Source organism: Eleutherodactylus coqui, chromosome 1 (assembly GCF_035609145.1).
Source record: "Eleutherodactylus coqui strain aEleCoq1 chromosome 1, aEleCoq1.hap1, whole genome shotgun sequence".
Lineage (NCBI taxonomy): Eukaryota > Metazoa > Chordata > Amphibia > Anura > Eleutherodactylidae > Eleutherodactylus > Eleutherodactylus coqui.
The window spans coordinates 434,415,192-434,703,549 of record NC_089837.1 but is presented as its reverse complement, the minus strand read 5'-3'; the positions used below and the strand labels follow the sequence as shown (position 1 = coordinate 434,703,549).

The 288,358-nt window shown below is 44.2% G+C and overlaps 1 protein-coding gene across 1 annotated transcript; it reads left to right on the top strand.

Moving 5' to 3' along the window:
- The first annotated feature begins 88,980 nt into the window (after positions 1 to 88,980).
- On the top strand, positions 88,981 to 216,185 carry ARHGAP20 (Rho GTPase activating protein 20). Its single transcript, XM_066582139.1, has 15 exons — positions 88,981 to 89,308; positions 122,152 to 122,237; positions 145,960 to 146,130; positions 161,292 to 161,441; positions 172,654 to 172,695; positions 177,349 to 177,433; positions 183,279 to 183,356; positions 185,170 to 185,236; positions 188,107 to 188,286; positions 203,094 to 203,272; positions 205,316 to 205,477; positions 207,390 to 207,499; positions 209,256 to 209,445; positions 210,238 to 210,352; positions 212,487 to 216,185. Exons 1-15 carry the CDS (start codon positions 89,207 to 89,209, stop codon positions 214,328 to 214,330), a joined length of 3,561 nt encoding a protein of 1,186 aa, XP_066438236.1. The 5' UTR covers positions 88,981 to 89,206; the 3' UTR covers positions 214,331 to 216,185.
- Positions 216,186 to 288,358: the final 72,173 nt, after the last annotated feature.

The following is a 288,358-nucleotide window of genomic DNA, read 5'->3' as shown; positions in this document are numbered from 1 at the left end:
ATAAAGGAAAAGTGGGCTGTGTGGTCCTCTCAACTGAAGCCTATGGTGACAACTAAGCTAGCAAATACTTTATATTTCAACGAAAAAAGGGGAGCTTTCGACCCCTGGATGGCATGACCATACAGCTATTAGTGGACCCTGATTTTCTTGAGAGGTGGGGGTTCCAGTGATAAGCAGTGTATACTCTACCCATTTATAGGGGCTTTTAGTTTTGTGTGGCTGGGTTGCTTTTAAAAAAAGAGCATGCATGATGGGATGTAAGCTAGAATTGCCAAGTGGACTACCAGGTATATGGTGAGGCGGGAGTTATCTTTCCCTCCTATGCAGTGACTGGGCAACCAGTTCTCCTGATCCAGCTGTGATTTAAACAACTAACTTGGAAGAACAAGCTTTGATGGAGGACCTCTAGGTCCTTAAAGTGGTAAGTGCCCCGGGACATCTGCCCACTCTATAATAATGATGTTTCAACAGACATAATGAAGTAACTAACTGAAAGCCTATCTTGGTTTGCTACCTTATGGAAAATGTACTAAAACTGGTGTGCCCATTCTAATATAATCCAGTAAAATCGTTCAGTACTCGCCCTATCTGTCAGGAAATAAGGAACAGACTACTTGTGTTGATCGCCTCTGGATTTTGATGCAGAGATATTAGATTTAATAGATCTGGTATTGCAGCTCATTCCAGTGAAAGTGAATTGGGCTATTTGTAATACTGGACGCAGCCCATGGATAAGAGTGGCACTGCTTCTGGAAAAAAGCCAATCCTACTGTTTTAAATAAAACCCATTTAATTAAAATGCTGTAAAAATATATTTCCCAATTCACAGTTATGTCTTCAATTTAAATTGCAGACAGGTGCCTGTGCCAGAAAGTAACTAGGTAAATGTAATTACCACTGAACTTGGCATAAACCACGAATATTCGCTGTAGTATTTTATAACCGTGCTGCTCCAAATATGTACTGATCTACAGTCAATCTACATTATGGTGCTCCCCCGACCATAATCATGCCCGCTGTAAAAGCCCACATTGCGAAAATGGCACAATTCTCTTCATAACTGCACATGGTCCTCTTTATACTGGGATTTGTACCTCTCTGGCCTCATGTTCTGTACTTTAGCTTCTTTTATGAGGTTTTCCCCTTATTTTTATTCCGATTGTTCCTTTATATTGAGTTTCAGCTTCCCCATAGCTTATCTTAAGTAACATTTAATCTGAAATACTTCCCCTTCTGATTGAATACCGTTTTGTGACTGGTGAAATATAAACGCAGATGTATTAAAGCTGAGATTGCTGTATGTAGTTTAGAACCGTGATTTATATCACATTGCACATTCATATTGCAATGTGATTTTAAATATGAAAGGTCTTACTGTGTACCGATAGAGCAGAGCTACCTAGTTAAATGATAAATTCTGCACTGCTATATTTCTGTTTATAGTATAAGCATTTACAAAGAAAATGTTTCCAAGGAACCAGCCATGTAACTTACTTTGGCCTCTTCACACAAGGGTTTCTTGCACAGATTCTGCACCCAAATCTGTATCAGAATTCACGTCCTTTCTACATCCAATTCAGTCCAATGGCGCAAATTTGAAATTCATGCTATGAAATGATAACAATTCACATGTCCATCCTTGATGTTGAATCTACACAAAGACTAGCACCATTAAATGGATTATTCTACATGAAGATCTGTGGCATCTTCAAATGCACAGCTTCTATGCACATAATATAAGCCGCCATCCTATTACAGTGCAGTGGTAGCCCGTATAATCACATGTGAGTGACAGCTATATTGTACAGCTTGCAGCCTGTATTAACGCCTGGGATCAAAGAATGCCAATTCAGACCATTTAACCTCTTAGATGCTGCAGTCAATGATGACTGCAGCATCTAAGTGGTTAACAGAGGGAGCTCCCACACTCATTTCATCTTCTTTTTCACACTGCTTCTCGATCAAGGGGTGCTTAGGGATTCCCATGGTAGCCAGAATACTAGCAATGACCTTAAGGCCTGCCATGCCGGTCATATCAACAGTATACTGCAATACAGAAAGGTTGTAGTATATTTTCTGAATGCTCAGAGCATCACATGTTCAAATTCCCTTGCAGGAAAGTGATGTTGAAAAAAATAAAAATCGCCTTTTTTATTTTACAAGTCTAATATTCTTGAAAAAAAAATGTAGACATAATAGGTGTAGCCTAATACTTTGATGTATAGAGGTCATTGCAGAACTGAATTATCCTGCACTGGCCGCTGGGTAGCAATGGTTACAGGTCACTTATCAACCACTAAAGTTAAAATGAACCTGATCTTAGTTAACTCAATGACTGGTCAGCATTCATTTCACATGATTGATTGCTTTTATCAATTCCTTTTTTTTCCTTAAAAGGGCAACTCTAGTGATTTTTTCCAGTCTTTCGTTATGTAGCTAGCCCTCCAGTTTATAGAAGTAAGCTAGTATTACCTTGGTTAGTTGTTTCTTTCTGTCTGAAACTCCTTGCCTCTCTTTCCGCAGATGGTCATGTGATTTCAATTCTGACCAGTTCAGATCTGCTTGGGGTTAAGTATTTATTTTCTAGTCAAATTCTCACTGTGTGTGATTCATACTACAGAAACTGCCTAGATAAGGGACACAGGCACTCCTATTACAGTTACTGAAGATGATCACACAGGTCCTGTCACACAGTTATAATGGAGGAGATCACAGCTTTTCCTCCTGATAGTATAATTATGGTCTGTAGCTTATGTAGAAGAATATAAAAGGTAATGATAATTAAACTGTCCACCCAGCAAACAGAATGGTATAGCCTCAGCTTATGCTGTGCTGATGCATCATGGGATAGATGTAAAACTGAAAGTAAAAAATCTCAGCCTCAAGATGGTGCCTGATAAGCATCAGTCAAAGGGCTGCACTGCAGGGAAGTGGCTGAAATACATAGGGTCGACCTCCAGAGTATGACAGACAATCAGGTGAGGGGGAAAAAGGATGAAAAAAATGTGTTTATGACGGAGTGGCCCTTTAAACCCTGCACGTAATCTGTAATACAAGTTGTTGGGTCTATAAGCTCCTTTTAACCATGGGTGTGTGGAAATGATTAGGAGCATGGAAAGGTCAATTATGAAGTGTTAGGCCACGCAAGTTCACATAGTGAAACCACATGCTTCCATTAAAAAATGGATTGCTGACCTCAACCTCAACAGACTTGGACTGAAAGCCAAACCTCAGTGCCTAACAGCAGTAAAGCCCTTGTAGCTGCATCAAGTCCCTATAGGAGAACATAGGTCCTTTATACAAGTCCTTATTTAAACCATTTGTTTTTTGAAGAGGTGACCGATTCCCTGAACAAATATCTGGGATCCAAACATGGAATTGTCTATATTAGACATCCTCATCGTAAAAAAAAAAGCTTGCTCATGAAAATAGTAGAGAAGTATTAAGATATAATCCAAAGATTTACAATAGATTTATCAAATTCCAAAACCTTTTGTGTTCATTGTTTCCTTATGAACTATGGGTAAAACATGTTTGGTAGTGTAAGATGTAGCGGTTTCAGGCACTAGGGAGCAGCCCCAGGTGTAATAGCTGCAGGTCTGGAGAGTAGTCAGGGAAGAGCCAGGAGTCAGCAATGGTACGTCTCAGTTCACAGTATAGATGGAGGAGGTGGGTAGCATAGTCAGAAGGGAAGCCAGGGATCAGCAATGGGAGGTCCTAGTTGAATAGCAGAGGAGCAGGCTTGATCAAGGCTTGAAGCACAATAATCATGTGCTGGATCTTAGGCAGGGTCAGGTATTTATAGGAAGTCCCAATTAGTGGCAGGGCAGGGCCAGGACAAGGAGGCAGGAACTAGACTAGCAGGAAACATAGAACAAGGCTAGAGCCATGCAAAGGAATTGTCTAAGGCTGGATGGCTCAATAGGGAGACCCACTGACTAGAGTGCAGGAGGTCCCAGGTTTGATCCCCAACACAAGATCTGTCTCATCCCAGTCTCATCACCCCCGATGACTGTGGTCTAGGTGATGGCTCTTTACACCCTTATTAGGTACTTGTAATGGAGAGCTTAATTTATAAATCTTGCCCAAAAGTCCCTAAAGATGCACTACAATTCTAAATGTTCCAGTAAGTGGTTTGATGTTTTTACAAGATATCCCTATTTTTGTTCTTTTTGTTCTCCATTGACTTTTGTTTTTTTCTTAAATTCTTGTATTAGACCTAATCTTATCCATATCTATTGGTTAACTCAATGAACCTTAATTTAATTTACCACCTAAGTATTATTCTAATTTATCATATCAGAAAATCTGACATCTCGTCATACCACAGATGTTTTCTATAATTACAGCAACAATGTCGAGCACACTCAACTCATTGTCTGAGATTTCATTTTGTGAGTCCTCGGGCAAATAGTTGTCAGTATAATTCACAGTGAGCGACCACATATTAAAAAAGAAACATAAGTATTAAAGATTCTCATTGCACAAGTTATCACTGAGAAAGATGCTTTAGAGGAATGTAAAACTTAACACTTGTAACGCTTGTCTTAGAATTTTTTAAGATTTGCTGAAAATGCACTGGAGAACTGTGGTCGACGGCTTGGGTATAGGGTTCAACCATGACAGATCTTCAAATTATGTTTCAAATGTATTTATTGAGTTTTAAAAGGGCAAAAATTTTCCAGGCAGGCCTTCCAGGGAAAAATGATTTGGGATCCCTGGCTGATCACCTGTAGTATCAGTACAGTGGGGCTGGATGTTATCATAGGGGGCAGCAGCAGAATTGTCATAGCTGGCTTCACTTCCATTAAAATCAATGGGAGATGAAGCTGATTATTACACTTCTGGCACTTCCCCCTTCAACATTGGGGTTGGACAAGGAAGCATAACAGCTCCTTCAGCTACCATGGAGTGAAGGTAGCTATGGCACTTTCACTGCCGTTCCATATGCCGATGCCCAACCCCACTGCATTGACAGCAGATTGGTTGATCAGCTCATTGCTGGGGGTAGGTAGATAAGTCCGATTTTATTGCGCTGCGTGGACTTCAGCAGCGGGCACCGAGGAAACCAGGAAGCAGGTGAGTGTGAAAAATACATCACCCAGCTGCCTGTTACATTGTCTAACGGCACGATAAGTTAGTTTATGGTGCTTTAGGTAGGTGACAGGTTCCCTTTAAAGGAAGCACTAGAATCTTTACCGGGTTTGTCAAAGAGCAAAACAGAGGGGTCTAGTCCAGAGAAGTGAAATACCATTCTTGGGCAACTGGACAAGTCCACCAGATGTGAAGATGTGTGCTTTCTTCACTGTAGCTTCTGAAATATAAATAAAAGACCTCTGGATATATACACGTCTCATCATTGAAATTGCAACAACAAGAAGGACAGTCCATAAGGTTAGGTAAGTCAAGAAAGTTGAGCGTATTAACTTTCAAGATCTACAAATTTTAAAATTTTCAAGCACCTAGCTTCAATATGTGGCACGTGAGAGGGGCTTTAGTGGTATAAAAGCCAGATCAAAAGCAATTTTTTCAGGTATGTGAAACCTCAAAAATCAGATAAAGTCCTGTGGTATGACTGTTCACTGCATTCTGTTTGTCGATGTGCCAGTTATTATGAGAGGGAGGGGAATCCTTGAAATGAGAGATCTTGGTTTATTACTCCAGCAGATCCCTATGTGCATTGGCTGAAATGCCAGCAGTGTTCAGTGTTGCAAGTCCCAGTGGTTGGGAGAACAACAACGAACTCGAAGGACAGCAAGAGGTGCACAGTGGCAAACCTCTGCAATATGTAGAAGAGAGGCCTTATGGGCCCCCTAAGGCTCCTGGGCCCGGGTGCAACCGCACCCCCTATAGTAACGCCCTTGATGTAGGCCCTATAGAGCACTTTCAATGAAGTTTCGGTCAAAGAGAGTTGCCAGCTGTTCTAACTCAAGGATTCACAGCAATGGCACCAGCGTTCTAGGGATAATTATGAATCCAGGTCTAAGTTCCACTGGAGCATGTAAGGAGGTTTAGTGTGTCCTAAGGTGCAATTCAAAATACCATATAAATGATAAATTTGCATATAGATTCCATGGGACTCGGCTGTATTTTAATAGATGGGTCTGTGAGAGAAGGCAAGAAATGGAAGGCTTTAAACCCCTTCCAGAGGAATGGTGGAGAAACATCATAGTGATTATTGAGGTAAGATAAAATAAAATTGCCATGAAGTAGGAAATCATCTAAGGTCATGAGTTTATTAACGTGCCACCATGTTAATTGTGCAGTATCTTCTCCTGGAGGAAATGCTGGTTTGGAAAACAATTGAGTAGGTGGTGATAGGTTTGATTGTAGGGCACACTTAAACCACACTCTTTGCCATAGTCGGAGTGAAAAAAACATGCATGGCGCATATTGTTTGAGGTTAGCTTGGAAGGGCAGCTTTGTCCATATGAATGTGGGCCAAGTGAGTGGGTGAAACAGGAAATATTTCATAGAGATCCACGGCGGAGCTTGGGATCCTGCCTGGATGGGGCAATCTGTGCCAAGCAAGCTGCCTTATAATACCTCCGAAAGGTTGAGCACTGATAAACATCCTTGTTAGAGATGAGCGAACGCGTTCGTCCGAGCTTGATATTCGTGCGAATATTAGGGTGTTTGGGATGTTCGTTATTCGTAACGAACACCATGCGGTGTTCTGGTAAATTAAACTTTCTTCCCTGAGACGTTAGCGCTTTTTTTTGGCCAATATAAAGACAGGGAAGGCATTACAACTTCCCCCTGCAACGTTTAAGCCCTATACCACCCCCCTGCTGTGAGTGGCTGGGGAGATAAGGTGTCACCCGAACATAAAAATCCCCGCCTCCAGAAACACAGCCAATCACAGCCATTCAATGACATCATTGTCATTGGCTGTGATTGGCTGAAGGCACGTGTCTTTCTGGAGGCAGGGATTTAAAGTCTTTCGTGGAGAAAGCTTGTCTGCCGTGGACCAGGAGGGAGTGACAGCCTGCAGGAGCGCCGCAGATCATCTAAAAACGTAAGTAATGCTTTTTATTCTTTGCTCCACTGTATTACCGGCGTATAAGGTGACAGTTGGGGGGTCGTCTTATACGCCCCGTCGCCTTATACGCCGGTATATATTTTTAGTGTATCACATTTCTGGATGAATTGCAGGAAAGGGGTTATATATTTAACCCCTTTCCGACCATTCATCCTGCGATCGCCGGCAGCCCATTGCATTCAGTGGAGTCGGCTGTATTGCCGGTTCCATTGAATTCAATGGGCAAACATCGTTCTTCTCTGCTACAGCTGTTACAGCTGTGCCAGAGGAGGACGATCTTTATGCTGACAGTGGGGGGGGGGGGGGGGGCACTCTTGCCGCTATTGTAGCTTAATAGTGGGACCTGGGAACTTGAGATGCAGCCCACCATGTAGCCCCTCGCCTGCCCTATCCGTCACTGTGTCATTCCCATCACTTTCTTGAATTGCCCAGATTTTCACACATGAAAACCTTAGCGAGCATCGGCGAAATACAAAAATGTTCTGGTCGCCCATTGACTTCAATGGGGTTCGTTGTTCGAAACGAACCCTCGAGCATCACGGGAAGTTCGTTCCGAATAACGAACACCCGAACATTTTGGTGTTCGCTCATCTCTAATCCTTGTGTTTTATGTAAGAACATGATGTTTCTATTAATATAGGGGCGTTTATGTGACCAAATAGACAGATCTCCAAATTAATTAGATTTAGTAAAAGTGACCATAATTCTTCTGCATCCCAGTAAATAACAGAAGGGACCTAAAATGACCTACAGTAATTTACTATAATCAGCTGTTCACCAGCAGAATTGTATATATAGCCCTGTCATGTGGAAAAAGCAGACTCTAATAAATTAGTTGAAAATAGCAATTTAATTGGATGCTACGGTATTTATAGATTACAGAAATGTAAAATCTAAGCATAACAGGTTACGTATGTAAGCTACAACCCATCTGCTGATTTATCATTTGATGATTTATAGTTTTATGGTTACTTTTCCTTGGTCTGGTAATAGCTTGTCCCCATTTACATTACAGCATTAAAGCATTTATATGATATGCCTTGTAAATCAAAACTATGTGTGCACCATGCAGTATCTGACTGTAAGAGACCTGTATGGGCAGGCTGAGAAACGCTGTGTTAGTTAAGTTTATTAGGGATATTGCTTCAAATCCATGTTCTTAATGTTGTTTTAGGAGTAGTATGAGAGCCAGATAGTACAGAGTAGCCGTCATGGGATATTGAAATCCAAAGTGTACTATAAGGGTGAATGCACACGGGCGGATTTGAATTGCAGAATCCAGAGTGGACATCCGCCTCCGGATTCTACAGAAAATACCGCCCATAGCATACAATGCAAAAGTGATTCTTCATGCACACGAACGGAAACCAATTGCAGTTTTTGCTCGCAGATGAAAAATCGCAGCATGCCCCATTTTCATGCAAATTCTGCATACACGGCTTCAATGGAAGCCGGACGGGCCACGGATTCCGCTGGAAAAGCAGGAGTTAAAAAAAAATCTGTACTGCGCATGTCCGACAGCTCACCATCCACAGTACAGAAAAGAAGAAGAAAATACAGGTACGCGCAGATGCCGGCTGGACAAAGGGTCGGATTCCACTGCAGGCTCCCGCATGCGGAATCCGACCCGCCCATGTGTATGCGGCCTAAGCGTGAGTCAGTGGCATCTTGAGGAAGAGTAGTGAGGATGTGAGAGTTAAGTTATGTGAACTTCTGTCCATGTACAGAGAAGTTTATGCTGGCCAAAAGAAAGCCAAGGAGTGAGTTGACTTCTATTGTTCAAGGAACTGAGAATTCATGCTCTTTGCTAATGAGTATCCAACTTACTAGGGGGGGGGTAAAAGATAACTGGGGAAGGCAATGGCAAACCACCCTGCAAAAACAGTCTGCCAATAAAACGTCACGATGTGATGTCAGCCTAGTGGTCAGTCACGTCTCGGTGCTTGCATCAGAGGACTTTCCCTTTACCTACAAGGAGCGCTCAGCTGACTGCTCTGTCTCTTTAAGGCTTTCAAAGATGGTGAGCTGCAATCACTGAAACTGTGACTGTTTCATTTACAATGAGCTCAAGATTCACCAAATTGTTTAACGCTAATAAAACTAAGCAAAATTGAAATGAGGCTCTGTGGTACCTCTATGTCTATTGGACATTACAATCCCTGTCATACTTTGGACTGACAGGCTTTCTGTAACTACATAGACCTGTCTCAGTAACTGTTATATGTAGGGGACCACTGGATACAGGCTCCAATGCCGGCTGGTCCATCCAAAGAACCGAAATACGTCATTTGATGTCCATGTTGAAAACGAGCTTTTCCTGTTTCTAAGGCCTGAGTGTCAAATCAGGAACATACTTGCTTGAAGTTGCACATGCATGAATTAGATCATCATGTCAGACCACTGGAACTTCTGGAAGCAAGTGAGTTAGTGCCAATGAGCCAGGTCCAGTTTACACTGGTGAGTTCCCACCAACATTGGAGTCCTTAAAGTATTTTGTTCACTGGGGTGATAATGTGACTGCTACTAATGCTGGAGGTTGGTGGTTGCACTCATACTTGAGACTGTCACTGTATTGTGGCTGTCATTATTATTGGTGGTCTTATGGTTGTCACTGTTATTGGGGTCAGCTATTTCTTGATTCTTACTCCTCATCAGTGCAGAGCAGGGTTGGCGTAATCCAAAAAGAGAAACATTATGTTCCAGAGCCCCTCACCTAGCCAAGTAGAATCCTGCTCTGCACTGATGAGAGATAAGAACCTTGAAATGGCTGTCTCTAATGGATTATGGGTCTGGTAAACTGTCTGCCAAGAGTATGGATTGCTGTAAGCTCTATATTTTACTTTACAAATGTATGTTAGCAAGAAGTTGAGGTTACCGATGCAAGGGAGTAAAACCAGAAGATCAGACAACACAGGGTTTGTTTGTAGTCTGTTACCATGAAGACCCATGCTTTTGCTCAGCAGTCTTAGGCACAAAACTATTTGTAAAGTTTCTGCATTTTTTATTTTAGATGCATTGAGTCAATAAAAAATGGCAGCAAAGCTGGACACAATCTTCAAGGAGGTTAGCCAGGAATTTGGGGATTCTTTCTATTGGTCATCAATGGATAATTGTGGCAGGATCCACTTAGGATCCCCTGATTCCCGACACTGTTGTGAATATAGCCAGAGCAGGAAGTAGATTGCATAGTCCGTACTGTAGCAGCCCAGTTTGGCAGTGCAGACACACCGGTGCTGGGAATCAGCTGATTGATGGAGATCCCAAGTAACGGATCATCCCTAATCATCTATTGATGACTTATTCTAAGGACAGTTCATTTAATAGAAAAAAAACAATGTTCTGGACATCCCCTTTAACAGTCTTGCTAATATATTGTATCGGAAGATGTGTTGTGTGAATAATATTGCTTACGTTAGGCTGAGAATTACTGATATATTTATGTGACTTACAAAGGGTAAAATGAAAGCAATGCAATCCGGAACAATTACTTCATGCTGAGATTTGCCAGATCACATCGTTTGGCTGCAATAACTTTCTCCATCTGTACTGGCAGAGATTAGAACAATAATAACAATAATGGAAAAACATCTCAGTATGGAGCACATTCCCTCGGAATTATTATTAGCATCCTCATTATAACTGGACCTCATAAATAACAATTTGGCTGTGAAATGTCTTTTAACTGAGACCACAAATTTAAAAATGACATTATGTCTACGAGAAACATGGCATCCCAAATGGTGTGGTAAAGAGATTGGGAGCCCTCTGATCCTGACAGTTAACATGAGTTTCTTGTCATTAGTAGCACTGACCTTTGGCAGCCCTGTGTGTTGTGGGAGTCCTATCACCCATTATCTATAAAGTCAGCACTGCTCCAGGAATGGAAATCCCATTAAAGAAATCATATTCCCATGTATATTTTATTAAATTTAGTCTGTAGCCAACACATACTGTATGAAAGGAAAACATTCCTCTAAACAGCCAGGATAGGAGGGATTTACTCAGCTAAATTGCAAGTGATTGCTCCAGGGAAGAGGGGTTAGGGACGTGGAGTGGAAGTAGATGCGTTGTGATTCGGTTGTCTACAGGATGAATATTATAACTGCATTATCATCATTAAAGAGAATCGGCAAATACAAGTAATGAACATGTTGGTTTACCTTTACTTAGATGGCAAAAAGTTTTCATTCATTTGTAACTAGTGGAAAAACTGGTATTTTAAATAATTATAGTTAATGGAGATGGGAGAGGAGAAAGTTACTTAGTTTGTTAGAGCATGCCCATAACTTTACTACAATGACTAAAAGCATAAGCATAGAGGATGCAGAGGTAGCAGTCACACCAGGACCTCAGAACAAGGCATTTTGGTGCCCTAGGAAGCTAAGACAAATGGTGCTGAACCAATTCAAATAAAGTCTCTCCTGTATTCCCCTATTCTTAACCCCTTCTGTCAGCACTTGCCCTCTACCCCTGGGTCCACTGTGCTGTTCTCCCTCTGTGTCACCACTTGTCCGCCCTCTGCCCTTCGTTCTTCCTTTGCTGACCCTTTCTTTCACCCCTGTGCTCTTCTCTACCTCACCTCAGCCAGTCAGATAAATCTAAAATTGCAACCAGGACTCTTGGGAGGGCAAATGTCATGCGACAGGGTATGATGGCTCAAAATACGATGCAGCAGATGGAGTAGCAAAAGTATGCAATATTTACTGTATATATTTAAGAATAAGCCTAGTTTTTCAGCACATTTTTTTGTGCTGAAAAAGCCCCCCTCGGCTTATACTCAAGTCAGTGAAGGCTTAAAAAAAAACAAAACTACATACTCACCTCCCAGCCAGCGTCTGTGTCTCCGGCGGCGGTGTGTCAGGCTGCTTGAATTCTCTCCACTGTCATCCCCTGCCGTCCTCATTGCTCGACTCATCCCCCGCCGTCAGCGCTGTGTAAGTAAGAGCTGTGATTGGATCGAGCGTCAGCCAATCACAGCCGATGCTCGATCATTCACATCCAATCAAGCTGCTTTAGAATTCTCCCCACTGTCATCTCCCTGCTCAGTTTTCAAATCCCCTGCCGTCAGTGCTGTGTAAGTAAGCGCTGTGATTGTATGGAGCAGCAGCTGTGATTGGCTGGCGCTCAATCCAATCAAGTGCTTACTTACACAGCACTGACAGAGCCAAGAAGAGAGGATGGCGGGGGATGTCGAATCTCAAAAGATTCGAGTGCCGGCGGGGGTGAGCGGTGAGTTGGGGGAGTGAGCAGGGGGGAGGGGGGGATAGAGAGGAATGAGAGCTCTCCCCCCCCCGCTTTCCCCCGCAGGCACCCGAATCTTTCGAGATGAGCGGGCAGGTACTCACAAAAGGCAATACTCGCTTGAGTATTTGCCCTTAGCGAGTACGCTTGTTCATCTCTACTCATGTACCTCTACAGTAGTGATTCTACTTTCTTCCTGTGAAATATCTAATATCAGTCCGAGTTAATAGGAATATAGAGTTCAGAACGTAACACACAGTATATTTTTCGGTCAAGGCTCATGTACCTCTACAGCAGTCCTTCTACTTTCTTCCTGTGAACTATCTCAGTCCTGAAATATGTAGCTTTCCACGCTCACCAACACGCAGACTATGCTTGGCAAATTATCTTCAACAGTCCTATTTTTTGATACAATAAGTGTTTGCTGCAGCAGGCCTGCTTGCTAACAATTCCTATCACTAATGGTGTGTAGACCTAGAGTCTCTGCTGAAGCCAGCCTCACTTACAGTTTGATGCATGGGATTTGCAGCTTCTGCTGACCCAAGTGATCCCACACCATTGTCTGGGCTTGGCAGTGCTACTATCCATTCCTTCATCCCTCTCCCTCTGGTTGATCCTCGCACTCAGACCATTGCAATCCTGTTTTTTCTTTATCTCCTCGAAGCAGCTCAACCAGCAGCTTCTTAATCTCCAGTCTGGCATCTACTCAGGTCACTTTGCCATGAAATTTTGGTATAACTTTTGGTGCATCTCTCCCATTACATCTCAACATTACACATTGGGGTAAATCCCTTATAGAAGGGACCCATGTAAAGGCATGGGAGACGATTCCCTCCCCCGTCAAACGTTTGCAGGAGTAAAGCCCTGCCCTCTCCTCAGCGCTAAGAGATTATTGTGCCCTACAGGGGGCTTAAAAAAGGGCTGAAACTGTGTCACAGCTCGAGACCCAGAGAGCAGCAGCAGTATCGTGGAGCTGCCCACACTAAGCGAGACGATTTGGGGAGTGAAGACGCACTGATAGTAGACCAATTTGGATCTTTAAGGTCAAGACACCTTACAGCACATGGGAGGAGAGGAAGTCCCACTCCCGCATTTGTCTGACACTATGGTGGACGTGCTGAGGAGGTTGTGGCAGCACAGGTGGGTTAGGATGTTGCACATTATATTTACATGTGATGTAAAGTGTTCTACTTATGTGCAATGTATCTAATATGGCTATGAGTACCTAACACGTCTATGACACAGTAGAAAGATGCATGTTAGCGTTCTGCATAGAGACCGCTGCTCCTACAGAACATGTGAGGTTGGGACCTATGGCTGATTAAGATGTCTTCAGCGGTTGTGCCGCAGTAGAGATGCTACTTCTGATTGGCTGCAGCACTAAGGTGACTTCAGATGACATCATTTTGGTGACATCATATGCCACAACAAACACTGGGACTATAGCGGAGCTGCAGTGCTGAATTGTGATAGCAGAAAAAGGGTATGTACTGCTTCTTTTGTTATTTTAGCACAGTTGGCCCTATAGGGGAATATTGTCCAATAACTGGACAACCCCTTTAATATTGTAAAATCAGCAACATTTTTGACCTGTGTGAACATACCCTAACTTTTTTCCTTAAAAAAAAAAAAAATCACAATTTTTTGTGAAGCTTATTTTTTTAAGCTAAAGTCAGAAGCAGATTTAAAAAAAAATGGAAATATATAGGGACGACTTATCCTTCTCCCTCCTGCTGGATCCACTTCTAGTTTTGGCTCCAAAAACAAGCATGAAAAACTGAAATGGCATTTCTAAAAAAAATGGTGTGTGTGAAACCATCCTTAAAGGCGTATTCCGAAGATTGACATTTATTGGGGGAATGGGCGAGAGATAAATGCGCATGGGGCCTCAACACCAAGAAGAAGCAGGTAGGAGCCAGCCAACCATACATACATGTGATTAATTCATATTTTCAAATACTCTTAACTACAATTACTCATTATTTTTTTAGAGTTCATTTGTTTAGGTGTATATCCTATTTTAAACCATGCCTCTTATCAACAAGATGTATGATCCCAGCTACTGAATCATGAAAGCACTGTCTAATAGTGTTATGTAAAAGCAGTTACATAACTAATGAGCATTATCTGATGGGCTGCTGCATGTAAATAAGACAAGGCACCACTTCTGTCATCTTATCAGATGTAGTGCTGGACCAAGGCTTTACAAAATATTACTCTTATCCCATAGAAAGTTTCCACTGCAGTCACAAACAATATACTGCATTCCTGCCTCATTATAACTAATGCCAAAAACAATTACAGCAAATATTATTCATATGCAGATTAAAAAATACACTCGTTGTCAAAAAAAATCAAGCCCCTAGAAGGAGTTGTCGTTTTGCTGCAAAACTCAGCATGCAGATACATCTCGGATATGCAAATGATTAGAGTTGTGGTGTGATTAGATTAACAGTCCTGTCACCTGAGGCCCTAAAAGTGGTTCCACCCTTGGACTATAAAAGGCTGTCAGAGGCTCCTTGTATGTAGTGACTAGAGATGAGCGAGCACCAAAATGCTCGGGTGCTCGTTACTCGGGACGAAATTTTCGCAATGTTCGAGGGTTCGTTTCGAGTAACGAACCCCATTGAAGTCAATGGGCGACCCGAGCATTTTTGTATATCGCCGATGCTCGCTAAGGTTTTCGTTTGTGAAAATCGGGGCAATTCAAGAAAGTGATGGGAACGACACAGCAACGGATAGGGCAGGCGAGGGGCTACATGTTGGGCTGCATCTCAAGTTCCCAGGTCCCACTATTAAGCCACAATAGCGGCAAGAGTGGGCCCCCCCCCGCACTGTCAGCGTAAAGATCGTTCTCCTCTGCCATAGCTGTAACCGCTGTGGCAGAGAAGAACGATGTTTGCCCATTGAATTTAATGGAGCCAGCAATACAGCCGCCTCCATTGAAAGCAATGGGCTGCCGGCGATCGCAGGATGAATTGTCGGGAAGGGCTTAAATATATAAGCCCTTCCCTGCAATTCATCCAGAAATGTGTTACAATAAAAATATATACCGGCGTATAAGGCGATGGGGCGTATAAGACGACCCCCCAACTGTTATCTTATACGCCGGCAATACAGTGGAGCAAAGAATAAAAATCATTACTCACTTCTTCTGACGTTCTGCGGTGCTCCTGCAGGCTGTCGCTCCCTCCTGGTTCCCGGCAGAGCATTGCTTTCTGGACGCAGGGCTTGAAATCCCTGCCTCCAGAAACACAGCCAATCACAGCCATTCAATGACATCATTGTCATTGGCTGTGATTGGCTGAAGGCACGTGTGTTTCTGGAGGCGGGGAGAATGATTTGTCTTCTATATGTTCTCAATGGGGTCGGCGCTGCTGCCGCCGGCCCCATTGAGCGCATATAGAGAAGAGAACAGAAATCGCAGATCGCACATAGGTGCAATCTGCGATTTCTATGGCCTAAGGCCTTAGGGTGCCTACCCACTAGCGTTTTTTTTCCCTGAGAAATTCGCAGCATTTTTTTCTCTGCAGGGGTCTATGGGACTTGTAATGTTAAAATCGCGATCGCGCAAAATTTTAACATTACAAGTCCCATAGACCACTGCAGAGAAAAAAATGCTGCGAATTTCGCAGAGAAAAAAACGCTAGTGGGTAGGCACCCTTAGTCAGACGGGCGTTTTTTCGTGCGATTTGCGGATCACATGACGGATGCGCATCCGCAAATCGCGTGACCGGTGCCCGAAAATCGCCCGAAAATCTGCTCCTAGCCGTGTTTCATTAGAAACGGGCTGGAGCTGTCTGAAACCAATGCGCTGCGGGCGAGTGTGGGATGAATTGTCGGGAAGGGCTTAAATATATAAGCCCTTCCCTGCAATTCATCCAGAAAAGTGTTAAAATAAAAAAATATACATACATACTCACCTGCTCCCGGCAGCCGGCCTGCAGTGGGTGTGAAGGGGGTGTGAGTCAGACCTGCCCCCTGATTGGCTCAGCGCTGAGCCAATCAGGGGGCAGGTCTGACTCACACCCCCTTCACACCCACTGCAGGCCGGCTGCGCGGAACTCCGGCTGCCGGGAGCAGGTGAGCATATATATATATTATTTTAACACTTTTCTGGATGAATTGCAGGGAAGGGCTTATATATTTAAGCCCTTCCCGACAATTCATAGCAGCTCCGGCATCAACAGCACTTTCCCTCCTCTATGTCAGCATGCATCTGTGGCGAGCCGCGGGAGGGGCAGATTTTAATACTCGGGTGACACCTAATCTCGCCAGCCACTCACTGCAGGGGGGTGGTATAGGGCTTGAACGTTGCAGGGGGAAGTTGTAATGCCTTCCCTGTCTTTCTGTTGGCCAGAAAAGCGCGCAAATTTCTCAGGGAAGAAAATGAAAGTGACTCGAACATCGCGTGGTACTCGTCACGAGTAACGAGCATCTCGAACACCCTAATACTCGAACGAGTATCAAGCTCGGACGAGTATGCTCGCTCATCTCTAGTAGTGACCTCTTTTTCCCACTTGTGTAGAGCTTCTTGACCTTTAAACGCCTCTACGACGCAGAGAAGACATTTCACCCACTTAACAGTCTCAGAGGGGCACATTATTGGAATGTGAGAAGCTGCTGGATGGTGGTATTAACAAATTACTCACCACCTGGGCCGTTCTTACCTTACTGTTAGGAGGTGTTGGGACCAGTGGATGTGTGAGGGCACACACACAAGATAACCGGGCTCAGGACACCCTCAACTGACCAAAAATACAGCGGATTGCCTGATTCTCAAGCACAAGCAGCTCCAACTGTTTCGCTGTCTGCCATCCAGAGACAGGTGGCACCATCATTACAGGCCTCTGTGTCTGTTGGAACCATTTCCAGAAGCTTGGATGGAGGATATTTGGTCTCATGAGACCCATTAGGTGTACCTCCTTTGACACCCATTACGTGTACTGCCTTTGACACCTAGCAGTGTGCAGTGGTGTCGGGAATGACAAAACTGGTCTGCTTTGAAGTAGAACTACGTAGTCTTCAGCAACAAATACAGGTTTAATTTGGGAACTGACGATTACTTTGTTTGTGTCTGGAGACCTAGGGGTGAGCGCCTCAATCCTACCTTTGATTTGGAGTGGCACACTGCCCCGACTGCTGGTGTGATTGTCTATGGGGCCATCACATATGACAGTCAGTCAACCCTAGTAGTGATATGAGGGCCAAAAACATCCTATAGCCACATGTGTTGCCATGGCAGGGCTTCCAAGAGGCATTTTTCAACAGGATAATGCTCGGCTGTACAAAGCAAGAGTGTAACAATATGCCTCCACAACATTGTCAGACTTCTGTGGCCTGCTCAGACACCAGCTTTATCTCCAATAGAACATGTATGGGATGATCAGGGACACCAACTTCGACAGCCTACGAGTTTACACAATCTAGAGGTTCATTTACAGCAAATGTGGACTGATATGCCACAGGATACCATACAAAACCATGCCCTCCCATATCACATCTTGTATCCAAGGTAGCGGCAGTACAACAGGGTACTAGAGCCTCCATGCCTGCCCATATCACATCTTGTATCCAAGCTAGAGGCAGTACAACAGGGTACTAGAGCCTCCATGCCCGTCTGTATCACATCTTGCATCCAAGCTAGAGGCAGGAACAACAGGGTACTAGCGCCTCCGTGCCCATCCGTATCACATGTTGCATCCAAGCTAGAGGCGGTACAACAGGGTACTAGAGGCTCCATGCCCATCGGTATCACATCTTGCGTCCAAGCCAGAGGCTCTACAACAGTGTACTAGAGCCTTCCTTCAAGTGTTCAGCTTTCCATAATAAATTATCCTTTTGTTCTTATATTGTGATCATTTATATCAACAGTACAATCTCACTGAGAAAGTTTTAGCTGATTCTGACAACTCCTACTAGGTGCTTGATTTTTTTTTTTACAATGGGTTTATGTATTGTCTTAGCAGATAGTGTAGAATCAACACTTGGGTTGAGGACACATCCTGCGGTACTAGCTGTGGCTATTAGGTTGCACAAAGTTTAGTGCTTCAGAAGTAACCTTTTACTTTAAGGGTTGTTAACTAAATCATATTTGCAAATAATAATTATTATATGGGTTGAAGCTACTAGTTTTTATATCCTTCTAATGGATTTTGTCTTTTATCTATCTTAGACAAGGTAAACAAAGTGATATCCAAGAGAACAGAACATATTATGGAAACATACTAGACTGCTTACTTGGATTTTCAAAGAAATCCTCAATATTTTAGGAACATTTTGTTTCCATAGATTTGGCAATGCCAATTACACTTTGACTTGAATATTCATTTACTTTATTACTCTTTAGACATAAAATACGCAGTTTTATATTTTTCTGGATATACAGTAGATGACAGGACAACTGCTCTGTAAGCCTTATGTGTTTCCTAAATTTCAGATTGTCAAGAAGAGACATTTAAAGTGAGCAGTCCTGAGCTCCATTTTTGTAATACAGAACTCCAAATGCACTGCACAGAGTTTAATAGGTGCTGCACTTTGAATAAACTTGTGCTTATGTGATAGCTAGTGTGATAATTAGTAAAAGTGCAAGTCACTTTATTTACCTAAAGTGACTTTATTATGCTGAAAAATCTATCTAAAGTCCTGGCTTCTAGGAGTTATACTTCCTTCTAACTTACTGTCCACTGCCTGTTTTCATGTGAAATCCATCTATAGGAGCAAAGACACCAAGATGGATTATAGGAAGTAGTAGTGGTGGTCTTTGCTTGCTATTTATCAAGAGAAGGAGGAGGAAGCTGCTGGAGGGACATAGAGGCAGAGAGATTCATATATATGTGCTGCTGTAGTTAATAGTACAGCTACACTTCTCTATACTGCTATACTATGACCTTGTGTTGCTTTTCTGTGTATGAGAGATACAGATGTATTCTGCATTAAACAAATGTTCAATGTGCTGAACATTCATTTGGTACTTTATGCTATTTGTGTAAGTAAGCCCATTGTAGTCTAATGACTGTTGGGCTACACAAATAGCATGCCACCGCAGTCAAGATAAAGAATACATATGTAGTGATATTAGAGCATGATTTTCTCTTCTCTGTGTGCAGTGTATGGAAGACATCATAGCAGCTAGTCTCGATCCACCAGCTTAGGGAAAACTGAATATTAGAGATGGAGCCTGTAGAGGAACAAAATTGTGATAAATACTAGTGCTGCTTTTCCTCAGCCATCTGAGAGTGTAAGTGCATTTTAACTCCTTAGTGATGGCCCCATTGCCTTTTTACGTCCTATCTAAGTGGGATTTACTCCTCAGGGAAGTAAAAACATGCATCCCCTGAGGATTAAAGCCAAGTCAATAAAAAGTTTAAAAAAGTTAAAGATTCAGCTGCCCTGATGGATCAGATCCATCAGGGCAGCTGAGAGTACTCATCCTCGTCCTCCATGATGTCCCGTGGTGATCTGGTCCTCTGGGACCTGACAGCAATCCACTTCTAATTACCTACAGCACACTTCTGGATATTTAAACCTGACAGCAAAAAAAGACTACCAAGTCTATGGAATGCACGCCAAATAGAGGGGTCAGAGCCGTCAGAACCCCATGCAGTATATTTCAATGTCACAGCAATAGAGCGGCAGCATCCCAGGCGTATTTGCAAAATAGTGATTTATTCCTCCATATGACTGCTACGTTTCGACCCTCTTGGGGTCTTTATCATGCTTGATAAAGACCCCAAGAGGGTCGAAACGAAGCAGTCATATGGAGGAATAAATCACTACTTTGCAAATACGCCTGGGATGCTGCCGCTCTATTGCTGTGACATTGAAATATACCTCTGGGACCTGACACCACTCTTCTGTGCATGCGCGCCTGATGTATGACGTCACGTGCACATGGGAGCTCCGGCAAATCTGAAATCTCCTGGCTCCCAGCTCCTGAAGGTAGCCGGGAGGCAGGAGATGTCACCGGGGACCGCGGAAAAGTAAAAAAAAAGTTTTAAAAGGTTAACGTTTCAGCAGCCCTTATGGATTGGATCCATGAGGGCAGCTGAAAATACTCAATCTGGTCCTCTGTGATGTCCCACGGTGATCGAGAGCTGCCACAGGCTTCTGCACATGCACTGATGTGGTGCATATGCACAGAAGGCCGGAGAGCTCGGTAAATTTAAAATCTGCCTGCACCTGGCTGTCAAAGATAGCTGAGTGCAGGGAGATGTGACCAGGGACTGTTGTATGCAGTTCCCGGTGACATGATTACTGTTATCAATTGGATAACAGTGATCGTGAAAAGTTAAAAAATTTAAAAATTTAAAGTATCATCTCTCCTTACGGATCGTATCCATGAGGGGAGATAAAATTACATAACTATGGTTCCCAGATTTGCCCCACGATGGGATCTTTATCCGCGGACCTCACCCTGGCTTCTGCGCATGCGCCCGTCATGCTGTAAAAAAGAATGATTTTAAACTGACACAATTGCCAAAAAATGACAATTTAAATTTTTTCCTATTGCTTTGCTTAGATTCATTCAAATGCACTGCACAGAGTTTAATAGGTGCTGCACTTTTAATAAAAGTACACAGTACAACTCCTAGATGAATTTTTTAAGGGCTCTAGTTTTCAAAATGGGGTTATTTGTGGGGGTTCTCTGTCGTTTTGGCCGCTCAAGGGCTCAACATGTGGGCAATGGGGCCTACAATTCATTTAGTTGTACCCTGAAATCCAATGGGTGTTCACTCCATTATAGGCCTAACCATGTGGCCTTTAAGTAGATCAGGGTTGCATTGTGCATGTTTCTGAACACGGGACAAACAGGGATATTCATTTTGGGGCGAAAGTCTTCATTCATGTGTGTGTTGTACAAAAAAAAACTTTTTAAATTGATACAATTGCCAAAAAAATGAAAATCGCAATTTTTCCTACTGCTTTGCTTAGATTCATTCAAAAACTGTGGGGTCAAAATACGCAGTATACCTCCTACATTAATTCGTTAAGGGGTCTACTTTTCAAAATAGGGTCATTTGTGGGGGTTCTCTATTGCTTTGGCCACTCAAGGGCTTTACAAGTGTGCTATGGGGCATAAAATGCCTTCAAGCAAAATTTCTGTTCTGAAAGGCACCGACTGCTCCTTTCATTTTGGGCTCTGTTGTGCATACAGACATAATATTAGGGCCACAATGGGTATTTTTCTGAACACAGGACAAACCGGACTATCTATTTTGGGATGTAAATCCTCATTTTCATGTACACTGTAGAAAAAAACCTGCCTTTAAAATGATGTATTTGCGAAAATATGAAATTTTATTTTTTCTCCTCTAAGTTGCATTAATTCCTGAAAAAAAACTGTGGGTTCAAAATACTCCTGACCCCCCTCAGTGAATACATTAAGGGGTGTAGTTTTTAAAATGGGGTCATTTGTGGAGGTATCCATCATTCTGACACCTATGAGCCTTTGCAATCTTCGTTTGATGCAGGAAAACAAAGTGTTCCTCAAAATGTTGACAATCAATGTTAAATTTGTACGTCTCTTAAATGGTTAAAAAAAATGAAAGTTTTGCAAATGTGCACCTAGAATAAAGAAAACAGATGGAAATATATATCTCATCAAAAATTTTTACAGTATGTTTGCACATATTTGAGATATTGCAATGAAAAATGTGAAAAAATGATAATTTTTTCAAAATTTTCCCAATTTTGGCGCCTTTAATAATTATGCATCAATTCTATCGGTCTGTTTTTACCACCTAAATGAAGTACAATATGTGGCGAAAAAACAATGTCGGAATTACTTGGATATGCAAAACCCTTACGGAGTTATTCTATGTCAAAGTGACATATGAGACTTCCAAAATTTGGCTCCATCACTAAGGAGCAAATAGACTTCGTCAGTAAAGCGTTAAAGGGATTTGTCATTTGGTTCATCCTGCGACAGGGATTCATTTTGCCCCATGCGTGTTTTATTCTGAAATGCTGCAGCACTTCAGAATAAATACACCTTGAGCTTTGACTTGGAGCTGATCTCTGAGTCACAGAGGTGGGCCGTTTCCACCTCTGCCTGCCTAATGCTTGTGTATAGAGAGAGAGAGCTGTCAGTCGGAGGAGGTGGTGGTGTCTGTGGTGTCCCTGGATCTTGAAGAGCAAACCACAAGGTTTGGCACCTGCTGGCTTGCCTAAAGACAAACTTTTTGTTCCACTACATTTGAGGTTTCGGGTACTTTCGACAATGCATAGCTCTGTTCTGGCAGGTCATCCTGGCATCAATAATACTCATAAGTTGATAAGTGGAGTTTTTGGTGGCCGTCTTTAAGACGTGATGTTTTTTGTTTTGTGTCTGCATGCGAGGTCTGTGCTAGCGCCAAATCGCCTCGGCATTTCCCTGTCGGGAAGTTGTTGCCTCTACCGCTACCGGAGAGACCCTGGACTGATCTGTCCATGGATTTTATCACAGACTTGCCTTCCTCCGAGGAAAACACAGTTATCTAGTGTGGTGGTTGATCGTTTCAGCAAGATGTGTCATTTTGTGAATCTGCCCGGCCTACCTAACACTAAGAAAGTTGCTAAGCTGTTCATAGCTCATATTATTAGGCTACACGGGGTGCCATCTAACATTGTCTCTGATCAAGGGGTGCAGTTTGTATCTGGGTTCTGGCGTTTTGTGTGTCGCCAGTTAGGCATACAACTGTCTTTTTCGTCCACTTACCATACCGAGACAAATGGCAAGACGGAGAGGTGTAACCAAAGTCTCGAGCAGTATCTGCAATGTTTCGTTTCAGAGAATCAGGATCGCTGGTCTGGGTACTTACCTCTGGCAGAATTTGCTCTGAACAACAGATCTTTAGAGTCTACAGGCACATCCATTTTTTTTTTTGCAATTATGGGTCTCATCCGTTTTTTTTTTTTCTTACTAAATTCACGTCGGAGGCACCGCAAGAGAGTGAATTTTCGTCCAGCCTCGAAGCAGTTTGGTAGGAGGTGCAGAGAAATATCAAGAGATCGGTCAGAAGCTATAAGAGGGTGGTGGATAACAATCGGTCAGAGGGGGTAAGCTTTCAGGTGGGTGACTTAGTCTCGTTGTCCACAAGGAACACCAAACTTAAACAACCATCTTTTAAGCTGGGTCCATGGTTTATTGGTCCTTTTAAGATCACTGAGAGCATTAACCCGGTGTCCTTCAGATTGGAGATTCCCAGATCACTAAAAATCAGCAATGTGTTCCACAAGTCATTACTTAAGAAGATGGTGAATCCCAGACTTGGGTCGTCACCTCCTCCACCAGTGTTGGTTGACGGAAATCTGCAGTTTGAAGATAGCCGCATCATTGACTCTCGTTGAGTCAGGAACTCGCTGCAGCATCTGGTGCATTGGCGGGGGTACAGCCCTGAGGAGAGAACATGGGTTCCAGCGGCTGAGGTCAATGCAGACCGTCTAGTCAAAAATTTTCATAAGTGGAATCCTAGTAAACCAAGATCTAGGGGCACCAGAGGCCCCTGCTCAGAGGGAAGGTTCTGTCACGGCTTGTCGGTCGCGACAGTGTCATGGCATTTTGGCCTTGATGCAGGCCAAGACCTGTCGATTTGTTATGCAGGACAAGGGTTAATGCTCCATGTGCAGAGACTGCTGGCGCTGTCTCTCTTTGCTGCATGATGTATGCTGGATTAGTCATGCCTGGGAGAAAGTTGGAGGTGTGCTTCTCTAATTGCTTTGCTAGTCCCCAGGTGTGGAGTAGCTTTATATTCTCACCCCTCCTTGTGCTCAGTGCTGCTTATTCAGCTCCATAGAGAAGTAATGGAGTTTAGAGCTCCTCTGTGCTGGGTGTACTGCTATGTCCAGATAAGTTGCTACAGTTTACTTTTCAGTTGTATTTCTATTTTACTTTGCTGTTCAGTTGGTCTCTCCAGGGGTCTCTCTATGGACAGTCAAGGCCTAGGAAGAAGACAGTGGGGCTGCCTCTATCGAGGCAATTACTCCGCTTCTAGGCAGGGACCCTTCAGCCCCCTGCTAGGTTAGGGCCAGGCTTCCTTCTCCCTGGAGTGGTGCTACTGTTCAACATAGCGTGGTGAGCACTGTTCTACAGTGCATGGTATGTTCAACTGCAGTGGTTGTGAACGTCACCCTGCGTCCGTGCTGAGCGTGGTGCTTGTGTGCCGCATGGACATGATACACGCTGTCCTTTCATATAGTAACATTGTATACCCTCATTGAATGCCCCCGAGAAAAAAGAAACATTTTACTCACCTAATACTAGATCAGCGCAGTCTCATTTTCCTTGTTGCAGTCACTGCCTCGGCATAGGAGGCGGGATGACATCACTACAGCACCTCCTGTGCTGGGCAGGCAACAGTGCATAGAGGAAAGAAGACACTGATCAGGGGAAAAGGTGAGTATAATTTTTTTTTTACTTATGCTCTGTGCTGTTCTGCATCTGGAGAAAAGTAGTGCAGGTAGCTTCTGATTCCCTGCTCTACCATAGTTATCAACTGTATTGGCATCCTGTGAGCGCCAATGCAGTTGAGTGTGGCACTCAGCCGGGAATTTAGGGCACTGGACTAGAGGTCCGGAGCTTGTGCTCCAGATCTCCAGTGCTAGTTACACACCTGCTTTAACATGTTACGGTAGCCTCTCTGCTGAAGCCCCCCTTAGGTCTATGCTCAACACCTGCAAATTATTATCCTTTTACTCGGGTCACCTGTACATAAATATAAATGGAAATACAGACAGAAGATAGAAATCTGTAACCTTATTTGGAATATCCCATATAACCAAGTTCTTGGCTTTATTTAAGGAGCCCTAAAAAGAGCTAATTTAAATCCCCAGCTATTATAACAGCACATCGCGTGCAGAGTGCTTTTAAAGGTTTTATTATAATACCCCCTGGGCCTGGATTTATACAGCTGATGTTTCCTGCAGCAGAATTGGTTCTTTGCTGCCAATGATGACTCTTTCATCACATCTGATTCTGTAGAACATTTTTGAAATGGTTTGATTACGATGTTGCTTAATCATCTTGGCTTGTATCAGTATATACAGTATTTCCATTATTAAAAACATTTTCTTTGTAAATGTATGATAGGTTCTCATCTAGATGCCACCATACATCTAAGATGCGGCCAAAAACCTTACGTTAGTGTGGCTTGCAAATAACCGTGCAGTTTGCCTAAAAATTCATGGTCACAACATTTAACAGTCAATTATAACTCAATTCATTTGCAAGTATTGCTGATTTGCATGACTGTGGGGACATCTGATTGTGTTTCGACCACCTGGCACGCCCTACATGAGATCCTACCCTGAAATTTACCATGTAGATGTTGGTCAGGACCTATCTTGTTTAATCCATTGCCTTCATTTTTGTAACATGAGCCATTGTCTGTATGGTTATCAATACAGGAAGTTCATAGGTGATAAACATAGTACAATATTACAGTTCCCAATGTGGTTGTCACCTGTGGAAAACAACTTAAATCCTGTAAAAGAATTCTGTTAATCTACAAAGGCTTCACGGTCGATCTATCTCAGTCTAGAACCTCCTCCTACTTATGGGTCAGCATCTTTCGTTACAGGCTCTCAGGTCTGTCTACAAGACTTCTCCCATGCTGCACTCAGCTCAGATCACGCTGTGAATAGTTAAAACTCCACCTAACATTCCCTATTTTAAGTGACACTTAAAAAACTCATTCCCTTAAAAAGGTTTGTGTGACATTACTATAGTCGATAGTTAGTATGCAACAACCTCATTGCAGTTTATTTAAACTACCTTATCCCTATCAAGATGATGTCTCTTATCCAGAAGAGTGCTGCGCACGCAAGGCATCCCAGAAATGTTGATGAACTGGAACACATTTGCAGGGAGGAATGGTTCAAAATTCCTCCTCACCATTTTATTTGTAGCTACAGGAATGTGGAGGTGATTGCTGCTAAAGGGGAATCTATAGGTTATTAAAGTCAAGTGTTCAGTTAATCTTTCTCCCTGAACTCTGGAGGTTTATTCACTGTGATAAATAAAATACATGAACGCTACAACTGTTTGTGTGTTTGATAATGATCAGACTACGTTATATTATACCAGATAATTCCAACAGGATCCCTTACTTTTCTTGCAAATCTATCTATCTATCTATTATCCCTGCAGCAATGATCATCATCAGATGTTACATGCACAAAATATGCAAAATGCCAGACTCATCCTCAGAAGATTCCCCATTAGATATCATTAGTCATCAAACCAACTTCTAAATTTACACATGATCAAATTAATACAAGGAAACTTTTTGGCTAAAATCAAAGTCAGTAAACCGTACTATAAATATGATTGGCTTGCTTGTGGCTTCACAGCACAAACCACAGCTATGTAACTGGCTGACAGCATAGATGGTTTATTGCTTAGTGCTAGTTCATTGTAATTTTCTAAAATTGCACAGTCTTTGTTTCCATTGGCTCTACACTTATGCCCATATAAACATAATCATACAAGCTGAGGCATTTACCACTGCTCATGTATATGCTGTAAAAGCTTTCTTGGTCATTAGTGGTATACACTACAATTGTACAGTTTACTATATAATAGCACCCAAGATAAATACATGTGGTATATTGTGAACAATATTCATAAAAGCCCCTTTCCAAACATGGTAGATATTTAAGAAAAACTTGTAAGATCAAGACCAAACTCACCTCTTAACATCATACTATTTGTAGGTCCAAAATTTTAATCATATTCCCAACTCTATTTTTCTAATGGACATGACATTCTTATGCATTGACAGGGTTCTCTGAGAGTAAAATAAAAATTTGTAGGGGGGATGTCATGGAACATAAAGTGTTAAGTTTCAGAATGCAATAAGTGTATGTTTCTTACCTTGTATTGGACTATTGACCCTTAAATAGAAGACTAAAACCTATGCTTTGTAGTGCAGGGAACTAGGATTTTAAGATAAGAAGTCAACAGACAAATTAAATAAGGCTGAGCTATGTTAACAGAGAAGACATACAACTATAGCAGAACTATTGTCTAATGCAACAGCAATATCCTGACGTAGGTAATTTCTATGTCTGAGACGGGCCTTAAGAGCTTTGAGAATATTTAGTAGATGTCAATAAGTCTTGTGATCAATAAGTATTTTCACCTTTGTAACAGTAAGCTACGTAACACTAATCTTTGTACCAAGCAACATTTGGATACGCCCTCTTCTTCCTGTATAAGAGTTGGCAATGTTCATAATAAAGTAGAATTTCCTCGAGATTCTCACTAGAGAAATGTCTTGACATAACATGGAGTGATTTCATGCTATTGATAGATAATTGCTAGCAAATCTCCTCATCACGGGCTTCCATATCTACCAATTTGGCACCTGGCAACGAGGTCATCAGATCGGTACCGGTGTGGTCCGATAACAGGGACAAAACTGTTTAATCCCAGGAGCTCCTGCAGCAATCAAATGCCATTCATTGCTCATGTGACTGCTGCAGGTACTTCCAGGACTGGACTGGAGGGACATTTAAAAGCTGTGTGCATTTTTTTCCTGTATTAAAAACAGTTTTATCCCCTCTGCAATTTTATTTTACTTTTGGAAAACCATTTTAAATACAAAAATACAGAGTGCAGTAGAGCTCCCTCTAGTGGTGGCTGCAGTATTACCACGAGCTGGAAATCTGCTGCATCATTATCTCCTGCTTTCTCAGATTGTTAGGGCAGTGGATTTGCAACTGCTCCCACAGCTGACCGGTTGGAGGGGATCAGCTGACAACATTGTTCAGCTTACCTCATTAAGGGTGGAGTTTCTGTTGGCTAGCATGTTTTAGTACCTGTGGTTTGTGCAGCGTGGAGCAGCTGATGGCTGTGACAATGTGTTGTTGTAAATTATGTTTTTATTATATTTACAATACTTTAACATAGATCAATGTATGTTCAAAAGATTAACCATAACCTTTGCATATTATTTGTATATTATTAAATAAATGCTAGATTGCTCTTAGTGAGGGTGGGAGAGGAAATAGAAAGGGTTCAAGCGTGAAAACTGAAAGGATTAGAATTTTTAGGAAGGAATCCTACTACGGGGTACACCTTGATGAATCAATGCGTATAATTGACACAGGACTTCATGTATACCAACTGAGTCTAAGAAACAAAGTCTAAGAAAGCATGTTTCTATTACTTCTACAAGATTATACATGATTAGATCAGTTTAGAAGAGGGGTCCCAGGTAACTGAATTTATCGTGGGTTCTATTAGCCCAACTTGTTAGTTCCTCAAGTCTCCTAATTTCATTTACCTTAGTCACCCATTAGTTATATGGAGGTGCTTCTGTCTGCTTCCACATGGTAGGGATCAAGGATTTTGCAGCAGAGATTAAGTGGGTTATGAGGTTGGATTTTGAGGGTCTATAATTTGAAGAGGGTTTAGATAATAACACATATCCTGGAGAGAGTCTGAAGGTATCATTTGATATGTTACGTATGTTTTTTTCAATCTGGTCCCAGAATGGACATACAGTAGAACCTCAACTAAAGTCATTAATCCGTCCAGAAGCAATGGACTTTAGTAGGAATCAATGTTAGTCGAGGACATTATTTCCATAGGAATTAATGTAAATCCAATTAATTGGTTCTAGACGTTCCAAAAAAACACACCAAACCCCATTTAATAGAGAATAACTCTGGTCTTTAATACCAAAAACAATACTGAATGAATATAAAACACAACTGTAAAGAACAAATTAACATTGCTGGGACATCATTATAGCAGTACGTATCACTGTGTTATCTGTGCTTTGACATAGGACTGCAGTACTGTATTTACTTGCAAACGTTTCTTTACTGTACTGTACTCATCTGTACAGTACTTACATTTTGCAGTACAGTGGGGATTCAGGAGGCAGGCAGCGTTCAGCCGGCACTTTGGGGATTCAGCTGCTGTACTGTGTCAGGAGGCAGGCAGACACCGCAACGTTCAGCCGGCACTGTGCACTCTGGAGAGGGGAGGAGGAGGAGGAGTAGGCACGCTCTGATGCAGAAGAAGCAGGAAGTGATCGACATCAGCTGCGCGTCAGCTCACTGAGCAGCGCCCGGGGTCATGTAGCGGTCGGTGCCCTTATCTGAGGAATGCAAGTTTATTTGAGGGACCGCCGCTGCCCTGACACATCGACTTAAGTTGAAAACAGCTTTATTTAAGAGCAATACTACTCAAGGGTTTACTGTATATCTGGACAGTGCCACCAAATATGTATTAATGAACCTATTTGTGTCAGAACCGGCAACTCTCGGGGCCGCCGTGCCCGCACCACCGGTCCGGCCACCCGGGGTACAGGAGCGCGGCGCAGAGGTACCCCGGTTCTTGTGATCTCCCCGGGCCGCTGTAAGACTGGTCGCCGCCGGGTTGCTAGGGAGGCAGCTGGTGCTTCTAGTCACTTGACTACCAGGCTGGCTTCCCTAGTAACTGTCTGTGCAGCTAGACTGGGGGCGTGCCCCCAGCACCGCCCTGATTAGCCCTGCTGCTGTCAGGCTCCCCGCCCCAATCAGCTTCTGGGGCGGGAGCGCTGACAGCATTTAAATAGGTGTGTTTTCCTCTCAGGCCTTGCCAGTGTTAGTTTGGTCTTCCAGCTGCACCCGCGTATTCTTTGACTCCTGTTTGTGACCCCGGCTTCCCTGACCTCTGCTTTTGGACCTTGACTACGTTTTTGCCTGACCCCCCTGTACTGCGCACCCTCCTGTTGCCGACCCGGATTGTCTGACCATTCTACCGTTGTTTGTCTTCAGTGTCTGTTTGTCTTCCCGTGTCCCGCTTCCCTAGTGAGGGTAGGGACCGCCGCCCAGTTGTCGCCCTGGGGGTTAGCCCAGGGGGGCAAGTAGGCAGGGACAGGGGTTGCGGGATATCTCAGGGACCCCCATATCCCGGACACTGTCCTGACAGTAACACTGGCCGAACGAAGGTCAGACCCTTGCATCCGCCCGGCAACTCTGAACCCCTCGATGGAGGCCATGGCAGCTGTAGCGAACCAGGTCCAGTTCCTTACGAACCTTGCCCAGGACCTAACAGCCCGCTTGCAGCGACAGGAACAAGCGGCAGCTGCAGGTCCCATGCAACCCGCTTCCGCTCCAGGAACAATGACAGAACCTCGAGCCACGCTTCCGGATTGTTTCTCCGGAGAGAGAGGTCAGTTTTTCGCATTTAGAGAGAGCTGCAAGCTCTACTTTGATCTCCGCCCCCACTCCTCTGGTACTGAATACCAGAAAGTGGGAATTATAATTACCCGCCTGAGGGGAGAGCCCCAAAATTGGGCTTTCTCATTACCTGCTGGCTCTCCCGCCCGACTATCCCCTGACGCTTTTTTTTCCGCCTTGGGTCAAATTTATGACGAACCCGACCGTGCCGGCTACGCAGTCTCCAAGCTTCTGGCCCTGCGCCAGGGTTGCAAGATGGCGGAGGACTACTGTTCCCAATTCCGCCAGCACTGTACAGAATCCGGGTGGAATGATGCCGCCCTAAAAGACCTATTTTTGACCGGTCTGTCTGAGGGTCTGAAGGACCTACTCGTGGCCCACCCGGAGCCAAGAACCCTGGAGCAAGCCATGTCGCTGGCTATTCGGGCTGACCGACGTTTGAGGGCCAGACACGCCGCTTGGACCACTCCACTCCCCACGCCCACTTCTTCTACTGACCCGACTTTTCCACCTCCCACCACCGAGGCCATGGAGCTGGGAGCCCTGAACCCTAAGCAACGACGGGAAAATCGCCTGAAGAAGAACCTCTGCTTCTACTGTGGGGAGCCGGGTCACCGCATTGCAACCTGCGCCAAGAAGCCATGGCAGGGAAAACGTCCGCTCCTAGGCAGTTGTCCGGAGGACTGTCTAGGAGCCAAGGTACTCCCTGTGTTATCCAAAATGTTATTGCCTTGCACCCTAGAATTTCATGCTTTCCACCGTACTGGGCAAGCCTTTGTTGATTCTGGGGCTGCGGCGAATTTCGTTAACTTTAATTTCGTTGCTCAACTGTCCGGGGTTTTTTTACGTTTAGAGACCCCGATTCTGGTTTCAGGAGTGGACTCCACCCCATTGCAAGCAGGGGTGGTTAATCTGGTTACCCCTGAAGTAAGGTTTACTATAGGAGCCTTACACGTGGAAACCTGCACCTTTCTAGTGATGAGAGATTTGTCTGTGGACGTCGTCCTAGGCCTCCCCTGGCTCCGGGAGCACAACCCGGTAGTAAATTGGGACACGTTGGAACTGGTAAAGTGGGGTCCCCGCTGTGCCAACCACCTTTGTGCGGTGAAGATGGGAATCTCCACCTGCGAGGGGACCCCCCTACCAGAATACCTCTCCGAGTTTTCTGACGTGTTCTCCAAACAATTATCTGAAGCTCTGCCCCCTCATAGGGAATGGGACTGTAAAATAGACTTGATTCCTGGGGCCAAACTTCCTAAGGGCCGCATTTATAACGTTACGGTTCCTGAGAGAGAATCCATGAGGGACTATATCCAGGACAGCCTGGCCAAGGGGCACATCCGGCCCTCAGAATCCCCGGTGGGTGCCGGGTTTTTCTTCGTTGAGAAGAAGGATGGGGGTCTTCGGCCCTGTATTGACTATAGAGAGCTAAACAAAATCACAGTCCGAAACCAGTATGCTCTTCCACTCATTCCTGACCTCCTCAACCAGGTCGCTGGTGCCCGATGGTTTTCCAAACTTGATCTCAGGGGAGCATACAACCTCATCCGCATTCGGGAGGGGGATGAGTGGAAAACCGCCTTCAATACGCCCCTCGGGCATTTTGAATACCTAGTTATGCCTTTTGGATTGTGTAACGCCCCCGCCATTTTTCAGGGGTACATGAACTCAGTGTTTCAGGATATCATGGGGGTGTTCGTGGTTGTATATCTAGACGACATTTTGATTTTTTCCTCCGACTTGCCGAGTCACCATACTCACGTTCAGACTGTACTAGCTCGACTCAGACATAACAAGCTGTTTGCTAAACTCGAGAAATGTGTCTTCGGGGTACAAAAGATATCATTTTTGGGGTATATCATCACGCCATGCGACTTCCAGATGGATCCTGAAAAGGTGAAAGCCATCACGGAGTGGGCCCAGCCAGGGTCGTTGAAAGCCCTTCAACGCTTCCTCGGCTTCGCCAACTACTATCGCAAATTCATCAAAGACTTCTCCGTGGTGGCCAAACCTCTAACGGACCTCACCAGAAAGGGGGCAGATGTGAGGACCTGGTCTTCTGAGGCTCTGAGGGCCTTCGATACCCTAAAGGCGGCGTTCTCTTCTGCACCTGTCCTAGTACAACCGGATCTGTCCAGCCCTTTTTTGGTGGAGGTAGATGCCTCTGAGTTTGGTGTGGGAGCGGTACTGTCCCAAGGTCCCTCCACTCTCACCAACCTTAGACCGTGTGCCTATTTTTCTAGGAAGTTTTCTTCCACCGAACGGAACTATGATATAGGCAACCGGGAATTGCTGGCGATTAAGTGGGCGTTCGAAGAGTGGAGGCATTTTTTGGAAGGAGCCCATCACCAGATCACGGTACTCACAGACCATAAAAACCTCACCTATCTAGATTCCGCTAAGAGGTTAAATGCTCGGCAAGCCCGCTGGGCCTTGTTCTTCTCTCGGTTCAATTTTGTTGTTACCTATAGACCCGGTTCTAAGAATGTCAAGGCTGATGCCCTGTCTAGGAGCTTTGGTTCTCCGGAACCTGCCGAGCCGGAGCCTGAGAGCATTCTCTCCCCTGGGGTGGTCCTCGCTGCTGTCTCCTCCGACCTTTCACCTCTCATTCACGCCGCTCAACAATCTGCTCCTGAAGCCCTTCCGGAAGGCAAATTATTTGTCCCGTTGTCACTGAGATTGAAAGTGTTAGAGGAGACACATGCTTCAGTCCTAGCTGGACACCCCGGCATCAGGGGTACGCTGGAGTTAGTGTCCAGACTCTATTGGTGGCCGCACATGGCCAAGGAGGTACGGGGATTTGTGTCCGCGTGCCCGGTTTGCGCAAGGGGGAAGAATCTCAGGAGACGTCCTGAGGGTCCTCTTCTTCCCTTGCCCATTCCGTCCAGGCCATGGTCCCATTTGTCCATGGATTTTATTACTGATCTGCCATCCTCGCTGGGGAATACGGTCATCTGGGTAATAGTAGACCGTTTCTCTAAAATGTCACATTTTGTTCCGCTGTGCAAGTTGCCTAACGCCAAACGTCTGTCGGAAATGCTCATCAAGGAGATTGTTCGGTTACATGGGATCCCCGAGGACATTGTGTCAGATAGAGGGGTTCAGTTCGTCGCTCGCTTCTGGCGAGCCTTCTGTAAAAATCTAGACGTAAATTTGTCCTTCTCCTCCGCTTTCCATCCCGAGAGTAACGGACAAACGGAACGAATGAACCAAGAACTTATCCAGTATCTGCGACTGTTTGTCTCTGATAACCAGTATCAGTGGGTCAACTACTTACCTCTCGCCGAATTTGCTATCAACAACCATGTTAACTCGTCGACCCAATTGTCACCTTTTTTTTGTAACTATGGGTTTCATCCCCGGTTCTCGCTTTCCACTCCTGTGGTCTCGAACAATCCGGCCGCCGACATATCCTCTGAGGAACTGTGCACAGTTTGGGCCCAGGTTCGTAAGAACCTTCAGGGTTCCCAAGAGAAACTGCGTAAATACGCTAATAAAAGATGTACCATCTCTGCACCTTTTGTAGTCGGGGAGCAAGTTTTGTTGTCATCCAAGAATCTGAGACTCAAGGTTCCCTCCCTGAAACTTGCTCCTCGGTTCATTGGCCCATTTACTGTTTCTCAGGTTATCAACCCGGTGTCATATAAGTTGGCACTTCCTGACCCCTGGAAGGTCCACAAGGTTTTTCACAAAAGCTTACTTAAGAAGTATGTGACTCCAGTTCTACCCACCCAGAACCCGCCTCCTCCTTCTCTGGTACAGGGGGAACTGGAGTATGAAGTAGAAAGGCTGGTGGATGCCCGACGGGTTAGAGGTGTGCTGCAGTACCTGGTCCACTGGAGAGGATTTGGCCCTGAGGATAGGACGTGGGTCCCTGCCAGGGACGTTCATGCGCCACGCCTAGTCCAGGCATTCCACAGGGCTTTCCCGCTTAAGCCCGCACCTGGCCATGGGGGTCCGGTGTCCCCCCGTAGAAGGGGGGGTACTGTCAGAACCGGCAACTCTCGGGGCCGCCGTGCCCGCACCACCGGTCCGGCCACCCGGGGTACAGGAGCGCGGCGCAGAGGTACCCCGGTTCTTGTGATCTCCCCGGGCCGCTGTAAGACTGGTCGCCGCCGGGTTGCTAGGGAGGCAGCTGGTGCTTCTAGTCACTTGACTACCAGGCTGGCTTCCCTAGTAACTGTCTGTGCAGCTAGACTGGGGGCGTGCCCCCAGCACCGCCCTGATTAGCCCTGCTGCTGTCAGGCTCCCCGCCCCAATCAGCTTCTGGGGCGGGAGCGCTGACAGCATTTAAATAGGTGTGTTTTCCTCTCAGGCCTTGCCAGTGTTAGTTTGGTCTTCCAGCTGCACCCGCGTATTCTTTGACTCCTGTTTGTGACCCCGGCTTCCCTGACCTCTGCTTTTGGACCTTGACTACGTTTTTGCCTGACCCCCCTGTACTGCGCACCCTCCTGTTGCCGACCCGGATTGTCTGACCATTCTACCGTTGTTTGTCTTCAGTGTCTGTTTGTCTTCCCGTGTCCCGCTTCCCTAGTGAGGGTAGGGACCGCCGCCCAGTTGTCGCCCTGGGGGTTAGCCCAGGGGGGCAAGTAGGCAGGGACAGGGGTTGCGGGATATCTCAGGGACCCCCATATCCCGGACACTGTCCTGACAATTTGACTGCTGCATCTCTAGTATAAATTGGAATCAGCTAATTTGTAAGCGTAAAGCTATTCTGGTGATTCATACCATCCGGTCAAAAGTTTATAATGGTTTTCTTGCAATCTAATATATTTAGAAAAAGATGTTTGGGAAAGTAACCATTCTGTTAATTGTGTTTTCCCCTTCCTTAAGGTATGTCCTGATTAATTTTGTGTGTATATCTAGTTTGATACCTAGATTGTCAGGGACTAGATTCAGAGGGGTTGTAAGCAATGGGTGTGGCACTAACTCTTCCTACAGGGAATCCCAAGTCTCACGCACCCCTCTTTGGAGAGAATCATAGGAGTCTTCTGTAGACTTCATGTCATGGATACCAAAGATCTCTCCAGAAGTTAGTTCCATAAGTAACTTTGGCTAGGGAACTTATAATTCGTTTTTTAGAAGGTTTTATTAGTAGAAACCATCTATTAAGTTGGATTGTCTTGTTATATGGGAACATGTCTGGTAAATCAATGTCTGTGACAATGGGTGACCTTGTTCTAATCCAGTATAGTTTGTCCAGACAGTGTGAGAGAGTATTCTTGTTCCCTACTTCATTTTCTAACTTACTTGACACGTATTCATATGAACAAAACAATCAGAAGATTACAAGGCCTAAAAGAAGAAAGTTGTGATTGACCTTCGCTCACACAAATGTATGGCCAGACAGCAGACTTTGTTTTAAAAATGTTAGCAAATAGAACTTTTTATCTGTTTTATTTGATCTTCTGTACATATATTTAACTATGCAAATCTTAACTAAGCTCAGAAATGCTTATAGATTACCACTTAAGGGGCTAAGGACTTAAACAATGCGTGACCAAGAGACCCAGAGACCAATGTCACCCGACGTGCTAAGTGTAATAATTAATACTAAAGAGGCGTTAAGTCAGGTGACCTTTAGGGCTCATGTCTACAGGCATATGCATAAAAAGGCACGGGTCTTCCACGCCGTTTTAAACATACGGAGCCCTTTTGCTCTGCGGACAGAGACCGCGTATCGGCCAGGTATGCACTTTGCTTGTCCGGGAATCTGATGTCACTGTGTGATTTTTTTTTTTTTAGTTTACAGCGGGGATGCATTTTGAAACACTGCCGTCTCACAATATCCGCATAGGGGCAGCGATTCAATACAGAGCCAATAGGAGGGCTTCGTTTCAAACGCAGAGCAATAGTGCATGCTACGATTTATTTAGCTGCTGTATGTAAACATTCGTGTCACGCATGTTTTGTACGCGGGGAAAAAACGCCCGTGAAAATTAGCCCTTAGTCTTGCTGTCAATGTATTTATCTTAAAGGACTATAAATTCTTTGGATGGTTAACAAATAAACAGAATCATTTGTGATTTACACAAAGCAGTGTGTGCAACCTCTGATTCTCCGAGCAGCTTGTACTAACCCTGATTTGGCCCTCTAGATTATACCTGTAGCCTCCATTTTGCTGATGTCAGTATATTTTGTTCCTTGGTTATTTCTAATCCAGTCAGTGTTTCACAGTCTGTGGTTGTCTCACCATTCTGTCACTGTGTTGTCCAATGTTTCTGAATAAACACATATTACTTATTTATTAACATAAGCTTCTATTGCCAACTTAATCTCCAAGTTTATTTGTTAAAATAAAAAGAAATATATTTTTGCAAGCCTGCTGTCCGCATCGAACCCTGATTCCTGTATCGCCTGTGCCTACTGTGAAAGCCCCACGATGAAGCCGCCCATATTCCTTATCACTGCTTGACCTCAAAGCAAAACTCTTAACTTCTACACACAGTAGTGTTCATCTGGATCAGTATACATCTAGCAATTACATTGTACTCTATAGTTTTCTTCACTTTAGGATCCACTCATGATTTAAGCTGAAACGAAGTGTCATGGGTAGAGGGATCGAGACACAGATCCAGGGTATGATACAGCAGAAGGAGTTACAAAAATGTGCAATATTTATTTATGAACAAAGAAATGTAGAAAGATAATAGTATATTCAAAAGTAAACTGTTATCTTCTACTGTCGATTCACCTGTCCCTAGCTACAGCTAACTGAATCCTAGGAACAATAATACTTCATGCACAATGCATAATAATAGCAACACTTTGTGGAAAATGTCAACTTCACTCAATAATTAATGAGGCCATATGGCCAAACATAACACACAACTTCATGACGGTAATAACTACCTCAATGCAGTCCTCTAGGAAAGCTGGTTTGCATATTCAAGTACTATGTCTCTTTGAATAACACAGTCCATAACCTGAATTCAAGCACCCGGAATTTGCACAATGTCGGTTTACGCAATAATAACCCCTCCTATAGCAGGTCTGCTAACATATTGTCCCTAACAGTGTGCACATCTAGTGATTTTACTGAGGCTAGCCTCACTTACGAGTCATTGCTAACAAATCCACGACCTTCCTGGTCTCTACACAGCTTCTCTCTGGGTTGGTATCCTCTTGTCTCTGGGTCCTAATGTTTTCTGCACCAGTCCAGAAGCAGCTCCTTTAATGCCCTCACTTCCAATTCTTGAGCATTCTGCAGACTCTGGCCTTCTGGGTTAGCAGCACTCTTGCAGCATCTTTGGCTTCTCTACATACAGTTTGCACTCTCTTTGAGGCACAGCAAGAATTCTTCTTTTAATAAGGAGAGTCTCAGTCCTACTATGCCTGGAATTTGGCACAATTCCTGGTGCATGCCGTATTTTGGCACAATTTGTGGTGCATCTTAGAATTCAGTACCATAGCAATATGTTTACTCTTTAGGATACCTCCTTACAAATGCACCAAAAACTGCACTAAACTGCCTTGTGTGAACTTGACCTTAGAAGAATCATCTCAATATGTACTAACGTCCTGATGAGCTGGTTCTGGGCTTGTGCTTAGACACAGCAGCCAGTCAGAACAGCCAGAGCTGTAGTGCAGAAAACAAAGATGGAGAAAACATCAGCCTCAATCAAAACATGAGTTGTGCTACATGCTACCTCAGACCTGCTGTGCAAATTCAACTGCCATGCAACTAAGCCTGGTCACTGGTCAGAGCCATAGCCCTAATGGAGTAGAACTTAACTGGACTGAACTTAACTTAATACTTAGCTGAAGCAGCCAACCTGGCTAGCATTCAACATGTAGAAGGAGTGATGACCTTGCTAGACGATGTCTCCAAGATGCTTTGAAGAAATCAACTCATCTGTATTTATTGATGTCATTCCATAAAATGTCACTGTTGTTTGCCTGAACTTTTATATTTCTTCTCACTCCTTTGCTTGAGGTGAAAACTAATGGTAGATACTACCATATAAATGTTCATCAGCAGGGAACAGACTCATTATGATTGCAGTACATACCTTTAGTCGCATTTGTGTTTGTCACTTGGAGACCCATGGAAAGTGTGAGATTGGACAGTTTGTATTTTAAATATCTGAGGGCTTCAAAAACGAGTCTGTGTGTTTTTGGGGTCCATATCTTCTGGATGTTATGCCTTCCTAATAAACCTTTGGCTATAGTCCATGGAGCTGGATCATTTTCCTCAATGTTTCTAGAGCCACATATTGTTCAGGCGGGATCCATGCGCAGAACGTCATTGAAACCACAGGCAGTGAGCTGCTTACCTTCTCTCTTGCTGTCATCAGCAGGGAAGCAGTGCCAAGTGGGATGGTGTAATACAGGTTATTCCAAGAGCATGTTAGCAACTGACTTGGAAAGAAGAAAAAATATTTAGCAGATGTGAATACAACACACAGTAAAGTAATAGAATTACTATTAAGAATCATATGAGAGGGGTCGAAATCTACAATTATTCCTAACGTGTTTTTGTTTTTCTTTGAGTCCCAGGAGTTCTATAGTTAATCGTATCAATGTGTCACTCGTGATGGTCATTAGGATTTCCTGAACAGCCAGCCTGAGTTATATGGGCAGCTATAGAAAATTAATAAAAAATATAACGGTGCTTTCTAAATACTTTTAACCTGTCATAGGGACAGGTCAAAAGTTTGGATCACTAGGACGAACCAGCTGAAGCACACGTCCGAGTGCTGTCAATGCCTGGTAGCTCAGTAGAAAGTCTATAGGCTTATCTTCATCTAGTGAGCAGTAACAGTGTTCATACGAGTGCTTCAGTTTCAAAAGTTTTTAGAGAGTGCAGTTACACTTCTACAGTTTGGTTCACACAGGAATTTTAGCCAGAACTTTGGAAAATTAGAGCAAAAGCCACACTGTGGTCCCAACAAATTAACCCAGTTAAGTGGTGGAAGAGTTTAAAATATGACATTCATTTATTGCATTGAAGTCTAAGGGTGCCTGTAAATGAAGCACTTGTGTGTCATACGGCTGATAACCATATTGCAATTATTGCACACAGTTTTAGGATGCAGTTTTTGTTTCAATTTAGTTTTTATACACACTATTGATCCTTGAATGTTACTTCACCTGAAATAATCGGCGTTCCTGGCCACTCTGGATTTTTGACAGTGCTGCATACCTGGTTCTGTCTGACCTGTGTTGCCTGACCTCTGGCTGATCCAGCTGCAGTCCCACTTGCTCCATGGTGCCAAATACACAGTTTTGTCTGACCCCTGTTATGTCATCTTTAACTTTTTTCACTAGGCTCAATATACCATCCTCACTGGTATGTTGGTATATTGACTTTATGCTGTGGAAGCCCCAATTAACCATACCCCCAAATTATTTTTCTATAATCCGGTTTCATCTCCCTTAAACACTGGGCTAGGACCAAAGTACTTGGGCCAGCTGAATGTCTTGATCCAAACAATAATTTTAGAAGGGGGCATCTGATAAGTGCATTGTGCTATGCGGTCAGTTTTTTGCCTAAGTATTACAAGAACCAAACTATTACACAAGAAGATTTTTTTTTCCCTCATCAACCTAGACACAATGCCCAGGCTTGTGCAGCATTCCGTAGGGTGACCCCGGACACTGGGCGTACGTTGACGATCTGGGAGGGCAAGATGCTGGCTTGTCACGGTGGCACTTACCACGCTTCCTTCCGGAGGTACGCACGTAGCCTCGGCCAGGGCAGCGCTGGGCCTCTTCCAGACACCCCTATGATAGGGATGCCTAATAAACTGGAGAACAGGGATAGTGGATGTCACGGGTGATGCCACCGTTCCATTACCCACCGCTTTGACCCTAGGTGGTGACACAAGTAATGTACCTCAGGTTCCTGGGAATGGTCAGGGCCTGGCAAAGCTTTACTGGAACAACTTCTTGCATACAAGGCACAAATGACAATGATTTGCAGTGCAGCTATTAGACAGACTTTGAGAGTACCTCCACCCAGTGTTTCCCAGACTTCAGGACGGCCGGATGCAACAATTAAATGGGTGTATCTCTATGCGGGGATCCTAGGCTTCAGGACGGCCGCATACGAAGGAAAGGAATATGGAGTACCTCTGCACTAGGACTTGGAAGTGGCACCTGCTTCTTGCTCACGCTCTCTCTCTCTTCAATTGGGGCTCACTCCTCTCTCATCTCTGGAACATACACTCTCAGGGAACCTCTCTTCTTCCTCCATTCTTCACCACACGAGGTTTGAAGGTACTCCCATGTGGCTGGCGCTCTGAAGTCTCAGGAACCCAGAAGAATCTCAGACTCTGAAGAATGGACCCTTTCCTGCTCTCACACACTTACATTTATAGCCTCACTCATACGACGTGACAGGACATAAATTGATGCATTTACAGGCAATCCCCAGGCTTTTGCAAACACTTAACCCATCACATGCTGCAGCTGTGCAATACATATAACAGAATGAATAGACAGTTTTGCACAGCTCACCAATATAAGACATGACATGTATGACATTTATGGAGGGGGCCAGGAATATATATGCTCTGGGCCACTCTACTTATACTGGCCCACAGAGGAACATGGGAATCCTAGGTGGGTTCTGAGAAAGTAGTGAGCCAGGATTGGGCTCCAGCCATCCACCCACCACATGAATGGTGTCCAGTGTAGGACCCCCCACTGTGCTGCATAAAGATAGGGAGTGCACAGCATCTTAAACAAGTAATATTTGCACATTCAGTGGGCCCCCAAAATTAATTTTACCAGTGGGCCCTAGGCACCCTAGTCCAACGCTTAAAATGCCGCACAATAACAGCAAGATTTGTCAAATTTAGTGCATAATTATGAACAAAAATGCGGAAATTTCACATAGACATAAGTATTCAGACCCTTGCTCAGTATTTTCTTGAGACACCTCTTTTGTTCCAATAGTTAAACTTATACTCTATCCATAGGCTATGTGATGAGCATCTGATTAATAGAGATACGACTGCTTGGATGCTCAACAATTATGAGAATTGGGCTCCCATGTTCTCCTATGTGAATGCAGTGGTGAGTGCAACTACTGGAGATAGCCAAGTGCTTGAACATGTGGAAAGAGCATACTTTACCACTGCTCCATTCATTTGGGGACCTTTGGGGCCCCCATTATCATGATTGACAAGGGTCCCAGCTGTTGGACTTCCAAAATCACATAGGAATCTCCTACCCTGTGGACATCCACAAACTTGTACTAAAACCAGTCTCGCATAGTCTTGGCTTAGGAAAATTGCTGTTTTACTGTAGAAGGTGAACTTTCCCCCCACTCTGGGGAAGATTTTCATCAAGCAACTTTCTGTACTTTGCTCCTTCAGCTTTCTCTCGATCCTGACTAGTGTGCTAGCTAGGAAAACATCCGACGGCATGATGCTGCCACCACCGCCCACAACCATAGGGGCGATATTAGCCAGTTCCTGGTGTCTTCCAGACATTATAATTGGCATTCTTTCCATATCCATCTGCCTCCTACTTCTTACTAACCTACTATACCAAATGTCTGTCTTCCACTGACACTTGGGTCAGGCTACATAGAATTCGTAGTCTGTTACTGTGGAAAAATATAGCTGTAGATGCAAAACGAGCATTTTATTTGCAAAGTTGCTTTACTTTTAATTTCAGAAGCAATGGAACATTAAAAAGGACTTAATGGAAATAATGTGCTCCCTATTTTCCCATTTTCACTCCATGGAATTTCACATAGCATACAGTCTCTCCATGTCCTTATCATTGTTAGACGGGAGAAGTATAATTAAATGATAAATCAGGAGCAGAAATCTTGTGATCTGCAAAGTGTGCTCCAAGAATAAACACATTTTTCCCTTCCAAACAGCCAAATATAACAAACTTGATGGAAGACCATACGGCATCTATCAGCGATCACAGCACAGCCAATGTTATAAAAGCCTATTCTGTAGAGTAGGACTTCACTAGCTACCGGCCTGATATAATAAAGTCAAATAAATGGACTGCAGAAGTGGAAAAATTCCTAATGAAAAGCAATTTTCTAATAAATTGCCTTTATCCATTTGTGATGATTTTCAGGATCACTGCTTGCAATCATGTAATAGGAATCTTCACTATTGACTTCTAGAGGATGATAATCTGTCCTGGTAACAGTGGTGAACACTCTGATAAAACAGAGTTTTAGGCTGCCTTCACACTGGCGACTAAATCGTGCGATTTTCTCGTGATGTGACAGTGCTATAAATCACATGTATATGAAGCTCATGCTTTCCAATGGTTTCCTTCACATTAGCGATCTTTTCACTGATGCGATTTTTTTTGTAGTCCATGTATCCCTGCATTGATTGGCTGAGCAGAGTTTGAACAGCCAAACACATTGTGGAGGTGGGATTTATGAATTGGCCAATCAATGCCGCGGTTCAGCAAATTCATAAATCCCACCTCTACAACATCATTTATTCTTCAATCTCTGCTCAGCCAATCAATGCAGAGCTGGATGAACCAATCACTGCGCTCACATTGGTTCATCGAGCGCTGCATTGTTTGGCTGAGTAGCGTTGGATGAACCAATCAGAGCCATCGCTTCCTGAAGGATCTATGAATGCCACGACCAGAAAGTGATCCTCCGTGGGTGAATGAGGACTGCAGGATGCACGGCGGAGCTCCGGAAAGCAGCAAGAGGACCCAGACCGAGCCTGCTAGGTAAGTATGCCTTTGTTTTCTGGGAATGCAGCTAGGACCTACTTTAGGGGTAGGGCTGAACTTTCTTGCGATAAAATCGTGCGAGATTATCACTCGATTTTATTGCTGGCAGCAGCTTAGTGATGCACGATTTTTCCCAAGAAATCACTAACGCTACAAAATCAGGGGAACACAGCTGCAATATTCCCGCAATTTTGTAGCAGCGACATCGCTGTAGTCCGTGTGTAAGAGGCCTTAGGGCTCAGTTCAGAGTTTCCATCTCTCTGCTCCGTTTTTGGTGGAGAGAAACTGAAATAGAATTTTTAAAAAATGGTCAGTTTTTTTCCCTCCATTGATTGCAAAGGAGTTTTAAAAAAAATAAAAAATAGAAAGCCTCCCATTTGCTTCAATCCCATCAAGCTTCCATTGTCTTCGACAGAAAAATAATGCAGCCTGCAGCTTTATTTTTCCATCCATTATATAGTACATTAAATAGTATCATTGAAAAATACAACTTATCCTGCAAAAAACAAGCCCTCACACAGCGACGTCTACAAAAATATAAAGGGTAAGATTTTTGGAAAATGGGGAGGGGGGGGGGGAGAAAAAAAAGATAGATAGATACCATTGATCAGATTAATTAACCCTTAGATTTAAAGAGTTCAATTTACATTGAACTAATTGGAGCTGCGTCCAGATCAAACACTGTGACAGTTCTGATCTATATGGAGGATATCCCTGCCGTCCTGTGTAAAGCCATCAGAAAAGACAGTGCTATCACACTTCCGTCAAATGACAAACCCAGCACTGCTACATCTTATATCAGGGCATTGAAGCCGATGGCATTTGTGCTAAATTCAATAACACCATTTCCTTCTTTCAGTGCGGCCTATGTGTTCTCCTGTCACCCCCACACATCTCATCAGCTGCAATAAATCCCCCCTAACCATCTGCTGCTGCTTCCTCATCCATAGTGTTGCTGATTTGTTTCCCAGCCTGTGGCAATGTTGTGTTCCGTTCCCGTCATGTCCCTTCGTAACGGGGAATGTTACATACGTACACACATTCCCCCTCTAGCAGATCTACTTACTGTACCTTTGAAAGTCACAGAAAAGGCCACAGACATCACTTTTTCTAAAGACATATAGGTCACAACATTTTTCTGTCTCTAGAGATAAAGCTCTGAAGTTTGATCTACACGCTCAGTCATTTGGATTTCTGCTATTTTACAGATTAAGAACATATAATCTACAGTATTCCTCTTGTGTTTTACGAAAAGTACCGTATATACTCGAGTATAAGCTGAGTTTTTTAGCACAAAAAAATGTGCTGACAAAGCCCCCCTCGGCTTATACTCAAGTGAGGTAAAAAAAAAAACGCCGCAATACTCACCTCCCAGATGGCGTCTGAGTACCCGGTTCGATGCTCTCCCCGGCGGTGTGGCAAACTGCTTCAGACTTCTCCCTGCTCCCTGGCTCAGTTTTTCAATTCCTCCGCCGTCAGCGCTGTGTAACGAAGCACTGTGATTGGATCGAGCGCCGGCAAATTACAGCCGGCGCTCAATCATTCACAGCTGTTCAATGAATGACATCACTGAATGGCTGTGATTGGTTTACCAAGTGCTGGCTGTGATTGGCTGGCGCTCGATCCAATCACAGCGCTTCTTACATAGCGCTGACGACAGGGGAATTGAAAACGGAGAGGGAGATGACAGCGGGGAGAAGCCTGAAGCAGCCTTCGGGGGACAGCATCTCACCGGGGACACAGACTCAGGTTGAGAGGTGAGTATTGCGAGTTTTTTTTTACCTAGTATACACTCAAGTATAACTAGGCTTATACTCGAGTCAATAAGTTTTACCAGTTTTTTGTGGTAAAACTTATTGACTCGGCTTATACTCAGGTCAGCTAATACTCGAGTATACATGGTAATTTAAAAAAGTTAAAGTCCATTTTGTAGCACCACTTAATTTCTAGGCCCAAAATTCAGTGCTGATTAATTTCTTAATTTATCTTTATAATAGTCAACGCTCTATTTTCCTATTAAAGAGTTCCAAATCAATCACATAACCATAGAAATAGATTTTACATTTCTGTCTCTAGCTGCCACTAGTGGGAGTTTAGGAGCTTACTAAATAGTCTGAAATCACAGCGGTAGGGAACGTCTATATATCAAATTAGCAAGCCCTTCACAGGTAAAGACTGAAGCAACAAAATTTTATAAGAAGTAATTAAAATTCTGGGCTGACCACTAAACACACAAACAAAATATCGACAAGACACAAAAACTAAAGCTGTATGCGATTAACAGTCTCTCATGATGCGTGGGTTTATACTGGATGGACTGTCCCCACTTAGCTATTATAAATATACTCGGGCGGGTAGTAGCCGCCTAGATGGAGTATCAGGACAAACAGGTAATGCCTCTACGGATAAATTAAACCTTTGGAGAGTACGTTTACATACGTGTCAGAAGTGTACAGAAGTGTACACATATAACCCGAGATGGGGCCAGAAGGGACTACAACTGGAGAAATAATCCTGAGGGTGTCAAAAAATAGATCACCTCACTGGCCTACGTGTGGGGTAACAGTGAACCCTTAGAAATAGAGAGTGTTTTCATAAATGTAAGCACGATACTAATCTTTCGATCTCAGGATAGACATAGAAGATATACCTGATATAGTTATTATTCATAGCTGAGAGATTTGCTTAGGAAAATATTTCAAGCTGATTTAGTTGTACACAGATGAATTTCTCAACGCGTTTCCCTGTTCCTATGGTGAACAGTTCATCAGGAGCTGATTGCCGGATCGGCCAAAGCTTTATCGTATATGAATCTCAGAGCTTAAAAGATCACTACATTGTAATTCTTGTTGTATTTAAACTGAGATGAAGGATCGGCACTGAAAAAAGCGTATGTAAAGTGCCACTAGAATTTGGTCACCTGAGCTTGGCTACAGATAGACTGAAGCATCATATAGGAATGGATTGCTCCTGCTGCTGTGGATGGTCAGCAAATGAAAGAGCAAGGCTGCCTCATATATAAGAGAGTAACCGGACATGGAGCGAATACAGAGGTGCTCAACAAGAGACTAGCCAGTGTTCAATTGAGAATAGAGATGATAAAGAAAACACTGATAGTGCTGCCTAAACTAGAGCTTAATGATGGGTCAACTCTACAACAAAGGCAGAGTGCCCCTAACTATCTCACTTCGTCTGGAGACAAGGTAGCCAAGCTATAGGAATATACATAACAAAAATAATAAATGCTAGCGCCTGCGTATGTAGTGGTAGCTTCGGGCAAATGTAATTTTATAATTTAGCAATGTGGTTATAGAAGATTAACAGACTTTATAAAGATATATTATCAAATTAATAGGTCATTGATAGTTGATCAGTGAGGGATCTGCATCTTGGGATCCCCACTGACCAATTGGTTGAGTGAGCACTGCAGCTTCTTCTCAGACACGTGACGTCATGTTCATCGTTAACAAGGCCAGTTAGCTGCTCAGGCCCATACAAGTGAATAGGACTGAGCTGTAATACCAGGCACAGCCACTGTACAATGTATGGCGCTGTGCCTGGTATGCCTGAAGTGGTTCCTGAGCAGTGAACCACTACTGATTGACCACTGATGACATAGCCTGAAGATAATAGTTCCATCCAAGAAAACCCCTTTAACTTGCTTATAGCCATGTAAAATACAGTATATATATGTCACTTGGCCCTGACTTTTAAACCTGCTCCATTGCAAATGTACATCTTGGGGTAAAGCTGCTGCAATCTACCAGGGCTGGTTGGGTGCTTGGTTGTCAGACACTCCGTAACCTTCAGGAGAAGACATAAGGGGTTTATAATCACTTCTGCCTTTCCTTTTTCAGCATGCATAGCACTTAGCACTTAATGAGTGTTAGGGCTCTTTCACACAAGCGTAGGTTTCATTTTCAAGTCCATGCCGTTTATTGGCATGAATGGATGTTTTTCCGCGTCCATTCACATGACTGTGAGAGGAGGTTTTAACAAAAAATATCTTGCACCCCAGAAAGCCCTCGCTCTACAAAAATCCTCAGCATGCCTTCCAATGCCTATATAGAAACAATTGTAAGGTTTTCGCAGTGTTGCACGCTGCTAAACTGCCTCCCACTCCCTTTCTTTGTCCAGGTCCCATAGAAGTCTATGGGAGCTGCAGCCGTATATAGGGCAAAAGATCATTCCAGAACTATCTTTTTGCCCAGCGTATATGTGTTGGTGCATATTTCAGTCACATATGTTTGTTTTTTGACGGTTTGACGTTTTTATGCATTGTATATTTGCCCATGTGAACGGATGCATTGGAAACCAATAGGTCAGATGGTCGCGTATATACGGCCGGGCGTAAAAACGTGGTGTTTATGCGCTCGTGTGAAAGAAGCCTTATGTAGTAAATAGAGGAAGTGGAAATACTGCTGCCTCTCACAATAACATGGCCCGCCCGCATGGCTGGGTCTTAGCTGATCCAGATGTCACTGTCAGGGGCTCCCATAGATGCCGCCATTCCAAATATAAATCTGCAAGAGGAAAATCAAAAATTGACCGTGTGACTGTCCGCCAGAGGTCATTTATAATGACATGGGGACATATTATATTATACAAATAGGTAAAAAAATAAATTTTATAAATAAAAAAAAAACACTTTTCATACCAAACTATGATTTCATTTTTTGTACACTTAAGCCCTAATAGTACTGTGAATTTAAGTAGGTGGGGGAAGAAAGCAGCGCTGCGAATGATGCCAGCAATACTTGTTCCTTTGAACAGTGTAGCAGTGAGCTAGTCAAACTACTAACCACGACCTGTCCATCTGTGTTTGAGTGGGTTGGTGAGTGACTTACATGCTCCGCCCCTGATCACATGATGGTGATATCATCAAAGGTCCTTCATCCCCAGTGAGGGAGTTACATGCTCCGCCCCTGATCACATGATGGTTACATCATCACAGTTCCTGTACGCACATGGCTGCTGTCCGCCTCAGTGTTCGTTAGAATTCCACAGCAACTGAGGCTGCAAGGGGTTTGTAGTCCACCCCTAATCTGCACAAGAATGCAGGACCAGTGATGATGTCAACGTCATGTAGAAAGGGGCAGAGCATGTAACTCCCTCACTGGGGATGGAGGACCTTTGATGACGTCACCATCATGTGAGAAGGGGTGGAGCATGACAGTGACATCATCACAGGTTCTTCATCTCCAATGCTGTACTGCTTCTGATTCCTGTTGTAAGGGGTGAACAATGTATGTAGCAGAGCTGTGTATGTGACGTGCATGTAGCACAGTTATGTGGTGCCACCAGAAACGCTGATACTATAATTTCCTAATACTTAGTCCCATGTAAAAGGACCACAAACGACACAATCAGCTGATGAACGAGGATTCGCTCCTTCATTGGCCAATCGTTTTACACGGCACAGCTGTCAGGTTAACAAGTGTTCATAAGAATGTTCAGGCCTTATAATCAGCCCACATCTAAAAATGACCTTAAAGATGTACTTTACAATGAATATAGGTTTTATTTACTGTTTTTTACCTTCAATTGCCTTCATTTTTGGAATTTGGCCTTGTGCTCAGTGCAGGCAGAAACCTCACACAATGGTGCATAGTAACATTTCCCTGCCTTCAGGAGTTTGATATTCTTCTATTGAGGCGGCTTGTTTGTTACATGGAGGTGACACTGTCATCCCCCGAGGGTTCCGGGCTGGAAGAGAATTGGACGACTTATGAAACAGTAAACAAATGAAAGTAAATAAAGAAAAAGTCAAAGAAAAACAAGTTCCTGCACGCTCCAGAACTTTTATCTGCTGCCAACAAGAGATGTCATCGTTGGGCACTTCCTCTTGATTGCATGGAGAGAAATGGTGTGTATCAAATTGCACTGTACCTAATATGAATATGACATGCTGCCCTCTACACTCGGGAAGTGTGTGCATGCCGTGCAAAGAGTGTCAGCGTGTGCAAAACCTTTTCTAGTCATGAAAGATTTTTGGATTGAGGAGGAACAGCATTATAGTGAACTACTGGGCTTCAGGACAGAGCGGGCCTCCTCACGTCCCGGAGCTTAAAAAATGTGATTTCTATGGATGGCCAGGATAGCCGTCTTCAACGTAGTGGTCAAGATCTGCCTAGCCAAGAACAGTTTGGATGTGTCTAATGTACCATAAAAAACACAATCTCCTCCAAAGCAATATTATTACAACATGCATGAATATGACATCTATATTTAAATATTCCTGGAAAACATACTAATTAAAAGGGAAACTTAAAGGAGTTGTCCATTCTAATTGAGGACCCACTGATGATCAGCGAATTGCTGCAGGTCTTGCAGTTAAAATTCCCAGCGATCAGATGTTAAAACTGGGGCAGTTTATTTCATGTGTAGCTATATTCTAAAAACAAATTCACTTTGTTCCGTTAAAGGGGTTGTCCCGCCACGCAGGGTGACATTTTTTTATAAAAATGATGCTTCCCTTTTACTAAGCATCGTAACACACAGCATACAGGGGCTCAAACCGGCAGGCATATCAGCTGTAATGTCTGCTTTCAAAGATGGCGCCGTTCTGCTGCCTTCCCACAATACCCTGCGCTATCCCTCCTCTGTGTGCCTATTCTTTAGGCAACTATGATAGCTGATATATTGGTATAATCCAACTCCATGAGCAGTTACAAACATTTTTTAGCCAATGCATAAGAGATTATTAACTTAGCAGTCTTGCAGTAGTGTACTGTAATACAGGATTCAGGGTGTCTGCAAGGTGTTCTGTCAAGTGGATTTCATTGTTCTTAAGTAGCAGTTCCTTAGACTCAGAACACCCAGCAATGTCTCTGAGAGAGGACAAGTAGACCATTCAAAAGCAGCACATTTATTTTTTGTAACTGTACATAATAAAGATGTGTTCCCAGAAAAAACAACATGATTCTAGCTTGGCGTGCCTTCTACCACTCGGTTCACTGTGTTCCTGCCTCTGAAATAAATTATTTCTGTTTTCAACAGCTTTTCTTCCATCTGGATCAAAATCTGCTCTGTGTGTCTTATGGCAAAGATCAGAAAACATGAAATTTGTCTTCTCCGCTGTCATTTCACTGGGATAAATAATCAATGTAATGCAGAAAAACTTCACATTCAGTCCAGTGATAGCGCAAAAACATTTCCAAATATGCTGCACATGGATAACAACATATACAGATGCATCATTTGAGAACTTGAATTTCGCAGCAAACTACGTCATGAACTCCTATGCCCATTGTGAAGCCCAGCAGTCATTAATTATTAATGCTTACACAAGAAGCGTAATATGCTGAGCAATAGTTAGGCACATTAAATGAACAGATGTGGAGTAGAGATGAGCGAGCACCAAAAAGCTCGGCACGTTATTCGAGCTGAGCTGTTTGTAATGCTCGAGTGCTCTGTTCGAGTAAGGAACCCCATTGAAGTCAATGGGAGACTCTAGCATTTCTATCTTTCTTTGTCTCTCTCACTCTCTCTCTCTCTCTCTCTCTTTCTCTCTAGAAGAGAGACAGGTTCCTGGCTAAAGAGAGAGATAGGTTGTGCAGAAAGGCCTATGGGAGCTGTATGGCAGTGGCTGTGGTGCACAACAGGGTAAGGGGTGCAACCTGTGCAGTTCTATGGTTGTGAAGTTCTAGCTACTAGGCCCACAATGAGAGACAATAATTGCTTTAGCGAGTGGCTAGATGGCCAGGGTATATCTTTGTTGCACTGTATTGTGTAAAGTGCTTTGTATTATGAAGTGAATAAATATTGGCACAGATCTGTGTTGAACCTGAATTAGGTGTCTCAGAGTGTATTTCCATGTGTATGCCACTCATCTTGCTGAGGACAATAGCACTTTCAGCGAGTTGACACCCCCCAAGTGTCACAATGGTATTGCAACTCAGCTCCATGTACTTCAATTGAGTTGAGCTGCGATACCAAACACAGTCCATGGATAGGTGCAACACTTGAGCTGGTATAGAGTTCTGCCATTTTATGCGCCACTTTCTGGCATAAAACATAATAAATATGTCAGCTCAATACGTGCTTAACCCTGTACTTTCCTCTAACTACTTTTCAAGAGTAGGGAAAGTAGAGAAAAGTTGAAATAAGTTGCAAACTTGCTTGATAAATTCCCCCTATAGTGTGAACATATTTTTTTTTATCTAAAGGACTGCCAAAATAAGGGAATATGATGCTTAAATAAATAAATGGAACCATTATCTACTACAGCTGGACTATGGTTACTAGTAACTGCTGTTATTTGATTATAATTAGAGATTAGCGAACGTGCTCCTTTAGAGCAATTACTCGATCGAGCATCGCTTTTTTTCGAGTAACTGCCTAATCAAGTGAAAAGATTCGGCGGGCGCCGGGGGTGAGCGGGGGGTTGTGGGGGTGAGAGGGGGGGGGACAGAGATAGCTCCCCCCTGTTCCCCCCTGCTACTCCCCGCTCCACCCCGCCGCCTCTCGCCCCCCAGCGCCCCCCGAATCTTTTCGTCCGAGTAGGCAGTTACTCGAAAAAAGCGATGCTTGATCGAGTAATTGTCCTAAACGAGCACGTTCGCTCATCTCTAATTATAACTTATATTTCATTTTAGTTTTCAATAAAGGAGGATTAAGCCCAATATGTCTTTCCTGGTCTTTTGGGTTTGTGTGGTGAGAGGCCTTTTCTACTGTATTATTCGGCGTATTTCACCCTTTAAGGCATTCTGTAAGGTCCATCGGTGTACGTCTCTTCTTCAGTCTTCCAAGATGGCAACACCAGTTCTGATACATTGATAGAGTCTTCTGAGCATTGATAGAGTCTAAGACTACTACTGCACTACACGTTGTCAGTGATTGACCAGCCTTGCTCACACAAGCAGAGCTGGCCAATCCAAAGCCAGCGGGAAGTGCCTCAGATCATTGATGCACAGTGTGCAATGGGTAGTGAGAGAGGTGCCACCATCTTGAAACACTGAAGAGGGGCTCAGAATTAGTGATTCCACTGGAAAACACCACAACGAGAGTGGGAGGTAATATTACACACCTGTCTGGTCCCGAGACTTGACATACGATTTAAGTCCAAATTTGTGTTTTCATTAATTTCTTAATATTGTATATTTATAGGAGTTTGAGCTTTGATTTTCTGATACTGAACTTCACATACCAGGAGCATTATTTATCTTTGGAGAAACAATAGAAATGAACAGAAAAATAGGTAACCTGTATGGTTGTCTTCAAGAGCTGGATTTCCATCTCCAAAAGCCTTTTAGTTGTTGGAGGTTCCCAATGAAATTGGCTTTGCAAGTATTGGTGATACTTTTAGTTTGCTGCGTACCAATGCCACATCCCTATTATTTTAGTTTCTTTTAGCACATATTTATTTTACTTTACTCATTTTATTTTACTCATTTCCAGCCTACCTTCAAGGCTGCTGATGCTGCTGAATTTTTTATTTTTTGGTACTGGGAGGATGTGGGATAGATTGAGACTGGACTAAACCATTTTGTATCTGATAGTTCCTGAACCAAACCCAGTTACCCATTTAGCTCTATTGATCCTATGGAAAACTGGATACAAGGCTCTTCTTTATAGAAGTTATCTAATTTATTACTTTGGTTCCTGATGAAACTGTGTAATTACAGTGGAAACGCGTTGAACCATTAGACAGACTATTCTTAGTTAGAATGATCGTACTAGCGGTAGAGCATTAGATATTTAGCACAAAATCAGTGCTTAGATCTAGTATTTATACAGAAAAAGGGATTCATTATAACATCAGGGGTTATTGTCAGAGGAGCTATCTAACGCCCAATCATTATCTGCATGGTGTCTGGTTTCGCCCTTCAGTCCCACCCTTGCAAGGCCCTCCTCTTCTGCTTCTTTCCTTTTGTTGCAGATTTGCATCCCAGACATCAGGGATCACTGCATGTCTGTAGGCTATTTGGGGATTATTCTCCAATAGCCATCTACTTATTGCACACCCAGATTTGCTATGGTACAATTTATGTTTGTTAGTTCTAGTCCAAACAATTTTTTGGTTTTAATATTGCCCCCAATAAAAGTTATATTTTATTAACAGAAAGAGAATCATTACAGTGAAAATTCTACATATGAAGTAAAGTTTAACTTAACTCTAGAGGCCATTTACACCTAACAATTATTGCTCAAAATTTGTTCAAACGAACTAATTTTAGCTATAATCGTTCAGTGAATGCGAAAAATATCGCTCACTTGTCTTTTGTAGCTGTTTAAGCTGATCTTTCAGTCAGCTTTAAAAAAAAACTCATTGGCCCGCTGGCTTTTCATCCTGTGTAAATGCTCCCCGATTAGCACTTCCTATAGGAGGTGAGGCACTGAACGAGAAGCGGATGAGAAGCCCGCGATCCAGCGACCAGTCTTTCAGTTTAAATGCTCTGCTCGAGCGCTGATGACATTAGCGGTGACGTCAGCACTTGTGCAGTCGTTTAAAAGACTGTCAACCCTTGTAAAAGAGCCATAAGCTAAGATAACTTTCTGCACCAGTTTATTTATCCATTCAGTTGCTTTTCAATGGTGTTTGTTATGTTAAGATAAAAGAACAATAGCTTTTGAATAGCTTTAGATAAGGAAACTTGTTGCAGAAAGTTAAGGCCCATTTAGACACAACGATTATTGCTCAAAAGATGTCACTCAAGCGACTTTTGAGCTATAATCGTTGTGTCATTTGCAGCCCAAGATGATCGCTCAAGATGAGCGATCACCTTGCGCTGCCAGCGGAGGATGCAGAAGACAAGCAGAGTTTTCCCGCTTGTCTTCTGCATCCAGCTCTTCCCAGCTCCAAGCGCCCGGCTGTTATACAGACGAGCGCTCGGAGCAGAGGATGCAGAAGACAAGTGGGGTGTCCCCGTTGTCTTCTGCATCTAGATGTTTTCTGCACAGAGCTCCAAGCTGTTATACAGCCAAACGCTCCGTGCCGGCAATGCAGAACAGAGCTGGAACGCTGAAACAATAGTACCAGCTGTATCCCGCTGTGAATCCCTGATAAGGCTCATCGTTGTCTTTCAGCACGCTGAAAGACAATGATGAGCGACAGCATAACGAAAACTGCATGATGTAAGTGCAGTTAGACACAACGATTATCGCTCAAAAGACTGCTTTTGAGCCAATTTTAAGCGACAATCGTTGTGTCTAAATGGGCCTTTACAGTTAAGTTAAACTTTGCTAGATCTGCATGCACATGCAATTCGACAGCACTGTACACAGATTGTCATTACTTACATTGAGCGCTGTCCCCAATGGGGGATTCATTGTCTATATTTGTATGCTCTCCTCGTGTTTTGTGGGTATTCAGGTTTCCTCCTACAATACAACAACATACTAACTCCATACAGATGTTGCCCTTAGTTAGATTTGAACCAAGAACCCCACCAAGGCAACTATGCCAACCAGTGAGCCTCCATGCTGCCAATAATAAGTAAAAACCGGAAAAAAAATGTAATCCATACCTAAATTAATAACAAACTGGATGCCCACCCTGGACTAGCACTAATTATTTCTTGTGTGAGGGAAAATGATTGGACACATTGTTTGCTTCCTTGTAGCACTGTCTGATATTGCTAATACAATTCATGAAAAGCCTATTATGGGACCATTCAACGAAGGAATAAATGCATGGTTTGTTCAGAATATGCAAATACTTTGGTTCAGCTAATATGAGGATCCTATTGATAAAATAATGGCTCTTTTTGTTCCTGGTTTCTAACACATAAGAACAAACAAAGCCAGATTTTTAGATAGAAGTAATGATCATGGTAGGCATGTGGCAACCAGGCATCCATCTAACAATAATCCCACACCTCTGTCTGTACCAAATAATAGATTTCAAAAATAGTGAAAATGTTGTAAGAACTGTTTCTGCCAGCTAACCAGTTAAATGGAGCATCACAATATTAATGCCCCAGCCTAGTATAAGAGTCATTCCCCACTGTATGAGATTAGACTATTAGCAGTAATGAAGAATGCATAAAATCCTACATTAAAGCTGATTGTTGCAATACTTGGTGCCAATACATGATGGGGTAAAAGGGTTTCCCACTGCAAACATTTATGGTGTTGTGATTGTTTGACTGGAACCTAGATAGGGTTTAAGGCTAATTTCACAAGGTGCAATATTGGGCCGTGAAGCTTGGCTCAATATCATGCTTGCCAAAATGCGATGTCCCCGAAGATGGGAGGCATTTTTGTGTTAATGCCTCATATCACTTCAGAGAAATAGCGATCCTCAACTGTGGCTACAATCAGGATCATGGAAACATCGTACCACACTCGCGTACATGCTGTTCTGGCTCCATTGAAAACAATGGGCAATGCAAGGTGTTCTGAGGGCCCAAAGATAGGACATACCACGATTTTTCCCACGCCACGATGCTGGAATAAGACTCCCTCATGTGTATAACCACATTCAAAAGAATGGGGTTCACATTCATGTGAGATTTTCACGGCCATGTGAAAGCAGCCTTAATGTCAAATTGGTGGTTTCAAACCAGCCACAATGGTTTCTGTCAGTGCCATACACTTTAACCCCTTAATGACATGGCCTATTTTGAGCTTAAGGACCAAGCCTTATTTTTCAAATCTGACATCTGTCACTTTCTGTGCTAATAACTTTTGAATGCTTTTACTTATCAAGGTGATTCTGAGATTGTTTTTTCGTGACATATTGTACTTTATGTTAGTGTAAAAATTTCATCAATAAATTTTGTCCTTATTTGGAAAAAAAATCCAAATTTACTGAAAATTTGGAAAAATTCACAATTTTCAAACTTTGAATTGTTTTCTTTGTAAGATAGAAAGTCAAACACCACAACATAGTTATTAATTAACATTTCCCATAGGCCTACTTTACACAGCAATCATTTTTTAAGTGTTATTTTACTTTTTGCAGACTCCACAAAGTATATAAATTTAGCAGTAATTTTTCACATTTACTAGCAAATTTCAAAATCTAAATTTTTTAAGGACCAATGCAGTTCAGACATAGTTTTGCCGAGCCTGTATATCAGAATCCCCCATGAATTGCCCCATTTTAAAATCAGCACCCTTCAAAGTATTCAAAATGGCATTTAGAAAGTTTATTAACCCTTTAGATGTTTTACAGGAATTAAAGGAAAGTGCATCAAAAATTAGAACAGTTCCTTTTTTCTACTGATTTTCAATATAAAACCTTTTTTTTAATATAAAACAGTAGGAGTTAGCAAAGAAACAAAACTTGGAATGTATGACCCAGATTCCGCAGTTTTTAGAAATGCCCCATATGTGGACGTAGCCTGTTGTATGGGCACATGGTAGGTCTCAGAAGGAAAGGAGCGCTTCTTGTCTTTTTGAATGCAGATTTGGCAGGAATAATTTTCAGACCCCATGTAGTGTTTGCAGTGCCCCTGAGGTAGCAGTACATTTGAAACCCCCAATAACTGACCCCATTTTGGAAACTACACCCCTCAGGGAATTTATTAAGGGGTGTAGTGAGCGGTTTGAACCCACAGATGTTTGAGGAATTTTTTTTAACAGTTTGAGTTCAATACGAAAAAATCCAATTTTTCACATAATGTTTAGCTTTAGGCCCAGATTTTCATTTTTCACCAGTGGCAGAAGGAAAAACGTACCCCATGATGCGTTACCCAGTTGCTCTCGAACACGGAAATGCCCCATATGTGGACGTAGCCTGTTGTATGGGCACATGGCAGGACTCAGAAGGATAGGAGCGCTTCTTGGCTTTTTGAATGCAGGTTTTGCTAGAATAATTTTCAGACCCCATGTAGTGTTTACAGTGCCCCTGAGGTACCAGTGCATTTGAAACCCCCAACAACTGACCCCATTTTGGAAACTACACCCCTCAGGGAATTTTTTAAGGGGTGTAGTGAGCGGTTTGAACCCACAGGTATTTGAGGAATTTTTTTAACAGTTTGAGTTCAATACAAAAAAATCACATTTTTCACATAATGTTCAGCTTTAGGCCCAGATTTATATTTTTTACCAGTGGCAGAAGGAAAAAACGTACCGCATGATGCGTTACCCAGTTGCTCTCGAACACGGAAATGCCCCATATGTGGACGTAGCCTGTTGTATGGGCACATGGCAGGACTCAGAAGGATAGGAGCGCTTCTTGGCTTTTTGAATGCAGATTTTGCTGGAATAATTTTCAGAGCCCATGTAGTGTTTGCAGTGCCCCTGAGGTACCAGTGCATTTGAAACCCCCAACAACTGACCCCATTTTGGAAACTACACCCCTCAGGGAATTTTTTAAGGGGTGTAGTGAGTGGTTTGAACCCACAGGTATTTGAGGAATTTTTTTAACAGTTTGAGTTCAATACAAAAAAAACACATTTTTCACATAATGTTCAGCTTTAGGCCCAGATTTATATTTTTTACCAGTGGCAGAAGGAAAAAACGTACCCCATGATGCGTTACCCAGTTGCTCTCGAACACGGAAATGCCCCATATGTGGACGTAGCCTGTTGTATGGGCACATGGCAGGACTCAGAAGGATAGGAGCGCTTCTTGGCTTTTTGAATGCAGGTTTTGCTAGAATAATTTTCAGACCCCATGTAGTGTTTACAGTGCCCCTGAGGTACCAGTGCATTTGAAACCCCCAACAACTGACCCCATTTTGGAAACTACACCCCTCAGGGAATTTTTTAAGGGGTGTAGTGAGCGGTTTGAACCCACAGGTATTTGAGGAATTTTTTTAACAGTTTGAGTTCAATACAAAAAAATCACATTTTTCACATAATGTTCAGCTTTAGGCCCAGATTTATATTTTTTACCAGTGACAGAAGGAAAAAACGTACCCCATGATGCGTTACCCAGTTGCTCTCGAACACGGAAATGCCCTATATGTGGACGTAGCCTGTTGTGTGGGCACATGGCAGGACTCAGAAGGATAGGAGCGCTTCTTGGCTTTTTGAATGCAGATTTTGCTGGAATAATTTTCAGAGCCCATGTAGTGTTTGCAGTGCCCCTGAGGTACCAGTGCATTTGAAACCCCCAACAACTGACCCCATTTTGGAAACTACACCCCTCAGGGAATTTTTTAAGGGGTGTAGTGAGTGGTTTGAACCCACAGGTATTTGAGGAATTTTTTTAACAGTTTGAGTTCAATACAAAAAAACCACATTTTTCACATAATGTTCAGCTTTAGGCCCAGATTTATATTTTTTACCAGTGGCAGAAGGAAAAAACGTACCCCATGATGCGTTACCCAGTTGCTCTCGAACACGGAAATGCCCCATATGTGGACGTAGCCTGTTGTATGGGCACATGGCAGGACTCAGAAGGATAGGAGCGCTTCTTGGCTTTTTGAATGCAGATTTTGCTGGAATAATTTTCAGAGCCCATGTAGTGTTTGCAGTGCCCCTGAGGTACCAGTGCATTTGAAACCCCCAACAACTGACCCCATTTTGGAAACTACACCCCTCAGGGAATTTTTTAAGGGGTGTAGTGAGCGGTTTGAACCCACAGGTATTTGAGGAATTTTTTTAACAGTTTGAGTTGAGAACGAAAAATTCACATTTTTCCAATAATGTTCAGCTTTAGGCCCAGATTTTCATTTTTCACCAGGGGCAGAAGGAGAAAACATAGTCCATAATGCATTACCCAATTACTCTCGAGCACGGAAATGCCCCATATGTGGATGTAAACTGTTGTTTGGGCACATGGCAGGGCTCAGAAAGAAAGGAGCGCTTTTTTTGAATGCAGATTTTGCTGGAATAATTTTCAGACACCGTGTAGTGTTTGCAGTGCCCCTGAGGTACCAGTGCATTTGAGACCCCCAACAACTGACCCCATTTTGGAAACTACACCCCTCAGGGAATTTTTTAAGGGGTGTAGTGAGCGGTTTGAACCCACAGGTATTTGAGGAATTTTTTTAACAGTTTGAGTTGAGAACGAAAAATTCACATTTTTCCAATAATGTTCAGCTTTAGGCCCAGATTTTCATTTTTCACCAGGGGCAGAAGGAGAAAACATAGTCCATAATGCATTACCCAATTACTCTCGAGCACGGAAATGCCCCATATGTGGATGTAAACTGTTGTTTGGGCACATGGCAGGGCTCAGAAAGAAAGGAGCGCTTTTTTTGAATGCAGATTTTGCTGGAATAATTTTCAGACACCGTGTAGTGTTTGCAGTGCCCCTGAGGTACCAGTGCATTTGAGACCCCCAACAACTGACCCCATTTTGGAAACTACACCCCTCAGGGAATTTTTTAAGGGGTGTAGTGAGCGGTTTGAACCCACAGGTATTTGAGGAATTTTTTTAACAGTTTGAGTTGAGAACGAAAAATTCACATTTTTCCAATAATGTTCAGCTTTAGGCCCAGATTTTCATTTTTCACCAGGGGCAGAAGGAGAAAACATAGTCCATAATGCATTACCCAATTACTCTCGAGCACGGAAATGCCCCATATGTGGATGTAAACTGTTGTTTGGGCACATGGCAGGGCTCAGAAAGAAAGGAGCGCTTTTTTTGAATGCAGATTTTGCTGGAATAATTTTCAGACACCGTGTAGTGTTTGCAGTGCCCCTGAGGTACCAGTGCATTTGAGACCCCCAACAACTGACCCCATTTTGGAAACTACACCCCTCAGGGAATTTTTTAAGGGGTGTAGTGAGCGGTTTGAACCCACAGGTATTTGAGGAATTTTTTTTAACAATTTGAGTTGAGAACGAAAAATTCACATTTTTCCAATAATGCTCCGTTTAGGCCCAGATTTTTATTTTTTACCAGGGGCAGAAGGAGAAAACGTACCCCATGATGTTACCCAACAGGGAAATGCCCCATATGTGAATCTAAACTGTTTTTAGGGCGCAGGGCTCAGAAGGGAAGGACTTAGCATGTGGCTTTATGTACAAGCTGTGCGAAGTACATCAGGGTAAAACGTCAGGGCAATAAAAAAATTAAAATTTCAGGGACGTGTGGTAGATCTTAAAACACTCATTTATACAGAGGCCGGGTTGTGTGGGGCACGTTTCACACTGGTATCTGGTGTCTTTTCTTATCCCCTGTTTATAGCAGACTCTGCACCTCTTTTGGGGCCTTCCCTTCGTCGCAGTGGAGGGAATTTCACTGAGAAAATGCTGCCCTGGTACAATTCTTGTGGCCTCGCTTCCAGAAGTACTGGGCCTCTCCCCCACCTCCTGGTCCCCAAATATTAGGTCCTTGATAACTTCCTCTTGAAATTCAAGGAATGTCCCCCTGTGGCCTGCACCTCGGAACAGCACGTAGGCATTATACAGTGCCATCTGTACGAGGTGCACGGCCAGTTTTTTGTACCACACCCGTGTTTTCCGCATGGCTCTATAGGGCTCCAGTACCTGGTCTGATAGATCGACCCCTCCCATGTACTTATTATAGTCGAGGACGCAGTCTGGTTTGGGGGTCTCTGCACTGGTACCTCGTACTGGGCAGGGGGTACTGCTGTGGCCGTGTATTGTCGTCAACATAAGGACATCCCTCTTGTCCTTATATTTAACGCACAATACATTGTCGCTGCATTGGGCCCGGCTCTCACCCCTTCTGAGCAGTTGCCCAAGCAGCGTCTTAGGGAGGCTTTTTTGATTTTTCCGAACAGTGCCACATGCCACTGTTCCTCTGGAAGCGAGGCACTGAAACAGGGGGACACTGGTATAAAAGTTATCCAGGTACAGATGGTAACCCTGGTCTAATAGTGGGTGCACCAGTTCCCACACTATTTTCCCTGTTATTCCCAGCACGGGGGGGCATTCTGGGGGCTCAATTTTAGTGTCCTTCCCCTCGTAAATACGGAACTTGTGGGTGTACCCTGATGTACTTTCGCACAGCTTGTACAACTTCACACCATACCGTGCCCGCTTACTGGGCAGGTACTGGCGGAATTTTAGCCTCCCCTTGAAGTGTACCAGGGACTCGTCTACTGCAATGTTTATCTGTGGGGCATACGCCTGGGCAAACTTGGCGTTAAAATGGTCTATTACGGGCCTGATCTTATACAACCGATCGTAATTGGGGTGATCGCTGGGGGGGCACAGCTGGTTGTCATTGTAGTGCAGAAATTTTAAAATACACTCAAAGCGCGTCCTCGACATCGCCATGCGGAACATTGGGGTGTGGTACAAAATATCGGTAGACCAGTACGCCCTGATTGTTGGCTTCTTTATTAGCCCCATGGTTAGTATAAGCCCCCAAAATTTTTGTATCTCTGGTGCATCCACAGGGGTCCACTTATCGGGTCTGGCATAGCTGGAGGTGGGATTTTGTTGAATAAAATTCTGGGCGTACAAATTAGTCTGGGTAACAATGTGGGCAATGAACTCTTCTGAAAAAAAAAACTTGAAGAAGTCCTTCCCTCTGAGCCCTTCCGTGTCAAATTGAATCCCTGGGTTCCCAATAAAATCAGGGATCTGGGGTCTGTAATCTTCCGGGGTACTCCAGTGAGCATCTGATGCATTGGGGTCAGTGGCGGTCCTTGGACGCCTTCTCGGGGGTGCAGGGAGCTCAGACTCGCTGGATGAGGATGAGGATGAGGAGTCGGAGAATGCCAAAAAAGTGGGGTCGTCATCACCACTACCTGAGTCCGAGTCTGATGCAATGATTGCATACAGTTCCTCTGAAGTGTACCTCCTGCGGGCCATATTTATATAAAATGGGGCACACGGGGAAAAAGTTTTATTGAACGCGGAAACTTATGTGGTGTATTCACGTAAGTGTTTTTTTTTTTTTCTTTTTTTTTTTTTTTACACAGACGAATACACTGACACAACACGGACTAACGACACACTACACACTAGACGGACTAACTAAACGCTACACTAACTAATAACGGGTGACGGGACAGGTAACGAAATGGGAACAACAGGAACTTTTTTTGTTTTTTTGGTTTTTTTTTTACACAGACGAATACACTGACACAACACGGACTAACGACACGCTACACACTAGACGGACTAACTAAACGCTACACTAACTAATAACGGGTGACGGGACAGGTAACGAAATGGGAACAACAGGAACTTTTTTTGTTTTTTTGGTTTTTTTTTTACACAGACGAATACACTGACACAACACGGACTAACGACACACTACACACTAGACGGACTAACTAAACGCTACACTAACTAATAACGGGTGACGGGACAGGTAACGAAATGGGAACAACAGGAACTTTTTTTTTTTTTTTTTTTTACACAGACGAATACACTGACAGTACACGGACTAACGACACGCTACACACTAGACGGACTAACTAAACGCTACACTAACTAATAACGGGTGACGGGACAGGTAACAAAATGGGAACAGGAACTTTTTTTTTTTTTTTTTTTTTACACCAAGGGATACACTGACTACACGCTGCGCTACACTACACTGCTGATCGCACGCTACAGCTCACTCACTACACTTCTGATCACACACTACAGATCCCTCACTCACTACACTACACTGCACTTCTGATCACTCACTCCACTCTGCTACACTACACTGCCTGATCAATCACTCACTACACTCACTACACTACACTGCCTGATCAATCACTCACTACACTCACTACACTACACCACACTGATCACTAACACTCACTCCACTACACCACACTGATGACTAACTCCTCTCCACTACACTGATCACTAACTCCACTCTGCTACACTACACTCCACTACACTACACTCCACTCCACTCCACTACACTACACTACACTCACTCCCTGCCTAATCTACACTCTAATCGCACTTTATATTCACAGATATGACAGTAGGTGCTCTCTGTACAAGCACCGGAAACACACTGCGGTGCTTGCACATGGAGCCCCTACTGTAAACAGCGCGAAGTCCGCTGCTGCGCTGTGATTGGTCAGGGAGTTTTTCCCTGACCAATCACAGCGATCGTGGGGGAGGGACCGCTCTGATTGGTCCCCAGCCCGGATGCCTCACTTGTCTGCCGACGATATCAGCCAGGATCGCTGCTGTGTCGCCGCGATTGTCACCGCGGCGACACTTTAATGGCATGACGTACCAGGTACGTCATGTTGCGGGAAGTATCCCGCTACCATGACGTACCAGGTACGTCCAGGAGCGGGAAGGGGTTAAAGGGGTTGTCCCGCGGCAGCAAGTGGGTCTATACACTTCTGTATGGCCATAATAATGCACTTTGTAATATACATCGTGCATTAATTATGAGCCATACAGAAGTTATAAAAAGTTTTTCACTTACCTGCTCCGTTGCTGGCGTCCTCGTCTCCATGGTTGCCGTCTAATTTTCGCCGTCTAAAATGGTCGAATGGCCAAATTAGACGCGCTTGCGCAGTCCGGGTCTTCTGCTTTCTTCAATGGGGCTCCGTGTAGCTCCGCCCCGTCACGTGCCGATTCCAGCCAATCAGGAGGCTGGAATCGGCAATGGACCGCACAGAAGAGCTGCGGTCCACGGAGGAAGAGGATCCCGGCGGCCATCTTCAGCCGGTAAGTATAGAAGTCACTGGAGCGCGGGGATTAAGGTAAGCGCTGAGCGGTTTTTTTTTTTTTAAGTCCCTGCATCGGGTTTGTCTCGCGCCGAACGGGGGGGGGGGGGGGTTGAAAAAAAAAAACCCGTTTCGGCGCGGGACAACCCCTTTAACTAAGCAAGTGCTCAACTGCAGCTCCATTCACACTACTTCCAGCCAAGTATCCAGTCCCTTTGCTCTCGAGAAATAAGCCACTGCCAGTGATGTCTGGCAACAATTTTCTTTGCTGAGCATTCATATGTATGGGGGTTTGGGGTGTGATAGCTTTCGGTTAAACAAGCGTTCAGCTGAATGACATCTAAAATGCACTGTATAGGCAGCATATGATTCAAGAAAAAGTCGAAGCCCAGCTGTCCTCTTGCTTCCTTGCAGCGACATAGAAACATATGTATGTAGGTGTTATGCCTTATGCATTTGGTCATATTGGAATTAAGCCATAGTAGGGCTCCTATTCAAGTGCTGTATAAAATTGGAGACATATATATTAGTTATATGAAGGAATTCTTATAGCTCTATATATACAGTACCTATAGAGCCTGTAGAGTAGAACATGGTGGTCATGCAGGAAGTCATTTAGCCTCTGTGCATGGCTGCATATTCTCTTACAGCTCCTTACATTGCAGGGATAAGTTCTTTTTTGTTTGTCAGAGGGCAATGCACTCCTGATTATAACGTTCCTCAAATTTGGGGGTTGCCTGTAACATAGGAGGGGAGGGTCCGGGAATAAGGTTTTCAGACGGTCATCCTTATGTAGGGTATGATGGAGTTTCTTTGCAGTTTTCTTAGTAGTTTTACTTAGAATTGTAGGTCACTACTAGAAGTACAAAACTGTTTCGTTCCTTCTCTCTGTATTAGGCCGGCTGCACACGGCCGTGACGGGCTCCACTGCGAAATTCTGCGGCGGAGCCCGTCACGGTGCCCCCCAGGAGACCCCATACTTACCTGCGGATCCGGCGTCCTCGTTCTCGCATGACGCTTCCCCGCCCATCGCTGCCGCATCATGTGACACACCGGCCATGTCACATGACACGCCCACCGCATCACATGACACTACAGCGGAAGATAGCGTGAACGGACGACTTCCATTGACTGCAATGGAAGCCGTCAGCGCGTACACCCACGGCAAATAGAGCATGCCGCGGGTGAGGACGGGAGATTTCATGGTGCGAAATTCCGCGGTGGAATTCCGCACCGTGTGCCCTGAGCTATTAGGCTCAATAGGCAACTCAGCGGATTTTCGACGCGAATTACGCGGCGGAAATCCGTCTGTGTGAAGGAGGCCTTAGAGTAGTTGATTTCTGGCTATCCTGGTGGCTCTGGTGATTTAATCATCAATTCAGGTGCGGTGGTAGCCCTGATTTAAAAATGTCCTTTTAAGATGGTATAGATCAGTGATGGCAAACCTTTTAGAGACCAAGTGCCCAAACTGCAACCCAAAACCCACTTATTTATCACAAAGTGCCAACACGTCAGGGGCGGGGCTTATCACGAAGTATGATTTCGCCCCTGTCATTCTACAAAAGGGCAGGGCCAAAATAGACAGTGTGCAGATTTGGACTGCATTTTAGATGTGGAAATATTGCAGAATGTTCTCAGTGGAAATTTCTCTGGAAAATTATGCGGCATTTCCGCATCCAAAAAGCAGTCCAAATCTGCACACTTTGAAACAGCCCTGCCCATTTCCACTACATGTAAACATTCTCCAGTGGTAATAGTGACATCCTACAGAACCCCCAGCAGTAATAGTGACCCCCACAGAACCCCCAGCGGTTATAGTGACCACCCACAGTGGCCCCAGCAGTAATAGGGATATCCCACAGAACCCCCAGCGGCCACAGCGGTAATAGTGATATCCCATAGCAGCCACAGCAGTAATAGTGACCCCACCCTTAGCAGCCTCAGCAGTAATAGTGCCCCCCCTCCACACACACACACAGTTGCCCCCAGCATGAAAGTGACACCCCACAGCAGCCCCCAGCATGATAGTGACACCCCCCAAGACCCACATACTTACCCCCTCCTCCTTGTGGAAGCTCCGCCCCTCCTTTACCCCACGTTGCTGCTCTGCGCTGATTGGGCAGCATATTAACTTTTTCCACACTACTTCTGCCCTATTCAGCAATTGCAGCAACCTGATTGGTTGTTTGGTGAATCAGCCAACTGAAACAACCAATCAGGTTTCTGGAATTGCTGAATAGGGCAGAAGTGGTGTGGAAAAAGTTAATATGCATCCCGGCACACACTGTGACGTCAGTGTGCTGCCGGACGCCTCCTCCCCCTGCTCTTGCGGAACCTAAGAGGAGACGTCGGGGGAGGGGGGGGATTCCGGCTGCGAACTGACGTCACAGTGTGGCCGGGATCAGCGCTGCTAGAAGCACAGTGAGTGAATACCGCGGCCCCTGCTGGTATTCACTGATGTGGTGAGCGGCCGGCGGCAACGCGTGCCAGCAGGCTCTGTGTGCCGCCTTTGGCACGCGTGCCGTAGGTTCGCCACCACTGGTATAGATGACCCTCCCTGTCTGTTGGGTTGGAGCAGACTCGGTTGTATCTGATGACCTTGCTGTAAACGATCGACTTTTTGATGTGTTTAAGGTGGAAACTGTCCCATTTAAGGTATGTGGCCCGAATTGTTGAAATTTTAATTGAGCTTTTGTAGTTAATATAGTTGAAATTATATTCAATTTTTAGGTGCTGAACTGAAATTACAATTTTGGTTGGATCTAGTGATGTAACTAGAGTCCCAAAGCAAACTTTACACTGCACCTGCCCCCCAGTACGCCAAAAAATATCGTCCTTCATTGTTCCCCAACCCCCTATTCGCCAATGTCCCTGAATCAACCCTCATCATTCTCCACTATACCTCAACCAACCTCCATCATCGTCCAATGTCTTCCAACCATCCCTATCATTCTCCAATGTCTCCCAACCACCACCATCATCCTCCATTGTCCACAAACCAACGCCATTGTACTTTAATTTTACCTAATCAAACCCCATCATCCTTCAATGTCCTCCCACCACCCCCATCACCCTCCAATATCCCCAACCACCCCATCATCCTCCAATGTCCTCCAACCAACCCCTATCATCTTCCAATGCCCCTAAATCAACCTCCATCACTGTCCAATGTCCCCCAGCCAACCCCCATCATCTTCCAATGTCCCCCAGCCAACCCCCATCATCTTCCAATGTCCCCCAACCACCCCCATCATCCTCCAATGTCCCCCAACCACCCCCATCATCCTCTAATGTCCCCTAAGAAACCCCATCATACTTCAAAGTTGCCTAATCAACCCCCATCATCCTTCAATGTCCTCCAACCACCCCCATCACGCTCCAATGTTCTCCAACCAGCCCCCTATCATCCTCCAAAGTCCCTAAATGGACCTCTATTACCCTCCAATGTCATGATTCCTCATGATTTCTCAATGGGTTTGGGAGGCTCTGCTGATTCAGTTGAGTTGGATGGTAGTTTCTTCTGCGGTATTACGTTTCCTACCACACCATTACCTTTGTATGCATCTGTGCATTTTATATAGAACCTGTACTATAACTAAAGTACTGTGTTTTTTTCAGCCATGCGATGTGCAAATGAGTGCGATGTGATGTTTCCCATTGAAAAAAATGGGAAAAACTTGCGATCCTCCGACAGGCTTGAAACACGCGGCTGAGGATCACAATTTCACAGTAGCTTTGCGAGGCATTTTTGAATAAAACACCTTGCATCCCCATGTAAAATGCACATTGGCAAGTGCGATATTTCTCAGCCCGATATCGCGCTTGACCTTGTGAATGTAGCCTTATAGTGGAACAACCTTTTTAATCCTATTATTACAGGGGTTGCTAGTATACATGGAGGGGGTGTTAATACAGATGGAGCCAAGCTAAACTTTTGCATCCGGGCCCAAGAGCTTGTAGCTACGTCGCTGCACAGAAACCTGCCCATGCTCGAATACATGTGCTGTACTGTACCATACACAACATCAACTGGAACTCTCGTCAACTATCCCGCAGGCAACCATGTTTCAATTAAACGGAGGATTTGCCACCCAGGGACGCACCAAAATGGCATTGAAGTGCCTCTTTGCAACCCAGAATGCAGCCCACTACAGCAAATTCTGAACAAAAAAGGAAGTAAAAACCTGCAAAAGCCAGCTGTATATTAGAATCCACAATGTAACTGAGGTTTAGTAAAAGGTAATAAATAGAGATGAGCGAACGTACTCGTTTCGAGTAATTACTCGATCGAACACCGCGATTTTCGAGTACTTCAGTACTTGGGTGCAAAGATTCGGGGGGCGCCGGGGGGCGGGGGGAGGCGTGACGGAGCGGGGGGTAACAGCGGGGAACAGGGGGGAGCCCTCTCTCTCTCCTTCTCCCCCCCACTCCCCGCTGCAACCCCCCACTCACCCACGGGGCCCCCCAAATCTTTTCGCCCGAGTACGGAAGTACTCGAAAATCGCGGTACTTGGGCGAAAAAGGGGCGTGGCCGAGTAGGCTCGCTCATCTCTAGTAATAAAGCATACACACATGTTATGAATAGAATGAATCTATACAACATTAGTAACTTTGCAATAACATTATTCTGTACTGATCCTGAGTCACAGTCCATATTATAGTTCAGAGCTATATTCACATTTCTGCAGGTTCCTGAGCTGAAATCTACCGGCACCCCTTACTTTTTCAATTTCTGCACAAGATTTGGTTTGATGATTTGCATTCTGGGAAGTGTAAGACCAGCTTCACACGGGCTCAGCTATGAGCCCGGCCAGTGACCTCACAGACCTGAATTTTCTGTATTGCGTATGACTGCAGCGACTTGCCGCCGGTCATGCGTTGCACAGGGTTTTTTTTGTATTTCCCGCTCCGTCGCTTAGCGATGATGCGAGTTCTTGGCATTTCCAAAAATTAGCCGATTTTGCTAGGGGAAGCTACGCCCTGTTGTGCATTTCCACTGCAGCAGCTACTGCAGGGAAAATGTAGTGCTACTGGACGACTGAAGCTCTGCCACAACCGGAGCCACTTTCAGTGAGTGGCTCTCCAATTTGGGTCATACACTCTATGATGTTAATATAAGCTAATTAAGCATATAGACAGGAGTTTTGCTTTAGGCAGAGCTCCTCTAAAGGTAGACATGAGCTTTATGTTTTTCTGCATGCTGAAATCTTGACACTAGATGTAAAGTTGAAATAACAGATACATTCCTTACATTGAAATGCTCCAAGAGCGGTAGATATTTAAGGAGCTATATTCCTCTTGGAATGTGTTTTATGGATGTATTATAGATTTCCGCAGAAAGAATATGGGAGAACCAGATACACGCAGGCTATAAGTATAGCTAACAGCTAGCAACTGATGACTTTTTGGCTTTTGGAATAGTCTGTGTCACAATATCCAGGTCTCAGAAGAAACTGAAAAATGTGTTACTTTCAGTAAGTGTCTAGCCAAATGTTTCACTTGAACATATAATCTTCCTTTACTGTAAATGAACAATGTCTGCAAATATACCAACCTTACTACATAAAGGATCTGTGCGGTGTCCAGCCAAATCCTGGAATGTGCTGTATGTATTTCTACATTCCTCAGAGAAGTGTAAAAACTAAAAGATAAAAAGTGCATCAAATACTGGATACTAATGTAAACCCTTAAAGGGCCAGCACCCAATGTGCATCTTCTATAAAACCTTACTGCACTCTCAGAACATTTTTTGAAGCATTTTTGTATTCACTCAGTGCAATATTTCAGCCAGCTCACTGAAGTTTTTCTTCAAGTTTAGAAAATGCATCATATTTATACAAGTGTGTGGAATACGTTAATTAGTGACGGTCAATATCAAAATACAGATTTAAAACATGCATATAAGAGCCTGTTATGATTCACGGCTGCGGGCACCATCTTCCCCAGCTGGTGGCTTTACGGCATGTGTTCTCTCCACTCCTCATCTCTTCTGTTGCCCTAAGGCAGTGATGGTGAACCTTTTACTGACCAAGTGCCCAAACTGCAACCCAAAACCCACTTATTTATCGCAAAGTGCCAACATGTCAGGGGGCGGGGCTTATCACGACGTATGATTTTACCCCCGTCGTTCTAAAAAGGACTGGGCCGCTTCAAGATAGACAGCATGCAGATTTTGACTGCTTTTTCGATGCGGAAATACTGCAGAATGTCCTTAGCGGAACTTTCTGTGGAAAATTCTGCAGTATTTCCACATCCAAAAAGCTGTCAAACTCTGCACGCTGTCTATTTTGAAACAGCCCTGCCCATTTCTGCCACATGTAAACATACCCCAGCAGTAATAGTGACCCCCCCCCCCGCGATAATAGTCCCTCCCCAGCAGCCCCAGCGATAATAGTGGCCCCCCCAGCGGCCCTAGCGATAATAGTGCCCCCAGCAGCTCCAGCGATAATAATGACCCCCTTCCCACAGCAGCCCCAGCGGTAATAGTGACCCTCCCTCCCACAGCGGCCCCAGCGGTAATAGTGACACCCCCCAGTAGAATAGTGACACCCCCCGGTATAATAGTGTCACCCCACAGCGGCCCCCAGTGCAATAGTGACACCCTACAGCGGCCCCCAGTGCAGTAGTGACACCCCACAGCACCCCCCAGTGCATTAATGACACCTTACAGCGGCCCCCAGTGCAGTAGTGACACCCCACAGCGGCCCCGAGTGCATTAGTGACACCCCACAGCGCCCCTCCCGAGACCCACATACTTACCCCCTCCTCCTCCTGGAAGCTCAGCTCCACTTCTGCTCGGCGATGATCCCGACACACTCTGAGGTCAGTGTGCTGCCGGACTCCTCCTCCCCCTGCTCTCACGGAACCTAAGAGGAGACGTCGGGGGAGGAGGATCCCGTCCGCACACTGACGTCACAGTGTGCGGCGGGATCAGTGCGGCTAGCAGTGCTGTGAGTGAATAACAGTCAGGGGAGCCATGGCCCCTGCCGGTATTCACTAGTGGTAAGCGGCGAGTGCCAGTAGGGAGGGTTCTGCGTGCTGCCTCTGGCACGCGTGCCATAGGTTCGCCACCACTGCCCTAAGGGCATACATAGGTGCTTGCTTTCTTTAAGAGCCGGCACAGACCTTCCCAATTGCTCTCCTACCAGTCATCGAGCACTTCTGGTAATATCATGCAACCTCCTACTAAGGAAGGTGCCTTAGCTTTTGCTCTTTTTGGTCCACCTGAAGATGCTATTCATTAGTGCTGATTTTTAGGTTTCTGATCCTGGCTATACGTGACTTCTAGAGATGAGCGAGCATACTCGTCCGAGCTTGATACTCGTTCGAGTATTAGGGTGTTCGAGATGCTCGTTACTCGTAACGAGTACCACGTGATGTTCGAGTTACTTTCACTTTCTTCCCTGAGAAATTTGCACGCTTTTCTGGCCAATAGAAAGACAGGGAAGGCATTACAACTTCCCCCTGCAACGTTCAAGCCCTATACCACCCCCCTGCAGTGAGTGGCTGGCGAGATTAGGTGTCACCTGAGTATTGAAATCTGCCCCTCCCGCGGCTTACCACAGATGCATTCTGACATTAGTTCAGGGAAAGTGCTGTTGGTGCCGGAGCTGCTATAGGGAGAGTGTTAGGAGTTATTTTAGGTTTCAAGAACCCCAACGGTCCTTCTTAAGGCCATAAATCTTCTCTATATGCGCTCAATGGGGCCGGCGGCAGCAGCGCCGACCCCATTGAGAACATATAGAAGACAAATCCTTCTTCTCTGCCACAGCTGTAACAGCTGTGGCAGAGAAGAATGATGTTTGCCCATTGAATTCAATGGAGCCAGCAATACAGCAGGTTCCACTGAAAGCAATGGGCTGCCGGCGTGCGCGGGGATGAATTGTCGGGAAGGGGTTAAATATATAAGTCCTTCCCTGCAATTCATCCAGAAATGTGTTACAATAAAAATATATACCGGCGTATAAGGCGACGGGGCGTATAAGACGACCCCCCAACTGTCACCTTATACGCCGGCAATACAGTGGAGCAAAGAATAAAAATCATTACTTACTTCTTCTGACGTTCTGCGGCGCTCCTGCAGGCTGTTGCTCCCTCCTGGTGTTCTGCGGTGCTCCTGCAGGCTGTTGCTCCCTCCTGGTTCCCGGCAGAGCATTGATTTCTCTACGAAGGGCTTTAAATCCCCGCCTCCAGAAACACACGTGCCTTCAGCCAATCACAGCCAATGACAATGATGTCATTGAATGGCTGTGATTAGCTGTGTTTCTGGAGGCGGGGATTTCAAGCCCTGCGTCCAGAAAGCAATACTCTGCCGTGGACCAGGAGGGAGCAACAGCCTGCAGGAGCGCCGCAGAACGTCAGAAGAAGTAAGTAATGATTTTTATTCTTTGCTCCACTGTATTGCCGGAGTATAAGGTGACAGTTGGGGGGTCGTCTTATACGCCCCGTCGCCTTATACGCCGGTATATATTTTTATTGTAACACATTTCTGGATGAATTGCAGGGAACGGCTTATATATTTAAGCCCTTCCCGACAATTCATCCTGCGATCGCCGGCAGCCCATTGCTTTCAGTGGAACCTGCTGTATTGCTGGCTCCATTGAATTCAATGGGCAAACATCGTTCTTCTCTGCCACAGCTGTTACAGCTATGGCAGAGGAGAACGATCTTTACGCTGACAGTGCGGGGGGGGGGCCCACTCTTGCCGCTATTGTGGCTTAATAGTGGGACCTGTGAACTTGAGATGCAGCCCACCATGTAGCCCCTCGCCTGCCCTATCCGTTGCTGTGTCGTTCCCATCACTTTGTAGAATTGCCCCGATTTTCACAAATGAAAACCTTAGCGAGCATCGGCGATATACAAAAATGCTCGGGTCGCCCATTGACTTCAATGGGGTTCGTTACTCGAAACGAACCCTCGAGCATTGCGAAAATTTCGTCCCGAGTAACGAGCACCCGAGCATTTTGGTGCTCGCTCATCTCTAGTGACTTCTCTGCATTCTCCACTTCTGACCTTGGCTTGTTGTATTGACATTCTCCTTTCTGCTGCCTACCCCAAGTCCTGGCCTACTGGTACCACGCTAAACCAGTTCCGTGTGTCCTGACCTCTGCATTGTCACTTGTATTGAAGCTAAGCTGCCTGTCTGGATCTGACTTTCTCTGACTACACCTCTGTTCACAATCTCAAGTTCTGCACCCTGATCTAATGTAGCATGAGTTGCTACTGCTCCCAGATTGCATGATTGGGACACTCTACAAAGCAACCTTGAGGAACAAAAATGTAAAGGGACAGTTTCAAGAAAACAAAAAACATTTTCTTATCAATAATAAAGTCTAGAATTAACATGGATATGCCAGTACTACAGTCCACGGCACAAGGGCCCACGTCTACATTAAAGAGAACAGCACTGTGAGGTCAGGCTGAAACGGTGCAAAACATCTCTCATATTACAGGGTCTATTAAATCCCTCTTACAGGCATAGGCTGCCTCCTCCTTCCCCGCTCAGCTGCGGAGTGCCGACACCTTGTACTGAAGGCGCTGCTTCGGTCCCATGCCCTCCACGGTGGTGCTGATGATGGGGTTTCCAACTGCAGAACACAGCCCCAATAACAACTGCAGCCAATCAAATTGTGGGCGTCGCTGGTGGGCGTTCATCTGGTCTCCACCCATTCTTCATGGTGGAGACAAGATACAACAGAACCGACTATCACTCCTATGCTTTCACACAGTAGCAATAGTCGTTCAGAGAATGGAGGCAGAGCTGCAGGAGATCACTCCGTCCGACCACCTCAATTCACTGCAAACAGGCAGTTGTTCATGGATGAATGACTGCCTATGTAGACGGGCCGTAATCGCTTGGTTTTTAGATGAGCTAAAAACCAAGCGACTCTGACAGGTCAGGATTTCTTGCTCAGTTCCCTGTCGTGGCCATGTGTACTTACATTACTTTCATTGCAATCCTTCCTATGATGAAGAGATGACGGTTGAGCCTGCCTCTAGTGTACACAGCACTGGCTGAAAAGTGATAGAAAATGTTGCATTATTGTGAGGATTGAAGGGCATCATGTGAAAACTGTATTATTTTAGAGTCCCCCCCATACACACTTGTTGCAGGATGACATTTAAAGGTGTATCAAGATAGACTTTTATCCCCTATTTGTAGATAAAAATCCAATCTGTGAGACTCTTATTGCTGAGAACACTACAAATCTTGAGAATGGGGGTCCCATTTTCTCCCTTCCTCCTCACTGCGGGTTCACTGCACCCCCCAAAGTGAAGATGAGACTTGAATAGAGCTATGGCTGTGTATGTGCAATACCGCTTCATTCGTGTCAGTGGGGCTGACAGAGATAGCCAAGTGCTTTGTACTCCGTTATTTCCATCAGCCCTATTGGAATGGGCCACTCATGCATAGCCAACACTCCATTCAGTCTGACATCACTATGGGTGGAAGAAGCGATGCCCAGTGATGAGATGAGGGGAACACGGACCCCCATTCTCAGGATTACTGGAGGTTTTAGTGGTAAGACCCCCACTGATCAGACTATCCTGTGGATAGGTGATAAAAGTCTATTTTGGTAAAACCCCTTTAATACCCCAATCACATATGCATCCAGTCTTCTGTGTCATTCCCATTGTTTGTCTCCATCCTCAGAGCTGAAAAATCAAAATACCAGATCCGCTGGACCTGAACAGCGTCAGACACATCCCACTAACTGTAATGGGGTCAATAAACGTTCTGGCATGCTGGAGACAATTTCCAGGATGAACTAGCACAGCATGCTGTACTATTTAGTCTGGGATTTTGTGCCGGATCTGCACCAGAGACTCTAAACAAAACCTGTGATGCAGATGCGAAAATGCAAAAAATAAGATTTCCATTAAAAAGTTAATATAACCAAAATAGGTAATTTTGTGATGCTACATTCTCATTAAAGCACATGTACTGTATATTAATAGCTGATTTGTTCTCTGCTAATAGAACGGTAAGCCTATGATACTGAGTCATCTGGCTGAAAGCGTCTAGAACACACTATTATCCGCTATTGTATAAGGATCCAGTAAAATTCCTCTAGTTCAGCACTTCTTGGTTTGGAATTCCAGATGGCTCAAGAAAAAATAGTTGCACACTAAATTGTAATTAACTGATGATTCATCATTTTATACACAAAATCAAGAACAATGGTAAGCAGTGAAAATACAGCTGATGCATTCATATTAACGCTCTTCTCTGCTGGTTCAAAAAACATGTTTCCACAGCATAGCAACATGGAAGATTCTGAGGTGCACGGGCTAGCCGCGAGTCAAGCAGCAAAGATCGCAAGGTACTGAAGAAACGCCGGCTGCATAAGAGAAGCCTCTTTATTTAAACAAAACATATAAAATCATATAATGAAGGTACCGTGTAACACCACATCCACGCTAACACTGCTTTCTTGATCATGGATAAAGGCCCATTTACACGCAACGATTATCGCTCAAAATTCGTTCAAACTATGGCAAATAAGCAATAATTGTTGCGTGTAAACACAGCCATCGTTCACTTTTTGGCTGAATGATGATTTTAAGATGAGCCTAAAATCCATTGTTCAGCCAGAGAAAGATAACACAGACTGCATGCTATGCTCTCAGCGGGTGCAGGAGATTACATTGTATTCTGCTAATAGCCCCTGCTAGAACAATGCAGCTCTGTGCAGAGCCCAGTCCACATGCTGTGCACTGCAAACAGCTCAGGGAGGCCCTTTTACACGCAAATGAAGCTGATAAAGTGTTAATATGCAAAATGATTGCTATAACTGTCAATCTTTCAATCGTTTGAAAGACTGTCTTGGGTGTAAATGCACCTTAACAGACCCACATGGTGGTACTCCTTAAAACCAATCATGTACCAATCATCTATCATACAATGTGATGGCGTGCATATAATTAGATATATTTTCACAGAACCCAATTCACATACAATCCATGTTAATAAATGTAGAGCAAGTCATTTGTAAGATTCAAACCCTCTAGTTGACATTTTAGAATCCAATATGCCTCTCCACTGAGAACAAATTTTCTCCATTCCCTTCCGTGAGGAAGTTTCCATACCGCTTCATTACCGTTGAATCTGATCAAATGTAAAGATCCTGCATGATATTCCAGAAAATGTCTTGCTACACCTGAAGCGTTTTTGCTACTCTTTTCTAGATCATGAATATGCTCCATAATTCCAGTCTTTAATTTAGGAATAGTGCATCTATATAGATCGTATTACAGCTGGTGCAAAACACGTTATATGTAACGTACGTCTTATCAGGGTTAATAACAGTTTTTATACAAAAATGGAATTCACCACCTGCAATTTTAATGGGGATCGGGAGGCATATTGGATTCTGAAATTGGGAACACGTCAACCAGATGGTTTGAATTGCAAAAATGACTTGCTTTACATTTATTAACACATGGATTGTATGTGAAAATGTATCTAATTATATGACGTGTCATCATATTGTATGAGAGGTGATTGGTCCATGACTGGTTTTAAGGAGAAGTACCATGTGGGTCTGTTAGATGTGATCAAGAAAGCAGTGGTTTTCAAAACACAACTCAGCATGAACATGGTATTACATGGTAACTTCACTATGTGATTTTATATCTATTTTTATCAATTAAGAACATTTTTATTGTAATTTTGAATTGTACAATAAAAACAGATATTACATTTTATGCAAATAGAATTTTAGAAACATATCACATATCAAATTATATATGTATAATGCAAATTTGCATCAAAAATATAATAAATGAGTCTAACAAACAGGGATTAGAGGGAGAAGAGTAGCAACCAAGGTTTCCACATTAAGTGGTATTTTTGAATGTGATTATTACGTAGGGCATGGGTTTTTCATGAGCATTATGGTCGGAGTTATAGCTATTTTTAAATTAGGAGCATTCTTTTATGGAGCCGGTGTTTCTTCAGTATCTTGAGAACAAAGCTGGCCATCATAATTCTAAAATAGATGACTTCTTTATAATCTTACTAATTAAGATTGGGGTCGGGGTGGGAGGTAATGCGTCTTTTTGTGCAGAGCACCACAGGAAAGAGCACTATGATGGTGTAGAGTGTCTTATATAAGCCATGCAATGCCCCCTTGTAAAAAGCCAAGCAAATGAGTGATGCAATAATCCTCCACAGTGCCACTTATTAGAAGGTAGCTACCCTATAAGTCAAAATCTGACTGTCAGGACTGGAGTCCGGGATACTGGAAGTCCTTGAAAGCCTGCAACTGCCGTCCCTACCTACTTGCCCCCCTGGGCAAAGCCCCAGGGCAACAACTGGGCGACGGTCCCTACACTTAATAGGTGAGCGGGACACAGGGACTGACAAATAGACAGACACTGGAACAAACAACACAAAGGCGAGTCAGACTATCCGGGTCGGCAATAGAAGGGTGGTACAAAAGGGTCAGGCAAATGCAAGGTCGGGTCCAGAAAGCAGAGAGTCAAAACGGGAGTCAAAATACAAGAAAACGCGGATGCAGCTGGAAGACCAAACTAACACTGGCAAAAGATATGAGCACAGACACGTTTAAATGCTGTCAGAGCTCCTGCTCTAGCAGTTGATTGGGGCAGGGAGTCTGACAGCTAGAATACACACAGCTGCGCTGGGGAACCCGCCCCCAGCCCTGCAGGACGGGCGGAGATCAAGACACGAGCCTGGTTGCCATGGTGCTGAGGGCGCGGGACGGAACCCGCCACGTCCCTAACAACCTGGCAGCGAGGAGGAGCGTGGTGGCCAGGGAAGGAAACCAGGACCAGGGCCCCCCTGTGCCGCATGGTTGACAGGACCAGAGGTGTGGGCACAGAGGACCCATGAGCCGCCGCTTCTGACACTGACCTTTTAACAGACCTTGCAGGCGCACATCTAACATCAGATGGCACTGTGGAGGATTATTCCATCACTCATTTACATGGTGGTAAATTGCGGAAACTGGAAAAAGTTGAATTTTTGGCGACTGAATTTTCCATTAGAGAACCATATTTTTCCCATTTAAGAAAATAAAGACTAAAATATGAATTCATAATTTAGTCTCCAATATCTTATATGGCATAAATACAGTTCCATGACAGGAAATAAGGGGACATTGCTGACTATTCTTTACACCAATATTACCAAAATGAACAACCAGTTAAAGGGATTGAGTCATCTCGATATTGCTTTCCCATTTCTTATTGAAACATATGAAGTTCCTAAAGGCAGAGCCCCCCGTTTGGGACTGTTGGCAGACTTGGTATATCCATTAATTACATTGTTGGACATTTATTTGGGGTTACAAAAGCTAGACTGCAGGGAAAATGAGCAGTCAACCACTATTTTTCAAATCAGCTTTTTGATAGGGGTTTTTAGAGGTCAAACATGATCATTCTCATCACAAACCACCCCTATCAATATGATAGGGAAAAATCTGATAAATCTGATCTGTAACAGCAAACAAACTGTATAGTCCAATTTAGTCATTTTCTCTATCTATGTACAAAGCAGGGACAAATGGAAGAAAATATGAGAGTGCAAAACTGCAGGATTATACTACACAGAATTTGTTTGTAGTCTGATACCGGGAAGACCCTTAGGCCATTCTCACACAGGGCGTTGGTAAAATGCCGAGATTTTGATTGCCGCGTTTTACAGCAATCTTCATCTGCGTTTTCTAAGGCAGGTTACTGCATTTGACAGCGTATTTTAACGCACCCCATCATTGTGATGGGTGATGAGGTACGTTAAAAATCCAGAAAACACGCCAAAATAGAGCAGACAGCGCTCAAAAATTGCAGCGTTAGAAAACACCTCATTCGAACCCAGATCTGCAAGGCTCCATTAAAATCAATGGGAGTGTTGTACTGCGATTAGCGCAGCATTCAAAACACTGCGGTAATTGTGGTAAAAAGCGCATGTTTGAGGTGGCCTTAGGCTGTAAAAATTTAGATGCTTTTGCAAATTGGCTTCATTTTTCCAATTTAGTGGACCAGTTTAAAATGACTCTCCGGTCCTGGACAAACAAAGATGGCCACAACATTTCGTTGACTACTTGATGCACACTGTGCATTAGTATGCATCAGTAGTCTAAGACACTACATGCTTCTCTGATTGGCCAATGCTGCTCACATGGGTAAGCACAGTGTGCATCAGGTCGTGAGAAAAGCAGTTGAGCAATCTTTGTTTGTCAAGACTGGAGGGCCACTTTAAAAAAATGGTTGCAAAGGTAGATTACCTGGATTGTAGCAATTCTCCAACATTATTAATTAAAACATGTACTTCAGCACTCATGCATAGTAATGAACGAATGTTTAAAAAGTTTAGTTCAGCAAGTTCACCAAACTTTTACAGAAAGTTGGGTTTGGTCCGCGTTAGCTTGAACTAAACTAGAAGTTTCACAAAACCCCTAAAACGCCCGTATAACACTGTTTAAGAGCCATAAAAGCCCCATATAAATCTGAGAGTGTTATACAGGGCTTTTATGGCTCTTCAGCAGTGTTGAGCGAACCGAAGAAGTAGAACACTGTTTCGGGCAGAACTTTGCTAAATGCTTGATTCGGGTTCACGCTGAACCGAACCTTTAGCTGAGTTTGACCAAAGGTTCTACTGGTCCAGTTCAATCAACACTACTCATACACATTAAATATCTGCACATTTTGACCAAAACATGAGTTCATCCACCATGTCCAGGCAAACCTTATTGGATGGGTTGCTAGCTCTATAGACATCACACTTTCAGCAAAAAGCCTCAAAATGACTGGCAAAGCTAGATATCTGGCTATATACTCTCAATGAATTACCTTGGACAGATGGGTAAATGGAGTGATTGAGATAGGTAAGGTCAGTCACTCCTACAAAAATGCACAGCGCTTCCAACAAATTAAATGTGAAGATGCACAATAAACCATGACTGCAGCAATTGCAGTAACAGGAACACATACTTGAGCACTCATACACATTTAAAATCTGCACAACTATTGTTTATACTAACTGCACAAAACTGCAAGGTACTTAGTACACATTTTTATCAAAACATGTGGACCCATCTGACACGTCTAGGCTAAACTTAATGCATGAGTACTTTGGGTAGTCTATGCTGCAAGCTGCAATACAGAAGATCAGGGTTCAATTCCCGGCATGTTTAAGTCATGATTTTAGTTGTGGTACAGTATATAACATGTGAAGGACCGAATTATTGATGTTTACAACTGTCACTGTTGTCATTATTACGATACATCCTTCTTAAGTGGTGGAAGAATATTTCCATAACTTGGAAACAATGTATTGCGCTTAGGAAACTGTCGAGGAATTCCACATATCCAAGTTGCTCTTCTCTATTTTTGGATGGCGGAAGCCATCACCACTAAAACAATAACCATTGGGTTTATAGAGTTCTGTTTTCTGAAGAATGAGCACTTCATGTTTTACTTTTCTGATTCATACATCCTCTGGGATTTCTTCTATCGACTGTGTTATTTAATTGAATTTCTGTACAATAACACACTTTATTTTCTTGTAATGTAATCCCGAACTATCAAAAATACTGTACCTGTACTATGTTTCTAAGGATCATTTACAATTAGGTGAAGCTGTGAGCTACTGCCTTCATACAGAAGCTCTTGGGACCAGGAAACCGCAGGATGGACACTTGTTAGAAGTAAGAACATCTGCAGTTTATCTTGCAATCCACTTGTGAGTGACAATAAAAAATTGGCCATCCAAACCCTAAAACCTGTTTAAAGAACGTCTGTAATTGCTCAGTTTTTTCCCTTATCAGGTTTTACTTTTTTTCCAAGTTCTAGTCCACAAACGACTCTGGTAGAGATGAGCGAATATACTCGTTTTGAGTAATTACTCGATCGACCTCCGCGATTTTCGAGTACTTCCGTACTCGGGTGAAAAGATTCGGGGGGCGCCGGGGGGGCGGGGGAAGGCGTGGCGGAGCAGGGGGTAGCAGCGGGAAACAGGGGGGGAGCCCCCTCTCTCTCTCCCCCCCCACTCCCCGCTGCAACCCCCCACTCACCCACGGCGTCCCCCGAATCTTTTTACCCGAGTACGGAAGTACTCGAAAATCGTGGTACTCGGGCGAAAAAGGGGCGTGGCCGAGTAGGTTCGCTCATCTCTAGACTCTGGGCATCAATGATTGCTTACAGACAGTCTAATAATGCACCAAATTCATCACAGCGACTATCTAGCCTAAGTTTATACAAGCTAATAGCTGAGCTTACATCAAAAATTGTGCCAAAATTTTGCAGCAGTTTCACAAAGCCACTACCTCTTTTTTAGAAGAATTGGAAAAAGTATCTGAAAGTGTCTAAAAATACATATTAAATGTGGCGTAAAGCACGCAAGACAGTTTTCTGACGCAAAGCTTTATTTTGAATAGTAAATCTGTCCTTATTAGAGATGAGCGAACGTACTCGGTAAGAGCGATTTCGCAATCGAGCACTGCGATTTTCGAGTACTTCACTACTTGGGTGAAAAGTACTCGGGTGCACCGGGGGGCGGGGAGAGGCGTGGCGGCGCGGGGGGTAGCAGCGGGGAACAGGGGAGAGCCCTCTCTCTCTCCCTCTCCCCCCCACTCCCCGCTGCAACCCCCCGCGCCGCCACGGCGACCCCCGAATTTTTTCGCCCGAGTACGGAAGTACTTGAAAATCGCGGTATTTGGGCGAAAAAGGGACGTGGCCGAGCACGTTCGCTCATCTCTAGTCCTTATATATTTTTTCAACCTCCTGCAACCTGTGGCCCCTCAGTTGTCATGAAGTTATATCTCCCATGTACCATTGCTGTCTGCAGATTTTTGAGACCTGCAATTTTACTTGCAGACTACTAACTTCCTGGTTCTGTATATATGGCATAGTATATATGGCATAGTGATTGCTGCTTATGGTATCTTTGAGTTTGAGTTTGTTCATAACACTGAGTAAAGAAATATGCAAGATTGTATCTCTGTAGTGATTAGCAAGGATGTTTTGATTGTAGATTAGATTTGCTGCAGATTGAACTAATCACAGCCATTCATCGAGTGCTGGCTGTGATTGGCTAAGCGTCAGCCAATCACAGCCAGCTCTTCCAGAAGGTTGAGCTTTTTCAATCCCCGGCCAGAACAGAAGAAGGAGATCAGTGCCGGAACCTGGGGAGAAGCTGTGGCCGGGCTGACAGCGTGTCTAAGGTGATGTATGTATATTTTTTTATTTTTCCCTGCAGTTAGAGCTTAGCATAGGCTTTGACAGTAGGATTTCCTACTGTCAAAGTTGCATCGCACCGCACGAAGACCGCATTTTCGTGCGATGCGATGCAACACAGAAGAAGGCTCCATAGGGAAACATGGGTTACAAAACCTCACGAGTCCTGTGCATATAGCCGGACCTGTGAGGTTTTTGTGTCGGGTTGTCGCATGCTACAAAACATTGCATGTGTGAAGTAACCCATAGGAAAGCATGGGCTTCTCATACATGCGATTTGTAGCATTGTAGCAATGCTACAAAATTGTGCGACTTTGGCGCCCGTGTGAATGAGGCCTTAGAGTAATTTTTTTAGAAACCGCAACCATTTCAACATGTGTAAACAATGTTTTGAGTTTCTCTGAAGGCAGGTAAAAAACCATTTCCAAAGTATTGATCTTGATACCTAAAAAAACGAGTTTTGTTGCTGGTTCTTCAGTCTTCTCCTCCGCAATAGGGACCCCAAACCTGGACATAAATACCATGAAAAACTGCAACAGCAAAGCACACGTCCTATTGTCACAAGGATTGACAAACAAAAAAGTCATCTAAGTAGTGTATAACCAATAGGTTGCCCGATTCCATATGAACCACCCACTACAGAAAAGATGTGAAACAGGGGCATAGATAAAGGCTCTTGGGGACCCCAATTTCTTTTAATCCCTTAACGCAGAGGCGTAACTTGAAGCTCCTGGACTCCAATGCAAAATCTGTAACAGGGCCCCAACTATAATGCTTTATTCATAGTACTGGGCGCCCTATATGGATAAGAGAGGCCTTATGGGCCCCCTAAGGCTCGCCAGTGATGTGAAAACCACAAACTAATAATAGGAAATAGAGCATCTCATGGGTAAACACATGTCAAAATAAAACATATAATCCAACTGACACCCAAAAAGGTGAAAGCAGTTAGAATGCACTGGAGGTAAATGAGGGGCTGACTCAATAATGGATTTCACAATAATGCACAAGGGCCTGGTCACCATACGAATTCTACTGCCACATCGAAAGAAGCATAGGATATGGCGGCGGCTTGCTTGGATATGCCGTCAATGACCGAAATGGAAAGATAGGTGATGAATCAACTTAAATTTGCCTTATTCTTCTTTAGGGAACAGGTCAAGAGGGATAACCTCAAATTAGGTAAGGGGCTCCAAAAGCGGGCCGGATATCCTACCCAATTCAACCTCCTTTGTGAGATTTGACCGGGCTACTGCCAAATTTTCATTCACCAATTTTGGGTCATCTGTCGTAACAAAACAGATGAAGGATCATGCTGGATGTAAAATATTTCACTTAAAACCCTTTGCTGCCCCAGATTGGAGCCAGGAAGTAATGTTTTTTCCTCAAATGGGGAAAATTGGCTTCCACCTCATTGGATTTTTTTTTCGCTTTCCTCTGGATCAACATTGGGGGTAATAGATTGAACTGGATGGACATATGTCTTTTTTTCAGCCTTACATACTCTAGGGGTTGCTTGGATTTACAGAAACAATAGACTGCTGAGTGAAAGTTAAAAAAGATGGAGCACTCGTGCCAGAACTTGTATTTTGCAAGGAATTGGTAATGGCCATCATTGAACAGCCAGCAGGACCCATTTGGCTGCTGGACCACAGCTTTGGGAGCATGCCCTTCCCCCATGACTGTGGCATCCCGCGAGAAAGGACCGAGCCTGCTTGTGGGTGAACATAAGCAGTGACCATACATTAGTTGCCTTATTGGCCCAACCAAGATCAGACACAGAAGCCAGCTGATGGCGAAATTCTTAATCGTAGTGCTACCCGTGACCCAGGTAACCACCCCAGTGTACTGGACGCCATGCAGTCCTCCTAGTTATGCAGAAAATTTTTATGCACACTGGTAGGGTAAAGGTCCCCTGGGAAAGGGTAGAAGAGGTCTCCTGGCTAGACTATCCAAGCTGCTCCTTACACATGGGCTCTGGGAGGTGGGGCATATCATCACCACTCACCTCTGCTGCCCTTGCAAGATTCCTGGTTGAAGAGGTGCGCCTAATGGTAGTGGGGAATGAATGCAAGATGTAGGCTCACACTCAGCACACCGGGAATCCCCTCTGTGGTTAATAATAGGCTGCAATGGAGGAGGGATAGGCACCACTATTGCAATTAACACGGAAGGATAAGGCAATTTCACACTGGCAGCCCGTGGCCTAGTGTCAGGCCGCATTGCAGGCCTGCTGCCATGACCAGGCCACTCTTTAGGAGTGGGGCTGAGTCTACAGGGTAGGTGGACCGTCTCTGCGGCCTACCTCGTGGTGCTACTGTCTCTTCCTCCCTGAGCACCCCAGACTGCTGTTGACCAGAGATCTGAAGAAGTTCTGTATCCATGCCATCCCTTCAACTGTCACCTACTGGGCCATCTCATGGAGTAAGTCATCTGCCACACAGGGGCTCTTCTCGTCTCCTCCACATTGTTCCTTGGCTTGAAGTAAGAAGAAGAGGAGCGTAGCCAGGGTAAGGCTCTTATTAGGCTGCAAAGCCATCAACCCTATAATAGACCAACCCAACTCCTGGTCCACCCCAGGCTTAGGAGTTTGCTACCCTCATCATTCAATCTGCACTCCCTGGCATCCTATTTAGCTAGTGCGATGCCACAAAAATCCATGCCAAAATCTACACCAAATAGTGCAGATTTTTGGGTGCATTTGCTGCAGATCTTTTGGCTGTAGGAAATCTATAGAAAACCCACCATGTGTGGATATAACCTTAATCAGACATGATGTATCATCATCACTATTAGCCAAGGACAGTTGGTTAAGGGAGGAATGGAGTATCGGTAGGTTATAGGTTATCCGCATCCAGATGATCAGCTCAATAGGAAAACTTATATGGTGTCCAAAATTAGGGTTCACATAGGCATATGTTGTCTGCATATTTTTTTACACGTGTAATATGCAGTAAATACGCATTTAGGAATGCACTCAAGTGGGCGTATGCATATTTTGGTTCTTCTGCCTGTCGGCAGTCCTTTGACTTGTGTGAATTCGCAACATTTATGTGCATAAGAAAGAAAAGCATTGATTTTGTGCGTAAATGCACAGAGAATACGCAGGTTTTTTTTGTGCACTTATTTTATTATTTAACACAGCAATAAACTATTAACACTTCTATTTCTGAAAGCATTCTTACTTTGCAGCATTTTTCCACACCTGCCTAAAACTTATGCACATACTGTACATTTCCTTGACATGACCAGATATGGTACATCAAAAACAATAGCATGCAAACATCAATCTACCAAAAACCTACAGGTCTTTTAGGATCAGCTTTCATCCACAACACATCTGTGATACATTGGGATTTGTTAAGCCAGTGAAGAGAGAACACAACACCTGCTTTCACTGAGGAACACATTCCTACAACAGGGATACCATCCACTGGTTATACATGAGCAGATCCATAGAGCCACAAAAACGTCAAGGAGCTGCCTCTTGGATTACAAACAGAAGGAGAACATCAGCAGGGTGTCCCTATAACCCCAACATGAGTATCTTGAGGAATATTGCTACTGATCTTTAACTTATATTTCACAAACACAAAAGACTTAAAGAAATATTCCTAGATTTACCTCTCCTCTCATACATACAGTCACGGAACCTAAGAAATCTCCACATCTAAAGTGCCCTTTCATCATTATCAGAGATCGGCGCTTAGCAAAAAATGCAGAACGTGTACCCGAATCCTCCAGTGCTTTGCAAAAGTATTCACCCCCTTAGTTGCACCATATTTTCCCAATTTGTATTAATGTATGTAATGAGGCTCCTTGGGATGTTTAAAGTGTGGAATATTTTTATATAACTCAATCCTGATTTATGTTTTTGTCTCTAATCTGTTTGGAGAGCCCTTGGGCTTCTTCTTCCAGGCTCACGGGCCCTTCGGAACAGGTGTATTTATGCTGACATCATGCGACAGATCATGTGGTACTTTGATTGCATACATGGGGACTTTATTCAACTAATTATGAATAAGGTTGAGCAGGACCTTATTGAGGGGTGTCATAGCAAAGGGGGTGAACACATATGAAGGGAGAGAATACATATAAAGGGGCTGAATACATATGAAGAAGATAATGCATATAAAGGGGATGAATACATATGAAGGGGATGAATACATATGAAGAAAGAGAATACATATGAAGGGGGTGAATCCATATTTAGCTGTGTGTTACTATGGGTTTTGTGCCCAAATTCAGGTCTGTGTGAAAGTGCCTTAAATGTCCTGCAATTTGAAAATCAAATGCTGATAAATATACGACTGGCCTGTCATGTGACTGTTTAGAGCTTTCACTATGAGGGCTCGGTCAGGCGAGCGGAGATCTGCGTGTTTTCCTGCACGGAAAAAAAACGCACCGCGCGTGGAAAAAAATCCACATGACCACTTGCATTGCCACCCATATTTTCTATCTTTGGTAGGTGTGGATTTTTGCTCGCACATGCGGTGCGTTTTTGTTTCACGCGAATCTCCACTCACCTGACCGAGCCCTTAGGCTACATCTGCCCCGGAGATTGACTTCTTATGCACAAGAATATGTTCACACTCCTGAATTCCGCCTCAAAAACCACTCAAAATGCTCTGCTTTTTACCAGCTTTTTTGGTGCAGATCAACGTGCGTAATTTGCCCAATCAATGGTCAAAATTCATGTGCAGAATTGCAATGTGGATTTTGGCCATTGATAGGGCAAATTCCACGTGCGGAACCAAGTCTGCGGCCAAAAGTAGTGGATTTCACCTTTAAATATTGCGGTATAAATCCACAGCTGAGCTGCAGATTTCTGCCAAGGCCAGTATGCAAATGTTTGATTGCAAAGCTACACGTAAATTTAGCCCTTTTCAATGGGAAGATCTACCACCGAAATAACTTGTGCGGAAATGGAGCATCAAGACATGTCACTTCTTTTCTTTTTTTGCAGGCAGATTTAAAATCTGCTTGCGGAAAAAATCTGTGCCATTTAGACTACAGCGCAGATTCCCACTGAGATAAAGGAGATGCAGATTTGCCATGGAATCAGCTCAGATTCCACTGTGTGAACATGCAAATGTATTATATACGTTTTATCTTAATATGTTTGTTGCATCTGAAGGTCGTACGTACGTAAGATCTTAAATTAGTTTTTAGCTATAATTTACGCCAGTTCCTAGGATAATATATGTATATATATATATATATATATATATATATATATATATATATATGTGGCGAAAACCTCACTGACCTACTGACTGACTGACTTTGCCACTAATTCTCTAACTCTCCGGTGTCATACAAAAATGAAATTTGGCACAGCCATTCTTTAGTCCTAAATAGGAAAAGTAAAGAGGTCACAACTTGATTATTCAATTCTAAGTGCAAAAGTAAGTGACCCACTATGTAATGTAACTAATAACACACATCTGTACCGCACAAACGTGAAATTTGGCACGACCATTATTTAGGTCATAAATAGGAAAAGTAAAGGGGTTGCAACTTCAATATTCAAATTGTAAGCATGAAAAACTGCAGAAATCCACGATACATGAGATAGTTCTTTTCTTGGAAACCATAAAGCCAAGGGAAATGATTTGTATACTGAGGAGAATCTCAGTCCCAATCGGGTGGGGGAGACAGCTTAGCTGTCTTCCCCTTCCCTCCCCCTCGGCGTCTCTCGCTGCAAGAGAAGGAGGTGGGACAGGGCGGGAGCTAGTGTGCTGATCTCCCGCCCCTCTTCACCCCTTGCCGCTGTTTGCAATGGGAGGGGCCGGGTTTACCTCCACCCCTCCCATTGCAAACAGCAGGAAGGGGCGGAGAGGAGAAGAGAAAGGGAATTGGCACGCTGCTAAACTCCCTCCCACCTCCCTTCTCCTGTAGCTGTCATTGGCTCCCATAGGAGTCAATGCAGCTGCCTCTGCTGACGTATGCTGCGGAGATACACCCCTATGCACTGATGCATTGTAAAACAATGCATCAGAGGGACAGCATATATCGGCCGGAGCGTGAAAGCCTGTCAGATATACGCCAGTGTGAATAAGCACTAAAGCATTGGATTCCAATGCATTCATTTACATGGGCATTTTTTAGCCACGAAAAAAAATTCGCAACTAAAAATTTCTAAATTGACGGCGATTTTCAGCCGCGATTTTTCCTTACAGTGTCAAAAGATAGAACATGACCTATCTTGCTGGAAATTGCAGGGAGCTCCCATTGATGGCTATGAGAGCTGGGGGAAAAAAGGGAGGGAGAGGGAGTTTACCTGCGTCCGGCACTCGTTGAAGAACACAGCTGGCTCTATTTAGCTATTTAAGCTGAATAGAGCCATTCTGCCCAGCGCTGCTGCAGCATCCTTTTCACGCGATGCAGCCATCTGAATGGACGAAAAAACGCTAATTTTTTAAAATTAGATCCCAGCAATGCAGTGTTTCTTTTTCACACAATGCGTTTCGCATAAAAACGCAACACTCGTGTGAAAGAGGCCTAAAATGACAATTGTGTATTATAATTCTTCTCAATAAGGTGCTCACATAGTCTGAGGCGATCAACACTAATTGGTTGATGTCAGTGTCTGTGAACATGCCCCTCTGACAAGGAGAATAGTAACCCCAAGTATCAATACACTGACTATAGTAATACATATACAGGAGGAGTAACAAAGTAATGGCACAGTTCTAACAAAAGATACTCCAGAATTGTTATTTTATGGGGAAGTATTTACTAAAACAGAAGTGTCAGGAGAGAGAATAGATCCTCTTTAAAGCCCCAGTCAATGAACACATAGGACTAAGAAGACAATATTACCCAGAGCAGCCAAGAATTTCCCAGTTTTCATTACTATTGGCTTTCTAGCACTAGATAAGTGAGAGGGTTGGAAGGAATCGATTAGCCACATAACAGCATCCATCAGGCCACATGCAGGACTTGGATACAAAGAGACATTAACGCAGCCGGCTGCACAGATGATCCATGACAATGTCATTTGTTTAACTGCATATGAAGTTCTGGGTAATTGTGCTATAAAATGAAGTGTAAATGCCTGGGAGCCAGAGTGACATCTAGCACTGCTGTCAGGGATGGATTAGTGGAGCACACAGGCTTGGAGTCCTGCGTCAGGAGGGGAGGAGAGGGGCGGCTCATGCAGTACTAGAATGTGAGCCTGCTCCAGCAGCAGCTCAGATGAGCCAGCAATGCCTATGTGCCCTCTGCTCCGCCAGCCCGTGCTCTCACCTCTAAGCTGTGCAATCTGGAAAGGAAAGAGTTAAAAGGACTTATTAATGAGGCCGTAAGACCTAGCATTTTTTAACACTATCATTTCCAGAGCTCACTGCTTAGCAGTGTCAATGAAGCTGCTCTATCACCAAGCTCCCGCCACTGGACATGAGTAACCAATTGTGGGATTATTTGGAAATCTCTTAATGGAAGCTATGTCACCCCAACAGGACAATGTAGGACAGCAGCCACGATCTTCATCCTTGAGCGGGGAGCCCAAAATATCTGGGGGCAACGAAAATCGAAAGGTAATTGATTGATTCCAGTGGTGGCATTGCTTTTGGGTTGTTACAATGTTTCCTTTTCCGGATGGAACGTTGTGTTTTATAGAATGTGACAGATGAAGATCGCTGAGATGTAAACTGTCAGGGGATTACAAGTCTCAGCACACCCTGCTAGGGTTTTGTTCTGGGTAGAATGACACTTGTAGTTCCATTACAGCTGGGGAGAGGATAGATGGTTAATCTGGATCCACAGCTCTGCTTGGAGGTAGTGTCATTTCACTGAGAGGCAATTATTTGACAGGTTGCTATATTAGGATGGTTACACTCCGGAGGATCGTTGCTGCTGGCAGCAGTGCTACATGTCACATACTCAATAAATGAGCCCTATGGTGACTTGTATATTGACAGATGTCTGTAATGGGCAAGCTTATGGACACGCAGTACAGGCTTGTATCCTATTTATAGAGATGTAATGGAGTTTAACTTGTCATTTAACTCTTTGGCGTTGGAACACTTGTGCAATAGGTTTGATGTTGGTCCTAAATTAAGGGTGGAGCACAACACTGCTTCACCTGATTTGCTTCCACAGGGTTGTACTCTGGTCAGTATTTTGCATCAGTATTTAAAAGCCAAAATAAGAATTGGAACCTGCAAAAAAAGTATAATGGAAACATTGGCTCTTCTGTGTTTTGGACCCACTGCTGGTTTTAGATTACAAATACTGATGCACAATAATGACCAAAATACACAAGTGTGAAAGTGGCCTAATAACTCCTATGTAGATGTAGCAGAGTTGAATTTGTCACTTAAAATATTTTCATTATGTACTATTTATAATAATAGCTTAGTAATTTTACATGCAGTCCAATGGAACTATATAGCACATTGTGATACTGATTGTTCTAACAACAAATCCATCTCACTCTCACTCATATATATTAGATTAAAGAGCAGAGTTTGGTTTGTTAGCTATATAGTATAAAAAACACCTTTTGTGTTTGGTTAGTGAATGCATTTCCTCCTTTTGATTTATGCAATTGATAGAGGCTGTGTGACACTGTTAACTCAGTAGTGACCAACCATTATTTAAAGGGATTATGCAGTTTAAAGAATAAAAGCTGCAAATATTTTACATGCAAACAAAATGTGGCAGCTAAAGCCAGTGGTCACAGGTCCGTATGGCTTGTAACCTCTGGGATCACTGATTGGCTGCAGTAGTCACCGGCAGTACGAAACGCCATTGCTGGCCGGTTATAAACAATGACCATTGGATGACCAATGGAGTTGCAGAGGGGCATACTGGTTCTTTTCTTTACACTAGTATATGCCGATATAATCTTTTCATACACAAAAATTCCTTTAATTCAGCGTTAATGCCAGATTATAACACCTTCAGAATTCTGGGTCATTGCTTGAAACAAGCATAATATTTACTGTGGAGTGGGAGGTTGTAGCATGTTTGGCAAAGTAGGTAATTTTTACGGTACCCTAAAGTGGAACCTTATTATGCAGCCACCTTATATTATGACATTGCATGCTGAGTATTTCTCCGGTATCAAAATTGCTCCCATTACAAGTAGGAAAGTAAGCCTGCAGTGCTACACTGCCATGGTCATACGATAATGTATCTATAATACGGATCTGTGTTACGAACAGGTGGCAACCATATATCAGTATTTCAAAATTGTTTGATCTGTATTTGATGTCATTCAATTTTATTTTCTGTGGATTAGTATTTGCCGAACAGAAAATAATACCGATGAATGGAAATATAGAGGCAAAAATGGATAAAAGTAGGTCATGCTGCGTTTTTAAAACATGACTGTAAACAATACACCCATGTCATAGATATATAGATTTTTATTAGCTCTGTATTGGGCCTTAGGCACACAAACCTGACGGGCTCCGCAAGCAGAGTCTGTCACGGCGCCCCCCCCCCCCCCCAAAGACCCCATACTTGCCTCCGGATCCGCTGCGCGAAGTCCCGCATGATGCTTCGGCGCGCATGCGCAGTACAGTGCATGACGCATCGGCGGTGTCACATGACCCGCCGGCCGCGTCATATGACGCGGTGGGCGCAGCGCGTATTCACGCTATACTTCTGCTGTGCTACAACAGAAGTCTAGTGTGATGGGCGGCTTCCATTGACTACAATGGAAGCCGTCTGCCCGTATACCCTTGGCAAATAGGACATACCGCGTAATTCCACAGCGTGTACATTGAGCTATTAGGTTCAATAGAACCTAATAGCTGTGGCGAAACGCTGCGGATTATCGCCGCGTTTTACGCTGCGGAAAGCCATCCGTGGGCATTGGCCTTAGGGCTCACACCCACTTGCGTTTTTTTAACGCTGCGATATCGCTGCGTTTTTTTCACGCTATTGTTGATGGGACTTTCTAATGTTAAAAACGCATCACAAGTTTGTGCTTTGCAATTTAGGTGCAATGCGTTTTTATTTTTTAACATTAGAAAGCCCCATTGACAATCGTGTGGAAAAAAAAAATGCAGCGATATCACGTGAAAATACGCAAGTGTGCAGGAGCCCTTATGGTCTGAGAAACACAAACCAAATGCGGAATAAAAATACGCTGAAAGTGGCCTGAGGTAAATTCACACACAACGGAATTGGTGCATAATTTCGTCCCAGGAATGCACATTGAAATTCCACAACAACATACAGTACAATATAAGTAAATGAGATTTTAAAGGAGATGTCCCGCGCCGAAACGGGTTTTTTTTTTTTTAAACCCCCCCCCCGTTCGGCGCGAGACAACCCCGATGCAGGGGTTAAAAAAACCACCCGCACAGCGCTTACCTGAATCCCGGCGGTCCGGTGACTTCAATACTTACCGCTGAAGATGGCCGCCGGGATCCTCTATCTTCGTGGACCGCAGCTCTTCTGTGCGGTCCACTGCCGATTCCAGCCTCCTGATTGGCTGGAATCGGCACGTGACGGGGCGGAGCTACACGGAGCCGGCATCCTGCACGAAAGGCTCCATAGAAGAAAGCAGAAGACCCGGACTGCGCAAGCGCGGCTAATTTGGCCATCGGAGGCCAAAAATTAGTCGGCTCCATGGGAACGAGGACGCCAGCAACGGAGCAGGTAAGTATAAAACTTTTTATAACTTCTGTATGGCTCATAATTAATGCACAATGTATATTACAAAGTGCATTATTATGGCCATACAGAAGTGTATAGACCCACTTGCTGCCGCGGGACATCTCCTTTAACAAACCACATTCCCTTGCTGCAGAAAAAAACAATGTGGAAAATAAACATGCATCGGATTTTCACTGTGCATCTTATTAGTTGCAATGCAATGATTGAAATCTGCATGAAAATTTGCATGTGGATTTAGGTGCAGACTCTTTCTACAAGTGTGACTATGCCCTAACAGCACCTGCTGGCAAAGGTTTTGATGTAGGTTTATTATAGGAATCCTTTCCACTTCTATGTGGAATGATTGCAATACAGGGATGTATTAGAGAACTGTATTTTAAGCACTTGTCTCATATTTGATATATGTATGAACTGGTTCCAAGCTGGTGCTTCTGTTTCATCCATGTACGTAGACCAAAGTGAGCCCCATAGCAAAGGAGACCTCTCACCTGGCCCCCTATTCTGGTGCTTGGTTTTACCACCCAGAACAGAATGGCTTGGTGTTTGCAGTTCTGTTGATGGTTGGGCCAATTCTTCATCCTCTAGCTTCCTTGCAATGCAGTTCTTCTGGAGAGGGGAGTCTAGCGCAGCTTCTAGCCTCCCAATAGCAAACTGAATGGAACCAACAAGGACTGAGCTTCTTTCACTAAAGCTACAGCATGTGTACACAGATAAAATCTGTATCTGTATATTTTAATGAAAACTGTGGCAAAAATCCACACGTTTTAGCACAGATTTGTAATACTGTAGTTGCAGATCTGCTTCTTGATTGGCTTAAGACCCATTTAGACCCAACGATTCTCGCTCAAAATTCATTCAAAGCCGTCTTTTGAGCGAGAATCGTTGGATCTAAACGTGCAGCCATCGTGCAGTTTTCGTTAACGATTCGCTCATCGTTGTCTTTCACCAAGCTGAAAGACAACGATTAGTCTTATCATGACCGCGCACTGAGTTCTCAGCGCGAAACTGCTGATACTATTGTTTAAGCTGGTATCCTGCTCGGAGAACACAGAAGTATGCAGAAGACAGTGCTCTAGCTGCGTTATGCATACCCTGCTCGGAGCGGACAGCTGTATACCAGCTGACCGCTTTGTGAACACAGCAGGAGTATGCAGAAGACGGTGCTCCAGCTGTGTTCTGTATACTCCGCTTGAAGCACTCATCGGGATACCAGCTGAGTGCTACGTGAACACAGCAGGAGTATGCAGAAGGCAGTGCTCCAACTGTGTTCAGCATACCCCGCTTGGAGCGCTCAGCTGTATACCAACAGGAGGAGACAACAGCTGTATGCAGAAGATGGCGGTCTGATTAAAAGAGAACCTGTCATATCCCCACAGTACCATTATCAAAGTTATGGAAGGTGACAGGTAGTCGGGTCAGGTATTTTTTTTATACTCTCCTGCTGTCCCTCTCTGAAAATCGCGCCAACACTGCTGTATCCGCTCTTCCCTAGACTTGTAAGAGAGAGCACCCTGTTGCACAAGAAAACCGCACGAGGTTGGCAGTAAAATCCTGGCCTGGGCTACTTTAGCACTGATGATCAGGTATTGTTGGAATTCGCTCAAATCATTTGATTTCTCCATTCTAATATGGATTTGCACTGCAACTGATCCATGGAAAACATCTTACTTGGTTTTATTACTTCATTAATTGGTGACTGTAAGACCTTTTGATGAGCCTCTTGTGCAGCTTTATAGACACTTATCATGTGACCCTCAGCATCCTGGGGCTTTGGGAGGTCCCAGACTTTCCAGAACACTTTCCCATATTGTTTGTTGTAGATAACAGCGAAGCTGATGTCACCCACTTCCTCATTTATGTCACTGATGCTGCACTTATCCATGTGGGAACCTGTTCTACCTGCTATGTACTTCAGCGCAATACATCTCTTCTAGGATCTTCATGTCAGCTCTGCTGTCTCCCCTGTAGTTTTAATTAAATTTAGTAATGTGTTTATCTAGCAGGTAGTGCCGCATTGTCATTACCCTTTGCAGGAGCCATCCTTGTATTGTTCATACTTGTTGTATACCTTAAGATTTCTTCATGAATGTAATTGGTATGAGCACTATAGGAGCTCCTGCTATATTTCTTGCAGCCCCAAGAGCAAATCCCAGGTAACCATACAGTGTCACTGACTAATATGAGACAGATCGGTTGCTAGGGACGTACTGCTTGATAACTTTGGTGAGAAATCTGCCGTTGTTGGGCAGTGTTTCCCTAGCAACCAGCCTGTCAGACATCACTCTTCTGTTCAGTTCAAGCTGTCTTGACTCAATAGAGAAGGCGGAAGCAGTGTGGCTGCAGTCATGCTATACAATTCCTTATCTCAGGTTTAATTTTAAAGGGGTTGCGCCAAGAAGGCCACCTGTGTTTTATATGGCCAGTTGGGGTATATGAATGTCATAGAATGAGGTCCTCTGCCTGAGACCCCCTCTATAGAAGTTGGAACGCAGAGCCACTGTGTAAGCGGGTTCCGTTCTAGCGCACTTTGTGCTGTCCTTGTATTACAGGATGGCCTTACATCTGAATGGCTGTTCTGTAATGCTATATTTCCCCAAGTAATAAAAATCCCAGCACACTCAAAAGGCCATTTTTTTTATTTGCTGCCCAGCAGAAATATTTTTTTTCACAACTGTAGCTCAACTGTTAGGCTACCTTCTGACATGGTGGAATCGCTGCGGGCATTCCGCAACGGAATATCCGTAAGAATTCCGCAGTAAACAAACCTGCACCTAAAGGGTGCAGATTTGGCTTAGTTTTTACTTGCTGAATCGCGCTGCAGAATTCAACCGTTTTTTTAAGGTTGAATTCCGCAGCACAAATTGGACACAAATCTGCAACGTTTTGCAAAAACACTGCGAATTCATCATGGAAAATATATATCAGATTTAAAAAATTTTGGGCATGTGAAAGTATCCTTAGGGCGCCCACCCACTGGCGTTTTTTTTTCCCTGCGAAATTCACAGCATTTTTTTTCTGCAGGGGTCTATGGGACTTGTAATGCTAAAATCGCGATCGCGCAAAATCGCAATTTACCGCGAATTGCGATTTTGCGCGATCGCGATTTTAACATTACAAGTCCCATAGACCCCAGGAGAAAAAAAATGCTGCGAATTTCGCAGGGAAAAAAAAAACGCCAGTGGGTGGGCGCCCTTAGGCTGCTTTCACACAGGCTACAAAAATTGCTCGATTTTTATTTATTTATTTTTTTCTGGCGATGCAACAGCACTACAAAATGCATGCTTCTGAAACCCATGCTTTTTCAATGGTTTCCTTCACATTAGCAATGCTTTCACTAATGCAATGTTGCGAGAAACAAAAATTTTTGCATGCTCTGGTTTTCTGCAATATATTTATCTTTTTTTTTAATCTGCTATGTTTCCCTATGGAGGCTCCTTGTTTATCGCATTGCCCGACCTTGCGATTTTAAACATTAGAAACTCCTATTGACTTTCACAATAAAAAAAAAATCCCACTATTTTATTGTGGGCTGCAGCGGTGCAATGCAAGGTTATTCTCAAGTAAAAGCATCGCTTATGCTACAAAATTGCGGGAACAAAGCTGTGATATTGCCGCGAGAAATATCACGATCACTCGTGTGAAAGAGGCCCTAGGGTATGTCCACATGGGGTGGAATTTGCTGTGGAATCTTCAGTCGACATTCCCTAGCAGACCAAAAGTTCAAAATCAGCAAATCTGGTTCCGCAGCATTTTCGCCATGTGAGAAGGTGGCCTTGGAGCAGATCTCAGATCACAGTAGTAAAATGACGACACAGTTGGTAGATGTTTAGGTCCTCCCAGGCAGAGGCGTAACTTGAAGCTCCTGGACCCCAATGTAAAACCTGTAATGGGGCCCCCAACTATAATGCTTTATTCATAGTACTGGGCTCCCTTTATGGAGAAGAGAGGCCTAATGGGCCCTCTAAGGCTCCTGGGCCCAGGTGCAACCGCATCCCCTATAGTTAAGACAGTGCTCTCAGGCCTTAGTATCATTACTGATGCATGGAGTGTGGGGTGAGCTTGGAAGGTGACATCTATAGCTCTCTGATGTTCATACAGCTTATTTTCGGTGTGGATTCCACCCCCAAATCCTAATTGAAATCCCCCCTAATTCTAGCATTTCAATGAATGCTATGGAAATCCGTGATGTGGTGCAAAGTTTTCTATGCATAGATTGTGAAATGCGTCTCATGGAAAAATAGAATTGACGCCTGCAGATCCATGGCAGAACTCCAAGGCTTAGCCTTGGAGTTTTGCCAGGGATTAAGTATCGGATCTACGTCAGAGAAATCCGATGTAGATCAGACAGTAATTTATAAGACCTAGAGATGGGCTATCCTGATAGCATGTTTCTTTAAAGCTACCCTCCCGGGCAAGCCAAGGGAGCTGCACCGCTCCTGTACCTACCTGATGCACATTGGGCATTTGTAGTTCATCAGTAGTCATCACAATGCTTTGATTAGTAAGCGACACTCTCGTGATCTGCATTGTCTTAGACTATTGATGTTCTGCCAATGCCTAGTGTGTAGTTAGAGAAGCTGTGTAGACATCTTGGTTTGTCTGAAACTGGATGGTCACTTTAAGTAATTGCATAAGTCATGTGTAGTGCCTATTAGCAGCTTATGCAAAATGATCGCTCAAACTGTCATTCTCCCTATCTTTTGAACAAATTTTAAGTACTTATCTTTGCGTGTAAATGGGGCTTTACACACTGGGGTCAGGTTCAGCAGTCATTAATCATAATCACTGGCATCATTACAATAAAAAATAACCCGTCACCTCTGTTAGAAAGCTTGAAGTAGATAATGAAAGATCACAACTGAAAATAGGAAGTGGACACAGCTCACCTCCTCCCCTACTCTGGACAGGTGACTTTTGCATATATCATGGAACATGCTCATAACATTCTCCCATAGAAATCATTTTTTGACTGAAATTTTGTATGTAGCAGATAAAAAACTGATTCACTATTTATAAGCAATGGGGACAGCTCACTTCCGCCTCATGTCCACAGATCTAATTAAATTGTGGAATCCGCGCATGTCACCAACGCATGTGATCTGCAGTTCAATCAGCCCATAGAGAAGTATTTGGGCATCCGCACTTAATTAAATACCTGCAGATGTGATTATTTATATATATATATATATATATATATATATATATATATATATATTTTTTTTTGGCAAATGGTACACGTGAGAAAAAAAAAAATCGCAGCATGCTCCATTTTACTGCGGAAGACGTGCGGATGTTCTCCATTCATTTCTATGGGAGCTTATGATCCGCAAATACATTTGCGGATGCACTGCAGATTTGAAGGTTAAATTCAATTAGAAAAGTGGAGAAAAGGCTGGGAGGTGGGATTGTGTTTAGTTTTTTCCCCACGCGGATGATCTGCTGTGCATGAAAAAAAAACGCAATCTGCATTCTCTTGCAAGCAGAAAAAAAAAATCAATTTATTGATGACCTGCAGTGCATCTGCTGTGGACATACAGGTTGCATAAGGACATCCTAAGCTTTGCTTGGAACCACTGACCTACAGTTGGCCCTAGTAAAATCATTAAGCAGCTGAGGTCACCAGTTGTTCTACATACTTTATGTAGTGTTATTATGCATCTAGCAGATTTGATGACACTCTGCTAAGACATTCCTATACGCTAAAATGGAAAATGTGAAAACTACTATTACTACTTTCTCACCTCTACATCATGGACATTATGTTTACTTTCCTCCAGACATCTTCACTTTTTGGGACTGCATTCAGGCATTGAGTAAGGACTGTAAACGCATAAGTTAAGCATGTTGAGGCCAGTGAAAACTTGAAGGGAGGCTCTAGTACCCTGTTGTACCACCTCTAGCTTGGATACAAGGTATGATACGGGTGCGCATGGAAGCCCTGGTACCCTATTGTGCCACCTCTAGCTTGGATACAAGATATGATACGGGCGGGTATGGAAGCCCTGGTACCCTGTTGTACCACCTCCAGCTTGGATACAAGATGTGATACAAATGGGCATGGAGGCTCTAGTACACAGTTGTACCACTTTTAGCTTGGATACAAGATATGATACGGACGGCATGGAGGCTCTAGTACCCTGTTGTACCGCCTCTAGCTTGGATACAAGATGTGATATGGGTGGGCATGGAGGCTCTAGTACCCTGTTGTACCGCCTCTAGCTTGGATACAAGATGTGATACGAACGGGCATCGAAGCCCTGGTACCCTGTTGTACTGCCTCTAGCTTGGATACAAGATGAGATACAGTCGGGCTTGGAGGCTCTAGTACCCTGTTGTACCACCTCTAGCTTGGATACAGGTTGTGATGCAGGCAGACATAGAGGCATACAAGTTCCATATAGTTTCCTGCAGCATTTCTGTTTACTGTAACTGAACGTCCAGAACATGCAAACTTGTAGGTGTCCCAGGTGGTCCCATATATGTTATATTGGTAATAAATCTGGTGACCAGGCGGGCCATGGAAGTGTGACAATATTGTGCAGGCTCCTGTGACCCCCTTGTGTGTGCAGCCGAGCATTATCCTGCTGGAAAATGCCTCTTGGCAGACACTGAGAGGAACACATGTGGCTGCAGGATGTCCAGAACATAGTGCTGAGCTGTCATTATCCCTTGTACCACTACTAAGGGTGGCCGACTGCTATATGTGAAACCCCCCACCCCAAACTATAACACCAGCAGTGGGGGCATTGTGCCGCTCGACAGCAAAGGCAGGATTGAAGCGCCTACCCCGAGGTCTCAAGACACGAACATGGCCATCGTCTGTGCCCAAACTAAACCTAGATTCTTCGCTGAAGACAGACAGGTTCCACTCAGTCGTTCACAACACCACTGCAAACGAGGGTGGGTATCAAACACAGTACACGTAATGGGTGCCATGAGACCAATTGTCCTTTAGTCAAGCGCCTGTAGTTTGCTCTGGCAGCCACATGGGTGTAAGGATGGTGCCACCTGTGTTGTCAGGCAATAAAATAGTTGGGGTTGCTTGTGCTTGTCAGACAATCAGAAGATAACCTTTTACTGGTGGTCTGTCAAGGGTGTCCTGCACCCAGAAGCCGTGTGTGTGCACCCTCACAGATCCACTGGTCCCAACACCTAACAGTCTGGTCAGAACAGCCCAGGTGGCAGCAATTGGTCCATACGACCATCCAGCTTCTCTCATTCCAATAAGTTGTCCCCTCCCAAACTCTTTAACTGGGCAAAATTTCTTTGATTGCCTCGTAGAGGCATCTAGTCGTCAACAAGCTCTACACAAGCAGAAAAAGAGGTCATTACACACAAGGAGCCACCGAGAGCCGTTTATAGGCCAAGGGGGTAACCCCTTTTAGGGCCTCAGGTGACAAGACCGTTCATCCAATTACTGCATATCTGCCTGCGGGTATGTTTAGATGAGTGGTTTCTCTTTTGAACAAGTGAATGATGTCGGAGTTTGTTCGGGCAGCCTATTTATACAGGTAGACACATTGTTGGCTCGTTCAAACGAGAAATTGTTCAGTTGTTCCTATTCACTGTGTTAGTGAATGAGAATGATCGATCACTATTAGGCCTCACAAGCCTGACTATTAGGCCTCACCCTCTTTCACACAGGCTGCAAAATCGCAAGATTTTGTAGCGATGCAACATCACTACAAAGCGCTTGCATGTGAGGCTCATGGTTTCCAATGGGTTCTTACACATCAGAGATGGTTTGTAGCCTGAAAGAAACCATTGGAAACCATGGGCTTCACATACATGCATTTTGTAGCCATGTCACATCGCTACAAAATCTCGCACATTTGTAGCCCATGTGAAAGAGGCCTTAAAACTGAAAAGTTAGTGAATGAGACAACCCCTTTTTTTTTAATGCCTGCATAAAAGGACTGTTGATCGAAAAGTTAACAATATCGTTCATCGTTCGGTTGTTGGCTGCTTTTCGATTGAACGCTTAGCATTCACGGTCGCTCGTTTGAAGGATTTTTCTGGAACTAATGTCGTTCTGGGTAAAAGGGCATGAGAAGTAACTGCATGCAAAGTTTTACAGCCGAACGACCACTCCTTCTATCTGCCTGATATTTTATAACAGAGTGTATATTACGCTAGCATTACAAGGGGGCAAGAATTTCCAAAAGTAATAAGCAATGCAGCTTGGGAGTTTCAACCCGCCACCTACGACACACGACCACCGTCTATGATGCAGTAACAGGTTTATGATGTTTAGCTTGAAGTTCATTGTCTGGGTTCTGTTTTACTACATAGTTAATCTGTTCCTATTTTCTGCAGTAACATTAAATTGTATTTTGGCATTTGCTGCGTCACAAAATGGAATATTAATTATTCATAAACACAGTATAATGTAGGCTTTAGCGTGACAGATGACTACATGACTGACTAATATCTACAATACAGCATTTGACCCACTTCCTGCACTATCCAAAAGTCTAGTACACTCGGGCAAAATGTGGATTAGGCAGCTACTACCCTTTCATAAATAGTATTGAACCCCTTTAGGCCACTTTCACATGGGCGACAGCGATATCTCAGCTGTGTTCTGTGCGATATTGCTGCGTTTTCTTGCTACGATGTCGTGATTTTGTTGCTCTTTTGATGGGATGGGGGGGGGGGGCTTGAAATATAAGCCCTACCCCCAAAATAAGCCCTAGCTGCATAAAAAAGCCAATACATTACCTAACTGGCACTGTCCCCTCCGCCGCACTTGTCTGTAGTCTTTAGCCTCCACTTCCTGGTCAGGGGGTTCAAAAATCCCACCGCCAGGAAGTGCTGGCTGTGATTGATTCATCGAGTGTTGGCTGTGATTGGTGCTTAAGCACCGTGGAGCCAGTGCTTCCTGCAGATGGGATTTTTGAACTCCTTGACCAGGAAGTGGTGGCTCCAGACTACAAACAAGTGCAGTGGAACTGCCAGAGGAGAAGTGCGGCGGAGAGGACAGTGCTTGTTAGGTAATGTATTCTGTTTTTAATGCAACTAGGGCTTATTTTAGGGATAAACCGTAGAACCTCATACTGTAAAAGTTGCACCGCACAAAAACCGTGACTTCATGCGTGGCAGCATAAAGGAAGGATCCATAGGGAAACAGAGTCTACAAAACATTGCAAACCTCAGCTACATTTATTTTTTTTCCGCAATATAGCAGCCTACCAAATCTTGCTAATATGAAGGAACCCATTGGAAAGCACGGGCTTCACATACATGCGATTTGTAGCACTGTCGTGTTACGAGAAAATCGCACGATTATGTCGCGCCGTGTGAAAGCGGTCTTAAGGTATTTGGGAAAACGTGAATCTCTGAGATACAAATGTAGCAAGACTTAACCCAACCCTGATAAGATAACTTTTTAAAGCAGGTTAGGGTATCTTAACCAACAAAAGCTATTGAAGGGGCAAGAAAAAGCTGCGTGTAACAGGTTAACATGTTAAGTAGAGATGAGCGAACGTACTTGGATAGGCACTACTCGTCCGAGTAATGTGCCTTATCCGAGTACCTCCCCGCTCGTGCTGAAAGGTTCGGGAGCTGCCGCTGCTGACAGGTGAGTCGCAGCGGGGAGCGGGGCAGAGCGGGCGGGAGAGAAGGAGAGAAAGATCTCCCCTCCGTTCCTCCCCGCTCTCCCCTGCAGCTCCCCGCTGGCACCCGAACCTTTCAGCACGAGCGGGGAGGTACTCGGATAAGGCACATTACTCGGACGAGTAGTGCCTATCCGAGTACGTTCGCTCATCTCTAATGTTAAGTAAAACTTTGCTACATCTGTACAGTAGCAAGAAAACGGAAGAGAACCCTCTGGAATTATCTGGATTCCTGCACTGTTTACTGATTAAATGTGATTTGATTGTTATCGAAGGCACAATAGAACTAAAGCACTAACATACAGGTATTCAAGACATTCATGTCTTGTATTGATCACATTGAGTAATTGCCCACAGTGTGGGGAGAAAAGTAAGTCACGGTATTAATGACTTATCAAAGGGCTAAATGGTCAAAGATGTTTCCATTAAATAGGGTTGTCTAGTTGTAAACTATTTATGGCCTATGTGCATCAATAGCAGATGAGTAGAGGTCTGCTGCCAGGGATCCCTGATGATCAGCTGCCCGCCAGGCCAAGTGTGTTCATGTATTGAGTTGCTTTCTGCAGGGTGTAGACAGCTCTGTTCCTACTGCGGTGGTCAAAGCTCGGTATTACAGGCAAAGTTCCCATTCACTACTGGTGGATGTGGATCTTCCTTGCCACACACCAGTTTGACAGCACCTGAGAAGCCCTGGTATTTACTCTCAACTCCTCCAAGTGGCATACAGTCTTTGCTGCAGGGCCCCTAAACTTTTACTTTCACAAATCGTTCCAGTAATGTGGATTCTGACAGGTGCACAGGGTCGAAGTGCAGAACCTGATGGTGTGAACAGGAACTTATCCAGAGAAATTGCAATGGTCAGTGCTGGCAGCACATGGCAACAATGAGGTCCAGGCAAAAGGCCATGGTGAGCAGTGAGCAATAACAAAGTCCAGTAAACAGAGTCGAGGTCATGGAGCGCAGGAGTCAGAAAAAGAATAAGCAAATAGCAGCAGGAGACCAAATTGCTTGGGTATCCACCCTAAAGTGTAAATGCCTAATATAGCAGGTACATGACCGGATTGGAGGCAGACAAGTTATGGGAGTGTATACCGGCCCTTTAAGAGACTGGGTGGAAGCGTGTGTGTGCTTCCTATGGACAGAAGTCACGGAGTGAGCAAAGGAGAAAGAAGGTGCTGGAGGCGGGACAGGACTTCCAGGAGTGCGAGCACAGCGGCACACATGTAATGTTCATACAAGTTTTTAAATAAAACTTGTGAGGTACAAGGAACACCCTTCCCATCATAGTGACAGAGTAACATAGTATGTTAGACTGAAAAAAGACCTATGTCCCTCCAGTTCAGCTCTTCCTCCCACTTAATTGGACTGGTGGTTGAGGTGAATTGGGCCTGTAGATCATCTGCACCCAGCCAAGGTTCTGCACTAGGCATGACACTGCATATTGGTTTATTGCTGATGCCTCCATTATGTCCCAAGAGTCTACTTTGCCAAGTCACAGTAATAATCCCTCATATGTCCAATTTTGGAGGCACTTTGAATATGATATTGGGAAATTGCATTATTACTTCTTGTAAGCAATCCAAATGGAGAACAAGGTCACCATATAAAATGTCATGATTGCTGGACTTTAGCACACTGCTGGGATCAAAAGTGTATTGTATAAGTCAATTGCAAGTCATTTTATGTCATCCTCACAGTGGAAGCTGGGATATGAAGTTTTGTTTGTTGGGATCCTTAGGCTGACTCCACATGGGTGATCGCGATTTTGCCACGAGAAAATCACATCTTTTATTCACTACCATTTATAAGCTTCAGCGATGCTTTTTTTTCTTTTTTTTTGGTGAATAATCCCGCATTGCTGCCGTCCGCGATAAAATCGCACAATTTTTTTTATTGCAAAAGTTGATGGGACTTTGTAATGTTAAAATCTCATTGCATCACAACGTGTTTGTAGTGTTTGTGCTGTGATAAAAAGAAGCCTCCATAGGAATACATGGGAGATAGAACTTCGCACATCGCAGAAAGATTGACCATGCCACGGTTTTTTATCGCCTCAATTTGGCATCATTGGTTTCGTATTCAGTTTTTTTTTACTGACTATCGCAGCTGGCGTTTTTTTTTTGTTTTTTTTTTCCCCTTGTCCGTATGGAGCCATTCTTACACTCTGGACTAGTCATAAGTGAAGCTTTGAAAAGTTTGGACTGAACTTAACATTTTGGAAAAATTTGTCAAACCAAATTAGTTAAAGCCGAAACAGAATTGTACATATACATCAATTTTAGGGCTTATTCAGACAAACTTTTATCGGCCGGGTATTCACGCCGGCCGATATACGGCGTCCCTCTCTGCAGGGGGAGAAGACTGGAAGAGCCGGGAGCAGTGCACGGAGCTCCCGCCCCCTCTCTGCCCCTCGGCACTATTTGCAATGAGCGGGGCTAAGTCCCGGGAGTTGGCTCCGTCCCCGTCCCGCCCCCTCCCATTGCAAATAGTACTGAGGGGCGGAGAGGGGGTTGGTTGCTCAATGCACTACTCCTGGCTTTTCCAGCCTCCTCTCCCTGCAGAGAGCGACGCCGTATATCGGCTGGCGTGAATACGCGGCTGCTATACGGTCGTCTGCATAAGCCCTTTAGGAGTATAAGAGCCATAAAAGTCCTGTATAATACGCTTGGGTCACCTAGGAGTGTATCTAACTACTTTTTTGAGGCAAAGTTATTGGAGAAAAAGAATAAAAGGTTCTTTTTCCTTATACTGTTTTTTGGTTGTTTTTTTTTCTCCTTAGCAATTTGTTATTCTCATTTTTTGGTTTTTCCTTCTCCTTTTTCATTTGTCCTCATCTTTCTGCTTCTCGTCGTCTTTCCTCTGAGACACACTGCCCAAGGTTAGGGTGCTCGCCGAACTTGCCTTTAGCCAAGTTCAACCTGAAACCGGACTCTACTGTTTCAGTTTGCTCAGCACTAATCTGGACACTGCTTCAAGTTGCCACTGGGATATGGGTGAATTTCTTTATCTATTATAGTATTTACAAGGCTATTGAGACAATTGTGACTTGATTCAATTCCACTGTCTTATTAGGGATAGTGATCAGAATGTTCCTTCTGTGTCTGGATTTGCAGTGTGAGAATCCCACCAAAAAGCCCTCAATATGCGGACATAAAAGACCCCAGTAAATATAAAGCAAATCTATTTTCACGTAATGCTCCATTTACATGGGACGACTGTCACCTAAACAATCTGCACAAGTGGGCGATGTAACCGCTAGCTGTTTGCGCTTGTGTAGAGCGTTTAGACAGGCAAATCACCACTGAGTATCGCTTGCTTCTCGCTGAGCGGGGAGCGTTTAGACACAGCGAGAAGTTAGCGAATCAGCGGTGAGTTTTATGTTGTTTGAAAGCGAGCGACAAATGAAAGGTAAACGAATAATAAAAAATGGCTTTGCATTTGGACTTGACAATTATCACGCATTTTCATTTGTTTGAATGAATTTTGCGCTATAATCATCCCGTGTAGATGGCCTTTAAGCCTGTTCTTTTATTGGGCTGGAAAATAATTGGTGACCACAGGGAAATCTTAACTACAGTGTGAGTATCCCATAAGCTGCCCCCGTCATCTCGACATCCTGGTAAGGATAAGAAGGTATATGGACGCCAAACTAGAATTTTCATGTTTTGCATAGAGTTGGATAATTATAATATAATTTTTGTCCTTTTACAACAACCCTCATTTGAAACTTAAGCCAGCTTGTGAACTAGGTGATTTGATCTGACTTCAGAACCCCTCAGTAGTCAGCCCTACTCGCCCCAGGAAGCAGCAACGTCCTAAACCTTTTCCTGGCAGCAGTTACTACCTGTCTGCCATTATGATGAATGGGTGCAACAGGTCTTCCAGTGCAAGAGCTGCTTTTTGTTAGTGGCTTTCCAATCCGGTAAACAGAGGGTGAACCAAAACCTAGAACGTTCTTATGCACTAATAAAGCATATATAAAAGGTCTGCCTGTGAAAGAAAAATGTTACTTTTGATCTAACTTATAAAATGAAAATTTATGTAAACTGCATTCAGTTACTCAATTCCCCAACGTAGTCAATCATCAATTGTGAGACTTGTTGAATATTCATGGAAGTGCAGCCTGTGTGATTGACACCAGTTAACACTGTCTGACAAGCTTAAGGGTGGATTCACACGGCCATAGGCGTTTTGTCATGCGCCCGCCGGCGCCATAAAAACTCATGAACAGGCGCACAAATCTAACGTTTAGCTTAGCTCTGCTAAACTGTTCTCCCCCTTCCCTCCTCTTCGCCGGCTCTCTGCAAGGGGAGGAGCATGACGAGGTAGGAGCTAGTGTGCTAATCTCCAGCTCTCTCTCCGCCCCTTGTCGGCAGCCAGCAATGGAAGGGCATGGAGCTTGGCTCTGCCCCGCCCCCTCTCATTGTAAACAGCGGGCAAGGGTCGGAGAGAAGGGGGTAAGAGTTTAGCAGTCACGCTTCTCCCTTCTCCGCAGCTGCATAGGCTCCCATAGGAGTCCATGCAGCCACTGCCGGCGTACATTGGTTCACAATGCATTAGTGCACCAGGAGGTCTCGGCAACCTCACTCCACTGATCAAGACTTTTGACATGTCACTCTAACATTTTGTCAAGCTTTTTGAAAAAAGGGCAGTCACTCTCTAAGGGTAGTTTCTACAGCAACCATGTGATTTATTTAGCAGCTTCAGGCTTCTTTCACATGAGTGCCTATATGCTGTTGTTCCTTGAAGCACGCCCGTGCTTGAGTGTTTTTCCCCTGGCGAAATTTCTCGTAAAATCTCTGACATTGCTTTAAAAACAAGCAGCACACCTGCTGTCTTCATTGGTGCAACGTTTGATCTAGGAGGCCTCACGTGGATCTTCTTTGGTTTTCAGTGAGACCTCTGTGCTACGATTGACACCTACACCACTGTACACTGTTTTGACCAATTTTTGGAAGGAGCACAGTGTTCCCAGTAGGGCTGTATTCCCATGCAATTGGAGGGGAGTTCTTTGGCTGCATTGGGGACCTTCTGGAGGGCAAATTGGTGAACCCGATTTTTAATCCTCTTGACTTTAATGGAAGCTGGAAACGGACTTCCCGATTTCACAATAATTTTCATGAAATCTGCCTGATACCGACACAACTATTATTCCATAAATCGCTCATTACTACTTATGAATACATTTGTAATTTCATTCCTCTCCTTATTCAAGATATCTTGCTGTCAGTGAAAGGAAACATTCTTCCACACACAGGATAGTTGTTGGCCAAACACTCCTTCAGCCGACAGCTATCTTGCCTATCCTATACATTTACGTTTGACTTAACTGAGCGTACATGTGTTCTGCCTTCAGAGAGGGGAGAGAACCTCCCAAGAACAAAAGGATCAGGCAATTGAAATCCAACTGCCCAGTTCTTAGCTCCTACCATCTCAGGTGTTTCAGTTAACCACTGCGCACATTAGATGATTACCCTGGCATGCCAAAATCATCAGTTTTAGTTGGTCGGACTCTATTGTCTATGGCCAGTTTTAACAATCTCTAAAAGAGTCCCATTTTTTTTTTTTTTTTTTTTTTTTTTTTTACATTTTGCCCTGGGACCCCCATCCCTTGGTGTACAGAGTTTCATCTAATCCAGACAACCCATCACTGAGTCAAACCTCCTGGACCCCAGACACAAACATTTTTACATTTTATTACTTTTTTTTGGAACATAAAAATTTGCCTTCTAGGTGAATCTGATCAAAGACTTTTTAGACTAGATACCATTGTAACAAAATTCTCTGTCAGCATCTACACAGAGAATAAGACTGAAACAAGCAGACTAGTGGTGGGTGTAGATGGGCCTTAACTATAATGACTGCAGAGGATGTGATCGCACCTGGGCCCTGGAACCTTAGCGGGGCTCATAAGGTCTCTCCTCTGTAGGAGAACTGTACAGCATTATATTTGCGGGGCCCCGTAACAGACTTTGCACTGGGGTCGAACTGCTTCAGGTTATGCCTATTGGTGTAGAAAGTGTGGCAATAAAGTGAGACTATTGCAAACTTTTTATTTTTTTTTATATTTTATTCTTGCTATTTATAGGCATCATGGTGCAAGTTCTGTTAAAAGGTCAGATATTGAGTTGTATTGTAACTGCCCTCCAATAGGTGGCACTGCAGAGGCAATCTCAATCTTCTACAGTAATGGTATAACTTTTTTCCCAAGGAGCATTGTGTGATTTTTTTTTTTTTTTTTTTTTTTAAAGCCATGATATACTGGGATGATATACTCTCCACAAGGTGAAACGGTACTGCCCTCCAGAACTAGACCTTTTTTTCCCCACTTTAACTCTTATAGATTTAATTGACAAACCTAAATTGTAAGTGTTGCTACTTGTTCATCAATTATAATTGGACCCTCCTTCTCTCAGTAGATGAGTGCTTAAGTGATGGGCTCAAATGTGGATATGCCATAAATGCTTAAGACAGAAGCACCCCTTTAAATATATCAGTATTAGACCATCCATCAGTAATATTTGTGTATGCTGCTATCATTTACAGTATGGCAGACCCAGTGACATTAACGGGAGGATCGAGCTCGTACAATACTGCTGCCAAATTCATTCATTTTTAGTCAAGATATTTTATTTGTGAGGAAATTTCCACTCTCCCCCTGATATTTGCACACTTTTTTCTTCTATTTGTGGTGTGTCATGCACGTCTCTTGATTTATTCTGTTTCCAACATATGTCAACATTCTTGTCAGATCAGCCTCCGTCTTCAGTCAGTAACTTACCTTTAAACAGAGGCGTTCAAACCGCATGAAGCTCTGTCCAAGACGTTGACTGAATTTAGTGTACAATGCAGGTTGTGATCAAATTTTGGATTTTCACAGGCAGGTGCCATAAAACTTCCTAGCATATCCAGAGTTTGCAGTTTCTCCAGCACTTTAAACTCCTGGCATCCTTGTGCATTTACTGAGGATTTCTATAAGATTGACATCTTGTAATGTGGTAGTATTTGTATTTTGTTGTGTATATTTAAAGGGGTTGTAAAGGTTTTTTTCCATTCTGTTATAAACTTTGCTCACATTGTAGTGGCCTGAAATGCCCATAACTGGCTCCTCCATACCTGTTGTAAATATCATGTCTTCAGTGTGGATGCATTGTGCAAATTGCCCTGTCACCAGTTATGTATATTGCACAGCTGCAGCATGCATGAGGCTAATGTCTGGGATATGTCTGGAAAATGTAACAATTTGTGTTGTCACGTGAGTATGCAAGATATATGTGAGTGCAAGGTGCAACTTAGAGAGTTCCATTCTTGTACGGTTGGGTATGGAGAGTGAGTGCCAGCCACATGGGGGTACCTTCAACCCTCATGTGGTGAAGAATGTAAGAGGAAGAGAGGTACCCCGATGGTCTGATTCCAGGACCCCTACCCTAAGAGAGAGAGAAAGAGAGAGGTAGAAGAGAAAAGAATCCGCCGTGTGGTGTATTGAAGCCGTCAGCAAGTGAGTGTCAGTGGAGTGTCCTTGTCCTCCTCTGGAGTGTGTGTATCCAGGGGCGGAGTCATACAGATAACTTGGACCGTAGGACCAATGTCATCATGTGTTTTCCTCCCTGACCTCCTTTCTTATTCTTCCTGGACTGGTGTGTGAAATCCCCCACAAAGAATTGTGAGCGTGTATCCAGATAATCTATCTGCAAGTAAAGTTCTAGTTGTTGACCGTTCCCAGAAACTGAGTTTCTCAAGGTAACTGTGTGTGGACTCTCCTCAGGGGAGGAATTGGAAGTGCCACTGTGACATCCCTAACTGCTACCTTGCCATCTCCTCAGTGGTCTGCCTTGTGCCTTGGTCGCTGCAACATAATTGGGCACTAAGGTCTAATTTTGTGCTCCTAGTCAAAATTTGGTACCCCATCATTGATCTTGGAGGTGCAGTGGCTGCAGGGTATGTCCTATTATGACCACAGAAAATACATGAACACATTGGTCTGGATAGGAGCTATGGAAACTAGAGGAAATCTTTAATCGTGAGGTAATGTAGAGTTGCTTAATTTCTCATTTTAGAAGAATTATGACAGAAAAATGAAGATTAGTTTATAAAGCTAGACATGCGGTAAACTTTTTAAAGAATTATGGAAAGTGCCAGAAAAAGTGTCTTTGGTCTGTTATGGTGGACAACATCCACTAGGGTTTTTTTTTTTTCTTGTGCTGCTGCCGGCCCCATTAAAAGCAGTGGGCAACCACCACAGCATGATTTTCAGGGAAGGGCTTGAAATATAAGCCCTTCCCTGAAAATTATCCCTAGCAGGTGGAAAAATAAATAAAAATTATATACTCACCTGTCCGCCGCTCAGGCGTGTTCTCCGGCTGGCTCCCCTGCACTGCTGTGAAACTCTTTCAGCAGGTGGGGATTTTAAAATCCCTGCCTCCTGAAAGGGTTGTGCTGATTGGCTGAGCACTTAGCCATTCGTTGATAAATAGTTTAGCGCTGCCTGTAATTGGCTGAGCGCTCAGCCTATCAGCACAGCCCAGCCCTTTCAGGAGGTGTACTGAAAAATCGCAAATGAGTATGAAACCATTGAAAATCATTGGTTTCATAATCATCGCTGTCGCATCGCAGGGAAAACTATCGCTAGTGGGTGTCCACCCGTAAAGAGATTTATTAGCAGGAAAGCGAGAAAATGGCAGAAATCTATACTTGCTCATTACATAGATTTCAGTTCTGGCTCTTTAGGCAGTCTTCAATGTGCCAAATGTATTAAAAGCTGTGCACCTTCTAATAATTTTGGTACAATCCACTCCAACCTTTCTTTTCCCTTTAAACTGGTGAAAGAAAAAGGCCAATCTAATGTCGGCTAATATGTTCAGGATGCATTAGTTTTTCTGCTTTGCAAAAAGGAAAAAAAGTAGGTCTCCACCCAAGTAATTAGGAGGAGGGTGTGTATAAAATGGCTAGAAACACTGCAGATTGCGTTCCAAGGCAGCGAACTGTAAACCACATTCCTAGACACACTCGGGTCTACCATGACTGTTCTTTGAAACCATTTATTTTCTGTCGGTTCCTTGTCCATTGAGAATAAATAGAAATGCATGTTACGTTTACATAGGGGCTGACAATATGGCATGATGGGTTAAGCATGACTTGCTTAACTTTTCATGTAAAATAATGCTATATATAAACTGTAAAATGAGGATCAAAGATGGAATTCTGCTTCAAAATTTTTGCCTTGCTGCATAAGAAATTTTATATATATATATATTCTATAGTGGCGCTAACCAGAGGCGTAACTTAAAGGTTCTGGGCCCCAATGCAAAACCTGTAGCAGGGACCCCAACTATAATTCTTTGTTCTTAGTACTGGGCTCCCTATATGGAGAAGAGGGGCCTTATGGGCCCCCTAAGGCTCCTGGGCCCAGGTGCAAACGCATCCTCTGCACCCCCTATAATTAAGCCCCTAGTTCTAACATATTCTGCAGTCCTAAAGGGCACCTGTACACATTAAGCCATAATCCAAACCTGACGATTTTGGCAGAATAGGATAATTTTTGTTTTGTTAAGTGGGGGGGGGGGGGGGGGGGCTCCTAACTTTTCCCTGACAAATTATGTGGTGGGTGAGTAAGAAACATTCGGCCTCTTGCATTTTAGTTACCCTCCGGTCCTGAACAAACCAAGAAGGCCGCACATCTACTTTGACTAACTCATGCACACAATGAACTATCAATACACAGGTAGCTTAAGACACTAAACGCTGCTTTGATTGGCCAGTGCTGATCACATGATCAGGGCCGGCCTATCAGACCAGTGTACAGTGTCTTAGATTACTGATATACTAACAGTGCACAATGTGTATTAGGCAATCAGAGGCGGTACAGCAATTTCGGTTTGTCCTGGACCTGAGGATCGCTTTAACATCCAATTCTTTTGTTCCTCCTGGAGATAAGCTACCGCTAGAGCTGTCTGGCTGCAGTTTCTCCAATATCCTCATTGAAAACGTAAGAACATTTGGCTGAATTCAGCATTCATGCTTTGGGGGCAATCGGGGGAACATTTTTGACAGCTACTCAAGATGTATAGACAGCTTCAGATTGTAAACCCCATTGGTAGACTATAGTTTGACAACTTATGATTTATATTTTATCCGTCTATGGAACATAGACTTTAAACTGTCATAAAACAGTCTATAGGCTGATGACAGACTTACAAGGAAGCCAAAGGTAATGTGAATTATGACTCTCCCGCTCTACCGTATATCCGCATCTCTTCTGCTCGCCGGGTTCACTTAATATCAGCCTAACAGGCAATTATTATTAATACAATTTGCTAATATTTTCTTCAACCTACCTACAAAGCAAAGTCTGAAAGTTGAGAATTTTTAGGGTCATCCCATATTGGGTCAAGTAATGATAATAATAGAGGATAGGTGAACACAGGTCACAGTGAATAAGCTAATAGCATAAACCTGAAGTGAGCAGTAGATCGGTCAGTTTCTGTACAGCTGTCTAGTCTGATGTATGTTTTGGATGCTTGTTTTTGCTGATTCCACTTTACTGCCAAATAGTAGTTCTCCGGGGAAATAAAATACGTCTGTGATTTCTTCCAAGTCAGCTATATTGAAGAAAAATGTATTATATTATTATGGTATGCATTAAATGTTTTTCAACCTCAGGTGCTCCGTGCATGTTAAAGGGAATGGGTGGAGATGAAATAAGCCAACCGTTTTGCTTGAGTCATTGCACGACCTTGAGAAAAACAACTTTATAAATATATCTAGACATACAGGGGTTGTCCACTTTTAAAGAATTTCCTTTTTCTTAGAAGGTCCTCTGAAAAGTAACTGATCGTGGGTGTCATGACTGGGACCAAAATAATCAGCTGCAACCTGTGGTGGAGCAAGCGTTCTATTTCCTTGCAGCACCCCCACAGGTGTAATGAAACATTACATAGTGTTCATAGAATCAGTCAGTTGTCCAGATAATGTATGGATGTGTCGGTTCTCTAGATTGAGATACTCTGCTTCTGATACCCCATCTGCTAACTCATATTGTCCTGATAGTATTTTTGAAAATTTTGTTTTTCTAAGCAAAATATCTCTTTTAAAGTGGCCGCATTGTTCCTACATGCTATATAGGAAGTCATTCTGAGTAGAAAGACAATATTTGTTTCACTTGGATGATAACGATCTTACAGGCAAAGATAGTTAATAATTTCCTTTATTACTCATTTATACTGTATAGTGCATACATATTCCCCTATGCTGTACAGAGATTACATCACGCCTTATACCCATTGGGGCCCACAATCAAAATTCAGTTATTAGTAGGTTTTTGAAGTGTGGGAGGAAACCTACGCAAGTACGTAGGCGAAAACATTGAAAACTCCATGTAGATGTTGTGCTGGGTTGACTTGAACCCAGGACTCCGGCGCTGCAAGGAAACCATGCTAACTGCCTATATTAACTCTTTCCAATCCAATTTCTATCCTGGTTTTCCTAGGGGGCTTATTCTTTTTCTGCTGTTATACTAGGGCGCTATATGCTGGCTAAAGCCAGTACTGCATGAGGTGACACGTTGTATAGGCTCCGACAGCAGAGAGGCTGGCAATATACAGTAAGAGAACCCCGATGGATGTCTTCCAACATCGGAGCTGTACAGCTTTAAATCATATTGTCTTCAAAGGTCAGACAGTGGATTGGAAAGGGTTAACTTATATCGTTCAATTCACCAGAGGTTCGAGGCTGTGACTGCAAATCGCTGCATCCCAAAGAAAGATTGAATACCGTGGATGTGAAACTTTAGTTGGCATTCTTTTAGCAAGTACACCTTACAGTCCAACTTTTCAGACAGGCTGGTGACTATGGGTCTTTCACTGCCACTGGTCAAGTCAGCACAGGGAAGCATTACGTGTCTCTAATGGGCTTTAGAACCCAGTCTGCTTTCTTTGCTGCTAGACTTTTCTCTACTGGGCCTTTTTACTTGAGAATACGACTGTTGTTTATAGTCACACAGTTAGCTGGATCTAGAACGAACGTCTTCCCTTCTCTGCTGCAGACTCGTCCGGAGGTCTGCTCCTACCAGGCCCTGGCTATGCAGGGTTTACTAACCTCTCTATAGCGCCACCAGCCTTACAAAACTTAAGAGCATGTAACAACACCATTTTGCAAACTACCTGAAATGTGACTGTAATTCACATGACCCTGGGCACCTGGCTAAAGTGAAGAGCTGGTAGGGTGAAGTGCTGACGTGTCATGGTGGTACTTACCATGCTCTGGTTCCAGAGGGATGACACCCTGCCAAGGCCAGTGTAGATTGCCGGCCAAGCTTCGACACTCCTTTTGGCTGGGAGTGCAAATAAAGGGATTATGGGGGTTGTAGTAGATATTCCTCATGACGCCACCATTCCCACACACCGTTAATCTATGCGGCGGCGTAAATAACATGGAGACTTGTATGCAGTACCTCGGGTCCTTAGGAGCAGTTAAGGCCCGGTATAACTTTACTTGAATAAACTTTGTAAAACGGGTAATTACAGGTATAATTCACTTGTAGCAGTTACAGGCTAGAGCTCAGAGGTAGGGAGGATATACAGGAACAATACGGCCCTGTAGTCCACGTTATCTATATGTCACCGGTCCTGGAATTGGGTACACTTTGCAGGAGGAAAAGGGTAGGGGTCACCCCACAAACACTCTGGCAGACAATATTACTCAAGATCACTGCTTAGCCTAAATACACTTCGCACAGCATCCATGTGGTGTCACAATTACGTACCTCTGTGCAGTGATCCTAATGACAGATGGCCGCACAGGAAGAACGCCTGTGTTGTGAATAGGTACCTGTTTTTAGTAAACTAATGTAGTACGCTCTCTCTGGAAGAGACTTGCTCCTCTCACATCCACTCGCCAGACGCTATGGGTAGTCGCTCTTCCTCCTCCATCTTCACCTACATGGAAGCTAAAAGCGCTTCCACGCAGCTCTGTGTTAGCACACTCAGGTAGACAAGATGGAAGACCTCTTCCTGCTCTCAGACACTCACATTTATACCTTTACTTATACCACATGACCTAAGAGAATAGATACATTCAGCAGACAGAGCTGACAGGCAATGTTTTTAGTAATGTTAACCCACAGACGCCGCAGCTATGCAACACACAGACAGAAAATGACATGGTAGCTTTGCACAGTGCATCCACATGAGACAATACATATGACAATTATGGAGGGGACCAGGATGTTGTTCTGGGACACTACACTTGCTTAATTTCCATAGAGGCAAGCAACCTGATTGTTAAATGAACAGAAAAGTTAATCTTAAATATTGTATGTAGGAAATCATTCTGTGTATTTAGTCACTATATTTTATAACTGGTTCTAAAATGTAAATAAATTATTCAGTTAAAAAAAGCTTCCCACGAAATAAAAGCTTATACCCCAAGTGATATAAGCCATTTGAATGGGTCCTCATCTTGTCCCTATACATAAAAGTATGAATGAGTTTAAAAGGAATATCTCACCTTATTGTTTATTACTAATTAACCATCTATAACGAAACTCTATTTCTAATCAGTTTTTTTATGTTCTAAGAAATTTACAAAAGTTACCCGTGCAGGGAGGAGGAGGAGGTAAAGCTGTCCCCATTACTTATCAATGGCAAATCCTGTGTTATCTGCTGTATAAAGTTTCTTTCAGAAAATGACTTCTATGGGAGAATGTTGTGAGCATGATATATGCAAAAGTCACCTGTGCAGGGTAGGGAAGAAGGTGAGCTGTGTCCACATCCTATTTTCAGTTGTGATCTTTCATTATCTGCTTCAAGCTTTATAACAGAGGTGAGGGGTGTTGCTTTTCATTGTAATCCTGCCAGTGATTATGATTGATGACTGCTGAGCCTGACCCCAGTGTGGAACACTCAAGCTGACAACAAAGGAAGTGTTAGCCTTTTGTAACCTTATTTTCATATAAAGACATGGAACACAATATAAAAAAGCAATTACAATTTTTTTCCCTCGCTTTTTCTAATCTGAAATTTTTGATTTAAGCAATAGATCATTTTCTAACACAGATTTCCTTTTTAAGCTCATAGGCTGAAGACTGGTGCTGAAGCACCCCTCATTCATTGAAGTCTCAGGCCCTCTGATATAGATGGCGCAAGATCAATTTCCAGCAATAGCAGATGTAAATAGTTACGCATCCTAAAAACTCCAGAGTGGCTACGGCTCATTAAGAGTACAATGAAGTCCAAGCAATGTTATTAATGCACAATAGTTGGATATAGCAGTCACGTCTCATTAGCTCTCTGTCCTCATAATGATAATGAATTGGCTTATTCTCCTGAAGAGGGTGACTTCACTAGCGGGAAGAATTCAAGTACTCCTAAAAAAAAATTCTCAGTGGGGGATCAGCTGCATCGAACTACTCTACAAGGGGTTGCAAGCTCTTAAATAGCGAGAATCTTAAGAATGAGACCCCTGCGGTTCATCTGGTTGGAAAAAGGATACTAATAATAAAAGATTGTGGGAAGCGAGATCATGATCAGATCAAATGTTTGTAGGCCGGCTTTGGCCTGACGTCTACAATAGAGCCCAATGTAGGTTGGAACGGATGGATTATTCCTGTCGTGTATTGTTCCGTTAATTGGCTGGTAGAGAAAAGGTGGGTGGAGTGACGTCTGCTAAGAATATGATACAAGTGATGAAGGAAAAATAATTTTTCAGATGGAATGTGAGTTACTGCCAGTCCAAGTTTTGGCACCGTATATAATGGGGCACAATAATGTAACCAATGGACCCTAGGCACAACCCTTTTAACCAGAACAATCATTGAGTGATGGGAATAACCGGATTCTTCTTTATTACTTAATAAAACTGCCATTATCAACGCGTTTCGGAGATGCAGCTCTTCCATAGAAAATGGCTGTATTAAGTGTTGCTATTTTGCGCATGGACATGTTTCTGCTACCAGGTTTTGAATGATTAGACCTTTGTCAACACTGCTGCTGACGCCATCTTCAGCATTCCCTGGAAAGATATAATTCCCTAGTGCGTACGAAGATGTCTTCATACCGGACACACAGCAGCCGCTAGCAGCGCCTGACATCGGAAACCCGCATGCAGAAGGTGGCGGAAGCAACAGCTTCTTCCTCAATGCATTAACACTGGTTGTTTCATTAACTAATAAAGAAGAATTGGGTTAATTCCTTTGCCTTAATGATTTGTCTAGTTAAGAGTTGCACCTACGGTCCATGGTGTTTAATTTTCTGCAAGTTAAATGGTTGGTAGATACTCCTCCCCATCTATCATTTATATATTGGGTCAAGCTGAATGTACGTATTGTAGCTTCATAACTAAAGCCCCAGGTGATGGGTACAAAGAAATGTGCCACTAAGCCTCTCTGCCTTGACCAGGATAAGGCCTATACATCTATGGGACAATTGTGTGACATCCGGGAGGCAAATATACTTTCTATCTAGCCAATATATATACACTGACATGACAAAAGTCCCGGGATAGCATTATGCAAAATGATTGGTGTTATTTCAGGTGACAGCTTGGATACATCCACAATGTTTAAGTTGTGAGGTGTTAACTTGTGAGTTTGAACACCAGTCAGCGTGCTCATGGCAAGGTGATATGAATTATCGGAGTTCGAACAAGACATGATAGTGGGTGCCATTTTTTTTGATCCATTGTGTCATGTCTGTAAGGCCTCCAACACACTTGCGTTTTTTTGTTTTTATTTATCCATGTATCATACGTTAAAAGTCTGACACTTGGACAACATATGGACCCTTATTATGTATTCACATGAAAAAACTCTTTGCATGCCCTATTTTGTATGTATCACAAATGAGAAGTAGGACATGCAAATGCATGGCAATATGGCTGCCATTCGTGTATTGTACAGCACACGGACATGTGTCTTCGTGGTGTCCGATGCAAGTTGCGCCCGTGCCTCTTGGGTGCAACTCAGAGACACAGGAAGTGTGGAGGTAGCCTAAGGGGAATTCATGATTGAAGGCATTACTGCCCATAGTGGACAGCACGGTGGCTACCCATGGGTGCTCAATGATGGTGATTGGCAATGCCTCGATAGAATTGGTCATGTGAACAAACAAGCGACTCTTGCAGAATTAACATCCACATTCAATGTAGGAGGCCCTACATGCACATCCTGCGTGTGAGCGCTGTGTTCTTTAGCTTTTATTGGATATGTGCGCAGAAGACACACAAGAATGCCTCTGTTGACACCACAACACCAGACACATCACCTCTCCTGGGTTCATGAGGTTGTTAACTTGACCCTAGAAGACTGGCAACATGTGGCATGGTCTGAAAAGTTACAACTCTAACTGTTTCAGGCTTGTGATATGGTTTGTTTGTGGCACAGACCCCATGAAGTTATGGACCCCAGTTGTCAATAAGGTGCTGTGTAGGCTGGTGGTGGTTCCTTATTGGTGTGGGGTGTGTTCCCATGGCATGGGTTGGTCCAGCACTCTACCCAAACACGTCATTGACCAGTGTCTGCTACGTTTCACTGCTTGGTGATCATTTGCAGCCCTTTATGGGCTTCATGTACACCCACAATGATGTGATATTCTAGCAGCATAATGCACTGTGCCCTTGGCCCCATGTTGTCCAGAATTAGTTTAAGGAGCATTCTGGAAAGTTTTTACGAATAGTGTGGCTTGCATATTTGCCCAACAGGAGCCCGATTGAGCATTCATGGGATGTGGTGAAGATCCAGCACCTACAAATACCACATAGCTGTAGCTGGCTATGCAGATGGTATGTCTCAACATTCCTCCCGATGGCTTCCATCCACTTGTGGTACTTGTTGAGTTGCTGCACTTTGCCAGGTTAGAGGTGGTCCTACACAATATTTGTTACTGTCTCACAACTTTTGGTGTGTTATTTACGCTAAGGTCTGTCTCTTATCCACACATGTATCTTCCGCATGTCGACAATCCCCATAAAATATCTTGGCGTGTATGTACTTAGCATGCACCATCTTGGCAAATATTATGTTATTTTTTGCGCTTGCATTTCACGTGCTGTGTGAGAGTCACAACTCCAAGTCAATGTAAGATTGGTACCGCATATTATGCACTCAAAACTCGTGCTTGTAATAAAATGTAAAATGCTTGTAAAAATATGCTTGTGAGTCCGAACTAAAGACTGAGAAAGAAACAAACTAGGGAAAAAGTCACATTGTTATGAAAATGTATGGAGGGTTCATCTATACATACGTGAACCATGACTGCATATGCATCAAAAATGAAGGCCCATTTGGCTCCCATACACACATTTGTTTTCCCTTTACATTCTTGTCTTGGGTTGGACAGCACATTCAAGTGAATGAGTTTTCTTAACCCTAAAGACAAAATATTAGTGGAGTGAGGATTTGTTTCTCTACATATACATTTAGAAGGCAGAAGATTTCATTCTCATTAGTTGAGTCAACACAGTTGTGTCTGGAAGAATAGAATGAGCTCTTCAGGTATAAAGATTGTCTTGAATATTGTGATATGCAATTCCACATTTTTACAGAGTGAGGTTAATGGGGTTGTGCCATGAAGAAAACCCCTGTAAATATGCCCTAGTAGGAGGTCCCATGCTTAGGACTCAGCTCCATAAGCCAGAATAGGATGCCCTGTCTGGAAGACACAGTCCATCTATGTATTATGTGGTCAGCCTGTAAAGACAGGGCAGTTGCTTGCCATTCTGACCTAGGCTGCCATTTTGCCACTTACACGACTTGTGTGAAATACACGCGCAAGAAAAATCACAACATGTCATATCTTGGCGCCTATTACGCGAGCATACACACCAAAATTGTGTATGGCAATGAGTGGCACGCAACCAGTGCACAATGTCATTGCATACTGACTGCATGCCGCACGCGTATATCTCGCTGTGAGATGAGCCCGGTCTTAGGGTTATCATTCAATGTAGTCTTCCCTCTTTCTCTCCACCCAGTTATTTGGTGCCCAGTCAGTGGTCTTTTTCTTTTTCCAACTATGTCAGACACATTGCCCTCTGCCCGGGTCACAGTCCTGATAAATTTGGTGCCTCGGCTGCTGAAGACTGACAGTCTTCTGCCTGGCCCGTTCTGTTGCATCACTTGACCAAGGGGAAGGTGTTCGTAGCAGGTGTGCGTATCCAGCAATGGCTCAGACACCAGATAACCCTACTAGGTTTTACTGGTGTCCTTTCACGGTTTTCACACAGTCTCCATCAACTGCGCACATTCTTGTCAACTACTATAACCTCATCTTAGCAGGAAACTAGCCCTGCACATAGCTCACATAGACATAAAGCTATGTGATGTGTTCACGCCCTTGCGTTCTTACGCTGATTATGGCTAGCTACTGTCAGGTTCTGCACTGATATGGCGTCTGGGACCACTATTCCCTAGCATTATATTGGACAGAATACCTGAGAACCACTGCAATTCCCAATATAACATTGGCCCCTGGAGCATAGCATTACAACAAGAGGAGAACACATGTTAAGTCATAAAGCTTTCTCTGAACTGTGTGTGAAGAATAAAGACCTACACGTAAATCAAAATGCATTACAAGCCATTCATTGAAATAGCTGGCATGTAATACTTCACTTACCAAAGTTAACGGCAGATCGTAGGGAGTTCCTGTAATACAGGTCCAGGGTCATCAGGACCCCAACTATTCCAGGGTATAGGCCTGAGGGGGGATCTATGACTCCCTTCTCTTTACCTGTAAGGGCTTCAATCCACTAGTGTTTTTTATTTTTTATAAAGCTGCGATATCGCTGTGTTGGTAAACACTGGCTCTGCCGACAGAGACCGTGTATGGCCGCAAGTGCACTGCGCATGCCCGCGTATCACACACATAAACATGCGCAGTGTGACTTTAAAAAAATAAAATAAATTGTACTAGCGAATATGCCTGGAAATGTGCTGGACAAAGGGACTGTATCGCAGGGTGCGGGTGAGGGAAGTAGACCAACTCTTTATCCATGCAGCAGAACTGGAACATGGTTATTCATTCAGAACACACACAGAATGTTCCTCTTTACTTGTGCTGTAAATGATAGTTGGCTCAGAGAAGGCATTCTGGTTCACTTTTGGTTTGGACCCCTTCATGATACTGCAGCACACTTCTCTCCAAAACTCGGTGCTTGAGATATGGTAGTACATGGACCAATAGTGGTTGTTCCCTTCTACCTGGGTAGAGGAGCTCGCACAAACCCATTTTCTTACTTGAGAGATCAGTGTACAACTTCCTCTTCCAGACTCCCTCTCTGAGCCTCCTGTACAACTACCATATAATTTCGTCTTAAAACAACATATACCTAATTTAAAAAAAAAAAAATGTAACTTGCCGATACCCTCTTAAACCAGGATCCATACTCAGCTGTTTTGTCAATGTGGCTTTTAGAGAATAACTTGTCTTCATTTGGCAACCCGTTTTAAAAATACATATTCCGTCTTTTTTAAAATATAGCTATGTTGATCCAGAAGAAGGCAATAATATATTTGATTAATTTGGATCTGTACAGTGGAATGAGCTTGTATATACACTATCCTACCAAAAGTAATTGGTCATTGGTTTTAGTGGCAAGAACCATGAACACAGAGAAGTACCTTGACATCCTAGACCATAATATGCTGCCCACAATGTGGCAATACTTTCAACAAGACTACGTGCCTTGTCACAAATCTAAAGCTGTTTTATATTGGCTTGAGGATCTTGATGTTTCATGATTGGACTGGCTGCACAGAGTCTCGACCTTAACCCTACTGAACATCCTTGGGATGAACTGGAATGTCGGATCAGGAAATATGAACAGCGCCCATCTTCTTTGAGAGAACTTGCCGGACGTTTGCAGGATGAATGGAGGGAAATACCAGTTGTATATCAGATGTTAGTAGAAAATATGCTAGGGAAAGTATCCAATGTCATTAGGGCCAAAAGAGGCCCCACAAAGTATTAACCTATAAAAAAAAAATACGGGTTATCCTTGTTCAGGGGTTCAATTACTTTTGGTGGAATAGTGTGTATTAGATGTAGCTGGTTTTCCTTTGTCTTTTCTTCTAGAGATGAGAATGGTGAAGACCGTAATTTGCCCCCCAAAAAGCAAATAATTTCTTTCATATTTTGCAGAAAATGAAGAGCTTAGCACAAAGACGTCAATCTGCTCCATCACTAGTGTTAAGTAAAGCCCTCAACAAGTCAAGGACCATAAACAAGTAAGTGATAAATCCTATTTATTATATACAGTGGTGGTTTTGCTGTTTGGCTCAGATCATGGTAATATCAAAGTGTATCGGATGATCATAGCTCTGCAAAGTAACACATTCAGCTCTGCTATCTCTGCACATATGTATATTTAGAGGTTTATTATATGCCGTAACACATTCATGACTCTCTACATCAATGGGTGAGGTTTCTTGCAGAGTAACAAGGCTGATTGATTAACCCCTTAACGACTGCCCCATCGGGAAACTACGTCCTCAGAAAGTGGGCCTAAATCCTAGAGGACGTAGTTTTATGCATCCTCTTTGGATTAATGCCCACTTGCCTGAGGACGTGACAGCTCCATGCTGTCGGTGCCCGCAGGTAGCCGACAGCATGGAGCTGTCATCCCAGGATGCGGGCAGTCCCCCCCGGCATTGCGATCGGCGCTAGCCAATGGCTAGCGCCGATCGCAAAAAAGTAAAGAAAACTGTCAAAAAAGTTAGTTTTTCAGCTGCCCTGCTGGATCGGCTCCACCAGGGCAGCTGAAATTACTTACCCGGCTTGTCGGCGGTGTCCCACGGAGATCTCGTCCTCCCGGACCCGCCGGCGGCCTTCTGCGCATGCGCGCCAGACAATGACGTCACGCGCATGCGCAGAAGCCCGGGAGCCCCCGGCAAATTTAAAATCTCCTGGTTCTCGGCTCCTGAAGGTAGCCGGGAGCCAGGAGGTGTTACCGGGGACCGCTGTGAGCGGTCCCCGGGCCCGCGATCGCCGCTATCGATCAGATAGCGGCGATCGCGAAAAAGTTGAAAAAGTAAAAAAAAAGTAAGGTTTCACCTCCCCTCATGGATCGGATCCATGAGGGGAGGTGAAAATACTCACCCCCGGTCCTCTGCGATGTCCCGATGTCCCGGGACCCGAAATCCCGGTCTGCGCATGCGCGCCCGATGATTGACATCGGGCGCGTGCACAGAGGGGCTCGAGCCCCGGGAAATTCAAAATCCCTCTGCTCTTGGCTGCCATGTGTAGCCAAGAGCAGAGGGATGTCACTGGGGACATGATCACTGTCATCCAATGGATGACAGTGATCATTTAAAGTAAAAAAAAAAGTGCAAAAAGTTAAAAAATAAAAATAAAAAAGGGGTAAAAAGTAAAAAAAAAAAGTGCAAAAAGTTAAATAAAAAAAGTTTTAAAAAGTTTAAAAAACTTGCGTTTCATCTCCCCCCACGGATCATATCCGTGAGGGAGGATGAAATGACGTACCTAAGGCCCGCGGATTTATCCGCGGACCTTACCCCAGCTTCTGCGCACGCGCCCGTCGCCAATATGGCAGGTGCATGCGCAAAAGCCATGGTAATTTAAAATCTCCCTGCTCCTGGCTACAAAACTTAGCCGAGAGCCTGGAGATTTCACGAGATTTCACCGCGGTGAGTGGTTCCTGATCACGTGTTCGCCGTTATCCAATGGATAATGGCGATCACGTAAAAGTAAAAAAAAGGTGAAGGTTCATCTCCCCTCACCGATGCGATCGGTGAGAGGAGATGAAACTTTTTACCGGAGGCCTCCGTATTTGCGCCCCGACACAATCTTCTTCCGTGAACGTTCCCTGATTCTGCGCATGCGACCGCCGGCAAAACACCGGACACATGTGCAGGAGTCGGGGAGCACAGGAAATTTAAAATCTCCTCGCTCCCAGCGACCAACGGTCGCCGAGAGCCTGGAGCAGTGACGGGTGGCCTCGTTGGGCGGTCCCGGTCACGTGAAAAAAAGGTAGCGATCTACCTTAGGTCGGTCTCACATGACCGGATAGGAATTACGGATTCTGCATGCTTCTGATCCGCGGTAATACGCAGATCAATCGCATTGGATTACACAATTTCGCTCACATTAGTGGGTCGGAATTGCGTAATCCACTCGCAGAAAAGAGAACGCAGCAGGTTCTATTTTACCGCAGATATCCGCAACATAGAGCCCATTGTGCTCCGTGGTCGCGGATATACCCGCAGCCCATACGCAACTACCTTGTATACGGGCTGCGGGTACCCGCGTCATCGCTAAGCGACGGTGCGGAAAATACAAACAAAAAAATATATATATACTGCGTATGACCGCCTGTGTGAGTAGGCAGTTATGCGCAGTACATTACGCAGCCGTACGCAGGGTCACAGCCGGGCTCACAGCTGGGATCCGCTGCGGGCCTCCGCAAGCTGATTCTGCATACGGCCGTGTGAGCCCGGCGTTATTCAGACCGCTACCTGTAATACGCAATTTACAAGAAGCCCCGGGAACGCTCGCCTTCCTGCAGTTCCAGGAGCAGCTTGTTGAGCGCCTTCTGTGTGAGACCGCCGCACCTCAGCAGGCTTACGGAGACTCACAGAGCGCCACTTTTTACACCCCATCCCCGCCACTGAGGTCACGAAATACCCCCAAAAAGCATGAGAGGAGGGGGGATACCTGGTTTTATAGCCCCATGTACCCATCCAGCCTCCGTAATTACCCTTGTCTTTGGAAATATTACACAGTTCACATTATTACTTTTATCTAAGATTTGGGTAACGCCGAAAAGGGCGGGGGGGTGGGGGGGGGTGGGTGTGTGTGTGTGGGGATATTTTTTTAAGGTGTCAATTTTTATTCCGTACAAGTGGGCAATGGGGCCTGGAATTTATTCAGTTGTGCCCTGAAATCCAACGGATGTTCCCTCCATTACAGGCCTTGCCATGTTTCCTGTAACTAGATTAGGGCCACAATGGGTATGTTTCTGAACACGGGACAAACGGGGGTATCCATTTGGGGGTGAACGTCTTCATTCCTATGTACACTGTACAAAAAAAATGTTTTTAAATTGACAAAATTGCCAAAAAAATGAAAATCGTAATTTTTTCCTTCTGCTTTGCTTAGATTTATTCAAATACTGTGGGGTCAAAATACGCAATACACCCCTAGATGAATTCATTAAGGGGTCTAGTTTTTAAAATGGGGTCATTTGTGGGGGGGTTTTATCGTTTTGGACGCTCAATGGCTCTATAATTGGGCAATGGGGCCTGGAATTTATACCGTTGTACCCTGAAATCCAACGGGTGCTCCATCCATTATAGGCCTAGCCATGTGTCCTTTAAGTAGATTAGGGCCACAAAGGGTATGGTTCTGAACACGGGACAAACGGGGGTATCCATTTTGGGGTGAAAGTCTTCATTCCTATGTGTGCTGTACAAAAAAAACTGTTTTTAAATTGATACAACTGCCGAAATAATGAAAATTGTAATTTTTCTCCTACTGCTTTGCTTAGATTTATTCAAAAATTTTAGTGTAACAATACACAGTACACCCCTAGATAAATTCGTTAGGGGGTCTAGTTTTCAAAATGGGGTCATTTGTGGGGGCTCTCTGTCGTTTTGGCCGCTCAAGGGCTCTACAAGTAGGCAATGGGGCCTAAATCACCTTCATGCTAAATTTCTGTTCTGAAAGCCACCGATTACTCCTTTCATTTTGGGCCCCGTTGTGCATGCAGACAAAAGATTAGGGCCACAATAGGTATGTTTCTGAACACGGGACAAACTGGGGTATCTATTTTGGGGTGCAAGTCTTCATTCATGTGTGTGCTGTACAAAAAAAGCTGTTTTTAAAATGACAGAATTGACAAAAAAATGAAAATCACAATTTTTTCTTTTTGCTTTGCTTCAATTCTTTCAAAAACTGTGGGGTCAAAATGGGCAGTACACCCCTAGATAAATTTGTTAAGGGGTCTAGTTTTCAAAATGGGGTCACTGGTGGGGGCTTTCTTTGGTTTTGGCTGCTCAAGAGCTCTACAAAAGTGCTATGGGGCCTAAAACGCCTTCAAGCAAAATTTATGTTCTGAAAGACACCGACTACTCCTTTCATTTTGGGTCCCGTTGTGCATCCAGACATAAGATTAGGGCCACAATGGGTATGTTTCTGAACACGGGAGAAACGGGGGTATCCATTTTGGTGTGTAAATCCTCATTTTCATGGGCTCTATAGGAAAAAAATATGTCTTTAAAATGACATATTTGCAAAAATATGAAATTTTATTTTTTCTCCTCTAAATTGAATTAATTCCTGAAAAAAACTGGTGGGGTCAAAATACTCATGACACCGCTCAGTGAATACACTAAGGGGTGTAGTTTTTAAAATGGGGTCATTTGAGGGGGTATCTATTATTCTGACACTTATGAGCCTTTGCAAACTTGGTTTGGTGCAGGAAAGCAAAGTGTTCCTCAAAATGCTGAAAAGTAATGTTAAATTTGTATGTCCTCTAAATGGTTAAAAAAAACACAAAAGTTTTTCAAGTGTGCATTCAGAATAAAGTAAACAGATGGAAATATATATCTTATCAAAAATTTGTACAGTATGTTTGGACATATTTGAGCTATTACGGTTGAAAATGTGAAAAAATGACAATTTTTTCAAAATTTTTCCAATATTGGTACTTTTAATAAATATACACAAATTATATCGGTCTCTTTTTACAACCTAAATGAAGTACAACATGTGGCGAAAAAACAATGTCAGAATCACTTGGATATGTAAAGCCTTTATGGAGTTATGCTACGTTGAACGACGCATGTCAGATTTCCAAAGTTTGGCTCCGTCACTAAGGCGCAAACAGGCTTCGTCACTAAGGGGTTAAAGATATCTAGTTCTAGAGAACCTCAAATAAAATGTCTCAGGATACCTAGCGCTTGCCAAAACCTGCATCTGTTCCCTATTTGTGGAGCTGAACCGTAATGTTTGTGCTGCTTCCCCTATTGTGGAACTAAAGTATGGCCATTTGTCCACTTATTTACTGCAAAATTATACTAGAGTTTCTATGGGTAGACCCTGCCAGTGCTGAGCGCCATGTCCCAGCTCTTATCTAATCCCAAGGGAAGAGACTATCCCATTAGTTGATAAAGGTAAGCGGTTCCCAATCTAGACAAAACTTTTCATGGGTCTGTACAAGAACAGAACCAGAAGACAATCTGCTTTTTTTTTTTTTTTTTTTTTTTTCGTGTCTCAACTGCGCCACTCTTGCCCCATGGACTATGTCCGGTATTGCAGCTCGTCCCCCATGGAGTAAATGCAGTAGCACCCATAGACTCTGTTGCAGATTGCTCTGCTATTTTAGTCATATGGCACACATCTAGAAGATAATAAATGAGATGTTGGAATCAGTAGATGGATTAACAAGTCTCTATACAATAATAGGTAAATAGTACAAGTAATGATGAAGCCCTGATGGGAACTTTCAGCTCTTTGCCAGTTGGACGAGGCTGGAAATGAGGGCAGAGAAGCCATGCTTGGAAAGTTCTGTGGCAATAAAGAAAAGTCTGGCACAAACCTCAGATCCCTGTGTTATAATGAGGGCATGAAGAGCGAGAGGCTACTGAACTACTGTAGCTTGGCACAGTTTGGGCTGCTACAAACATTGAGTGTTTTGATGTCCATGATTCCATTCACAATGGTCAGCCTAGAGAAACATTCCCAATTCAGAGCAATGCTTTTCTGGTTTTTAATCAGCAAATTCCATGGTTTACTCGTATTATCCGATTCACCCCAGTTACCATCAGGAGCATTTAGGTAATAAAGCAAAGAAGCCACAAAGAATTAAAATGCCCCAAGAGATTTTACGACCCCACAGATGGCATTAAAGTCTTTAAAAAACTAAACAAACACAATTTTCTTTTAGTTCTTCTTTTTTTTGCTATTTTAATATGGTCTGTACAGTGGGCTGCATGTGCTTTTACAGCAGTTCAAATGAATGAGTAAACTGCCAGAAAACTATCCAGAAACTAAAGCCCGTTCAGATAGCTGTATATTTGGGCCGTGAGCTGTGCATACATTCTATCGATAGCATATGGACCCATTATAGCCAATCGGGCCATTTACATGGTGATTCTTTCACACAGAATGATAGTCCATGTGATGTGAAAGAAATTCCTGCATGTCCTATTCTCATCCATTCCCACTGACGAAAATAGCATGTGCAATATGAAGGGTCTGTGAATATTGGACAATTCATGGAAGGGAGTCCTTGTGCTGTCCAATGCATGTTGGCCAAGTTTTTTAAGTAAAACTTGCATATGGCTATCTGAATATGGCCTAAGAGCTTATTCATATGTGTGATTTTTCACATATGTCCATGCTTGCAAATGACTGTGCATGGACAGCACACTAACCATTAGTCAATAGGGTAGAGGTGAATCCATCACCCATGGGATCCCATTGAAAATAAAAGCACATTTGTTTGTTTTTTTAACTTGATGGCATTAAATGGAATAACATAGGCTACACTCTTTCGTCCTATTCCTTTTACAGGTATACTACTCATATGGAGGCCAACAAGACACTCTTTTGGCCTCTGTAGGGCTAATGGACCCATTTAGCGTGTATGCCAGGAGCTGCATACAGAGTCCGCCTACTGTACAGTAGCTCATAACAGTGTGTTTTCTATTGTGAAAGCATTTAATATATAGGGCTCACCATATAGGGGAATTGGCACAAATATAGTATGCACCAAAATTTGCGCAAAAAAATCTGCAATTTTTTTTCCATATTTTGTAGTGACTTTAAAAAAAATAAATGGCCGTAGTGAACTGGGAGGTGGCAAGGACACCACTAGACCGGTGGATTTGCTATCAATTCCTATTGATTTTAAGTTTTAGGACTATATCTGGATAAGGCTTAAAACTCTCAATCCGTATGACAGATTTAAAGTGCTGTCCTTAGGTTATATCAGTGTTTCCCAAACTCCAGTCCTCAGGCACCCCCAATAAGACGTACTTTTAGGATATCCCATAGAAAGAACACATATGGCAATGTCTGAGGCACCAACAATAATTACATCACCTGTGCAATACTGAGAAAATCCAGAAAAACTGACTTGTTGGCGGCCGTGAGGACTGGAGTTTGGGAAACACTGGGGTAGATGGCACCCTGTGTGGAAATTTTCCTTTCGGTGTGCTTGGGGAACACTATTAGGTCAGACCTGCATCATGTTGCAGAATATGACACCAGTATTTAGTAACCTAGCGTGTAAGGCTGAAAAAAGACATGTCCATCTAGTTCAGCCTATTACCCCAGAGGAAAGCAGTAAATGTCATTGTGTCCAGGCGAATAGTACGAAAGATAATGACGACTAATGTTGCCTTTACAAGAACCGGGAATGGATACAAGCTCCTTGGTCAAGTCGTCTTATACATTCTTGCTGAATCTTCTCCATGTAGCTGATGTGTTAGTTTAAATCAAGGACGAGAATGCTGTGATAAATGTATCAGCCTGTGTTCACTAACACATTGAATAGATCTATTCTTGTTGATGAAAGGTCAGCAGCTAGCCAGCAGATTCTTACAATGAGAATACATGTGTAACATTCGTGTCTCATTTAAAGAGGAATTAAGCCCTGGCCTCACTCCAAGCCAAACATTGTAAGTTACCATCATCTTCAGTGGAAATATACACAGATATTATCCAAAAATCATTCTTTTAGCTCTGTTTAAGTCTGTCTTTCATTGCAAGTAGAGCTCTGGTTCCAGGCAGTGGTTGTAAGACTTTTGCCAATTGTTTTGACAGTTCATCTGACTATTTCAAGAGCTTTTATGAGCAGGGCACGAGACATAAAATATCATTTCTCCAGCTAATGAGGTTTTTATGAAATAGAACTGACATGCCACCTGCTCGTAAGAGTCGAAGTGTTATCTGAACAGTTGGCATATGGCTAAACATTGCACACATGAGACATCTTACTTGTATTATACACTGACCACTTAATTGGCTGTTTCACAATCGGAGCTTCCATGTATGGAAATTAGAGCTGCAACCCCAGAGTGCAATGTTGTGGGAGACCATAGGCGACACAGGTACCGGGATATGAAGCAGACAACGGAATTACAAATTCGGCTCACTGAGCAGTGGAAAAACATCACCTGGTCAAGGGAGTCCAGATTTCTGTTGCAGCGGGCTGATAAAAGGGCAAATCGTGTGATTTGATGAACCCTTCCTGTCGGTTATCAACAGTTCAGGCTTGAGGAAGTGGAGTAATGGTGGGTGGAAGGTTTTCTTGGCACACCGTGGGTCCTCGGATACCTGTGCATGGACGCCACAACAAATTGCAGTGGTTCTGGAGGCCAAAAGAGGTCCAACTTGCTTTTAGATGGGTCTCTAATAAAGTGGTTGCTAGGTCTATGTTAAATTAAAGTAACCCTTTTTAGAGATGCTATTCCGCTGGTGCTACATGCCAACATGTAGATTACAGTATATTACAGTCTTTGGTTTAGTGATGGTCTTTGTTATGGTCCAAGGCACTACATTCTAAACAGCCAGACTTAGGGAAAAGTAAATAGCTGATGACAGGATTCCTACAAAACATTGAAAACCGCAACTAAATTAATTTCCTTTTAAAGATATTCTCCGAATTCCATGTCAGTGGTTGGATATCATATATCTTGACTCATGGTTTAATTGGACATATCCGCTCTTCTTGTATTATGTTCATGTGACTTTCCTGGACTTTGTACTTCTCTCTTATGATAAGTTTTCTGCATCATTTACAGTAATTAAAATTTTCATACACAAATATAAGAAATGAATTGGTGCTGAAGGTTTTCTTTGGATGTATCTTCAAGGCAGAAAGTCAGTTTTCTTTGTTGCTAGTTACCACGTTGACAAGGAAACCACTAATCCAATAATTCCATTTTAAATCCTTACTTGATATCTGGAAAGCTCCTTTTATACTGGCAAATGTTTTGCTAGGAACGAGCACTGTGCAATGTTTTTGCAAATCGATTTGTTGAGGTGGGTCATGCGACCAAGATCAGGATATGAGTCGGGCATCGGACTACAAAAGTATAGCTTTTTATTACAAATACTAACAACAAGTAGATATGCAGCATCCCATAGGGAGACCCCGGACACCTGACATACATGGGTAGCTGGGAGGGTCAAGTGTTGGCTTGTCATGGTGGCACTTACCAAACTTCTTCCCGGAGGGACACACATAGCCAAGGCCAGAGTATCACTGCAGGCCACCGGCGACATCTTTCCCCTAGGATAGGAAGATGCCCACCAAACAGGATAACGGGTTGTAATTGTCACGGTGACACTACCATTCCTTCACACACCAGTATGACCCTCAGTGGAGAATAAATGCAGCCACAAACAGTTCTTGACTACTACAGGTCTCTAGGAATGGTTAGAGCCCGGCATAAACTTTACTTTAGAAGACTTCCAATACATTATACAAGACAGTTCACTTAAAGTCTGTACAGTGCAGGCAAGACAAAAGATCTGAGGTCAGGGAGGAAACTCAGGATGACACCAGTCCTGCAGTCTACGTTATCTGCCAGGAACCGCTCCTGGAAGGGGAACACTCCGGAGGAGGAAAGGGGTATGGTCACTCCACAGACACTCTGACAGCAATTTTTAGCTTTAAGTACCTCCACCCAGCCTTGGAGATGCATGGTTGTAACAATTTAAAAGGTGTACCTCTACACGGTGATCCTGGCTCTGGACAGCCGCGTAGGAAAACTTGAGACTTGATTAGTACCTCTGCACTGGCCTTGAGAGGAAGTAGTTACTTACAAATGCTCTCTCTCATTCTTGGGGGGCTCACTCCACTCACATCCAAAACACAATCGACACGGGAAATCTCTCCCCCTCTTCATCTGCACCACAAGAAGGCTGAAGGTGCCTTCATGTGGCTCTGTGTTAGGTGGAACTCAGGTAGCAGACAAGATGGAACACAGATTGAAGATGAAGACCAAGACCCTTTTCCCGCTCTCGGCACACACATTTATACCTTCTCTTATACCACATGACATGACAGACTTGATAAATTTACATGCAGACTTAGGATTTTATTAAACATTTAACCCTTCAAGCGCTGTAGTTTTGCAACACACATACTGAAAATAACAAGACAGGTTTGCACAGTGCATCAACATAAGACAAACATGTATGACATTTATGGAGGGGACTATGATGATGTACTGAGCCACAACAGATCTACTTGAACAAGATAAATGAAAGCTGGATAACTGTTATGCAACACTTTAACAGTTAGGGATAGTCAGGCCTTATTACTATCTAATGTTTACAACACTTGGCAAACCGTTATCGATGTACGGTTGGTGCACACTTGTCCATAAGAATACCCATACAATGGGAAAGTAATGTCTCTAGAAAAAGGGATGATTCAACAAAAAAATCAGTGGTTATCTACGTACAGTCTATATTTAACGAAGAGTTGTCCGAGAATCTTGAGCACAACACATACACGCATACACTTCACTTGAACTAGCTAATAAAGTGCTGTGGGGGCCCTAACTCTGGGCCACTACACTACCTTAGTACTTCCCCATATGGACCTGAAAATGGATCCCAATGGGTGGAGTAAGTTTATTGCTCTTTCAACTTTGCTCTGCAATGACAGTGATATGTGACCGTAAAGATCTGAGAGGGTATTAGGAATTAAGAAAGGTCAAAGTAGTATAAAACTCAGTAAGTAAACATTCACCAAGCGCAATATGAGTCACAAACTTGCAGTCAGTCAGTGTATATGTTCTAATGACAAGGCGTGGGCATAATGATTCTTGCATGCCATCTGTCTCGCTGTTTTTCTTTATATGTTTCAACAAAGTAATGAAATGAGTGCTGGGTGATGGGGACTTCCTGTGCCATATGTAGTCTTCACCAGCCTATACTGATAGACTCATCACAGTAATGTTAAGGAGACTATATTAGTGATAGCATTTGCTAACCATAACATATCTAGGGATTTGCAGTGTATCAGAGCTATTAACAAATGGGCGATGCTACAATGCCATGGCAAATCTCCTATTTGCATACCAAATTTCCCAGAGGAACACTGCCTGGCATTTTAAGTTGTTCCACACCTACTAGGTGGTCTACACAAGGAGAAACTGTACCGCTCTAGACTCACAGCTATATGACCTAACTAAATGTATGGCCTGTTTTGTACAAAATAGGGGAACAAGCAAAGTTGAGTTCTTCTCCTTTGCTCACTTTTTTTTGCCAAATAACACTGCCACACGGCATCCACAAAATGGATCTACTGCTCATTATATTACCATATTCTGCCAAAGTAATGCCATATATAATACAGTATTCGAACAATACTCTGACATGCCACTCTATTGTTGGGCAGAGATCACTGGAACTGATGGTGAAGTGGAATGTTTTTCTTGCTCTTGAGGATCCTGTCCTCACAGGCCCCTGAGAAAATGGGCATCCTGGACAACTGCCCAGTTTGTCACACTCTTAAAACCAGCCCTGATTTTAGAACTATCCAGTAAATCATTTATTCTAACAGCAATTATAATAATTAGATTAAAATGAAAAACAAGCCTCTGCCATGGGGTCGGTGACATGATGAGAAATTATTTAATATCATGTTGTTATTGGAGCTCTCTAGGATTTCTTATGCAGTCTTCTCATTTTTATGAGCTGTTGGAGTATTGTAGAAAGGCAACAGATAGATCTCCGCTCCTCTGTAGCTATAAATATATAAATAGTGGTCTCCGATGTGTGAAGATGAGCGGTTTAGCACTCCCTGCAGGAAACACTGGCCAAGACAGAAGAACATAAACAAAGGTTTTGTAGGCGAGTGTAGTAAATAGTGGTATTACCTGCATGTTCAGTGTCTGCAAAGAGATTGTTCTGGTGATTTGCATTGTGGAAAACAAAGCCTCTCTTCTAGGCTCCTTACTTTTCATATGATGAAGGATTAGTAGATATAGATAAGTAAATGATGCAGCTACAGTGTTTTAGTAATAAAGGCCACTGTGTAAAGGAAAACAAATAAATACAGTAGGCTCTAGTAGGGTCTTGGTGGTTTTGTTAAAGGCATTGTACGAAAATAACAAGTTAGCCCCTATTCTACAAATAGGGGGTAACTTTGCTAGTCTGTGGGCGTCTCGTAACTGAGACACCCACTGATTCCGAAAATGAGGGTCCCTTGTCCCCCTCTGCCTGTCACTACGGGGGTCACTTCACTACCTTGAAGTCATGTCAAAATGAAGTTTAGGCTGAGCATGCACAGTTGCCACTGCATTTTAATGAAGTTGGCATAAATACCCGGGTTTTTTGCCGCTCAGCTGTCTCCAGCACTCCCATTGAAAATGAATGGAGCAGCAGCATGTTTGCGCAGCCATCACTATATTCTATTTCTAGCCTTTGACTAGCCTTGACTACATATGACCTGTGTGGCCGCATAGGTTGCTGACCACTAGCTTTTTGGGGGGGGGGGGGGGAACACCAGGCGGATGTAGGCTGGGGCGACTGCCTCTTAGGTTCGGCTGGCCATATGATCATCTTCCTTTGTGCAGCAGCTTCTTGAATCATCCTTCTCCTGGCTCTGTCTCCTCCTCTCTGATATTTCGAGGCACCACTGCCAGTCCACCAGCTCCCCTACAACACAGTCGCTTGGTCCTGGGGCTGTATTGGGTATGAGCTTGGTTCTGGGGCTGTATTGGGTATGAGCTTGGTTCTGGGGCTGTATTGGGTATGAGCTTGGTTCTGGGGCTGTATTGGGTATGAGCTTGGTTCTGGCATTGCATCAATATATGAAGGTTGCTATGTGCTATATCTGTGCATGTACAGAGCCTGGCTCTGTTGCTGTATTTATATTATGATCTTGGTTCTGGTACAGTGTTTTATTCACTGAACTGTTCAGATGTGGTTTCACCGCTATCTTGTTGCTTTCTGCACGAGCAGAATACAGCCAGAATGCCTATCACTGCAATATATGTTGTTTATTTTATGACGCAAGGGCACCCAAAACAAGGTTTTGCAAAAAATGCCATTTAACCTATGGCAAGTACTGACTGTAATGAATGCGAGTTAACTAACAGAAAAGTGTCCATAGCCTAATAAAGTCTCCAGAAAGAAATGTTGTACAGTCCCCCATTAGGTGGTATTTTGCACAACTGCCTACTATATTGACTGGCGCCTCTTGCAAATGCTACAATCGAAATGGACTGGGGTCGCTATGCATTATTACTATTGTTGCACCAATTAAGCCAACTAGTCAGCCTTGTTAGGTTTATTGCTATATACCACTAATGGGTATTCGTGCATCTTGACGCCACCAGAAAGAACTGGTGGAGTCAAGATTGACAGGGTGGGTGATGCCCCCTGTACCTAATTGGCTGCAGAGCTCGATGGGCTGCTGGTCCTGGCAGCCCACAAAACTCGAGCAGCGGCTGTTCTCAGTGATTTCTGAGAGGGATGGAGTGTTCGGATGAGGGCTAGGTGTACCACTTAGTCGTATAGATCTAGTGCTACCTCTGACGCTAACTGTCCATCCCTGGCACAAATAGTTGGACAGTGATTTGCCTATGCCTCACAGCTGACAGCCCCCTCCCTCCCAGGCACACCATAGTCCTGTGGCCGCTCCCCCTGCGGGCGAAGCAGCCGGGGGTGCTGGCAGAGGCGTCCCCGCTGCTGTGTCCCTGCTCCCGCTCATGCAGCACCGCCAGAGTACTGTTCGGCTGCGGCTCCCCCTGGTAGCTACTTTTGAGGCGGCTGTGGAAGGCACTGTGCCGCCGGCGCTTCCTGATTCGGCAATGCAGAGTGCAGGGAGGGTGGCGAGTAAGGCGCTCTGCCACCGCCGCTTCCGCAATGTCCCCCGCCGCTGCCCACTACAGCGAGGTCGCTGGCAAAAGGTGTGTGCCGCCGGTGCTGCTCCATCACTGTCCCGCACCACTCACAGTCCACTGACAGAGACCAGTAGAGGTACGACTACGGCAGCAACTATCTTCAGGCAACGCTCCGTTACTGGCCCCCACACCACAGCCGAGTGCAAGCAGCCCGGCGGGGAAGGCGTTGTGCCGCCGACGTTCCCTCGCCTGGTAAGCACATTTTACTGAATTGCAGGACCTGAGAGGGCGGAGTGGCCGAGCTGTCAACCTGAGTGTATCTTGCCACCACCAACACTTCTGGTGGCGTCAAGATACACTAATACCCCACTAATGTGTATCTTTTGCATTTACTGTGCTTTTAATGGTTGTCATCATCTCCCTGTTTGAAGGTGGGTTCAGGGGTAGGCTTTTGATTCAGGCCATGTCTTCAGCTGCAGAAATGTAGCAATGCATGGGCTCTGTACTCGGTGGTGGTTGGACTATAAAAGGAGGTGGTTAGCGTGCCTCATAGTCACTCTTTCTGATATAATAATGGTGCATTGGGCAGAGTGTTGCAAGCAAAAAGTGTATTTGTCCTGACTCGTAATGTGTGATAACGTTTTTTTGGCTGGAATTGGGCTTGCTGAGGACCTTCTCTGGACTGTGTCTGGCCTGGTGAGCTGAGAGAAAGGACCTCATAACTTGGAAAAGCCTGGAAATCAGGCAGGTGGAATCTGTGATGCCCTGTCTGGTTTGCGTGAACCAAGGCTGAGGTCAGCCCACTAGGCCCTGAGTACCATCTATTGTGAGTTCTAAGTGAACTTTAAGGAAACTGTAACCACTGTGCTGTGTGCCTAATGGGGACTATTCCTCCTCTGTGTAACTAATGGCAACAGCCAAGCGGAGTGTGCCCTTCAGAGACTGTAACCGCCAAGCTGTGTGCCCATAAAATAGTGTAACCATCAAAATAGGTGCCTCTGTTGTGATCATCTTTCTCATTAAGGGTGGACACCCACTGACGATATTTTCTTTCTTGCGCTGCGAGAGCACGGGAAAACTCTTGCCTCGCAGCGCGAGAAAGACGCCAAAATAGAATCGGCATATCTCCAGTGTTTTCAATGGGGCCAGCGGCAGCAACGCTAGCCCTATTGAAAACATAGGGAGAATACCACAGACTTCTGCCACAGCTGTCCCAGCTGTGGCAGGAGTTTCCTTCATCCCCGCGGGGACCACAGGGATGAAAGAATCCTCTGTCACAGCTGTGGTAGAATTGCAAAATAATATCCCATTGCTTTCAATGGGATCAGCACTGTTGCTGATCCCATTGAAAGCAGTGCTTTCTTGCAAGCCCTGCAGTATGATTATTGGGGAAGGGCTTGAAATGTAAGTGTTAAAAAAATGTTAAAAAAAAATTTACTCACCTCTCCGCCGCTCAGACGCATCCTCTGGCTGGCTCCCCGGCACTGCTGTCCAGCACTTTCAGCAGGCGGGGATTTAAAAATCTCCGCCTCCTGAAAGGGTTGTGCCGATTGGCTGAGGGCTCAGCCAATAGCAGCAAGGGCTTAGCTGTTGGCTGAGGGCTCAGCCAATAGCAGCAAGGGCTTAGCTGTTGGCTGAGGGCTCAGCCAATAGCAGCAAGGGCTTAGCTGTTGGCTGAGGGCTCAGCCAATAGCAGCAAGGGCTTAGCTGTTGGCTGAGGGCTCAGCCAATAGCAGCAAGGGCTTAGCTATTCATTCAGGGGGTGAAGGAAACTCCTGCCACAGCTGTGGCAGAAGTCCACGGCATTCTCCATTTCTTTTCAATGGTGCTAGCGCTGCTGCCGCTGGCCCTATTGAAAAGACTGGCGATATCCCGGCTTGATGCTGGTGTTTTTCTCGCACTGCGCTGCGAGACTTTTCCTTTACTCTCGCAGCACAGTGGAGAAAAAAACTCCAGTGGGTGTCCACCCTTATTCTGACTGCAGTACAGTTCTGTTCTGTTGCATTGTCTGCTTTGTGTCCACCTAAATTACCATTCCATCCTTGAGCAGGGTCCAATACCAGGGTCAAAGTCCGCACACAAATCTAACCCTCTTACCCCTCCTACTCTGGAGACCAGGGAGGGACCAGGGGGCTGTAGACAGAGCCTTGTCTTTGTGAATTGGCTTGCAAACTATATCTCATATTGCAACTCAGCCCTATTAAAGTGATGGAAAACAGTGATGTTGCATCTTGAAATCTGATTTTAATAACCTGTCATGTTCTGATGATGCATCCCTTTTAATGTTATGGGCAATTTACAGTATATTTTCCTTTGGACTATTGGAGATTTTTGTGGTATTTCAATATCCTATGTGGTTGTTTGCATGGATAGCTAGGCAGCCAGTCATAGTGATAAGATGACGTCACTTAATGGAATTGGCTCTTATCCCTGTAAGCTTTTAGAAATCATATTTAAGCCAAAGATAGAGAAGTAGTGTTTTCCTGGAGATGGGCACCGGTAGTGACTCTCACCCTGTCAGCGTCTATCATAGCGCTCAGGATTTGTTACATCACACCTCCAAACAGATTATATTTAGACAGTTCCTGACCTGGCGCCGGTTTATAGAAGAAAGGTACAAGTTAGAAATTGGATTACGTTCGTTTTACTGGAAACTGGATGTTTACCGAATGTTGAATTGATTGATTCTTCAAGTCCGGAAGGTCGGGTTCCCATCACTTGTGTCTGGCCAGTGTTTGTAGGCTGGAGTCGGACACAACTTATGCCATTTTGGTGCTCTTTTTTTTTCTTTTATTTTTTTTACACCGGTCTGGTATCAATAACCAGGCGGGGAAAATGATGCATGCAACATTTTTCTTTTAGATATCTGGCATCAAAACAGATGTGCTGGATCCCATGAACCATCCCATACAAATAGATGGGATCCGTTCTGCTTTCATTTTACCATGGTGTTTAACTGCAATGGACTGCCGGACATGTGGGAACTTGGCCTAAAATCAGTAGCTTCATAGAAATAGATATTCTTCAGCTAATGCATTCCAGGAGATACAGAGTAGTCGACTAATACCTAAAGGGGTTGTCGGGGATTAGAAAAATGGTCTAATTGGTTCTTCAGGAACAGTGCCACACCTTCAGGGGCTTTATCTGTTATGGTAGCTCAACCCTGTTCATTCATATAGAACTCTAAGAAGATGCTGATTCTTCTTGCAGAGATTCAGCTGGTTTAGAGACTCTTCGAGACGCACTGGGTAAATGGTATGCAAACTGGCTCTTCCTCTCCCCCTAATGTTGCAGTACGACAAAATGGCAGAAGGTCTCCCAGGACAGAATCTGCTCTTGTTGAGCGTCTCTCCATTTGGGGACATAAAGAGAGGTCCCGAGCAGAGTACCTCGCTCTATGACATTCATATGCCCCAACAGGGCATATGAACAGGGTATGCAATCTTGGCACAACACTTTTTTTAGTAGATGGGAGCTGCAATGCCTAATGCCGTCCATGTAGAACAGTGGACATTTGTGGTTGTCGCTATTTTTTTTTTTTTTTTAATTTTAATTCTTTATTTAACATTTTCATTATGATTTACAAACATTTGGTTATCCGTTAAGTGGTTCCTTCTGGATACAAAGGTATTTAGATAACTTTGACAGAAATTACAGTGTCAGCTTGTGGTTACTCTAACTGGTCCGATTTGTATTTCTGTTTGATATTAAAGTCTTGTTTCCCTGGACCGTATCTGTCTGAACTGTTGGTTTTCAAATAAACTATGCTGTGTATAACTTCTAAGGGTGAAACCTTAATGAGAACTTACATTTATTGGGGAGGGGGGTGGGGCGGAAAGATTAGGAAGGAGCAGGTGGGAAAACCACAGATGTCTATGTGTAGTCTCAGAGTTGAGCGAACTCTGCCGTGTTCTGGAATTCTATCCAGTGATACCAGGTCTTCCTAAATTTATTTTGCGTACCTCTCAATGTGGCCGTAAGGTCCTCCATCTCCATCGTCCAGTTTACCACGTTTATCCACATCCTTACAGTAGGGGGTTCTGTCTGTCTCCACAGTCTGGGGACGCAGGATCTCGCTGCGTTAATCAGGTGACGCACCATTGAATTCTTGTATGTAGAAATAGGTACGTCGCAGTGGTGCAGGAGGAAGAGGGCCGGTGTTTTGCTTAAGGTGTGTGTAGTGAATTTGGATGTGATTCTCCACACTTCCGCCCAGTAGCTCGTCAACATCGGGCAGTCCCAGAATATATGTAGTAGAGTCCCCTGTTCTGATCCGCATCTCCAGCATGATGGGGAGACCGAGGGGAACATCTTATGTAGGTGGGAGGGCACCCTGTACCAGTGTGATAGGATCTTGTATCCTGATTCTTGTATTTGACTTGATAGGGAAGTTGTATGCGTCAGTGTGAATATTCTCTCCCTTTCCTCTGGGCTGAATGTTGTATTTAGGTCCTTCTCCCACTGCTGCATGTATCTTGGGGGTGGGTTTTCTTCTTGTGTGGTTAGCATGTTATACATCCTTGACAATGTGTGACTAGAGGGACCTTCTTCACTGCACGCTATTTCGAATTGTGTCTTGGGGCGCGTGTATAAATTGGGGTGGGGGAGGGATCTAAGGAAATGTCTTAGTTGGATACTTTGCCAGAATGTTAGCCCAGCTTGATCTATCTCATTTCCCGGGTCCTCATCCGTCCACCACTGGCCCTCTCTGAGAAAATGGCTTGCCCTGAAATTCCCTCTCGCCAGCCTCTCTTGGTATATTTTACTCTCATTACCCGGTGGGAAATCCGGGTTGCCCAATATCGGGTACATGGGGGAGGGTCTAGGGGATACTCCCGCTTCCTCCGGGATCCTTGTTAGACTTGTCAGTGTGGGGCCGATAGTTGGGTGATTTGTCAATTCTGATGTGATCTGGTTTTTGATCCATGGGAGTACTACTAGGGGTATCGATGTCGCTGCCTGTTCTAGGTCTATCCACTGTTTGGCTCCCCTGTGTCTGTGCCAGTCTATTATGCGTGCGAGATGCACTGCCTGGTAGTACTGGGGAAAGTTCGGCAGGCCCATCCCTCCCTCCTTTTTTGATCTAGTCAAGATGTTACGAGATACTCGGGTTGGTTTAGATGCCCAGATAAATTTAGACATGAGGGAGAGAAGTTGCTGGAAGAATTGCCTCGGTACATGTATCGGTAGTGCCTGAAGTAGGTATAGCACTTTCGGTAAGATATTCATCTTAAATATGGCCCCCCTCCCGAACCACGAGAAGAGCCCCTTTGTCCATGAGTTTAGGTCTAGGCGGATCTTGTTTATTAGGTTAGGATAGTTTGCGGGAAATAACTCTGTCACCTTGGGCGTTAAGTAAATCCCTAGATAGAGGATTTTGTCTCTCCTCCAGGGGAACGGAAACGCATCTTTGAGCTCTTCCGTAAGGGTCTGTGGGAGTGAAATATTCATTGCTGCGGATTTCTGCAAGTTGATCTTAAAATTTGATAATTTTGTACATCTGTCAATTTCTGCTACTACGTTAGGTAGGGATATTCGCGGTTTGGTTATAAACAATAGAAGGTCATCCGCGTAAGCTGCGATCTTATATTCTGTGTCTTTAAGGGCTAGCCCCCCTATGTCATGGTTGGACCGGATGTGATTTAGGAGGGGTTCGAGGCATATGACAAAGATCAGTGGCAATAGTGGGCAGCCCTGTCTTGTCCCGTTTGTGATGGGGAAGGGGGACGAAAGCTGGCCATTTACTCTGATCTCTGCCGTTGGGTTGGAGTACAGGCTCGCTAGCCACTGTGTCATGTGGGGTCCCGTCCCGAGTTGTGACAGGGTGGCGAATAAGAAATCCCAGTCCACCCTGTCGAATGCTTTTTCTGCATCTGTTGACAGTATGCACATGGGGGTGGATAGTTTTTCCGCGAGATGAATCAGGTTTATGGCTTTTATCGTGTTATCTCGGGCTTCTCTCTGTGGGACAAAGCCCACTTGGTCTTTGTGCATCAGTTGCTGCAGGTATAGAGATATTCGGTTTGCTAGTATCTTGGAGAAAATTTTTAAGTCTGCATTTAGAAGGGAGATGAGCCTATAACTCTGACACTGTGCAGGGTCTTTCCCCTCCTTTGGGATCACAGTTATGTGGGCCCTTAATGAATCTCTGGGCATATTGTGCCCCATTGTCACTGAGTTATATGCCCTTAAGAAGTGGGGTGATAGGATTCCTGTGAATTTTTTGTAATATGGTAAGGTTAGGCCGTCTGGGCCTGGCGCTTTCCCCGAGGGGGCTTCTGAGAGGACTTTGGATAATTCGTTCTGCGTTATTGGAGCGTGCATTACTTCTATTGCTCCTTGCGTGAATTTACCTAACTTCGCTTGTTGGATGTACTCCTTTATTAGTTTTTTACATGATTCTCTGTCCTGCCCTGATTGAAGGGGGGGGGGGGGGGGAAAGGTTGTATAGTTTTTGATAATATTCCCTGAATGCCTCCGAGATCTGTTTGGGTATATGCAGAGTCTTCCCTTTTTAGAGTTTGTAATTTGTGGGACGTATGTTCTCCCTCTGGCGTTGCGCAGTGCTCGCGCCAGAGTCCGGCTAGGCTTGTTGCCGAATGCAAAGAAGTGCCTTCTTCTGCACTTTAATAGGTTTGTCTTCGCCTGGTCTAGACTTATTTTACGTACTTTGTCCCTCAATTTTGCTAGTTCCGCTCCTTGTGTCCTATCTAATGATGATTTATGGGCCAGTTCTAGTTTTTGTATGCGTTTTAGTAGCTCTTGTAGCTGCGCTCCTCTTTGTTTTTTGATATGAGCCCCTAAACTAATGAGGGACCCCCCGTATTACGCACTTGTGTGCTTCCCAAACTATCAAGGGGTTTATTTCTGGGGTGTTATTTTGTTCAAAGTAATTTTGTAGAGTTAGGCTTAATTTCTCTACTGCTGTTGGGTCTTTAAGCAGGGATTCGTGTAGCCTCCAGTTCCATTCTCTTTTGTGTATAGTGGGAAGTGATAATGTGAGGGTGATTAGGGCATGGTCCGAGAATGTGATGCTGTCTATTTCAGCTGATATGAGTTGGGCCAGGGAGGTGTGGTGTACCAGAAAGTAGTCGATTCTGGAGTACACGTTATGTGGCGGGGAAAAGAAGGTATAATCCTTAGTGGTCGGGTGTAAGATCCTCCATGCATCAATCAACTGGTGCTTGTGTAGGATCTTTTTGAACCTGCGGTGTGTGGATGTCCGGAGGGAGCTGCTTCCTCTTGATGTATCTACCTGTGGGTTTAGTGGCATGTTGAAATCCCCCCCCCCCCCCCCCCCTAGTATCAGGGTGCCCTCCTTGAATTCATCCAGGTCCTCCAGGGCCCTTTCCAGGAAGGACGCCTGGTTGGAGTTGGGAAGATACAAGGATGCCAGTGTGACTTGTGTATTTGCGAGCTTACCCTTGACGTATAGGAATCTTCCTCCTGGATCACTGCACGTCTCCCCATGCTCCCACGAGACGGTGTTGGAGATTAGGATTGACACCCCCTTCGCTTTAACCTCTGCGTTTGTGCTGTGGTACGCTTTCGGGAATCTTGCGTTCTCGAACCTCGGAACAGCGTCTGTGCGGAAATGGGTTTCTTGTATGAAGGCTATCTTTGCCCTTTTCTTCCAGAGGAGATGGAGGATGGAGGACCTTTTTTCAGGTATGTTGAGCCCCTGCGTGTTAATAGAAATCACCGAGAGGTTAGCGTGGTCTGTAGACATGGTCAATTGTCTAGGGAACCTGAAAGTCAAAGACAGTTGTTTAAGGCTTGTGGTTAGAAACTTGGGTGGGGGGGGGGGGCAGAGGGGGAGGGTAAGAGGGGGTGGTTAGTGGACTGGGGGGTTGACACACACAAGAAAAATAAAATATTAATCACTGTAAACTTTAAGTTTATCCGGAGGCCTGGGCCCCTGCCCGGAAGGGGGCTGAGCCGATGTCACCGGCGCCCTATTTGGGGGTACGAAGAAAGGCTCTGGTCGGAGAAGAGGGCCGCTGGTCCGTTCTCTGTGGTGTTTCTTGGCGGTGTGGTCTTCACGGACCGATGTTACCGAAGAGTGGTTAATTCGCTCTGTTGTGGGTGTGAGCTGCTCCGCCGTGGCTTGTCTGTCCCTGTCTGTAGAGACCCGACCTTTTAAATGGGTTGTCCATTAGTTCACCGGTATGTCGGCTTGAATTGGTTGAGAATTCTTCTGTGTAGCTGTTTTGTGTTCTCTGAGGGGTTATATGGGTAGTGTTTGCTAGCTCTTTTCTCTTTGCCCCCGTTCGGCTATAAAGCTGATTTCTGCGCTTCAGTGTGAGATGACCATGTAAAAGTTCTTTTCCTTTTTCTTGGGGTTCTGCGTTGAGGGCATTGATGATCCCCAGGCGTCGTGGCTGGTAACAGTTTTGATTCCTAGTAATAGCTGGAGTCCCCGCTTTAATTGGATATCGCCGAGGGGTGTATTGGTTGTGTCCAGTCTGGACTAGGGACTGGCGGCTCTTCCAGGAATGCAAACGCCCCTTCTAGGTCAGATGGTGTTTTGACCGTGTATATACGGGCTCTTTTGCGCAGGATCAGGTGGAAGGGGTGTCCCCATTTGTAGGTTGCGTCTGCTCTTCGTGCTGCGTCTAACAGGGGGCGGATCAACCTCTGGTTATTTAAGGTTAGTCTGGATACGTCTGGTAGGATGGTGATCTCGTTTCCCCTGAATCTGACCGCACCTTGTTCCCATGCCAATCGCAGAATTTCCTCTTTCTGTCGGTAAAAATGTACCCGGCAGATGACCTCTCTGGGAAAATTCGCATTTCGCGCTCTTCCCCCCCCCCCCCCCCCCCCCCTATCAGGCGGTGGACTCTGTCGAGCTCTATTGCCCTGTCTTCTGGTCGGTGTAGGAGTTTGTTGAATATTGCCATGACGCAGTCATGTAGCGCTTCTGGCGGGATGTCTTCCGGGATGCCTCTCAGTTTTAAATTGTTACGGTGTCCTCTATTTTCTACATCATCTAAGTGCAGGGTTAGATCTCTGATTTGTTTTTGCTGCTTTTCCACTGTTTCGACGAGATGTTGAAAGTCCATACACGGAGCACCTGTCGTCTGTTCTAGGGTGTTGACCCGTTCGGCAAGTTCTTGTACTGAAAGCTTCACCGCTGATATGGCTACTTCTTGTTTCTCTTCGATACGCCTCAGGTGCGTTTCAAGATCCAATTTAGTGGGTAGTTCACACATCATTTTCCATAATGCCTTTAGTGTCTGCGTGTCGTCTGACGGGGGGTCTTGCGGTTTTTGGAGGGCACTGGCTGTTGCTGTGTGTGCGTTGCTTGCGGGTATGCTGTTCCTCTTGCCCCCTGGGCCATCTGAGTGTGGGGCTGTTGTGAGGGTGGAGGGGGTAGTATCTGCTCCATTTCCCCTGCCCTCTGTGCATGTTGCTTGTTGTGGGCACTCTGGGGCTTCTTGACTGGGGTGTTCTCTGCAGCTGAGCCCCTGTGCCTGCATGTCTTGGGAAAGTACCTCTGCTTGTTGTGCAGCTGTCCTCATGGGGGTGCTCTGAATGCCCTCTTGTAGCTGTGTTGGGCTGCCCCTGGGAGACTCTCCCGGTACCTGCGGTGTTATGGAGCTTCCTCTGCCTGGTACTGGTGACCGGCTCTCCCTCCTGTCTTCTCCCGCTGCTGGCTGGGTGCCTTCATGTGTGGGGATGTCTGAGGGGACCTCTTCTGTCAGCGCTCTGTTTTTCTTGGTGTCTCCTCTCTGGGGCTGCGGCGCGGTCCGCACTGGCGGCAGTGCTTTCTCAGCGGAGCGCGGGGAGTGCAGCTCCACGTGTCTGCCCGGCGCCATGTTCCCTGACTTGCGGTCAGTCTCCGCAGCTCCCGCTCCTTGCAGGTACCTCCTCAGCGGCGTGTTTGTGGTTGGTGGGGGGTCTCCCCTGCGTCTACCTCCTCTCATTTGCCTTGGGTTTTCCTTTGTGGTGTCAGGGTTTTGTTCTGCTGTTGTTAATGACGGAGGAGCTCTTTCCCTTGCGGCCTTACTCCTCCATGCCTAAGCCACGCCCCCTCGTTTGTCGCTATTTCGCCCCTTGGACAACAAACATGGTGTATTTATATAAGATAACTTAATTCTGTTTTCCCTTGTTTTTACAGGGATGGCTGTTTCTCACCTGTGAGTCCTGAATCCTGTCCTCTTGTCCAAGCCTTTGTCTGTCCCAGTCGATCATTTATAATGCATAGCCATGTACAGCTGAAAACTGGTCTGCAGACCCAGGAGCGCCATCTCTTCCTCTTCACTGACATTCTTGTCATTGCCAAGTCAAAGTAAGTACAACCTATCTGTGGTCTTCACTAAAGGCTTGTGTGACTATAGCTCAAAGCCACTTAGTGCCAAAGGATGTGTTGGCATTTTGGTTATGTTGGTACTGGATTTGTGGTTATTTTGGCCACCATATAAGAAAATATATACATTTCCTACTGCTTATTAGGTTGTATAGAGGTAAAGGAATGGATTATGCCTACATTTGTAAAAGTGACTAAGACATATTGACTATATTGGGGTATGAAGATCTCTGCTAGTATTTATGTTGATTTCATTATAATCACTGAAGTTCATAAGGGCAAAAAACTTGATCGTATTTGGTGATACAGTTTTCTCATGATATAACGTGATCATGTGTCTGAATAACATTTCCCTGTACCCACTTATATTCACACATTTGCCCACCGTGCTGTCCATCCCAGTGGGTATTCTACAGAGGGTCACACAGATTGAATTAAAGGGATTCTGTTTTCAGGTGCATAAATCCGGTTCGGGAAAGCCTGTTGCCCCCGTGGGTGTTTAATTCTGAAATGCTGTGGGGTTCATAATTTTGTGGTCTGACTTGGAGCTGAGCTCCGAGTCACAGGGGCGGGCCGAGCCGGTCTCTCCTCATCTGCTGCATGCAGAGTGGTAGCTCTTCTCGACGCTTGTGTAGAGGGGGCAGCTGTCACTCTGTTTTAGACTATTTTATACCCAACCAAGCTGTACTTTTACTCTTTTTCGAAGGCCTTAAGAGTTTTGCTGGGCGTCATGTTTCCTTCTAGTTAGTAAAAATGTACTTCTAAGGCTAGGGTCACACAGGGCGGATTTGCCGCGGTTTTGCCGCAGCAGATCCGCCCGCGGCAAAACCGCCCACGGCCGCTAATCCCGGGATTAGCCAGCCATGTGGATGGGATTTCTCAGAAATCTCGTCCACACGGGACGGCTAATCCGCTGCGGTAAATCCGGTTGAAACCGCGGCTGCGGCGGCCGCAGCCGCGGTTTCAAAAGAAGCAGCATGTCCATTCTTTTTTTCATTCCGCTGCGGCCGCGCTCTCCTCTATGGGAGCGCCGGCCGCAGCGAAAGAGCGAGCGGCCGGGCCGCTTCAAAGCCACCGCGGCTTAAACCGCGGCGGTTCTCCCGGCGGAAATCTCGCGGTTTTTGCTGCGGCCAAACCGCGAGATTTCCGAAGAAAATCTGCCCCGTGTGAACCCAGCCAAAGAGCTGGTGAATTTACAGAAAGCACCTTAGTTGGAAACTAGAAAATGGAGCAATGCACCCTCTTGACTTATCAAGCTATAGCACATAGCTATTGATTATATAGGTCTGCATGGGAGGTAGAAATGTTTTTTAGGATAGATGCTGTACACTGATCTGATGATCTCTACAGCTCTAGTTCTTGCTACCTGCTGTTATCTCTGCAGGGAGGTTTATTCTTCCATATACAGGGTGTCCACAGAAAAAGCTATCCAGGGGTACAAGAGACCTTTCTAGCATTGTAAGTGGATATGTGTGTGGAGCTGCTTATTCCAGCACTAAAATAACCAAAGGGGTATCTGTTTAAGAAAAATTACTATAACAAACAAATCATTCTGCCTGTAAAGGGGTAAAATATTTAAAACAACTGTGGTCAGCAGCTACAAAAAGATGTTTATGGCGGAAAAAACGGCACATCTCTGAGGTCACCATTTTATAGACCACTCATATTCGTCTCTTCAGTTCGCCAACATCACAAAGTGCTGCTGGGTCTTTTGCGATTTGCATCTTGGCCTGAAGTTGGAAAAAATTTACCTATTTACCGTGTGATTATCACAGGAGCCTTCAGTTAACTGATTTTATTTCACTGATTTACATTATTTTTTAATTGCAACTAATGAATAAATACATTGTTATGCTAAATCGTCTTAAAAGGATTCCCTTTTGTTATTTTAGCATTGGAACCGCTCCGCACACATACCCTTGTGGCATTCTGGAAAAATATCTTTCGCCCCTGCATAGATATTTCTATGGACACCCTGTATTTACCCCTGCAGGGGGTATTGCATAGCAGCCATTGCAATGAAAGTACAAATCTTTAATATATGGACGGGCCATGTCTCCCTGAGCACAAACTTATCCTACTTAGCTGCTCTCTGCTCCGGATCATAGAGGGGTTTCCTCTCTAATACGTCCATATACCCTACCAGGGCCATCTACACATGTTAATAACATCCTACAAATGATAACTATCTTACTGCACTTGGCAATCCATAAAGGAAAACACAATGTTGCCTACAGTTGTGTAATAAAGCCTAACCTTGAAAACCCATTGTTGTCCTGTGTTGGTCATCAACAAGATTACGTAGTAGGGGGCATCCTCCATCGCTGCCAGGTTGACTTTTTCCTTACGTAAGTAAATCGTGGCAGCACCATTTGTTTTTCAGGAAGTCTATATGTAGTTTTCGGTATGAGAATTTGTTTCTAATGGGACTCATCAGGAAAATGAACAATAGGTCTTGGGTAAAAATCTTTCCAGCCTTGGTCTTTTCTATAATGACTATTAAGTAAACAGGGAGATGGGATCAATATGCAATGATCTGTGCCATGCTGATGACTGTAACCCCCGACATGCCGATCACCCTGATGGATATTGTTGAAGAATGCGGAATGTTTATGGGTAAAGGATGTGATGTTCCTGTTTGACTTGGTCACTATTTATAAACCTGATATAATAAACATGACCTCGGCCAGAGAAGGAAGTAACTGGCTGTTCTTGCCGTGAACACGATACTCCCTTCCCCAGCAGAGAGGAGAGGCTTTACTAAGAAGAATTGGGCTGACTCTGACTATTCTAACGACTTCTGCACGTGTTCTCCCGAGCTGTTTTGTCAGGTTTCGCTAATGGAAAGGCGAGACTTCAGCACAAGCTGTTCCTGTATTGGACCATTTTGTTGCAAACCAAAGTTACTACATACAGTAAATGTTCTGTTTTTCATACCTTAATAGAGCTGAAGTCATCTTTTTTTTCAGTTTATTTTAAGAAGATGGAGATACAATCATTTGGGAGAACATGAACATTTATTGCTACATTTTCATCATATTTTCTGTTACTAGATGTTGTTTTGCTACCTTTCTAGCCGTCTCTACAAAGTGTGTGCAATTTTGTATATTGCCATGTCCTTTACATACTGATAGATCGTTTATAAACGTGGAATAGCAGTAATCCGTGGAATGCTGATAGGATAATTTGCTTCAGACTTTATTTGTACAATGGTGTGTGATACAAAATGTATCTGCATAGGCTGAAAAATGTATAAAAGGGATAGTGCTAAAAGGCAGATTTTCCTTTTTAAGTGCAATAATCTGTGCTGATTATTTCTTATATTTGCTGTGAAAATTTCAAAAGCACCCCAGGTATTTATTGGTTGCTACTAGAGATGAGCGAGTATACTCGCTAAGGCACATTACTCGAGTGAGTAGTGCCTTAGCCGAGTATCTCCCCGCTCGTCTCTAAAGATTCGGGGGCGGGGAGCAGTGGGGGAGAGCGAAGAGGAACGGAGGGGAGATCTCTCTCTCCCTCTCTCTCCCCCCCTCCCTCCCTGCCGCAACTCACCTGTCACCCGCGCCGGCCCCCGAATCTTTAGAGACGAGCCGGGAGATACTCTGCTAAGGCACTACTTGCTCGAGTAATGTGCCTTAGCGAGTATACTCGCTCATCTCTAGTTGCTACCTTTCTGCTGCTGTTTGCACCTAATTTAAGTTGTACCAATTCAGTTTTCAATATAGATTTACCTATTTTTCGTCTGTCCTGCTTTTTGCAATCCACTTACAGGTGAGGGGCAGGTTCTAAACCAGCCATTCTGTCAGCACTGTACCTTCCAGAACTTTCTCTCGAACACTTCATTATGCCTTCCATAGCCCTTCTCCAATCAGCTGCAAGACAGCTTCTGCATGTTTGCCGCTCCCTTGCATGTAGTAACTAGCAGTGTGCTCATGTCCCTGTTACTAGGGAAGCCAAACGTGTAACAGGCAGTGGATTGCAAAGGTGCTGGAAGGGAGACCCCTAGTGGCAGCCACTTCAAAATTGATCTTCAGTGGTAAAACCTTTTCTTTTTTTTATGTGAGTATATGACAAGATTGATGCACACATTAGACTAGCAGAACGTGTATGACAAGTTAGTATCCATTTACATATCCTTTGTTACAAAGTTAAAACACACTTTATGCTCTGCACAGTATAGTAAATCTACTGCTATCTAGAAAGAATTATTGACAGATCTTACTACTTCAATTCTTACTCTAAGCAGCGCTTGTATGATTAAAGCTGTTTTACACATTACATGTTTTTGTCTAAATGGTGCTAGGCTATGTTCAGGCACAGAATATTTTTCTGCAGTGCAAAATCCGCATCAGAATCCTTGTGTAATAAATATATGGATTTTGGTGCGAATTTCACCTCCTCATTTGAAGAAGTGAAAGCTGCTGAAAATCTGCAGCATATGGCTTGGTTCACGCAGTATGAACTGTACTGGGAAACTGCATTGTGGATTCCAATGGAAGACTGTGGCAGAAGTCCACACTTCAAGGCCGGTCTCATATGGCCGTATGTGGAATTCGCTCTTCATATAGACCGTGAGTAGGATATTTGTACATTAGAGATAAATTTACATATTTTCTAGATATAAATATCTTATGGTTTATATGAATGAATTTTAATGTGCATTAAATCACAGAGGTGAGGAAATGTGCATTAAAATTTATATCCTACACTAATTTTATTTATATTTTGAGATTTTATGCATAATTTTATATTTATTTGTTCTAAATGCTTAATTTTTTTGTCTCCCTATCCTCTTCCTTGCTTTTACTTTAATAAAAAGAAGTTTGATAATTCTATCCCACTGTTTGTCGAAATTTATTGGAGGGTGTTGCCAAATCAACAGTTCTGTGTCTCCATTTATTAATAGATGAAGGGCTGACTGTTAAAAACCGGACAGATTAGCCTGTGTTATGCCTTCAGAAACCGAACAGCAAACACATTTATTGTTCATTATTCAGATTCTTGCTGATCGCAGGATTCTGAACCCTTTCTTGGCCAGTGTAAAAGGGCCCTATGGTGGTTGAGAATTTGGGTTCCAGCAACCACCAGTGTTGATGGTTTGACATAAAAACAGACTTTGAGAAATCAACTTTACTGCCACTAAAGTATTAGATTTTAGAAAGGCTAATTTCAAAGATGTGGGTGAGTAAAAAAAAAAAAGAATTAACAGGGTAGAATAAAACAGCACGAGTGTGTGCCCAGTGGACACTATTAAAAACGGCCATCTTAAAGGCAATTCAACTTCATGCAAACAAACTAGCAAAAGGAAACTACTATGGTTTACTATGCCTATAAGAGGTTTTAAGAGACGAAGTGTAGCTGACAGAGCAGTCTATAAAATTAGACAAAAGTAGGCAAAAACAACAACAAAAAAGGGGCCTGAAGCACAAACGGGGACCGAACTGGTCAAATCCATTAAAGAGGGGGTTAAAATATTTTTTAGGTATATTGGTGACAGAAGAAATACTGTGGAATTACAAAAAAAAGGGGTTAACTATATATTAATGGAGATAAGGCCATTGCTGACCATTTGAATAGCTACTTTTGTTCTGTATTTTCGGAAGCTAGTTTTTGCAATATGCTTGTTTGCATCTGTACTCTTAGTTGTAAGGGCTCAGATGTAGTGTTTTTGGAGGCTGATGTTGTAGGCGAGCTTGCACCTTTTAAAGTTTGCATAATAAGACTGGTGCAGATGGCATCCACCCTAAAGTTCTTAAAGAACTCCAATCTGATTAAGGCACCTTATTAAAGGGGTTGTCCCGCGGCAGCAAGTGGGTCTATACATTCTGTATGGCCATAATAATGCACTTTGTAATGTACATTGTGCATTAATTATGAGCCATACAGAAGTTATAAAAAGTTTTATACTTACCTGCTCCGTTGCTGGCGTCCTCGTTCCCATGGAGCCGACTAATTTTCGCCCTCCGATGGCCAAATTAGCCGCGCTTGCGCAGTCCGGGTCTTCTGCAGTCTTCTATGGAGCCTCTAGTGCAGGATGCCGGCTCCGTGTAGCTCCGCCCCGTCACGTGCCGATTCCAGCCAATCAGGAGGCTGGAATCGGCAATGGACCGCACAGAAGCCCTGCGGTCCACGGAGACAGAGGATCCCGGCGGCCATCTTCAGCAGGTAAGTATGAAGACGCCGGACCGCCGGGATTCAGGTAAGCGCTGTGCGGGTTGTTTTTTTTAACCCCTGCATCGGGGTTGTCTCGCGCCGAACGGGGGGGGGGGGGGGTTAAAAAAAAAAAAAACCCGTTTCGGCGCGGGACAACCCCTTTAACTGATTTGTTTAACCAGCCTTCTCTAATAGGCGATGTTTCAGATTACTGGAGAAGGGCCAATGTTGTACCCATCCATAAGAGGGGTAGTGGAGAAGAAGTCGGGAACTACAGACCAGTTAGTTTGACATCTGTAGTAATTAAACTGATGGAAACTCTCATGAAAAAGAGGATATTGGACCACTAAAAAAACAACCTGTTGGACCCTAAACAGCACAGCTTTACTGAGGGCAGATTATGTAACACTAATTTCATTGATTTCTTGGCTGTGTCACAAAAGTGGTGGATGAAGATGGTGCCATGAATATCGCTTATCTGGATTTAGTAAAGCCTTTGATACAGTTCTACATAAAGAGCTTATAGATAAGTTGAAAATTGGACTTAATCCTTTGATAGTCCGGTAGATTTGTAGCTGGTTCTATCCATTAAAAACAACATTCTGAAATCTATAACCCCTTTAAAAATATAAACTTTTATTCAAAGATACTTTAAAATCATAATTCACCCCAATATACACACACAAAATGATAAACCTAAAATTCATGTGTGCCATCTTAAGGTAACGGATTATACAGCAGGTATTACCACAGTACTATCTGTTTGTTGACTCAAACTCTAATGTGGATGGTACTACATGCACAGATAGCTTCCCAGGGAGAGTCTGCCTATATTGAAGGTGATGTTCTGATAGCACACTGACCCTATACAGGACCTATGATCACCCTGCCTAACTGTAGGGCAATCGCCCTGACAAGAGCGCCCCCACTCAACAAAGGCTAACCCTGCTGTAACCCTACAAAACCCTAAAGTCAACACCACATCCAAGAACATCACTTTTTTCCCTTATAAGTAGTTGATTGAGTCATCGGAATATTCATAATAAGGAAGGACATGGAGAGCAGGAATATCCACTAACCTCCACTGATATGAGCATCATGATGATAGATGCTAACCTGTCAAGAGAACTATAGAGATTATATAGCAGAGAACTCTACCTATTGCCCCAATAAGCTAATCATTAATGCCTAATATCCAGCATGGGGTTATCAACATACACGCAATCAGTTTTTTTAATGTCATTACATTGACATATAATCATCACAAATTGTACGCACACTTACGTTTGAACATGCTTGCATTTTGATTTGTAAAGGAATACCCCTCCCCCTTAATAAGCGTGTGCAAGTATAAAGAAATTTCCACTTCTGCTCAGATTGATCTACAGCTTATGGCATCCTTGTTCAATGCACACTATCTGTGCATATAATCGTACCGTGTACGCACATTTACATTCAAACATGCTTATGTTTGTGTTAGAAAAACACGCTATCTAATAAAAGTACGCATGCATGAAGAGATGTCAACATTAGTGCGCACCTAATACGTAATAGCGCTCAAATCGGTACACGCACGTGCTTTAAAGGGCTTTGTCGATCAATAAAAATATATAAACATATAGGCGTGCTGGGGTCATATTATGTACGCCCATAGATAACCAATCGGGGTAAAGACAATATTCTTACTGTGTGTGTGTGTGTGTGTGTGTGTGTGTGTGTGTGTGTGTGTGTAAAATATATATATATTTGTAAGCAGGGGCGTAACTATAGAGGATGCAGGGGATGCGGTTGCACCCAGGCCCAGGAGCCTTAGGGGGCCCATCAGGCCTCTCTTCTCCATATAGGGAGCCTAGTACTATAAATAAAGCTTTATAGTTGGGGGCCCCGTTCCAGGTTTTGCATTGGGGCCCAGGAGCTTCAAGTTACGCCTCTGTTTGTAAGGCCTCATGTCCACTGGGAAATTCGGGCCCGCATGGATTTACTAATTACATTTTGCTAGTGGGCATGAGGCCTAAATCTGAATAGAGCAGACACTCAGGTTAGCACATGTCCCATAAAGGGCAATTATAGGAGCACCAAAAATAATCATGCTATATGACCAGATAGGACATTGGAAGGACACATTTCTGCCCAATATGCAGCAAGCTCCCTCTAATAAATAAGCCCATATCTAAATGGGGATTACAGAAAGCTGGTGAAGGAGAGCATTTCATTTAAAGCGAATGTTTTTCATGCTGTAAAAGCCATTCAGCCTCTTGGCAAAGTATCTGCCTATCCCAGTCCCCTCCTCATTGAGATTTTCTAATCTCTTCCAGAATAATTAACTTTAACACACTTTGGTCACCCTCATGTTTAACCAGCACATGCCTTGGAATGGGAGTATCTCTCTCATGGCGAATTTTACCCATATAGTCCAGGGGGCAGGGGCATTTGCAGAGATAAACATCCTTTCTCACAACTACCAAGATCTTGTATCTAGTAAACCTGATTAGTAACATAACTAATGAGATATTACGCAATACAACTACCACCCGTAAACATGCGCTGGGGGGTTTGATTCCAATAACTACTCATTGGTCGGGGGGCTTGATAATAGCTATGAAACAATCTAACTTTAGCAATCTTCCCTTTTATTGAAGGTGCATTGTGGTCTTGCTTGAGATCCTTGTCCATAGTCAAAATCCCCAATACCGGTTGATCTCCAGGGCCTGTTTTTAGTTCTATCATCATAAGTTGCAATTAGTCTAAAGGTCTTACTGTCATCTTTTTTTCTCCTTTGGGTCAGCAGAGTGGACCGATCCGACCTTAATGCATTGTGAAAGGCGGAATGGAGAATGGGGTATCCTCTTCATCTATACCGTTTTTTTAGGTCATGGGCCTGCTCCCTAAACTTATTAATAGTGGAGCAATTACGCCGAATATGTAGACATGTTTGAGATCCCCTTTCTCAAAGATTGCAGATGATAGCTATTCCACCCGAGAAGTGTATTCGAAGAAGTGGGTTTGCGAAACGTTTTAGTAATAAAAACCCCCTCGGCCATCTTTTTCAATAGATAGGTCTATAAAACGTCAATTTTTATGGTTCAAAAGTTTTTTATTTTGTCTGTTATGCAGATATGAAAATTACAAAATTGTGGTATCATTTTCATCAAATAAACATTCTTACATTAACCTCAATTGTCTTCCCTTGTCTAGTTTTCTGTCTTATTCTTTGAGACAGACTTTTTCTTTTTAAATATAAGTATGAACTCTGATGCTATCAACATTTATAGCTTGTAACTTCTCAGATTAATTTCTGGTATCTCTAGCTTCAGTTACTGATTGGTTAGACTGAGAAAAGGAAAACTTAAAGGGGTTGTCTCGCGAAAGCAAGTGGGGTTAAGCACTTCTGTATGGCCATACTAATGCACTTTGTAATATACATCGTGCATTAAATATGAGCCATACAGAAGTTATTCACTTACCTGCTCCGTTGCTGGTGTCCCCGTTGCCATGGCTCCGTCTAACTTCGGTGTCTTCTTGCTTTTTTAGACGCACTTGCGCAGATCTATCTTCTCCGCTCGGCTCGGCATCACCGGCATTTTGGCTCCGCCCCTTGTACGCGTCATCGCGAAGCTCCGCCCCCATCACATGTGCCGATTCCAGCCTCTGATTGGCTTGGATAACGTCAAAACGTCAATTTTTCAGGATAGATCTCACTAGTGAAACACATGCCAATATTATTGTTTTTAAGACCTTGCATGAATGCCTCAAAAGATTCTATAGTGCCATCCCAAAGGAGAAATACGTCCTCAATAAAGCATCCCCAATAAACGATGTGTCGTATCCACTTCGCATTATCCCCAAAGACCAAAGTGTCCTCCCACCAGACCAGGAACAGGTTGGCATATGGGCACAGGGGCTCCCCATCACAGTCCCCCTGAGCTAGTGGAAAAGCGTGGTACCAAACATGAGCACCTTATTGCAAAGGATAAAATGCAACAATGATCTCCTTGTGCCCGGTGCATTGAGTACCCCTAGTCTGCAAGAAATATTTACTTGCCCCAACCCCCAGACCATGTCGGATACTGCTGTATAATGCCTTGACATCAATGAATGCCAATAATATGTCGTCATCCACCCAGACACCATCACGCTTAATGAGTAAATCAGGAATATCAAATAAGAAGGCAAGGCTTGGACAAAGTCCTAGAGAATCCTATCAACAAGAAGGCTGATGATCTGAGTGAGAAAATTCACCCCTGACGCTATCGGTCTCCCCTTCAAATTGTGGAGACCCTTATGCACTTTGGGTAATACGTAGTGAATGGGCATTTACAGGCGACCGGGCATCAAAAAATCTAATTCTTTCTTATTAATTAAATGTGACTTTTTGGGGTTTTTTTGTTTGTTTTTTTTGGAGAACTTCATAGCAATCTTTGTCCTTTAACAAGTCCTGATACCTGGCTGCATATTATTTTAGAATGAAAAAAGTTGGGTACAGTGTTAAGCCTCCTGCCCACGGACAGAGTGGGATACGTCCGCGGTTTTACGCCGCGGAGATAACAAAAAAAGTTCTAATGGCGATCGCGGAAAAACGCACTTTCTACCACGTTTTTCTGCGGTCTCGATTAATACTATATTAATGGAGACCTCCCATTGCGGTAAAATAGAACATGCTGCGATTTTTGTATTTTTATTTTTTTTGCCTCACCCTCCTTTTACCTAGAGCTGTAAAAGGGCCACAACACTCAAAAAAGGGATTTCTCTAAAGCAAACATACGCATGTTGGAATGTAAATGTACGTACGAGTATACGCACACATAGTGACTTTGCCATAAGTCGTAGCTCAATCTGCGCAGAGGTCGGTATTTCTTTATACGCGTACATGCTAATTATGGAGGGTATTCCTTTTAACATTAACATATGCGTGTTCAAACGTAAATGTGCATACGCTTTACAATTATACTCACATGTAATGATGGAAGTTGGTCAGCGTTTGCACCCTAGGCATGCTGGAGCATGTGTGTTGAATAACCACATGTAATGTCTGGCATTCGTGATTGGCTTATTGGGGCGGTACGTGGAGTTTTTTTGGTGCCATTATAATCTGATAGTTCTTTTGACAGATTAGCATCCATCATCATGATGATCACATCAGTGGGGGAGAGTGGATATTTCTCCTTCCTTATTATAAATATCCCCTGATGACCCCACCAACTACCTATAAGGAAGAAATGTATTGGTGTGGTTTGGGGGTTCTGTAGAGTTACAGCAGGGTTAGCCTTTGTTGAGTGGGGCCTTTCTTATCAGGACGATCACCCCACAGTTAGGAAGGGTCATCATAGGTCCTGCATAGGGTCAGTGTGCTATCAGAACATCACCTTTAATATAGGCAGACTGTATAGAGCTCTGGTGAAACCACATCTGGAATACCGTGTTCAGTTTTGGAGACCACCGTCTATAGGAAGACATTGATAAAAACAAACGCGAACAAAAGTCGGCTAAAAAAATTGGTGGAAGGTCTCAAGACCAAAACTTATCAGGAAAGACTTAAAGAACTTCATTTGTTTAGCCTGGAGGAAAGAATGAGGGGGGGGGGGGGGTTGAATAGAGACCTTTTATATTTGTTACAGGAGGGGAGAGACCTGATGGAAATCCTTATATGTTAACGTTATAAAGAAGGTTCAAGAAGTAAGGGTTCTATGAGGAAACTAAATACTAGAACAAGGGGCACAATCTGAGATTTTACTGAAGGAGTAGTAGATGCTTGGAACAAACTTCCAGCAGACAGGGTTGAAAAGTCAACAATAAGGCCTCATGTCCATGGGCTTTAAATCCGCAGCGGTTCGGATCCGCGCCCCATAGGGATGCATTAGACACCCGCAGGTAGTTAAATACCTGCGAATGTCATTTTTCCCGTCAGGTGCGGATCCGCGTGCGGGAAAAAAAATGGACATGCTCCATTTTAGTGCGGGTCTCCCACGTGGATGGCTCCCGCAGGCTTCCATTGAAGCCTATGGAAGCCGTCCGGATCCGTGGGAGACCCGTACCAGAATTAAATTACCTGCTCTGCGTGATGCAGTTCTTTGCGTCCGGATCTTTTTTCTTAGGCCCGGCGGATGTGCCCGGTGCACATCCGCCAGGCCGAAGAAAGAAGATCTGGCCGCGAAGAAGGGAAAAACTGCATCGCCCAGAGCAGGTGAGTTTATTCTTATTTTTAGGCATCATGTCCGCAGGGCAGGAGGGACCCGCTACGGATTCTACATATAGAATCCATGGCGGGCCTGATTTTCCCCGTGGACATGAAGCCTAAATGAATTCAAGCTGCCTGCGATGAGCATGGTTCTATCTTAAGAGCAAAATAATATAAAAGCAGATTAGACGGACCATGTGCTCTGTTTCTGTCATCAATTTTCTATGTTTCATCGGCAGTAGTTTGCTGCTTAATACTATAATGTGATTTAATCTGAGTATGTGAGTATTCGATCTGTCACAGTATCTTGCTGATGGTTTCCAGCTAGCAATATTTTTTCATACTACGCAAAATGAATGCAGGCTGAAAATGACATGAAACAGCAAAAATGGTAATGAAGATATATTGCACAGAAAATAAATCATGTATACTTTTTGTAAAAAGAAAAAAAAAAGCACTTAGGAGTTGTTTGCATGGAATAACATTTTCACTGTGTGATTGTAATGTTGATATAAGTGATTACAATATCAGAGCAAAAGGATAATTTACTGCAGAAAACTGCCCCCTTGCAGGGAGGCTCTAGTACTCTGTTGTACCGCCTCTAGCTTGGATACAAGATGTCATACAGGTGGGCATGGAGGCTCTAGTACCCTGTTGTACAGCCTGCAGCTCGTATACAAGATGTGATATGGGCGGGCATGGAGGCTCTAGTACCCTGTTGTACTGCCTGCAGCTTGTATACAAGATGTGATATGGGCGGGCATGGAGGCTCTAGTACCCTGTTGTACCGCCTCTAGCTTGGATACAAGATGTGATACAGGAGGGCATGGAGGCTCTAGTACCCTGTTGTACTGCCTGCAGCTCGTATGCAAGATGTGATACGGGTGGGCATGGAGGCTCTAGTACCCTGTTGTACTGCCTGCAGCTTGTATACAAGATGTGATACGGGTGGGCATGGAGGCTCTAGTACCCTGTTGTACTGCCTGCAGCTTGTATACAAGATGTGATATGAGCAGGCATGGAGGCTCTAGTACCCTGTTGTACCACCTCTAGCTTGGATACAAGATATGATACAAGTAGGGAGGGAGGCTCTAGTACCTTGTTATACTGCCTGCAGCTTTGATACAAGATGTGATACAGGTGGACGTGGGGGCATTCAGGTTCCGTATGGTATCCTGCGGCATATCAGTCCACATTTGCTGCAACTAAGTCAGTGGATTGTGCAAACACGTAGGCTGTTGAAGGGAGCATACCAGATGGTCCCATAAATATTCTATTGGCAATAAATCTAGAGACTGTCACATTTCTGTGGTCCACTCAATGTTGTATAGATATTCCTGTGACCCCCCTTGTGTGCGGCCGAGCATTACCCTGCTGGAAAATGCCTCCTGGTAGGCCTGCCGTGAGAAGAACACACGTGGCTGCAGGATGTCCTGAACATATCGCTGAGCCGTCATTGTCCCTTGTACCACTACTAGGGGTAAGCGATTTGTTGTATCTGATGGTCTGGGGGACCATCACATACACCAGCAGTAGGGGCAATGTGCCTAGGTCTCCAGACACTAATACGGCCATCATCTGTGTCAAACTAAACTAAACATGGATTAGTCATCGAAGATAACCCGGTTCTACTCCATAACAATCCAGTTTCATTGCTCACGGCACCATTGAAAATGGATGCGACCGTGGTTGTCAAAAGCAGTACACGTAATGCACCCCATGAGACCAAATGTCCTTCAGGCAAACATCTGGAAAGGGTTCCAAGTGACACGGGCCTGTAACAATGGTGCCACCTGTCTCTGTATGGCAGACAACTCCTTCTAGGTTGGTTTTATTTTTATTTTTTTTACAAAGAGTGTATTTTCCAACTCCATGGTCAATGGTAGTGAAGGGGTGATCAATTGCTTCTAGTAACTTTTGAGAAAAAAAGAGTAAGAATTCATATATGAATATAGGAAGTATGGTAATCTGTTTTATAGACCCATCATGGCCTTCAATGAAGAAGGAAATTTTGTGTAGTCCTAACTACTAGGCCTTCATAACCTTATGTGGATTATATCAGCCACGTTCTATAAGGAAACAAGTTACAACATCATTTTGTCAGAATTTGTCATGTTAAATGACATGGGGCACGTGAGTGGGTAATCACAGCTTTGTGCCATATTTGCCGCCCCATTACGATATGTCTCTTCGATAACCGTTTAAGGCTATTAAGTTGGATCTTCACGTCTGGTTAACCTGTACAATATAAGCTCTTGATATGTATGTATTTAGGATGCCTCTGATGGATGCAGTGTAAACCGTGTTGTACCCAGTAAAATTTATTCTGGGGGCCCCACTGTGCAGCTACATGCAAAAATATTACCTAATATGATTCTTATTCACAAATTGCTCACTGTTGCATTCTCCATACACTTCTATAGTGATTGCATTCACATATCGCCCTGTTTCCACTGAAGTATATGGAGATTGCAGCGGGGGCATTTGGTAGACTACACTTTACCCAATTATTGTACAAGTAAAGTTGGAGGCCGGGATCCCATCAGGGATTCACCTGTTCCTTGTGAGCTAGTCTAAGCCTGAATGTGAACCTAACCTAAACCATTTATACCTAAAACCAAACCCTTCAGGTATTGAGTTATGTAAGTTTTTGTAATTGGTTGCATTTGCCCCTTTTACAGCAGCATTATAATACTTTGAGTGCTCATAAAGACAAAACCATCTCATGACGTTAGTACAAAGTACACTTTACAGTAAAGCTAAAGATGATTTGGAGTCGGCCTCACTATTTAAACATTCTGTATACATTTTGCAGGTCTCCGTCCCACTATAAGCTGAAGCACCATGTGCGGGTGAGTGAGATGTGGACAGCGTCTTGCATGGAGGAGGTCTGTGAGGGCAGCACTTACCCTGAGAGGTCATTTGTCGTCGGCTGGCCAATCACCAACTGTGTCGCCACTTTCAGGTGTGTAAATTCATATTTGTATATTTGTTAATGAAGCGGTTCTCTGGGTGTTGTGGGGCACAGAAACAAGGTGGTCTAATATATATAAATTTTCAAGTGTTTTTTCCCTTTTTTTTTTTGTTTATTTTTAATAATTTTTTATGTCTCTAATTCCTTCGTTTATCGTTCAGTTTATGTAGACTTAAAAACCTGCTGCTGATCGGCCTGTGTAAACAGGAAGTCATTGATCTATAAAGACTTCTTGTTTACTGCAAATGGAGGCGGGCAGCCAGATGAGATCTCCGAAGCGCTCCACCTCTATTCAGCCCAGGAGCAATGATCGTTGAAATGACTGTCGGACACTTAAAGGGAATCTGTCATCACCTTTGAGCCCTGTAAATTGTATTTATGGGGCTCAAAGGTTAAGGAACGGGGAGTCCGGTGAGCTATTTTTCATACTCACTGGGTGCCCTGTTCCAGCGCTCTGTCCCTGAGAAGTCATTGCGCGCACACAGCTTGACTTCTTTTCAGATGGCTCTGTCATCACACTTTCTGATAGAGATGGATGGGAGTGAAACACCGCTCCCCATTCCTTCACCTTTCTGACCCTTAACCAGGGGTGCTCCAAGCCTTTGTGCCACCTAAAGTGAAGTATGAAATAGCTCCCAACTGTGCAGCAAAACCCCACTCTTATTACAGACATTTTTGAAGTAAGAGTAATAGTGCCCCCAGTAACAATAATGATCCCATTAGTGGTCCAAGCAGTAATAGTGACCCCCGAGTTTTTGCTCCAATAGTTATAGTGACCCCGAGTGGTTGCTCCAATAGTTATAGTGACCCACTTGATAGCATCAGTATTAATAATTACCACCATTAGTGGCCTCAATAATAATAGTGACCCCCATAGTCTCCTCTCCAGTGGACTTCCAGCTGGTCAGCAACCTTACAAGCTTTGAATTCCCTCTATTTGCAGCTCTTGTCCAGTGTCGGCCGCTGTTTGTAATCGGTCTGTAACCTCTGACCTGAGGCACCAGTCTCAAGTTGCCTCGTGGTAACTTATAGGGCTCACAGGAGATGGCCGATTCCCTTTAAAGCGCTCAACAATTTGCCTGTGTAAAAGTGCCCTAAGCTTCCAAGTTCCTCAGGAATGTGTTATACAATATACAGATATAATACTGGATCCGTTCTTCTCTCCACTAAATATGTGACTGTTTAATTGACTGTTAATAATTTGGTATCTGAAGACTCTATTTGTATAAGTGTTACAGACCTACGTGTGTGAAGACTCTTCTCACAAAGAATAATTTGGCTGAAGCTCCATTTTTGAGTTGTGCGGTGTGAGTGGTAATGAGAACTCGTTAAGTGAGTCACACAGGCGCCTGTAATTAACCCTTGCAGCAATTTTTATTTTTTTGTTAGTGTTCTAAACATATGCAATGTTTATTACTACAGTTATGATTGTATGGCATATAGATGGCTTATTATAGTGATCAATGTATTGTCTGTGTATTACCATCTACACAAGCTCCCATAACGATTTGAAGGGTTTATACTCCATGAAATCTGAGCATTGTTAATCTGGGTCTATTTTCATTCTGTTAATAGTTTAAAGAGCAATCACACCCAAGCCTTGAATTTACTTCCCAAGTAATGGCCTAAGTGGCTATAAAAGAGGGCACCATTTAATGGTACTCGCAGAGGGCTGCCACCGCAGCCTGGTAGCAAGACTTGTCCAACCTACAAATATGAAACTTTGAAGCTTCACCAATTAACATAAAAAATGTCAGCTCATAGATGCTTAAAGGGTTTTTTTTATTCTGAGGAAAGGTCATCCATATCCCCATCTAAGTCATGAATATCCAATCAGTGGGGGTCTGCCACCTGAGACCCCGGTCAATCTACTGTTCAAAGAGGCTGTAGCACACGTGTGAGTGCCACATCTCTTCTCAGGCCAGTGACTTCCACTTTATTTGTAAAGTAGCCATTCAAGAGTTCAGTTCGATTCAACTGGGATTACGTTGCTATACCAGGTACCTACACTATATAATGTATGGCATTGTGCCTGGTTTGCAGTGAAGGTATGATGTTTGGGGCTTGGCAGCAGCTCCTCTGGTGGTAATCAGAAGATCCTCTGGGGTTGGCGACATGTAATCCTAGATATGTAATATAGGTCCCATACTATGGTTTACACTAACAATATGGCCTAGTGAAACTGATAACCACACCTAGCTTCAATGTCAGTGATGGCATGGTGTCGTCAGCACTAGTGCTAGGAGCAGGGGCGTAACTAAAGGCTCAGGGGCCCTGATGCAAAAGGTGAGCTGGGGCCCCCCTCCATCTGTACACATACCTAAACCATGCTGCACAGAGGCATAACTTGAAGCTTTTGGGCCCCAATGCAAAGCCTGTAACAGGGCCCCCAACTATAATGCTTTATTCATAGTACTGGGTTCCCTATATGGAGAAGAGAGGCCTTATGGGCCCCTAAGGCTCCTGGGCCCGGGTGCAACCGCATCCCCTGCACCCTCTATAGTTAAGCGCCTGGCTAGGAGGCTATCCCTTTGGTATGGGAAATACATATATGTATTACTTATTTACTTGGTATTACTCATTGCTCCCCCAGACCTGGAAAGGCTACACTGATGTCCCCTCACAGGAAAAACTGAAAATACTGGTGCTATTAGGTAGTGTAAGAAATCCACCATAGGACTGTTTTTGTATCTACTGGATTATCAGGATTTCTAGATCAACAGTTGCTAGATTAGTGGCAATTTATTGTATGGAATGAAACACATGAGACAAATATTAACATTTAGTTCACAATTATTATCTTAATCTGAAATCGTGAATGGAATTGAGCTGCAATAACAAACACGGCCTCTAGAACACAGTGGTGCTATTTCTAGAAAAAAAGCAGCCATCTTGTAGTCTTGCCGAAGGATTCTTTCAGAAGTAGTTAGAAGTGTGGCATCAGGTCTGGAAAACTTAAAATAAGTAACATCAGGCACAAATTCTGAAAATGTATCCAGAGCTCATTAATATGATTTTGCTTAAAATCATGCATTTCCCTTTGTTGGACATAGTTAAAGGGGATGCCCAAGAATGCCACAAAATGGCTGTCGTATAGGAAATCCCCCAATTTAAAAAAAAAAAAACAAAAGCAACTTTGGTCGTTATAACAAAGGAGACCAAGACTCCCAACCTGGGGAATCGTAACAATATATATGCCTATTGTCCATGCGAGTCGTCCTGCCCTTCATTCTAGGTCGGGTCTCCACAGGCTGCATGGCCAGCGGCCATTTTGTGGTATTCCTGGCAGAAAAATAAAATTTAAAAAATCATGAAGTCACAATTGAGTTAGATATGGATTCTCCCAGGGCAGCCAAAAGAATACTAAAACACTGGAATGTAATTAGGAAAGTTTTTATATCACCCCAACTACAGGGAGTAATTGCCAGTATAACATTAAACAACGGAATTGCTATGTAAGTAACTGCCAAATGCACTGGATAATAGGTGACCAAATGCTGCTGTGTTTTACAAATTCGCATCACTTTTTCGCATTTTTTTTTTTAATTAGTTCCATAAATGTAAGATATTTTCTAATCTTAAATGAATATTGTACATGCGAAAAACTCTTTGCTTCCCTGTAGTAAAAGTAAAATAAACCCACATATGGTTTGTCGATCATGGCTTTATGACTGGGTGAAAGTTCATCCAAAGTGCTGCATGTGATGAAAGTCCAAAATGTGGTCGATAATGAGGATAAAGTATCCAGGAATCTTAGTAAACATGGGATTCGGAGGGTGGAATAAAATCTTACAACCTCAATTGGAGTAAGAGAAGTCACTTTCTATTATTACTTGGTGCGGGTTCAGATGGCATTAGAGCATTCTAACACAATATATCAAATAATAAAAAGTAAAAATCAATTAATACAAAACCAGGATCCTCTCATGAGGCCTGTCCTATGTTCTGTCTGTATCAGACTAAGGCCTCATGCCGACAGCCGGGTTGGATTCTGCCTGCGAAATATTGCAGCGGAATTAGACCTGGCGCCCCCCCCCCCCCCAAAGACCCTATACTCACCTGTTCATATCTGCAACAAGTGTCTCGCCCCGGGTGACACGGATTCGTGCAATAGTTCCACTGTGCCCACTGCGCGGAATATCGCAGAACGGACTGCTTCCATTGACTGCAATGGAAGCCGTCTGTGCCAATTCCCCCCAAACCAGCCCCCCCCCCCCCCGCACAAAATAGAACATACTGCAATTCTTCCCCGCAAGCGGAAAATCGCAGTTAATTTCCACTGATGGGCAGGGCAGAAACTTTTAACACAGCATGTAAATGGGCAGTCATTGCTGCGGAATTCGCGGCGGGCGTCTAGCCATAAATTCTGCAGCAATAATCTGTCCATGGGCATTAGCCCTTAAAGAGGTTAGAAAAACATAGCTGCTTTTTTGTTGAAACCGCACAAGATAATGAAGCAAAGTTGCAATACTACACACAAACCATGGACCGGGGTGGCGCTGTTTTTAAAAGAAAGTAGTCACGTTTTTCCAGTTCTGTACAGTGCCTTAGAGTGCATTCACACAAGTGTGAGCAAGTCACGCCTGGCATGCCTGGGTTCTATTCTTGTTAGTGACTTGCATGAAAACATGACGTGCTGCGATTTAAAAAAAAAATTTTTCCCCATCTTGCAGCATTGCATCCATGTAAATACATTATTTACAAATAATGGGTTATATTTTCGCACGGATTTTGTGTGTCGCGCAGTTCACAAAAGTCGCCTGATTTTTCTTGCCCATGTCAATGCACCCTTAAAGGACAAAGTTCAGAATTCAGTTGAATCATAACTGTAATACCCTCAATGGCCTCAGGGGTTTAAAAAAAAGACTGTCACTTCATGGCATTAAAAATGATAGTTACTACTCGTAGTTTACTTTAGGTTTCAGATGACGCCATGTAAAAAGCGGGGTGGGTGTGTGTGTGTTGGGGGGGGGTTGGGTAAGGGTGACTTTACAGGGATAACTACCCTCCAAATCACTGGATAGAGCGAATGTAAACATGACCTATAAGCACGGCCACAAACAGGGTAACGTGTGATACTTCGCTCACTAGTCCTTTCATTTCGGCTCACCTAATAGTCACTGGTTGATCAAAAGCCATTCAAATACAAACAACTGACTTTATATCAGATGACTTGTGACATATTTGCATGGAGATCCCCTCTATGAACAATAACTCAGCAAACAACTAATGAACAATCATCGCTCTATGTAAACGGAAACAGATGACTACCTTCTTGCACTTCAGTGACTTTTTTAGTCTGACTATCTGATCGATAGTTGCTCAGTTTAAAAAGGCAGCAATGGAGATCTATAGCATTTAGAATTTAACCCCTTAGTCACTGCTGATACGCTTTTTGACGGCCTGTATCGGCGGTCTATGTGTGAGGAGAGATTGCTCAGCGATCTCCCTTCAAATAACGCAGGCGCCGGCTGTTTCTTACAGCTGACACCCGGCGGCAACAGCTGTGATGAGCTGCGCGGCTGATCGGAACTGTTAACCCTTTAAGTGGCGCCGTCAATTCTGACAGGGGCATTTAAATTAAATCGCAGGGAGCCATCCGGGTGTCATGGCAGCTGGGGGCCTTCTGAAAGGCCCCAGGCCTGTCATAGCAGTATGCCTATCAAGCCATCCCCGTGGGGTGGCATGATAGACTGTCTTCCCGATAGCAGTATGACGTCATGCTGTAGCATGACGTCATACTGCAGGAGCACTCAAAGCAGTGCAAATTGTTGTCTCCTAGGGGGACTACAAAAAAAAGGCAGCAATGGAGATCTATAGCATTTAGAATTAAAAAAAAAAGTTAGATCTAATGTTTTAATTATTAAAAAAAAATAAGTTTTTTTTTTTTTTTTTTTCTAAACCCTTTTGCCATTTTTATAATAAGAGTGTAAATAATAAAACAAAAATACATATTTGGTATCACTGCGTCCATAAAAGTCCGTTCTATCAAAGTAATGTATTATTTACACCACATGATGAATGACAGAAAAAAAACAACTCCAGAAATGCGCTTTTTTTTTGGTCTCCCTGTCTCCAAGAAAAAATGCAATAAAAAGCGATCAAAAGGTTGACTATATTCCAAAATGGTACTACTGAAAACTACAGGATGTCCCTCAGAAAATGTAAAAAAAATGAAATGTGTTTGAAAAAAATACTAGTACAGCAAAAAAAACATGACCTATAGAATAAAGCTATAATGTCATTTTTCTTGCAGTTTGTGTGCTGTAGAAACAAGATGCATCGCAAAATGGCAGAATTTCCTTTTTTCCCCAGTTCTCTAAACTAAGAATTAAAAATTATTTTTTTTCAGTACATTTTATGGTACATTAAATGGTACCATTTGGAAAATACAACTCGTCCTGCAAAAAAAAGCCCTCCTACAGCAACGTCGATGGATAAATAAAGGAGTTTTTAAAAGGGGGGAGGAAAAACGAAAAAAGCTTTGTCAGTAAGGGGTTAAGGTACAAAAAAAGGTATTTACGGGTATACAAGGACACGTTCTCTCATTTTGCAAAACTTGGACCGTTATTACAAGTTCCGTGGATTCTGGCCATCCCACTCCGAGCAGTTTGTAGCAGCTACTTATGAGATATTTTCATCTGTAACAAAGAACCTCATGGTCTCTTTCTAGCACATCTACTGCATCCGGGTGTTGACTTCTTAAGCTCCAAATATTGATCCAGGAGCGGAGCTTCAGGCATGCAACCAAATCCTGCTTCCAAGACAAAAGTTTATCCAGTTAAATTTCCAAAGGGTCTTATCTCTTGCACATGTTCACATTTTACGGCCCTTAAAGAGGTTGATTCAAGAAGACAAGCCATGTCCATATGCCCTTGCCCTCCTGGGGGAAAAATGCTTAAGTGTTCACAGCTTCGAGTGGCAAAATCGACTGTGTGCCAAGAGCCACAGTAGCTCCTATCTGGAAGGGGTTATCTGTGATGAGACATCTCCTTTAATTATTACCTTTAAGGCACTATACCTGAAAGCGACCCTATAATTTCAGGGTAAAATTCTGTCCTGGGATCAAAGACAAGGGGGTATATTACCTACAGTGCTAGTCACTGTTCCTTCAATTCGGGTTCTGTTTTTGGCTATTGAAGATGGCCACCACAATTTTTTTTAAATTACCTATTGCACACTGTTCTCTAGCCAGTGCTGATCACATGAACACTACCAATGCACTGTGGGCATTGGGTAGCCTGAAAATTGTGGTGACCATCTTAGATGGCCAATAACAGAACCTGGAGTCAGCAGATCGGAGGATCGGCAGGGAAGAGTTCAGGTAAGCTTATCCCCACCACCATACCCCCATCCTCCCTGGTCTCAAAACAGAATTTCGCCCTGAAACTGGAGGGTCACCTTAACAGTGAGTCCCACCGCAGGAATCACATTAGTGTTTGGAACAAATTATCTATTTGGCTATGTATCTGAATGGAGGAAAAGTTCCACCTATTCTGGTTGTTTATCGGTATCCACACAGAAAGCTAGAGAAGAGAGATTAACCATAACCACTCGGCCACGGACAATTATGGTATCAGCTACTCTACAGTGAGTTAATCTTTGCTACTGCCGCTCCATAATTAGTCTTAGCTACTTGGCTCTTGGTGCCACCAGTCCAGTAGTTTCTAAACTAGTTATTTTTGGTTGTACATATCCGTAGTTGTAAGTGTGTGTCTTCAGTAGCTACATGCTTATGGAACCCTATGGAAAGTTGTCTAAAGAACAATGTCATTTACTGTAGAGTATGCAATTTTTGCAGAGTATAGGAAGCAATGCCATACAATACTGAACTACTGCTGATCTAATAACACAGATAGATAGAAAAGTGATAGTGATTTAAATTCATATTCATGGCTGACAAAACCTTGGTTGCCAAGTAGCGATGCACTAACTTTTGAGAAGTTTGGTTAAGCTAGTTCGCCAAACTTTTGCAAAAAGCTTGATTTGGTCCAAATTATTTTGAATCAAACCGGAAGTTCACCAAATCCCCTAACACTGGTGTCTAACACTGTTTTAGATGCCATAAAAGCCCTATAGCAGTGTTCCCCAACTCCAGTCCTTGAGGACCGCCAACAGGTCGTTTTCAGGATTTCCTTAGTATTGCACAGGTGATGTAATTATTATCAGTGCCTCAGACCATGCCACAGGTGTTCTTACCATAGGATATCCTGAAAACATGACCTGTTGGTGGTCCCTGAGGACTGGAGTTGGGGAACACTGTCCTATAGAACACTGCTTCATGAGTAATCTATTACATTCTCCTGCTGATATTTTCAATGATAACTGCACAGTCTACAATTAAAATTTGGATGTGAATTTGCTATAGCTGGGGGTGGACCCTCAGAATCCTTTCCTCTGGGGGGATGCCATGGTACCCCAGTAGAATAATACAGATATAACAGGGCTTATTTACTATTGAAAATTAGACAGTTCTCAAATTGCACCACAACACTGTCAGTAAATGTGGTGTAAAGCATGTTGTTTTAGACACCTTTTTTCTTTCTACCGTATCCAACCAAAGGATGTTCCTTCACTAAAAAAAAAAAAGACCATGGCCTAAATTGCACCAAAAATCACACAATTGCAGTGAATTGTACGATAATTTTGGCACAGTTGTAGGAGTTGATTAGGACAACTAATAGGTGGTCTAAACTTAGACTAGACAGTCTTAAAACTTGACCGCTTTTTCATTCAGCAGAGTTACTGTAATAAATCTGGCGCACTCTAAGACGGTCTAGTCTGTTTGTACTGTCTAACTTTTATACAGTATTATTAAATAAACCCCAACAGGTCAATTTTTCCAATTATTTTATGTGTGGCGGAAATTATGATACTGTAACCCCTCACTGACACTAGTAAAGTTTTGGGATTTTGCAGCCTAGAACTAATGCAAGAACCTGACCATATCTGTAAATTATAAAGGCATAAAGCTGGAATCGCATATATAGTTTTTATGCCAGATTTTCATGTTTGTCGAGCCAAAGCCTGAAGTGAATTCGAAAAGATATAGGAAATATAGAGGAAGGACGACTTCTTGCTGGATCCACTTCTGGTTTTGGCTTTAAAAAAAGTACATCAAAAACTGCTATAAAAACTGCATGTGTGATTTCAGCCTACCGCTGCCATATAAACAGTACATAGTAGTATTCTCTGATGAGTTAACATGCACTGCACTCGTATATAAAAAAACAATTAACTGCACCGTGCTACAACTCGACTTAATACCAAGAGAGCAATTTCAGGAAATGATTGACTGCCAAGAACACCTGCTAAGGAACATATGTGACAAAATCCAAATGTTTATCAAGAGTCCGTTCTTGGAGCTGGAAAACTGGCAGGAGAAGGTTGTTTCCTTAAATAACACAGTAAAGAGCACTGATCTCCTTCCAGTTAGTGTGGTGTAGAGATCTACAGCCTGCTGCTTTTGCTGGGCCATCCTGCTAGACCCTTTGGATGGGGATAAGTGAAAACTATATTATGCCATTATATATGCATACCGAGAGGTTATCAAATTTCTCACACCCTTCCTTATCTAATATACACTAAGGAGTTTGTATCCTCCTCCGCTCAAGACCCCAATCCATAATCCAGAGCAGAGAGCTGTCCATGTTCATTAGAACGTCTGGTAGGAAGTATGGGCACTCCATTAGAGACACCGGCCCTTTTATGATTGAAGGTTCCCTGTATGGAAATTAGATACATGACCAGCATCAAATCACATGGCAAGTTTTTCGTGGATCATTTTGTATGAATCCATATTAGAATGGAAAAATCCAGCGATCCAATCGACTTCCAATGAGGCCTGGTCATCGGAGCTAGACTAGTTGGGGCCAAGATTTCATACATTGTCAACCTTGTGGGGTTTTCTCATGCAGAGTTGTGGAGGGTGTACCGAAAATGTTTTGATCGAGGAAAAACATCCAGCGAAAGCGGACCCTGTGGATGGAAACGACTCGTCAATGAAAGGGGTCAGAGGAGGATGTTAAGAATTGTTTTGATGGTCCAATGTGTAACTAGATGGGTTTCTCTGAAGGGCCACTTTTATTAGTTAATGGTCAGTTGCATCTCCCTCAAGCAATAAAGGTTGGTGTTTAAGTGATACCTGTCATCTGCTGGTTGCTAGGCCAGTTTTAGTCCTAAGAGGGTTTTTTCTCATAAATCAACCACTTTGAGTATTAGGAAAGGTTCCTTGGCTGTCAGAACTATAGTCACAGGACCCCATCAAAAAAATCTGTGTCTTTCTCTCCATATTAAAAAGTTTCTGCCCCGGTCTAATTTGAGATACAGTAGATGTCAGTCTACTAGCAGACTACAAGATTTGGCTCAGTAAGTTGGAAGCTTGTAAGTAATTTGACAAATCAAAACTCTGCTGTGCCGCCCATCTTGTTCCTCCAGGGAATTGTATGAATACATTTTGGAGCAAGTCTATTCCTCCCCATATTTCATTGGTCCACATTGACTAAAACTGGTGTTTTTTACATCGGTGTTAAGAAAGAAAAAAAAATTATTGGAGTGAATTGCAACAAACGTATTAAAAGGCACCTGCTTCTTAATAAATTTGGCATATTTGGAATGGTCTAAGGGAGAAAATGAAGTCTGTCTGGCACGGCAGTCAAAGATGTGTGCCAAAAGTTTGTGACCTTTTCTAAATACTCTAAAACTTGGTAGACCATGCCAACTCCCTTGAGACCACACCCACTTTTAGCTGCCCTTTTCAAAGTTGGTAAGTGCCAAGTAAAGTCACTTATATAAGAGCAAATATGGTGTGGTACAGCTTAAGCTATAGTTTACTGGCAGAAGCTGATGAATAAATGCACATTATTATAATTTTCTGACTTTTTAGTTTCAAATAGTTTTATTAATTTTTCTCAAATTATTACACTATAGAAACTATAGATATACCCCTCACAGGGGGATTTCAAGATGAAAAAGTTTGTTTTCTGACTTTTTAAACTGTCTAAAATGCACCAAAATTATTAAAATTTGGGTCAAAACCCTCCAACCATCTTTTCCCTTAGAATGGAGTAAGAAATGTCAGTCTGGGTGAATGTGGACTCATGTCGTAGTAGAGAAAAGGCCACCGCTGGCATGTCTATATAGTATGCAAGTACTGGTTCTTCTCCTATTGTAAGTTCATCAATTTCTTTCTTCTTTCTTATAGCACTCCAGAGGAGAAAGAAAAATGGCTCCTGCTTTTTGAGAGGTAGGACGATCTGTTATTTTCTGTTTATTGTATTTTCTCATTTTAATTCTTCTATACTATTACATAGGACTATAATAATCTGAACGTGTCAGGCTTCTAAAAACAGCTGCTAATATCACATACAGTATATGTAGGGAGCCGTTTCTGGTGCTCATTGGCATTGGAGACGAGAGGCGATCATGGGCACAAGTATTTTCCAGTCATCCCACTGGAGAATACTACAGTTGGCCTCCAATGGCTGCTAACCGTAAACAGATTACATCAAGCTACCTCTGTTGGAGAAATAAGGTATATGTTTCAATTAAGTTTCCTATAAAGTGATACATTGTGCAAATAAATTACTCTAACTTCGGTAGAGGTATCCATAATATGTTGTATAATTCACATTTGAAGAGAACAAAGATCTACCATTCACCTCTAATGCTTATCGTATCTCCAGGGAAGCAAAAGATTAGAGTCAATTGGCCAACAGTTGCAAAAAATTAAATCGGATGGTAAAATCAAGGACCATCAGTAAGGGAAGAAAAAATTATTTTTGTCCTCATGCCAACTCTTTCTGTTCATGTGCTCTGGGGGCTCAGGCTTGTCATAGAGGCTCTTGGCCTCATTCCTCATAGCACCCAATGAGAATCTATTTTTTCTAGCACTACAAAGAAACTGAAACCTGAGATCCAGTGTCCTCCTAATAATACTGAACACTGGGGCAGGAAGTGTTGTCCTAGAGACATTAAAGGCATTGTATCAAAATCTAGAGTTATCCCCTATTCATAGGATAGGGTGTAAGTTTGAGGATCCCAAGATAAAGGGTTCCAACGGTCCTCATATGAATGGAGTGGAGGACATGTATGCATGTCACCATTTCATTCATTTTAATACCTGTGGTTAGCACTTTGTGACTCTGTCATTGAAATGAATGGAGTGGCAGCGCGCATGCGTGTCTTTTGGCTCTATTCATGGAGGGACCATCGGGATGCCCGTTCTCTGTACAGGTGATTTTCAGCGGGCGTACCCCTACCGATCATATACTTATCCCCTATTTTGTGGATAAGGGTATAACTTTAAATTTTGGTACAACACTTTTAAAGGGTAACTTAACATTTATGTTTTGGGGTTTTTGTTTTAACTTTTGACATGTCAGAACTTTTGATTGGTGGAGGTCCAGGTGCTGAGATCCACCATGAGCTCTACAATAAGCAGGCAGAAAAGCCCAACTGAGCACTGTGCCTGTTCAGCGGTCATTGCAAGTGGAGTACAGGCTCCGTAGACTTTCTATGTAGCCCATAAACTGCTCCAATCAGTAATGGAAACAGCTGAACAGGCACAATGCTCAGATGAACGCTTCTGCTTGTTTGTTTTAGCAATCAGTGGGGGTGTCGGCACCTGGACCCCCACCAATCAAAACTTCTGACATGTCACTGTTACATATCAAGTTTTGAAAAGTTTAGTTCTACTTTAATTTCCACCACTCTGAAGTCTTAATAAAAATTGGATTTCAGTCTCATTCTTGACATATTTTTCCTCTCAAATCACTACCTTTTAGTTTTCATGAGAAATCATTTTTTTTTTTTTTTTGCACTGGGAATTGAAGGTTCAATTATGTGACCTTCTTTATGGCTCCACCCATGTTTTAAAGGGAATGTATCATAAAAAGTATATAATTTTTTTTTCTTTACTAAATCAAATTATGAAAAACTTTGAATGTTTTTCTAATTTTGCTTTTGTTGTGATTAATTTTTTTTATTGTATTGTCTGTACATGACTATGGAGGCAGCCATATTGCTTGAATTGCAGTTAACAGCATTTAGAGAGATGCTTTACAGCAGAACTCCTGGGCGATTTGTACAATGGATGGGAGCTGACTCATTGACTTGAATTGCAGAGTGTTCTGGTAGACCCTGTATTATCTATATAGAGGGATTCCCTTCTATTGTAATCCTGCCTGTAATGATAATAAGATGACTGCTGAAGAATTTTCTCTACACAACAGGAAGTGTCCGACTATTATTAGGTTTAGGGGGTCAGTGTGAAAACTGCCGGATTTCAGGATTTTTAGGAAATGCTGATCATGACCTAGAAAATAATAATTCTTAGAAAATCTTTAATGATGAAACATATGTAAAATAGGTTATTTTCTGGTAGCACATTCCCTCCAAGTCCCCAACCTGGCAGCATTTATGTTCTATCCTTTAAGTAGACAAATAGCGATGTATTTGGTGTTGTAGCTTATAACAATAACCATTCGGTTCCTCTGTGCTCGGGATAAATCATAGCTGAAGAACAAATGCTTCATGTCAGGCAGATGATGGATGGTTTTATTGTGATGTGGAGATCCTGGTTGGAAAGTCAGCTGGTGTTAGATTCCTGTGGTCTTTTTGGCTACGTTTTCAGTCTGGGGAATTTGTGGTGTTTGGGTTGAAAAACTGAAGTCCACATTTTTATTGTTGTGTCAAAACGAAAAGTATCAGTTACTCCTTTTCCTTACAAATCAAAATTAAAACGGCAAAATAGGCATTTTTAGCCTTTGTCTATTTTTGCAGTATGTATAGGAACTGTATACATGTCTGTCTTATTCCTAAGCAAAATTTGGACATTGGCAAAACCTAATGATCAAAAAAATTAGCATAAATTACCATAAGATGTGTAATGTAGCAGGTGTGGACCCGCTGTGTCACTGACTGATTTGCCTTTAGGGCTGCTTTTAAGGGGACTCCTGGTCAATTGTGACCAGCGCAATTGATCAGGGTGCCGGCCACCAGCTTGCAAAGGGGGCACCAGGTGTATTTAGGGTGGAGGTGATCACCCCCCTTAGGTATACCCAGCCAGGTGATCCTCTTCTTCCTGGCTCTGTTGGTCTACGTTGTTTGAGGAATTGCCTAACTTTTTGTAAAAGAGAAAACTTTCTATTGCGATTTCCTTCTCCAAGTTAGTCTGTTATAATGTATATTTTTGTAAGCCTGGTGTTCACATCATACCTTGGTTCCTGGGTCATCTGCCCCCACCTTAAAAATTACATTTCATATATTTATGACATATTCAAAGTATATGCTATACGTGTCTGATTTGTGCTGGTTCCACTTTCAGGAATCCCACCTATTGGAAAATGAAAGCCCCCCTCTCTCCCATTTGCTCTCTAGAAAGGAAGGGACCAGTCATACATGTCGTGTTTTCCATTGTAGTTTACGTGAGTTGATTAAACACTCAAGTGTTTCACTACTCTCATATACTACAATGTATGGTGATCTCTCCACTTCATCTACTCTTCCTGGAATGCCACACAAGGGCCCAGAGACCCCAGTTCTGCTAATATACGAGGATCCCTACTAATATCACACCAAGTGGTTGGGGGCCACACAGAATGACCTCCCAAGCTGCAGGTTGTGCACCTCTGATGCAAAAGCTGTATCATACTAAAATTTGAAACACAATTTGTGTGATTATACTGTATGGGAATGACACAGTAACACCCGTTTAGTACAAATGAACACAGGTTTCACCCCCTCTGGTGTTTTTTGTCTGAAAAGTCCTGTAAAAATTGGCAGAAATGCCACAATAAATTATCTCCATCTTAAACTACAAGTAAGGAATCTAAGATTCTTGATAGTTTTATGGTAATGGCACAATTACATCCTATGAGGTGTTTTGGGGTGTGTCTGTAAGGGAGTTTAAAGTTGTTACTGTTTTAATGTTAAACACAATGCGTCTTTTATTTTTATTATCGTACTGTATCTTTAAGTGGGGGTGAATCGGGGGAACCTGTATAAGCAGGAAAAGATGGGAAGTGTGGAAGCTCTAAGATTGTAGATGCATGTGGTATAGGAGTCTCTCCTGCTGTATGGTACTGATAGGTTGCAATAGTCTTCTAGATTAAAGCCCTCCAGGAATGATTCTGCACATTTCCACTATGCAAATGGTTTCTTCCATGTTTCCTGGTAGAATGGACTGTAATACGAGTCACTGTTGTACCACACCAGTTTCTTGCTCCTCTTTTCATTCAGGTTGATTAATTGGCTGTTACAAATAAAAAATTTTAAGTTCTGCAGCAACGGTGGTTGGAAAACTTGTGGTTGGAACCACGCCACGAGTTTTCAATACAGTTGGTAACCCAGGTGAACAAGGAGACTTCATTCTTCCTAAACCAGCTTGATCCAGCTCTGCCCCTCTCGACCCATCTTGTATCACCTAGTCTGGTACTGACTCGGATGACCAAGAAAGCATGGGAGGACACAACCAGTGACCCCCCCCCCCCCCTACATGTTCATAAGAAGACTATAATGAATTTCAGAAGAGGTATAACTTGAGGCTTCTGGGCTATAAGACAGAATTTGACGCCTGGTAATGCTAGGACTCTGTAATATTTTATAATGCTGGTGTCCTCTTATGTAACAGAAGGATGTTTAGGCCCCTAAAGCAGTAGATCTTGGGTATGACGACTACCTTCCAACTGTCTCCCTGAATTTAGGACCTCCATGTTGTCAATAGACTAATGGTTCTTGGCTGTTCTTGATGATAAGGTGCCATTACCTAGAACTTGTTGAGGTTTGATCCTTCTCCAATATGTAACAGAACTGATGGAACTTCTAATCACCCTTCACAAAAACACTTCAGCATTTTTCAATTTATTCCTTAACGATTCTTCTATTTTGTACTTTTCAGATACATCAAAGAAGAAAAGGAAAGTGACCACCCTAAAGTAATTCCTCTGAAGATCATTACTAAGGATATTGGGAACTGTGCCTATGTAAGTGTTTTGGTGACCACATTATATTGAGCTTAGTTATTTTGACATGTATAACCCTGGTTAGGATAATAGTTCTCAGGATCACATCACGCTGCAGGCATTTTCTCAGGATGTCATGGACTCCCTTCCATGTTTCTTTATGTTGGAGTGATGATTGTTTGATATCTTTTGTTCCAGAGTATGTGCTTGGTGCTAATGTGGACACTTCATTGGGAATTGTTTCTAATGAGAAGAGCAGAAGGTGAATAGATTACAAAAAGTTACCAAGGCTGCGGCTAACTAGCTAGATGGATGAAACCTCTTGTTCCCCGCACTAGTAGTTATATATTTCAATGTCCTCTTATCTCTGACACTATTCGTTGTCACCAACTAGAGAAAGTCAGGGTTGACCTACATTCCTGGGCGCTGCCCTCATCAGGACAATTGCCCTGCTTATCGGTAGAGTTTTTCTATATCAGAGAGGTCAGAGTCAGTTTCCTGTTTTTTTTGGGGTTTTTTTTGTTCCTTCTATATACTATTCTATATACTGTTTTGTATTATCCACATTTGTAGAGGTGTCTATACATTGGCCCATGCTGGATGCCACCAATATATCCTGCACAGACATAGCAGATGGATGTGACATTAAATAGAGAGATGTGGGGTTAGAGAGATGTGTGATTAGGAAGAGATGAGATTAGATGGATAGCATTGATGGAAAGGAGAGTTTGGCACAATAAATTCGGAGCCCCCCCTATTGTGTTTTGGACCAAACGGTATTTGCCTCCCTGACAAAAGTTTATAGTACACAGCATGATATCTATTTGTATTGGTTGAAGATGCACAATAATTTTATTCATTTAGGTAACAATCAAACAAGTAAATTGACCAAGATGATGTTTTGTTGCATTTCTTGAATTCCATGGTAAGGTAGCATATAATGGCATATTATAGTGAAAATGAATGTTCAGAACTGGAATGTTCTTCACGTCATTCATTATATGCTTGACTCATGTATTGGATTGCTTATGCAGTAGCCAACAACATATGCACTGATTATCGTAGCTGTGACACTGGGTGCTTTTGTTACTGCTGGTTTATAGTACAAGGTCGTTTACGGTCTTAGATGGTTCACGGAAATTACTTTCCTTTACACAGTATATTTGTGGTATATAGTTCATATTGAGAGTTTGGTTAAAACAAGAGCGATCACATGGCCGCATTCTTGCCACCATTTATGTCCAGGTACCTTGGATGTGACCACCTAACTCCTATTGACCAAGCTAGGATGGACTCTGTACTTTACATATAGTATATGTAGGGGATAAGTGTCTGGTTCGGTGGGGGTATGGGTGCTGGGATCCCCACCGATCACGAAGGGGTCCCATGTTCACACTGTATGAATCTAGCAGCAGTTGAGCCTGCGTGTTGCCATTTAATTAATCTTCATGGGACGGCTGAGATAGTTTACCTTTTTGAAGTCATGATTGCATGGACCTTGGTTGGTGACCAGTTCTAACTATTCTGATGGTGCTGAAGTCATTGGACTTTAACCTAGATACAATGTGTTCCTATTCTTCCCACTCCAACACCCCCAAGGGTGTAGACACCATAGAAACAAGCCATGTGCCCCCTTTGTGGGAGGGAACGTAGCCCTGCCTGGCCTCCTCCCTCTCTCACTGGATGGCGGGAGCCTGTTTAGGACTACTCTCCGCAGAGGAATTGCATCACTGGCAAACGAGTAGGAAATTGAAAAGAGTCATGGAGGGAAAAACGAGCATCAGACCCTTCTGTCCTCAGTTGCAAAACCTGTTCCAATAATGGGGGGCTATTTGATCTTTGCTATGGGCCCCCCTCTCTACTACTGTACCATATTAACATCACTGGTTTAGCTCTATTGTTCATAGCAGTCAATAGAGGCTGAGGGCTATGCCGTCCCCGCACATCCCACCAAATCCACAGATGTGCAGCCATATGTTTACTCTCAGTGTAGAGGCGGCGGTACAGTTGCAGTGAGATTTACTTTCCCCTTATGGAATTAGCACGACCTCTTCCTGGCTACTTCCCAGATGCTTATCTATATTTAGCTGTGGGCTGAGGACCTTTCCTGATAATTATCCCACATTACATGATGGATCAGACAGTTTATGTTACAGTTAATCGTCTTTATGTCACTTGCAGGCCACTGATTTAAAAGTCATATATAAATAGTCCATTGGAGCTCAGCAGTGACTCCTAAAACTGTTCCTGTGCTTACTATGCTGAGACTTGTAGTGCAGAAAATATATGGAAGCCAATTTAATTAAAACCAGTTTTGTTACACGTGTGTGTAATTTAATTTTTATATATATTATATATAGCAAAAATGGCGTGGTACGATGAATTCATCACACTCTGTGTGCTCTGTATATGTACATACATACAAATAGCAGAGTGTGATGAATTCATTGTATACGTGGTAAAGCAAAAATGGCGTGGTACAATGAATACATCACACTCTGTTCTCTGCTCGTGTGTGTGTGTGTATAATATATATATATATATATATAGATAGAGAGTATGTAATTTTTTTAAATTTTTTTTTACACACATCAGAGCAAAGGGCAGAGTGTGATGAATTCATTGTGCCATTTTTATTATATTACACCTCATACACACAAGCTTTTGAGGCTACTAGGCTTCTTCATCAGGCTGGGCTGGCCCCTTTGAAAGCAATTGGAGAACTCTGCGATGCTCTTCTTTTATCCCCACAATGATGCAAGGCTGTTTTGGCATGAAGCCTCGCATCCACAGGGCTTTCACATGGTGGCAAGTGCAATATCAGGTCGTGAATCACAGCCAGTTATCGCGCTCGCAAATGTGAAGGATCCGGAATGAAAATAGCAGCATGTTCTATTTTGCCACGGCATCCACGTGGATAGCCTCCATTGATGTCAATGGGGGCTATGCGACCTGCAGCCCATACACAATTAGCATTGCATATGCGCTGCGGGTACCCGTGTCATCGCTAAGCAACGGTATAGGAAATACTAAAAAACAAAATGAGCCTCCGCGGTCATCCTCAGTACAGTTATAGAACTACGCAGGGTAACTTGCCAGGCTCACAGCCTTGTGAGCCGGGCATAAGAATCCTTCGCTAAGGCCCTTTTACATGGACCAATGATTGGACATGAATGTTCACCCAAACATTATCTGCCTGCTCATCGGGCCATGTTAATATGTCCCCAATCAATCAATAAACTAGTAACTACTCATTCATTGGCTGATTGGATCATTTATGCTGCATGTGAATTGTGGATGTGCTGCTGACCATGATGCTAGATTGGGGGTGAGTGGTTGTATTGGCGATCGATCATCTCTAACACACTCTGTGCGAAGGCCATTTAAACAAGTGCGAATCTCGTTGAATGATGCTTATTAAATGACTGCTTTCAGCTTATGTAAAATGGTCTTTATTTCCTTTTATGTACTGCCAGGGAGTGCACTAGGGAAGTTGTTGAGCAGAACAATCTTGCATCACATGGTCTGTGCTATTAGAGAGTACACTAGAAAAAATAAAGATGAGTGGAACAATCCTCTTCTTGTCTGTACTGCCAGGGAGTGCACTAAATGTGTTATGCATTTATAATAAGCAGCAAAAATACCATGTGGATATTGAAAAGTTTAAAATCAAATATTAGACCTGGAAATAATACACAAAAATAGTCAGTAACCTGTCCCCTTAAGCAAACCCCATTTAACAGTGCTTAACAATGTTTTGATTACTGAAATTCATAGAAACCTAAATTTTCTGGGGTTATAGGTCCCTGATCCTCATGCTTACGGCTCTTTCACTTAGCCGGCGATGTTTTTACATGCGCCCGCCGGCGCCGTCAAAAGGCGTGAACGGGTGCACAAATCTAATGTTCCTTCGCCCGTTCAGATGGCAATGCGTCTGCTAAGCTGTTCTTCCTCTTCCCTCCCCCTCGCCGACTCTCTGCAAGGGAGGAGGCAGGACAGGACGGAAGCTAGTGTGCCAAGCTCCCTCCCACTCTCCGCCCCTTGTCGGCAGCCAGCTTGGCTCTGCCCCCATACCGCCCCCTCCCATTGCAAACAGCCAGCAAAAGCTGGAGAAGAGGAAAGAAGTGGGAGGGAGCTTTGCAGTCACGCTGCTAAACTCCCTCCCACCTTCCCTCTCCAGAAGCTGTCATTGGCTCCCATAGGAGTCCATGGAAGAGGCTGTATTCCAGCCGGGAAAGATAGTTCCAGGACTATCTTTCCTGCCTGGCGCTACATTGGCCCGGCCCGGCGCTTTTACGCCACGGGAATACATACGCCTGTGTAACCTGAAGCATTGGAATCTAATGAATCAGATGGTAGCGTATATTGGCCAGCCATGAAAACGGCGCCTTATATACGCTTGTGTGAATAAGCCCTTAGGAGATAAGTAGTCTTTCCTCTTTAAATGATACACAAAGTTAGACAACTTGCTGAAATCTTTCAATAAAGTGACAGCTGCATTTTGTATTTTGCACTCTGAGGTGAAGCGGAAGTGCCTGCTGATAGCAATCTATTTGTGAGTGCTAATCTTGGGTATGTCAGCCTTATTTTCTGATCTGCTGCACTGACCACAGGCTTTTTCTAGATCTGCGAAAAAAATGTGCATCAAACTTGTCTTTTGTTAGTGCCAATTTCAAAAGCAATGACCTGGTATGGACTCAATTATAAGTCGGACCTTGGGGGGAAAGAATGCATTTCTGTGGCACACATTCTACTCTATAATCTCCCCAAGAGATTTACTCGGGGCTGACATGGTCATTTATCTTCTGCGCGGTTCTCCTCAACTTGAACGTTCTGCTGCTGGAAGAAAAGTTTTGTAAACCTTGCAAAGTTTCATTTTGCAAAGATTAAGGCTTCAAACCTGGAAAAAGCGTTACTCGGGCTGAAGAGCATTCATGATTGTGGGGTATGGGAAGAAAAGGAATTCCATGCATATGTTGTTGTATTATTACCCGATGTTTATGTAGTGCAAACATTATTCGGCAGCACATCGCTCACTTTGGTTGTGGTTCCTACTCAGTCGACATCAAATTTCCCTTCCTCAGGGACACAAAGTATACATTTATGAGCATGGGAAGACTGACCATACAGGCACAGGGCAGTAACTACAAGGCCATGGTCAGAAGGAGCCGATGACCTCATAAAGCCCCCATTCCCATTAGTGGGTAGCCGTCTGAACCCGCCAATAACTGTGGCACCGTATGATTCTCTCTAAGGGCCCTTTGTTACATGGAACTATTATTATCATCCAAAAAATTGTTGGATCTTGCTAATTTGAACAATATCGTTTATAGATAACACGGCCAACAACTGAATGAAACAGCTGTTGGCTGAACTATTGTTCAACTGACAGTTGTTGGTGTATGGGCACTTTTTTAGTCATAAAGATCAGTAATCTCAGAGTGGTGGAGGTCGAATTCCCAGCACTTCTGCTGTTTAACTGACTGAATAGGCTGTGGCGCTCATTGCTTGCCAGACACAATGCCGCATTTATTGTAGTGGCTGAGTTTGGTATTGCAGCTCACTGCAATATAGCGCAGATGCCAAAGTACTTGGTAAACAATGAGCGCCGTAGCCCCTTAAGTTAGTTAATCGATGTGTTTAATGAGAATCGGAACCCTACTGATTTGATATTATAGCTGGCCTATCTGACTAAGGGGTCGTGGGGCTCCTTCTGTCCATGGTCCTGTGGGTACTATCAGAATGTTCAGTCTGACAACATGAAGATAAAGAGAGATTTTGTTCTAAGTTTATCAGATAGTTTATGATGGTTCACATCTCCTACTGATTAAGATAAAAAATGTTAACTTGCAATTTCTTTTTGTAGTCAAAAACTCTGACTGTGACCAATGAAGAAACAGTGACTGATGTAATTAAAATGGCCTTGCAGCAATTTGGTGTGGAGGTAAGAGCCCAGTTAGATTTATGCCCAGATTAGTTGGCCATCTCTTCCAATCCTTCATACACATGCATATTCAACTTGGCCAGTTGTGCCTGTGTTTTGTATGCAGTGAGGGGAGAAAGCCACTTCCAGATACCTTGGTTACTGGCTCCTGACCCAAAAACAAAAGCATTGTGCAGCTGAAATCTAAGTTCCTGATCCTTATCTCCCTCAACATCTGCCATCAGGGAACAATCAGGAGGCCCCATACACATTAGATGGTTAGCGATGCCACCTAAATTGATAGGTTCAACTCGCCTATATTTGATTTGTATATGTCTAATGTGTGTAATGTGAAGAAGCAAATGTGCATAAAGAGAAAAACAAAATCTTGCACATTTCAGCTCCGATCAGCCTTGTTCATAACAAGTTTGGATGAATGACTGATGAATATATAGAAGGATATACACCTTATAGGAGGAGCTATTCTTTGGATACATCGTACCCTTCTATATATTCATCAGTCATTCATTTTATTTGTACTAATTTCTAACATGATTTTTTTTAATAAAGTTTTATATTTTATGTTGCTAGAATGGTTTACTATTCTTTTCTACTTAAATTTACGTGGGATTCAGCCAAGTGTTTCCATTTCCGTGCACCTTCTGTTCTGACACCTGCATACTTATTGCTCTGCTGGATGGGCAGTGAGCTGACCTCATTTACCTTCTCCATTTTCCAACATTTTAAGGCTGCATTCCCACGAACGTATATCGGCTTGGTTTTCACGCCGAGCTGATATACGTCCTCCTCATCTGCAGAGGGGGGAGGATGGAAGAGCCAGGAGCAGCAACTGAGCTCCCGCCCCCTCTCTCCTCTCCGCCCCTCTGCACTAGTTGAGGCGGGGCTAATTCTCGACGCTTAGCCCCGCCCTGTCCCGCCTTCTTCCATTACAAATAGTGCAGAGCAGCGGAGAGGGGGCGGGAGTTCAGTTCCTGCTCCTGGCTCTTCCATCCTCCCCCCCCCCTTGCACACGAGGACAACGTATATCGGCTCGGCGTGAAAACCGAGCCGATATACGTTCGTCTGAATGCAGCCTAAGATTGTGTTTGTCTAGAATTGATAGCAATCAGACCACATTTTGTTAGTAATCAATGCAGCAATCCAGATAAATCCATAGGGTTCAGGTCCATTTTCTTGCTACTGTACAGATGCAGCAACATTTAACTTGACACTTAACACGTTAAACTGCTGCACAGAGCTTTTTCTTGCCCTTTCAATAGTTTTTCTTGCAACTGTAAGCACCATGAAGGTGTCAAATGGATACAGGTGTGAAATAAAATCATCCCAAAAATTTTGATAGCTTGTTACAATTTTATTTTATGGTCATACATTTCCTTTAAGACCGTGTTGCATTAGGCCTGCAAGGCTTTCCTTATTCTGGGACTCTGATTCCTCCCAAGGACTCATGTCGGTAAGCACATGGGATTAAATGTTTCCTCTGCTGTCAATTGTCTTCTCTCCCATTTAAAATCATATCAACTTCCCGACCCTCGTTGTCCGGTCCTATATCTCATCATTACCCATCAGCTCTGATTCCAATGACAATAGGCACTTTACATAATATAACCTTATCCCTCCAGTGGGGATCACTCAGTATAACCATGTTACAGATGATACATTTCATTTCTTCAAATTTGTTTTCATAACCCTGACAGTATTACGGCCTCTCTGATGTCAGCGGCTCATGATGGGTTCTTCACCGTCCACGTGTTGTAATACATCCTAAGGCCGATGAATGTTTCTCGGCTCATCCTATGTTGTGTTCTCTCTGCAGGGATCAGAATCAGATTACCAGTTGTGGGTCACCTCGGGCAAAGATGATGCACCTTATCCTCTTATTGGTATGTTCAAGGAATTTCAACTACTGTTTTAGCTTTAAGCTCCTAAATAGAGACAATCAGAAAATCAACAGTGCAGTGATATAACAGGAATGCATTACTATCCGGCATGGATCTGCCATTGTTACAGTCCATCGATTTATTGCTTCGGATCTCTTGAGTTTTCCGTTTTAAGGATGTTATGTAGTAAAAGTGTCCCAAGTTATTGACTGTCTTTTGTGAACTTGTAAAAGTTTCACAAAGGTGGAAGAAGTTATTGATTTATCTACTAAATGCCAGTCAATGGACACATTTTCAAAGTAGTTTACGTTAGTTTTGGCATAAACTGTGTTGCATGTGATATTATTCAACATTTTAGCAGTGAAATTTGAGATTTAGAATACAGAATAGGAGGAAATTGGGCAATATTTTAGTGAAAATCTATGCCTGTAATAGAGCGGTCATATAGGCGTGGTAATGCAGCCAACAGTCCGACCGGCAGATATAAAGTCCCATAGATTCCAGAGGGAATATGGTAAGGGTAAAGGTATGGAAGTGCTCAAAGGGCGCGATGATTTATGCTTAGTTTTTATTTTAAGGCGGAGAGGTGATTTGTGGATGGCCACTTCAAGCTAACGCTGGGGGTGATTATCGCTTGGACAACTATCGGTTGTTTCTATGCCGGACAGTTGCCCCATGTAAAAGCACTCTAAGTGTTAGACGTTTTCAGAAACTTTTTTTTTTTGCTGTGTCCAACAGAGGGACTTTCCTTCGTAGAGAACAGGGACTGGCCTAAATGTGACATTGTGTGCCAAAAATTGAGCCACAACATGAAGCAATTTTTATCAAAAACTAAAAGGTGATACAAAGTTAGACTAGACAGTCTTATAATTCGGCAGATGTATCATTCAGCAGAGTCACTGAGCTAAATCTGGAGCATTTTATATCTGCCTAGTCTAATGGTACTTTTACATGGGATGACTGTTGGGTGCTTAAGTGCCTGAGACAGCCATCCCAATGTTTATCACTCCTGTGCCTTTACACAGGAGCGGTGATTGCTCACTGAATGGAGGTGGAGCATTTAGGAGATCTCTTCCGATCGCCCGCCTCCATTCGGAGTAAACAGGCAGTTTACATAGATGAATGACTGCCTGTCTACGTGGGCTGAAAGTTGCTTGGTTTTTAGGTGATTCTCACTCACTTGCCCTGTCGGGTCCTATGTTTACATGGGACAGCAGTCACCCATAAGAACTCTATTGAACTTGGGTGATGATCGGCCCGTGTAAAAGTACCCAGGCTGCTAACTATTGGACAATATTAGTAATTGAACCCCATGCTGTATACTTAGTGTTTACGAACACATGCTGTATACTATAAATACCTCTTAACTAAATGCCCTGACTGTATTTTGTGAATATTTCTAAGCATTAAAGCTGTAAAAAGTAAAACTCCCATTCGATGTAACCGAAAGAAAGCTAATTAGGATTAAAGCTGTTGGTGGCGAGCAGCTCCTGAGCAGATGTGTCAGCCATTCAGCAGACTGAAAAGAACAGATTACACTAAATATATACCACATAAATAACTAAAACTGCGTACAGGGAAAATGTCAAGTGCTAAAGAAAAGGCACAAAAGCCGACAAATCCATGAAATAGATGTCATAAAGGGACAAACACAAGCAATATTAATGAGTGAAAATCTAGTTTTTGAAGCTTTTATACCTCTAAGCAGGTGGAGTTTTAGCTTTCCTCCCCAATCTGTTTCAGTAAATAGTCCTGTTTCATTACATATACCGTAAAATTCCATTATTCCGGCATCCGCAAATGCAGACAGTTCAGGACTTCTAGCACAGGACTGCAGTGTCATGAGCAGAGAGAACTCCATTGAAAATTCATCTACTTATGAAATAAAGTTATAGTAACGTCTCCTATTAAGACTCTTTCACTGTATATACACTGAATTGCACCTTTATTAGTGACCTTGGCCCTTTAATAAATTGGCACTTTCCTGCATGGAAATCAGACCCCTGAACGTGAAGTACAGCATAAAATCACATGGCGACTTTCTGTGGATCAGTTTCAGTGTGAATCCACATTATATTGGAAAATCCAGCTATCTGAACGACTTCCAACAAGATCTGGTGATCACTAGTAGACTAGCTGGGGCCAGGATTTCATACATTGCCAGCCTTATGTGGTTTACCCATGCAACGGTGTCGACCGTATACCAAGAATGGTGTGATCCAGGAAAAACATCCAGCTAATGAGGATCCTGTAAGTGTAAACAACTTGTTGATAAAAGGGGTCAGAGGAGGATGACAAGAATCATTTTGCTGAATAGGAGGTGTACGGTCAAGCAAATTGCAATCAAATACAACACTGGTATGCCAACTAGCGTGTCTGAATGCAAAACTCGTTGTACTGTCGCACGGATGGGCTATAACGGCAACCAGTTCCAGCGCCATTGTTGTCTAAGAAAAACCGAAAGGCAAGGCTCCAGGGGGCAAAACAGCATAAAACTTATATCCCTGAGCAATTCAAAAACATCTCATGGTCAGATGAATCCAGATTTCTGTTTCACTATGCTGCTGGGATGGTCAGAATTTGGAACAAGCAGCATGAATTGATGACCCCTTCCTGTCAGCTGCTGTCAGCACCTACATCCAATCTGCAACAACTACAAGAAGCTTCCTGTCCACGTGGGCCGATAGTCCTGCAGAACAATTTCATCACTAGACCGCGATGAAATTCTGCAGTTGTGAATACCAAAGGAGGTCCAAAGCACTACTAGATGGGGGTCTCTAATACAATGTACTTGCAAGCCATTTCATGACTAACACACATAAATCTGTCAGTTTTTTAACCTTTTCTGTCTTTTTGTTTTTCTTCTCCCTCAGGACATGAATATCCGTTTGGGATTAAAATGAGCCATATTCGTGATGCTTTGCCTCAAATACAGGGGACAAAAGACTCCATCAATCTGGAAGGCCCTTTCGTTATGGAGCAGCTGCCCAGGGAGATGCAGTGTCAGTTCATACTGAAGCCCAGCCGCCTGGCCATATGTCAGCAGCTCTCCGGTGAGTCCTGCACGGTACAGAGGGCTCATTCAGCCTCACGAGCCTGTTATTACTGCGAGCTGACATAATGAGAGGGTAGACGCGCACATTCCACTCGCCTGAGGTATTTTCCTAGAATTTTCAGCGTGTTTACACATATCGCGTAGAGTAACATTTCAGGAAACCATCCTCCAGGGCAGTTTTGAATTACCAGGACAGAGAATTAAAAAACAAATGCAGTTTAGGGATAGCAAATACATATGTACTGTCCATTGATGTAGCGGAGACGAGTTTGTCATTTGCTGCAGCTGATGGTGAAATTATACTCTGGCTTTACAGAGGACTGTAGGTGAACTCCTTATAGTAAAGAGGCATAAAAGCAAGGTTCTACCGCCTTAAAATAAAGAAATATTGAATACTCACCTATCCCGGCAGGTCCCCGTTCAGCGCTGCAGCTCCTGCGCCTGTTACATGGAACCCAGAAGAAGTAGAGGGCGGTCACGTGTCATTCATTGTGCACTTGACCACTCAGCCACTCAAAGGATTCAGCGGGGATTAATATCAATGGAGTCCGAAAAAACGTAGTATGTCCTATTTTTGGGCGTCAAGAATCTTATTTCCTATAGGAGTGTGAAAATATCGCATCACACTTGCATACGATGTCATTGGATACTGGAAGCAAATGCTATTTTTCTTTTTCCACATAGGAAAAATGGAGTGCGACATAGGTCAGATTTTCCCCAGACCTACATTGTACTTGCCCTCAGAGGTTGTCCCAAGTAGTTCCTTTCCAGAAACTCTGTTAGGTACACGTATGTCATACAGAAGGAGTACACTGCAGATACCAACAGGATTGGCGCTACAGCGATAAGGGCACAGTGGGTTAATGTCAGTGGAATCCACTGGTAGCCTAATGTATCTGAGGGTCTCAATATGCCTGATCCTTTATTTCGTCAGGAGGTAACGTAGTGTCTGCAGCCTCTGAGTATGGCATGTCTTCCTCCCACAAATGAAATAAATATTCTAAGGTTATGTTCACATCTGCGTTTAGGGATTCAGTTTTTCTTGCTCTGTTAAGGGAGTAGAAAGAGGAATTCCCTGGTGACACAGAGCCATTTTATGACAGAACTGAATGGAGCTAGATGGACCTCATTGACTGTTGTTGGGTCAGTTCCGTTTCTATCCGTCCTTCCAGCATTTCACTGGATAAAGAAGTCCTTGCATGCCAAATATGTGACAGAACCTTCAAGCGCAGATGTGAACATAACCTAAGCCGACCCTGCATATCTATGGGTCATGGGTGCCATAGACTGTTGTACTTAAGTCCTCAACATATGTATGGCTGCTGTAGGTCAATGCTGGATTCACCAGGCATACTTGTATCACCTATATTTGTTTTTACTAACTAAACCAGGTACTATTAAATGTGCTTTTTTTATTGTTTTATTTTTTAACTATAGACTTTTTTCGAATTATGTTTACTGTAGGTGACTGCTATGAAGTTTTTTTTCTAGAGAATCGGAAGATTATTAGGTTTAGTGGTTAGTGTGAAAACTGCAAGATTTCAGAATGTATAATGATATGAAAAAAATTAAAATTCTTTAAAAAAGTGTTTTCATGTAAGGAAAACTTGACTTAGACAATAAATAATTTTCTGGTGACATCTTCCCCTCTAAAAAAAACTTTTCCTTAAGCGATACTCTTCATCACCCAGATAATCCTCTACAATAGTTAATTATTAGAGAGGAGCAAGCGTACTCGCTAAGGCAAACTACTAGAGCGAGTAGTGCCTTATGCGAGTACCTGCCCGCTCATCTCTGAAGATTCGGGGAGCGTCAGGGGAGAGCGAGGAGGAACGGGGGGGGGGGGGGAGATCTCTCTCACTCTCTCCCCCCTGCTCCTCCCCGCTCACTCCCGCAACTCACCGCTCTCCCCCGCCGGCACCCGAATCTTAAGAGACGAGCGGGCAGGTACTCGCATAAGGCACTACTTACTCAAGTAGTTTGCCTTAGCGAGTACGCTCGCTCATCTCTATTAATCATACATGCCATACATCGTGGGTTCTGGGGGCCAGAAGTTCCTAAAGGGCCCTTTTATACAGAATGGTTATCATTCAAACATTTGCTGGATTATATACCACTCTTTCTACCTAATGAGTCGGGTATCATATATTATTGAGATAAATTTCAAACTGCATGACTTCTTGAATCACTTGCGGTTCTCCCTCACAACTTTCCTCCTCTCCTCCCCTATTCCCCTCCCTGAAACCCTTGAAAAAATTAAATCGTACTTTGTATTTTGTAACAAAGATGTTTGAACAGGTTGCTGGTTACTTGGACTGTGACGAAGCTGAAATTAATCAGTATGCTTGTTGTCCTAATAAAAAAGAGAATTTCCAAAAAAAAAAAAGGAATTTGCTGGATCATGCAAATTTGAATGATAATCATTCAGTGTAAACATGGCCAACAAATGAACGATAAACAAGTATTAATTTACTTCTCGTTCATCGCTCATGTTATGCAGGCATAGTAATAATCATTCACTCGTTCGCGCGTCGTTGCATGTGAACACCTATTAGTTAGTCATTCACATTCACTGGCACAGTGAATGTAAACACAATTCCAAACTATTTATCTGCCTGCATGAACCAGTAAAGTCTGCTGTCGTTTGCTCTGTGTAAAAGGAGCATTGGTCTATCTCATTCAGTCGGGACTTGGAGTTCAATCGCTGGTGTGTCAGTCCTGATAAGGTGGTGGCGGCTATGGCTGGTCTTGGCTATGTGCAACCTGTGCGGTCACACAGGGTGCTGGACGCTAGCTTTTTGGAGGGGTATTTAAGCTGATGTATGCCACCAGGCCAGATGATTGTCTTCTTCTGTTCGGCAGTGTCTTGTAGAGATACACAAATCCTCCTCCTCCTGGCTCTGTCACCTCCTATCTGATGATCCAGCAACACAATTACTTATTTCTGCTACTGTATTTATGATATGAGCTTGCTTCTGGGGTCATATGTATGTTATGAGCTTGTTCTAGTATTGCATCTATGTACTGAGGTTTGTGCTGTATTTATGAGATTGGTTCTGGTATTGTATCTATGTTATGAGCTTGGTTCTGGTGTTGTATTTATGTTATGAGCTTGGTTCTGGGCTGGTATGCGCCTATCTCGCTGCTTTCTGCATAAGGACAACATAGCTGACTGCTTGTCAATGCACTATGTATAGTTTTTCTTATGATGGGAAGGGGGGAGCGCCATAAATATTCTGCCATCTAACAAGCTAAGGCCGACAGTGGTACCAGATCATGCACAGTTACCTCTCTCTCTAGTCTTACATTGCAACCCTGTTAACATACATTTTGTGTATTGTACTTTACCCCTTCATTTTCCAAATTGGTTAAAAAGTGGAATATTTTTTTGGAGCTCGGCTTCATTCCTCATCACTTCCCACCTCAAAATTACTAAAATGCCATTGTCTAATTATATGCAAGCCAAGCATGATATCTAAGGTAAGCTAAAGTAAAGCCATGTAAAGTCTATGCTGATGGCTTCAGAAAAGGAGAGTTAGTATACGTCGTACAGCCCTAAGGCCAGCGCTAATTCTGGGAGTTGTAATAGGCTACATCCCAATGCCACCTTGCATTCCCAGAAACATGGGCTATCCAAGGCCAGGGGTCTCCAGCTGCTGTGGAAACTCCTCCTCCTACCGCCATGCAGTTATAGCTACAGGATAGAGACCAGAGTCTTAAGGATCAGCTTCTTCTGCAGATTTTACTTCTTAATTTAAAGCAAGACGCCAGACTGTGCGCGTCGTACATAACTGCAGGTTTGTGTCAGAAGGCTTCCCTAGAATACAGTGCACAGTCGTGTGTGGGTGGAATGGTTAAAGAGCCAGGATCCGGCAGTGGCATATATAGCAGCAGGTAAGCGGCTTTCATGAGCCGGCTAAGAATAGCCCAATGTGTGGAGATTGATCTGTAAAGCCCATTGTCACACACAGGTCGCTCCTACAGATATAACCGGGGGACACAACATTCTACATGCACTTGTCGTCCAGAAATCACTCCACCATGTATGATTACTGCGATAACTGGGCTTTGTTATTAACCCCTTTAGTGGGGTTAGTGCTGAAGACTACCTAAGCCTGCCACTGAAGGGGTTAAAGGAAACTGCAACACAGCTGAATTAAAGTGAAAAGATTTTGTAGGCAATTCTCCATAGGTAAGAGGTATGCAGATGGGATGAAGAAGTAACTATTCCATGTCTAAACCCTCAACACACTGCGGCACGTTTACGAATACTGTATAAAAGGGAAACAATGCTAATTTAGGGCCGGGTTCACATGAGAGTAATTTAATTGTGTATTACGCATGCAATGTACGCACCCATAATACGCAGTGAATGGAGTCAATGAAAATACATTGATTTTCGTTGATCTATTCACAGTTCTGTATATTTCTTGCATAAATTACGCACATAAAACAGTTGCTAGGTAATGTCAGAAGAAAAAGACAAAACCAGGAAGCCAGTGCATGACAGCATGTGTAAAATACATTGTTGTGCACAAGCAAAAATGTGACAATATGCAGGGATATGTAGTTGCCAGTGCCGCTAAAGCGCTGCGATTTTTATGCAGCGTTTTACCGTACGGTCATGCGAGCCTGGCCTAAGACAGATGGACAGTCCTAAAATGCACCAGATTCATGCAGGATGGTAAATCTGTCACATTTTAAGACTAGTCTAGGCTTATATCGCCTACTAAGTTGGCTTCGTTTATGCCAAAAATTGCACCAGAATTTTGGCATAATTTGGCATAATTTAGGTCACAACCCCTTTCCATGGCGCCCACAACCCTTTTTAGGATGAGACAAGTAAAGTGTTTGAAAGCACATAGTAAATGTGGTGCAAAGCATGTCAGACTGTTTTCTGGCGCAATGTGCACTAGAAGACTGTCGTATTTTCAATGGTAAATCTGCCTCACTGTTATGTTGCAAGGCCTGTTGAAAGGTCAGAAATTGACTTATAAGGCAGTCCCCTTCCAACAGGTGGTGCTGTGGAGGTACTTTTCCATTCCTCATCTGCATACCTTTTTTCCCAGAAAGCATTGCATGGTCTATATAAGACTCTCGGCACCAACTTGGTACTCTCCTCAAGGATAAACTTTTATTATCCAAAGAATTTAAGAAATGTATATCAGAATAGAAACAGAGAAATTAGGACAGATGTTGGTTGCCAGGAGGACACCTGATAGTCCAGCATTCCTCAATAAAAAAAGGGTCACAGTACTTTGTTTTCCATTAATTCACCATTTTTGATAATCTGCCACCTTTATATTCCCAAGAGTGTTAGATTATTTGAGAGCCGAATCTAGTCCAGATAAATTATTTCACTATTTGGTTCCAGTTTTTGGTTGTATGGAAATTACCTAATAGTCCAGCATGCTTTAATTGAAAAGCATTGTAGTCACAGTTTTGTTGTTTTTCTTTTTCCTAACAGTAGCACCTATGTAATCCCAGTGACAATTTGCCAAGAAATTACCAGATAGCCATGTAACAATTTTAAAATTAAACATATTGTCCAACTTTAAACCATTGCTTGCCTGTGCTCAGGATAGACCATCAATTGTAGATTGGTGGGTGTTTGATACCTGGGACCCCCACCAAACAGATGTGCAGTCTTGCGGAGAGCTGATGTGTGCAGAAAGCGTATAGCTCCATTCTCACTGCAGTGGCTCAATTTGGTATTACAGTCAAAACTCCTACTCAAGTGAATCGGAACGTTGCCTATAATATGGCTGTTGTCATGTGAAATCTGTACTAACGGGCTTAACAAACGGCAACACAGGAAGTGGGGGGATTGTCTCATTCTGCCCTTAGTCTATGGAGAGTAGAGGAAGGAGAAGGAGACCAAAAGAAGTGTGTCCTGTTGCCTTACACCAGGAAATCACCCGATCGTCTATAAAATCCTGCGATACCTTTTAAAAAGATTCCATATCACATACATACACTTACGTATGTGAAGTTTTTTTCTTTAAAATAAAGAAATATATTGTGTGTGTGTGTATATGTATATATATCATTTTCATACAATATATTTCTCTAGTTAAAAAAACTTCAAATAAAAAAAGTGTGTGTGAATATTATATATTATAGTGTGTATGTATGATATATATTACAATATGTACACCTACACACTTTATTTGAATTCTTGGGGTTTAGCGATAATACATATTCTATACAAACTTCCAAATTGACAATTGAGTGTGTATCTTGCACTCTTCTGTTGAGAAGGCAGAGGGTTACTGAAGGGTTATGTAGAGAAATATTTTTATAAGTTAAAGTCTTCAGCTCAGTCTTTCCGCCCAGTCCCAGGGGGCTGCGTGCAGATCCAAGCCTGAAATATATAGAATAATAAAAGTAAAACGAAACAGGCAGCAATTGTTATAAGTCGTATCGGAGCTGTCCCACCCAGAGCCCGGAATTCTTTATCAGTTACATATGGCTTCGGCGCTGTCATTGGAAATGTGAATGTGCAACCTGAGACCATTTCTGTTAGTGAAAATAAAGTTGCTTGGTCCTTGGCCGTGAGAGGGGTTAAAGAAATCCGGTAGTATTTTCCTCCCAGCATAAGGCCTGGCTGTAACAATATACTGAGCCGTTCAGGGCCAGCATTTCTTTGGTGGGGCTGTTTTCCTAGATTCAGAAGAGTGATGATTGTTTTACACATATGCTGGCTAAGTGCTCTCGCAGGACGAGGCCTTCACATGTCAGCAGCGCTAGTTTTATTGTCCATTTTAGAAAACTAGGCATATATTACTGCTGATAAGAGGAAGACATACAGTCATGTGGTTAAGGATTTTATTTTTGGGGAAATACCTGGCTTCCATTTTCCAAAAACATTGCCACACCTGTCTATAGGTTATGTTTAGCATTGCAGCTCAACCACATGCCCTTGACTCATCCTTTTTTATTCGGCATTTATCAGTTTTTGTGGGCAACTAATATGTTTGCTACACTCGTGTGGCGCAGGGTGTTAAGGCAGCAGAAATGCATCTTAAGTAGAGATGAGCGAGCACCAAAATGCTCGGGTGCTCGTTACTCGAGACGAACTTTTCGCGATGCTCGAGGGTTCGTTTCGAGTAACGAACCCCATTGAAGTCAATGGGTGACCCGAGCATTTTTGTATATCGCCGATGCTCGCTAAGGTTTTCGTTTGTGAAAATCTGGGCAATTCAAGAAAGTGATGGGAACGACACAGCAACGGATAGGGCAGGCGAGGGGCTACATGTTGGGCTGCATCTCAAGTTCCCAGGTCCCACTATTAAGCCACAATAGCGGCAAGAGTGCCCCCCCCCCTCCCAACAACTTTTACTTCTGAAAAGCCCTCATTAGCAATGCATACCTTAGCTAAGCACCACGCTACCTCCAACAAAGCACAATCACTGCCTGCATGACACTCCGCTGCCACTTCTCCTGGGTTACATGCTGCCCCCCCCCCCACGACCCAGTGTCCACAGCGCACACCAAACTCTCCCTGCCCAGCCTTCAACTGCCCTCATGCCACGCCACCCTCATGTCTATTTATAAGTGCATCTGCCAGAGGAACCGCAGGCACACACTGCAGAGGGTTGGCACGGCTAGGCAGCGACCCTCTTTAAAAGGGGCGGGGCAATAGTCCACAATGCTGTACAGAAGCAATGAGAAATCCAATCCTGTGCCACTTCCATCTGGAGCTGCACACGTGGGCATAGCAATGGGGAACCTATGTGCCACACACTATTCATTCTGTCAAGGTGTCTGCATGCCCCAGTCAGACAGGGCTTTTTTTATAAATAGTCACAGGCAGGTACAACTCCGCAATGGGAATTCCGTGTGCACCCACAGCATGGGTGGCTCCCTGGAACCCACCGGCTGTACATAAATGTATCCCATTGCAGTGCCCTGGACAGCAGAGCTAACGTCAGATTAAATGCAGGTGGGCTTCGGCCCACACTGCATGCCCCAACCTGACCGGGGTTTTTAATTCATAGACACAGGCAGGTACAACTCCCTATTGTGAAGTCCCTGTGGACCGACAGCATGGGTGGGTGCCAGGAAGCCACCGGCGGTACATAAATATATCCCATTGCATTGCCCATCACAGCTGAGGTAATGTCATGTTTAATGCAGGTGGGCTTCGGCCCACACTGCATGCCCCAGTCAGACTGGGGTTCTTTAGAAGTGGACACATGCAGTTACAACTCCCTGTGGACCCACAGCATGGGTGGCTCCCTGGAACCCACCGGCGGTACATAAATATATCCCATTGCAGTGCCCAACACAGCTAATGTAACGTCAGCTGTAATGCAGGTGGGCTAAAAATTAATTTGATTACACTGTAGGCGAGGGCCCCCAAAAATTGGTGTACCAACAGTACTAATGTACCTGAGAAAAATTGCCCATGCCCAACCAAGAGGGCAGGTGAAACCCATTAATCGCTTTGGTTAATGTGGCTTAATTGGTAACTACTAGGCCTGGAGGCAGCCCAGTTAAAATAAAAATTGGTTGAGGTGAAAGTTTCAACGCTTTAATGAGCATTGAAACGTATAAAAATTGTTTAGAAAAATGATATGAGTGAGCCTTGTGGGCCTAAGAAAAATTGCCCGTTCGGCGTGATTATGTGAGGTTTCAGGAGGAGGAGCAGGAGGAGGAGGAGGAATATTATACACAGATTGATGAAGCAAAAAGGTCCCCGTTTTTGATGGGGATAGAGAACGATGCTTCCATCCGCGGGTGCAGCCTACGTATTGCTTAGGTATCGCTGCTGTCCGCTGGTGGAGAAGAGAAGTCTGGGGAAATCCAGGCTTTGTTCATCTTGATGAGTGTAAGCCTGTCGGCACTGTCGGTTGACAGGCGGGTACGCTTATCTGTGATGATTCCCCCAGCCGCACTAAACACCCTCTCCGACAAGACGCTAGCCGCAGGACAAGCAAGCACCTCCAGGGCATACAGCGCGAGTTCAGGCCACGTGTCCAGCTTCGACACCCAGTAGTTGTAGGGGGCAGAGGCGTCACGGAGGACGGTCGTGCGATCGGCTACGTACTCCCTCACCATCCTTTTACAGTGCTCCCGCCGACTCAGCCTTGACTGGGGAGCGGTGACACAGTCTTGCTGGGGAGCCATAAAGCTGTCAAGTGCCTTAGAGAGTGTTGCCCTGCCTGTGCTGTACATGCTGCCTGATCTCCGCGCCTCCCCTGCTACCTGGCCCTCGGAACTGCGCCTTCGGCCACTAGCGCTGTCGGATGGGAATTTTACCATCAGTTTGTCCGCCAGGGTCCTGTGGTATAGCATCACTCTCGAACCCCTTTCCTCTTCGGGTATGAGAGTGGAAAGGTTCTCCTTATACCGTGGGTCAAGCAGTGTGTACACCCAGTAATCCGTAGTGGCCAGAATGCGTGTAACGCGAGGGTCACGAGAAAGGCATCCTAACATGAAGTCAGCCATGTGTGCCAGGGTACCTGTACGCAACACATGGCTGTCCTCACTAGGAAGATCACTTTCAGGATCCTCCTCCTCCTCCTCAGGCCATACACGCTGAAAGGATGACAGGCAAGCAGCATGTGTACCCTCAGCAGTGGGCCAAGCTGTCTCTTTCCCCTTCTCCTCATCCTCATGCTCCTCCTCCTCCTGAACGCGCTGAGATATAGACAGGAGGGTGCTCTGACTATCCAGCGACATACTGTCTTCCCCCGGCTCTGTTTCCGAGCGCAAAGCGTCTGCCTTTATGCTTTGCAGGGAACTTCTCTAGAGGCATAGCAGAGGAATGCTGACGCTAATGATTGCAGCATCACCGCTCACCACCTGGGTAGACTCCTCAAACTTTCCAAGGACCTGGCAGATGTCTGCCAACCAGGCCCACTCTTCTGAAAAGAATTGAGGAGGCTGACTCCCACTGCGCCGCCCATGTTGGAGTTGGTATTCCACTATAGCTCTACGCTGCTCATAGAGCCTGGCCAACATGTGGAGCGTAGAGTTCCACCGTGTGGGCACGTCGCACAGCAGTCGGTGCACTGGCAGATTAAACCGATGTTGCAGGGTGCGCAGGGTGGCAGCGTCCGTGTGGGACTTGCGGAAATGTGCGCAGAGCCGGCGCACCTTTCCGAGCAGGTCTGACAAGCGTGGGTAGCTTTTCAGAAAGCGCTGAACCACCAAATTAAAGACGTGGGCCAGGCATGGCACGTGCGTGAGGCTGCCGAGCTGCAGAGCCGCCACCAGGTTACGGCCGTTGTCACACACGACCATGCCCGGTTGGAGGCTCAGAGGCGCAAGCCAGCGGTCGGTCTGCTCTGTCAGACCCTGCAGCAGTTCGTGGGCCGTGTGCGTCTTATCTCCTAAGCTGAGTAGTTTCAGCACGGCCTGCTGACGCTTGCCCACCGCTGTGCTGCCACGCCGCGCGACACCGACTGCTGGCGACGTGCTGCTGACACTTCTTGATTGCGAGACAGAGGTTGCGTTAGAGGAGGAGGGTGCTTTAGTGGAGGAAGCATACACCGCCGCAGATACCACCACCGAGCTGGGGCCCGCAATTCTGGGGGTGGGTAGGACGTGAGCGGTCCCAGGCTCTGACTCGGTCCCAGCCTCCACTAAATTCACCCAATGTGCCGTCAGGGAGATATAGTGGCCCTGCCCGCGTGTGCTTGTCCACGTGTCCATTGTTAAGTGGACCTTGCCAGTAGCCGCGTTGGTGAGGGCGCGTACAATGTTGCGGGAGACGTGGTCGTGCAGGGCTGGGACGGCACATCGGGAAAAGTAGTGGCGACTGGGAACTGAGTAGCGCGGGGCCGCCGCCGCCATCGTACTTTTGAAGGACTCCATTTCCACAACCCTATACGGCAGCATCTCCAGGCTGATAAATTTGGCTATGTGCACGTTTAACGCTTGAGCGTGCGGGTGCGTGGCGGCGTACTTGCGCTTGCGCTCCAACACTTGCGCTAGCGATGGCTGGACGGTGCGCTGACAGACATTGCTGGATGGGGCCGAGGACAGCGGAGGTGAGGGTGTGGGTGCAGGCCAGGAGACGGTAGTGCCTGTGTCCTCAGAGGGGGGTTGGATCTCAGTGGCAGGTTGGGGCACAGGGGGAGAGGCAGCGGTGCAAACCGGAGGCGGTGAACGGCCTTCGTCCCACCTTGTGGGGTGCTTGGCCATCATATGTCTGCGCATGCTGGTGGTGGTGAGGCTGGTGGTGGTGGCTCCCCGGCTGATCTTGGCACGACAAAGGTTGCACACCACTGTTCGTCGGTCGTCTGCACTCTCAGTGAAAAACTGCCAGACCTTTGAGCACCTCGGCCTCTGCAGGGTGGCATGGCGCGAGGGGGCGCTTTGGGAAACAGTTGGTGGATTATTCGGTCTGGCCCTGCCTCTACCCCTGGCCACCGCACTGCCTCTTGCAACCTGCCCTGCTGCTGCCCTTGCCTCCCCCTCTGAAGACCTGTCCTCAGTAGGCGTAGCAAACCAGGTGGGGTCAGTCACCTCATTGTCCTGCTGCTCTTCCTCCGAATCCTCTGTGCGCTCCTCCCTCGGACTTACTGCCCTTACTACTACCTCACTGATAGACAACTGTGTCTCAACGTCATCGTCCTCCTCACCCACTGAAAGGTCTTGAGACAGTTGCCGGAAGTCCCCAGCCTCATCCCCCGGACCCCGGGAACTTTCCAATGGTTGGGCATCAGTCACGATAAACTCCTATGGTGGGAGAGGAACCACTGCTGCCCAATCTGAGCAGGGGCCCGAGAACAGTTCCTGGGAGTCTGCCTGCTCCTCAGAATGTCTCATTGTAATGGAGTGAGGAGGCTGGGAGGAAGGAGGAGCAGCAGCCAGAGGATTCTTAGTTGCAGCAGTGGATGGCGCAGAACTGTGGGTGGACGATAGATTGCTGGATGCACTTTCTGCCATCCACGACAGGACCTGCTCACACTGCTCATTTTCTAATAAAGGTCTACCGCGTGGACCCATTAATTGTGCGATGAATGTGGGGACGCCAGAAACGTGCCTCTCTCCTAATCCCGCAGCAGTCGGCTGCGATACACCTGGATCAGGAGCTCGGCCTGTGCCCACACCCTGACTTGGGCCTCCGCGTCCTCGGCCGCGTCCACGTCCTCTAGGCCTACCCCTACCCCTCAGCATGCTGTATTACCAGTAATGCAAAAACAGAACGCGGTAATTAAATGTGCCGCTTATTGGCCTGTGGTTGGAGACTGACTTCACTTACGGAACGCCAGGAAATAATTTTGCGCAAGCCTGCTGTAACACTTAGCTGGCTGCGTATGAATTTGGAGAACTACTACACCCAGCAGAGACCCAGAACACCGAGGACAGTCACAGGCAGCCCAAATAGATTTTTTTCCCCAAATTTTTTTGCAAAGGCCCACTGCCTATATTCAATCAATATGTCTTCTGTCCCTGCCTAAGCGCTTCTGGCCCTGGAGTATGTCAAAGAATTGCAGAGTGTTGCACTGTGGACTGCAATACAGCGGTGATTTCACAGCCCAGACAGAGCTAGGAAATAATTTTGCGCAAGCCTGCTGTAACACTTAGCTGGCTGCGTATGAATTTGGAGAACTACTACACCCAGCAGAGACCCAGAACACTGAGGACAGTCACAGGCAGCCCAAATAGATTTTTTTCCTCAATTTGTTTTGCAAAGGCCCACTGCCTATATTCAATCAATATGTCTTCTGTCCCTGCCTAAGCGCTTCTGGCCCTGGAGTATGTCAAAGAACTGCAGAGTGTTGCACTGTGGACTGCAATACAGCAGTGATTTAACAGCCCAGACAGAGCCAGGAAATAATTTTGCGCAAGCCTGCTGTAACACTTAGCTGGCTGCGTATGAATTTGGAGAACTACTACACCCAGCAGAGACCCAGAACACTGAGGACAGTCACAGGCAGCCCAAATAAAAAATTTTCCCCAAATTTTTTTGCAAAGGCCCACTGCCTATATTCAATCAATATGTCTTCTGTCCCTGCCTAAGCGCTTCTGGCCCTGGGGTATTACTGCAGGGCGCAATGCAACACTGCAAAAAGCAGCCTCCACAGTAATGCACACGGTTAGATGTGGCCCTAAGAAGGACCGTTGGGGTTCTTGAAGCCTAAAATACTCCTAACACTCTCCCTATAGCAGCTCCACCAAGATACCACTTTCCCTCCTCTATGTCAGAACGCATCTGTGGCGAGCCGCGGGAGGGGCCGATTTTTATACTCGGGTGACACCTGATCTCGCCAGCCACTCACTGCAGGGGGGTGGTATAGGGCTTGAACGTCGCAGGGGGAAGTTGTAATGCCTTCCCTGTCTTTCAATTGGCCATAAAAGCGCGCTAACGTCTCAGAGATGAAAGTGAAAGTAACCCGAACATCGCGTGGTACTCGTTACGAGTAACGAGCATCTCGAACACGCTAATACTCGAACGAGTATCAAGCACGGACGAGTACGTTCGCTCATCTCTAATCTTAAACTCTCGCTCACAACCTGAAGGTTGGGAGTTCAATCCCCGCAGGTAGGCGGCTCAAGGTTGACTCAGCCTTTCCAGGTCGGTAAAATGAGTACCCAGCTTGGTGGGGGGTGATAAATTACCTGAAAGGGCTGCGGAATAAGTTGGCGCTATGCAAATAACAAAATGTATTTATTTATTACAACCATCGTGAGGGTTGTCACTTGACTATACCAGATGGCATTCAGGATTCATTTGTAGCTTTAATCTACTACCTGTACTGGGTAGAACACGACGTCTAAGCCAGACCTTTCTGAAGGGTTGTTCATGTGATTTCTCCTGTCAAGTAATAAATCATTGTTTGATCAGCAATGGCGACCCCTGCGCCGTATGTCTGTCAGGCTGAACCCGCTGCCTGTTGTCTCTTACACCTATCAGATTTTTATGGTTCTAACTAGAGATGAGCGAGTATACTCGGTAAAGGCAGTTGCTCGAGCGAGCATTGCCTTTAGCGAGTACCTGCCCGCACGAAACTAAAGGTTCGGGTGCCGGCGCGGGGGAGCGGTGAGTAGCGGCAGTCAGCAGGAGGGAGCGGGGGGGAGAGAGGGAGAGAGAGATCTTCCCTCCGTTCCGTCCCGCTCTCCCCCGCAGCTCCCTGCCCGCCGCCGGCACCCGAACCTTTTGTCTCGAGTGGGCAGGTACTCGCTAAAGGCAATGCTCGCTCGAGCAATTGCCTTTAGCGAGTATATGCGCTCATCTCTAGTTATAACCTGTGGATACACCATAAGGCTGTGAGGTGGAAATACCTCTTTAAATTCCCCCATTACTGTATATTACTAGTTGTAGTTTTGATGCCATTTTCTTTGCGTACGTGGATGCTAAAGAAAAAGCATTAAGGAAAGAGGTATTGCTTTTTTGGAACACCTCCAGTTTTGGATGAAAAAAAACAGTACATCAAAAAGAGCATCAAAACGACACTGCATAAGCTATCTAATGCCTCTACAATAACAGAAGTGTTTTCTAGCTGTTGGAGTGCTGCCAGTCCTATTCTTATCTCAGAATACATACAAAATGCCTTAATATGTTGGTATTGTGCTGGGACATTCAGGAGGTAAAATGCGTGAGGGTTATGTATCTATCAAACTTTTGAGACCTAATATGTTAAGATCCTATGATGATGTGGTCAGTATCGATGCAGAGTCCCTGGAATGTGTCACGTCATTACTGCTGGTGCAGAGGATTCCTGGACTCCACAAACAAAGGGGAGGAATTGTTGCTTTATGTACAAATGTGATCATTGCCCAGGAGCAAAACAAAAATAATAGTCGCGGTATGGCTCTTCCATAAAATCTTTTCACTCTTTCCTCCAGATCCGAGCCAGAAGCCATTTAAAAGGAAACGCTCCATCATAAACTGGACCTTTTGGCGTGGTTCGAACTCTCAGCTGGATAATGTCCCGCTTTCTCCGACCTCTTCAACTCCTGGAAAGCTCTTTGGACTTTCCTTGCCAGCCATATGTGAGAACGACAACCTGCCCAAAGCTGTCATGGTGAGCACAATTTCCGAAACCATTTTAAGTTAATGGAAACGCATCACCTGTATAAATAACTAAACATGTTGCTTCAATATACATATAGCCGCCATATAAATTATTGTCCCTATAATGGAGTGGCCATATTTCCCTTGCTACAACACACCGTAAGCAGGGCTACCATAGCGGCAGTACAGATGGTACTGACCTCAGGAACCCAGCCAAATTAGGGGCCTGCTGTCTGATATAAATATTATTCTTGCCTGCAGCTGACACTAGGGGGAACTGATTGCATATTCAATGCTTTTTTACAATAATCTGGCTACTTTTTGTTTTGAATGCATGCATGCTGCCCATAGAAGTCTCTGGAGGAGATAGGAGGAGCTGAATGAGAGGAAAGCAGAGTCCCTCAGACAGAGACCATGCTGCAGCTAATAGTTAATGTTTTACAGTCTCCAAAATCTGGTTATTCAGCAGTTTCCAGGATAGAACTGTAATAGAATGTGGAACTTCATAAAATCAGAGCACTGAAAAAGCATTAAGAAAATGCATTTGACTCAACAATATGTACAATATGGTAGTTGCAGATCTGACATCCACATGTCCTAATGGGACAACCACTTTTAACATCTGATAATCCTTAATAACTAATAATATTCAACGATCAGTTCCCAGTGATGCCAGAACTAGTGCGGACCTTCCACTGCAGAAAATCTGCACAAAAATCCATGTCAAAATCCACATCAAAAACTGCTTTACTGCAGCTTGTGAACAGCGCCCCTTTGTGGAGAACAGAGGTGGGGCACTGGAGTTGCAGTCAATGGGTGAATATAGGCTCTTATATTATTTTGTGGTATGGTCAGCTTAAAAAAAACTTCTCAAAAAGGTTTTCTAGATTAATTTTTTTTTTAAGTTGCCCATGCCTAAAATAGTAAAGGACCCTATATTCACCCATCATGAGACCCTGCAACTCCAGTGCTGCACCTCTGTTCTCCCCACCAGTGCTCTATTTACAGGCCGCAGTCAACATGTCGATAGGATGTCATTGCAGCAACAGCTGTGACTTTCCATTAACGGGCTTGACTCTGCAGCTTCTAGATTCAGTGGTGTGACCAGAAGTGCGGCTCTGGTTTCATGCGTACCCAGGACAGGGGACTATAGGCTCTGTTAGATATTTCTTAAGCTGTGCATGCCTTAAAATAAATTATTTATGAAAACCCCGTTAATAGAAAATGTAAAGGTAACTTTGCTTGGTTGCAACGGGAAGCAAGGACACTTCATCCAATGGTATAGTCTTGATACAAGAAGCCTATAAACTACCAGCCACAAGTAGCTAACCAAAGACTTGGCAAATGCCTATTGGCCTCCACCGGCACGGGGGTGCAGTAGATCGTACTCCATGAAACCTGCTTTATTCCTTAACTCCTCAAGATCAGCCCTAACCTCGCAAGACAAATGCTAATGTTACACGAAGAGAATGCATGGAGCGGTAACATGCCAGGTAAACAAAGTATTGTTAATATAAGGAATTAATCTTCATTTACAATCCTTTTCTGCAGTGTTGTACGTGTCTGGAAAAATGTAGCTGTTAACTGTTATCGTGTCTTTACGGAACTGGCACAGGGTAGACAGAAAATTCCTTGATTACACATTGCGTCTTGTGAACGTTAATGTCATATGATGTATGACTGCATTCTCTGTACGTGACAATGTAAGCATAGCCTAAAATAGAAGGCCAAGCCACGGCAATATATAGCGCTATATGTCTGACTGCCAAGCACGTACGGGCTGACGCAGCTCCAAACATCACTATTGGTAATTCAACAAACTACTACAGATTCGGATTCCGCCTTGTAGCACATGTGAAGTGCATTACTAAAGGAAAACTTCCCCTAAAATTAAAAAAAAAACCTCTCCTGCCCTCCCTGGTGCTGACTGACCTTGATGGACAAATTTTCATACCCGGGACAATTTAATTTTAAAGGGAAGGTTTTAGTAAGTGGTGAGAATTTGATTTTCTGGTTTGCATTCTGTATATGTATTCTTTTTCATTCTCTGTAGGATATGTTATCTGTTCTTTGCCAAGATGGCCCATTCACAAGAGGCATCTTTAGACGTTCTGCTAATGCGAAAGCCTGCAAAGACATGAAAGAAAGGCTGAACTCCGGATTTGATGTTGATTTTGCTTGTGAATCTATCTTTGTCACGGCCTCTGTGTTTAAGGTATGTGTGACTTTAAGAGGATATCTTATATCTCTACAGGTAATTGGATGGGTGAGAATGAAATCTAAATTGATTCAGGTAGATAGTTTTCTATTTTTTGGCTCGGATATTCGATGGGTAAATGAATAAGATGGATATTAGGTGGATTAATAGTTAGATAGATTTGCCTAGATGAATATTAGATAAGTAGGTATGGAGATACACCCATATTAGGTATGTAGATGGATGGCTAGGTAAATAGAAACATGAAGGATTGATAGCACAAAAAAAAGTCCATCTAGTCTGCTTTTATACAGGGTGAGCCAAGGAAAAGTAGCCCGCCTCTGACAATACTGCAACAGAACGAGCAACTAGATTGGTTTTTCCAAAGTTTTATTGATTTACCCGTGTTACAAAAGATGCTGGAAGTGATCCCTGATCACTTCTATGCACCTGTGGGCATATCATAACATGTTGGCTGATGCTGCCTGCAGCTCTTCAACGGTGATGCTGTGGATAGTGTTTGTGATGTTTTCCTTGAATTCATCCAGGGTATGCCAATTATTGTAATATGCTTCCTGCTTTAAATTTCCCCCACAGATTAAAATCACATGTGGAGAAGTCCAGGGAACAGGGTAGACATAAACCTTTGCTCAGTTCGCGTTTCTGTAAAAAGTTTGGAAACCCATGCCAGTGGGCGCAGGAGGTGTGGCATGTTGCTTCATCTTGTTGGAAAAATCTGTATATTCTTTCTTCTGGTATTGGTTGATTGTAAAACTGTTCAAAACATGTCCAGATATACCGCGGCATTCACAGATGATTTCCTGCGTATCAAACACCAATTTTCTGGTTGTGCAGTGGCCTTTTGTGAGTCAGGTGGGGATTTTCAGTAAATCGAGGCCTCGTGGTCTGTGAATTCATATGACCTAATAAATAAAGCCATGCCTTGTCCATTATAAAGTACAGCAATATGTCCAGAACTCCTCTAGCAATCCTAGTCAGCAATCATGTACATCATTTAGCTTTGAGTTCTTTCAGTTCCTGCACAATTTATTCCGTATGGTATCAAGTTCAGAGATTTCAGCCTTTTCCAACACGTCGTTCGTGATACACCAACTCACTGGGACAGTCTCAGAGTTGATTTTCGAGGGCTATTTGCAATCTGCTGCTGAATGTCACAGACTATTTCATACATCCATGCTGATGGTTTCTTTATGTTTGTGACAGACCCGGTTTTGCGCCGTTTCTGGTCCGAGCTCAGAATACAACATTTAGCAGTTGATATTGTACCTTGGCACTTGTCGGCGAAGGCCTGTGTTTGCAGTTGCAGAAAAAATACCATAGGGCAGATTAATAAAAGCGGTCGAAAAGAAAATCTGTCTGTGTGGCCCATAGCAACCAGTTGTAGCGCAGCTTTAATTTCTTATACTGCTGAGGTAAAATAAAATGACTACAGCCTCCTACAAAGAGTGTAGTGTAGGGATCGGAGGCGGGCTACTTTTCTGTGGCCCACTATGCGTTTTCTTTTTATTAGTCTCCATAGATGGATACATAGGTAGGTATGTTAAGCGATATTAGATCCGTTGATAGAGGTATTAAGGAGATAAACAGAAACAGATTGATAGGAGAAAAAGCACATGGTCCATCTAGTCTGTCTTTAGATTTCCTTTTTTTGTCTTTATGTCTTTTTATATATCTAATAGTTATGTATTAGATACATTGATGGGTGCATTATAGATACATATAGTAAATATGATTTTATCAATCCACATATCTAATATCTAAGTGATTGATGACTGTAGAAGCACATGGTCCATCTAGTCTGCCCTTATTTTTGTCTATAGAGTCACCAGACATGTTTGACATCTACGTGTTGCCGTTTTTCTACACTTTCTTGTATCCGCTATTTTATGTCTCCCCTCTTCCCTCTCAGGATTTCCTTCGTAATGTTCCCGGCAGCGTCTTTTCATCTAAATTCTATGACAAATGGGTTTCTGTGCTGGATCAAGGAAGTGAAGCGGAGAAAATAAAAGCTGTTAAGAAGTGAGTATTTACCTATTTCACTGCTTTTACATATTTCCCATAAACATAAAGGGCTCCTTCAGTGAGACGTGAATTTTTTCCTGCCTGCTCAGATGAGCGACCACACACTTCACCATCATAAATGCTGATATAGAGATATCCAACATAGTTTGTCAGGCCAGTGTTTAATTGACAGTGTTACACTGCTCCACAACCCCTTTCAGCCCGTTGGCACTACCCTTATACTATTGCAGGGTGCTAATGAGTTGCCCGTGGCTAACAAGGCCCCCATTCTGCCATACATAGTATATGCATAGGTATACCGCTAGGGGTTGCAATTGCGACCCAGCCCCCCGCCATACACAAAATACACGCTGAGTGCATTGCCGTCCGGTCGCATTGCTGGCCACGTAATTAGTGCAGCCGGCAGTGTGTGACTGTTGGAGGTGGGGACATGGGGAGGAGGGGAGGCTGATGCCGTGCACACAGCAGAGCATAGCCGGATGATGATGTAATTATCATGTTGCTCCTGGGAACTAAGTGCACAGCTTCCGCGCGCCCTCCTCTACTCACTCTGCGGCTGGAGTATACAAGATGTGATACGGGTGGCCATTGAGGCTCTAGTACCTTGCTGTATCGCCTCTAGCTTGGATACAAGATGTGATACGGACGGGCATAAAGGCTCTAGTAGCCTGTTGTACCGCCCCTAGCTTGGATACAAGATGTGATACTGGTGGGCATTGAGGCTTTAGTACCCTGCTGTATCCTCTCTAGCTTGGATACAACATGTGATACAGATGGGCATAAAGGCTCTATTAGCCTATTGTACCGCCCCTAGCTTGGATACAAGATGTGATATTGGTGGGCATTGAGGCTTTAGTACCCTGCTGTATCGCCTCTAGCTTGGCTACAAGATGTGATACAGTTGGGCATGGAGGTATACAGATTCTGTCTGGTATCCTGTGGCATATCACTGAACATTTGCTGTAACTGAGCCTCTAGATCATGCAAATACGTTGGCTGTTGAAGTTGGCGCCCCAGATGGTGCCATATATTAATGGCGACCGGGCAGCCACGGAAGTGTAACAATGTTGTGGAGGCGTTCCTGTGACCCCCTTGTGTGTGCGGCCGAGCATTATCCTGCTGGAAAAAATACAGGAGATGTATAACGTATACCAGCTATACATATCTGATTATATGTAGAATCCTGCAGTCCTATATTTTGGCATACCCGTGCATTGCATCTCCCATTGATCACTACTTCCCTGCAGTGATGCGAGACAGATTTGATACCAAAATGCCTTGCATCCAGGGCAAATTTGGATATTGGCGAGCGCAATGTCAGGCTGTGAGGCATGGCCCAATATTGCACTCGCAATGTTAAATTAGCCTTAGGGGCTACACATTTTCTTGTAGTCCAGGAAATAAGTCATGTTTGGAAAGCTTATGCCAAGGGGCTAGATCATGATCATTAGATATGGGTACAGGTGTAGGTGTTGGGGGGGGCCCAAGCTGAACTTTTGCACCCGGGCCCCTGAGCCTTTAGTTACGCCCCTGAGTATATGAAACTATTAAGACCCATATCCAATGAAAACTACAACTGGTCCCGCATAGAAAAAAATGGTCCTCATAAAGCTGCATTAACAGAAAAGTAAAAATGGCTCTCAGAATGCAAAAAAGTGATTTTTTTTTTTTTTTTTTTTTTAAAGCAATTAGGGTTCTATTGTGCAAGTAGAGTAAAAACACAATCTGTATATTTTCTTTTATGGAACTGCAGGCTCCTAGAGAAGCTTCCACAGATGAACATGACGCTTCTGCACTACTTATTTGGAGTCTTACATTGCATTGAGCAACGTTCTGAAAACAACCAGATGACTGCCTTCAATCTTGCTGTGTGCATCTCTCCTAGTCTTCTCTGGCTGCCCAACCCTTCCAGTCCGGAGGCTGATGGTGAATTCACAAGGAAGGTAAAAATATTAGAAAATCATCGGTATTTAGAAGTCCTTGAGTTCCTTCTACTACTATGGATTTTTGCATCAACGTCAGAAGTTCCATCACTGATGTCTGTGATTATCCTGGATGAAATAGACCTGCATGTAGTGCTATTTTGTCCATGAAAATTAACAAAGTGCATGACGGCACTGAATGGATCCTATTATAGCATTATAGTGAGCGGTGCACCCACCTCTCAAGGGCATACAACTGCTTGCCAGGATCGAGAAGAGGGGCCGCACACCGGGTGGTAAGAAGTTGCCTGGGCTGCAGGGTTAGGGTTCGTTTTCCTATTAGTCTTACATTATTAGATGTAAATTCTTCCAGTACAGCTAATAATATAAGCCTCACTGGAAAACAAACCCTAACCTTAACCCTCCAGCCAAGGCAAAAATCAATACAGACGCTGCTGCTAGGACTTTACTGAATTCAGCCAATTGGGAGCTAGGGGTGTCACAGGGGCATTCCCCCATACAAGCTTCTGGTTGCATCAAGGTACAACAGTAACTCATAGGCCAAGGTTCTTCTGCACCCTTTAGAGTGAAGCCACATGGTGTGGGTGACCGTATACGGCCAAACCATGCCTATCCTTAGTGGGCAATGACTGCATGGTTTTGTTGTTAAATTGTGTGGCCTTTCGCCACCACCAGTGGGTGGGGTTTTGGCGTACTTTGACACCTGTGTGTCCTTTAGCCTTACAGTTACTGCCCTGCAAACAGACTTGATGGATCCAATTGGCTCTAAGCATGTTTTGTCCTTCTTTTCAGGTGTTGGTGCTTGTGCAGTTCCTGATAGAGAATTACTGCTTCGTTTTTGGAGATGACATTTCATTGCTTTATGCCAACTTGTCTGCTAAGGATGATAACAGAGAGGATAGCTCGGGTAAGGAACGTTCCTTTAAATATTAACGAATTATAAAATCTGCAGTGTTTTGAGGGTGAATAAGCACACATCCATCTTAGCAGCGCAGAAGCCTATGAAGCATTTATGTGACACCATCATAAAGTTTATTGGATTTTATCATTCCAGATGGTTATCAAAACCTCGATCGGCTCCCTTGACATCAAACCTCCCAACATCTGTATTTTAATTTCTGGTACACTTTTAAGTCTTGCCCTCTTCAAAATTACAAGCGTGGTAAATATATGGCGCTTGGTCTTGGGCTTTAATACCCACCGATAGCAGATGTATGATATTAAAGCCTCTGCTCCTGCAATCAATCAGGAGCAGGACAGGTCCTCAGCTGTCAGACACAGCACAGGACCCAGAGGAGAGCGGAGAAGCCGTTTTTAACCGCATCTGCCTTATTTCCCAATGAGCGCTATGTAGTAAAAAATGAAAGTAGAAGTATTACTCCCACTATGCCACCTGGCGATCATGTGACTGCTGGTAGCGCCCTGGCACAGCAGAGCTGCAGGATCTTGGCAGACTAGTGTCACTACAGGGGGATGTTTTCCCCTGTAACTGGGGCTCCTATGGATGCCAGAGTTACAGTGGAAAAGTGTAAAATTAAAAAAAAAATAATAAGACAAAGCGAATGTCCCCCCCAGAGGCCTTTATATGACGTTATGGTATAAAATAGTTACAAAAATAAGTTTTAAAAAAAGTACTGAATAAAATAAAAATATATATACGGTACATAAAAAAGAAAATGACCCACCGCTGCACCGACTAAAACGGTCGCCATATGTACCCCGTAATCTAAAACAACATCAACAAAAAAAAATTTTAATGGTATATTTGCGCTACACTAAACTATAAATGATTAAAAAAATCATGTTGGTTTTTAACCTTTTTTTTAAATTTTTTTTACCACAAATAAACTATTCTTAAAACGCCAGTAAAGAGATAAAGGTCTTAATTGCATAAAAAAACAAGCATCCTCTGTTATGGAAAAAATGTGACTGCGGGACAACGCCCGATTATAAAGTATCGAATTTTACTGCAGAATGTCCAAAATGTCTTGCACTTAGAGGGAAAAGTTAAACTTGTAACCAGGAGTAGTAAGGAGGGTGCTAGTTCTAGTGGTCAAGGGGTTGGGGACTTCTTATACCAGTCATGATATGTACTACAGGTTTCAGCATACAAACTGTTATGGGTATGTGCAACACATAGGAGTAGATAATACAGCCCTTCCCTCGCTTTCTTCTTTTTTGTTGCCATTAGCATGAGCTGAAAGCAATGCAACACGACAAAAATGATCTGGCAACATCAAGTGCATCTTTTGCAGAGAAGCTTTCCAAGTCAGGGTTGCATGAGACATGAAAAGCATAGCTGTTTTCTTCCAGAAACAGTGTCACTATTGTCCATAGACTGGGTGTGGTATTGCAGTTCAGCTTCCTTGTAATGGATTATCCCCGAATCGATCTATATTACCTATCCACATGATAGGCAATATATTTCATATTTGTGAGGGTCTGAGTGGTTCACTTCCACCAATCCCGAGCATAGGGGGTCCCATTGTTCCCCTATTCCCCTCACCACTGCACTGCACACAGTAAGGAGGAACTTGAAAGGGGCAGCACTCAACGCTGCTCTATTCATTTCGATGGGACTGCCGAAGATAGTCTAGTACAAGTGCTTGCATGTCTCCAGCAGTTCCATGGTCTTGAATGGAGTGATGGCACACATGCTCGGCCTCTGCTTTTTTGAAACCTCTTACTGTAAAGGATCTGGTGAGGAGGAAAGGGGGGCACAGCACCCTTGTTCTTGTCGGTGGGGGGCCCAGTGGTCAGCCTCCACTGATCAGGCTTTTATCATCTATCCTGTGGATAGATGATAAAGGTCCATTCTGAGATAAAGTCTTTACTGCCAACACGTAGCCTGGCATCCTTAAGTTTTGGGGGTTTTTTTTTCCTTTTTTTTTTACAACCCACATAGAATTTTTAGAATTTCAGTTATGTTGAATTTAGCATAGGGATAATTAGAGAATACCAGTTATTACTATTTATTCAACTGAAGACTTCATATTACAACCGTAGTTGTTTCTAATACCAAGATTTTTGTTTATTTTTAGATATTTGCTCCTTGAAGCATATTGACTCTTCGTATGATAGCCTCGAGAATGAACTTAATGATGATGGAGATTCCCCGTACAGTGGTGTCCCCACAAGGAGGGGCCACGACAACAGAAGTAGAGATTCTGTTTTGACACTAAGCGATTGCGATCTGGATCAGGTCTACAATGAAGAGAACAGGACCTATAGTTCTTGTCGTATACAACCTGTGACGTCAAATATTTCTCACCATCGATCAGTATTAAACGAGCAATCTGAGGAGGACTCTCTGTGCTCAAATACTTCTGGGTACTCTTCTACTACGGACGTGAGACGGCACCGACGTTGCTCGGAACCAGCTATTGGAATCCTGGCTTCTAGATTCAGCCAACTTAATGAGTCTCCGCATGATAACTCGAGCTGTGATGCTCTTCTCTCTCAGTCAGCAGATGATTATCTTAAACAACATCGCTATCTACAAGTTGAAGGCCAGAAGCTTATAAATCGTAGTTTGACATTGGGTATTGAGGTCAGTAAAAATGCTAACAAAAAGCAGGCAGGTGACAAAAAAAGCACCTCTAATAGACTTATGCCACCCAATGCTTTGAGAATAAACATTTGCTCTCGAACTAGTTGCTCTAGCTTGTCTTCTCCTGGGACATCTCCTTCAGGGTCTTCACTGAGTTCCTTGGACAGTGCATTTTCTCAGTTCTCAGACTATTCAGTGTTAAACTCTAATGAAGTGCCTTCACCTTTAGACTGCACGTTGCGGCAACACAAAAGACAAGTGGAGCTCAGTTCAGATTTCCCTGGAGAAAATTCCTTTCCTAGATTTGTGGTGGCTGAAGAGGGCAAACAGCCTTATAATGGCACTATATTAATGACTGGAAAAGATGGAGCTGAATTTACAAACAATAAAATCTCGGTTAGCATTCCACCCATTGCATGGCTGAAAAATAGCCAATCTGCTGTAAAAATCTGGTCTTCAAAAAAGATGGACAAGCATGAGGAAAAAAGTAAAACAGAGACTGGCCATTCCCCAAAAGCACCATCATCAAATATACTGGGAATTTCAGAAATTTCCTCATTTAGGGAACACATAACTGTGCCAAACTCAGAGTGTGAAGCCAAATCCTGCCCAACAGGACTTAGACCTAAAGAGTACAAGGAGAAGGAAACTCAAAGTTCAACCTCTAAATATGGTGAGGAAGTAAACAGTCGGAAACATTTGTCATATTCAGGAGACAAGCTTGTCCTTGACAAAAATGGGAATGGTGACAATGGGTTGGAGTGTAGCTCCTTTATATTCCCATCTCCAGTCTCTATCAACATTGAAATATCTTCGCACAGCCAAGAGAACACACACTTGCCACAAACACTTCTTCTCGGTCATAATATTTCATTGTTTGGTCAAAGGAACCGCAGAAAGTCTACCAATTCTTGCGTCTTAGAGGAACCTGTGCTTCTCAACTCAAGTCTAAAGTCTTCTAGCGAACATTCGATCCACCGGCCGGAAGCAGACCTGGTACCTAAAAAAGATGACCCCACCAAGACTTCGCTCGGCAGGGATATCAGCATTCGTATGGCCAGTTTTAAGAAGAATAAAGTGCTACCTTCCAATGTGGACACTGGAATTAGGATTGCAAATTGCGATTTAGAGAAGAACTTTTGTGTGTCTCCAAAGCTAAGCACTAATAGTGGAGACTTATTCTTCCAGCCTGAGATACATAAACAAATGAAAAATCCACAAGAATGTGACAATCCCATCCTTAATAGTGGCCAAGATTGGCATACAAAATGTTGCAATGACCCGAAATTTGAAGACATTGACCAAAGATTTTTTGCAGAAGAATCCTATGTATAGGATTGGGTTAGGAGAACTCTGCCACCCTTCTTCAGTGGCCCTGACATCCTATTTGGTATACAGACTTATTGTTTTATTCATCCATTATGGAAGAGTCTCATTGATGTCTAATTTATGTGAATGAGTGTAGTGTGTTTTTGTTTTTTACAACAAATTTACAGTATTTGACTTAGAAAACAACTTGTGTTCCATTTTATTTCATTTAACAAAAAACATTGATACTCAATTTAACGTACATATGGGATTGTCTGCTTTGTATTGTTTGAATGGAAAGGAAGTTTGAGGCTTCTTGTCTGCAAGTCGTAAACTTTATATTAGGTTTGTATACACAACATTGTGCCCTATATTGTGAACGTGACAGAGGTGTTGCAGAAATTTCTGTGATAGAAAATCAGTTCCATTTATCTGATTGTGGTTGTTTTGGCGGTACCCACATGGCTTTCTGTAAGTCTCCTTCAGATGAATGGGACGCTAAAGAAATCTCTGCAACAAATCTGCTACCCAAACACGGATTTAAAAAACTGTACTTTCTTGGGACCCCCATTCTCTAAGGAGAGATCTCTGTTTTAAAGTGAATCGCTACCTTTTATCATCATGTAATTTTAGGTCAAAAATTCTGTGCCAATTAATTTCCTTATAGTGGTTGGAGCTTGGTTTTTCTGATACAGAACTCCAGATACTGATACTCCAGAATAAACATGGAGGTAAAAGATAACATGCTGACCGCCTGCAGTCACCACTAGTGGGAGCTTACTCCATACTGCGATATTATTGAGTTGAATGTATAACAATAGGGTCTCCTTCACATGTGCGTTGGAGGTTCCATTGGGAGCATCTATCCCAGGTTCTGCTAAATTTAACAGGTTCTGCTAAATGATACACAATGACCGAAACCCAACGGACCTCATTAGAGCCAATGGAGTCCACTGGGAGTGGTATGTGTCTGTCCTATAACAGATCTTATACTCTGTCACTTTCATAGTTCTGCACTTATGGGACACGGTGCCCGATCCGGTCTTCATCCCCAAACTAGAGATGGTAAATGGAGGCATGTGTTGTATTTAAGGATGGCACATCCTGCTGTTGAGACATGCAGGAAGACCACTTTCTGTACAAATAACAGGAGCCCAACTTCTACAGAGTTCAAGACCTTGCGATAACCATGATGGATAGGCCTGGCCTAATAGGCAGTTAGCCAATTTGCAACCACAGTGCAATATCACGCATTGTCTCCATTTAGTATTACATGCTAATGCATGAATTCGTGTATACATAACCTGTGACATAATACTGAGTTCTAGCACGTTCATGGCAAGTAAATGGGCCATTTTTTGTGTTCTCTGTTGGCCACCAGCAATTTTCTGCAGGTCTCTAAAGCGGAAGCAGTGCCATACCTACAGGACAGAAGTATACTCGGGACAAATTGCTGTAACCCTTTGCTTTTTTGCTTTGTATGCAAGCCAAATAATATAAAGGGACCAGCGGACGGATGCATGTAATGTTCCATAAAACACCTAGCTGTAACATAAAACTGAGATAGAATTTAACCTGTTTGTGCTATTACATCTTAGTGTTCTATTTCGGCCGTGCAATATTGTGTGCTCGATGCTTGTGTCCTAAGTAATTTATGTTACCTGTCCTCTTATATTTAAAGTAAGAATCTCATTGGCTTCATGAGTTTGTACAGATCGTCCTGATGTCATTTCCATTATAATGCTATTATTAAAAGATGTGTATTTTTGTACTTGCCGAAAATTGCTGCTAACTTTATATGGTTTTGTTCATCGGTTTGTTATGGCACTGATAATAATGTAAGTCTATGTATTCTATTATATGGAGTAATAAAGCCATTGTAACATAACATTGTACTCTGCTAGAAAAGGACTGAAGAGAACCGTCTTGTCGGCGAATACAGCCGGCCTTTGTGGAAGGAAGAATATGGGTTCTTCTTTTGTTTCTCGGACAAAAGACCTGTGTTTATAGTACAATATCTCGGTATCAGACTGGTACTGTCAGATGACACCACGGATAGATGATAGATCAGAGGCATAACTTGAAGCTAATAGGCCTCAATGCAAAATCTGAAATAGAGCCCTTACCTGCCATGTACTACTTATAATCTATTCTTCTCTAATCTATTTGTGGCGGAGGGGTATCTGTGTCCCCCTCAGGCCCCCAAACACCCACTGAATTAAGTGTAGGTATACCTGAGCATGTGCATGTAAAAAAATAGAACTTCAGAAATGTGCAACTTTTGAACAAATGGGTCCTACAGTATTCGTGCTGTAGTGCTCCCATCCCCTTCGTTCAGCCAGTGGGTGCTGACCCCTACTTCCTAATCCCCCACCAATGTCTGCATGCTATTGGATACATGGTTTATGCCACTGTACACAAGCCATTCATCACAAAGCGTATGAATCACTCTACTCAATCTTCAAGACAGATGGGGGTACTTTGGGGTGGAGAATGTTTAGGGAATGCCTTTTGCCTGAGTTAGTTGTGCCAACAGTTAAGTATTGTGGTGGTTGCATTATAGCCTGGTGATGTTTTACGTGCCATCATCTCTGTCCGTTGGTTGTAGTGGCAAGAACCATGAACACAGAGGTGTACCTTGACATTATAGACAATATAATGTGCTGCTGACAATGTGCTGGGATTCATCAACAATACGTCCAACAAGACAACAAGCCTTTGTCACAATTCCAAAGTGGTTTTACGTTGGTTTGAGGATATAGATGTTCCACAATTGGACTGGCCAGCACAGAATTCCAACCTAAACCTTACTGAGTATTTTTGGGACAAACTGGAATGTTGGGTCAGGAAATATGAACAGGATTCATCTTCTTTAAGAGAACTTGCCAGACCTTTGCAGGTTGAATGGAGAGAAATGTCAGCTGAAGTCTCAGACGTTAGTAGAAAGTATACCACGGAGAGTATCTGATATAATTAGGACTAAAGAAGACCCCACTAAATATTAACCTATGGAAATAAATACTGCTTTTGATTCTTGCTCAATGACTTTTGGTAGGATTGTATATATCAAGGTTATAGATTAATGGAAAACAAGGTTTTGGTTCCCACAGCGATCTTCAATTCTTCCTAGTAGTGCACTGCAGTCTTCTATCAGCTCTTTTCAAGTGTTCCTTCTATGTATTACCTTGACCACAGATGAGTCCTGGGCATTATAAAATACTAGTACCAGTGTTTCTGGTGGTGTAATATGCAACTTACTACTATAATATAGTGAAAGGGATTGGAGTTGGTCAAAATATTTCCGTGCAAAAATGTTGGAAGAAAATATGATTGCTGTCCCTCAGAGCACAATGAAGTACGTCTGACTATTGGTCACGCGGATATGGCAATCTAACATGTCCTTGATGACAACAAATGGTATAGCACATAAATACAGCTCTGCTATACGCACGTCACACACGTGACTGATCACATTATGGTGACGTCATCACTGGTCCTGTAAGCACATGGCTGCTGTCAGGCTCTGCATGTTTTAGGACCTGTGATGAAATCACCGTCATGTGATCAGGGGCGGAGCTCAGAGCCCAGGTGGCTGATCACATGACCAGTGACATCACGTGTAACTCAGTCACTTCTCACTCACAGATAGGTGGTCATTAGTATTTTGATTTTACTCATCCTAATGGTGAATTTACTTTATGCACACAGCAAAGGAATATGTCATCAGAAAATGGCCTGTTTGTATAAAATCAAGATTTTTTTTTGTGCATTTTTTAATTTAAGAATTTCTGGTGGCTTGATGACATTTTTTAGTTTTCAATGTCACAACCTGTATTTAAAAAAATTACAAATTTAACACTGACTACTGAGTCTAAGAATAGTCTGACACTTGGTATTTTGTAGAAAGAACTTTTTAGCAGTCATCTTATTCTCATCACATTTATTTATATATAAATAGCATTTAGAAATGCTTTACAGCAGAACTTATGGACTATAGACCTAATGGACTTTTGACTTCTATGGGAGTCTTCTAGGCATGTTCTGTGACCCGAGTGTGCATCATTTTCAACTACTTTATACATTCATCCTACTCTTTTCGCTTATGGTTTTCACCAAAAATATTTTTGGTGAAATTTTTTATTTTTTTTTAATTACAGTAGAGCCTTTCCAAGAATGCTCTACCTGGAGACCCAGTCGGACAGCACACTCTGCAGTCGCATAGTTGTATGTATCAGTGTCACTTAATGAGTGATACCGTAACTCTTACGGTTGGCTTGCATGTAATTGTGTACGGCCAGGCATGAAATGCGTGTTTCTTGTAGCAAAATTATATGCTGTAGGAATAAGGAAGAAATACTTTGTTTGGCATGAATATGTTGAAAGGGCCTCTTTTCCAGCGAGCGGGAGTATAATAAGTTGCACATGTTTCTACTAGAGACACATACAAGGATTAACCTAAGTAGTATCTCCTGATTCTAAGTGCCCCATTCATTTATATTATTCAACTGTGTACAATAGATTATCTTCAATGAGTCATGAGGTCTGGGCAGTAGAACAATGAAGTCTGAAGTTGCATGTGGCATTTAACTGGAAAATGAAAAAAGATGTACAAAATTATACAGAGGTTCTTTGGATGCTATCAGTATCCCTTATTAGTTTACCTGGACATTCTTGTTACTTTTGGCTATTGAGAATTCAACTTCTATTATGGGTAAAGCTTCCTAAAATCCTTCTTCTCCATAATACATCATGACCATATAGTTACAAGAAAAATAAGTGAACCATTTGGAACTATCTGGGTTTTCTTGAGAAGACTTGATTAGTCAGTAAGCAGGCTTTGATTGGCTTTATTTAATGGGCAAAGTACCACTGAAACCCGCACTTCCAATCTAAACACTATAATGAAAGCACCTTTTGCCAAGTAGCGCTTGGAGAAATCATTAGCACAGAGATTCATTTAATTCTTCTCCCTACACGGTGGATGATTACTCAGTGTGCTAAATAAGACATGAACGATGACACTGTTTGTGATATGTCACAATTATAGACAAACACACAATCGGATCACACTTTATTAATCAATGCAGAAATCCAGATAATTCCAAATGGGGTGTTAGTGCAAAACAACAATATTTGCTATACGATATGCTTTTGGGGTCCAAATTCTTATAAGCTGAGCTCAGGAGATTAATGTCAAACCATACAGCTAGGGATGTGATCTAAAGTAATTCATTTATTGATTAATAGGCAACATTTTTTTTTATAGGGGGCCCCCGAATCTTTTCGTCCGAGTAGTCAGTTACTCGGAAAAAGCGGTGCTCGAGTCCAAAAACACCCAAACCGAGTACGTTCACTCATCTCTAAATATATCAAATCTATTATAATTCATTTATTACTATTGGTCAAAGAAACATAAACACAATAGGAATATGCAAGATAAGAAAATTAACATCTAAAATGCCAGGCAAACCCAATGCAGGTGCAGAAACAATCATGTGATTAACAAAAGTACACGAAGTATAAACAACAAACTGTTTAGAGAGTTAACTGGAGAATAGGGTGCAATGACACAAGACATTCAATCTATAGCTTTGGAATGTTCTACTCATCGAGGTCCCTTTTTATTCTTCAGGACATCTGAGCAAATCTTGTTAAAGGGGGAAGTACAAAACATTGACACAGACTGTCATACAAATGGAAGAAGCATACTATAAGACAGAAAAGGGAAAATGAAATCCTATTCATTTCACTAAGAGGGGTCACTTATGGCTAATGGCCACGGCCGGAGCGGGATTCTGCTGCGGTATTTCGCCGCAACGCTGGGGATAAACAAATCGCCGCTGGAGATTGTGGAATAACACGCGTTATTCTGCGGTCACTGGGAAGTCTCCATTAATACTGTATTAAGAGAGACCTCATGCTGTGGAATAATGCGGTAGAATAGAACATGCCGCAATTTCTTTACTGCGTCAGAATCACGCTTGTGGGCGCTGAGCTATTAGGTTCAATAGAACTGAATAGCAGCGGTTTTCTGCCGCAGATTTACGCCGTGTGAACCGCGGCAGAAATCCGTTCGTGGGCTTTAGCCCTTACTCTTTCTCGATACTTTATGTGCAACTGTATATGGGCCCTAAAGACAAAGGGGCCTAACACTATAGCAAAACAGGGCTTCCAACCATCTATTCAATTTCACACCATTGAAGGACTTAATAGAAAAGCTTGATACCAATGGGATATTGTAAAGAAGTTCAGAATAGTGAACTAGAGGACCATCACCAGTTATTTCCATGTTTCATCACATTGTGAATTCTTGCTTTTATGGTTGTTCAAGACTTGGATATTGAAAACCGTTCCTCAGAATAGGTCATCAATACCAGATTGGTGGGGGTCCGTCACTCAGGACCCTCTTCAATCAGCTGTTTAAAGGGGATGCATAGATCACATGAGCGCCATGTTCTCTATGTTCTCTACTTAGGCATGTGATGTCACATTCTTCAGACATATGGCCTGAGAGCAGCTCAGTCCCATTTAGGTGAATGGTACTGAACTACTCTACCGGGCACAGCTGCTATATAGTGTACAACACTGGACCTGGTATTGCACTGCAGAGTAGCAAACCCTCACTGATCTGATCCCGATCTATCCTAAGAATATGTAATCAATAGCTGAGTCTTGGAAAAATTCTTTAGTACACAGTAGGGGTTAGAAAAAATCACAGGGTGTTCTGCTACTGGGATCCCCAGCATTCAGTTGTAATGTAGCAAGTGTTCAATTCCGCTACAGTACCACCACAGGAAAATAAAGTATTACACTATTAACTCTTTCCAATCCACTGTCCGACATCTGAAGACATTATGATTTAGGATTGTACAGCTCCCATGTTGGAAGATGTCCGTTGGGGTTCTCTTACTGTATATTGCCAGTCTCTCTGCTGTCGGAGCCCATCCAACGTGTCACCTCATGCAGTACTGGGTTTAGCCAGCAGATAGCGCCATTGTATAATGGCAGAAAAAGAGTAAGCCCCCTAGGAAAACCAGGATACAAATTGGATTGGAAAAGGTTAAGCTCAGTGGGTTATCTCTGTAATGTTCCAACAGACCGGGTTCTCCAGAGTGAGTGATGCTCTTTGTACCCCCTTCTTTGTTCCAATGATAGAGGTCACAAATGAAAGAATTTCCTTTATTAATTCAGAATTCCCTCATAGCGAATGTGTTTTCTAACAACACAACTCTTTTAATCTACTTGAGCTAAAAAATGTCATAATTTGTGCAGATACTACTCAAAATCTAGTTCTCATGGAGGCAGTTCATTTGGGATTTAAAAAAAACAAAAAAAAAAAAACGCATGCTTACATGTCAACTGTATGATCCTCTATGACTTTGGTTTGATTTAAAGCCGTTTTCCAAGTCCCTAATATTGATGACCGATCTTTATCTATTTCCAACCCATGTAGTGCCCTGTCTGCTGTTTACTTTCAGTAAGTCCCATGATGCATCAGCTAAGCATTAGTTAAGACTATATCATTTTTGCCTGCAGACAAGGGGTGGGGTGGGGGGCACAGCTTAATTATCGTTACCTTCTAAGCTGTAATGTCCTCTATTATAATTGTGTGTCAGCAACTGCATGATCATCAGCCGTAGCTGTGATAGGAGATTCAGCATCCACTTCTAAGCAGTTTCTGTGATCAATCCGTGTAATAGCATCAGACAGACTGAGAAATTGACTAGAAAATGAATCCATAACCCTCAGGTAGATCTGAGCTGGTCAGAATTGAGATCACATGACCATCTGAGAAAAAAAGAGACACCAGGTGATTCAAACATTAAGAAATAACTAAGCAAGGTACCACTAGCTTCCTTATACATACTGGGGGAGGTAGATTGCTACATAATGAATAAAAAAAATCAGAGTGACCCTTTAAGATACAAAATAGGCCGGTCAGTAAGGGGTTAACGTTGTTTCCTACATGACAGACTTCATATATTCACATCCCTCTAGGCCCCTGATGCACAATACAAACCTGAATATGAATACACTAAACTGAACTGTTGCATAAGTGGGTCAAATCCTTATGCGATGATGTAATTCCCCATTGACATGCACTGAAAAACCATGAAGTGAGCCGTGACAATAGGAAGGTGGATGTTAGGAATAGTAGGAGTGATGTAGAAGTACTAAATTCAGGTAAATGTAAAATAAGCTACATGCCCCATAAGTACAGGGTGAGCCAAAAAGAATGGTGCATAAGTACAGCTGTTTCTCCATACATGAATTGACATTCAACAGCCCAAATGATCTGAAAAAGGAACTCTCCAGGGGTCTTTCACACTGGATGGAATGGGCCACACAATGCACCGCAAGCCGTGATAAATTCCACACCAACATCTGCAGACTTCCTTTGGATTTTGATGCTGAATTGGAAATCGCTTAAAATCTGCTGCCATTCTGCATCAAAGTCCACAGTTAGACCTGCAGATTTTGGCATGGAATAACGCAGCTTCAGATTTGGCTGCGTCGTGCGTCCTAATGGCGGAAACCGGCTGAATTGGATTGACATTTGTCTTTTCTCAGCCTAGCATACTATGTTATCCAGGAGCAGGAATGCTAATCCTCACTCCATTTCTTTCCAGCAGCACTGCGCCCCACCAGATCAGGGCCTTTGCAATGCTGTTCCAGCATCAGCTCAGCTCACTGCGTAGCATAACATTGTCCTTTTTATAGTCGAAGCATCAACCAATTGACAGGCATCCAGTGAGCATGCTCTATTCCAGTGCACCAAATTTTAGAGCACACTGCCATTTTTGGGCAGTTTCTGGTGTATCTTTTCCTTTATACCTCTATGGCAATAATACACAGGGTCCTTGTCTTGTAGCACTAGAGTACCAGGTTGAAATCCAACCAAGGTCAGTGTTGGAGTTTGTATATTCCCCAGTTTCCTCCCATGTTCTAAAAATACAGTATTAATGATAGGTTCTTAGATTGTAAACACATTGGAGTAAAAAGTAAATTGTAGCCTTATACATTATTCTTCATCTGAAGAATATGATGCAAAGAAATCAAAGGAACCCCAAATCCATGAAAGACTATGTAATTTAGCGCTGCCTTCTGGAAATACGTGATCTTTGCATGTACTGACTTCTTGAAATAGTCCTCCTGATTGTGGCTCCTAAAAATGTGCACTATATATGTAAAGAACGCGTACCTTCTAACCTGATTGGCCAGCCAGCATCATATGACCACAACCACAACCCCTTCAACATATATAGAAGTGGAAATTTGTTTTCTTGTTCATCATAGGCCTCTACATGCTTTGATAGATCTCAACCAAACATAGTACACATACTCTTCCTGATCCAACCTATTGTATAATCTATGGTGAAATAAGATTCTTTTTGACTCAAGCAAGGTGAATAATTTAGACGTGTGGTAGAGCCGGAATGCCTCTAAAAACAAAAACTGTCAGATAAATCCAACCAACTTGGCCAATGACCTAAGAATCAGTGGGATAGAGTCGGGACATCAAGAGCTGCAGAGACCTCATAACAGCATGAGGCCCAAATTCAAAAAGAGAGGGAAGAGCCAGCACATCAGGGGTGGCAGAAACCGCACAACAGTTTGAGGCCCGACTTCAAGTATTGCAGGAAAGCGCTTCTACATCAAGAACTGCAGAGACTCTAGAACAGCATGAGGTGAGGGATTTTAATCCCCGTCACTAGCAAGATGCTGACAGTCTGCATGGAGGTCCGGAGAGTGGTCCCCGGCACATTGATGGCAGCTGCAAGGTGAGTATTGTTTTTTTTTTTTCTCTCAGGTAATGTAGCTAGAGTGTTTAGCTCTGCCAAAAATGCGGTACCAAGTTGTGCCACGTTTTCAGCAGCGCTAAAACCGCTGCCCATTCATTTCAATGGGCGATGCAGAGCCGAAAACAGCCAAAGATAGGACATGCATCACTGTCAAAGCACAGCATTGGAAATGCTGCGTTTCGACACTTGTGTGAACAGCTGCACTGAAATGAATGGGAGCACTGTACAGCGCTTAGCGCAGTGCTAAAAAAAAAAAGGCAATGCGAAACACTGTACAAAAATGTGGTTTGGGGTGTTTTTTTGGAATGTCTAGAACACATTAATTGGATTTACATTGATTCCTATGGAAATAATTGCTTTGAGTTTGATTGGTTTCAAGTTTGGCAAATTCACTTTCGGACGGATTACCAACGTAACTAGAGGTTAGACTGTAGTTTACTTAAAGGGATTGATGCTTCAGTTTTAAAGTCATGCATTTAAGGAAAGCTTCAGCAGTCAAATGGCACAATTCCCAACATCCTCTAATCTAGTCCACACAGGCATGTTTCCCATCTGTGTTCTGTCTGTGTATTTCACGGACACCACATGGACCCATTATAGCCGATTAGGCTATTCACACAAGCTTTTTTTTCACATTAACCAATGGTCCTTGTGAAAAAATATCACAGCATTTGCTATTCTGGTCTGTTTCACGGGCCGCTCACGGGTGGCATCAACGTGTGCTGTCCGATGTAAGTTTCGCTTGAGAATCTCAGGAGCAACTCATATAATCCCGTAAAAGGGCCCCCTTACATTTTTCATCTATTTTTCTACTATGGCACCTCTAACTTGCTTTTAAGGGAAGAATAATCTAGTTCGGCGCACCATCTTGCTTGCAGACGTCACTGCCTGCAAGAAGTAGATCTACTTACATGTTCCATGATGCCTTGTTTGGGCAGTCCAGAAAATGTAGCTCATTGTTACATAGTAACATAGTATGTAAGGCTGAATGAAGGCAATGTCCATCTAGTTCAGCCTGTTTATCCTCCTATGTTGTTGATCCAGAGGAAGGCAAAAACCCCAAGAGCCAGGAGCCAATTAGGGGAAATTTGGGGGGGAAATTCCTTCCCGACTACCTAATGGCAATCAGACTAATCCCTGGATCAACCCCTAATATTTCCTACCTGCCTGTATACCCGGATTAACAATTAACCTAAGATTTATATCCTGTAATATCCTTCCCCTCTAGTGCCATATATTTCCTAACCACATATTGTGCGAAACAGTGCTGATAATAGCTAAATGTTATTGATATTGTTCTGGAATTATTTTCTATTCCTTACCTAGTATTATCCTTAGGCTCTAGTTAGCAGCAGGTGATTCAAAGTAAAAAGATTAATTGCGCAACCATTACGCAAACTATGCTATACTATTATTATTCATTTCAATGTCTGTGTTTATCAATAAATATTATAAACTTTGATTACTCCATCGTATCCTTAATCCTGTGTCGCACCACCACCTGCGACAGAGATCTAAGGCACATGCATGTCACAAGCCCTGTAAATACTCCAGCCTAATGGAGTCTCTATATAATGCAAACATGTAAAGCTGTCGACGTTGGCATCCCAGATTGGCCCATACATGTTCTATTGGCCATATATCTGATGACCGGGCAGCCACAGAAGAGTGACAATGTTGTAGAGGCTCCTGTGACCCCCTTGCTGTGTGTGGCCGAGCATTATCCTGCTGGTGAATGCCTCTTGGAAGCCGCCATGAAAGGAACACATGTGGCTGCAGGATGTCCTGGACATATCGCTAAGCTATCATTGTCCCTCGTACCACTACTAGGGGTGACTGATTGTTGTATGCGATGACTCTCCCGACTATCACACCAGCAGTGGGGGCAGAGTGCTGCTCCACAGCAAAGGCAGAATTGAGGCACTCACCCCGAGGTCTCCAGACACGAACACGGCCATAGTTAATGCCCAAATTACACCTGGATTCATCACTGACGACAACCCAGTTCCACTCCATAGCAGTCCAGTCTAGTCATTCACAACACTGCTGCAAGTGGAAGCAACGGTTGGTGTCAAAGGCAATCCACATAATGGGCGCATTGAGACAAAATGTCCGTCAGTCAAGCACCTGGAAATGATTCTGACAAGAGGCCTATAACAATGGTGGCACTTGTCACTGGATGCCAGACAATGAAAAAGTTGGAGTTGCCTGGGCTTGTCGGGCAATCAGACAACTCTTTCTACCAGTTGTCTGTCGAGGGCATCCTGAGCCTGGTTCCCTTGTGTGTGTGTGCCTTCACGCATAAACTTGTGCCAACACCTCCTAACAGTCTGGTCAGAATGCCCAGGTGGTAGGCAATTCATCACTTTTTCCAGCTTCCAAGAATGTGCCTCCTCTCAAACTGTTAACTGGGCAAAATCTCTTCAACTGCATCGTAGAGGAGTCTAGTGGTCAACAAGCTCTACACAAGCAGAAAAAGAGATCACTACACAGAGGTATCCTTTGAGAGCTTTTTATAGACCAAGGGTGGAACTACTTTTAGGGCTTCAGGTGCCAAGACTGTTCATCTAATCCCACCACAACTCAAATCATTTGCATAACTGCCTGAGATGTAACTGCATGCCGAGTTTTGCAGCAAGATGACAACTCCTTCTAGGGGCTTGATCTTTTTTTTTTTACAAACCGTGTATACAATGTGAGTGATGAAGATGATATGGGAGGGAGATGTACACTATGGGATATTTATACTGTAATGGGAGACAATTACTGTGGGTGATAGAGATACCGTAGTACTGGTGGGGAGAACCTGGTGGTGGTGATACCTCTGGAGTAGATGTTATTAATGATGATAGGAGAAATGATTCTGTGGCAGTGAAACAACCCTGTGGATTAGTGATATTATATATGTTACAAGTATACTTTACGTCAGTGTTGTAAATCTGACAGGCGGCATACGACCATGCCTCCTTTATGCCCAGCCCCACCTACTTTTAAAAAAGTGCTGGTTGGTGGCGTAAAAAGGCAAAAGGTCATAAATTATGGTGTGCACCATAATTTGCAACTTTTGTATGCCAGAAAACTAGCCTATGAGTTATAATGCATGTGCCCCATTGTTTGCAACAGTGACATAGCCATTATTGTCCTTCCTTCTATAATAAATCGTGGTATTTGTATAGCGCCAACTTATTCCGCAGCGCTTTCAGGTAATTATTACTTATTACCCCCCACCAAGCTGGGTTCTCATTTTACCAACCTCGGAATGATGGAAGGCTGAGTCAACCTTGAGCCGGCTGCCTGACTCACGCGGGGATTGAACTTGCAACCTTCAGGTCGTAGGCGAGAGCTTACACTCACATGAGGCTGGGTGGGGGTGAGGATATCTCAATAATTTCTGCACAGACCACTATCTAACCAAAGGCCTTAATTGTCACCCAATGTATTCCTAGTTTGGTACCATACAGACAATCATCCACCCCTAAGACTACCTTGTTTCCTACCAGCAGCCCAAAGGGAGTCTGATCATTCCCCATTTTAAGAGATTAACAAGATCAAGAGTGGCTGATCAATGACACTACTTTATATTTCCTAATATGCGAGTTCTGTGTAAATCATTACTAAATGAAACTGTATAATCCCAATGTGACAAGGTAGAGCTCATGAAAGTCACGTCAATCAGGGAGCAATAGGGCAGTGGTGCCCTGTGAGTGAAGTTTCATGCCCTGTGTGCCCTTGTTGCACTATGGTTATTGCTGCATTGTTTCTTGGCAGGCTCCTAAAAACAAATCTTTACTATTGAGCGGCTTCTATGTTAATGAGGTCTCCGGGGAGCAGGGACGCTCGCTTTGTCATTGCAGCACTGTGATAAGCAGAGCAAAACTAATTTGGTTTTTTGGAAGGGATATCGCCATGTGAGCGCCACGCACGGACCCATTTACATAATGAAATGCAATGTTTGTTATTAAATACACTGCTTTATATACATAAAATAGGAAGAGTGTGATTGACGCTCTCGATAAAATACTCGCAGCAATGTTTTGACAAGTGACTCCGATGTTCTCTCACGCGCTATATAATGAATTCTAATTGAATTGAAATGAAATGATGGTATAAAGAAGTCATTTAGCTCACCAGCTTGTCAATTAGAGTAATTAGGAGGAGCACATTAGGCTGTAAGGGGAAGAAGAATGTAGATAAAACTGTTTTTAGGCTCTGAACACATCTGCACTATACATTTCTGTTGTTTGGCTCTGCTGTAGCAGCTCAGCCATCACGAGAGTTCGGAATGCAGCACATCACTGATAGGAATGGCGCTGGTGGACCCTACTCGCTGCAATGGGGTCCGACAGGTTTTTCTCATGTCAAAGGACAAAATAGCATTGCATGCTGTGCTAATTTGTCTGGGATTTTAGACCGTTTCCGCAATGGTGGATCCAAGCGGAGCCTTGAACGTAAACCGAACCTTAGCTTTCTGATAGTGAAATGTTAACGAGCAACTCCCATCTGGTAATGTTATGGCATAGTGCAAAAATAGCCCCCAACCAGCGCTCACCAGGAGGGCTCTTGTAATTGATATTATTGCAGATCTGTGATAACCACCAAACGGCACCAAATCGGGTGGCGTAACACTAGTATCAAATTTCACACTGAGATTAGAGATGAGCGAGTATACTCGCTAAAGGCAATTGCTTGAGCGAGCATTGCCTTTAGCGAGTACCTGCCCGCTCGAGACTGAAGGTTCGGGTGCCGGCGCGGGGGAGCGGTGAGTAGCGGCAGTCAGCAGGAGGGAGCGGGGGGGGAGAGAGGGAGCGAGAGATCTCCCCTCCATTCCTCCCCGCTCTCCCCCGCAGCTACCTGCCCGCCGCCGACACCCGAACATTCAGTCTCGAGCGGGCAGGTACTCGCTAAAGGCAATGCTCGCTCGAGCAATTGCCTTTAGCGAGTATACTCGCTCATCTCTAACTGAGATGTTTATCAGCAAATGTTTGTATTTTCACAATTTCTTGTTTTTCCAGATTTACACCAGGGCTACATGGTGACATTGGGTACGACACACATCACACAACCAAAGGTAGTACTTTGGTCCTGCAACAATGTATCCTAATGTACATATGTGAAGGTGGTCACGCTGCGACTCACAAGATGCTGCAACCCACTAATCACAGGAAATCCATGAAGTTTAGGTTTTTTTGCCATTGTCTGGTCAACTAGTGAGTCATAAAGCAGTCGCATTTATTGCTATGGGATAATAGAGCTATTGTGTGATATTTTGCCACGCAACATATTTTGCTGCCAAAGTCACAATCTAGCCCTAGGCCTAGAAATTTCTCTCCTCCATTTTTGGGTTCAATATGTCTTCCAACCATCAATGAAATTTGAATTTAGCTCCCAAGGTGAAAAATCTTGGTTACTTCTAGCATTGTGGCAAGAGGTGCCATAACATTAATATCAGCAAGGGTCTCATGCTTGGCATCCCTGCTGACCATGTTAACAAAGGGAGCAAGGACCATTTGGTATTTGAAAGTGCTGCTCAATATGTTGGTACTACATAAATAAAGATTATTATTATTTTATTTGCATATGCGCACCATGTTTTGATTGGTGGGGATCCAACCAACTGGAGCCCCATCAATCCTCAGGATGCACAGCAAGTCATCGGAATAGGCCGCAACACTTGCAGGAGCATCGCAGTCAAAAGGCTGATTTATAGAGGTGCCAAGTATTGGATTCCCACCAATATGATATTGATGACCTATCGTAAGGATGGGTCATCCATACTGTAACCACTTTAAATGGAGAGATTCTGTCATGGTCAGGTCTGTGCTTGGACCCAATCTCCAAACTACATGGAGGGACTTTCTTAGGGATTTTGAAATTGCCACCTTTAAACACCCCTTCTGAGGGTATGAGCCTAATACAGGGAGTCCCAAGAGTCACAGCCCTAAAATAGTGCCTAATATTAGCCAATGACAGTATTTTCAAAGAGTAGTAGAAGAATCAATAACCAGAAACATGGTCCTGCAAATCAGACATAGGGGCTGGCTGGGATCACAGAATTCTATAAGGCTATAGGTTTGTCACTAGAGATGAGCGAACCTACTCGGCCACGCCCCTTTTTCGCCCGAGCGCCGCGACTTCCGTACTCGGGCGAAAAGATTCGGGGGGCGCCGTGGGTGAGTGGGCGGTTGCAGCGGGGAGTGGGGGGGAGAGGGAGAGGGAGAGAGAGAGAGGGCTCCCCCCCTGTTCCCTGCTGCTACCCCCCCCCCCCCCGCTCCACCACGCCTCCCCCCGGCGCCCCCCGAATCTTTTCACCCGAGTACGGAAGTACTCGAAAATCGCGGTGCTCGATCGAGTAATTACTCGAAACGAGTATATTCGCTCATCTCTATTTGTCACTGAAATTTATTTCAGTGTTCAGTCAGCATTTGCTCATGTGGCAGCTGATCACTGGCACCTTTACAATGAGGAATGATTGGGTGGAAGAACATTCCTTCCCAATCATCAGCCTGTGTAAAGTGGCCTTAAAGCCCTTGTCCAGTTGTAAACTACTGATGGCTGTTGTCAGTAGTACATTGGTAGGGGTCTGTCTCCCAGGAATACTGCTGATCAGCTGTTTGCCGGGCTGGTGCACTCATGCGCTGAGCTGATTTCTGCAGGAAGCAGACAGCCGTGTCCCAACTGAGTTGACCCAGCTTGGTATTGCAAGCCAAGTTCACACTGAAGTGAATGGGAACTTGGCGTTCAATACCAAACCTGTCCATTGCAGTGGGAATGGCGCTGTCTGCTTCCTCCTAAAATGTGCTCAGTGAACAAGCGCACAGATCCAGAGAAAGCTGATCAGCAGGGGTCCCAAGCTACTATTGATGACCTGCCCTGAGGATAGAAATCAATGGATTACAACAAGACTAGCTTTGAAGGTACATCTTATCAATACTCAAAAAATCCGATTAGTTTGTCATTACTCTGCACCCCGAGATGCTATTACAGATAATACGGTGATTACTTGTGGTTCCTTCTTCATACTTATGTCAGTGATTAGTTCCTGCTAAGGCAAAATATTTTCTCATGAGTCCAAAGACAAAAACATCACCTGATTCTCATCCTACAAGATATGCATGACTTGAAGTAAATGCTGCAGCTTCCCATAGATGATATATTATAAGACGTCCATGCACGGCTGCTCTTTGATGCAATGTCTTTTTGCTGCGGTGTACTATCATCTTGTTCCTGACTCATCTGATAGACCCTCCACTGTGCTTGCTATAGGCCCTTTCTCTAGTTCTCCCGGTCCATGTGTGCACCACCTGTCTGCAAGATCCACAGTAACAAGGAATTCCAGAGCAGCTGGGGCTCCTGTCATAAAGAAAAATCCCATGTGTCAATGTGCAGGAGATGAAAGACCAGTGAGGGTCTACCAAACATGTTCTCACTGCTGGGGTATCATGCAGTAATTGCATAAATCTTCACAGATTATTATGTAATCCTTCACAGGTATTTTCTATTCTAACAATTTACAGCACCGACCACTGACAGATCTTCTTGCTTGAGACTTCTTTACCTCAAAGGGTAACCACCAACACAGGAACAAAATATTGGTCACTATCAGATAAACGGTCAACTTTAAAGGGCAGCTAAACTTTAAAAAAAGAGTTCTGACCTGTCACTGTGACCGCTCAGAAGTATTGATCAGTGGGGGTCTGGGTATTGAGATCTCACTGATTGCTAAAATGAATGGGCAGAAACCTTCAGTAACAGCCGCTCATGCTCCATTGGCCGTTTTCGGCTCCTTTCAGCAGCTGAAGATGGCCCCATATAGCACGTATATTGCACTATATGGGGCCATCATCTGCTTTCTGCCCAGCTGCCCGGCTTTTGGTCGAGAAAATAGCAATTAATGCAGAGCTTTTTCTTCCAGTAATTTAACCAAAATGTGATGGAACCTCCAGACAGAGTTTCCTATACAAATGTGAAACTGGCATAACTGTCATGCATGTACCGTAGACGTTTATGGTATCACCACTTTGACATTCATGGTACATCCACAGGTATGGAAAATGTTGCACCTGGAATATCAGTGGCAGACTACAGCAGTAGCTTAGTGCATACAATTTTAACATATCTGACCTACGGTGTTGATTTCTATTGCCGATTTTCACACAATTCAAAAAGCTGAAAGCCGCAGCTAAATCCAAATGTTACACACATGGCTTTAGTGGTAGAGCCACAGCAAAATTCAACCGTGGATTTCCAACTGATTTTATTGTTATGTTCGGATTCATTGCAATAATACCTACAACTGTCTAAATCATCCCAAGAGGGTTTGCAGAACTCCATGCACATGTATGGAACGCCCAATATGCCATCTATGCATTCACCCTAAATGGTATTTTATCTGCCCTTGATGAAAGAAAATCATATTACATAATAATCTTTCCTTTTTATTAGTAGTCCTATTGAGGCCCAGCTATAGCCGCAGTCCTTGGAAGAGTCTTTTATATAGCTGAAACCGCCAGTGTGATAACTAAGTTATGTGTCATGTACAATAGATAGTGTGATATAAGTGCTGGTAATAGAGGCAGGAAATGTCCCATGTGACCGAAATGTCTGTGAATAAGTCAAGGCATCCTTGTAACCAGCACCATGTGAACACAAGTTAGTTCTGCCACTTAGGGATGATGTGTCTGTCTTTGTATAATGTAAATCAGTGTAACAGAGTCAGGGCTGCGGGTTTATGGAAGTAAGGCATATGTGATGGAGAGAATATTTTATATATGAAATTACAAAAATAAGAAAATTAGAACATGATGCCTGATGTAGTAATACGGAAGTTACACTTATGGTGGCGAATACAATAGAAGCCCGTTTATTGATGGCCAATGACTATTCAGGTTGCTGCATCTTTTCTTCATCTGACCAATGGTGGAGTGACTGGTCCCTGCACAGTAGGTCATGCTGATACAGTAATAGTCCCTGTTAGTACCATACTGTTAGTACCACCGTGTAACCCCCAAACCGCACCCCCACTGGGAAAAACATACTTTTTTTTTCATATGAACAGCCGATCTAAGGCTACCTACCCACAGGCGAGCGTGATATCGGCTTAGAAACTCGGACTGATATCACGCTCGCCAATGTTAGATTTACCCACGGCTACAAGATGGTATTTTTGTCACATCACTTCAGTAAGGTTGCAATCTTCCGATGCATCAGAAGATCGGCAAGCGTTTCCAATTATTTTCAATTGGAAGCTTTGCACCACACTCATGTCCACATCACAATGTGTTTCCCTGTGCCATTGAAAATAATAGAAGATGCGTTCCGAGGATCACAAAAATATAGGACATGCCACTCGTGTGTATAACCCCATTTAAAAGAATAGGGTTCATATTCATGCGAGATTTGTGTGTCTCACAACACACAAATCTCGCACGATTTTCTTGGCCATGTGAAAGCGGCTTAAGCGAGGATTTGGTGATGGATGGTAGCACATGGAGTGTCTAGATCAGTGGTGGTGAACCTAAGGCACGAGTGCTAGAGGGGAAACTTAAAGCCCTCTCTATGGGCACGCGTGCCATGGCCTCAGCACAGACAACAGTTGGGTAAACGACTGCACGAGTAATGACATCACCACAAAGGTTGTGCAGCCCCATTTAGACAGGACGAGCTGTTGGGCAAACTATGCCTGATAGCGTGTCTCAGTGTTACACAGGAGCGAGAATCGCTAGCATCACTGGAAGCACCACTGGCATGGAGGCGGTGTGGATGGGGAGCGTTCCACACCACCACAAGCCTCCATTTACTTTAAAGAGACACTCATTCAGAAGTGAAGCACTGAGCGGAGAGCGTTTACATGGAACAAGAAGCCAACTAGGCATGATTTCACCTCATTATGATAATCACGGCCGCATACCAGGATGAAGCAAAACCATTGATTTCAATGGTTTAATTTTCACTAGTAGTATTCTTGCACATTAACAGTACAGGAGAGAAAGGATAGGACTTTGCCTATTTTCCCGCTTTTTTCAAACTTGCACACTAGCATGACAAGTCCAAGGAAGAAAAAAAAACACGTTTCATGCAAAACTACACTCCATAGCGGCAAATTTAGTTGTGCTCACACCTATCTGTTTAAGCCCTGAAAGTCAGCGATAAGGAACGGCAAATGAGTAGTGAGTGATTTATTTATTTTTTTTGCATTTACACTGCACGATTGTTGCTCAAATTCGTTTGTTTGAATGAATTTTGAGCAATAATCGTCCATATAAATGGCCATGTTGGCACTTTGCGATGAATAAGTGGGTTTTGGGTTGCAGTTTGGGCACTTGGTCTCTAAAAGGTTCACCATCACTGATCTAGATGTGAACCCCTATGTTATGTACCTAATCTGATTCTCTAATTTCCCGGTGTCGTACAAACTTGAAACTTGGCAAGACCATTCTTTAGGTCCTAAATAAGTAAAATAAAGGGGTCACAACTTGATTATTCAAGTGCAAATGTAAGTGAACACCTATGTAATGTAACTAATAACACAGTTATAGGGGTAAATATGAATAAAAAGGGGCATTACCTTTAAAGGGGTTGTCCCGCGAAAGCAAGTGGGGTTATACACTTCTGTATGGCCATATTAATGCACTTTGTAATGTACATCGTGCATTAATTATGAGCCATACAGAAGTTATTCACTTACCTGTTCCGTTGCTAGCGTCCTCGTCTCCATGGTGCCGTCTAATTTCAGCGTCTAATCGCCCGATTAGACGAGCTTGCGCAGTCCGGTCTTCTCCCTTCTGAATGGGGCCGCTCGTGCCGGAGAGCTGCTCCTCGTAGCTCCGCCCCGTCACGTGTGCCGATTCCAGCCAATCAGGAGGCTGGAATCGGCAATGGAACGCACAGAGCCCACGGTGCACCATGGGAGAAGACCTGCGGTCCACCGTGGGTGAAGATCCCGGCGGCCATCTTCGCAAGGTAAGTAAGAAGTCACCGGAGCGCGGGGATTCGGGTAAGTACTATCCGTTTGTTTTTTTTTTTAAACCCCTGCATCGGGTTTGTCTCGCGCCGAACAGGGGGGCTATTGAAAAAAAAAAAACCCGTTTCGGCGCGGGACAACCCCTTTAAGGGTAAAAAGTGAGGAGAGTGGAGGGGCGGCACATTCTACAGAGGGACATTGGTACATGCAGCCTGAGGAGAATTTAACACTCCCCTATGTGAATACATATTTTATTCCTCCGTTCCTCTAAAGTAACCATGACTTTATAAAATTTTCTGTGCGAAGAAGGGGTGAACGCCTGTATCAAAATAACTCAGGCGAAGCCAGGTGTATTAGCTACTGTGTCTATATGTATATGTGTATATATACATATATATGTGTGTGTGTATGTATATATATATATATATATGTATGTATATGTATAAAATATAAGCTATGCACACATTGGCAACAACATAAGGCAACTTTGTTAACATGGCAGGCTCAGATGCAGTAACTCAGTTCTAATGTACCTCTAAATAATGCAGTTAGCAAATAATATAGGTATCAGTTCTGTACAGTAATAGTAATTACAGTGCAGTTATCTCCAGCGCCCATAGGTGACGTTTCCTGTGATTGACATCCATTTTCATTTTCTTTATCTTAGCCAAGAAAGGTTTTTCCAGTCACAACTTGTCTCTGCACACTCTTCCTATCCTTCTGCTACAATCAGACCTCTCATTACCACATACACAGTACTAGTACCCCAGTTTGTGTTCCATAAAGTAATGGTGCCCCCGCATGGTAATACTTTTCTCATTGTGACCACCACAAAAGATGGATTGATTTGACGCTGAAGGCAACCTAGTTCCACTCTGTAGCAGTCCACTTTCATCGCTCAGGACAACACTGGTAACGGAGGCGACGGTGGATTGGTCTCAAAGGCAGTACAAGCTCTATACAAGTGGAGAAAGAGGTCACTACACACAAGTAGTCTCTGAAAGCCTTGTTATAGGCCAAGGGGGGAACCACTTTTAGGGCCTCAGGTGCCAATTTTTACCATTTTTGCTAAACAGTACAAATCAATCAAAAAGTATAAATAATGTAAGGTGTCCAATTTACACGAAACGATTATCACTCAAAATTTGTTCAAACAATGGCATATGAGCGATAATTGTTGCGTTTACATGCTACCATCGTTTACTTTTTGGCTGAACAATGATTTTAAGGTGAGTTTAGGAGAGAGAGGTAACACAGACCGCACGCTGTGTGCTCCGCGAGAGTCAGAGATTACAATATATTCAGCCAACAGCCCATGCGAGAACATTGCAGTTATGTGCAGAGCTAAGTCAACATGCTCTGCTCTGCAAACAGCTCCTAGAGGCTCATTTACACGCAAATGAAGATTATAAAGTGCTAATGTACATTAGTGTCCATTAGCACTTTATGCAAAACGATCGCTAAAACTGTCAATCTTTCAATTGTGTGAAAAATTGTCTTTGCGCGTAAATGGGCCTTAAGCCACATATTTGTTGTTTGTAAGAAACAGCGATAACATTTTCAATTGATGTGTCCTTGGAGTGCTGTGTAATGAAATTTAAATTGCATAGCAAGACCACCCGGACCCTTCATTTATTGATAGCTGCTGAGATGCATTGTTTTTATTTTACTGGTTACCAGAACAGTTAATTCAGTGTGCAGCAGGTGCTCCGCTAATACCTGTTGAGCAGGTAACATGAATACATGGTATTTGAGGGCTTACGCAGGGGAGGATTGCTATAAGGCTCCTATGTGCATTAGGTTTTACCCAGATATAGATGATTGGTGTCCGGCTAACAGAGAGACCTAAAGATGCCAGCTATATGAAAGGGGGTATTCCAGTCTGAAGCATTTATCACCTATCTGCTGGATAGGTGAGGGTCCAACCATTGGGAAGAGAGAACTCCAGTCCTTGTTCCCCTTCCCCAACCACGTGACTCCAGCTAAAGTTTAAATGGACCCACTGTCAAGCACGAGCCGTACCGCTTTGTTCCAAGTCTACGGTTGACCATGACTCACTGCATAATGTTTAATTTCTTCTGTGATGATTCTGCAAGGAACTTGAAAATCTAGGGTACGTTCACACAATGGAATCTGACACGGAACTTTCTGTGCAGATTCCTCCTCTAAAAGGGCCATAGAAATCCATGGCTATTCTGCTGCGGATGTTGCCACAGATCCACACGTGGTTTTAGCCCTGTCAATGGACATAATCTGCATACAGAATTTCCGATGCAATTTCGCAAGGATCGCCGTTACGAAGTGACATGACGTATGAAGCTTAGCCACAGATTTCTGCTTCGGTTTTAGAGGTGGAATCCGTGAAGAATACTCCAGGTTGATCACATGGCGTGATTTCGCAGCGTGTTTAAGTGCAGATTCTGCACCCAAATATTCTGCAAAATCTGCACTGTTATAGCATGCTATGGAAATCCGCAGTAGAGTTCACACAGCGTGTATTTTTCAGCATATGGATTTTGAAATCCATATTTGCGAAAAAAAGAATTGACGCGTCAGTTTCTGTACCGGAAACCGTGTTGGGTGGTCACATGAGAATATGTCCTTGGGCTAAATCCACATGTGGATCCACATATAAATCCATGCAGAATAAATATGGAGGAAGACTGTAGGAAATTAGACATTCTGTTGTAGAAATTTGCAGTAAATCCACAAAATGCTTCTGGCCTAAAAGAGGACAAGTAGCTGCTTCTCATAGGTGACAATCCCATCAAGAACTGGGCTGGCCGCCTGCTGATCTTGTCTTAAAACATGTTCTTGTTCTACTTGGATGACAACAGCCCATATTCCATGAATTGGAGAAAAGCATATAATTAAACCACACACACGTCCCAATCAGACTCCGGCTGCTCAGCTTTTTTTTAAACTGTTTTAGGAACAAACAGTTTGGAAGCAGAGAGCCATTAATGGTGCGAACACTGAACGGTTTCATAAGAATAAGCTGTAGACACGTCTGGTTTTAGAAAAAATCGTTTTTATTCAAGTAGTTAACAAATGTTTAATGATTTTCATAGGTATTCTAGCTAAAAGCATTAAAGGGTTCCAACAAGTTATCCCCTATCTATGGGATAGGGGATAACTAGCTGATTGGCGGCGGTCCGACCACTGGGGCCTCCACAGATCACAAGAACAGGGGCCTGGTCAGTACCCGTAGATGGAGGCTAGCCTGTTGGAACTGGAATACTCCTTTTAAATTATTACCACATTTAAAATATAAATGTTCCATGCACACCTTTCCTCCCTATCCCACAAACTCTCACCACCTCCCTCCATATCCCACAAACCCCCACTACCTTCCTCCATATCCCACAAACCCCGCTCCACCCCCACCATATAAACTCTCGAACTTAACTTCTAATTCTTTACTACTACATTTTCTATAATGCTAAATTTCTGTATCATTGTTGTGTTCAGAATTGCCTGTTCAGCAACTGCACTACCACAGCCAGACTTGGCGCTGGCTACACTGGGTAGCAGAGGTTAGGGACCGCAGGTTTTCACCCTTTAACACCTGTACAGGGATCTGGACTTTACTGCTACGAATCCCTAGGTTGCATCTCCAGAGTAGTCGCTGACTGGTGGAGCAAACGGGCAACAAAGAAAACAATAAGCCCTGCAGTCAGTACTGGGTGATCAGTACTTGCTATGATTGTTGCTCAAGGGCACTAAGGGGGAGCACTATTACTGTTGGGGATGCACTATTATTTTTGGAGACATTAATACCGTTGGGGCCACTATTTGGGGAACTTTGCTATTGGGGCGATTAGGGAAGTAAACTATTGCTATTGGGGCCATTAAGGTAGCGCGCTATTGCTATTGGGGCCGTTAAGCTAGTGCGCTATTGCTATTGGGGCCATTAAGGGTGCACGCTATTACTATTGGGGTCATTAAGGATGCGCACTATTACTATTGGGGACATTAAGGAGGTGAACTATTGTTGGTCGGGCCATTAAGGTAGCGCGCTACTGCTATTGGGGCCATTAAGGGTGCGCACTATTACTATTGGGGTCATTAAGGGGTGCACTATTGCTATTGGAACCAATAAGGGGACGCACTATTGCTATTGGGGCCATTAAGGGGTTGCACTATTGCTATTGGGGCCATTAAGGGGTTGCACTATTGCTATTGGGGCCATTAAGGGGGTGCACTATTACTTATGGGAGCATTAAGGGGACAAACTATTGCTATTGGGGCCCTTAGGGGGGCATACTATTGCTATTGAGGCCACTAAGGGGGCACACTATTGCTATTGGGGCCATTAAGGGGGTGAACGATAGCCATTGGGGCTATTATGGGGGTACATTATCGCTATTACGGTCATTAAGGGGCCACAGTATTGCTATTGGGGCCATTATTGAGGTGCACTATTGCTATTGGGGCCATTAAGGAGGTGCACTATTGCTATTGGAACCTTTAAAGGGGCGCACTATTACTATTGGGGTTATTAATGAGGCACATTATTGCTATTGGGGCCATTAATTGGGTGCACTATTGCTATTGGGGCCAATAAGGAAGGGGGGGGGGGGACTATTGCTATTGTGGCCATTAAGTGGCTGCACTATTGCTATTGGGGCTAATAAGGGGGCGTACTATTGCTATTGGGGTCATTAAAGGGGCGCACTATTGCTATTGGGCTCATTAAGGGGGCGCACTATTGCTATTGGGACTATTAAGGTGGCGCGCTATTGCTATTGGGGCCATTAAGGGGGTGCACTATTACTATTGGGGCCATTAATATGGCATACTATTACTATTGGGGGCATTAAGGTGATGCACTACTGCTATTGGGGCCATTAAGGGGGTGCACTTTTGCTATTTGGGCGATTAAGGGGGTGTACTATTACTATTGAGGGTATTAAGGTGACACACTATTGCTATTGGGGCCATTAAGGGGGTGCACTATTGCTATGGGGCCATTTAGAAGGCGTACTATTACTATTGTGGGCATTAAGGTGACGCACTATTGCTATTGGAGCAATTAAGGGGGCGCACTATTGCTATTTGAGCCATTATGGGGGTACATTATCGCTATTAAGGTCATTAAGGGGGCACACTATTGCTATTAGGGCCATTAAGGGGGCGCAATATTGCTATTGGGGCCATTAAGGGGGTGCAATATTGCTATTGGGGCCATTAAGGGGGCGTAATATTACTTTTGGGGCTGTTAAAGGGGTGCACTATTGCTATTGGGGCCATTATTGGGGTGCACTATTGCTATTGGGGCCATTAAGGGGGTGTACTATTACTATTGAGGGTATTAAGGTGACACACTATTGCTATTGGAACCTTTAAAGGGGCGCACTATTACTATTGGGGTTATTAATGAGGCACATTATTGCTATTGGGGCCATTAATTGGGTGCACTATTGCTATTGGGGCCAATAAGGAAGGGGGGGGGGACTATTGCTATTGTGGCCATTAAGTGGCTGCACTATTGCTATTGGGGCTAATAAGGGGGCGTACTATTGCTATTGGGGTCATTAAAGGGGCGCACTATTGCTATTGGGCTCATTAAGGGGGCGCACTATTGCTATTGGGACTATTAAGGTGGCGCGCTATTGCTATTGGGGCCATTATGGGGGTGCACTATTACTATTGGGGCCATTAATATGGCATACTATTACTATTGGGGGCATTAAGGTGATGCACTACTGCTATTGGGGCCATTAAGGGGGTGCACTTTTGCTATTTGGGCGATTAAGGGGGTGTACTATTACTATTGAGGGTATTAAGGTGACACACTATTGCTATTGGGGCCATTAAGGGGGTGCACTATTGCTATGGGGCCATTTAGAAGGCGTACTATTACTATTGTGGGCATTAAGGTGACGCACTATTGCTATTGGAGCAATTAAGGGGGCGCACTATTGCTATTTGAGCCATTATGGGGGTACATTATCGCTATTAAGGTCATTAAGGGGGCACACTATTGCTATTAGGGCCATTAAGGGGGCGCAATATTGCTATTGGGGCCATTAAGGGGGTGCAATATTGCTATTGGGGCCATTAAGGGGGCGTAATATTACTTTTGGGGCTGTTAAAGGGGTGCACTATTGCTATTGGGGCCATTATTGGGGTGCACTATTGCTATTGGGGCCATTAAGGGGGTGTACTATTACTATTGAGGGTATTAAGGTGACACACTATTGCTATTGGAACCTTTAAAGGGGCGCACTATTACTATTGGGGTTATTAATGAGGCACATTATTGCTATTGGGGCCATTAATTGGGTGCACTATTGCTATTGGGGCCAATAAGGAAGGGGGGGGGGGGACTATTGCTATTGTGGCCATTAAGTGGCTGCACTATTGCTATTGGGGCTAATAAGGGGGCGTACTATTGCTATTGGGGTCATTAAAGGGGCGCACTATTGCTATTGGGCTCATTAAGGGGGCGCACTATTGCTATTGGGACTATTAAGGTGGCGCGCTATTGCTATTGGGGCCATTAAGGGTGCATGCTATTACTATTGGGGTCATTAAGGGTGTGCACTATTGCTGTTGAGACCATTAAGGAGGTGAACTATTGTTGGTCGGGCCATTAAGGTAGCGCGCTACTGCTATTGGGGCCATTAAGGGTGCGCACTATTACTATTGGGGTCATTAAGGGGTGCACTATTGCTATTGGGACCAATAAGGGGACGCACTATTGCTATTGGGGCCATTAAGGGGTTGCACTATTGCTATTGGGGCCATTAAGGGGTTGCACTATTGCTATTGGGGCCATTAAGGGGGTGCACTATTACTTATGGGAGCATTAAGGGGACAAACTATTGCTATTTGGGCCCTTAGGGGGGCATACTATTGCTATTGAGGCCACTAAGGGGGCACACTATTGCTATTGGGGCCATTAAGGGGGTGAACGATAGCCATTGGGGCTATTATGGGGGTACATTATCGCTATTACGGTCATTAAGGGGCCACAGTATTGCTATTGGGGCCATTATTGGGGTGCACTATTGCTATTGGGGCCATTAAGGAGGTGCACTATTGCTATTGGAACCTTTAAAGGGGCGCACTATTACTATTGGGGTTATTAATGAGGCACATTATTGCTATTGGGGCCATTAATTGGGTGCACTATTGCTATTGGGGCCAATAAGGAAGGGGGGGGGGACTATTGCTATTGTGGCCATTAAGTGGCTGCACTATTGCTATTGGGGCTAATAAGGGGGCGTACTATTGCTATTGGGGTCATTAAAGGGGCGCACTATTGCTATTGGGCTCATTAAGGGGGCGCACTATTGCTATTGGGACTATTAAGGTGGCGCGCTATTGCTATTGGGGCCATTAAGGGGGTGCACTATTACTATTGGGGCCATTAATATGGCATACTATTACTATTGGGGGCATTAAGGTGATGCACTACTGCTATTGGGGCCATTAAGGGGGTGCACTTTTGCTATTTGGGCGATTAAGGGGGTGTACTATTACTATTGAGGGTATTAAGGTGACACACTATTGCTATTGGGGCCATTAAGGGGGTGCACTATTGCTATGGGGCCATTTAGAAGGCGTACTATTACTATTGTGGGCATTAAGGTGACGCACTATTGCTATTGGAGCAATTAAGGGGGCGCACTATTGCTATTTGAGCCATTATGGGGGTACATTATCGCTATTAAGGTCATTAAGGGGGCACACTATTGCTATTAGGGCCATTAAGGGGGCGCAATATTGCTATTGGGGCCATTAAGGGGGTGCAATATTGCTATTGGGGCCATTAAGGGGGCGTAATATTACTTTTGGGGCTGTTAAAGGGGTGCACTATTGCTATTGGGGCCATTATTGGGGTGCACTATTGCTATTGGGGCCATTAAGGGGGTGTACTATTACTATTGAGGGTATTAAGGTGACACACTATTGCTATTGGAACCTTTAAAGGGGCGCACTATTACTATTGGGGTTATTAATGAGGCACATTATTGCTATTGGGGCCATTAATTGGGTGCACTATTGCTATTGGGGCCAATAAGGAAGGGGGGGGGGACTATTGCTATTGTGGCCTTTAAGTGGCTGCACTATTGCTATTGGGGCTAATAAGGGGGCGTACTATTGCTATTGGGGTCATTAAAGGGGCGCACTATTGCTATTGGGCTCATTAAGGGGGCGCACTATTGCTATTGGGACTATTAAGGTGGCGCGCTATTGCTATTGGGGCCATTATGGGGGTGCACTATTACTATTGGGGCCATTAATATGGCATACTATTACTATTGGGGGCATTAAGGTGATGCACTACTGCTATTGGGGCCATTAAGGGGGTGCACTTTTGCTATTTGGGCGATTAAGGGGGTGTACTATTACTATTGAGGGTATTAAGGTGACACACTATTGCTATTGGGGCCATTAAGGGGGTGCACTATTGCTATGGGGCCATTTAGAAGGCGTACTATTACTATTGTGGGCATTAAGGTGACGCACTATTGCTATTGGAGCAATTAAGGGGGCGCACTATTGCTATTTGAGCCATTATGGGGGTACATTATCGCTATTAAGGTCATCAAGGGGGCACACTATTGCTATTAGGGCCATTAAGGGGGCGCAATATTGCTATTGGGGCCATTAAGGGGGTGCAATATTGCTATTGGGGCCATTAAGGGGGCGTAATATTACTTTTGGGGCTGTTAAAGGGGTGCACTATTGCTATTGGGGCCATTATTGGGGTGCACTATTGCTATTGGGGCCATTAAGGGGGTGTACTATTACTATTGAGGGTATTAAGGTGACACACTATTGCTATTGGAACCTTTAAAGGGGCGCACTATTACTATTGGGGTTATTAATGAGGCACATTATTGCTATTGGGGCCATTAATTGGGTGCACTATTGCTATTGGGGCCAATAAGGAAGGGGGGGGGGACTATTGCTATTGTGGCCATTAAGTGGCTGCACTATTGCTATTGGGGCTAATAAGGGGGCGTACTATTGCTATTGGGGTCATTAAAGGGGCGCACTATTGCTATTGGGCTCATTAAGGGGGCGCACTATTGCTATTGGGACTATTAAGGTGGCGCGCTATTGCTATTGGGGCCATTAAGGGTGCATGCTATTACTATTGGGGTCATTAAGGGTGTGCACTATTGCTGTTGAGACCATTAAGGAGGTGAACTATTGTTGGTCGGGCCATTAAGGTAGCGCGCTACTGCTATTGGGGCCATTAAGGGTGCGCACTATTACTATTGGGGTCATTAAGGGGTGCACTATTGCTATTGGGACCAATAAGGGGACGCACTATTGCTATTGGGGCCATTAAGGGGTTGCACTATTGCTATTGGGGCCATTAAGGGGTTGCACTATTGCTATTGGGGCCATTAAGGGGGTGCACTATTACTTATGGGAGCATTAAGGGGACAAACTATTGCTATTTGGGCCCTTAGGGGGGCATACTATTGCTATTGAGGCCACTAAGGGGGCACACTATTGCTATTGGGGCCATTAAGGGGGTGAACGATAGCCATTGGGGCTATTATGGGGGTACATTATCGCTATTACGGTCATTAAGGGGCCACAGTATTGCTATTGGGGCCATTATTGGGGTGCACTATTGCTATTGGGGCCATTAAGGAGGTGCACTATTGCTATTGGAACCTTTAAAGGGGCGCACTATTACTATTGGGGTTATTAATGAGGCACATTATTGCTATTGGGGCCATTAATTGGGTGCACTATTGCTATTGGGGCCAATAAGGAAGGGGGGGGGGACTATTGCTATTGTGGCCATTAAGTGGCTGCACTATTGCTATTGGGGCTAATAAGGGGGCGTACTATTGCTATTGGGGTCATTAAAGGGGCGCACTATTGCTATTGGGCTCATTAAGGGGGCGCACTATTGCTATTGGGACTATTAAGGTGGCGCGCTATTGCTATTGGGGCCATTAAGGGGGTGCACTATTACTATTGGGGCCATTAATATGGCATACTATTACTATTGGGGGCATTAAGGTGATGCACTACTGCTATTGGGGCCATTAAGGGGGTGCACTTTTGCTATTTGGGCGATTAAGGGGGTGTACTATTACTATTGAGGGTATTAAGGTGACACACTATTGCTATTGGGGCTATTAAGGGGGTGCACTATTGCTATGGGGCCATTTAGAAGGCGTACTATTACTATTGTGGGCATTAAGGTGACGCACTATTGCTATTGGAGCAATTAAGGGGGCGCACTATTGCTATTTGAGCCATTATGGGGGTACATTATCGCTATTAAGGTCATTAAGGGGGCACACTATTGCTATTAGGGCCATTAAGGGGGCGCAATATTGCTATTGGGGCCATTAAGGGGGTGCAATATTGCTATTGGGGCCATTAAGGGGGCGTAATATTACTTTTGGGGCTGTTAAAGGGGTGCACTATTGCTATTGGGGCCATTATTGGGGTGCACTATTGCTATTGGGGCCATTAAGGGGGTGTACTATTACTATTGAGGGTATTAAGGTGACACACTATTGCTATTGGAACCTTTAAAGGGGCGCACTATTACTATTGGGGTTATTAATGAGGCACATTATTGCTATTGGGGCCATTAATTGGGTGCACTATTGCTATTGGGGCCAATAAGGAAGGGGGGGGGGACTATTGCTATTGTGGCCATTAAGTGGCTGCACTATTGCTATTGGGGCTAATAAGGGGGCGTACTATTGCTATTGGGGTCATTAAAGGGGCGCACTATTGCTATTGGGCTCATTAAGGGGGCGCACTATTGCTATTGGGACTATTAAGGTGGCGCGCTATTGCTATTGGGGCCATTATGGGGGTGCACTATTACTATTGGGGCCATTAATATGGCATACTATTACTATTGGGGGCATTAAGGTGATGCACTACTGCTATTGGGGCCATTAAGGGGGTGCACTTTTGCTATTTGGGCGATTAAGGGGGTGTACTATTACTATTGAGGGTATTAAGGTGACACACTATTGCTATTGGGGCCATTAAGGGGGTGCACTATTGCTATGGGGCCATTTAGAAGGCGTACTATTACTATTGTGGGCATTAAGGTGACGCACTATTGCTATTGGAGCAATTAAGGGGGCGCACTATTGCTATTTGAGCCATTATGGGGGTACATTATCGCTATTAAGGTCATCAAGGGGGCACACTATTGCTATTAGGGCCATTAAGGGGGCGCAATATTGCTATTGGGGCCATTAAGGGGGTGCAATATTGCTATTGGGGCCATTAAGGGGGCGTAATATTACTTTTGGGGCTGTTAAAGGGGTGCACTATTGCTATTGGGGCCATTATTGGGGTGCACTATTGCTATTGGGGCCATTAAGGGGGTGTACTATTACTATTGAGGGTATTAAGGTGACACACTATTGCTATTGGAACCTTTAAAGGGGCGCACTATTACTATTGGGGTTATTAATGAGGCACATTATTGCTATTGGGGCCATTAATTGGGTGCACTATTGCTATTGGGGCCAATAAGGAAGGGGGGGGGGACTATTGCTATTGTGGCCATTAAGTGGCTGCACTATTGCTATTGGGGCTAATAAGGGGGCGTACTATTGCTATTGGGGTCATTAAAGGGGCGCACTATTGCTATTGGGCTCATTAAGGGGGCGCACTATTGCTATTGGGACTATTAAGGTGGCGCGCTATTGCTATTGGGGCCATTAAGGGTGCATGCTATTACTATTGGGGTCATTAAGGGTGTGCACTATTGCTGTTGAGACCATTAAGGAGGTGAACTATTGTTGGTCGGGCCATTAAGGTAGCGCGCTACTGCTATTGGGGCCATTAAGGGTGCGCACTATTACTATTGGGGTCATTAAGGGGTGCACTATTGCTATTGGGACCAATAAGGGGACGCACTATTGCTATTGGGGCCATTAAGGGGTTGCACTATTGCTATTGGGGCCATTAAGGGGTTGCACTATTGCTATTGGGGCCATTAAGGGGGTGCACTATTACTTATGGGAGCATTAAGGGGACAAACTATTGCTATTGGGGCCCTTAGGGGGGCATACTATTGCTATTGAGGCCACTAAGGGGGCACACTATTGCTATTGGGGCCATTAAGGGGGTGAACGATAGCCATTGGGGCTATTATGGGGGTACATTATCGCTATTACGGTCATTAAGGGGCCACAGTATTGCTATTGGGGCCATTATTGGGGTGCACTATTGCTATTGGGGCCATTAAGGAGGTGCACTATTGCTATTGGAACCTTTAAAGGGGCGCACTATTACTATTGGGGTTATTAATGAGGCACATTATTGCTATTGGGGCCATTAATTGGGTGCACTATTGCTATTGGGGCCAATAAGGAAGGGGGGGGGGGGGACTATTGCTATTGTGGCCATTAAGTGGCTGCACTATTGCTATTGGGGCTAATAAGGGGGCGTACTATTGCTATTGGGGTCATTAAAGGGGCGCACTATTGCTATTGGGCTCATTAAGGGGGCGCACTATTGCTATTGGGACTATTAAGGTGGCGCGCTATTGCTATTGGGGCCATTAAGGGGGTGCACTATTACTATTGGGGCCATTAATATGGCATACTATTACTATTGGGGGCATTAAGGTGATGCACTACTGCTATTGGGGCCATTAAGGGGGTGCACTTTTGCTATTTGGGCGATTAAGGGGGTGTACTATTACTATTGAGGGTATTAAGGTGACACACTATTGCTATTGGGGCCATTAAGGGGGTGCACTATTGCTATGGGGCCATTTAGAAGGCGTACTATTACTATTGTGGGCATTAAGGTGACGCACTATTGCTATTGGAGCAATTAAGGGGGCGCACTATTGCTATTTGAGCCATTATGGGGGTACATTATCGCTATTAAGGTCATTAAGGGGGCACACTATTGCTATTAGGGCCATTAAGGGGGCGCAATATTGCTATTGGGGCCATTAAGGGGGTGCAATATTGCTATTGGGGCCATTAAGGGGGCGTAATATTACTTTTGGGGCTGTTAAAGGGGTGCACTATTGCTATTGGGGCCATTATTGGGGTGCACTATTGCTATTGGGGCCATTAAGGGGGTGTACTATTACTATTGAGGGTATTAAGGTGACACACTATTGCTATTGGAACCTTTAAAGGGGCGCACTATTACTATTGGGGTTATTAATGAGGCACATTATTGCTATTGGGGCCATTAATTGGGTGCACTATTGCTATTGGGGCCAATAAGGAAGGGGGGGGGGACTATTGCTATTGTGGCCATTAAGTGGCTGCACTATTGCTATTGGGGCTAATAAGGGGGCGTACTATTGCTATTGGGGTCATTAAAGGGGCGCACTATTGCTATTGGGCTCATTAAGGGGGCGCACTATTGCTATTGGGACTATTAAGGTGGCGCGCTATTGCTATTGGGGCCATTATGGGGGTGCACTATTACTATTGGGGCCATTAATATGGCATACTATTACTATTGGGGGCATTAAGGTGATGCACTACTGCTATTGGGGCCATTAAGGGGGTGCACTTTTGCTATTTGGGCGATTAAGGGGGTGTACTATTACTATTGAGGGTATTAAGGTGACACACTATTGCTATTGGGGCCATTAAGGGGGTGCACTATTGCTATGGGGCCATTTAGAAGGCGTACTATTACTATTGTGGGCATTAAGGTGACGCACTATTGCTATTGGAGCAATTAAGGGGGCGCACTATTGCTATTTGAGCCATTATGGGGGTACATTATCGCTATTAAGGTCATTAAGGGGGCACACTATTGCTATTAGGGCCATTAAGGGGGCGCAATATTGCTATTGGGGCCATTAAGGGGGTGCAATATTGCTATTGGGGCCATTAAGGGGGCGTAATATTACTTTTGGGGCTGTTAAAGGGGTGCACTATTGCTATTGGGGCCATTATTGGGGTGCACTATTGCTATTGGGGCCATTAAGGGGGTGTACTATTACTATTGAGGGTATTAAGGTGACACACTATTGCTATTGGAACCTTTAAAGGGGCGCACTATTACTATTGGGGTTATTAATGAGGCACATTATTGCTATTGGGGCCATTAATTGGGTGCACTATTGCTATTGGGGCCAATAAGGAAGGGGGGGGGGACTATTGCTATTGTGGCCATTAAGTGGCTGCACTATTGCTATTGGGCCTAATAAGGGGGCGTACTATTGCTATTGGGGTCATTAAAGGGGCGCACTATTGCTATTGGGCTCATTAAGGGGGCGCACTATTGCTATTGGGACTATTAAGGTGGCGCGCTATTGCTATTGGGGCCATTAAGGGTGCATGCTATTACTATTGGGGTCATTAAGGGTGTGCACTATTGCTGTTGAGACCATTAAGGGCACGCAATATTGCTATTGGGGCCATTAAGGGGGTGCACTATTACTATTGGGGCCATTAATATGGCATACTATTACTATTGGGGGCATTAAGGTGATGCACTACTGCTATTGGGGCCATTAAGGGGGTGCACTTTTGCTATTTGGGCGATTAAGGGGGTGTACTATTACTATTGAGGGTATTAAGGTGACACACTATTGCTATTGGGGCCATTAAGGGGGTGCACTATTGCTATAGGGCCATTTAGAAGGCGTACTATTACTATTGTGGGCATTAAGGTGACGCACTATTGCTATTGGGGCAATTAAGGGGGCGCACTATTGCTATTTGAGCCATTATGGGGGTACATTATCGCTATTAAGGTCATTAAGGGGGCACACTATTGCTATTAGGGCCATTAAGGGGGTGCAATATTGCTATTGGGGCCATTAAGGGGGCGTAATATTACTTTTGGGGCTGTTAAAGGGGTGCACTATTGCTATTGGGGCCATTATTGGGGTGCACTATTGCTATTGGGGCCATTAAGGGGGCATAATATTACTTTTGGGGCCGTTAAAGGGGTGCACTATTGCTATTGGGGCCATTAAGGGGGTGCACTATTGCTATTGGAACCACTAAGGGTACGCGCTATTGCTATTGGGGCAATTAATGAGGCGCACTATTGCTATTGGGGCCATTTGGGGCTAACCTGTTGGAACCAGAATATCCCTTTAAAACATTACCAAATTTTAAATATAAATATCCCATACACACCCTCCCTCTGTAGCCCACAAACCACGACCACCACCCTTCCTATCACACAACCCCCCACCACCTCCCTTCCTAACCCACAATTGACCACAACCCCCCTCCCTAACCCACAAACCACCACCACCCCCCTCCTTATTCCACAAACCCCCACCACCTCCCTCCATATCCCACAAACCCCGACCCTCCACCCCCATATAACCTCTGGAACGTAACTTCTAATTCTTTACTACTATATTTCCTATAATGCTAAATTCCTGTATGATTGTTGAGTTCGGAATTGCCTGTTCAGCAACTGCACTACCACAGCCAGACTTGGCGCTGGCTACTCTGGGTAGCAGAGGCTAGGAACCGCACGTTTTCACCCTTTAACCCCTGTACAGGGATCTGGACTTCGCTGCTACGAATCCCTAGGTTGCATCTCCAGAGTAGTCGCTGACTGGTGGAGCAAACAGGCAACAAAGAAAACAACAAGTCCTGGAGTCAGTACTGGGTGATCAGTATAAATAAGCATCAGGCCAAATCAGATTTAGCAACCTGGGGCCACTATCATTGGTCCACTACTATTTTTGGAGACCTTATTACCGTTGGGGGCCACTATTTGGGGCACTATTGCTATTTGGGTGATTAGGGAGGTGGAATATTGCTATTGGGGCCATTAGGGTAGTGCGCTTTTGCTATTGGGGCCATTAAGGGTGCGCGCTATTACTATGGGGGTCATTAAGGGGGAGCACTATTGCTATTGGGACCATTAAGGGGACGCACTATTGCTATTGGGGCCATTAAGGGGTTGCACTATTGCTATTGGGGCCATTAAGGGGTTGCACTATTGCTATTGGGGCCATTAAGGGGGTGCACTATTACTTATGGGAGCATTAAGGGGACAAACTATTGCTATTGGGGCCCTTAGGGGGGCATACTATTGCTATTTAGGCCACTAAGGGGGCACACTATTACTATTGGGGCCATTAAGGAGGTGAACTATTGCTGGTCGGGCCATTAAGGTAGCGCGCTACTGCTATTGGGGCCATTAAGGGTGCGCACTATTACTATTGGGGCCATTAAGGAGGTGAACTATTGCTGGTCGGGCCATTAAGGTAGCGCGCTACTGCTATTGGGGCCATTAAGGGTGCGCACTATTACTATTGGGGTCATTAAGGGGTGCACTATTGCTATTGGGACCAATAAGGGGACGCACTATTGCTATTGGGGCCATTAAGGGGTTGCACTATTGCTATTGGGGCCATTAAGGGGTTGCACTATTGCTATTGGGGCCATTAAGGGGGTGCACTATTACTTATGGGAGCATTAAGGGGACTAACTATTGCTATTGGGGCCCGTAGGGGGGCATACTATTGCTATTGAGGCCACTAAGGGGGCACACTATTGCTATTGGGGCCATTAAGGGGGTGAACGATAGCCATTGGGGCTATTATGGGGGTACATTATCGCTATTACGGTCATTAAGGGGCCACAGTATTGCTATTGGGGCCATTATTGGGGTGCACTATTGCTATTGGGGCCATTAAGGAGGTGCACTATTGCTATTGGAACCTTTAAAGGGGCGCACTATTACTATTGGGGTTATTAATGAGGCACATTATTGCTATTGGGGCCATTGATTGGGTGCACTATTGCTATTGGGGCCAATAAGGAAGGGGGGGGGGGGGGACTATTGCTATTGTGGCCATTAAGTGGCTGCACTATTGCTATTGGGGCTAATAAGGGGCGTACTATTGCTATTGGGGTCATTAAAGGGGCGCACTATTGCTATTGGGCTCATTAAGGGGGCGCACTATTGCTATTGGGACTATTAAGGGGGCGCACTATTGCTATTGGGACTATTAAGGTGGCGCGCTATTGCTATTGGGGCCTTTAAGGTAGTGCGCTATTGCTATTGGGGCCATTAAGGGTGCACGCTATTACTATTGGGGTCATTAAGGGTGTGCACTATTGCTGTTGAGACCATTAAAGGCACGCAATATTGCTATTGGGGCCATTAAGGGGGTGCACTATTACTATTGGGGCCATTAATATGGCATACTATTACTATTGGGGGCATTAAGGTGATGCACTACTGCTATTGGGGCCATTAAGGGGGTGCACGTTTGCTATTTGGGCGATTAAGGGGGCGTACTATTACTATTGAGGGTATTAAGGTGACACACTATTGCTATTGGGGCCATTAAGGGGGTGCACTATTGCTATGGGGCCATTTAGAAGGCGTACTATTACTATTGTGGGCATTAAGGTGACGCACTATTGCTATTGGGGCAATTAAGGGGGCGCACTATTGCTATTTGAGCCATTATGGGGGTACATTATCGCTATTAAGGTCATTAAGGGGGCACACTATTGCTATTAGGGCCATTAAGGGGGCGCAATATTGCTATTGGGGCCATTAAGGGGGTGCAATATTGCTATTGGGGCCATTAAGGGGGCGTAATATTACTTTTGGGGCTGTTAAAGGGGTGCACTATTGCTATTGGGGCCATTATTGGGGTGCACTATTGCTATTGGGGCCATTAAGGGGGCATAATATTACTTTTGGGGCCGTTAAAGGGGCGCACAATTGCTATTGGGGCCATTAAGGGGGTGCACTATTGCTATTGGAACCACTAAGGGTACGCGCTATTGCTATTGGGGCAATTAATGAGGCGCACTATTGCTATTGGGGCCATTTGGGGCTAACCTGTTGGAACCAGAATATCCCTTTAAAACATTACCAAATTTTAAATATAAATATCCCATACACACCCTCCCTCTGTAGTTCACAAACCACCACCACCACCCTTCCTATCACACAACCCCCCACTACCTCCCTTCCTAACCCACAATTGACCACAACCCCCCTCCCTAACCCACAAACCACCACCACCCCCCTCCTTATTCCACAAACCCCCACCACCTCCCTCCATATCCCACAAACCCCAACCCTCCACCCCCATATAACCTCTGGAACGTAACTTCTAATTCTTTACTACTATATTTCCTATAATGCTAAATTCCTGTATGATTGTTGAGTTCGGAATTGCCTGTTCAGCAACTGCACTACCACAGCCAGACTTGGCGCTGGCTACTCTGGGTAGCAGAGGCTAGGAACCGCAGGTTTTCACCCTTTAACCCCTGTACAGGGATCTGGACTTCGCTGCTACGAATCCCTAGGTTGCATCTCCAGAGTAGTCGCTGACTGGTGGAGCAAACAGGCAACAAAGAAAACAACAAGTCCTGGAGTCAGTACTGGGTGATCAGTATAAATAAGCATCAGGCCAAATCAGATTTAGCAACCTGGGGCCACTATCATTGGTCCACTACTATTTTTGGAGACCTTATTACCGTTGGGGGCCACTATTTGGGGCACTATTGCTATTTGGGTGATTAGGGAGGTGGAATATTGCTATTGGGGCCATTAGGGTAGTGCGCTTTTGCTATTGGGGCCATTAAGGGTGCGCGCTATTACTATGGGGGTCATTAAGGGGGAGCACTATTGCTATTGGAACCATTAAGGGGACGCACAATTGCTATTGGGGCCATTAAGGGGTTGCACTATTGCTATTGGGGCCATTAAGGGGGTGCACTATTACTTATGGGAGCATTAAGGGGACAAACTATTGCTATTGGGGCCCTTAGGGGGGCATACTATTGCTATTTAGGCCACTAAGGGGGCACACTATTACTATTGGGGCCATTAAGGAGGTGAACTATTGCTGGTCGGGCCATTAAGGTAGCGCGCTACTGCTATTGGGGCCATTAAGGGTGCGCACTATTACTATTGGGGTCATTAAGGGGTGCACTATTGCTATTGGGACCAATAAGGGGACGCACTATTGCTATTGGGGCCATTAAGGGGTTGCACTATTGCTATTGGGGCCATTAAGGGGTTGCACTATTGCTATTGGGGCCATTAAGGGGGTGCACTATTACTTATGGGAGCATTAAGGGGACAAACTATTGCTATTGGGGCCCTTAGGGGGGCATACTATTGCTATTGAGGCCACTAAGGGGGCACACTATTGCTATTGGGGCCATTAAGGGGGTGAACGATAGCCATTGGGGCTATTATGGGGGTACATTATCGCTATTACGGTCATTAAGGGGCCACAGTATTGCTATTGGGGCCATTATTGGGGTGCACTATTGCTATTGGGGCCATTAAGGAGGCGCACTATTGCTATTGGAACCTTTAAAGGGGCGCACTATTACTATTGGGGTTATTAATGAGGCACATTATTGCTATTGGGGCCATTAATTGGGTGCACTATTGCTATTGGGGCCAATAAGGAAGGGGGGGGGGGGACTATTGCTATTGTGGCCATTAAGTGGCTGCACTATTGCTATTGGGGCTAATAAGGGGGCGTACTATTGCTATTGGGGTCATTAAAGGGGCGCACTATTGCTATTGGGCTCATTAAGGGGGCGCACTATTGCTATTGGGACTATTAAGGGGGCGCACTATTGCTATTGGGACTATTTAGGTGGCGCGCTATTGCTATTGGGGCCATTAAGGGTGCACGCTATTACTATTGGGGTCATTAAGGGTGTGCACTATTGCTGTTGAGACCATTAAGGGCACGCAATATTGCTATTGGGGCCATTAAGGGGGTGCACTATTACTATTGGGGCCATTAATATGGCATACTATTACTATTGGGGGCATTAAGGTGATGCACTACTGCTATTGGGGCCATTAAGGGGGTGCACTTTTGCTATTTGGGCGATTAAGGGGGTGTACTATTACTATTGAGGGTATTAAGGTGACACACTATTGCTATTGGGGCCATTAAGGGGGTGCACTATTGCTATGGGGCCATTTAGAAGGCGTACTATCACTATTGTGGGCATTAAGGTGACGCACTATTGCTATTGGGGCAATTAAGGGGGCGCACTATTGCTATTTGAGCCATTATGGGGGTACATTATCGCTATTAAGGTCATTAAGGGGGCACACTATTGCTATTAGGGCCATTAAGGGGGCGCAATATTGCTATTGGGGCCATTAAGGGGGTGCAATATTGCTATTGGGGCCATTAAGGGGGCGTAATATTACTTTTGGGGCTGTTAAAGGGGTGCACTATTGCTATTGGGGCCATTATTGGGGTGCACTATTGCTATTGGGGCCATTAAGGGGGCATAATATTACTTTTGGGGTCGTTAAAGGGGCGCACTATTGCTATTGGGGCCATTAAGGGGGTGCACTATTGCTATTGGAACCACTAAGGGTACGCGCTATTGCTATTGGGGCAATTAATGAGGCGCACTATTGCTATTGGGGCATTTGGGGCTAACCTGTTGGAACCAGAATATCCCTTTAAAACATTACCAAATTTTAAATATAAATATCCCATACACACCCTCCCTCTGTAGCCCACAAACCACCACCACCACCCTTCCTATCACACAACCCCCCACTACCTCCCTTCCTAACCCACAATTGACCACAACCCCCCTCCCTAACCCACAAACCACCACCACCCCCCTCCTTATTCCACAAACCCCCACCACCTCCCTCCATATCCCACAAACCCCAACCCTCCACCCCCATATAACCTCTGGAACGTAACTTCTAATTCTTTACTACTATATTTCCTATAATGCTAAATTCCTGTATGATTGTTGAGTTCGGAATTGCCTGTTCAGCAACTGCACTACCACAGCCAGACTTGGCGCTGGCTACTCTGGGTAGCAGAGGCTAGGAACCGCAGGTTTTCACCCTTTAACCCCTGTACAGGGATCTGGACTTCGCTGCTACGAATCCCTAGGTTGCATCTCCAGAGTAGTCGCTGACTGGTGGAGCAAACAGGCAACAAAGAAAACAACAAGTCCTGGAGTCAGTACTGGGTGATCAGTATAAATAAGCATCAGGCCAAATCAGATTTAGCAACCTGGGGCCACTATCATTGGTCCACTACTATTTTTGGAGACCTTATTACCGTTGGGGGCCACTATTTGGGGCACTATTGCTATTTGGGTGATTAGGGAGGTGGAATATTGCTATTGGGACCATTAGGGTAGTGCGCTTTTGCTATTGGGGCCATTAAGGGTGCGCGCTATTACTATGGGGGTCATTAAGGGGGAGCACTATTGCTATTGGGACCATTAAGGGGACGCACTATTGCTATTGGGGCCATTAAGGGGTTGCACTATTGCTATTGGGGCCATTAAGGGGGTGCACTATTACTTATGGGAGCATTAAGGGGACAAACTATTGCTATTGGGGCCCTTAGGGGGGCATACTATTGCTATTTAGGCCACTAAGGGGGCACACTATTACTATTGGGGCCATTAAGGAGGTGAACTATTGCTGGTCGGGCCATTAAGGTAGCGCGCTACTGCTATTGGGGCCATTAAGGGTGCGCACTATTACTATTGGGGTCATTAAGGGGTGCACTATTGCTATTGGGACCAATAAGGGGACGCACTATTGCTATTGGGGCCATTAAGGGGTTGCACTATTGCTATTGGGGCCATTAAGGGGTTGCACTATTGCTATTGGGGCCATTAAGGGGGTGCACTATTACTTATGGGAGCATTAAGGGGACTAACTATTGCTATTGGGGCCCGTAGGGGGGCATACTATTGCTATTGAGGCCACTAAGGGGGCACACTATTGCTATTGGGGCCATTAAGGGGGTGAACGATAGCCATTGGGGCTATTATGGGGGTACATTATCGCTATTACGGTCATTAAGGGGCCACAGTATTGCTATTGGGGCCATTATTGGGGTGCACTATTGCTATTGGGGCCATTAAGGAGGTGCACTATTGCTATTGGAACCTTTAAAGGGGCGCACTATTACTATTGGGGTTATTAATGAGGCACATTATTGCTATTGGGGCCATTGATTGGGTGCACTATTGCTATTGGGGCCAATAAGGAAGGGGGGGGGGGGACTATTGCTATTGTGGCCATTAAGTGGCTGCACTATTGCTATTGGGGCTAATAAGGGGCGTACTATTGCTATTGGGGTCATTAAAGGGGCGCACTATTGCTATTGGGCTCATTAAGGGGGCGCACTATTGCTATTGGGACTATTAAGGGGGCGCACTATTGCTATTGGGACTATTAAGGTGGCGCGCTATTGCTATTGGGGCCTTTAAGGTAGTGCGCTATTGCTATTGGGGCCATTAAGGGTGCACGCTATTACTATTGGGGTCATTAAGGGTGTGCACTATTGCTGTTGAGACCATTAAAGGCACGCAATATTGCTATTGGGGCCATTAAGGGGGTGCACTATTACTATTGGGGCCATTAATATGGCATACTATTACTATTGGGGGCATTAAGGTGATGCACTACTGCTATTGGGGCCATTAAGGGGGTGCACGTTTGCTATTTGGGCGATTAAGGGGGCGTACTATTACTATTGAGGGTATTAAGGTGACACACTATTGCTATTGGGGCCATTAAGGGGGTGCACTATTGCTATGGGGCCATTTAGAAGGCGTACTATTACTATTGTGGGCATTAAGGTGACGCACTATTGCTATTGGGGCAATTAAGGGGGCGCACTATTGCTATTTGAGCCATTATGGGGGTACATTATCGCTATTAAGGTCATTAAGGGGGCACACTATTGCTATTAGGGCCATTAAGGGGGCGCAATATTGCTATTGGGGCCATTAAGGGGGTGCAATATTGCTATTGGGGCCATTAAGGGGGCGTAATATTACTTTTGGGGCTGTTAAAGGGGTGCACTATTGCTATTGGGGCCATTATTGGGGTGCACTATTGCTATTGGGGCCATTAAGGGGGCATAATATTACTTTTGGGGCCGTTAAAGGGGCGCACAATTGCTATTGGGGCCATTAAGGGGGTGCACTATTGCTATTGGAACCACTAAGGGTACGCGCTATTGCTATTGGGGCAATTAATGAGGCGCACTATTGCTATTGGGGCCATTTGGGGCTAACCTGTTGGAACCAGAATATCCCTTTAAAACATTACCAAATTTTAAATATAAATATCCCATACACACCCTCCCTCTGTAGTTCACAAACCACCACCACCACCCTTCCTATCACACAACCCCCCACTACCTCCCTTCCTAACCCACAATTGACCACAACCCCCCTCCCTAACCCACAAACCACCACCACCCCCCTCCTTATTCCACAAACCCCCACCACCTCCCTCCATATCCCACAAACCCCAACCCTCCACCCCCATATAACCTCTGGAACGTAACTTCTAATTCTTTACTACTATATTTCCTATAATGCTAAATTCCTGTATGATTGTTGAGTTCGGAATTGCCTGTTCAGCAACTGCACTACCACAGCCAGACTTGGCGCTGGCTACTCTGGGTAGCAGAGGCTAGGAACCGCAGGTTTTCACCCTTTAACCCCTGTACAGGGATCTGGACTTCGCTGCTACGAATCCCTAGGTTGCATCTCCAGAGTAGTCGCTGACTGGTGGAGCAAACAGGCAACAAAGAAAACAACAAGTCCTGGAGTCAGTACTGGGTGATCAGTATAAATAAGCATCAGGCCAAATCAGATTTAGCAACCTGGGGCCACTATCATTGGTCCACTACTATTTTTGGAGACCTTATTACCGTTGGGGGCCACTATTTGGGGCACTATTGCTATTTGGGTGATTAGGGAGGTGGAATATTGCTATTGGGGCCATTAGGGTAGTGCGCTTTTGCTATTGGGGCCATTAAGGGTGCGCGCTATTACTATGGGGGTCATTAAGGGGGAGCACTATTGCTATTGGAACCATTAAGGGGACGCACAATTGCTATTGGGGCCATTAAGGGGTTGCACTATTGCTATTGGGGCCATTAAGGGGGTGCACTATTACTTATGGGAGCATTAAGGGGACAAACTATTGCTATTGGGGCCCTTAGGGGGGCATACTATTGCTATTTAGGCCACTAAGGGGGCACACTATTACTATTGGGGCCATTAAGGAGGTGAACTATTGCTGGTCGGGCCATTAAGGTAGCGCGCTACTGCTATTGGGGCCATTAAGGGTGCGCACTATTACTATTGGGGTCATTAAGGGGTGCACTATTGCTATTGGGACCAATAAGGGGACGCACTATTGCTATTGGGGCCATTAAGGGGTTGCACTATTGCTATTGGGGCCATTAAGGGGTTGCACTATTGCTATTGGGGCCATTAAGGGGGTGCACTATTACTTATGGGAGCATTAAGGGGACAAACTATTGCTATTGGGGCCCTTAGGGGGGCATACTATTGCTATTGAGGCCACTAAGGGGGCACACTATTGCTATTGGGGCCATTAAGGGGGTGAACGATAGCCATTGGGGCTATTATGGGGGTACATTATCGCTATTACGGTCATTAAGGGGCCACAGTATTGCTATTGGGGCCATTATTGGGGTGCACTATTGCTATTGGGGCCATTAAGGAGGCGCACTATTGCTATTGGAACCTTTAAAGGGGCGCACTATTACTATTGGGGTTATTAATGAGGCACATTATTGCTATTGGGGCCATTAATTGGGTGCACTATTGCTATTGGGGCCAATAAGGAAGGGGGGGGGGGGGACTATTGCTATTGTGGCCATTAAGTGGCTGCACTATTGCTATTGGGGCTAATAAGGGGGCGTACTATTGCTATTGGGGTCATTAAAGGGGCGCACTATTGCTATTGGGCTCATTAAGGGGGCGCACTATTGCTATTGGGACTATTAAGGGGGCGCACTATTGCTATTGGGACTATTTAGGTGGCGCGCTATTGCTATTGGGGCCATTAAGGGTGCACGCTATTACTATTGGGGTCATTAAGGGTGTGCACTATTGCTGTTGAGACCATTAAGGGCACGCAATATTGCTATTGGGGCCATTAAGGGGGTGCACTATTACTATTGGGGCCATTAATATGGCATACTATTACTATTGGGGGGCATTAAGGTGATGCACTACTGCTATTGGGGCCATTAAGGGGGTGCACTTTTGCTATTTGGGCGATTAAGGGGGTGTACTATTACTATTGAGGGTATTAAGGTGACACACTATTGCTATTGGGGCCATTAAGGGGGTGCACTATTGCTATGGGGCCATTTAGAAGGCGTACTATCACTATTGTGGGCATTAAGGTGACGCACTATTGCTATTGGGGCAATTAAGGGGGCGCACTATTGCTATTTGAGCCATTATGGGGGTACATTATCGCTATTAAGGTCATTAAGGGGGCACACTATTGCTATTAGGGCCATTAAGGGGGGGCGCAATATTGCTATTGGGGCCATTAAGGGGGTGCAATATTGCTATTGGGGCCATTAAGGGGGCGTAATATTACTTTTGGGGCTGTTAAAGGGGTGCACTATTGCTATTGGGGCCATTATTGGGGTGCACTATTGCTATTGGGGCCATTAAGGGGGCATAATATTACTTTTGGGGTCGTTAAAGGGGCGCACTATTGCTATTGGGGCCATTAAGGGGGTGCACTATTGCTATTGGAACCACTAAGGGTACGCGCTATTGCTATTGGGGCAATTAATGAGGCGCACTATTGCTATTGGGGCATTTGGGGCTAACCTGTTGGAACCAGAATATCCCTTTAAAACATTACCAAATTTTAAATATAAATATCCCATACACACCCTCCCTCTGTAGCCCACAAACCACCACCACCACCCTTCCTATCACACAACCCCCCACTACCTCCCTTCCTAACCCACAATTGACCACAACCCCCCTCCCTAACCCACAAACCACCACCACCCCCCTCCTTATTCCACAAACCCCCCACCACCTCCCTCCATATCCCACAAACCCCAACCCTCCACCCCCATATAACCTCTGAACGTAACTTCTAATTCTTTACTACTATATTTCCTATAATGCTAAATTCCTGTATGATTGTTGAGTTCGGAATTGCCTGTTCAGCAACTGCACTACCACAGCCAGACTTGGCGCTGGCTACTCTGGGTAGCAGAGGCTAGGAACCGCAGGTTTTCACCCTTTAACCCCTGTACAGGGATCTGGACTTCGCTGCTACGAATCCCTAGGTTGCATCTCCAGAGTAGTCGCTGACTGGTGGAGCAAACAGGCAACAAAGAAAACAACAAGTCCTGGAGTCAGTACTGGGTGATCAGTATAAATAAGCATCAGGCCAAATCAGATTTAGCAACCTGGGGGCCACTATCATTGGTCCACTACTATTTTGGAGACCTTATTACCGTTGGGGGCCACTATTTGGGGCACTATTGCTATTTGGGTGATTAGGGAGGTGGAATATTGCTATTGGGACCATTAGGGTAGTGCGCTTTTGCTATTGGGGCCATTAAGGGTGCGCGCTATTACTATGGGGGTCATTAAGGGGGAGCACTATTGCTATTGGGACCATTAAGGGGACGCACTATTGCTATTGGGGCCATTAAGGGGTTGCACTATTGCTATTGGGGCCATTAAGGGGGTGCACTATTACTTATGGGAGCATTAAGGGGACAAACTATTGCTATTGGGGCCCTTAGGGGGGCATACTATTGCTATTTAGGCCACTAAGGGGGCACACTATTACTATTGGGGCCATTAAGGAGGTGAACTATTGCTGGTCGGGCCATTAAGGTAGCGCGCTACTGCTATTGGGGCCATTAAGGGTGCGCACTATTACTATTGGGGTCATTAAGGGGTGCACTATTGCTATTGGGACCAATAAGGGGACGCACTATTGCTATTGGGGCCATTAAGGGGTTGCACTATTGCTATTGGGGCCATTAAGGGGTTGCACTATTGCTATTGGGAGCCATTAAGGGGGTGCACTATTACTTATGGGAGCATTAAGGGGACTAACTATTGCTATTGGGGCCCGTAGGGGGGCATACTATTGCTATTGAGGCCACTAAGGGGGCACACTATTGCTATTGGGGCCATTAAGGGGGTGAACGATAGCCATTGGGGCCTATTATGTGGGGTACATTATCGCTATTTACGGTCATTAAGGGGCCACAGTATTGCTATTGGGGCCATTATTGGGGTGCACTATTGCTATTGGGAGCCATTATGGAGGTGCACTATTGCTATTGGAACCTTTAAAGGGGCGCACTATTACTATTGGGGTTATTAATGAGGCACATTATTGCTATTGGGGCCATTGATTGGGTGCACTATTGCTATTGGGGCCAATAAGGAAGGGGGGGGGACTATTGCTATTGTGGCCATTAAGTGGCTGCACTATTGCTATTGGGGCTAATAAGGGGCGTACTATTGCTATTGGGGTCATTAAAGGGGCGCACTATTGCTATTGGGCTCATTAAGGGGGCGCACTATTGCTATTGGGACTATTAAGGGGGCGCACTATTGCTATTGGGACTATTAAGGTGGCGCGCTATTGCTATTGGGGCCTTTAAGGTAGTGCGCTATTGCTATTGGGGCCATTAAGGTGCACGCTATTACTATTGGGTCATTAAGGGTGTGCACTATTGCTGTTGAGACCATTAAAGGCACGCAATATTGCTATTGGGGCCATTAAGGGGGTGCACTATTACTATTGGGGCCATTAATATGGCATACTATTACTATTGGGGGCATTAAGGTGATGCACTACTGCTATTGGGGCCATTAAGGGGGTGCACGTTTGCTATTTGGGCGATTAAGGGGGCGTACTATTACTATTGAGGGTATTAAGGTGACACACTATTGCTATTGGGCCATTAAGGGGGTGCACTATTGCTATGGGGCCATTTAGAAGGCGTACTATTACTATTGTGGCATTAAGGTGACGCACTATTGCTATTGGGGCAATTAAGGGGGCGCACTATTGGTTTTTGAGCCATTATGGGGTACATTATCGCTATTAAGGTCATTAAGGGGGCACACTATTGCTATTAGGGCCATTAAGGGGGCGCAATATTGCTATTGGGGGCCATTAAGTGGGGTGCAATATTGCTATTGGTGGCCATTAAGGGGCGTAATATTACTTTTGGGGCTGTTAAAGGGGTGCACTATTGCTATTGGGGCCATTATTGGGGTGCACTATTACTATTGGGGCCATTAAGGGGGCATAATATTACTTTTGGGGCCGTTAAAGGGGCGCACTATTGCTATTGGGGCCATTAAGGGGGTGCAATATTGCTATTGGAACCACTAAGGGTACGCGCTATTGCTATTGGGGGCAATTAATGAGGCGCACTATTGCTATTGGGGCCATTTGGGGCTAACCTGTTGGAACCAGAATATCCCTTTAAAACATTACCAAATTTTAAATATAAATATCCCATACACACCCTCCCTCTGTAGCCCACAAACCACCACCACCACCCTTCCTATCACACAACCCCCCACCCTCCCTTCCCTAACCCACAATTGACCACAACCCCCCTCCCTAACCCACAAACCACCACCACCCCCCTCCTTATTCCACAAACCCCCACCACCTCCCTCCATATCCCACAAACCCCGACCCTCCACCCCCATATAACCTCTGGAACGTAACTTCTAATTCTTTACTACTACATTTCCTATAATGCTAAATTCCTGTATGATTGTTGAGTTCGGAATTGCCTGTTCAGCAACTGCACTACCACAGCCAGACTTGGCGCTGGCTACTCTGGGTAGCAGAGGCTAGGAACCGCAGGTTTTCACCCTTTAACCCCTGTACAGGGATCTGGACTTCACTGCTACGAATCCCTAGGTTGCATCTCCAGAGTAGTCGCTGACTGGTGGAGCAAACAGGCAACAAAGAAAACAACAAGTCCTGGAGTCAGTACTGGGTGATCAGTATAAATAAGCATCAGGCCAAATCAGATTTAGCAACCTGGGGCCACTATCATTGGTCCACTACTATTTTTGGAGACCTTATTACCGTTGGGGGGCCACTATTTGGGGCACTATTGCTATTTGGGTGATTAGGGAGGTGGAATATTGCTATTGGGGCCATTAGGGTAGTGCGCTTTTGCTATTGGGGCCATTAAGGGTGCGCGCTATTACTATGGGGGTCATTAAGGGGGAGCACTATTGCTATTGGGACCATTAAGGGGACGCACTATTGCTATTGGGGCCATTAAGGGGTTTGCACTATTGCTATTGGGGCCATTAAGGGGTTGCACTATTGCTATTGGGGCCATTAAGGGGGTGCACTATTACTTATGGGAGCATTAAGGGGACAAACTATTGCTATTGGGGCCCTTAGGGGGGCATACTATTGCTATTTAGGCCACTAAGGGGGCACACTATTACTATTGGGGCCATTAAGGAGGTGAACTATTGCTGGTCGGGCCATTAAGGTAGCGCGCTACTGCTATTGGGGCCATTAAGGGTGCGCACTATTACTATTGGGGCCATTAAGGAGGTGAACTATTGCTGGTCGGGCCATTAAGGTAGCGCGCTACTGCTATTGGGGCCATTAAGGGTGCGCACTATTACTATTGGGGTCATTAAGGGGTGCACTATTGCTATTGGGACCAATAAGGGGACGCACTATTGCTATTGGGGCCATTAAGGGGTTGCACTATTGCTATTGGGGCCATTAAGGGGATGCACTATTGCTATTGGGGTCATTAAGGAGGTGCACTATTACTAGTGGGGCCATTAAGGTAGCGCGCTATTGCTATTGGGGGCATTAAGGGTGTGCACTATTAGTATTGGGGTCATTAAGGGGTGCCCTATTGCTATTGGGACCAATAAGGGGACGCACTATTGCTATTGAGGCCATTAATAGGGCGCACTATTGCTATTGGGGCCATTAAGGGGTTGCACTATTGCTATTGGGGCCATTTTGGGGGTGCACTATTACTTATAGGGCCATTAGGGGGACGCACTATTGCTATTGGGGCCATTAAGGGGGAACACTTTTGCTATTGAGGCCATTAAGGGGGCACACTATTGCTATTGGGGCCATTAAGGGAGTGCACGATTGCTATTGGGGCCATTATGGGGGCGCACTATTGCTTTTGGGGCAATTAAGGGGGCGCACTATTGCTATTGGGGCCAAAAGGGGGGGAATTTTGCTATTGGGGCCATTAAGGGGGCGCACTATTGCTATTGAAGCCAATAAGGGGGTGCACTATTGCTATTGGGGCCATTAAGTGGCTGCACTATTGCTATTGGGGCCAATAAGGGGCATACTATTGCTATTGGGGTCATTAAAGGATCGCACTATTGCTATTGGGGCCATTAAGGGGGCACACTATTGTTATTGGGGCTATTAAGTAGGTGCGCTATTGCTATTGGTGCCAATAAGGGGGCATACTATTGCTATTGGGGTCATTAAAGGGTCGCACTACTGCTATTGGGGCCATTAAGAGGGCGCACTATTGCTATTGGGGCCATTAAAGTGGCGCACTATTGCTATTGGGGCCCTTAAGGGGGCGCACTATTGCCATTGGGGCTATTTTGGAGATGCACTATTGCTATTGGGGCCAAAGGTGGCAACCCTAAGTGCTAATGACTTATCCAGCAGGAAGTAGCGTCAGGATTGCATCTTCATCTTCACATCGAGCTCCATTTGTTGTCTGATGCGTTGTTTTGCTTCCTGGTGTTGTATGCTTCTGTAGCAAATGGAGGACCCCCTAAGAAGAAATGTAGAAAAATAATGAGAAAATACCCCAATACAAATATGAGAGAGAATTCAGATGCCTGATCTATGATGTACGACATACGAGCCGCCTGTATGGGGGTGACCCTTTATAGCTGCTGCAGGCCATAGAGTGTAAGCTCTTCTGGTCAGGGTTCTCTTGGTACTACTGTATTGTCCTCTCGTACAGCGCTGTTATAACTTCAGAATAATAGTTATTATATCGCTCCCCTCATATTTCTCCACTGATCCCGCTGGTTTATGGGATTTGTACTAATCATTTGACGACTTATAAAACACTTCTCTCCGTCCTCTCAGGTTGTTGTTTCTCTTTATGTTCTATCATTTCCCATGTTACTTTGTTGTCTGCTCTCTGTCTACATTTAGGCCCAGTAGCCACGTGACCGTTTACCAAAATGGCTGCTGCTGCCATGGCAACAGCGCTAACAATGCCCATACTGGCTCTCTGACTGTCACTATGAATGTAACCCATTCGGGAGTATGGCTGACAGTGACAGTGACTTTGACAGGGAATGGGTGTAGTAGGTGGGCTTGCATAGTATGTGTTCCTAATATTGGGTACCAGGAGGGGCCCCAACAAACCTCGGCCATGATGTACTCTTTGAAATATTTGCCCTGGGTGACAGGAAGCCTAATTCTGATTCTGCCCAAGTACGAGCGTACAATACCTGCACGCCGTCAGGGCTTTGTATTCGCTGGTCATCACGGGTTTCGTCATATTTTACCGTGGCAGATAAATGGCGAATGATCTGTTGTTTTCCATGGTTGGCAGTTGAATATGATGCATCATGGGATATAACAGCTAATCTAACACACAGGGGCGGGGCTTATCTGTTGTGCCAATGGGAGATGTATGACCTCATCTAAAGTCAGTTGTCTTTGTTGCCCATAGCAACGAATCACATCGCAGCTTTCATGGATTACACTGCTGTTCTATCGGTATCATATAGCGCAATTTTTGCAATCTGCTATGAGTTGAGAGTCCTGAATGAGGACCTGTTACTGCGGAAGAGACTGTTGCTTAGATTATGTGTAACGTACGGCATTGCAGTCTGTATTTGCCCCATTATACGATGTACAGTGCTCGGTAGTCGTTATATACACAATCAGAATTGTATCATTCTCTCCTATTTCTACTATTTCCAGTAATTTGCATTAATCACGTTTTATTAACTTCATGTAATAAATCTCCTCGCCCTCCAGTTATCGTGTTTATTTTATGTTTCGTCTTTTTCCACCTCTCCGTCTACATTCAGGTCTACATGCCCTCTCCCTCTAACTGACTGTACCAAAATGGCTGCTGTTACCATGGCAACCGCGGTAACAATGCCCATACTGGCTTTCTAACTGTGGGGTGGGGGTTAACTTTGATGGCCTATTTTATCAAATCTGTCCTTGTTGCTCGTAGTAACCAATCACAGCTGAGCTCTTATTCTTTATACTGCTGAGGTAAAATGAAAGCTGTTCTATGATTGGTTGCTAGGGGCGACAAAGATTTCCATGTACCCTTTGGAATGGGGATAGCAGGGGATTTCCATGGATGTACAGAATGCTCACAGTATTGGATGCCAGGAGGGGCACCAACAGACCCTGGCCGGGTTATTTACACCTGAGATGGGGCAGGAAATCAAATCTTTGCCCTTGGTGACAGGAATCCTGACTACAACTACATATAAGTATGAGCTTCACTGCACCTTCATCTTGGCGGGAGTTCGTTCTTCATCTTCATACTTTACGGCAACAGATGACTGGCGTACGATGTGTTCTCCTCGGGTGGCAGATGGAAATGATGCGTCATGGAATCTTAACGGCTAGTAGAACACGCAGGAGGCGGGGCTTATCCATTGTGACAATGGGAGATTTATGACACGTTTTAAAAGAACATTTGTCTTTGTTGCCCATAGCAACCAATCACAATGCAGCTTTCACGGCACATTCTGCTATTAAAAGCTGAAAGCTTTTCTTTCAGAGAGTTTTTGTAAATCTTTCCAAATAATCAATATTATCGTCACGGATGTACTAATCCGGTCTAATAGTGTAAATTCAGACCAGCCAGTCTAACAATCTGCCATATTTATCACCATGTCCAATGCTGGATGATGAATTTGATGGATCCTCAGACAGCTCTATCTAAGAGTACGTACCCACTAGTAATATTGTTTTTGCGATGCAAGAGCGATGATTATGAAACTAATGATTTTTAATGGTTTCATACTCATTTGCGATTCTTACTCTCAAGCCTCGCAGCGCAGAGAAAAAATCTGCGATATCGCTCAGTGTTTTCAATGGGGCCGGCGGCAGCAACGTCCGCCCCATTGAAAACATAGGGAGTACATCGCGGACTTCTGCCCCAGCTGTGACCGCTATGCGAAAGGATTCCTTCATCCCAGCGGGGATGAGGGAATCCTCTGCCACAGCTGTCGCAGCTGTTACAGCTGTGGCAAAAGTCTGTGATGCTATCCCATTGCTTTCAATAGGGTCGGCTCTGCGGTGGCCCCATTGAAAGCAGTGGGTTGCAGGGAACCCTCGCAGCGATGATTTTCAGGGAAGCACGTGAAATATAAGCCCTTCCCTGAAAATCAGCCCTAGCTGTAAAAAAAAGTTTAAAAAAAATTATACTCACCTAGAAGAGCTGTCCAACTCTTCTCTCCGGCACGGCAGTCTTCTCCTGTGTTCGGGAGGCCAGAGATTGAAAAATCCCCGTTCCCAGAAAGCCCTGGTCTGATTGGTTGAGCGATCAGCCAATCACAGGCAACGCTCAGCCATTGAATGACAGCTGAGCGCTGCCTGTGATTGGTCACAGCACTCAGCCATTCATTGAATTCATGAATGGTAGAGTGCTGCCTGTGATTGACTTAGCTCTCAGCTAATCAGACTAGCGCTTTCTGGGGGCGGGAATTTTTCAATCCCCGGCCTGAAGTAACACAGAAAAAGACTGCCGTGCCGGAAGGCTCTTGCACACTGAACGCCGTTAAGGAAATTCAAAAAGCACGTGATAGGATTTTTATTTCAAATTCCCCCTAAATAAAAATTCTACAATACATTATATGTAACCTAAAATGATGTTACACCCCTAGCTACCGATTGGCTCAAGAGCCTAAGGTGCTAGAAGGTGCTAAAGTGGATTTCTGTCTGAAGCGGCTGCCGCTCAGCTCAACCGCTGTGACATCAGGTACCCGTCTGTTCCCCCTGGCCCGGTGCTCTGCCCTCCCTGCTGTCCTTCTCCTGCTATATTTAGCCGCTGCGTATGACTGACTGTCCCCCGCCGCAGTTGGCTCCCTGGTGTTCTACTACTGTGTGCGGGCTTGGAAAGTTGACCTCCTTATATCCTGATAGGATCCGGTCTTGTTCTTCATACAGAAGGAGGCCTAAAAGGATCAAACAAAACAGTCCGGTGATATAACTCATTGAAAAGGTGATGCCAGGCTATCAGACTTCTCTGTTGCAGTTTCCTCACAATGCACAACGCAGATTTGTTGTACAAGTAATTATATAATCTTAAAGGCACACTTCACCTTGTGCTTTGGCTTAGCTCTTTCAGGCACTTGAGATGCGACCCAAAATAGTTGGAAGTGGGACTAAGGAGCCCTTGTATAGGAAATGGAAAAAAAGTTTCCCATCTGGTAGTGAATGTGAAGACTTGGAAGCTATTTTAAAGACTATGGGCACTTTTGGGGCCATTTTCTTTCACTTAAAGTGTACCTAAGTTTTCTAAAATATAATAGGTTGTCCTTATTTGCTACTGTTTGCATATTTTTCTTTCGAAGCTGCTGGGAGCCAACTGCTGATATGACTTTTATACACTCCACGTTCAGAAAATAGCAGATTCTGGTCTCTATGAATCGTGCTATCATAGAGGACTGTGTATAACAGGACTGAGCAGTGCAGATGTGATTTCAGTATCTGTGGGACAGTAAGTCACTCACCATTAGCCACAGCAGTGTGTGTCTCTCTTTTTCTCCTCTTCTTCCTCCCCTTCCTGCATCATTGAACTTAATGGGTAGCATAAGACATTACCCTATTCGGCTTTTTATTCTGTCTTGTTATCTCTGTTACGGATTTCACATTACAACAGTTACAGTTATTGTTGTTACAATAAAAAAAAAGTCAATAGGAATGCATTAGGTGTGTGAAAAGAACAGTAAAAAAGCAATTACTGCATTTTTACAGCGCTTTTCACACAGGTCAGTTAACCCAGCAGACTCAATTACTTCCTAGTTACAGAATTCTTAAATCCCGCCTCCACAAAGCGCCGGCTGTGACTGGTTCTTCAAGTGCTGCATTAATTGGCTGAGCAGCTCAGCCTATAAATGCTGTGCTTGAAGAACCAATCACAGCCATCACTTTGTGGAGGCGGGATTTATGAATCCTGTAACTAGGAAGTGATCTATTGTGGGTGTCTGAGGGCTTTGTCTGTGTTTTGACTGCTCAAAATACACAGTGAAAATGCAGATAGCAGTGAAAGTCTGAGCAACAATAAGGGTTGGAAGTGTTGGGCTCTCACACACAGATCGGGTAGTCATGCCGTTGTCAAAAGAAGACATCCCCTGAAAATAAGCCCTAGCACATCTTTTTGAGGAAAAATTAACATAAGAAACTGTCTAATTTTCGGGGAAACGCGGTAGCAAAGTTTCCATTGAAGTGAATAGGGGGAAGCTGTAGTACCAACCTGGCCACTAAAGTTAGAATGGAGCTGTCTGCTTCCTTCTGAAATTGGCTCAGTACACAACTGTCCAGTGAACAGTTGATCATCAGGAGTCCCAGACGCCGGACTCCCCCTGATCTACTACTGATATTCTGTGGACAGGTGATCAATAGTTTACAACAGAACTACGCCTTTAACGGGAGCTTATTGGGTCCCTTATTGTCCCCAGCCCACGGACACTACAGTATAGTGATAGACACTGATTTCAGCAGTCCGTCATTTACACTGATTGGTTCAGCCATTTTGGAAAAAGTGGGTTGGATGTGTGCAACATGGCTGAGGACAGCCTACTGTGGCCGATTAATAGTTCTATATAAACTGCTCTCCCCGACTTTCCCCAACCCCTACCATTGACTGATGGGTCTCTACGTATGTATAGTCATATGGAGAGACCTGTCAAGTGGCAGGTGAGACCAGTGAGTATGGGGACAAAAAATCGGGCATGGTGAATTCCAACATGCCCAATCCTTCTTTCTACTGTTAAGGGGAGGAAAGGGAGTCTGGTGACTGGCCAATATATATGGGAACCTCCACTAATATGGCCCAATGAGATGCATCACATTCCTCTTGTAGATGCCGTACTTTAACCCCTTAAAGGGGTTCTGTCAGCAAAAAAAAAATTCTATGCTCACCTGTACCTCACCGGCCATTCACCAGACACCTCCTCATCTTCTGATGTCTGGCAAAGTTCCAGCTCCGCAACTGCCTCGATCACTGCCAGGCGGCAAGTACTTCCGCCTGGGTCAGTGGTCGGCACGTAACGCGTCCCCCTTCCCGGCGTGCATGCACACTCACCGTCGACTCTGGAGGTTAGACGTGGCTGGCGTAGGAGTGACGCATTACGCGTCACGTGCCGACCACTGACCCTGGGCAGAAGTACTTGCCGAGCAGCAGTGGTTGAAGCAGTTGTGGAGCTGGAATTTTGCCAGCTTCTGCACTGCCTTATACAGTCTGCAGGAGGGACATTGGAAGACAAGGAGGTGTCTGGTGAATGGCCCGGTGAGGTACAGGTGACTATAGATTTTTTTTTGCTGACAGAACCTCTTTAAGGACACGGCCTATTTTGGCGTTGAGGACGCAACGATTTTTGGGGGATTTTCATCTGCACTTTTCAAAAGCAATAACTTTTTTATTTTTCAGGGACGGAGCTCTGTGAAGGGCTTGTTTTTTGATTGCGTATGCGTACCATTTTGGGGTACATACGTCTTTTTTGATCAATTTTATTGCTTTTTTGGGGAGACAAAATAAATATTTTGCCTCAGTTTTTTAGGGTTTTTTTACGCTTTTTGCCTTGCAGGATAAAAAGTGTCTTCGATTTGGTTTGCGAGTCGTTACAGATACAACAATACCAAATATGTAGGATTTTAATGTAAAAAAAAATTTTTTTTATACTAATAGGGGAAAAAGCACCAAAAAAGTTAAGTTTTCTTTTACATTATTTTTATTTTGACACTGTTTGATCTCTTTTTTTTAAACTATTTGTGTTCCTGTGGGGGACTTGTACCATAGCTGTGATGATCACTATAATAAAGCATTGCAGGACTGTCCTGCAATGCCTTATCGCTTGTTATAGCGATCATAGGCACTGGCATTGCAGGATGCCTGTATCTGGTGTCCTGTTGCCATGGTAACCCGACATCCCTCCGTTTTTACATAGCCCACTCCCTCTGTGAACCCTTTACATGCCACAATCTACATAGATCGTGGTAGGAAAGGGGTTGATAGCGGGGTTCCCGCTGCCGGATAGCGCGGGATCTCTTCTGATCTCACACTATCCCCAGTGCATAACTGTACATCCTGTTGCGTTAAGTACCCTTGTGCCAGGATGTACAGTTACGCCCTGTGGCGTTAAGGGGTTTGAAGAGGTCTGCACTTCTGGTTTGTAACATCCATGTGTGAGATGTTACTGGGTGACATTGTAAAATCTGTGCGTGGGACCATAACTATCGAGCATCATTAATAGTTCTGGCAGGTTCATATGGGACAAAGATTTGCAACTCCTATGGTGGTTCTGCTGCTGAACGCGGTCAATTAAGAGTAGCAGATCTGAATGTTACACATAATAACATTATGGACGCCTTCCTCAGATAGCCGGTGTCCTTGTTAGTACAACCCTTCATGTGGTGCAATTTATAAAATAACTCTACTAATAATCTTTGGATTTGCACATCCCAACAGAAGTATTTGGCATTTTATATGTGGAGGAGAACCAAAATGCATTTATCTTTCTTATTGGATATATTGTCTACCTGCCCACATACACAGCAAAGCACATAACCAAGTGCACTCAGTGAGGATTTATGCTTTGTGCCTGGTAGGAAGATAATGGGGGGAATAAATGAGTGTGGTTGTCCACTTCTGCTGATCCATCATGCAGACGTGTAATGCCCCATTTACACGCAACGATTATCACTCAAAATTCGTTCAAACAATGGCATATGAGCGATAATTGTTGCATGTAAATGCTACCATCGTTTACTTTTTGGCTGAACAATGATTTTAAGGTGAGTTTAGGAGAGAGAGGTAACACAGACCGCACGCTGTGTGCTCTGCGGGAGTCAGAGATTACAATGTATTCAACCAACAGCCAATGCAAGAACATTACAGTTATGTGCAGAGCTCAGACAACATGCTGTGCTCAGCAAATAGCTCCTAGAGGTTCATTTACACGCAAATGAAGATTATAAAGTGCTAATGGACATTAGTGTCCATTAGCACTTTATGAAAAACGATCGCTAAAACTGTAAATTTTTCACTTATGTAAAAGATTGTCTTTGCACATAAATGGGCCTTAAGCCACAAATTTGTTGTTTGGTAGAAACAGCGATAACATTTTCGATTGATGTGTCCTTGGAGCACTATGTAATGAAATTTAAATTGCATAGCAAGACCGACCGGACCCTTCATTTATTGAAAGCTGCTGAGATGCATTGTTTTTATTTTACTGGTTACCAGAACAGTTAATTCAGTGTGCAGCGGGTGCTCCGCTAATACCTGTTGAGCAGGTAACATGAATATATGGTGTTTGAGGGCTTACACGGGGGAGGATTGCTATAAGGCTCCTATGTGCATTAGGTTTTACCCAGATATAGAGTATTGGTGTCCGGCTAACAGAGGGACCTAAAGATGCAAACTATATGAAAGGGGGTATTCCAGTCTGAAGCATTTATCACCTATCTGCTGGATAGGTGAGGCTCCAACCATTGGGAAGAGAGAACTACAGTCCTTGTTCCCCTTCCCCAACCACGTGACTCCAGCAAAAGTTTAAATGGACCCACTGTCAAGCATGAGCCGTGCCGCTTTGTTCCAAGTCTACGGTTGACCATGACTCACTGCATAATGTTTAATTTCTTCTGTGATAATTCTGCAAGGAACTTGAAAATCTAGGGTACGTTCACACAATGGAATCTGACACAGAATTTTCTGTGCAGATTCCTCCTCTAAAAGGGCCATAGAAATCCATGGCTATTCTGCTGCGGATGTTGCCACAGATCCACACGTGGTTTTAGCCCTGTCAATGGACATAATCTGCATACAGAATTTCCGATGCAATTTCGCAAGGATCGCCGTTACGAAGTGACATGACGTATGAAGCTTAGCCACAGATTTCTGCTTCGGTTTTAGAGATGGAATCCATGAAGAATACTCCAGGTTGATCACATGGCATGATTTCGCAGCGTGTTTAAGTGCAGATTCTGCACCCAAATATTCTGCAAAATCTGCACTGTTATAGCATGCTATGGAAATCCGCACTAGAGTTCACACAGCGTGTATTTTTCAGCATATGGATTTTGAAATCCATATTTGCGAAAAAAAGAATTGACGTGTCAGTTTCTGTACCGGAAACCATGTTTGGTGGTCACATGAGAATATGTCCTTGGTCTTAATCCACATGCGGATCCACATATAAATCCATGCAGAATAAATATGGAGGAAGACTGTAGGAAATTAGACATTCTGTTGTAGAAATTTGCAGTAAATCCACAAAATGCTTCTGGCCTAAAAGAGGACAAGTAGCTGCTTCTCATAGGTGACAATCCCATCAAGAACTGGGCTGGCCGCCTGCTGATCTTGTCTTAAAACATCTTCTTGTTCTACTTGGATGACAACAGGCTATGTTCCATGAATTGGAGAAAAGCGTATAATTAAACCACACACACGTCCCAATCAGACTCCGGCTGCTCAACTTTTTTTTAAACTGTTTTTGGAACAAACAGTTTGGAAGGAGAGAGCCATTAATGGTGCGAACACTGAACGGTTTCATAAGAATAAGCTGTAGACACGTCTGGTTTTAGAAAAAATCGTTTTTATTCAAGTAGTTAACAAATGTTTAATGATTTTCATAGGTATTCTAGCTAAAAGCATTAAAGGGTTCCAACAAGTTATCCCCTATCTATGGGATAGGGGATAACTAGCTGATCGGTGGCGGTCCGACCACTGGGGCCTCCACAGATCACAAGAACGGGGGCCTGGTCAGTACCTGTAGATGGAGGCTAGCCTGTTGGAACTGGAATACTCCTTTTAAATTATTACCACATTTAAAATATAAATGTTCCATGCACACCTTTCCTCCCTATTCCACAAACTCTCACCACCTCCCTCCATATCCCACAAACCCCCACTACCTTCCTCCATATCCCACAAACCCCGCTCCTCCCCCCCATATAAACTCTCGAACTTAACTTCTAATTCTTTACTACTACATTTTCTATAATGCTAAATTTCTGTATCATTGTTGTGTTCAGAATTGCCTGTTCAGCAACTGCACTACCACAGCCAGACTTGGCCCTGGCTACTCTGGATAGCAGAGGTTAGGGACCACAGGTTTTCACCCTTTAACACCTGTACAGGGATCTGGACTTTACTGCTACGAATCCCTAGGTTGCATCTCCAGAGTAGTCGCTGACTGGTGGAGCAAACGGGCAACAAAGAAAACAATAAGCCCTGGAGTCAGTACTGGGTAATCAGTACTTGCTATGATTGTTGCTCAAGGGCACTAAGGGGGAGCACTATTACTGTTGGGGATGCACTATTATTTTTGGAGACATTAATACCCTTGGGGCCACTATTTGGGGCACTTTGCTATTGGGGCGATTAGGGAAGTAAACTATTGCTATTGGGGCCATTAAGGTAGCGCGCTATTGCTATTGGGGCCGTTAAGCTAGTGCGCTATTGCTATTGGGGCCATTAAGGGTGCACGCTATTACTATTGGGGTCATTAAGGGTGCGCACTATTACTATTGGGGCCATTAAGGAGGTGAACTATTGCTGGTCGGGCCATTAAGGTAGCGCGCTACTGCTATTGGGGCTATTAAGGGTGCGCACTATTACTATTGGGGTCATTAAGGGGTGCACTATTGCTATTGGGACCAATAAGGGGACGCACTATTGCTATTGGGGCCATTAAGGGGTTGCACTATTGCTATTGGGGCCATTAAGGGGTTGCACTATTGCTATTGGGGCCATTAAGGGGGTGCACTATTACTTATGGGAGCATTAAGGGGACTAACTATTGCTATTGGGGCCCTTAGGGGGGCATACTATTGCTATTGAGGCCACTAAGGGGGCACACTATTGCTATTGGGGCCATTAAGGGGGTGAACGATAGCCATTGGGGCTATTATGGGGGTACATTATCGCTATTACGGTCATTAAGGGGCCACAGTATTGCTATTGGGGCCATTATTGGGGCGCACTATTGCTATTGGGGCCATTAAGGAGGTGCACTCTTGCTATTGGAACCTTTAAAGGGGTGCACTATTACTATTGGGGTTATTAATGAGGCACATTATTGCTATTGGGGCCATTAATTGGGTGCACTATTGCTATTGGGGCCAATAAGGAAGGGGGGGGGACTATTGCTATTGTGGCCATTAAGTGGCTGCACTATTGCTATTGGGGCTAATAAGGGGGCGTACTATTGCTATTGGGGTCATTAAAGGGGCGCACTATTGCTATTGGGCTCATTAAGGGGGCACACTATTGCTATTGGGACTATTAAGGGGGCGCACTATTGCTATTGGGACTATTAAGGTGGCGCGCTATTGCTATTGGGGTCTTTAAGGTAGTGCGCTATTGCTATTGGGGCCATTAAGGGTGCACGCTATTACTATTGGGGTCATTAAGGGTGTGCACTATTGCTGTTGAGACCATTAAGGGCACGCAATATTGCTATTGGGGCCATTAAGGGGGTGCACTATTACTATTGGGGCCATTAATATGGCATACTATTACTATTGGGGGCATTAAGGTGATGCACTACTGCTATTGGGGCCATTAAGGGGGTGCACTTTTGCTATTTGGGCGATTAAGGGGGCGTACTATTACTATTGAGGGTATTAAGGTGACACACTATTGCTATTGGGGCCATTAAGGGGGTGCACTATTGCTATGGGGCCATTTAGAAGGCGTACTATTACTATTGTGGGCATTAAGGTGATGCACTATTGCTATTGGGGCAATTAAGGGGGCGCACTATTGCTATTTGAGCCATTATGGGGGTACATTATCGCTATTAAGGTCATTAAGGGGGCACACTATTGCTATTAGGGCCATTAAGGGGGCGCAATATTGCTATTGGGGCCATTAAGGGGGTGCAATATTGCTATTGGGGCCATTAAGGGGGCGTAATATTACTTTTGGGGCTGTTAAAGGGGTGCACTATTGCTATTGGGGCCATTATTGGGGTGCACTATTGCTATTGGGGCCATTAAGGGGGGCATAATATTACTTTTGGGGCCGTTAAAGGGGCGCACTATTGCTATTGGGGCCATTAAGGGGGTGCACTATTGCTATTGGAACCACTAAGGGTGCGCGCTATTGCTATTGGGGCAATTAATGAGGCGCACTATTGCTATTGGGGCCATTTGGGGCTAACCTGTTGGAACCAGAATATCCCTTTAAAACATTACCAAATTTTAAATATAAATATCCCATACACACCCTCCCTCTGTAGCCCACAAACCACCACCACCACCCTTCCTATCACACAACCCCCCACCACCTCCCTTCCTTACCCACAATCCACCACAACCCCCCTCCCTAACCCAAAAACAACCACCACCCCCCTTCTTATTCCACAAACCCCCACCACCTCCCTCCATATCCCACAAACCCCGACCCTCCACCCCCATATAACCTCTGGAACGTAACTTCTAATTCTTTACTACTACATTTCCTATAATGCTAAATTCCTGTATGATTGTTGAGTTCGGAATTGCCTGTTCAGCAACTGCACTACCACAGCCAGACTTGGCGCTGGCTACTCTGGGTAGCAGAGGCTAGGAACCGCAGGTTTTCACCCTTTAACCCCTGTACAGGGATCTGGACTTCGCTGCTACGAATCCCTAGGTTGCATCTCCAGAGTAGTCGCTGACTGGTGGAGCAAACAGTCAACAAAGAAAACAACAAGTCCTGGAGTCAGTACTGGGTGATCAGTATAAATAAGCATCAGGCCAAATCAGATTTAGCAACCTGGGGCCACTATCATTGGTCCACTACTATTTTTGGAGACCTTATTACCGTTGGGGGCCACTATTTGGGGCACTATTGCTATTTGGGTGATTAGGGAGGTGGAATATTGCTATTGGGGCCATTAGGGTAGTGCGCTTTTGCTATTGGGGCCATTAAGGGTGCGCGCTATTACTATGGGTGTCATTAAGGGGGAGCACTATTGCTATTGGGACCATTAGGGGACGCACTATTGCTATTGGGGCCATTAAGGGGTTGCACTATTGCTATTGGGGCCATTAAGGGGTTGCACTATTGCTATTGGGGCCATTAAGGGGGTGCACTATTACTTATGGGAGCATTAAGGGGACAAACTATTGCTATTGGGGCCCTTAGGGGGGCATACTATTGCTATTTAGGCCACTAAGGGGGCACACTATTACTATTGGGGCCATTAAGGAGGTGAACTATTGCTGTTCGGGCCATTAAGGTAGCGCGCTACTGCTATTGGGGCCATTAAGGGTGCGCACTATTACTATTGGGGCCATTAAGGAGGTGAACTATTGCTGGTCGGGCCATTAAGGTAGCGCGCTACTGCTATTGGGGCCATTAAGGGTGCGCACTATTACTATTGGGGTCATTAAGGGGTGCACTATTGCTATTGGGACCAATAAGGGGACGCACTATTGCTATTGGGGCCATTAAGGGGTTGCACTATTGCTATTGGGGCCATTAAGGGGTTGCACTATTGCTATTGGGGCCATTAAGGGGGTGCACTATTACTTATGGGAGCATTAAGGGGACTAACTATTGCTATTGGGGCCCTTAGGGGGGCATACTATTGCTATTGAGGCCACTAAGGGGGCACACTATTGCTATTGGGGCCATTAAGGGGGTGAACGATAGCCATTGGGGCTATTATGGGGGTACATTATCGCTATTACGGTCATTAAGGGGCCACAGTATTGCTATTGGGGCCATTATTCGGGCGCACTATTGCTATTGGGGCCATTAAGGAGGTGCACTATTGCTATTGGAACCTTTAAAGGGGCGCACTATTACTATTGGGGTTATTAATGAGGCACATTATTGCTATTGGGGCCATTAATTGGGTGCACTATTGCTATTGGGGCCAATAAGGAAGGGGGGGGGACTATTGCTATTGTGGCCATTAAGTGGCTGCACTATTGCTATTGGGGCTAATAAGGGGGCGTACTATTGCTATTGGGGTCATTAAAGGGGCGCACTATTGCTATTGGGCTCATTAAGGGGGCACACTATTGCTATTGGGACTATTAAGGGGGCGCACTATTGCTATTGGGACTATTAAGGTGGCGCGCTATTGCTATTGGGGCCTTTAAGGTAGTGCGCTATTGCTATTGGGGCCAATAAGGGTGCACGCTATTACTATTGGGGTTATTAAGGGTGTGCACTATTGCTGTTGAGACCATTAAGGGCACGCAATATTGCTATTGGGGCCATTAAGGGGGTGCACTATTACTATTGGGGCCATTAATATGGCATACTATTACTATTGGGGGCATTAAGGTGATGCACTACTGCTATTGGAGCCATTAAGGGGGTGCACTTTTGCTATTTGGGCGATTAAGGGGGCGTACTATTACTATTGAGGGTATTAAGGTGACACACTATTGCTATTGGGGCCATTAAGGGGGTGCACTATTGCTATGGGGCCATTTAGAAGGCGTACTATTACTATTGTGGGCATTAAGGTGACGCACTATTGCTATTGGGGCAATTAAGGGGGCGCACTATTGCTATTTGAGCCATTATGGGGGTACATTATCGCTATTAAGGTCATTAAGGGGGCACACTATTGCTATTAGGGCCATTAAGGGGCGCAATATTGCTATTGGGGCCATTAAGGGGGTGCAATATTGCTATTGGGGCCATTAAGGGGGCGTAATATTACTTTTGGGGCTGTTAAAGGGGTGCACTATTGCTATTGGGGCCATTATTGGGGTGCACTATTGCTATTGGGGCCATTAAGGGGAGCATAATATTACTTTTGGGGCCGTTAAAGGGGTGCACTATTGCTATTGGGGCCATTAAGGGGGTGCACTATTGCTATTGGAACCACTAAGGGTACGCGCTATTGCTATTGGGGCAATTAATGAGGCGCACTATTGCTATTGGGGCCATTTGGGGCTAACCTGTTGGAACCAGAATATCCCTTTAAAACATTACCAAATTTTAAATATAAATATCCCATACACACCCTCCCTCTGTAGCCCACAAACCACCACCACCACCCTTCCTATCACACAACCCCCCACCACCTCCCTTCCTAACCCACAATCCACCACAACCCCCCTCCCTAACCCACAAACAACCACCACCCCCCTCCTTATTCCACAAACCCCCACCACCTCCCTCCATATCCCACAAACCCCGACCCTCCACCCCCATATAACCTCTGGAACGTAACTTCTAATTCTTTACTACTACATTTCCTATAATGCTAAATTCCTGTATGATTGTTGAGTTCGGAATTGCCTGTTCAGCAACTGCACTACCACAGCCAGACTTGGCGCTGGCTACTCTGGGTAGCAGAGGCTAGGAACCGCAGGTTTTCACCCTTTAACCCCTGTACAGGGATCTGGACTTCGCTGCTACGAATCCCTAGGTTGCATCTCCAGAGTAGTCGCTGACTGGTGGAGCAAACAGTCAACAAAGAAAACAACAAGTCCTGGAGTCAGTACTGGGTGATCAGTATAAATAAGCATCAGGCCAAATCAGATTTAGCAACCTGGGGCCACTATCATTGGTCCACTACTATTTTTGGAGACCTTATTACCGTTGGGGGCCACTATTTGGGGCACTATTGCTATTTGGGTGATTAGGGAGGTGGAATATTGCTATTGGGGCCATTAGGGTAGTGCGCTTTGGCTATTGGGGCCATTAAGGGTGCGCGCTATTACTATGGGGGTCATTAAGGGGGAGCACTATTGCTATTGGGACCATTAAGGGGACGCACTATTGCTATTGGGGCCATTAAGGGGTTGCACTATTGCTATTGGGGCCAATAAGGGGTTGCACTATTGCTATTGGGGCCATTAAGGGGGTGCACTATTTCTTATGGGAGCATTAAGGGGACAAACTATTGCTATTGGGGCCTTTAGGGGGGCATACTATTGCTATTTAGGCCACTAAGGGGGCACACTATTACTATTGGGGCCATTAAGGAGGTGAACTATTGCTGTTCAGGCCATTAAGGTAGCGCGCTACTGCTATTGGGGCCATTAAGGGTGCGCACTATTACTATTGGGGCCATTAAGGAGGTGAACTATTGCTGGTCGGGCCATTAAGGTAGCGCGCTACTGCTATTGGGGCCATTAAGGGTGCGCACTATTACTATTGGGGTCATTAAGGGGTGCAATATTGCTATTGGGACCAATAAGGGGATGCACTATTGCTATTGGGGCCATTAAGGGGTTGCACTATTGCTATTGGGGCCATTAAGGGGTTGCACTATTGCTATTGGGGCCATTAAGGGGTTGCACTATTGCTATTGGGGCCATTAAGGGGGTGCACTGTTGCTTATGGGAGCATTAAGGGGACAAACTATTGCTATTGGGGCCTTTAGGGGGGCATACTATTGCTATTTAGGCCACTAAGGGGGCACACTATTACTATTGGGGCCATTAAGGAGGTGAACTATTGCTGGTCGGGCCATTAAGGTAGCGCGCTACTGCTATTGGGGCCATTAAGGGTGCGCACTATTACTATTGGGGCCATTAAGGAGGTGAACTATTGCTGGTCGGGCCATTAAGGTAGCGCGCTACTGCTATTGGGGCTATTAAGGGTGCGCACTATTACTATTGGGGTCATTAAGGGGTGCACTATTGCTATTGGGACCAATAAGGGGACGCACTATTGCTATTGGGGCCATTAAGGGGTTGCACTATTGCTATTGGGGCCATTAAGGGGTTGCACTATTGCTATTGGGGCCATTAAGGAGGTGCACTATTACTTATGGGAGCATTAAGGGGACTAACTATTGCTATTGGGGCCCTTAGGGGGGCATACTATTGCTATTGAGGCCACTAAGGGGGCACACTATTGCTATTGGGGCCATTAAGGGGGTGAACGATAGCCATTGGGGCTATTATGGGGGTACATTATCGCTATTACGGTCATTAAGGGGCCACAGTATTGCTATTGGGGCCATTATTCGGGCGCACTATTGCTATTGGGGCCATTAAGGAGGTGCACTCTTGCTATTGGAACCTTTAAAGGGGCGCACTATTACTATTGGGGTTATTAATGAGGCACATTATTGCTATTGGGGCCATTAATTGGGTGCACTATTGCTATTGGGGCCAATAAGGAAGGGGGGGGGACTATTGCTATTGTGGCCATTAAGTGGCTGCACTATTGCTATTGGGGCTAATAAGGGGGCGTACTATTGCTATTGGGGTCATTAAAGGGGCGCACTATTGCTATTGGGCTCATTAAGGGGGCACACTATTGCTATTGGGACTATTAAGGGGGCGCACTATTGCTATTGGGACTATTAAGGTGGCGCGCTATTGCTATTGGGGCCTTTAAGGTCGTGCGCTATTGCTATTTGGGCCAATAAGGGTGCACGCTATTACTATTGGGGTCATTAAGGGTGTGCACTATTGCTGTTGAGACCATTAAGGGCACGCAATATTGCTATTGGGGCCATTAAGGGGGTGCACTATTACTATTGGGGCCATTAATATGGCATACTATTACTATTGGGCGCATTAAGGTGATGCACTACTGCTATTGGGGCCATTAAGGGGGTGCACTTTTGCTATTTGGGCGATTAAGGGGGCGTACTATTACTATTGAGGGTATTAAGGTGACACACTATTGCTATTGGGGCCATTAAGGGGGTGCACTATTGCTATGGGGCCATTTAGAAGGCGTACTATTACTATTGTGGGCATTAAGGTGACGCACTCTTGCTATTGGGGCAATTAAGGGGGCGCACTATTGCTATTTGAGCCATTATGGGGGTACATTATCGCTATTAAGGTCATTAAGGGGGCACACTATTGCTATTAGGGCCATTAAGGGGGCGCAATATTGCTATTGGGGCCATTAAGGGGGTGCAATATTGCTATTGGGGCCATTAAGGGGGCGTAATATTACTTTTGGGGCTGTTAAAGGGGTGCACTATTGCTATTGGGGCCATTATTGGGGTGCACTATTGCTATTGGGGCCATTAAGGGAGCATAATATTACTTTTGGGGCCGTTAAAGGGGTGCACTATTGCTATTAGGGCCATTAAGGGGGTGCACTATTGCTATTGGAACCACTAAGGGTACGCGCTATTGCTGTTGGGGCAATTAATGAGGCGCACTATTGCTATTGGGGCCATTTGGGGCTAACCTGTTGGAACCAGAATATCCCTTTAAAACATTACCAAATTTTAAATATAAATATCCCATACACACCCTCCCTCTGTAGCCCACAAACCACCACCACCACCCTTCCTATCACACAACCCCCCACCACCTCCCTTCCTAACCCACAATCCACCACAACCCCCCTCCCTAACCCACAAACAACCACCACCCCCCTCCTTATTCCACAAACCCCCACCACCTCCCTCCATATCCCACAAACCCCAACCCTCCACCCCCATATAACCTCTGGAACATAACTTCTAATTCTTTACTACTACATTTCCTATAATGCTAAATTCCTGTATGATTGTTGAGTTCGGAATTGCCTGTTCAGCAACTGCACTACCACAGCCAGACTTGGCGCTGGCTACTCTGGGTAGCAGAGGCTAGGAACCGCAGGTTTTCACCCTTTAACCCCTGTACAGGGATCTGGACTTTGCTGCTACGAATCCCTAGGTTGCATCTCCAGAGTAGTCGCTGACTGGTGGAGCAAACAGTCAACAAAGAAAACAACAAGTCCTGGAGTCAGTACTGGGTGATCAGTATAAATAAGCATCAGGCCAAATCAGATTTAGCAACCTGGGGCCACTATCATTGGTCCACTACTATTTTTGGAGACCTTATTACCGTTGGGGGCCACTATTTGGGGCACTATTGCTATTTGGGTGATTAGGGAGGTGGAATATTGCTATTGGGGCCATTAGGGTAGTGCGCTTTTGCTATTGGGGCCATTAACGGTGCGCGCTATTACTATGGGGGTCATTAAGGGGGAGCACTATTGCTATTGGGACCATTAAGGGGACGCACTATTGCTATTGGGGCCATTAAGGGGTTGCACTATTGCTATTGGGGCCATTAAGGGGTTGCACTATTGCTATTGGGGCCATTAAGGGGGTGCACTATTACTTATGGGAGCATTAAGGGGACAAACTATTGCTATTGGGGCCTTTAAGAGGGAATACTATTGCTATTTAGGCCACTAAGGGGGCACACTATTACTATTGGGGCCATTAAGGAGGTGAACTATTGCTGTTCGGGCCATTAAGGTAGCGCGCTACTGCTATTGGGGCCATTAAGGGTGCGCACTATTACTATTGGGGCCATTAAGAAGGTGAACTATTGCTGGTCGGGCCATTAAGGTAGCGCGCTACTGCTATTGGGGCCATTAAGGGTGCGCACTATTACTATTGGGGCCATTAAGGAGGTGAACTATTGCTGGTCGGGCCATTAAGGTAGCGCGCTACTGCTATTGGGGCTATTAAGGGTGCGCACTATTACTATTGGGGTCATTAAGGGGTGCACTATTGCTATTGGGACCAATAAGGGGACGCACTATTGCTATTGGGGCCATTAAGGGGTTGCACTATTGCTATTGGGGCCATTAAGGGGTTGCACTATTGCTATTGGGGCCATTAAGGAGTTGCACTATTACTTATGGGAGCATTAAGGGGACTAACTATTGCTATTGGGGCCCTTAGGGGGGCATACTATTGCTATTGAGGCCACTAAGGGGGCACACTATTGCTATTGGGGCCATTAAGGGGGTGAACGATAGCCATTGGGGCTATTATGGGGGTACATTATCGCTATTACGGTCATTAAGGGGCCACAGTATTGCTATTGGGGCCATTATTCGGGCGCACTATTGCTATTGGGGCCATTAAGGAGGTGCACTCTTGCTATTGGAACCTTTAAAGGGGCGCACTATTACTATTGGGGTTATTAATGAGGCACATTATTGCTATTGGGGCCATTAATTGGGTGCACTATTGCTATTGGGGCCAATAAGGAAGGGGGGGGGACTATTGCTATTGTGGCCATTAAGTGGCTGCACTATTGCTATTGGGGCTAATAAGGGGGCGTACTATTGCTATTGGGGTCATTAAAGGGGCGCACTATTGCTATTGGGCTCATTAAGGGGGCACACTATTGCTATTGGGACTATTAAGGGGGCGCACTATTGCTATTGGGACTATTAAGGTGGCGCGCTATTGCTATTGGGGCCTTTAAGGTCGTGCGCTATTGCTATTTGGGCCAATAAGGGTGCACGCTATTACTATTGGGGTCATTAAGGGTGTGCACTATTGCTGTTGAGACCATTAAGGGCACGCAATATTGCTATTGGGGCCATTAAGGGGGTGCACTATTACTATTGGGGCCATTAATATGGCATACTATTACTATTGGGCGCATTAAGGTGATGCACTACTGCTATTGGGGCCATTAAGGGGGTGCACTTTTGCTATTTGGGCGATTAAGGGGGCGTACTATTACTATTGAGGGTATTAAGGTGACACACTATTGCTATTGGGGCCATTAAGGGGGTGCACTATTGCTATGGGGCCATTTAGAAGGCGTACTATTACTATTGTGGGCATTAAGGTGACGCACTCTTGCTATTGGGGCAATTAAGGGGGCGCACTATTGCTATTTGAGCCATTATGGGGGTACATTATCGCTATTAAGGTCATTAAGGGGGCACACTATTGCTATTAGGGCCATTAAGGGGGCGCAATATTGCTATTGGGGCCATTAAGGGGGTGCAATATTGCTATTGGGGCCATTAAGGGGGCGTAATATTACTTTTGGGGCTGTTAAAGGGGTGCACTATTGCTATTGGGGCCATTATTGGGGTGCACTATTGCTATTGGGGCCATTAAGGGAGCATAATATTACTTTTGGGGCCGTTAAAGGGGTGCACTATTGCTATTAGGGCCATTAAGGGGGTGCACTATTGCTATTGGAACCACTAAGGGTACGCGCTATTGCTATTGGGGCAATTAATGAGGCGCACTATTGCTATTGGGGCCATTTGGGGCTAACCTGTTGGAACCAGAATATCCCTTTAAAACATTACCAAATTTTAAATATAAATATCCCATACACACCCTCCCTCTGTAGCCCACAAACCACCACCACCACCCTTCCTATCACACAACCCCCCACCACCTCCCTTCCTAACCCACAATCCACCACAACCCCCCTCCCTAACCCACAAACAACCACCACCCCCCTCCTTATTCCACAAACCCCCACCACCTCCCTCCATATCCCACAAACCCCAACCCTCCACCCCCATATAACCTCTGGAACATAACTTCTAATTCTTTACTACTACATTTCCTATAATGCTAAATTCCTGTATGATTGTTGAGTTCGGAATTGCCTGTTCAGCAACTGCACTACCACAGCCAGACTTGGCGCTGGCTACTCTGGGTAGCAGAGGCTAGGAACCGCAGGTTTTCACCCTTTAACCCCTGTACAGGGATCTGGACTTTGCTGCTACGAATCCCTAGGTTGCATCTCCAGAGTAGTCGCTGACTGGTGGAGCAAACAGTCAACAAAGAAAACAACAAGTCCTGGAGTCAGTACTGGGTGATCAGTATAAATAAGCATCAGGCCAAATCAGATTTAGCAACCTGGGGCCACTATCATTGGTCCACTACTATTTTTGGAGACCTTATTACCGTTGGGGGCCACTATTTGGGGCACTATTGCTATTTGGGTGATTAGGGAGGTGGAATATTGCTATTGGGGCCATTAGGGTAGTGCGCTTTTGCTATTCGGGCCATTAACGGTGCGCGCTATTACTATGGGGGTCATTAAGGGGGAGCACTATTGCTATTGGGACCATTAAGGGGACGCACTATTGCTATTGGGGCCATTAAGGGGTTGCACTATTGCTATTGGGGCCATTAAGGGGTTGCACTATTGCTATTGGGGCCATTAAGGGGGTGCACTATTACTTATGGGAGCATTAAGGGGACAAACTATTGCTATTGGGGCCTTTAAGGGGGAATATTATTGCTATTTAGGCCACTAAGGGGGCACACTATTACTATTGGGGCCATTAAGGAGGTGAACTATTGCTGTTCGGGCCATTAAGGTAGCGCGCTACTGCTATTGGGGCCATTAAGGGTGCGCACTATTACTATTGGGGCCATTAAGGAGGTGAACTATTGCTGGTCGGGCCATTAAGGTAGCGCGCTACTGCTATTGGGGCCATTAAGGGTGCGCACTATTACTATTGGGGTCATTAAGGGGTGCACTATTGCTATTGGGACCAATAAGGGGACGCACTATTGCTATTGGGGCCATTAAGGGGTTGCACTATTGCTATTGGGGCCATTAAGGGGTTGCACTATTGCTATTGGGGCCATTAAGGGGTTGCACTATTGCTATTGGGGCCATTAAGGGGGTGCACTGTTAATTATGGGAGCATTAAGGGAACAAACTATTGCTATTGGGGCCTTTAGGGGGGCATACTATTGCTATTTAGGCCACTAAGGGGGCACACTATTACTATTGGGGCCATTAAGGAGGTGAACTATTGCTGGTCGGGCCATTAAGGTAGCGCGCTACTGCTATTGGGGCCATTAAGGGTGCGCACTATTACTATTGGGGCCATTAAGGAGGTGAACTATTGCTGGTCGGGCCATTAAGGTAGCGCGCTACTGCTATTGGGGCTATTAAGGGTGCGCACTATTACTATTGGGGTCATTAAGGGGTGCACTATTGCTATTGGGACCAATAAGGGGACGCACTATTGCTATTGGGGCCATTAAGGGGTTGCACTATTGCTATTGGGGCCATTAAGGGGTTGCACTATTGCTATTGGGGCCATTAAGGGGGTGCACTATTACTTATGGGAGCATTAAGGGGACTAACTATTGCTATTGGGGCCCTTAGGGGGGCATACTATTGCTATTGAGGCCACTAAGGGGGCACACTATTGCTATTGGGGCCATTAAGGGGGTGAACGATAGCCATTGGGGCTATTATGGGGGTACATTATCGCTATTACGGTCATTAAGGGGCCACAGTATTGCTATTGGGGCCATTATTGGGGCACACTATTGCTATTGGGGCCATTAAGGAGGTGCACTCTTGCTATTGGAACCTTTAAAGGGGTGCACTATTACTATTGGGGTTATTAATGAGGCACATTATTGCTATTGGGGCCATTAATTGGGTGCACTATTGCTATTGGGGCCAATAAGGAAGGGGGGGGGGACTATTGCTATTGTGGCCATTAAGTGGCTGCACTATTGCTATTGGGGCTAATAAGGGGGCGTACTATTGCTATTGGGGTCATTAAAGGGGCGCACTATTGCTATTGGGCTCATTAAGGGGGCACACTAT

What these genes read in the sequence shown, in the direction of transcription:
- ARHGAP20 (XM_066582139.1), top strand. Translation starts at nt 89,207, where the DNA reads ATGGAAGCTATGTCACCCCAACAGGACAATGTAGGACAGCAGCCACGA. An exon ending in TGGCTCCTGCTTTTTGAGAG is followed by an intron (nt 172,696 to 177,348) that starts GTAGGACGATCT and finishes TGTACTTTTCAG; the next exon opens with ATACATCAAAGAAGAAAAGG. An exon ending in ATATTGGGAACTGTGCCTAT is followed by an intron (nt 177,434 to 183,278) that starts GTAAGTGTTTTG and finishes TTCTTTTTGTAG; the next exon opens with TCAAAAACTCTGACTGTGAC.